Here is a 208,170-nt window from a genome sequence, read left to right as displayed (position 1 = left end):
CTGACAGGAAACCTGACTGTGCTCAAACACCTTTCCTGCATTACAAATTGTAAAACTATGCTGAGAATCTTTATATTGAACTCACACATTTTAAGGGACTGTGCCAGTTTAAAGGTAAACAGGCAGGAGAAATGAACTCAACACAAAAGAGATTATAAATCAGTGTTACAATTTAATAACAATATTACAAAAAATGCAATGGAACAAAGAGAAATTGGGTTTAACCCACAAACCCAGCAGTGTAACCCAGCCCCCTGGGGCACAAGCACAAAGGGGTTTGTTGGCCTCTGTGCTGAACCTCACGTGGCTCTCCCAAGTCCAAAGTAAAAGGAAATTTGGTCGAGAGTGGTGGTCGCAGGCTGGTTGAAAGTGGTGGTCTCCTCCTGTCAAGGTTCTGGTCCTCCTCTGGATCCAACAAGTGGTTCCCCGAGGTCTTCAAACCACCAGATTATGTACCCTCAGGTCCAGGTGAGAGCACCCAGTATCTCCCCCAGGGCAGGGAGTTCCACAATGGGTGATCTGACTGTGAGTATTTTGGAATCGTTGATGGCCCATGAGCACCTTCAGGCTGGGTGTGAAGGTGCTAACGACCTTTCTGGAGGGGAGTTATCACAGATCTTATCTCACAGGTGTCTTTCACACCCAGCTCACACCCTGAGGAGTCATGTGTGCCCTGGGCAGCTGCTGCAAATGGTCAATTGTTCTTGGGAAATGAATAGAGGGGGTAGAACACATAGCTTTGATCACCCCCACACAGTGATAAACTGGTCCCACCTGCTGAACTAGGACAGGGACCTAGCAGTTTTGTTTGTCTTTGGACAAAAAAATTGGCTGACCACCATCTTCAGAGAGGATATGACTTCATTTTAAAAAAGTAAGTAGCCTAAAGTAGTTTCAATTTTTATGAAAATTCAATGCAAGTCTTGTCATTCCAGCTTTTTCATTTTCTCATCACAAAATCTCCCCTCTCTGAATTCAGTGTTCATAAAAAGAATAAGTTCCTTGATTAATCAGGAAAAATGCACAGAAAAATGACAGATTCAGTAATTGACAGAGAGTATAGATAATGCAACATTAGATAAATGTCTCATCATCTTCCTGATAAGGTCAAATAAGAATGAATTCTCTCTTTTGAAGAAGAATCTTCACACAGTTGTCCCACCCAAGTTATAAAGCCAGATGAGCATTTTTTTCCATATGCAGTTAGCAGCATTCATAGCTCAAAAATCAAGGTATATATTTGTCACTGAGAAGAAAATCACCTATCCCAACAATGATTTCAGAGGGCATTTACATCTCTATAAACAAAAATAAATATATTGTAATAAAGTAAAATGTTTAAAATAAACATAAGGCTCTGTGTTTTGCTGGATTTGGAAGACTTCTCCTGCTCAGAGCCAAAACTAAATTCTGTCACTACAGTTTTAAATTACCAGGCATAACTTAAATATGATGCTCCAATGGGGATGCATCAGTATAAACATATCTACATATTCATAGATCCATATGATACTGTGTGTACCTATAAATAGCCAGATCAGATGTATCAGAAGAGACATATCAGGTATAAGAACCAAGATGTGAATTTGAATTTCACAGTCCCTGCATCTGGAATAAGTGTTCCTTGGGGCTAAGGCTTCATCTTGCTTTGTATACATTTAGTATGTAGAAAACCAAACCAAAACACAGTATAAAATGAGGGAATTCCTATGAATATTTGGTTAACAGCACTCTGAATCCAGAACTATCTCTAGTCTGTTCTGGCTCCTCTAAAGCTATTCTTCATTTGTACAAAATGGAAGCACTTGGTTCTGGCTGAGGGGACACTGTCTGGCAGGACTTGGCATTGTCACAGGGACTGTTCTTGCCCCAAGAACTACAGTCTGCACTAAGCACAGGAGAGGATAAGATGAAATGAAATATAGGGGTGAAATACTGGGCAAAAATCACCTTACAGATCAGCAGCCAAACTCTGAACTCTATTTGCCACATATAATTTCAGTGTTTTTCCACTGCCTCTCCAGAATCCAGATATTTTTTTGCTTATTGTCTAGATATAACACACTGAAATACTTTAGGCTAACAGAGTTGAAAATACAGCAACCTTTTCCACTGCCACTTAATCTAAAACTGTGTTATGGTCTATTGGCTCCCGAGGAGTTTGTGCAGGTGACCAGTGAAAACCTGTGTTTTGGGCTCAGGAGCAGAAAGGTCAGATTGCACCCAGCCACCAGGAGTGAGCAGAAATAGCTGTAACAGAAGGAGTATTAAATGAGGACACAGTATAATTCATCTTGTATGGAAATCTCATTCAGCAGCATCCTTTCTACCTCCTGGAAATTAGGAGAGGACACAGGACACAAATCCAGGACACAGCAAAGACTTTTCAGATACCCTGTTGCCAGACTTTTGCCTCATTTCAAGCTGCTAAAATGAATTAGTGTTTGGTAATGCCTGAACAGCCCTCTGATATACAACAGAAATATAATGTGTCTCTCTAATTCACTTTTGATTGATGCTGCTGAGCCTGTGGGAATGGGAACCATACAGCTGTGGATGCAGACAGCTTTACTGCTTTATTTATCCCTGTTCATTATGCTGAAGTGGCAGAGAGAAAACAGGAAAGAGCTGTTTGGGATTCCTTTAAGTGCTTCCTTTCCTAACCTCTACATCCCAGCCTGCAAAGGACTCCTGGGGCAGGTCTGTCCTGATCTCAGGTCCTTACAGAATTGAACATGGTTGAGAGCATGGTAATAAAATACAGGAGCATGTCAAAGCTCTAATGGGAGAAGGCCTCATTCTTCTCCTGGTGCTTCACCAAAATGCAGAATATTGTGGGGTCTGAGATTTAATCCCATCACTTCTTTGGGGCTTTTGGTTGTTTGCTTTAAGCACACCAGAACTCCACAAGAATGGCCCCCTTACATGTCTCTCATACTCTTCCCCCAAGCCCCTGTACCTGTCTTATTTGAAGCAAGTTCGTTCTACTCTGAGTCCTTGAAGGAACCATCTGCTGCTTCCAGGATCCTCCAAGTAAAATAATAATCACATCTACCAGCCTGAGATTTTGTCATGACTGACTTTGCTGGTGTCCACAACTCAAACGGTCTGTATTTCCCAGTTACCACAGAGTATCACCTGAGGTTTATGAGGTGTTTTTTAGTCAGGTCTATCTTCATTTTCAGGATTTTTGCTGTTGTTTTTGAGTGTCAGAACATGATGAAGGAAGTGAAGCAACAATGAGCTGACTCAGTAACTCATTGTAGGTTCTTCAAAGGCTCACTGATGAATAAAACAGCCCAGAAATGTCACTGGAAGGGACCTGCAACTGCTGATGGCAACGTGTAACTCAAGATTTTCACCTCACCTACCCACATTTTCCAACATTTGCCTTCAAGGCTATGATGAGCACACAAAAAAAGGCGTGGCAGAGAGCAGGGAGAAGAGACACAGAGATACTGGATTTTTAAACAGTGACACCATTCACAGACATGAGGGAAGTCATTTCATCCAAATCTAGGTGGCTCAGGTCATCAAATTAAATGTTACAAACTAATATAAAGCCTTCCTAAATAATCTAACAAACTAATATTTGTACATCTAAGATGCATAAATCCTACAATTCCAGAATTTTTTCACTCTGCTCTTTTGGTCAGATGGTCAAAATTGTGCAATTACAGGAACTTGGAACCTTTCAGAGCATTGGGCATCCATTTTCTGTTCATTAAACGTGGTGTTAGTCCTTCAATCACACTATTCTGTTACAGTCCATGCAGCATAAAAAAGGTGGTTTTCTTGTGCTCCACTGACAAGAGCAAAGGTCAGGCAAAGAGGAAGAAAGAAGGTGTTTTACACTTCCTTCCTGCAGAGAAGACAAGCACACAAACAGAACAGGATCTCATGTTTATTATCCATAGGTAAAGCAATGTATATGGAATGCAGATTGTCAGCAGCTGAGCTTTGTTGAAGCAGCAAAAACCCTCCTGTGTTTGGGTGGGGACCTGAAGGAGGGGTGTGGACACAAGAATCTCTATGCCCTTCACATTATTATATGTTAATTTATTATGATCACTGTTATGCCAGTGAAACAGAGTATTCCAAATGAAATAATGCTGCAGTGGGATAATTCAGAATGTTCTGTCAGCCCCAGTGCTGTTCATTTCAGATAGGAAGGGCCAATTCTTCTGCACTCCAGAAAGCTTTTTTTTAATTCAAGTTAAATTATATGCTCAGACCTTCTTGTTAAAATGTTTTCTCCCTTTTAAACTATTCTGCCCTCCAGGAAGTCAGTGCACATCTCAGGGAGCTGACTAGCTGGAGGCAGCAGCAAGAGCATCCTTTTGAAAATGGAAAAAGGCAAGCAATTTAAAGGAGCTGTTTCCTGAGCTCCCATTCTCTATGGGAAAGATCCAATAAGTAGCAGCCTGAGATTAGTTTCAAGTGATGTGTCCCACATCACTGTTGCCAACAGAATTGCTTGGGTACTTCTCTTAATTTCACAAAGAAAATTCAATTCCCCACAGACTTTCCTCACCAGTCAGACGAAAACAAAGAAAAATTATTTACCTAACACATAGCTCATTACACTTTTAGAGATAATTAACCAGTCCCTTTTTAAAATTCTACATAACATTGAAAACATCACATTAAAATACTACAGGAGAATTCTATTTAAAAGAACAGGTGTTTTAATATTAAGAATAGTCAAGTCCGATGTTGAGCTTTGTAATTTGTCCCTGAATCTCTGTCCTTTGCCAGGCCAGGCTGCATTAGGGGTCTGTGGATGTGACTGTGGAAGGCACAACTCTGCTCACAGGCACAGTCAGAGGACAATGTGCTTCAGTTTTAAGTCAGCCACCACAGAGTAATGAGACATCACAATGCGTTTTATGGCCTTCTGAAATAGGGAAATTGTACTCACAGAGTCATTAAGGTTGGAAAAGACCTCCAAGATCATCAAGTCCAGCTGTTAACTCAGCACCACCACACTGACCACTAAACCACCTCCACAGGGGCCACAGCCACACACTTGTTGGACATTTCCAGGGAGGTGATTCAACCACTTCCCCCTGTTCCATTTCACAAGCAAGGAGAGAGAGCTGCTGTGTGACATGTCCAAAGCAGCAGGCAGAAGCATGCTCCAAGATAAAAAATATTTGAATATTTGTATTTCTATGTTTTCCTTTAGAGCTTGAAAATACAGTATCACTGAAAAAGTATTCAAAACACTTTACTGAACATGTATGTGTTTGCTGCTGGGCTTAAAATCACAACAGGCAAAGCATCACAATAAAGGACTAAAGCATGTTCTTCCAGGACTGTTTCTGCAGACTGTCCCAGCCCAGCACAAGGAGACTCACACTCAGTGCAATGGGTCAATGGATGGTTCCCCTACAAAGCACCTGTAAGTGCAGCTGGACACCTGTGGAAATTCCTGATACCTGCAGTGGAAGCTGAAATCACTATCCCCCATTCCAAATCTGTATCCTTCAGTAGCTGGAATGATATGTAGGACCAGGATCCAGAATTTATAGAAAAAAACCCAAAGTGGTTTAGCTCTTTCTTCCATGCAGATCAGGAATTAGACTCAAGAAAGCAAACAGTCTCCCAGAATACATCATAAATACTTACTTGTTTTAATTTACATCAGGCTGTGATTTACATACTTCATACCCTACTTGAACAGCTTTCTTTGGTCTTTTGTGAACACAAACCCAAGAGGTGAAAATCCAAGCATATTCCACAATAGAGCCATTCATTGCCAACATTCCTGAAACACACTGGAGAAATGAGAAAAAACATAACAGGTCCAGACTTTGCCTTGAAGTGTGTGCACATGATTCCCATAAAGCCATTAACAGTTAGATGCAATCAAGCAGAAGCAACCAAAAGAAATAATAATTAAGAATTCATATTCCATTTTGTATCACTGAAAAAAATTCTTGAGGAATTGCCAGAATACCAGAGCTCCCAGCCAGGAAATGCTGATCCTCACTCTGCCACTGGTCAGTGTCCTTTCCCATCCAGAGTCACTACACAGCACAGAGCAAATAAAAAAATAAAACCCACAGTAACACCACTATTTCAACCAGCCTTTGCACATGTCCACAGGCATTCCAGAGAGTGAAATTAAAAATCTGGGACTGAGATATTTGTGTTTAGATATATTGTAGTATCAGGGAGGGCCTTCTGGGGCTCTAAAAATAGAGAGCCCAGAGTAGACTGTGCTCATTTCATCTCCACCACCTTCTCTGCTGTTCCTGTGCCAGACATTTGTATCTTCCCACTCTCTCCCTGTCTTGTCCTCCAGCAAAGGAGCCGGTCACAGACTACACCCCTTATGCAGTGACACAAAAATACAGGCACAGGAAAGCAAATGCTCTGTGTTCTGAGAACTGTCCAAGCTGCTCAAGTCAGAGGAAAAGGCTGCACAATTTAAAAAATGCAAAGAGCTGGGTCAGATAAAAAACAAGGACAGCAATTTGGTGGAGAAAGGATTCTGGGCATATATACAGCTTAAAATATGGCTCTTTCCCATTAGTCTTAACTTCTAAATACATTGAAGGGGGGGAAATGAGGGACAACACACAAACTACTGCTTGTGTGAATCTGAAAGTAAAGGACAAAACCGAATCCAAGTTTGTTTGCAAACCAAATGCCTGAGTGGATTTTGTGCTCCTCTGCAGAAAAATTGTGCTACATCTGCATGTGTGTGTTTCACCACATTACCTAGAGATAACTGCTTCCTCAGTTCTGTGTTCAAAAAGAATGACAGAAGTCCTCTGAAAATAAGATGTGTTCCCACATGAAGCAAAAGAAGGGGAAAAGTGAATTACAGTCATGAAATAGGATCCAACAGTGAGAGTCACAGGTCCAAAAAGGGTTTTTACCTTTGTTCTTGAAAAGGAGAGGCATGAAAGCAATGAAACCTTTAACAACTACTCCTACATACCCACTGCAAAGCCAGTACAAACCAAAAGTTGACAGGGGGGCACACATAACTTGAATTAAAATGCAGTTCTAGAAAACAGACCTTTTTAAAAAAAAAAACCAAAAACTTTTTAGAAATACTGGAGATAATAGGAACAGTAGGTGGATTTGAAATATTGTGTTCAATCATATTTCTGAAAAGCTTAAGATGAATTCTAAAAAGCTGACATAAACACCAAAGCCCTTTCAAAGCAAAAATGAAAGAAAAAGTTAATTTTCAGAAAAGTTCTCAAAGTAGCTCACTAACAATGGATGGAGTGTTAACAAATGAAGAGTTTGTTTGTGGTCTGGATTCTTCAATTTTTCACTAAAATTATTTAAAAATCATTGATAAAGAGGTTAATTTCTTTAATATCTTGCCCAACTCGTACATTCAAAACTGCCTCTCTCGCTGGAGACCGAATAGCAGTTAAATTGAGTATTCAGCAGTTTATTGTCCATGATGAGGACTGGAGATCACCATCAAGATCTTCATTAGCAATGGCAATATCCCCTAATTTACATTGGACACCCACCAGTCAGTGAGCAAACACTTCTGGAAAGTGCATGACCCAAGTTTTACTGATTGTATCCATAAAAACAGCCGTTCCCAGTTTCAGTCATGCCAAACTGACATTTCTAAGTTTCTTGTAGGAATTGAGATGTAAGGCCAGAATGGGAAAACACGTTACTTGTGGAAATGTTCTGCTTTAAAATGCAAGAGTGATCTGAAATTCAGAAAGACCAATACAGATTTCATTTTCCTAAAGCACTTAACAGCAGCAAAGGAATTGCTTAAATTTTCTGATGCTTTTATTGAAATATTTGACATCAAATATCAACTCAATGATTAAAAGACCTCAGCTCAAAATGTTCCATCACTTTTATTTTTGCCTCTGCTGCTCTTTGGGGTTTTATTTTTCCTTCCCTTCTTTGCATTGCCTGGTGTTTTTAAGCATCTGCTGTTTATTCTCTTGACTCTCTTCCTGTTCCTCATGTTTGGTTCTTTTATTTCCTTCCCCTGGTTTCAGTGTTTCTCCCCCTCTCACAATATTCACTCCTCCTGTGTGGTAGCCCAGGGTGTCAGCACTTCTGCCAACCACAAGAAATTGTATTTTGGCCCAAACACACAATGCACACATTTCTTGCAGCAGAGAAATAAAAAATGCTATGCATGTCTTAATATAGGCAGTCAAAATTAAAAAGAAATCCACATGATTCTTTTCCAGTAGAAAGGAGAACATTTCACACATTCTAAGCTATGTAATTTGAGGAAATTTAATCCCTCTTATACCTTAACAACTAAAATTCTGAAAGTTCAAAGCATATTAATGCATCTTTTGAAGAGGAGGATTTTACTGTAAAACATTTGGGTTTGACTAACAGGCATATTTAAAACTAGAATTTTGTGAATTAAGCTTTTATCTTTAAGATCTTTACTACCTCTTGAGATTTCTCACCTTAAAAGCTGCAGCCTTTGCCTACATGGCAGTGAAGGAGGAAAAATTGCCAATTCAGGAGCTCTTGCAGTAAGAACTGTTTTACATGTACAGGTATTCCATTTTTATATATTCTTAACTGGGAATTGTATTAGAAGCTTTGATATTTTCCTTTCCTTCATGGAGGGACTGAACATGTTCTTGTCCAGAGCAGGGGGACTGGAACAAGGTGATCTTTAAGGTCCTTTCCAACCCAGACCATGCCATGATTCCATTCCATGACTGAGTAAGCCAAACAAGAACACTTGATTTAATCTGACACAGCAGCACACACCTAACAGTTCTTCAAGTGCAATGTTAATATTCAGTGTGAGAGCAGAGATCCTGAGCAAGATGCCAACATAAATAAGATGTAAAGAAAGACAAGAGAACCAGGAAGACCCTCAGTGAAATTTCAACACCCGATGACATGGTACCACCTCCTGCAGTCCTTGGGCAGCTGCTCAGCCTTGGCAGTGCCACTGAGTAACAGATGAACACACAAAATGCTGAAGTCTCAAAAGCAGAGATTTCCCCAGAAGAGTAGCTGAGGGTCGAATAAAAACTGTGAGTGTGCATAAATTACTTTACAATAAAGCATATTAGTGTGAGAGAAAACTGCACATTTCCAAACAAAGAAAAAAAAGAGGAAAAGTAGCAAATGCAAATGCTTTATCAGCCACTAGCAATGTTTTCAATTTAGTCAACAATGGAAATTTATGGAACATAAACTGCACTTGATTTTACCTTATAGACTACATCATTTCATTCACTTTAGACTGCAGATAAATTTGGGGGATGAGATTTTTCAAAATGAGATGTGCTGTTTTAAGAAGAAACTACAAATAACATCTGTTTGAATTACAGGACAATATTCTGCCAGCTCTCCAGTCACTGTCATTGTAAATGCAGAGAACAAGTTACAATTAAAATACAACCCCAACAATAAACAAACAAAACCCCCTCCAACCCATGCATGTGCTTCTGTTCATGCTCAGAGAACAAGAGCTCCGTGAAAGTCGAGTTAATCTCACGTGAACCAGAATAAAATGGAAACCAAATCAGAACATTTTTTATTGCTGTTAAAAGCAGGTATTTCCTTTGCAGTAGCAAACTATTTCAGATACAATGCACATGAGTAGGAGAGCAAAACACAAAGGACTGTCCGTGGGTCCAACATGTACATACTGAGAACAAAACTGGTGACTATTTAAAGATTCATGAGAAAATGACTTGTTTGGGAGGCAGCAGCAGGACCCACCCTGAGGATACTCAGGCCCACAGCCCAGGGAGAGCAGACCAGAGCAAGAGAAGGGAATGCAGCACCTGCACCAGGAGCTGCACCAGCTGGGAATGGTGGTTGCAGTTTGCCCAAGGCCCAGGCCCAGCTCAGCAAGGCTTTGTATCAGACCCAGGACCAGCATTGTGTTGAGCACGGCTGCACAGCTCCAGTTTGCATCTGGATAGCTCAGCCACAGCACCAGCACCTGCCTCCAATACCACCTGTCTCCAATACCACACTCACACTCCTTGATTAACATCATTCCTCATGGTTAGAGCTGCAGTTAAACTACAACAGGCTGAGTACCCATGTCTAGCCTTAATTCTAGTCTGGCCTAGGACAAAATTCCCCCAGAGACTTAATAACAAGCAGTCTGTTAATATTGAATGTTCTGTATTTTAGTGATTGTCTTCTTGGCAAAACAGCTTTTGCAGAAGCAAACTGAATTAGATAAAAGATTTCAGTTCAAAAAAAGGTTACCTACAAAGTGTTTGCTCTCAATTAGCAACCCCCTCCCACACACACTCATTTCTTGGCAGTTTGCTTTAGGCTGGAATGGGACATGCTTGATTCATTATCATGGGACTGAAAAATTAGGTTTATATTCTATATTCCTTAAAAGAGCAAGAGGGGAAGAAACACAGTCTAACAGACCAACTAAACAGGGATATACTTCCTTTATTCTGACATAAGAAATCACATTTGCAATTTATCATGAAAAAATCCATTAAAAACACCCCACAGCTAGAAAAAAACCTCAAGCTGGTGTTAGCTTTTGATTACAGAGGAGTAGAGCAGCTGTTCAGAGAAGGGAAAAGAGCTGCTTTCCTATTCTGTTCTTTTTACTTTGCCAATAATACAGCTGCATTTTCACCTTCAGATAGGTATTTCAAAACCAATTAGCAGGTCAGTAATTACCTTTTTTTTTTATTTTAGCAGAGAAGCCTACTGATGTTCTGCCCAGCCACCTCAAACTGTCTTTTGGCCTTGTACCAATGCACTTGATTCATTCAAATGTCATGTTTTTATCTCAAAGCACACTGAGGACACTTGGAATTAGGTCTTAGAGCAAACCAACCAACCAAAGTGTCTAGACTTGCTTCTTCCTTCCCTTTCCTGCCTACAATCAAAGGAAATCTTTTAGGAGGAAAACCAGAAGCATGTATCTTAGCTTCCCAAACCTCCCCCAATTTAATTATTTTAATTTATTTTCTTCTCAATATTGTGAAGTCTGATTTTCCCAAATCCAAGAATACCAATGGCTGGGGGTTTGCAGGGAGGACTCATGAGAAAAGCACTTCCAGACGTTAATAAATAAAGACTATTGTTGAGGATTAGAGTCTCCACGGGTGTTCCAATTATAAATTCACACCTTTTCTGGAGAAAACAGCTCTCATAGTGAGCACTCACAGTTCTCTGTATCCACACACCCTCTCAGATCTGCTCTGAGCCTCATCTCCTGCTTCTCCTGGTGGTTTCACCCCTTTGTCTTCAGAAACCTCTACCCTTCCATCCACACATAGCCACCCAGAGTATCCTTGGGGATGGCTTATTCACTGTTGGTCAGTTCCTCTCAGTTTGCACACCCCTAAATATTTTCTGGCAGAAAATCCAGGTTCTTACAACTGAAATAAAGACTAAGAGGAGTATGTTTTGTCACAGTCTATTTTCAAACAGAGCACAAATCCCACTTCTTCTGTGGCCTCCAAGCATGTGCTGGAAGCTACTGGGCCAGTTCCTAAAGAGCATGAGGAGTGAAAGGATTTGTTTCTGGCTTTGTCAGCAGTTTGCTGGGTTACTTTGTTAACCTTTTTCTCCTTTGGTTTCTTCCCTACAGAATGCAGAACCGGTACCACACTGAGGGCAGCTCACATAGCTATGACAAAAATTAATTTAGGTTTAAAATGCTCCGTGCCTCTTGGATTAAAGGTGCTAATGAGATGAGAAGTGCAATCACCAGCTCAGGCCTGACCTGCTGCAATTCAGCTGTTCCTCTTGGCAGGTGCTGCACACCCAGGCACATGGAGCGGGTCGATGAGGTTCTCTGTGTCACTGTAGCACCAGTGACAGAGCAGTGCCAGTGAGAGAGCAGCACCAGTGACAGAGCAGCACCAGTGACAGAGCAGTGCCTGTGACAGAGCAGTACCTGTGACAGAGCAGTGCCTGTGACAGAGCAGTGCCAGTGACAGAGCAGGGCCAGTGACAGAGCAGTGCCTGTGACAGAGCATCACCAGTGACAGAGCAGCACCAGTGACAGAGCAGTGCCTGTGACAGAGCAGTACCTGTGACAGAGCAGTGCCTGTGACAGAGCAGTGCCTGTGACAGAGCAGTACCTGTGACAGAGCAGTGCCTGTGACAGAGCAGCACTGGTGACAGAGCAGCACCAGTGACAGAGCAGGGCCAGTGACAGAGCAATGCCTGTGACAGAGCAGGGCCAGTGACAGAGCAGTGCCTGTGACAGAGCATCACCAGTGACAGAGCAGCACCAGTGACAGAGCAGTGCCTGTGACAGAGCAGTACCTGTGACAGAGCAGTGCCTGTGACAGAGCAGTGCCTGTGACAGAGCAGTACCTGTGACAGAGCAGTGCCTGTGACAGAGCAGCACTGGTGACAGAGCAGCACCAGTGACAGAGCAGGGCCAGTGACAGAGCAATGCCTGTGACAGAGCAGGGCCAGTGACAGAGCAGTGCCTGTGACAGAGCAGTGCCTGTGACAGAGCAGCACCAGTGACAGAGCAGTGCCTGTGACAGAGCAGTGCCTGTGACAGAGCAGTACCTGTGACAGAGCAGTGCCTGTGACAGAGCAGCACTGGTGACAGAGCAGCACCAGTGACAGAGCAGGGCCAGTGACAGAGCAATGCCTGTGACAGCAGTACCTGTGACAGAGCAGTGCCTGTGACAGAGCAGTACCTGTGACAGAGCAGCACTGGTGACAGAACAGTGCCTGTGACAGAGCAGTGCCTGTGACAGAGCAGGGCCAGTGACAGAGCAGTGCCTGTGACAGAGCAGCACCAGTGACAGAGCAGCACCAGTGACAGAGCAATGCCTGTGACAGAGCAATGCCTGTGACAGAGCAGTGCCTGTGACAGAGCAGCACTGGTGACAGAACAGTGCCTGTGACAGAGCAATGCCTGTGACAGAGCAGTGCCTGTGACAGAGCAGCACCAGTGACAGAGCAGCACCGGTGACAGAGCAGCACTGGTGACAGAACAGTGCCTGTGACAGAGCAGCACCGGTGACAGAGCAGCACCAGTGACAGAGCAATGCCTGTGACAGAGCAATGCCTGTGACAGAACAGTGCCTGTGACAGAGCAGCACTGGTGACAGAGCAGTGCCTGTGACAGAGCAGTGCCTGTGACAGAGCAGCACCAGTGACAGAGCAGTGCCTGTGGCAGAGCAATGCCTGTGACAGAGCAATGCCTGTGACAGAGCAGTGCCTGTGGCAGAGCAGCACTGGTGACAGAGCAGGGCCAGTGACAGAGCAGTGCCAGTGACAGAGCAGTGCCTGTGAGGAGCAGCAAATGCACCACAAGGCTCTGTTTTCTAAAATGTATGTCAAGGTTTCACAGGCCAAAGGATTCCCATGGACCCCCTTGTGCAGCTGCCTAAATAACGAGTACAACTGAGACAGGCAGGAATGCAAGTGTAGCACTGCTGGGTATCAGCTGTTCCATGCAGAACACAGACCAGACTTCCCCCTTCGATGGCATTGCTGTCACACACAGCCTTAATCGCTCTCAGAGTAACAACAGGAGTGCACCCATCTGAAGCTGGCTGGAACATTTTCCCTAATCATCAAATGATCAACGAGAACAGGCTGCTACTGGTGACTTAACTGTTCTAAGGTATTGTTTCTGCTTGTTACAATCTTGCCACGACCACATTTTGGGGCACAGTCTCTGGCACACAGCCCCTACTTGTCTGTGTTCAACTCCAATCCACTCACAGACAGATCATTTGAGATATTGTCATAGAAAGGTCTGGGTTGAAAGGGACCTTAAAGATTATCCAGTTCCACCTGCCCTGCCAGGAGCAGAGAGACTCCAAGCAATTTATCCCAAAACTCCAATGCTGGTCACTTCTTGGGGCTGTAATATTTAATTTCTTCATCTCTTAATAATAATTGCTTGTCATGAAATTATTCAGTCTGTTCTGGCCCACAAAAAGACTGGGTTTTCTACATTTTCTTTCTCATATCATTCATTCCTCATTCTTTGTAATTCTGCAAATATTGCTATTCTACAAAATTTTCCTCACAATGGGTACATGGGAGAAAGACTTTGTGTTCCAAGGTCTGACCTGACTTTTTTGAAAACTTGTAGTCCTCTCATTTATTTTGTATATAATTCAAGTAATTCACATTAAAAAACCCCCAAACCTGTATTAAGCTTAAATCTTTCTAAATGTGAGAATCTGTTACTGCTCTTGCAACTTCTGTCTGTGAAGCTCTAAAACGGGCACCTACTAGATCAAAACATTTCTTAAAAGCAAATCTTATTTTGTTTACTGCTTTTTTCTAACATAAAATGTAAGGACAGTTGCTGATCCAGCATCAGTTTGACACCTTTTTTCTCTACAGATATAAATGACCAGCAGTTGAGACAGTACCCTAAAACAAGATATATAACTAGCACAAATATAACTGGCACATAACTGTGGTGATTGCATCACCTCCTGCGAATTGCCCTGAAAACCCTCTCTGTGATGCTGTTACAAACTGATCCTAAGCACATCAGGCAGCTGCATCAGTTATAGCCAAAATGTACTTCTTTATTCAGTGTGGCTCTGTAGTCAGTGAGAGAAATGAGCTCATGCTCTATGACAGATTAACAGCAGACTTTCAAATAAAATAAAAAGATCAGTGAAAAAATGTAAAATTAGAATAAGTAGTTACCAGGCAGTAATAACATGATCATGTGACTTTACAATAAACAGTGATGATCTTCCAATCTTCAGTCTTCATAATCTACTATCCACAGAACACCAACACACTCCCATGACTTTCTTGTACAAGAACTTCCATGCTTACAATCCCAGAATGTGGTTAACATGCTTTTCACAGTCAATACATAATTCTTCAAGGTTATCAATGCCACCTACTCCAACTAGAAATCAGCAGCTCAGGATTCACTTAAATAGATCAGCAGATGTTTATTGCAACGTTCAGAACACCTGCTTGGTGGGTTTTGGTTTTCAGTCTGCTTTTTGGAATATAAAGCACACAAAGCTTCTCCCTAACTATTGTTCCCTGCAAAGCCTGCATTTCCCACAGGCAGAGTGTGCTTTAGCATTTCATTAGATGGACAACATTGAACTTATTTAAAAATAGGCAAGCAGTGTCATAGCTCATTTGCTCTGATGCAGTTGTGGGAAGATGGAGCCTGTGAGCCCAACCACAGGGAACATTTGGCATAAAAACACACAGCAGGAACAAGGGTTGTGTATAACTGAGCGCAATGGTTTGTCATAAGGGGGTTTTCATGCTGTAGGCAAGTGGCAACCTATCCTTTTTTTGTTTCTTGTGTTGAAGCCTTTGCTGAAACTCAGGAGATGTGGCACTTAGTTTTAGAAGGTTTAGTATTGATGCAGTCAGTCACCCAATACATGCTTGGTTTTGACTGGCAGAAACATCCTACCTGAGAGGGTATTAAGTGAACCCCAGCAGTGTGGGGAATTGTGCTGAGTTACTTCAAGTGTCTCAGCAATTCCCTGGGGAAAGAATATCCACACAGGCCCACAAAACATGGCAAACATTTCAGTTTCAAAGTGTTTTGATCCACATCTGTAATGTCGTGTACAGTGTTTTTCTACCCATATTTCATGCCATTCTCTCTTGCTTTCATTATCATGTGGCACTGCAAAGAACAGACACCATGATGGAACAAACCCAAGTATCTGAAGGGTCCTGGCACCCTCCAAATAAGAGGAGACACAAATGAAACACCCCAATATGAAAAGTTTCAGCAAAGCAGCTTTGGTGAGAAACTTTGCTTCACTGACATCAGCAAGTTCACTTGAAGTACCTCAGCTTTCTTCTGTGGACTTTTACTATAACCACAACAGACTTCTGACAGCTCCAGCAGCTTCATCCTGGGACAGGACTGTTTGTGAAGAGGCACAATCCACCTCCTGTGGAAAGCCACAGGCAGAAGGCAGAACCCCCAGACAGAGCCTGGAAAATCTGGTGCAGCTGATTGGCAAAGACACTCAAGCCAATGGGACTATTTACACGTTATTGACAGTCCCTGAATGAAACCCCAATATCACATTCACTAATAACCTCCAAGATCACCAGAGAGACCGAGCTGGAGAGAACAATAAATAATGATGACAACAACAAACAATAACAATGTAATGAATCTCACAGTATGCTTTCCAGGGTTTCAAGTCTTCTCTTCTGGAGCATGAGCAGAAAACCTTTTGTTATCTAGAAACACACTAACTGACCTGTAAAAAAAGTATTTCATTTTTTTTTTTGCTGCATTACTATCTGAATGTTGGGGGTTTTTTTAATGTTTCATATTCACTGGGACAATCATGTCTCTAAACAGAACATGAAAATACACACATACAATGGAAGGTTATATATGTAATTAATATACAATAAGCATATTAAATAAGACACCAAGAAATCAGTAATATCTTTTACACTGTGTCATGGGGCAGAAATATTACACAGCAAACTACATCAAACTCCTTTGTGCCTTCAACATCCTGAAATACTTCTTGCACTGCCTCAGGCATTTGTTTTTTAAACGGATCGATGTATGGGTTTGTTCCTGGTTCTGCAGTGAGCATAAAGTGTTCCTTCAGAGGGGAAAAATAATCAGGGGCATGTTCAGAGAGGAACTATCACAAGAGCTTAGCAAACAGATATAAAAGTACAGCTTCAGGTAAGACTTTAGACAGCAACACTGGTAATAATCCTCTAAATGAAGCAAACCAAGATTTAGAGATACTGTGCATATGGATTTTAGAGCAAAGAAAACACAGAGCATAGTGGAAGGAAGCCTTGTGAAATGCAGAAGCACAGGGCCCGCAGAGGTGGGACATTCCAGCTCAGCTGTGTGGCAGGGGCACATTCCAGCCCTGCTGTGTGGCAGGGGCACCGCTGCCAGCCATGGGGTGGGGATGCCCCTGGCCAGGGGGATGCCCAATGGCAGGAGAAGGCAGCTCTAATCAATAGTTTGCAGATCCTGGAAATAGTTCACTGATCAAAGGTTGGTGAAAGGGAAACATTAACAAGCTTCTCAAAATGTATGTATGGCCCGACTTGGCGAACAAAGCTTTGGGAAGGGCTCTCCCCACATGGTTGTGCCCTTCCAGCCTGCACAGAGGATTTTTTAGGTGAGGCTCAGCGTGCGCAGAACTGGCCCCACCATTTAAGTCCTGAGGTCCATCTGCCATGGCCGAGCGAGCTCGGACAGTGACAGGGAAGTCCTTGGGACTGTCACACCCCCGGTACTGACCAGGGCTGACCCTGCTGAGCATCCGAGATCTGATGGGATGGGATGGCAGGGAGGCTTTAACCGCCAGGGGACAGTCCCAGTGAGACTGGAACTCAGGTCCTTGGGATTCAGAGTCCAGAGTGCTCTCCATTACACCACAGGACTGCCCTAGCTTCTCGAAATAAGCAGAAGACAATTCACACTTTCTGAAACGCAGGTTCTCTTTCCTCCCCCATAACGCCCAAGACTTCTTCCCATCTTCCAAGAATTTGTGGATGAAATCTTGATAGCTCATACATAGATAGCATTGGGCAAATTTGTATTGATTATCAGTCAGCAAGAACAGACGAGTATGTGCATTTGCTCCACTCTTTACACACACGTGGCAGGAGCCTGGTACATCCCTAGCTTGTGTCTGGCTTCAAACTATCTTTCAGTTTTTGCTCTGGAAGTCAGCAAATACATGGTGGAACATTAAAACCAGCAGACTGCTGTCTTTATAATTCTCTTCATAAAATATTGCCGATGGATTATCTGTCTTGTTAAGTGAAGAAGGAGAAAAATTTAACTTCTCTTGTTCTTTTAAAGCTTGTTTTGTACCTAATCTGCATTTAGATATCCCTCTACACACGACTTTTATAAATCACAGAAATCCAACACAGCACCAAGATCTCCTTTCACCTAAATGATGTTTTGCTTCAATTGTTCCATTATGGGCAGAGAGAAGTTACAAAATAAAACACAATTACTTCAGGAGGGAGGAAAAAAACCCAACATCTTCCTCAAGACATTCAAAATCAGTACAAATCCCTTTTCTTGGAATCTTTCAGGTCAGAGGGGATCTTGGTATGGAATCTAAGTCTGACATCCTTTTTGAAACAGGAGGAGCACTGAACTCTGACAAAGTTGCTCAGGTCTGTCTGTAAACAGGTCACAGACAGAGATTCCACAATTCTCTGGGCAACGTGTTCCCACCTCCCTCAGGCTCCAACATTCCCAATACCCACAGCTTGTCAGATCTACCCGAGAACAGCCTTGCAATGACATCTGTCAGTTCTCTCAGCTCACTCAAACACACCCTGTTTGGTTCTGTAGACACATCGAGGTCAAGATTTCTCAAGAAATCCCTGCTGTGTGCCTGAAATATAATTTTATATTTATTTAGAAAAAGTAGTACTGGGTGATAATCTAACCCCACAAAGCAGAGTCAGATTAAAAATTAGTCTTCTCTCACTGAAGTATAAAAACCATATTGGGCAGAGGGAGGAACTTTTTATGCCCTTTGTAGGGAACAAGAGAGTATCCCATCAACAGGCTGTCAAACAAAGGACATCAGCTATTTCAGCAAGGCAGAAATTTCTAAGTGTTCTATCTGTAAATTCAAAACTATATGCAGTAAGCATTTGGAAAGCATCTCTAAGCTGATATTTCTAACACAAAGTGTTGATTTTTCAGAACAGGTTTGTTATTAATAAATAATAAATACATTTGGAGATAGTGCTCAAAGTCTGCAATTGCAGATGAAACATTTTTTATAACTGTAGCTGAAACAACAGTACAGAAAGGATAGTCCCAAGAATTGTTCTGAGTTCAGTATTTAATAAAATGTGAGATAACAGAGAACAGGTACAGAGAAGCATATGATGATGATCAACATAAAACACGGCAAGAGCATGTCAATATACTTGCAGCCAAATGCAACTATCAATTGACAGTCAAGTGACTTCAGTACCTCTCCAAAACACTGCAAAATTAAAGTTTCCTCTAAAAACCACGCTAAAGGTAAAGCTGATACCAGACTCTAGGATGGTGGGGTGAAGAAAACTCCCCCAGGCTGCACCTTAAGCTGAATCACTTCACTTTTCTTACGTAACACCACCCAGAAAAGAAACTTGGGTAGGTGCTGTAAGCAGGAGATGTAATGCATTTTAGTGACAAGGTATCCCTCAGCCACTTCTAGAACAAAGTTTCAGTTCAGGAAGAACCCAACAGAGAGGTGATTGATCCTGGAACTGGCATGTATCAATAAAGGCCACTACAGAGGCAGAGGTGCCTCCATGGATCAAGCAGTTAGTTTTACTATCCATAAACTATATCTGTAGGCTTATGTAACTGTGGCAGTAGAAGCCTCTCTTTGTGGCAGTCATGGGCTATTTTGTTGTGTTGATTAGCAAATAATTAAAATTATTGATTATCTTTGTTGGATAATAAACTACATTCATATATTAAGTGTACAAATTCACTTTTCCAAAGTGTGAAGTAGAAATCAAAGAGCAAGAAATCCTGACTGAATTCCTACAGCAGCCAACACTTCATATCTGCTGCAATGGAAAAATAAGCCACCCAGAACCACAAGTTGTTATTTGTCTCACAGCTATAACTTAAAATAGTGCCTTTAAATTAAAGCTGATGCACAAGCAAAAAACCCGCAGAGAAACAAAGGCCCAAAACATCAACACTGGCAGGGATGGCACCAGCAGCAGCACAGGTAACCAGGAATGTAGATCTGCTGGCAAAGTGAGGAGAACTGCTGAAATCCTATCAAAGCAGACACCCCAGAGAGGTAATGTGTATGCAGGCACAACTTGCAAAATGCTATTTTATCTTTGACCTTTGCTCTCAACTGCTTCCTTAAAAAAACAGATAAAATAAAAATTAAAAGACGCAAATACCAAGCAGGCCAAATTTGAGATTTCATTTTTCATGTTATCGCTACATCTAAGAACAGTAATTGACACAAGACCCACATAACAAATGCCCTAAAAGCACACAGCAAGATGTAGCCTCTTTGTGAATTTGCTTAAAAGTCCACAAGGAGAAAAAAAAAAGACACAGAAGGGAAAATAAAAAAAAAGGCTAAAGGAGTAGGAAGGTCTCCAATTGCCGTGTTGGCTCTGCAATTTCCTGCTCACTCAGTTTAAGTTTTTTTCAATGGAGCCTGATGAGAGAATGGTGATACAGAAAGAAAACACAAGACAATGATTTGAAGGGCAAAAAGGTTTGACCATGTACAAAGAATTAAACCATCTGCATAAGGCAAAACTGAGGGCTACGAACACCATCACTGCCTGTTTGGCTTTGACAAGCTTCCTCTTTTAGTACCGCAAAATAACAGTTAAGGCAGATAACTTTTTATTTAACAACTATTCTCTTTTTTCCCCCTCTCCTCACATTTTCCCCTTTCACGAGTTCATCATGTCAGTGTGTGTAAGTATCCTCAGGAGATGATTTCGGTGGGAAAAGCCAAGCAATTACACAAGAAAGGGAAGAGATCTTGGTGTGCTACAAGCAAAGCAAAACAACACCCTCAAGTGATGAAGCTAAACCAAATAAATTCCTGGTTTTCACTTACATGAACCTTCACTCGTCTTTACAGTCACTTTGATTGTTTCAGGAAATTCCTAGAGCTTGACCTACAAGACACAGTATGGGAAAAATGAAGCTGTTTGAGCCTTTAAGAAATCAAACATCAGTAATTGATATAAAGAACCAATCTCTAGATAACAAGCACTACATTGAAATTACAATAAAACAATTCAGAATGAAAGAACTCTTACAGATGGCATGAAGATAATTTTGACGTGTAATCCAACATAGCATAAAACTAAATTAGGTCTGTGGGACTTTGAAATTATAGTTCCATATGGCTGCCATTACAGTGAACCATGAGAGATTACTACCAAGTTTGTCAAGCTACTTAAAATAAAAATTTATTTTCTAAACAAGTAGGTTATAATAATTCTTCAGGCAAGTGAAGAGCTTAATAAAGGAGTTGAAATTGAATCAGTTCAACATTTGCTGTGTCACAAAGAATACATGATTGATATTTTTATGAATCAACATAATTAAAAGACGATATAGAAACTGATAAAAACATTGGAATAATATAAAATGGGTGTTGTGCATCAGTATTGCATAGTGACAAAGGAGCAGAAGATGCTAAAATTAGCATGATAAGACATTCAAGTCTCTTGCCTACTGACAAACTGTGGTCACCTCTTTCCTCAGAAAAGCATTCTAGATTTAGCCATGTGATGATTTCTGCACAACAGGAATTACTGCCAGGTCTGTTTGGTAATGAGAACATTTAACGTTGAGTTTCCTTGATTAGTAAATAGGCTTTAAACATGACAATAGCCACAAAGGGGAGATGGTTTCAGAATGCCTGTGCTGCCAAGTCTTAGGAGACAGAAGCAGCCACTTCTGACAGCACCGACAAGTAGAAAAGATTGCAGCAACTGCTTTTCTCTAGAAGATGTAAGAAGGAGATGGCGGGGCTATAAAGTCTGTTGTGAGAACAGCAGATGGAAAACTGCTATATTTTTTGAAGTGCCTTCCAGAGTATGTGCTAAATGGAAGCAGCAGGTCACCAAGGAGATGTGCAAACCAAACCCAGCCAAGCGATTCAGTCTGACCCAGAAATCAAAAACTCACAGGGAATTTGTCACATGTGCGTGAGGTGCTGAATCAGCAGCAGGATTGCCTATTGCCAGTCCTTCCTTTCTTCCCCCCTCTAAACAGACCATATTCTAGCTGTTCTTACTATCTAAATAATGCATATTTTCACCAGCAGATCATATTTATTTGATCTATCCAGTTATCTCTGGCAATTTATCAATGGTAACTTTTGCTTTTCTTCTTTTCAATTTTTCCCTTTCACTAGATTGAAGCACATTCAAAAATGCTTTCTATACTCAGTCTCACCCAAGCATTTAAAAATGCAGATACACAGACCCTATAAAAGAGGTGACAGAACTTAATTGTCTTGACTTCCCATGTCACAAAACAAAAGTGCCACCACACAACACATTTCCTCTCAACACTTTCACTGTCACCTTGATCTTTTACCACAGGCTCAAGTAACATGCATGGCCTGTTGTGGTCTAAAATACACAGGAGATGAGAAGTACCACCTTGATGACTTACTGCAGCATTTTCAGATGTTGTCATTTGGGTGTATTTATACACAAAGGAACTAAAATTTCAGTTTTATCAAGACAATAGTTTGAAAAACACACACAGGACAGGAGTAAGAAGTTGTGAAATGCTGCTCCTCAGAAAATAAGGGACAGGAAATAAGTGTTTAGGTCACCCACAAGGGAAAGAAAAGAATAAAGGAAGAGAGAGTAACAGCAGAAAGAATAAAGAAAGAGAGGGAGAAATTATAGCTACCACTTAGAAGGTCACGTGTTGATGGCTTTGAGGAGAACAGGCCAGGGCAAAATTTGTGTTTGATGTCCTGGTCAGCTGTGAACAACATTGCATAAGAGTGCAATAATTGAGTTATGCTTTATTATTTACTTATAGCTACAGAAATGCAATCCCAACTATATTAACTGAAAAAATATACTATCTGTTGTTATAATTAATTAATCTACGTCTATAGCATGTCAGTCCTAATTTCATGGTCTCTGTTCAATGCTCCCCCAGCATGAAAAGATCACACTGTCATATTAATTGATCTTAAAAAAAAAACACCACAAAGCAAAATCTTGCTAAGACACTGCTAAATTTCTGGGAAACCTTTTATTATATATGAGAGAAAGAGTGGGGAAAAACAAGTGAGGAAGTTCAAGTAACCAGAATGTCCTGGGTTTTGACTACTCAGAGCAGCAAAACACAAAATTCATAGAATAAATAAATACTTCAGAAGTTTCTAATAGCAAAGATAACTCATTGAAACCTAAAATATAAATGTAAGATATATTTTAAATTCTCAAGTCCTTCTTTTAATCACACATGGCAAGACTGGAGGTGGCAGGGTAGAGATTGGTTCATTTATTTTTCCTGTGAGATGGTCTTTGCATCCCAAAGTCTTGCTGCAGGGCAGGAACCCAAGTGACACGGGCTGACTACCAATTGCCCATGTGACAGAGAGACACATTCCAAATTACAAAGATCATTATGTCTTGGATGCTGATTACTCTCCTGCTGAGCCTGATGTCACTTATCTGTTGCATTATGTACTCTGATCAGGAAAAGTGTTGGCAATTTGTTGAATTACTTTTATTGAGAAACTGTCAAGACTGCTCTTTAGAACTATAAATTCTGCTTGCTTCTGAACTATTATTTCTGTTCCCATCTCAAGAACAATGACAAACACACAAGGGTCATAAAATGTAATAAGCAAGAGTCAGATTTATTCCTTTTTTGTAATTATTTTTAAAAAGACAAACTCTGGATGCCAGAGACCATTTTCCCTGAATTCTCCCTGGCCTAATCTTACTTTTTTTTTTCTTTAATTTCAAATCAAATCTTCAGTTAATGTTTCTGACTAGACAAAGTGTCCCCTGTTCCTCTCCAGGCTCCTTGTTACAGAGGTGGCAGCTGATTTTCTTTGGTACAAACTCAGCTGGGAATATTCAGCTTGATATGCTGCAGCCTCCCTGCCTCCTCTGTTCGATCCTGGGGGTGCAGGACAGGGCAAGGGCACTGGGAAAATGGGGGTAGGAAAACACTAGGACATTTCCAATGTCCTCTCACTCACAGTCCTTTGGAGCAGTGCTAAGTGCCTTTCCTGAAAAGAACAACTTGTAATAAGTACAGATCAACAAATTGCCTTGAGACAGGCTCCAGAGTACTGAAATATTACATAAAATAACTCTTGCAATTAGATACAAAACCATCCTTAACATCTCATCCAGTGTCAGGGAGGCTAAATCAGTAAGAGAGAAACCAGGCATGAACACAGGAATACAAAAAAATGAAACCACAATTTAGCTTTCAGTAAGAAATATCCAGCCCACACTTAACCAGTTTCTTGGAAATCTCTAATATCATAATGAAAGATGGAAAAATACAGTCCATTTCATCTTCTCATGGCATGAAAATGAACTTAAAGGAAAGATGGTATTCATCTCTCCAATAAGTAGTTAATGACTTCAAATGCCCATTATGACTTGATAGACAAACAGTGTCAACAATATCACATAAAGATTCTGTTCTGGAACCTTAACTGTTATTTCTCTTTTTAAATTTAAAGAGGAGTTCTAGTGGAGTTAAATTCCCTGCTACAATTCACTTAGAAATCTACTGACAAGCAGCATCTGTTTGATTAAGACAATGAGACCCCTCCTTCAGTGACTGCTGTCCCAGCAGCAGGACCAGGGCAGGGACTGTGTCCCTGTGCCGGGCTCTGGGGAGGCCACACCTCAAACACTGCACTCAGTCTGGGGGCTCTCACTGCAAGGAAAACATTGAAGGGCTGGAACAAGTCCAGAGAAGGGTAAAGCAAACTGGGGAAGAGTCTGGACCAGAGTCTGGTGAGGAGTGACTGAGGGAGCTGAGGGGCTCAGCCTGAAAGAACAGGAGGCTCAGGGGGACCTTCTCTCTCCCTACAACTCCCTGACAGGAGGTTGGAGCCACGTGGGGTTGGTCTCTTCTTCCAGGTAGCAAGTGGCAGGACAAGGGAAATGGCTTCAAGTTGTGCCACGGGAGGTTTAGGCTGAATATTAGGGAAAATTTCATTGCTGAAAGGTTGTCAAGTATTGGAGCAGGCTGTCCAGGGCAGGGCACAGGCACCATCCCCAGAAGCACTTAAAAGACATACAGATGTGGCATGTGGGGACATGGCCCAGAGGTGGGTTTGGCACTGCTGGGTCAATGGTTGAACTCAGTCTTAAAGGACTTCTCCAGCCCAGAGGAATCTGTTCTTTACATCATCAGGAGGCCACAGTGATTGTACAGTGAACACTGAAACATCAGAAAGCAGTAATAATAGAAATGACAAAGTACTTACTCTGCCTAAAACAAAGCAATCGATTTTGAAGCTCATTCAAAAAATTTTAATAGATTTATAGTGGATGGATTTTATTATACACAAGCATTTCAAAAATTACCTAGTATGGAGAAAGCAAATTACTCTTCAGTGAGATAAGTGTTAAATGATAAACTGCTCCAGTGCTGACACAACACATAAATATGCAGTATCCATAAATCTGAGGAGAGCTAATGTAGAAGCTGAGAATAAGAACTTTAGGAATAGTCCTTTTACTTCTGCAATGATTAATATTGCCATGTATTACACCAACATAAACATGTCTGTCCCTGCAGAAACACAACACAATGCACGTTGTAAATCTACTTGTAGAATTCTGGCTGCTAAATTTTCCATGGAAAAATTCCCATGGAATACTTCCATGAAAGACTCAAATAAATGTCAGCATGAGTATTTTTTCTGTAACTCTGTTCAAATGGATCTTTGGGAAGGGGTGACCGACACAGATACCACCAACAATAGCAAGATTCTTCACCTTCTTTTCAGCTGCCAAATCAGTTAATTATCAAGAGTTCCACATGAATATTAATACTCAGTTATGGAATATTGTTATCAATGTACTAGTCATAGAAAGGAAAATATTTAACTTGTTCTGAAAATTCAAGGTTGGTATTAATTACTTTCCTCCCCTCCTCCTTTCCACTGCTCTCATTCCCCTAATTGCTTGAACAAGATCCTCCACTGTAACTAAAAACAAAATAGAGAAGGGGGTAGAAATAAGTGAAGTGATCCCAGTTTTGCCTTCTGATCCCAAGTTACACTGGAGGCGGTTCACTGGAGGGCCATCCTGGTGCTCAGGGAGACAGAGCTGGGAGGAGGATGCAAAGACAATAGAGAAGAACTCTTCTTGGATGTGCAGAACAAACAGCAGGACAGGAGGTGCAAAGCAACAAACATAGTTTGAACACTGGAAATTCCCTTTTTCTATTTTTTTTTAATAACAGTGGTCAAATGCTGGAACAGCCACACTGAGAGGTTATGAAACATCCTTTCTCAAAGGTGTTCAAAACTGAGCTGAAATTTTTTTCTGAGTGGCCTGATCTGATTAGATCTGCTTTGAACAAAAGCAGATGGGGAACTCTGGAAGTCCCTGCTATCTTAAAGTATGTTTCAAATCTAAACTGTATAAAGTTTCTTATCTTGTAATTGATTCTACACGCACTGGAACTCTTCTCAGAATCCCAGCCCTCAGGTATCACTCCTGGCTGCTTTCCTCAAGTACTTTGTGATATCAGACTACACATTTTATCCACCTCTGAGGGAGAGCAGTCAGTTGGAACACAGACATTAAACTCTCCCAAGGACTCCCAGGTCTCTAACTTCATCCTGGGGTAAATCCCAAATGAAACACAGACCCTTCAGCCTTCAATGAATCCTACAGACTATAAAATGTATTTTAATTTACCATACCTCTCTGTAGTCTCCTAAATGACTCAGTTTTCTTTTCCAGTTTCAAAACCCACTGAAATTAATGTGAAATGATAAAAGTCCAGTAATCCTTTGTATAAGGAAGACACAGTCTGATCCTAAGGAATGACCTAATATGAGTGAATATATAAACCACGATGAAGGAATTTTATAGTAACAAAGAGAGTGTGAATATAGCAGAAAGTAAGGGATTGTTGCCAGAGAAACGGAGATAAGCGAGGATGGTGTTGCTATAGCAACTGAGTGACATCAGAGTTTTCCTATTCAGTGCACTGGGTGATAATGAAGTGGTGAAACAGCAGCTTCTCTGTGAGCTGCTCCCGGGAGGTGGGCACAGCCCCAGCTCTGATTGTTTCACACTTAAGACATGTCTAATTAGGAGGTTTACAGGTTTCTTGACATCTCCGTGTTACATCCTTGAATGTCTCGTTCTCGCACGGGAGTCCAAGGAGAGGCACATCCGTTCTGAAACAAAAGAACAGCCATTTCTCCATCCCTCAGGAGCAAAAAGAGGATTCTAAAAGAGATGAAGAGAGTCAAGGAAAAGATGGAAATATGGTCCATGGCACAGCACTGTGCCTCTCAGGCACCATCAGGCCACAGCTGATCAGCCAGCTGCACAAGGAAATGCAGTATGGGATAAAATAAATTAGGGTATAACTCCTGCCAAAGCAACACTTATTTTTAAGCTTCTGCATTTTCCAAGGATAATGGTGTCTTCCTGGACCACCTTGCAACATAATGGAGAATGCTTTAAAGACAGTTACTTTCAACTTTTTTTTTAACCTTGAAAGACATCTATGGTGAAGGAATTAGATATTTTCAGTATTGTAGAGTAAATGAAAAAGTATTGGTGATAATATAAATACTGGTTAAAAAAAACCCTTCATATAACCCAATTCATAAAATGCATAGAAAACCAAACAATACTTGTATTTCAAATAGCAAACACATCCCCAAAGGGAAGCTTATATTAGTTTTGTCTGTATCAAGGGCTGAAGAAGCTGTGGCTTCATAGCTGTTGCAGCAAAATCCACAATATGACTTGACATTTATTCTGCAAGAGGGACTACTGAATCTGTAATAAAAGCCCAAACTTTCAATCCACCTTAGCCTGGGATATCACTCCTATTTATTAAGAACACAACAATAAGCAAGGTCTGGACTTAACACATTGGTAAGTCGAGAGCCTTGTTAAGTGAAATGGTGCAGTTCACTTTAAACTGGGCTGCTCAGACACCAGTAACAAACCAGCTACAGGATCAGACAACTCAGTGTGAGCTGCAAAATCTATCAAGAAGCTGAATAAATATTCAGATAACCCACAGTGAGTCTCCAGCTGCAAGTCCAGTGGGCCAGACAGATGGACAAGCAGATGGGATCCAGGCACCCACAAGGCTGGGCAGGGCCTCGTCACATGGGGCAACAGCAACATCTCCATCACAGACACAGGTAGGAGAGTCCAGGCATGAAAGATTCATGTTGTGACAGGAGGAACAACAGTGGAAGTGTCATACAAGTGAAACAAAGTTCTTGGTAAAGCAAGGAACAAGACAAAGGTTTTCTATGCTACCACGAGTCCCTGTTATTTAGATTGTGATCACACCTGCCTTTACCCAAACTTCTGAAATTTTGAAAGTATTTGATTTATGTAAAGTTGTATAAATGCAACTGAATTTGCATAATTTCTTGGTATTTGCAGCAGCCAAGAGGGGAGAGGGAATAATGCAGAAGGAGAAGAATCTGACAAGTTTTGACTCCTGATCTTTGCTCTCACAGTTCTGCCTGGTGAGACAGTAATTATCTGCAGCCAGCACTGAATTCATTCTCAGCCCAAAGGTGACAGCCCTGGTGGATGTGACATGAATCTCTAATGAGAAGTCCATCTGTTAAAATATTGCCTTTTGTCAGAAATATTATCTTGGTGCAAGACCTTCCTTGGATCTGACTACCTTGTGACAACAATATTTAGCCATTTCAGGAGGATAATCAGGAGAGATTTATCTCCCATATAAAGCCACAAACAAGGAAAAAGGGCTTTGCAATATAAAAAGTCCAAAGCATCACAACCAAGGCAGTTGCAGTTCAGACAAACTTGTCCTGAATTCACTTTTCAACCTTCTTGTGCATTTGAGCACAGAAAATAACAAGTGGCCTTTAAGGAACAAGAAAAGAGCAGTAGGATTTATGCAGGGTCAATATTTCAAACAGAATGTGAAAATCCAAAGAGCTCAGCGGAGATAAATATTACTCAGCACTGAGATTGGCCATAAACCAATTATAACTGCAAACTCTTTCCCAAGTGCTCATCTGAAACCATCAACAACTCCCAGTGTGCTAATACAGATGTACATAAAGACTGCAGGACATGTACTGAAATTCCTTCCTTCAGCTGCATTTTTAGCATTTAGGTCCTGGTGGGGCTGTTGTAGATGGCTCAGTTCCCAAGGGCAAAAGCAAGGAGACAGATCTTCAATATTCTATGTCTGTCTTTAAAAGATACTGCAGGCCCTTAATCATGTCATAGGTATTTAGCAGTCACTTAAAGACTTATTTTTTCTCATTTTCACGTGTTCTTTGCTGGTACCATGAAGTCATTTCAGTGCCAAAGAGCTGGATCCTACCAGCTCAAACCAAGGAACAAAGCAATCCCTGAAGCTTCAAGGCTACACTGAAGAATTAGACTTTATGCCGTTGAGTTCTGCAAAGTGTGGCCTTCCAGTAAGTGGCAGGTTTGGATTAAAAAAAATTAATTACAAAACAAATTATATAAATCAATATTAAAAAGCTTAATCAGGTTAGGGTTTGGAAAATGAAATTAACTTTTCAAGAGGCAACTTGTTCTGGTATATCTGAGGAGTGCCCTGAATAGAAGCTTGGAGGTACACAAGGGTTGGGTTTACATTTTCTAGATCACTGAAGTCCTTTCAGGCAGGAATATCAGAAATGCAGCCTTTCCCAGGACAGCAGCTCTTTCTTGCACCTTCCCTTGTTTATATATTCACAGCTGATAAGCAACACAGCTAAGCACATTTTCTTTACATAAAATACAGCTAAAATGGAAATTGTTTTGTCTTGGGATATGAAGTGGGGACTTAGATAAAATAGCTTTGTCTTTTTGGTCCTTCTGCCTCCAGACAGTGGAAATCTCACTGGAATTCTGTCCCCACTGTTACCCAAAATATCCCAATTAATAAAACAAAGTCACTGATTTAAGTGATGCATAAAATACACACCTATTTCCATGGGACACTATGCTGAAGATGATTTTTATGTAATCCTTCATGTGTTTTGGACCAAGTAATTACCAGCTCGTGAAAGATGAGGAGGATCAGCAGGAAAGGTTTTCCCCAGGACTGAGGGGCAGAGGAAAAATGCTACACTTAGAGGGAGATTTCATAACCATAACTTTTCTAGGACAATATTTCTGTTCAATATTATGTTTTCACACAGTTCTGAATATCTGTATTGCACAAGTTGCTCTGTAAAGTAGTTATTACTATCAAAGAACACAGTGGCACTTGTGGTTTACTCTAAATGCCCATAAAATAGTGGTGTCTCTCAGTCATATCAACAGGCTTTTGTTCAGGGCCCTGTGGCTTTATTTTGTGAAACAGGTGACACATCGAGCAATTTAGGAAAGATGAAGCCTGGCATTCCCCACCTGCAAACCATCTGTATCTAATTATCACAACACTAATTAGAATCATTATCAAGAGGGATTGAAGCAACAAAACCTGACTCTTGCAGTACACTCTGCCCTTTTGGAAAGGCAGGTGAGTAACAGAGCAGCTCAAATGAATTGGTTTCAGTTACCTCTGACATCAGCTGCACAAGGGCTATCTGTCTTGTGCCTGAAATCTTGGATTTTTCTTTGAAATAATACTAAACAGGCTGTGTGGGGAAAAGAAAAAGTTCCAAAAAGCAAGCAGCCAGTGAACAACATCATAATTTCTGATACCCGTGTGCACCAAAATGAAAATGCTCATTTTCTACAAGAACAAAAGATGTCTTTGGAAGTTGTTAAATGAGATGTATTCTATGCATGATAAGATTTATTCTGTGCACATTAAGACATTGCTCTTTCTGACTGATGAAAACAGTAAAATCAAAGAGGCTGTTTCACTGACTAAGTGCAAGTATTTGTTATATTTATACAACATTTCTTTTACACATTCTTTAAAGTAGCTCAGCTATATACAAACACATTCAAATGCATATAGAAGCACAACTTCTTTTTCAGCAGATTCACGCAGAAAAGATCAACAGTGTTCTGGGATACTTGATGGAGTTTCTGCCTGAATAAAAATTATTCCACTGGTTATCTCTGAGCAGATCGCTGTGTGACATTTCTCCTGCACTCAACACACACACAGGCAATGTTCCCTTTCTAGAGAAAGGAAGCCTTGTTTGCTGATGAGAAGCTAATTTCATTTATATTCGCTTCTCTGGAACCAGCAAGTGCTTAAGGGTTAATCCTTATTTACATTTTTCTAATACAATGTCTGGTACTTCTCACAGACAAAAAAGTTGATGCAATGGGAATGAATTAAGATATTTCTGATAATTTGATTTGTTTGAAAGTCCAAAGAGTACACAGCATTTTGCATTTTCTTACAACAGACCAGGACTGCACTTCTTAATATTAGAAAAAAAAATGCAGGAAGAAAATACTCATTAAATATAAATTATACTATTTTCACCTTTTACTTTCATCTTGAACAATCAGAGAACAAAACCCTGCACAGTTTTGGAAAATATTTTGCCAAGAAAATGCCCTACAAACAATCCAGAGAAAAGCCTTGATTAGTTAAATACCTAGAAATCCATCATAAGTAAAGTTTTAAGGAGTGGAATATTCAAATTGTGATTTATAATGTAATATCTGTTTTTCTCAGAGAGCCATTATCTGTGACCACAGGAATAAAAAATTTGGTTCACTTTGCTGGAATGGAATAAAAGAGAATAGGATGAAAATAAATCAGCCTCACAAATCTTCCCATCCTCAAAATCTACAAAAATCCAGAGGCTTTGTAGAGAGGAATGCTGACAGCATGACTTCTTAATAAACATCAGGTCTGTAGAGAATACATGGAAACATTAAGAAATTTTTCACTAGTAAAGCGGATCAGAAAAAATATTTGGGCCTTTTAAATCTTTAGTTTCAATTTTCCTTCTGTATATTTTAAAAACAGTAAGACATAATATACATTTGCATCACACTTTTTCTAAAGGAAACAATGGCTTTGGGATGTTAGATTATTTTTTTCTGTACATTTTTATTTCTGATAATATTTGCATAATGAATTTCTCCTTTGAAATAGCAAAGTTCCACTCTGTGGATAGAGCAGTGGACAGGGACTTTCTAGGACAGAGATAACCATTTCAAAGCTCTGTGTGAGCCTCACTGGTGGCTGCCCAGCGCTGCCTGTGCCCCAGCCCAGCCCCACGAGGCTCCAGGAGCTGTGTTTGAGCAGAGTTCCATCCTGCTGCCCATCCCAGGTGCTCCCAGGGCACTGTCCTCAGCAGCCAGCCTGGCCCCAGCTCCTTGAGGCCCACGGGACTGCCAGTGCTACACTGACATACACAGCTGTGTCCAAGAGGCTGCAAAGCAGATAAAACCAAAGACAATGAAGTCCCAGAGCCAAGTCCTCCTCACTCGGGCTCTGCTTTCCCTTGAGGTCCTGAGGAACCTCTGTACTCACACAGGCTCTTGCCTGGATCATCAAAATCCTACAGTAAGACTTCTCAGACCTGGGTAATGCCATACTGAGAGTGAGAAGCAGGACCATAACCAGTCTTGCTGTTTTATGAATATGTTTTTCCCTGTGACAGGACTTTATCTGACGCGGGCAGTGAGTGGCCACAACACACAGTAGCTACAATCACTATGAAAGCATTTGACAGCACCCCTGCCTTCTTCGTAGGTTACAGAGATAGTTCTTGCAAACAGTTGTACCAATATACAGCCTGAATTCTACAAATTGTAACTGAACAGAGTCAGGTAAAGTCAGCAGCTTTTCAGGTTATCAGTGCATCAGTCAGTTCAAGCTGAATATGAAATTAGTGAATAAGCAGTTATATGAATATTATAGTTCTGTTCATCCCCTTCTGTTGTTCCTCACCCTCTTCCTTTTCAACATGAGCAATGAAGACAACAAGGATCATTTCTGAGTATGTAAGGAGTGTCCAAACTGGTTCCCCAATTGTTAAGTGATCCTCATCCTCTGCCTAAAAACTGCTCAATCTGCAACTGAAAGCTTCTTGTCTAATATAAACCATTCCAATCTAATACCTACTTCTACAAGAAAGCACAACTATTTTCAGATGCTACACAAACCCCTCTTCTCTGCATGAATGTTCTTCTTTCCAGGCAGAGGGAGGGGAAAAAATAAATCATCCTTTGATTCCTCCCTTTCCCACAGGGGAAGCAAAGCACACTCGGTGAAGGTCATTTTTCACCTTCTCCTTTGATTTACCACACAATTAATCAAAATGTGAGATCTGATTTTTCTTCTGGATTCCTTATGGCCTTTTTATTAAAATAGAACTAAAACATTTAATAGACTTACTGTATGAAATTCTGATCATTCTTGAATTCCAGGAGACAAGGCCATGTACTGTGCTTAATAAAGCACCAGCCAAGCTTCTGACCTCATTACAAATTTACTCAAGTGAATAGAGGAACCAGAGAAAGACAATAAGCAAATTTTCATTTAATTCTGGGGGGAAAATTACATATTTCTGTTTTTCTATTATAGATATGTTCTGGATACTTCTCCATTTCTTTCCAAGTTTAAATACTTCAATCTTCAATGTCTTTAAACAGGAAGTTTTTGTCAAGTGATATTTCAAGGCTTTTTTCTTTCCAAAAGTCAGTGTTTTTTGAGTTAGATTCCAGCAAATCAGACTTGCAGTGGAAAGATGGTTGAATCTGTCACAGGAGCAGAGCTGGAGATGTTGCAGTGGGACTGTGGCAGCCAAAGCCCTCCTTGACAGGGAGCAGCACACAGCAGAGAGACCCTGAGGAGGAAGGAATCAGCTGTGTGCACTTGCAGAAGACGGGTGGGAACGTGAGAGTTTGAACACTAACTCTCTCAGGACTTTTGGAGGAATAACAGAACAAAGAGCAACTCTTCTGTAAGCCATGAAGGCAAACCTGAGCCACCTGGAGTCACCACACCCTTCAATAACTCCCTTCCTTCCACTTTCACCATAAACCCACCTCCCTCAACTATAGTTTGTCCAGTTTATAACTTAAAGCACAACTTCTGTTACTACTGAGCATCTTGCTGCTCTCAGGACCTTCTTCCTTCCTCAAGCAGTTTGTGACCTCTGGCTATGAAATCCTTCTGTGGCACACCTGAGCTGTGCTGGTAATGGTACCCAGCAGTGCCTCCCTGGGAGCACCTTGTTGGTTCAGTCAGGCTCTGTTTGCTGCCTGGCCCCTGCCCGGCCCCTGCCCAGCCCCTGCCCAGCCCCTGCCCAGCCACTGCCCGGTCCCTTGCCCAGCTCTGCCCAGCCACTGCCCGGCCCTTGTTTGTTGCCCAGCTCCTGCTCAGCCCCTGCCCAACACCTGCCCAGCCCCTGCCCAGCCCCTGCCCAGCCTGGGGGGCACAGGAGCCTCCTCAGGCTGCACTGGGTGACGTGAGCGGAGCCAGCCCAGGAGTCTGGTTAGCCAAGTCCTACTCAAACCACTGCCATGCCTTGTATATTAATAGGCCCCATTTTACAGACACATTTGGAGAAATATCATTGAAATGCTAAAGAATATAAAATACTAGTTTTGACAAAAATTAAGGTATTTTCTCCTAGCTGACATATGCTACTATACCCCAAATTCAGTAGCAAGATATCGTGTAACTTGAGCAATCTCACTCCAGTGTGATTAAATAATTACCAAAGTAACCTGGTAGCCAGAACACAATTCTAAACCTTGTGAAACTGTCCCTGAATAACACTGGAAAATTAATTATCTGCTTTGCTCTCTACAAAATAGAGATAATGCTATTTCCTTCCATACAGGGGCACTGTGCAGCTGAACAGAGAAGACTCTTATGCAACAAGTATAGGCCGTAAGAGTTCAGCATCTGGAACACAAATACTACACAAGTTCACTTGAAAAGTCACATTGTTAAAGGCTGTAAAGAATTGTTATTGCTAACAAGTTAAATATCTTGTATATTGGTCTAATGCATATGATTATAAGCAGTTTTCAATGTCTTCGAGTTGTCCATAAGAATAGAAATATTTACCTTAAAGATGAATTAACTCTCAAATTTCAATAAGACTTATTTTTCATTAACATAGCAACAAAGGGGAACACTGCATTGAATTCAATGTCTTTGTTCCTTTGTATACATTTTCTTGAGCCTCTTAAGTTGTAAGGCTGAATATTATTTAGGATTCTTTAATGAAAGTTAGATATAGTTGAGCACAAAACTCATTGAGAATCATTTTTAGATGGCACAGTCTAGTTCTTAATAGATATTTTGTATAGTGTGCTTTTTCATTACTGGGTTGCATTATTCTTGTTCACAATAATTAAAAATAAAAAGCAAACAAAATTGGACTTAGACTTATCAACTGTAGCAAGAAATTAAGACCAGTAACTATACAACCTGCCTGTGAAAAGCAGCAAGTTTTATTGACTAAATGCCATTTTTATTTTTTAAACCAGAAGCTGTGTAATTGTAAAACCTTTTCTTACAACACCCAATATAAGGTCTCTTAGATACAAAAAAAAGGTGTTTGTGCCCCTGTCCTTTATGGCCACTTTCTCCGAACTGCAGCTTGTTCAGAGATCTTTCCCAACACCTAAGAGTCCCCCACATGTATGAACACCCCCACCCCCCCCAGAGTAACTCTGAGCTCTCAGGTGATTAACTCTTCACAGATGGGACCATATCTGAAATAGAGTTGCTTTTTACTGCAGAGCATCAGCAGCAAACATCTGTTTCTAGACTTCATCTTAAATTGTTATAGTAAAGCAAAAAGAAGGGGGGGGGAGGAGACCACCCCAGTAGTTATGGAGCAGTCATATCCATAAAATGTTAAGACACATTCAGATCCATAGAACTGCCAGGAGTACTTCTTTTTAATAACTGGGACAAAACTGATGCAAAAAGAATAAATCTAAATCTGCTAGGACAGAACAAAGAGAATGCATATAGAGGTTTAGAGGGGCTGTGAAAGGTTTTGCATTAAATGAAATTATCTGCATGGCTAAACTCCAACCAAATTTTACAAAATTCCCCAATTCTTCCAGGCATACTTTTAACAATCCAAAATCCTGCAAGTGCATCTGTGTAGAGTTTTGGGGTGCAATTCCACACTGGCACATCGTTCCTTTAAGGACAAGGCTTTGACTGAGCCCTCTCATGGCAAGGATCATTTCCTTCAAGTTTCAATGATATTCCAATCAAATAATGTTTTGAAGGGAGAGTAAGGAAAACAGAAGAAATAAATTTATTTCTGTGGAAACAGATGGAGAAAATGCAGCACATTGTTATATTTCATGAAACTGCTGTCTGTGTAAGAAATGAAGCACAATTTATTATGTATTCATTTTGCCCATCTGCTAAGTTTGTCATTAAGACAATGAATTCAGTTCATTTCCTTCACTCCCAACTAAGCAGTGCAATTACAGTTTTAGAACACAGCTACTGATAGAAGGACCTTTTTTCTATTATAGCCTTTATTCCAAGTATTTTCTCACTAAATAGCTTGGGAGGCTTTCTTCCACTCTCTTATTTTCTCTTCTAGTCTTACCAACTTCTCTTCCATATTTTCAGACTTTATCACTCATATTCACCTAAGTCTTTCTCCTTTTTTTTTTGCCACATTAGTGGTTCTGGTCTTCCTGTATCTCCCTGTAGCTGCATAGAAGTTCTGGAGAATTTATATATATATATAAATATATATATGAAATTAAAGGAAACAGAGAACTACATTGGGAACTGCTTGTTTACATCTCATTTTTTAACCAAAAATAGTAAATGTTTTTCTGCGTATTAAATGCACAAGGAGTTGAGTTTATAACCATCATTGACCATTGGAATTGATAGTTCTATTAAGTACCATCTTAATAGTAATTTTTTCCCCCTGGAATCACACTTGAAAAAATGTTTCTCAAGTGCTCAACACAAATGTACTATTTGTTAATAACTATCTGTAATAGAAGCAAATTATTTTATAAAAACCCTTAAAAGGCTGTATGTTTTGACACCTTTATTTGAGCATGTGTTGTAAGTAGGGCTTGCTTTCTGCTCTTACCCTGCTCTGTGTGCAGGTTGTGTTTAAAGTGCAGACTCTGATTTCTAGGGTTCAGTACCATTTGGGACAATTTTTTTTCAACTGCATTTCTAACCACATTAGAATACAGAATAATAGAATCACAGAATCGATTGGGTTGGAAAAGACCTCCAAGATCATCAAGTCCAACCCTTGGTCCAACTCCAGTCCCTTTACCAGATCATGGCACTCAGTGCCACGGCCAAGCTCAGGTTAAAAACCTCCAGGGATGGTGAATCCACCCCCTCTCTGGGCAGCCCATTCCAATGCCTGATTACTCTCTCTGAAAAGAATTTTTTTCTGATCTCCAACTTCCATTTCCCCAGACAGAGCTTGAGCCCGTGCCCCCTTGTCCTATTGCTGCGTGCCTGGGAGAAGAGACCAACCCCCACCTGGCCAGAACTTCCCTTCAGGCAGTTCCAGACAGTGCTGAGGTCACCTCTGAGCCTCCTTTTCTCCAGGCTAAACAACCCCAGCTCCCTCAGCCTCTCCCCACAGGGCTTGTGCTCCAGTCCCTTCTCCAGCCTCGTTGCTCTTCTCTGGACTCGCTCCAGCACCTCAATATCCTTTCTGAACTGAGGGGCCCAGAACTGAACACAGTACTCAAGGTGTGGCCTCACCAACGCAGAGTACAGGGGAAGGATCACTTCCCTGGTCATATCTAATGGGATGGAAAACAAAAGGAGTATCACTCATAACACCACAAAAAGGTCTGTTTTGAGCTGTTGGTGTTTCTTCCTCCTTTGGAAGGAACAGTGTATTTTTTCTGTAAAATGCAACATTTTGGTGTGGTTAATGTCAGTTGTGAAATATGATGTAAAATGGAATGAGAACCATCACATCATCCTGATCTGGCTTTACCCAGATCACCATGAGTGTTACACAGACCTTGTGCCACTGCAAGTGATCCTCATCAACCCAAAACAGGGGCAATCTGGTCCCACCTATAATTTTCTTCTGCCCTTTTTATTGCAGTTCTATTACAACACAGAGAACAGTAGGAATACTCAGGTATGTGTGGTTTAGGCATAAAAAACCCAAGAATGTATTTCAAAGCTAACATAAGATTGCTACCAACATAGTTAATAGCCTGGTTTCTGTTATTCAAAGTCTTGAGCCTTGCTCACCTCTCATCTTGATCTGTGTGGTGATCATTTATCACAGATACAAGGGAGCTGTAATGAGCAGCAGGATCCAACCCTATTTTTGGTAGCACAAGCAGCTTCTGTCAGCACAGTCAGGCACAAATCTCACCTCAGATGTCAGAGTGGTGTTTGGAGCAGCTTGTTTGGGACATGAGGCCAGACCATGCAGCTTCTCCCCAGTCCTGTTTTGGCAGCCACCCTGACACTAAAGGCTTCATCTTTGACAGTTCTGACTTTGGCTTTACTGCCAGGCATTAAATATGCTGTTCCATGAACTCCCTGTGCAAATACTCCAACAACAAGGGCTGTACATGTAAAATATTTGCAACAGAGTGAACTGGTGGTCTGCTTCCACAAAAAAACCCAAACCCCACCCAAAACAAAAGAAACCCAATACAAACCATATATACTAGCATAATAAAAACACATTATTCTCTCAGGATAACATCCTCCATATGGCTAAAACATCAAGGAAATTGTTTAACGTAATTCAAGTACACAGTTATTGACAAAAATGATTCACATTAAATCATTTTCAGCAGAAGTTCCAGCTCATATAGGCTAGCCACAAAGTTTTCTAATTGCAATCAACATGCACACTACATCAGTTCAGCTCAGATGCATTCTTTGTTCAGCTTTCTAGCTCTTCTGACTGAATGCCTTCCAAAAAAGAGCTTGAATAAGACAATTACAAATCGTGCTAAATGTTCTTTTCCTCACTACTTACATCTCTAAGCTATAGAGTCATCATTACAGATGTAAGAGTAGCAGTGATCACATTAAGCTACAAAAATAACATTCACAAAAGCCAGGAAATTCATAATTAAGGTTGATACTTCCAATTCATTCTCACCACCCTAACTGTTCCCACTTTCAGAGCTTGCCAAACTACCCACTATCTGAGACTGGAGCTGCATCATGGGACTCAATAGAGACTGGGAACAACCTTCGTTTGGAGTCCTTACCCTTTGAACTGTCCTTGAAATTACATCAAGCAGTAGTTGCTCATATGACACTTCAGGTTTGCTTCTCAGTGAATTGTTTTTCCATTGGCAGGATCCAAAATAGCCTTCTGCATTAACAGTTTAAAATTCTGATTTCATGCAGACAGATGTTAGTTATGACTCCATTCCTACTGTGCATCTCATGCATTTATTCCTCCCTCTTATCTGGTACCCTACTTGCCACTGAGCACTGAGCACTGTCCTCAGAATTCCACAAGGTAAACACTATTATTTTGAGTTAAAATAATTTTAGGAAATCTGATTACAATAAATGTGTCTTTTTTCCATGAAGAACTGACATTTTTCATGCAGCTTGATTACACCCAGGTTTTTCCAAATATATTCAAAGCCACTGAAGACTGAAGCAAGCAATATGTTTTAGCTATGATGAAGTATTTCATTGTATTTATCCATCTGTGAAATATTAGTTAGGCACTTTTTCAGAGGACAAATGAAAAACTTGGGGCGGGAAAAAACCCAAAAGATTCTCAGGTCTATGTAATAGCCATTAAATATTTGGACATAAAAAGCATTTTGACATTTAAAAGAAAAGGATTAAATCTATCCTCATAGTTTCCTTCATTTGTTTCCTTTGTTCCACCATATTGATCAAAGGGAGTTAAATAAAAATTGGATCAGGCTTGAAGTTACTTGACAGGATTCCTTGCACCAAAGTGGGAAGAATAAGGCAGGCAAATCCCAGGGGAGGCTGGAAACATCAGGTTCAAGTCTTTGTTTTACACTTCGAAATGTCTGGTTTAGCTGTTGATGCTGAAGCTCAAAGAAAATCATGGGAAAGGATATGCCCATGTGAGTGGGAAAGTGATATAAACATGTCCTTCTTTTGTCAAAAGGCAGGGAAAATACACTACTGATGTAAACAAGAGGACCTCACTGTTCAAAGTGCTGCAGGACTTCATCAATTAGACCATGAATTTGGCATAAGTTATGATAAATTCATAAAGCAAGATTATTACTTCAAGCAGGTGAAGAGTCAGGGCATTCATCCACTATATAAAATTTCTGCAAAAAAATTCACAATCCAGAATATTTGAATTTTGCTGAAGTGCAACAAGGAGTGGGAAAGAAGTGGAATCCCACAGTCCCCATTGCCTAAAGATGGCTCAGCCATCAGACACAAAATTATTAATCAGTGAGGTAATTGTTAGAACTATCCCCAGATCCCATGGCAAAACAGGATGCCCAGATCTAATTTTATTATACAAAATAAAAATCTCCTTTGATAAAATTCCTGTAAAATAAGTTTTTCTGGTGCCAAAACTCTCACATCTTAACATAATTAGGGATTACAGAGTCTAAAACCTTCATGATTTTCTGATATTGCTGTTAAGCCATTAAAAAATGGCTTCTCCAACAGAATTCCAAATTCACAAGAATTTATATTTATTGCATTGGCATATGCCAAAATTCAAAACTATTTCTGATAAAGTAATAAAAGCTAATTGCTGTTTCCCTGTCACTTGGGCTCTGCACCATGTTGAGATCAGTGGGACACTCCTCACCCTGGTGGAACCAAGAACTATGTAACAGATGTAAACCAATCAAGATGAAGGTCACTCTAAGCAAAAAGTTCAGCACAAGTGTTAAAAACAGTTTTTGTCTCCCATAAAAATAATTTTCTCCAATATGGGAGATAATGATTGTTATAATATGCTGATTGTGTTGCAATATTTTCATACCGTGACTACAAGAGATAAAAGTTTGTATGAAACTTCATCAGGAGAAAAAAATCTTTATCAAGGAAAGAGTACCAAGATATTAATGCCAATTAAACAGAGAACTCATCCATGACTAAGGAACACTTTTCCTCGTTTCCTCAAAGATAACCCAGCTATTCAGAACTTAAAGGGACACTTCAAGTGTTCCAAGCTGACTCCCCACATGAACTCTGTGCACACCCTGACTCCCAGGGTGACTGTCAGCTTGCCCAGTGACAGGACAGCTGAGGCCACTGTGCAGGGTCTACACGAGCACACCCTTCCACTCCTTCTTGGAAAACAATGCTGATATTGCTGCAGTGAGAGTTCATTAACACAGGGTGCTTATTCAAGGATAAACACTAAGTACCAGCAGCCTGGAACAGAACTGAAGTGAAATCTCCTAAGCTCGGTTACAATTTTGTGAAAATATTCAGTGCATACACTTTTCTCAAACTGTTCCACTGCTTTATAAATTAGAGCAGACTTATGAAAGGTTCTGCTAGAATACTGATGAACACAAAATGAACATTACTTTCTGGCTCATTTCTTGACACTAAAATATTCTCCACAAAGCAAAATGTGTTTCTAAACGACCTTTGGAAGAATAAACTATTTTCCAGGTATCAGTAAACAGATGTGGTCATGCCATTTCAAGTTACTGCAGCAGGTCTCCAGGACATTTATCATTATGGTCCTACAAGCTGCAGTTTCTTTCTTATGTCCTCAAACACTTTTTTTTTAATTGGAAATCAATCAACTAATCTTTAAAATGACAAAGACTTTGCTTGCATTACTTCTGCACTAGTGGAAGGAACCCATTGAAATCAGATTTTAGGAGGTAGCAATACAGTTTTTGTTTGCAGCAAATAATCAAAGAGCTGAGAGTCACATTGCCCCCCCCCTGTTCTTTCCATGGGCAACAGCTTTCTCCCAGTACTTTTATTCACAAATATTTTCCTATGAGTTACTTTGTTTTGTTGGCAAGTACAGCCCCTCGCCTAACAACAAAATGTGCAATCTGCTTATGACTCAAGCCATTTTGCTTCTAACAATGACAAAATACTCACTATATGTCATGTTCAACTGCACATTTGAGCTGTACATCTGTATTCCTAAAGCCTCACATTAGCACCATATTTAATATAACCATAAAGCTATTAGCATAATTTCTCTGCTGTTGAATGATAACATGGTAATGTTATCAAGTTAATTTAAATGGTTGGAATTATAGACTTCTATAGATCATCAAAACTATTAAAGAGACTCAGCTAGCCCATTCTTGATCCAAAATTACAACATACCAGAGTCACCCTTACTAGAGTTTGAATACAGACCCAAATAATCTGATGTAATTGTTTCCAATTTCCTCAATTCTACTCCTTTATAATTTCATGATCTCCACATTACTGTATCTGTTGCAGCCATAAATGTTATGCACTTGGCAGCTGCCACTAAAGAACTGTATAAACATTTTTGGTTCAGTAAAACCTGTTGTAGGCATTCACAAAAACCTTTGGCAATTACAGTCTGATAATACAGTTTAAAGGTGTAATAACCGATTCTGAAAACAAGTTACACTGATGGAGAACATCACTGAAACTGATAGTTAAGTTAAATAGCTCAAGTACTCAGTCATATGTTTATATCATTGAAATATGCTAAGCACTTTTCTTTCTTGAAGTCTACAGTGAGAAACACAAACATTAACTTTCTAGGGAATTACAGCATTTTAGAGTATCTAATTTTAATGTATCCATGATCCTACATTTTGTTCTGCTTATTTTTCTCTACATAAACCATAGGTATGTATTTCATGTTTTGAAACTTGTACTTTCCCCACCAAACGTGTATCACAGGTCCCAGAGCCCTGAAAAAGGTTGTGTGGGGCCTCACAACGCTGGGATGTTTCTCCTTCTTCTCCTCCTCCTCCTCCTCCTCCCTCTCGGTGCCCACGGGCACTGCCGGGAGCTGCTCCATGCCCACCTGCTCGGCACCCGCCTCCAGCACTTGGCTTCCCCGTCCTCAGAGTGCTCCTCAGCTTCCTGGGGAGGAACAGCAATTCCTCCTCGCCCTCTCCTGGGCCAGGAGAAGGTTCAAGCGGGGCCACCCCAAACTGCAGCGCGTTCTGCCCCGTCGCCTGAGTCACTCGGGGAAGGATGTTCCCTCAAACTTTTCCCGAAGCACCGACTAAGGGCACGCAGCCCCGGAGTAAAGAGTGAATTCACGGCAGGGACACAAAGGGGCACCTACAGGAGAGCAGGAGCTTCCTCCGTGCCCCGAGGGGCGCGCACAGGGCGGGGACCACCCGTGTCCTCGGGTGGGCAGAGCACAGGCGGGCACCGCTCCTGTCCTCGGGTGGGCAGAGCACAGGGCGGGCACCACTCCTGCCCTTAGGTGGGCTCAGCACAGGGTGGGCATCACTCCTGCCCTTAGGTGGTCTCAGCACAGGGTGGGCATCACTCCCGCTCTTAGGTGAGCACAGCACAGGCGAGCATCACTCCTGTCTTGGGGGGAGGGGGGAGGGAGGGGAGTGCAAAGCACAGGCGGGCATCATTTCTGCCCTCGGGTGGGCAGAGCACAGGGCGGGTCCTTTCTGTCCCCGCAGGTGGGAGCATCCCCCAGCTGATCGCCCTCTGCGGTCGCAGCAAGATCCTTCCAGCCGGTCCCTCCCAGCTGGGTGGTTTCCGAGCGAGCTGCTGCGAGCCCTGGCGTAGCCCAGCGCCAGCCGGAGGGACCTGGCCCTGGCAGGTACTTCCTCGGGCTCCCCTCTCACCTTCCCCGCTCGGGCGGCCGCGGGGGCTGCGGAGGGAGACGCACAGCAGGTCCCTTTGGCCGGTCCTTTCTTCTAAGAGTCTTATTTTATCACCTCATTTCTGTAAAAACAAGCGCTGCCACAGGTCTGGAGGGACTTTGCCTGTCCCCGTTGTGGTCTGGCTGTTGGACAAGGTGAACGCGGGTTGGGGCAGGCGTGCAGCCCCAAAGGAATGTCTCGGGATCTGCCCCCGCTGCCAGGCAGGGCTGGCACAGACACGGCCACTTACGTGTATAGGGGGCGGTTGGCATTTTTAATTCAGTGAGGTGTGTGTGCAAACAGAGTATTTGGTTGCACATTGGGACAGGCTGGGGCGGAAATTCAAAAGCTGAGAATGCAGCAGAGAAATGGATTTGAGCATCGTGACTGAACCAGAGCCAGGGCTGCCCGTGAGCAGCAGCACCTGCTGCTGGGCGCGGGGCACAGGTGGAGTTGCGCTGCTCACCTGCCTGAGCCCCTTCCTTCCCTGGTGGGGCACCTGCTGGGCACACGCTGTGCCAGGGCTGACACAGCTGTGAGGTGGGGCCGCTGCTCTCCCTCCTTTCCCCTGCAGTTTTTGCTGCACAAGGACCTTGCAGTTCCTCAGACACCCAGGCCCTCCCAGCAGTTGCTGCAGCTGCTCCTGCTGCCCACCCAGGGGGGCAGTGCTGCATTTCCCCCAAGCCCAGGGAGAGCCCACCCTCTGCCCCAGTGCCTGGGATTCCCTGGGTGCAACTCCTGTGTTTTCCTTACCATTTACACATGTGGTATTTTCCTATCCAGATAAGCTGCTTTTTAGATGTACAAATATCAGCAGATAGGTTGCCTAAGGTGATGTATAGGGAGCTCTAGATGATGGTAGCCATATTTTAGATGCAAGAGAATTAAAATTATTTCAGCTAGAATAAAGATCTTTGGGATTTTTCCTAGGTTTGTTGTTGTTTTTTTTCATTGCAATACCTACTGGCCCATTATATTTTGGCAACAACATAATCTTCTGAATAGTTAAAAATCTTGGTATTTTCCCCTTTTTATATGTTGAGCAAAAATTTGTGCACTGACAACATAAAAAATGTAAAATCCAGCAATAGAAAGCTACTTTGCTTCAGCTACTCTCTTTAATTCAGTAGAAATATATGTGGACTATGGAAATGCTATAAGTAAGCAGGTATCTTGATTAATTGCTGAGAAGATGCAGACCTTGAAAAAGAACATTCTTCAAAGTAAATAGGTTTTCCTTCTTCAGTATTAGCAATTTATTTCTTTGTCCAGCATACTCAGGTTTTTTCTCTGAAAGTACCTCCTCTCTCTTCCATTGGCAGGTCCTCACTTTGTCCTTGCATTTTGATTTACTATTTCCAAGTTGCTGTTCTGGACTGCTTACCTTCTGTACCGTGTAGGGGGTTTTGGGGTTTGGGGTTTTTTGTGGAGTCTTGTCTTTGAAAAAGGCATAAAGTTTTCTGGTTTCTGACATATATTGGCTTGAGAGTTTTGCCCAGAGAGGACTTGAATGAGTTCAGAAGAGTGGGTTATGGTTTTGTTTTTGCTTGTGTGAGCAGATGTGGCAGTGGAGAACTCCACTGGCTCTCAAGGCTTGAACATGGAGATGTGCTTGTTCTGGATGTGCTAAACCTGAAGTATCTAATTCATGTAAGGAGCCCTCATCACATTTTCCATGGTAATTCAAGTCATTTGGATAAAAAGTATACCTGGTGTTCTTTTGATTACAGCAGGGAAACTCATCAATTTGAAAGAGGTTTTAAATTCTAGACCCACTACTCCCAGCCTGTGATGGGTGTCTCAAGTTGAGATAATGAAACCAACCTGTTCCAGACAAATCCCATTCAAATAATTGGCAATTTGAAATTGTGTAAGCTATTTCAGGCTATGAATTCATACAATTCTTACATCAAGAATTTGTGAATAGTTAAAGCAAAAATAATTGAGTATTATTTGACAATGCTCACCAAATAGCCCAGGAAGAACTTATTTGTATGAAATTCTGAGATGGTGTTTTGGAGAGACTGACCCAAATGTTTAGGCTTTTCTAAGTGTCCGAGGGATTTCAACTTTGGTAGTCAGGTGGTATCCAAATGGGTAATACAGCAGCTGGAAACTGAAATCTTTAAAGGGAAAGATGAACATTCCCTATAACAGCCAAGGAATGAGGGAAGTGTCCCAATGAACTGTGTGTGTGCAAAGTGACCGGTGGGAACCCACCTGGGAGCTCATTGAAGCATGAGGGGGTTTTACTTACTCATAAATACTTTAATCTTAAGCAATGTTAATAGAGTAACTGGCTTTATAAATTAACCATGGGGATTCAGTGTGACCTGAAAAGAAAGCAATAACATATTGTCCAGAATGTGGACTTTGTCCTAAATAAATGCTTGTTGCACTTGTTGACACTCTAAACAGCTTTACTCGATAGGGATATTGCATTCCCCTACCCTCCTTTGCCATCTTGTTAGTCAAGAAATTTATGTATATTAAGTAGAGTGGTTGTCAATATAGGTTGTATAAATAGCACAAATAATGAGTAGCACAGACAGAAAATAGGAAAATGGGGCTCTAAACAAGGCAGTAATGGCTGTAGAACCATTATGTAGAAGACAGCAAGTTAATACAATTTTTAAAATTACAGTAATTTTCTTTCAAATCTATTTGGAGCACTCATTCCATTTTGTTCTTTTCCCAAGAAATAATGCTTCTTTCATTTCTCTTAATTCAATTGTTCTTACCTGGATTTCTGTGATGAGCATTAGTTTTAACAACTGGCTTAGAGACAGAAAGAAGAGATGCAGGTGGAAAAGGAACTTTAGACAGCATTAAAGCACTAAAGTTTGAGTAGATATGAAGTTTGGTGTGCATATGTAGAGCTATACTTGGCATTAAGGACCATTTGCTGCTTGTATCACATCTAAGCTTCATAAATTTCCTTAAAGCAGTTGTTTCTCTGCCTAAATTCAATACATGATCAGTTAGTGTTGCAAAGCACACTGAGGTCATGCCAGCAGGAGTGGCTGGTGCACTAAAGCCAAAAGTATTCCTATTCAAAGGATAAAGTATTCCTATTCAAGGGATAAAGCATCTTATATTAAATCACAGCATTTATGTAGAGGGCAAAAGGATCAGACCTCCACCATCACAAGATTTTTTATGTTTGATGACTCAGATGGCTCTGAGAAAATCCTAGTTTTAAAAACCAAACCAAGCAAACAAAACTCCCAAACAGATGAAAAGAGAAAAGCCAGACTCCAAGAGCCACCCAACCCCAAATATCTACATCTTGGCAGAATGCTGGGCTGATGAAAGATTGCAGCAGTTTTGCATCTCCTTTGCTGCTTTGCAGGCTGGGGGGGATCTCACCAAACCAGGTTGTTCTTGTATTGAACTCATGCTGCTGAGAGACCACCCTTTGTATGTCTTAGGATGGCCATGGCTGTTGCTTCCTAAATAATAGCTCCAAACGTTCATGGAGTTGCTGCTTGGAGAGCAGTTTGAAGGTCTCCAGGTGTGTGTGGAAACAAAATAACCAGGGTATGAGGTTTCTTTGGCGGACGTTTCTTCCATCCTTTTGGCCAATAGAGGTGGACACAGTGTTCTAAAATACTGCACATATTATTAAGAAATGGATAGAAGGAATATTTGTTGAAAAAACTGAGAAAATAAGATGGGAAGGAGGACATAATAACTTGGGAAAATCTTGTAGCTCCTTAGATTTGGTGACTTCTGGAAGTGCTACATTTTCTCTGTGGAAATTCCACAAAAAAGTTGACAAACCTATCGTAATCCAGTTACCTTTTCCTGATGTTTGAGCATTATTTTCTTTGAGCTAGCTACATATTTCTCCTTCTGTCTCCTTGTAGGTGATGCATAACAATCTTTAATTTTATAATTTTACCTCAGTCTGTAAATAGCAGTTTGACACCTGCAGCTTTTCCAGGACTAATTATGGAGTTTTATTTCCTGATGCTTTAATCAATCTTGTGTGAGCTGTAAATGTCAGTACACAGTTTTACAGCATCTTTGCTGCTGGGAAGTCAAATAGTTGAAGGAATTTTTAACAGGATAACTTCCTCTTTCCTTTCAATTTACCATTTCTAAATATATGGCAAAATGCACCTGTCTGAAATTACTTCAGTGGTTTGAGTTGAGTCCTGCATTTCTGAGCCCTGTTTCTCTTGCAGGTTGTCACTCATTGCTCTGTTTGTGCTCCAGGTTGAGATCCAGGTGATTCCAGGAATCCATGGTTGGTCAGGCTCCATATCTCTCTCCTTTAGCTGCAGTGCCTTTGGGCTGCAGTTGCCCTTCTGATGTTGATATAACTTATATTTTTTCTACTCCAGAAATACAAATAATGCTTCTGTCCTGTCACATTTGGAGCAATTGCTGGCCAGAGTACTGCACAAGAAACCGTTTCTAACCTGTGTCTCCTCTGGCCATGTAATACCAGAATTGTGAGAACTTGATGGCTAATAATGAGCTGACTATTTTTAATGAAAACTGTGCAAGCCTCAGTGATGCCACTTCCCAGTCCTTTTGTCAAGGGCATTTGACCCCTCTATTTTAGATAAAGCTTCCAAAATCTACCTAGTGTGCTTTTGAACTCTACATGTGCACAATCCATGAAGCATTAAATTTTCAGGAAATCGGGAAAGTGGAAATGCTACAGTATGAACTGCTGGTGATCAATAAGCCGTTGAGCAGCTTGTTAAGCATTATACATGATGTTAAGTTGTATGTATTGCTCTTCCAAAACCAACCAACCCCAAAACCTGGAATTATGAACATATTTGCTTTGACTAATTTAAGCTTTTTGCAAAGGAATCAACCTACTTTAAATATACATGTAACTATTTGGCTGTCTAGAAATGTGTTAGAGGGGTGCCTTTCCCTTCAGATGGTTTGTGTTCTAGCTCTGGGAGCCTCTTGAGGGGGTTTAAAACAAAATCCATAACTCCTGTGGTGTGGGCAGAAAATGCCTGTTTTCCTCTGAATGCACATGTGCACAGGAAGGAAAATTAGTTGTCTTAAGGGTATTACTTGGCAATAAATGTCCCGATTTAAGAACTCTGCCAAGCAAAGAACCAGTGTGTTGCAGTAAAATAAAGATCAAATTAATCTTGGAGAATTATTTTCTTTCAGCCTAAAAGATGTTACTGAGACCAGTTTGGATTCCAGCCAGGGTATTTCCATTCATCTAGCAGGATAATCATCTGCTTGTTTTGCCTTCCTAAGCTGCAAAAGTAAGGGAGGAAATAAAGAAGCATTTTTAAAAGTTTTTAAATTGTGACATATTTATAGGCATCTCCTAAGAAATAGCATGTGTGACTCAAAGCCAATTCTGATCAGGAAAAACCCTCCCATTAACTCCAAAGTTAGACCCATTATATGTACAGCATTAGTCAGATTTGCTGCTAATGCCAGTGGAGTAGCTGAAGTGATATTCCATGGAATCAGTATCTTATCCTGATGTGTATAGTGCCAGTTTTACCTGTACAATAAAATCAAATACTCATAGTTCAGCCTTGTTTGTTTGCCACGCAGGGTAGGGATTTGATTTCTTCAGTTGGAAATAAAATTAGGAATACACAAATAACATTGTGAGACAAATGTCTGAGAGGGTGATCATGCTCTGAGAAGTGACCTGCTGGCACTGGAGCACTCCTGCACTCTAACCTGTATTGCATTTTTGACCTTTAGCTTTTCTGATCTGTGCCATGCACCTAATTTCTATCCAAAATAGCATCATGATGGTGTTCTGTACTTTAATTGTCAAATGAGGACTGTGTGTTAAGCTAAGATGATGAGAGGAGAGGGCAGACACTGTGTAGAGGAGTGGTAATTGTTTTGAGTGTTCCTCTTAAAAACAATATTCAGTGGTTATGTTGTGCTGTTTCTCAAAGTGACACCAAAACAATAAACTGCAGATTTAAAAGCTTATTTTCTTCAACCTTTCCCTGATGCCCAAGAAAAGTGACATTATTTTTTATTAAGAATATGTACAACATATAAATTGTGCAGCGAGGGCAGTTTAGGAGGTTACATAAAAATTCTGGTCAGTGATTGATACTATTGGAGCTCTTGTGTCTGCCAAGCTGGGTAGGGAGACAGACACTGAGGCTGTTGATAGCTCTCCTTTATTTTGGTCTGCAGATACAGCAGCCTGATAACAATGCAGAGGTGTGTGAAGAGGAATAACAAGGAGAAATCTGCGTTATGTTTGAAGACATGACTTATAGATCTAGAGCAGCATTGGATGTTGTGTCTTTCATGTCTGAATGCATTTTGAGATTGGGTTTGTTGGCTTGTTGGTTTTTTTCTCCTTTTTATTGCTGTTGCCACACAGATTGTTCTGTTTGGTTGCTTTAGTCTGTGCAATTTACTGAAGCTTTGTCCTGAAACCTGTAGTAGATTAGAGCAAGGTTAGCTCAGAAAGGTTTGGCTTTCAGGTCACAGGTAGCAAATGGCCTGTGGCACATGGAGGAGCATTTAAATCCCTAAAGGAGGATACTGGCTGCATTTTCCTGTTTATGGGAACAGTGATCTGTCAATAGATCTTCAGCTTTGAGAGCCTGATACCAAAACATCTTTACAAACCAAGTGTGGCAACATCCATGTTTAGCAGATCTGAGATTATTTAACAGTTTGTTCAAGTATCCCAGTAAAATATTCTATGAAACCAGCCAATCTGTTTCCTGCTTTTTAGGTTTTAAGGGGATTTTGGAAGGACATTTCCATATAAAAAATATGTTAACAACAAATATTTCAATAGCAATAGGGGCCGATGGGAATAAGATCAAAGATTATTTTTAGATGCCATGAGACTAGAACAGGGGTTTATGGTTCATGTCATGAATAGGAAAAACATGACAGAAACCAAACATGAAAGGCTGATGTCTGGGCCTGGTTGTGATTTTAAATGAGACACACTAAGACCTCTCTGTGAGCTGTATTGCAAAAGGAGAGAGGATGGCAGGGCCATGAAACTTTCATCCTGTGTGTGAAGTTAGTAGTAGTATTGTTTTTCATTTTGTTTCATTCTGTGAGTCCTACAAAATGCACTTATTTTGGCACATTCTGATTTAAAAATATTTTTGAATATAATGAATTTTTGTCAATGTATCTGAGAGTTGCAGACAAAGATGCTCCCTTGCAGTTCATTTAAAATAGTGTCTCTGGAAATAGCTTCAGTTTTCAAAGGTTACTTTCTGCTCCAGTTTCCCCTTTTCCTTATTCTGTTATATCTCATCATCAGAATTTACTTATTTTGTACCACATTTTTTCCTATTTAGTGATGTTTTCATCTCTCTGGTGCCTTTCTCTTAATTATTCTGTAAGAATATTATATCAAATGATTGATTTTCCTACCAGCCTACTTTTAAAGCAGTGTTGCCATCCAGAAGCACCTTTTTTTTTTCCCTTCCCCTTCCTGCTGTGCTCTCTCAGTTGTGCTGGCATAGAGGTGTGTGCAGCAAGGCCATGGATTGAAAGAGGGCACAGCCAGGGGGGCACTGCCACAGCCCCTTTGTTGTGGCCATGCATCTGCATGCAGAAATGCTGAGCACTGCAGTAGGTCAGAGCACAGTGTAGCCATCTGGGGGCTCACAGGCTGTTATGCTGCTTACTGAGTCTCCTGGAACCTCATGCTTTTGGGTGAGGTGCCCCAATTGTCTGAGCTGCCCCTGTGGTTTGGTACAGGAGGAGCAGTGGCACCCCCTCCAAGAACTGGCAGCTGCCATTAGGAGCTAATCTGGCTTGTTAAATTTCCCCTCAAAAACCTTAGAGAAATATAATAAAATGTCTTGCAAATATTTTTTTTTCGTTTTAATGGAACCATGTAATTCTGTGTCTTCAGTACCAATGCTGGTTCCTGTCAATTGACTGCCGTTATCAACTTCACCATCCCCAAGAGGAGTAGATGACAGATTAAGGGCATTCTGGCAATCTGTAAAGGCTGAAAAAATGTTGCATGAACACTTTGTATATTAAGATTTTATATTCATATGTATGAGTTTTATGGCCGTCACACAATTGGGAGTAAATATTGATTTGTTTTGCTTTAATAAGTTCTTAAATTCCTTTCAGTATGACATTGATATCTCAATACTTGGTCACAATAGAGTAAAAAGGGTGAAGATCTGTTTTTAGCTGAGCTCTACATATGTGATTGATGCTGCTCTTGATGTGTATTCATAGATGCCCAGCATTATGCATGAACCAACATACAGAACCCAAATGTCAGCTAAACTGGTGTGGAATTTATGTACCACTCTGCATGAGAAAGGCCAGGCTGGGAATGCAATGGCACTGTTTAGAGAATTCAGGTGTCAATGAAGTATTTTATGTGATGGGGTTTTTTGCCTCAAGTATTAAAAAACAAGCTGATGTTAAAAATAAAATATGCTTCATGTCACTGCAGCATTAGAGAAGTGCTTTTTCAGATTTCACAGATGACAGCTCAGGTTCTGTTAAGTCAGGATGGATTGTGTCAGTGCCACTCTGTTACAAAGCAGGATAGGAGTGATAAAAACTGACAGGATGCTGTGGATGGGAAAATAAAATCTAGTTTCCTCAGACCTGGAATAGAATGAATGCAAATTCTCATGAAGCATTTTGGTGCTCTTCTTGGAACACAGGGGACTCTTAAGCAGAAATAACTGATGTTGTCTTGGAACTGATTTTCTGCTCTGTACACCAAGTGCAGCTCAACGCAAATAATTCTGCTCCAGTGGTGCTAATGAGAGAGTTTTGCTTTGCCTCTTATTTCTGTGTTTATGACAGTCCTTTCAATAAACATATTTTAACTCTTCTTAGTTTAGAATTAAAAAGAAGAATTACTTTGCACTTGGATAATTCTCCCAACCTGATTTTATTTTCTTATGCTACAATGGAATATATTCTTTCCAAGGTAGTTTTGAACTAACAAATGCAGCCATAGAAACAATTTAATGGCTCATTTTGCTCTTTGTCCTTTAACATCTCATTTCTCCTTTGTTTCTGCCTATATTCAGAATCTAGAGTGTCAAATACCACATTTCCTAGTTTTTGTTCAATAAAGATTTTTGAAATGTTAATGTTTCAATTTAACACAAACCTCTTAAATCTTATTGTCTTATTCTGTCTTTATGTTCTAAATCCTAAATCTATTGAGACACTTGAATTTCTTTTTTTTTTCCCCCAGAGTCACTCCTGTAGATTCTAGAAAATATAGAAAAACACAATGTTAGGAATTAATGTGTGCTATGTCTTATTGCACTTATTTTTGATCTGGGATTCTCCTAATGATGGTACCCAAAGTACTAAAGCAATTCCTTGTCAGCCTGTGGGGATCTCCTTCGGTGCAGCTGGTTTTCTAATCAATGCTGGGGCATTTCATGTGGATTTCTTGACTTGGAATATTCTACAAGGAGCACTGTAGAGTTTGTTCTGTGTTTCTGGAAGACATTTTGGGGAGTTTGCCTTAGGAGGGAGGGGATGAGCTTGTAATTCCAGGGCACCTGCTTTTTCTTACCTCTGTGTCTTTGAACTTCTAAAGGAGAATCCAAGGGGTCAGTTGTGTGGAATTCTTTCCTGGAGGTACAACACCAGTGTCCTTTCAAGGATAATTCCAGGCTTAGTGGAAGAGACAGAGCAGTTTGGGGCCTGAAGCAGCTCAGTGATGTCCTAACTAGTCTGGGAAGGAAGGCAGAAGTGCAGCCAAGGGAAAGTATTCCCAGTCTATGCTTAAAGCTTTGGCAGTGCAGCAAACAGGGAACAAGGTGCACCTTGTGCAGGGCAGGCAGGGCAGCTCTGCTTCCCTTCTCCTCCCTTTCCTCGAGGGTCCAACGCTTTGGCACTTGGGATTCTGTTGTGTGTCACATCACAGGTGACAGCCCATGTACAGACCTGCCCTCAGTGTGACCCAGCACAGCCTGCAGTGCACAACAGTTTCTGGGTTTTCTTGGGGTTTTTTCTTAAAGTTAAAAGTAACTCCAAGAATGATAGCCCTTGTTTGTGGAGCTTTGTCTCTTGAGTTTCTTTGGTTCACCCTGGCAGGTTTTTTCTTTATGTATCTCCCACAATATCCTGGAGGGAAGTTCTGGCCAGGTGAGGGTTGGTCTCTTCTCCCAGACACTCAGCAATAGGACAAGGGGGCACGATGGGCTCAAGCTCTGTCAGGGGAAATTTAAGCTGGATATCAGAAAAAAATTCTTTGCAGAGAGAGTAATCAGGCATTGGAATGGGCTGCCCACAGAGGGGGTGGATTCCCCATCCCTGGAGGTTTTTAAATTGAGATTGGCCGTGGCACTGAGTGCCATGATCTGGTAAAGGGACTGGAGTTGGACCAAGGGTTGGACTTGATGATCTCGGATGTCTTTTCCAACCCAATCAATTCTATGATTCTATGATTCTGTGACTCCTTGTTATGCTCAGTTACCAGAGAAAAATGCTTCTATGCCTCTCTATTTTGTGATAATACCTATTTAATTCTCAATTGTTTCTGCTGGAATGATGCAAAACCTCATGTGTTTCCACTCTCTGTGTTGCAGATCTCTTTATTTTCATTAATTTACCAGCCCACACAGAAGAAAGAGTAAATCAATAAGCACCAGACAGCTCATTCAACTACTTAATATTTGCATTGTAACAGACATTGATAAAGCTAAATATTGGTAGAGACTCTTTTGGCTCTGCATGGAAAAAATTAATTTAATTAATTTATCCTCTTTAGGTCTTTGTCTCCAGAACCTTTTCATACACAAAAACTATTAAAAGTGTCTTTTTGTTTTGCTTTGTTTTTTTCCAAAATGGCTTTTGGTTGTAGTTAAAAATATGCTGGCCTTGTGGATTTTTCTAGACACCTTTTTTGGATACCTGACTGTGCTCCCACTGAAAGCTGCAAATAAAGGTAATAATATTTTTATAGTAACACCACAATGGAATTCTCTGAAAATATGCATGACATTAACTATTTTTTTTACATTAAAATAACTGTATAGTAGAAATGTTGCAAGACAAAATAACTGCATTGTAGAAATGTTGCAAACAAGTTTGAGAAGAACTGGGAAAATAAAGAGAAAGAAATGTAAATGTTAACTTGCAAAACTCCATAGAACACAAATGTGATGCTTCTCAAAGAACCTGCACTAATGGATTAAGGGCCTCAGCATCCCAATTCAAGAGGAATTATTGTAACATAATGGGAAAATTACAACTAAACTGGACATGATCCCAGATTAGATCACCTTCATTGGATGTTATATTCAGTTGTGTTAGTCTGAGAAATTAATTTTCCACCTTTAATGGGTTTTGTGTTCCAGGACACAGTGGATTTGAGGCTTTGCCACTGTTGTTAAAGGGTGGAAGACCATTAAGATTGTCATGTGATCCTTCCATCCATGTCATATTTTCTGTTCTGGAGCCCTGGGGGTCGCCAGCAGGTTTCCAAAGCCTGTGCTTTGGGAACAGGTACAATAAAGCTTTTAGAAATGTCTTTGAATTGGAGATCTAAGAGCAACATCTTGACATAAGGGGAAGATCTTACTAAAGGCAGATTTTGGTAATAAATGGACTCAAGTTGCTTTAAGTATCTTGGATCAGGAAAATCTCTTCAGGATGGTTGCGTGTCATCTTCTCTCAAACACTCGAGTATTTAAGGTGATTTTCATAAAACATTAGTCACCAAAGTCATAGAGCAGGTCTAAGAGTTTGCTTCACTTATTGGAAAGAAAGCAATTAAATGGGGGGAAAATAAAAAAAAAAGAGAGAACCTTAATCCCTTACTAATGACCCTAAAACTGTTCCCATTATCAGGGAATGACAAAATCCATGAGTTAATTTTTCTCTCTAAGAGCAAATGGAAACCTCCAAGGGTACCTGGGCTATTTTTGGATGCAGAATGTGTTCACTTTGAGGCTGAGGATGGATTTGCTGCTCTGCAGAGTGTATTTTACAGAAACAGGAAATGCTGTGATTGCCTCAGTTTAGGGAATAAAAGAGTTAAAAATTATGCCCTGGAGAGGCCAGTTGTGTTCAGGAAAGAGGCCTGACTTCTGCTGAATCACTGTGGGTGAAGAAGAAACTGCTGTGCCTTTCTGCTTTGTTTTTGATGGGATCTTCATTGATTACTTTGAAGTACTTTCTGAACATTGCACCTTATAATACACCAGGGAAACATGAACTGTTTTCTGAACTTTCCAGGGGCCTAAACAGAGTCACAGGGAGGCAAATGGATCGAGCAAAGCTTTACAGAATTACTCAGACAGCTGGGAACAGTACTCACACATCCCAAACCCATCTTGTGCAGTTTGCCTTTGGGCAAATTGGTTCTGCAGAGCAAAGCCCCAGAACAGACACTCCAGGAGAGGGTGTGATGTGAACATGGCAAAAGGCAGAGGCTGTTTAACCCTGTGTGACCATGAACATGTGTACAGGCATGCACAGATATATGTGCACATGTATGACCACAGCACAGGCTGGGGAACTGAAGCCTGAGGGGGAAGATGTGCTTTTGCATTTGTTCTTTAGGACACCAACCTCCCCAGCTGTCTGGGGGATGGTTTCTGGAGTCAGATAGTGACTTGGCTCTCATGTTTAAATAAAACATGGGATTGGAGGAGGACTATGAAATGTCCAGGGAGAGATGTACATTAGTTAAACTTGTTTGTTTAGTTTGAAAGGCTTTTCTCTTGCAGTGTCTAGCCAGGGTTTGTATGAGGGTGGGATGCCATTGATCAGCAATGAATCTGAAATACATGGCGGGTTTTCTCTTGACCAGCACCTATGATTTCATAATGGTGGTTAAGCTTGGCCTCTTTTCACATACAAAGTATCATTTTTAGTGTTAAAACAGTTTGTACTTTATATGTAAGCAATAAAACAGCCAATACTAGTGGTAAGATATGCAAACAATTCTTGCCTGTTCAGGCCCTGAAAACACAAGCAGATGCAAATCACACTATCAAGCCAGTTTTTTGGAAGTGGTGCAAACCCTTCTCACTCCAGGCTTGCACTCCCTTCCAGAGGCTTCGTGTCTGTGTTCACATTCAGTGCACTTTGTAAAGAAGTGCAGTTGCTGCCTTGCTTTCCTCTTATTCCTTTAACTTTTTATGTTATGCAATATGAAAAAGCTCTCTGGAAGAAGCAGTAAACAGGCAAGATTTTCATGACTTAAGCTTTGAATCTACCATTTATCTAACTGATGTAGCCTGGATATTTACTGATACAGCATGCCATGATAGACAAATTATCCTGATGTGCTTCTAGGTATCCCCAGCAATATGTAACAACAAGTTTTATAGTGACAGCAAGCTGGAAACATAGAGTGTGGCAGGATTATCCAGGGAAAGCTATCTGGGTTGCAGAAATAAACTCTGCTTCCCCAGAGCTATTTCAGTCTTTACATCATTTAATTTAAATAGTTCCTGCCTTGAATTGTTAACAGTCTCCACATTAATGTCTTGGTTTTTTTTAAACCTTGCCATGTAGAATTCTAATGAATATGTATATATATCCTCCTCCCCCTGGCTATGTAGGTAGGCACTAGAAAACTTGCAGTAGCCTGTAAAGAAAGCCTTGGAAATTAAGTAATTCTGCTAATTATTGTAGCACATAATCTAGGTTTGTCCTATTTCTATGGCTAACCCTCTCCTCCTTTATTAAAACAAAAGGAGAGGTGTATAATCTCCTGGTTGAGCTGCATGGGCAGCAAAAGCAAATATGGCTGTACTGGTGATGAATTTTTTCTTTCCAATGCCCCACAGCCCTCCATGCCTGTTTGCCTTTGGCTGCTCCTTGCTGACTCTCCTTAATGGTGACTTAGGGAAAGCTGGAGGGGAACCCAAACAGGGCTTATTCTCCAAAACAAAATTATGTCTGAACCAGTTTGTCATTACAGAATTAGGATGTCACATTTCCCTACTTCTCTCCTAATTGCTCTGTTGTGTGAGTTGCTCTATTTCTGTGGTTTCCTTTGAAGTGGGGGAGGATGGGGATTGGGTTTGTTCTATGGAAGTTGCTTGGATTTGGGATAGGCCATTCCTAGTAGCAAACTTTGGTGCAGTTGGACACACAAACTTGGGTGGAAGTCTTTATGAAACAGGTTGTGGTGCCCAAAAACGTGACCCAAAATATGCCAAGCACCAGCTTTGCAACAATAAATATCAGGAGTAACTAACGGTGCTTTGAGAAGAGGAGGCAAAGAAATCCTTTGAGCTGCAGCTGCTCCTGCAGGGACCTGCTCAGCCCCAAAGCCCAGAGGAAAAGGAAACCTGGGGCAGGATGTTTGCAGCTCCTCCCTGTGCTGTGCCCAGGGCAGCTGAGTGCCATGGGGATGAGCAGGGCTGGCACAGAGGGCACATGGCCTGGCTGCTGCTGGGCCCCTTGCTGTCCCAGACTCACTAGAAAGGCTTTGCTTTGCATCACTACTCTGTTACCTTCCTAGGATGTCTGAGTCTAATATGACTTATAAATCTAGTTTGTCTCTTAATTTAGTATGAGGCATCCAGTCTTTAAATTTGCATGCTGTGTTAATCACCTAAAGCTCAGCTCTGCCCCAGTCAGTCTGCTGTGCACTCTCTAGTGCAGTCCATGTTGCTTGTTTGCCCAGCAAAGAATCAAGACAGTGGTTTGCGGAATTCCTATAAAGTGTCTGAGGGCAGAAATGCAGGAAGGGTAGTCAGTTTAAGAGTTGCCAGCCATCCAACTGAGAAAACTCAGAGAAACATGAAATCACTAGGATAAAAAATGTATTTAATGTAGTAAGAATGAAATTTAATTATTATTCACAATATATTACACCTTAAAGAGTTCATTAGAACCTTGGTTTGGCTGGTTACTGAATACAGGCTTTGAATTTCTGAGTTACGCTTTTAAATCATGAAAGGGTGAGTAAAACCCTTCTCATAAAAGATCTTGGCATATCAGCTCTTCTCAGAGAAGTTAATAATTAATATCAAATCTGTAAGAGGAAGTTGTTTGTAGTTCAAAATAAATTACAGAAGGGTTTAACACAGAAATCTCCCTTGACAAACCTCGCATATTTATTTAATCTCTGTGGAAATGGTGCCTGATGAGGAGGGAATCCAAACTTTCCTTTCAGTCGTGTTTTCCTCTGTCTTTGAGAGGGTTGAACTGTTCAGCTCATTCCCTCCCACAAACACCAGATTTGCTTACACAGTGGCACAGAAAGCATCAGGGAGGGTTAAAATGAGACTTCTTAGACACACCAAACCAAATAAAGGCTAACAAAGTTTGTGCCTTGATTCCCCAAGAATATTCTTGGTTTGAGGTGTTCATTCAGCATTCTCTCCTTACAAAGGACCTGCTTGCAGTCATTCTTGCACACTCCTATTGCCTGCTTGGGTCTATGGAGTATTTCCAGTGAGTTTAATAAATTTGTATCTGAGAGTAACATATTTTGGGATCACCACATGCAAGTCAAATTGGATATATATGCAAAGCACCTTTTATAGTTGTCCCAGAAGCAAATGTACTTTCCCTGTTGGTCTTAGTTCAGTTTGATTTTTTTTTCTCCCTCACACAGAAGGCAAGCCAAGCTTCTGCCTAAATTTTGTTGGTATTGCAAAACAAGCTGTATAACTGGAAATCAGTTTCTCAGTAAATATTGCCAATCCTTCCTTCTCCTTGTAGTTTTCCTTATCTAAAATGAAAAGGTAAAATGTTGGATTTATTTTCTTCTCTCATATAACCTTTATTTTAACAACATTGCGTCTGTGGGTGGGCTTTCAACCAAAAATTCAATATTCCTGACATACCTATTGTCAGCAGGATTTTTGTGTGAGAGGGTGATTTAAAATACTGTTCTTTGAAAATTTCAACTGCTTTGTTTGTGCTGATGCAGTTGTTGTAACCATGGAAACTGGAGGGCAATGCCACACGCTGCCTGGTTCTCCTCCAAAGTGCTATTGAAGTTTGGCAGTAGAGACTTCACAGGCCAATTCCCAGTCTGCAGGCTCAGGTATTGGAGATTTTCTGAGAGATTATGTAAAAGACATGGTGAATCCTCTAAAGTAGTTTGTTGTTTCGTATCTCCCTGCAGACTGTTACTTAGCAAATTAAAAATTGGAGCCACCACCTCAAACACAAGATGCTGGACCCTTCCATGAGCTGAAGTGCAGGGAGGAGTGAGGAAAAGCCAGTGGCAGTCTCAGGGGGAAAAACAGGCAACCCTTTGGGAATTACTCATTCAGGCGCTGATGGAAACTCTACCCTTGGCACAACAGAGCAGCACCAGGCAGTTCAGCTGGACAGGTTTGAAAATGCTGGGCAAAAATGTATCCCTTGGTGGCAGCAGCAGCTGTGCCTGTGCAGCAGGAGCAGCTCTGAGCCCTGGGCTGAGGATCCTGGGGTCATTGTCACTTCAGGACAGTTTTTCAGCAAAATAAGGAAAATGCTACATTTTAGACTCCTGCCATGAGTAGTCTGTGCTGCACTCCTGCCTTACAGGGAGGTTCTCCCAGGAAGGTGTGGATGTAGGTGGTGCTCTGACACAGGCCTGGCTCTATTCTGGAGCAGTCTCTGCTGAGCCTGGATTATCTATCACCAGCCTTCCTGAAGGGCTGCTCCAAGGGAACATCTGGAATAAGGCTCTCCACTGCCTTGACAGAAACCTTTTCCCATCCAGCAGTGTCTGGTTTCTGAGGGCCAAACTCTGCAAGGCTTGCAGTGGTTTTTATTTGATGCTTCAATTGATCAAGACTGCTGTGGATTGCAATGGGATTTTCGAATGCTGAACTGTGTTTTGTGTTATTTTGTATTATATTGTGTTATTTGTATTTTATATTGAAAATGATTTGTCAGTGAGACAGTATGAAGAGTCGCCTTTATGTACAAGGCTTTTTTTAGCAATCTAAAATTGATTGAAATTTTTCTGGTAGAAAGCTCTGAGCAAATGAGTCTTCCTGCCCTAAGAGGTCCCTGCCTGACACACACATGAAATGTGCCACGTTTTGGCAGTGAACACAGGAATTGTTTGTCAAACAGTCCAGTAGAATTTGTAGTCTGATTCTGTAATTACGAAAGTCCTACAGGCACAGGATACAAATAATTCCCTATACTATAACTGTACCAGTTTGGAACAAAAGATGAAGGAAGTCTCAAGTCCTGCAATGACTTCTTTGCAGGGTTCTTTGCTTCCCTGCCTTACTCTGAGCTTATTTTCAGTGGAGGCCTTTGCGCTAATGGCAACATCCTCTGCAAAGCTCATCTCAGGATAAGGCTGGGAATGGATTTTTGGCTTTGTTGAAGCTACAAGAGGGTTTGCAGCATAGACTTGCTAAGTCTCACCTGTGGTTTATCTACAGCATAACTTGCTTATGAGTGCAGTGAAAAGGGAAAGGTTTCTGACATTATGCCAAAGTGGTACTTTTTTTCATGGAGATGACATTCCCTCTTCTGCAAGAGCATCATCAATTATTATAAAGTGTTAGTGTTGAAATTAGTAGCTCTAGTCTGCAAGGTCATGTAACACTTTGGACTCCTTTCCCCCCCTCTTTGTTTTGCCTTAACTTCATCCTTAGGAACAGTGTGGAACCTGGGACAGGAGCAGGGATGGACAGTGTGTGACCCGGGACAGGAGCAGGGATGGACAATGTGTGACCCGGGACAGGAGCAGGGATGGACAGTGTGTAACCCGGGACAGGAGCAGGGATGGACAGTGTGTGACCTGTGACAGGAGCAGGGATGGACAGTGTGTGACCTGTGACAGGAGCAGGGATGGACAATGTGTGACCCGGGACAGGAGCAGGGATGGACAGTGTGTGACCTGGGACGGGAGCAGGGATGGACAGTGTGTGACCTGGGACGGGAGCAGGGATGGACAGTGTGTGACCTGTGACAGAAGCGTATGGACATTGTGCAATCCTGCACATTTCCCTTGGGCTCTCAGCAGTGGTTTACAACACTGTTGTATTTGTGTTTATGGCAGAGCATGGACTTTCTTATTTAATTTTCTCTTCCCATGCTTCAAGGCTTAGTTCATTAGCTTAAAAGACTGTCACGCTTCTGGAGAAGAGACTATGTTTGGCAGGGGTTTTGTGGATAGTAATTATCAAAAAATTCAATCAAGTCATTTTCTTGATTGATTTCTGTGATGAGATATAGAGGCTTTAGTGGAATTAATTGCATCCCAGAATTTTTTTAATTTATGTTTTAAGCATCAGGCTGCCCCACCACTCCCACTTCCTTCGGTACATTTATTTTTATCTCTTACAAACTAGCATACAAAGTATCTTCTAGGTATGTGCTCTGACTATATTGATTGTTTTTTTCATTAAATACATCTTTCAGTGACATTAGTACTGTAATACCATGCAGCTGAAAAGCATTTTTACAGAATGACAGTTTTCAGTCTTAAAAATGCCATTGGTGAAGCAGGTAGAGTTGCTTGAAAACTGTAGGAGGTCCATAAATATCTAATGACACTGATCATGAATGATGTGCTTTTCCATGTCATGAACTCCATGTGCATGGTTTAGTAAAGTATTTTAAATAGAAGTGAAAACAAAAACTGTGAGACCTAAATTACAAGAGGTTGGCTCAGCTGGTTAGAGCACAGTGCTGGGAACACCAAGGTCATGGGTTTGGTCCCCTATGGGCCATTCACATCAGAGTTGGACTCCATGATCCTTGTGGGTCCCTTCCACAGTATTCTGTGATTTCTCTGTGGTATTCTCATACTAACCCTAAACTTGCTGTTAAGACGCTGCTGCTGCTGGTCCTTGGTGACAAAGCATTGTTGAGAAAAATGCCCCACGAGTGCTGAGACAGCACCACATTATGTGCTCCAGGACTGATCCAACAAAACCCTGTTCAAATCAGCATCTCTTACTATGTTTTCTGCTATGGTGCATTAGCAAGCAATGAAGAGGATTTCTCAGAGATTGATTCATTATTAACCTGGTTGCCTGTTCTTTTTCTATTTCTGTTCTGTGCCAGAACAAACTGATCTGTAAGGAACATAAGACTGAAAAGTCATAGGGAGGAAAACAACAAAGTAAACAGGAACAATGCTGAGAAAGCCTGGAACTGCCTGTGCCAACTTCCTATCTCCTGCACTCTCCTGAGGACCAAAGCAGTCTGACATGTCTGATGTGCTGGGAATGGGACACCCATGAACTGGCACAGCCATCCACAGTGAAAACAATGGTTTTGACAAAACTGAGGGTGATCCAGGCTGGGGTTGGAGAGGGGTGGGGGTTTGTGTATTTACATCAGGACTTGTCACTCCAAGTTGGTACTTCCCCTCCTTCTAATAACAGAGGAAAAAGGGATTTTTTCCTATTGTTTGATTAGCTGAAATAATCTGGTCTTCTTCTCAAGAGCATCTGATAGAGGAGTCTGAGGAAAAAAAGTGGTGCTTAAAAACAACCTGTTTTTACTCAATGGCTAAACTTTTTCAGCTATTATTTTTCCATTGTTTTAATGGATCCTACTTCCCCTTGAAAGCAGAATGGTGTTTCAAGTTCTGGAGCACTGTGAGGGTGTAAAATAAGAGAACTGAGTGATGTGAACCAACATTGACCCCTTTGGGACTTATTTCTTTAATGGCTGCAGCAACTCTATTGCCAGTAGCTCTTTTCAGTACACAGGGCACTGTATTGACTGTTGCACCTCCAATTATTGATTTGCAACCTCAAATGCATCTCTTTCCTTGTCCTTTTGAAGCAGAATCTTTTCAAAGAAATTAAGACCAAATTTATTAAATATTAACACATTAAACAGCTATGGCTGTTTAAAAACTATCTGGTCTACCCTTTATTTTCTTCTACCCTCTTCATTCTCACAAAAGTTTCTCTTTCCTCTGACACTTCAAACATTTTATAATGTCGAAAAACATTAAACAGAAATTTTAATTTCTATTTCAATCATCTTATCTTACAAACCTATCATTTAATAGGCAAGGTATGTGAGAGCCCTTTGTGTCAAGCTCCTTTCTTGTTCCTGCTTCACCACGAAAAATTAATGGTTTTGTCCTTCCTGACTCAAGAACATTTTTCAGAGAATGTGGACTCTGCTGGATTTTGGTATCTTCTTTTTCTAATCTCTCCTGATTTTGTAGAAGCTGAAGAATTGTCACAATCACAATTTCATAAGCCATGTGTTGAAGGCTACAAAGGAAAACAAGAGCAGCTTGCAGGGATTTTCACTCCAAGTTTGAATAAGGAGAAGTGGTGACTGGCATTTTCATTTATTTGCAGTTATAAAGGTCAGACCAAGATCAGCAAATCTGAGGCTTAGGAGTAACTGAGGTACTAATGGAGTGAGAGCAAAAGGGAGTGAGAGCAAGAAGTGGTAAGAATAAAACTGCATTAACATTTTAAATCATAAGCAATTGCAAAACCAAAACTAGTGCCACTGTCAGTGCTCATGGAGTGATCTGTAGGTTTTGTAGGTAAAGGACTGTTTGTTTCCTTTCAATAGGATTTACAGTTTCCAGACAAGAATTATGTTGTATATTTGTATGGCAAGAGATCCATCCATTTCCAATAGCATTTGAAAGCCACCAGAAACAGAGGTGCTGGGCACCCATGTGGCCACTGAGGCTTGGCCAGCCCTGGAGCTGTGAGCAATGTAAAAAAAGGGCAGGTGGAATTCATTGCAGCTGATAACTCCTAGGGCAGTCATGGAGTAAGAAATCTGAGGATATGTTGGATTGCTGTTTAAACCAGTGGCTCACTCAGTGCTTAGCCCTGACAGCTGCCCACTGAGTGTGCTGGGTCACTGTCACTCCTTGCTGGAGTGCAGCCCTGCAGCCAAGGTGCCCCTGCTGCCTGCACTGACCCTGCAGGGCTGCCCCAGCACCGAGCAATGGGCTGTGCCTCTGCTGGACTGGCCCCCTGTCCCCCCTGCCACCTCTGCATGTGCTTTGAATGATAAATATATCACACCAAGGAAGAGCAGTAGGACCACTACTCTATGAGCCCAAAATTAGCTTTTTCCACCTTACTCATTCTGCACAGCACTTGATAAAAGGTTTGTTTATGGTTTAGTGCCACTGTGGTTTGAGAAGGTTTGATGGTGTGAATGTTGAGGAGGTTCTACACCTCAGGGCAGTACCAACCCCTGCCTAAGTGTATTCCAATAACTCCTCCTCTCATGGCTCCAGTAGCTTTGCCCTCCATCTCTGAGGAAGTTAAACCACCTGCCTTTGATATCAGTAGGGAACAACTGATTCACAGATGAGCTGGTGCTGGTCACTGTTCATCAGGAGGTCAAAAGTTGCTGCTGAAGTCAACAGGAGCCTCTTTGCATGTCACTTAAAGTATTTTTACTGACAGGTTTTTTTACAAGCATTTGCTTTTTATTTTTTTTTCACCAAAATAAAGCATATTGCATACAGTGTTTCCACACATTTAGGAGATAAATAAGCATATCTTGAATTTTTTAATGCAATGATAGCATATGTAATGTAAACTACTTTCTTCATTGATGTTAACTTTAAATACAGCTCATTTGCCCTTTTTTTTTTAAACAAACTTTCATCTTGTTACCACACATTTCCCTTGTTAACTTACAGATGTTTAAACTACAATTGGGAAATTGCAGTGATATTATGTATTGCTACAGATAAAAAGTTGCTCTATTAGGATGAAACCTGTGCATCTAGTTAGCAAAATGGAAAATTAAAAAAAAAACACCTTCAAAGAATGCTGTCAATTGAACTGATACAGAAAACTTTAAATGAATAACAACTATTTAACCTTCACCTCCAATTTGTGTGTAAAACAGTAAGAAAATAATCCAACTTTTATATTTCCACAGATTGGTATGCATGTTAATTGTGGTATTTTCTGAATTGCATTTAGAACTTACAATAAACTTGTTTGCAATTATAAATAAATAGAGGTATAAAGACAAACTCTCACACTGCTTTTCTTTTGAAGTTAACCCGCTACATTAAGTGCATAATTTAAGATCATAAATACATTCCCATTCAGCTTAATCAAATATCATAGGACTAACTTCATGTGCTCAGTTTCATGCTGCATAGTTGAGAAAGGAAAACATCAGGTGGCACTTAGTATCTTTAATGGCACTTGTTTCAGCAAAGGATAAATATGCATTTGTATTACTAGCCAGGGTTACTCTTGAAAACAGTATTTTAAAATATGCTTGACAAATACACAGAACCTAACTAAAGCAACAACTCCTGTGCTGTGTTTTGAGCTTCAGCTAATGGTGCAAGGATCATCACTGCTTGGTTTCACCTCCCCTTCCAGCAGTAAGGTGATCACAGCCTTACTCAAGTAGCTGCACGTTCCCTTTTTCCCAAGGGGGTGGGTGTTGTAGAAGGCAGTCATGTCATTCTGCAGGAGAGAGATGTGCCATTAGTGCTGACTGGGGAAGGCAGCCAAACACAGGGAAACAAGAGGAACATCACAAACATGTCAGAAATGCAAATGTTTTTTTGGAGTCTAAAGCTATAGGATAATTCTGCTCAGTTTTCAGCAATCTCCCATCTATACTTCCTTCAGCATGTGGGAAACGGGTTACTAAGATGTACTGCAACTATTTCTTCACTGAGCTTTCCAGGACTGTAGAGATCCCACCTTCTTAACACTTTTTCAAATGTCACAGCTGTCAGAGAACAACTGCTCTCCTCCACATGCAGCTGGATGGTGCCTGTGGGACCCCACGGTGCAGGGCAGAGCCAGAGCCTTGGTGGCCACGGAGATGGACACTGACTGGGCATTCACTCAGAGGGAAAAAATCCAAGATTCAAACCACAGCTATCACATGAACTAACTCATTAATCAAGTCACCAAAATAGGTGTCCTTCACCAAACACCTGTTTTTCACAGTTAAAACATCTGCCTGTTCTCAAACTATAGATTAGCTGCTATATAAAGGTTCAACACAGGAAAATGGTTATTTTTATTAAATCAAGGACAGAGATTGTGAGGTGAAAATATCAGACTTCTGTAGTTTTAGGGTGTGTTTGCAATTACTGGAGTAAATACTTTGACCTTTATTACATGTTAACAGGGAATTAAAGTTCAAAATATTTGCAAGTCAGTTTAATGGAGGATCATAGCTCAGACAAATTAGGAGGTTTTAGCAGTGTTTTTTTAGGAAACTTTGAGACAGAATATCCTAAGAACAATCCTAAATAGGCCACAGTTAACTGCCAAGCAGGCATACACCTGGGAATGTGGGAGAGACAGGTTCCAGAAAATTTTCATGTAAGGAGCTGGAATTTCCAACAACAAACTTAAACTTACTCTTCACAACTATAAATTGGGACTTCTTTTTAAGAGACAAAAAGGCAACATTCTAAGTAGATCTGGCCTTGGGAAAAAAAATCCATCACTTCAATGAAGGCTAGGACAGCACCAGGAAAAATCAGGGTTTGCATGGAATTTTATTTTGTTTCTAGCCCTTGGGGTTTTGCAGCTTGTCACAGCAGTCAGCAGCACATTTGAGATCCCGTGTGGAGCTGGCACTTACAGCCCTCTGTGTGGATATGTGTGATTCTGGTATAGCCACAGAGTCATTACCCTCCAAAATGGGCCAAAAGAATTGTAATTCCAAGAAAATTGTACTCTTTTATAAACAAAGGTACTGTGCAAAGTGACATGTTGCTGAGGCTGCATCTGTGGCTTGCTTTCAAATCTTACTACAAAAAACTAGTGTCAAAAAAGTGAAAGTTTGAAAGAATTTGCAAGGAGCACATCCTTCCTCATCTCTTAAAGGAGCTAAATTCAGCAAGAGGAAGTGCTGTTGCATGTCAATGTTATGAATCAATAAATTCTTCAGAGCCAGCACAGATATCCTGGAGTATATTGAGCACAATAAAAGGCCAGATGGAGTGAGAAGATCCTCCTCAGTAGCACAGGGACTTGTCTCACTGCTTTATTTCTGTTTCTCCCTTCAACCAGTCCAATAAACTTGGCTTTATGACAGAATTTCAGAGCTTTGAGGCACCAAAACTGAGTGAGAATACTTAGAAATCTGTAAAGCATAAACCCTAAAATTCTACTGAAGTACATATTAAAAGCATGTATTGATTTATTTGAATGTTAACCCTCAGATATCAAAACCTTGCTAGGTCGTGAATGCAACTCCAGCACAAAAATCACTAAGAACAGTTCTGTATTTCAGGTTCTTACATTAGTATTTTTAATATGAGTTCTTTGGTTTCCAAATTTTTCTTAGTATCTGTGTACATAAGATCCAAAGTTCACTCTTCCATGATGAGCTTTATTTTTCCTTCTTTATTTGGTTATTTTAATGCTTCTCTGTTCTACTGTCCCTCCTAATGAATTCTGTCCCCTTTAATGAGTTACTCTCCCAGCTTTACCCAGACTGCCATTGCAGAGCTATGCAACACTGAGTGTTCTCCTTGCCCTAATATTCTGAATTTACAATTCAGCAATAAGGCACACCTCTTTCATCTCTGCTTACAGGCCCTTTGCAGACTTAGGCAGCACTCAGGCATATTAATTTCTTATTTGTGTTTCATTCTGAACTCCTATCAATTGCTTTTTACTCTGAACTGCACAGAATTAACATTCATAACTAACTTCAGTAAGAATGGTAAATTCTGTAAGACAGCAATATTTTACTCACTTGATTTTCAGCTCCCTTTGGACTGCTGTGATCTTTCTGAAAGTCATGAAATGCTTCTTGCACCACTTGGTCCAAGTCCACTTTGTCCTGGAACTCTAGTTCAGGATTTCTCTCCAAAATCACAGATATAACCATCAGCAACTAGAAGGTAGAAAAAGACTGTGAGACTTTAAATTTGATTTTTTAAAATTCAGGTTACATAATGGCCCTGCTGGTAATTGCATATGCCTCTTTCAAGCAGGAAGCCATTTAGCAGTGGCACAGGTAACGGTGCACAGATAATAGAATTCTGACTTTGATAAAAGAATCACTGGAAAAGCAGGCTTTTATGAAAGGTTACAATTGCTGGTGACTACTTGGTTAAGGGCACTGTGTAAATGACTGACATTAACATCTAACTTGGCTGAGAGCCAGGGGAGTTATTTTCCATTTTATTCAGCTGTGTGGCGGCACAAATGCTGGTGCTTGACCAACAGACAGGGTGAAAAGCAGCAAACCCTGAACCTCAGCATCTGGTATTGTCAGGCATAATTACAGCCAGTGTAATCATGCTTTGACCAAGTTTATAAAAACCAAAGTCAGTAGACACCAGGAAAGTCTCAGTTCTTCAGAATTTACGTTCTTTGTATCTGAAAGAGGTTTAAAATAGGAAGGTGAACATGGCAAGTGTGCTGTGGCAATACCTACAAGTGGGCAGTGGGGTCTGCACTGGCCACCTTGGGTTTGGCAATTTTGGGATCTTCTAGCAAACACTGGGGATGTTGCAGAGCCCAGCCTGAGCTCCAGTGGTGAGGCAGAACTACGTGGGGTGCGATCTCCCTGTGGAGCAATTCTCATGAGCAGCAGGGGCACATTTCTGGGGACAGCACAGGGCTCAGGCACCAACAGCATCTGATCTGTTCCAACAGCAAACACTGCAGTGCTGGGGAAGGGGTTGGAACAGCCTCTTGCTTTGCTGCTTGGTATAGGAGCATGAGCAAAGGGGAAGTGATTTGACTCAGCAGTACAAAGCAACTTACTAGACAGCCTCAGCAAAAAGGGCAAGAAGAATATTTTGGAGGGCAAAGTGATTATTTCAGAGCAGTTGTGGCCAGACCTAGAAAATTGCTAGGAAAAGGCTAGGAACTTGGAGGAAAGCTACTTTAGAATTACACTTCTTATTAGTTTTTATCTCCTGTGACCTCACTGTACTGGTGCTGTCATTAATATTTGCTAAAGGGAAAGAACATCAAGAACTTGGTGTATTCTCAATGTGTTAACAGGAACCTATTTAATCATGAACAATCTATGAGCAAACCACTGCAGCAAGTGCTCATATTTAAAATGCTAATTCTTCAGCTACTCGAGTCTGGGTTATTTTTTTTCCTTTAGGCTGTAACACACTCATGCACATTATAAAATTTCATTATTGTTGGCCACAGACCTCCACAATAATTTGCCTGTATTGTGGCTGGTCGATGTTTTGCAGCATATCTTCAACTAGGAGGGAAAAATTCATCTCATACATCGTCATATCCGACAAGGTTGGTTGCTGAAAGACAAATAACAGTTACACAAAGACCATACGCATGAAATCCAACCCACCCCCAGGAAGAGCCTATCTGCTTGTTGAGTCCTGCTCAGTAAGAAACACGACCACTGTAGGATCAAAAGGAGCAGATTGCAGAGTCCATGGTTCAGAAAGAATTTTCTAGACTTAAACTTTTATGAATGTGCTTTAATAATTGGTTTCCATTCTATTGTGATTGTTTTCCACTCCAAAAAAAAGAGAACTTGAAAACACTCTTGTTTTTTCAATTATAACAGGAAAGTGATACCTGAAGTAAAACATTAACACATAAACCAAACAGTGGTAAAGTAATTCCCCATTTTCAGGTGGAGCAGAAATGACTGAGCATCTCTGCTGGCTTTACCTGTGGTAGGAATCTCCCTGCCACTATGAGCCCATTTGGGGTTCTCTCCAGGATCTGCCACACGCGGTCGTAGAACCCGGCTGGGGTCCGGTTCAGGCAGCCGTCGATCTGCCTCCTGTTCAGCCAGCTCCTGTGGGCACAGACAGGGCACAGCACTCAGCACAGCCCTGCACAGCACAGCACAGCCATGTCTGGGCTGAGCCAGCTCCTGTGGGCACAGCCCTCAGCACAGCACAGCCATGTCTGGGCTGAGCCAGCTCCTGTGGGCACAGACAGAGCACAGACAGGGCACAGCTCACACACAGCACAGCAGAGCCATGTCTGGGCTGAGCCAGCTCCTGTGGGCACAGACAGGGCACAGCACTCAGCACAGCCCTGCACAGCACAGCACAGCACAGCCATGTCTGGGCTGAGCCAGCTCCTGTGGGCACAGCCCTCAGCACAGCACAGCCATGTCTGGGCTGAGCCAGCACAGTGGGCACAGCCCTCAGCAGAGCGCAGCCATGTCTGGGCCGAGCCAGCTCCTGTGGGCACAGACAGGGCACAGCCCTCAGCACAGCCCTGCACAGCACAGCACAGCACAGCCATGTCTGGGCTGAGCCAGCTCCTGTGGGCACAGCCCTCAGCACAGCAGAGCCATGTCCTGGGCTGAGCCAGCACAGTGGGCACAGACAGGTCACAGACAGGGCACAGCTCACACACAGCACAGCACAGCCATGCCCTGGGCTGAGCCAGCACAGTGGGCACAGACAGGGCACAGCTCACACACAGTACAGCACAGCACAGCCATGCCCTGGGCTGAGCCAGCATGGTGGGCAGTGCCCTCAAACACAGCTCAATGTGCATGTGCAGCATGTGCTGTGCTCTGGGGTAAGGCACATTCTGAACAAACACAATGAAGATGCTGAGCAATCAGAGATCAGGGTATTACTCTTGGGGGTGTTTGTGCTTTATAGAACTGGAGAAAAAGAGTTTACTGTGAAATCTCTCCAGGGCAGTCCAGTAAAGTAGCAGATCAAATTTATCAGGTCTAATCATATTAGAAAAATGTATTTCAGCAGAGTTGCTGAAGGGAGGCTTTTTCCCTGATAGTGTGTACAAAACAAGTGGCCTGTAAAGTTAGAAAATTCAACAGAATGGTTTTGTTAAACTAAAGCTTGGAAAAAACTGAGTTACCTTTGCCATAAATCACAAATTCTGTTTGTCTTCAAAAGCACACCGTCCCCACCTTCTTTTTTTTTCATTTACAACCACTGAGTCTGGAATTTCATTTTCCTACTTTTTCTTCTCAGTATTATTACAGCAGTGGGGCTTTAGCCACGATGTTTGAGACACCAGCAATGGAACTTGAACAAGTGGCATCCATGGGTATGATTTAATTGGTGGATTCACAATACAGATTTAAGTCTTGTGTAGCAGTACTGCCCATATTTGACAGAAGAGTTTTTCTCAAAGTTACTGCTCTTAGTTGTAGAAAAATCAAGACACTATTATTACACATTATTTTTTTAGAAAAAAAATACATTACTGCTTGGCAACATGCCTTTCTCTATTTCTAGGACCTGGTTCTGGTAGGCTGATTGAAAAGGAAAACAAAGAAAGGGGGAAATGTCCTGGTCACCTTTAACTGTGTTGTTCTGCAGAACTTTTGTAGCCTAGCTCAAGTTAATTCAGCATTAATATTTTTGGGGGTTTAGTTTTTGCTCCATTGGTAGTGCTACATTAACTTGATGTGTTTAGAATAAAATTACTTGTCTGTAAAATTACCTGTTTATGCAGTCACCAGTGTGCCTGATGAAATTATAAAGAGATCTTGCACTAAAAATCCTTACACTTAAATACTAGAGAAATGGGGAGAATTCCCTCTCAGATCTGACCAGAAAAGAGGGCTCTGATTCTGACACCTCCATGTGTGCTCTCCCATTTTTCTCAAGTTTCTCAGTATAGCTCATTCCCAACTACACCAGAAGACCAAGCAACCACTGTGTTGGTTTGGGGTTTTTTTTTCATTTTGGTTGGGGTTTTTTTGAGGAAAAAAAGGAAAAAAAAGTATCACTAAGGGATGGATTTTCTGAACAAGTCTGACCTCTAGGTAGATGGGATTTACTTCATGAAAACAAAGGAGATAATTAAAGTTAATCCTATAAAGCACTTGTGATACAATAGCTGTCACTGACTTACTATTGACTTTTATTTACTTTACCACTGCCAGGACTGAGACAACATAAAATGTAGGGGCTTTTTCCTGCATAACTGTATTGGATTAACATGAAAAGTTAAGGAAAAAATGTCTCATAAATCACTTCTCAATTAACACTGAACTGCCAAAAAACTCACACTACTATGACAGCTCCATCTCATTCTCTGTAGAGCTCTGTCCTTGGATTAGGATAACAAAACTTACATAAACACAAAAAGCTTTGGGTGGTAAAAATAAGAGGTTGTTTTCTTAATTATAAAAAGAAAGCATTTGGAGATGTCAAAAATACTGTGACCTATCTACATTACTATGGTGAAGAAGAGAGTCCTACACACCGAATAAGCAAGGCGAGTTTTAGAACTGTTTGGACCATTAAAAGAACAATGATCCATTTCAAAAAGGTTACTTTCAATCTTGTGAGCTACATAAAAAGATTAAAAAGCATATCTGTGGAGTCTGCTCTCTATTGGGGAGATATATAACACAGTCATCCACATGGGATCATATCCTGGAGCCCTGGGTAAGAGTTGGAAAAATTGCAAAACTCTGACCCTCTCTGAAAACTTGGAGAGAGGTTATGGAGAGACCATTAGTCCTTCCTGTATGACAAATTAACTGGCAGTGATATATTGGATCACACTAGCAGAGACTTTTTTCTAAAAATCCCCACAGTAGAAAAAACTGTCACAGAAAAAAAGCAAGAAGACTGTTCTGTAGTTCCTGGCAGGAAGAGAATTTTTAAAAACAAGTCACTAATGGGCAAGGAAAAAAAGTATTACTGTACTGGAAGAAATTAAAGACAAGAGTTTGGAAGGTTATGTTGGTGAACTTTTGTACTCAGATAAGCCCCCGAAAAGAATCCTCATGCTCAGGAAATCAGTCTGAGTGCTTTTTACTGACCTCTCCATCCTGTGTTACAGCAATCAAAAGCAGAAACTGCTGTGGCTACTCAGGTAAGCTCTCTAATGACAGATTGGGCTTGAAATACTTACTGTGGTTGACCAAATGGTTTCCTAAATAGCATAATAGTTAATGGAAAATGCTGCAAAGAGAAATAAGGGGTTGTTCTGCTCCAGTGTGAGAGGAGTAATGTCAGCATCAACATGAGCAGCCACAGCAATGCAACTGCAAGCATTAATAACCAACCAGGACACTGCAAAGCATGTGGGAGATCCAACACATGGCCAGTTGGACTGAGATGAGACACTGGATTAAGGAGCTTGTTTCTCAAGCATTACACTGGGGGGAAAACCAGGTGAGCTTGGAATGAAGAAGGAACACAAGTGGTAGGATGTGTTGTGTATTTCTTCTGTGCTGAGGGAAAAGGCCATCACCCATTCAGTCAAGGACTGTAGAAATTACCAGCAGTGCCATGTGCCACAGGTTATTCTAACTTAACTAGAAGTAAAACCTAAAGGAAGAGGTTTGATTCCACTGTTACCAATATGGGTCAGTGGAAATATTGCAATTTTAACTTTTGTCTTGCATACTTTGTATCACAATGAACGTGCTTTTGGCAGCTGATTACAGAAAATATGGCAAGTTTCAGGCAGTACCACTCTCTCCAGAATTCTAGAGAACATCTGTTCTTAATTCATATAATAACCCAGAAGAAAGATGGCAGTGAACAGCAGACAAACTGTTCTTACAAGCTACTTAACTAGAGGTTATTGGGTAATTTTTGGCTCTTTTCCCCACATCAAAGAAAGTAATGCTTCATGTTACAGTAGAGAGATCTCTTTTCAGTGGCAGTAAAGAGAATTCCACAAAGATAAAGCTGAAAAGGGAACATGCAATATAAAAGAAACAATTGTAGAACCTGTGAAAGAATGAAAAAGTGCGTTTTTGCCGCCTTTCCTTAAATAAATATATTACTGATCACAGATGCCTGGTGATTTCAGGTGTGTACAAAGCAGTTCAGAAATTAAATTCACTTGAACAGTGTTTATGAATGGAAACAGGTGCCCCAAACCCCACATCTCATTACCTGCCTGGCTGCTGTGGCTGAAGAATATCCAGCAGAAGCTGCTTCACTTCACTAGGGGACATCTGGTACAAGTCCTTGGCTGGCATATCCCCAGCACGGATTTTCAGCTCATACTTCATGGCATGAATAATCCATCTGAAGGAAAGGAAGGGTTATATTTATTAATTAAACACAAAGTTTCCAAATATGAAAAATTAGTCTAATAAAACAGGTCATAAGAATTCCACGTGATCCTGCTACTTGGCTGTGAGAACATGCATAAAATATCAGACTCTACTACTCTTGCTGTTTGATTGGAACATGAGATGAACTGAAAGGGATAATGCACATATTTTAAGAAATGTGTTGTGGACCATGCTTTCCATACAAAAAATTTATTTGACTACATCCCCTACATCCCATGTTCATTAAAGCAAACATTTACCTGCCTTTTGATGCTAAAATTCTTACTCAAAATTATGCTTTGACAATATATGCACTTTGCTGAAGAGTTTTAAAAAGCCATTAAAATGACAAGATTTTATATTTAAAAATACTTTAGGGCTTATTTAGTTTTAGTCTTTGAAACTCCCTTTTTGCAGTCTATCATATTTTTTTTGCTACCCTCTTCTGAAAAAAATTTGATTTCATAAAAATATGGCAAGAGTGAAGATTTTTAGCCTTAGGTATCAGAGAAGCAGAACTTGGCAAAGTATTGAAGGAAAATGCTGAGTTTTATTCTGCACATTATGTAAAAGCAGCGCTACAGCCTCTAATGCAATATCAAAGCTGAAATAACACAGATACACTGAAGCCAAATAACCGAGCACAAGGCTCAGCCTCTTACCATCCACAGGGGCTCAGTTCAAGTGGGCATTACTAACAAAAGCAAAACAAAACTTAACTAGTTTTTCCTCAAACAGTCCATCTTGTAACACTTGATCAAGGCTGGAGTACATCAAAGAGCCTTTCTGTGTTTATCTCCATATGCAGAGTATTCCTAAGAGAGTCACACTGCCATCAGTATTAGCCACATTCCACTAATTCCATTAGGTCATTTAATTATTGAGCCAAAAGGTGAAGAATGTTTGTGTTTATATAAGTCGAGTCACAGTCTTTTCTAAAGAATTATTAGAATTACTCTCCAGAGAATGTAGAGATGTCCAGCCACCTGATTCAACACTGCTTTAAAACTGATGTTTCCAGGACCATGACCTGGAGGTGCAAGATACCAGAGAAGATCAGGCAATGTGGACACATGACACTGTGCAGAAAACAGTACTTTCACTTATTTTAGCAGGGGAATAGTGACCTTCTCTTGTTAATAAGATTAACAACACAACTGGCTCAGGAGTCTGTCCTTTCTTCACTGATGACTCAAATGTGTCCCTGTGTAAGTCCTTCACTGTATTTTCTCTTTGCAGTGGCCTACAAACCACAGCAAAGTCAAGAGTGGACCTTCTGCTGAGCTCTTCCCTGGTAAGAGGTGGGGAGAAGGCAGTAGGTTGGGAGTTTTTACAGTAATAGGGCTGTCAGCAACTTGATCTATTTCAACACAAAACCCTGAAAACAAATCAATAACAAGACACTAAATCAAATCATTATCAAAGTGGAACGGCATTTCTGTGAGAAGGTTAATTTTGCTCACTGGAGTGGGTGATAACACTGAAATAAAGGAAATTGAATCTCTAGCATTAACCTTGGAAGAAAGGAAAAAAAACTGCAGGAAGGATTAGCTCCTGAGAATAAGGAAGGGAAGGAAAGAGGAGTAACATGGATCTGTAGAGGGGACAGCAAAGCATTTACGTGCCATAGGATAGATGTATTCCAGCTAAATCTAATACAGGCAATTTGTAACATTTTTGGTTTTATGATGAGTAGAATGTACTGCTAAAGTGGAAATATGAATCTTGTGTGCTAGAAAAAAGGCTGCTGGTATCTACCTCCAGTGCTGAAATGCTCTATTTTTCTCTACAGAAAAAAAAAATGGAAGATGGAACATTTAAGTTGTGATTTTAAAGCACGCTCACTAATTCTGTACACCTCAGTCAGTAGCACCTGGCCTGTTCAAAGAAGTGCTTATTCACATGCATGTCTCTTCCTAAATGTGAAAAATAATTAACTTCTGTAGGTAGCAAAGTAAATGCAGACACCATGGAATATGACAACACTCCAGCACAGTCTATTTGTAGGTCACCTTGTCAACTAAATAGAACAATCTAGTAGGTAAAAGATGTTTTGAACTTGATTCAGCTTTGTTGTTCCTGGCTCAGACAAAACTGTTTAGTATAGAATTGGACAACTAGGCAGCTGATGAATTGTCAAAAAGTGTTGTATATGTCTGTACGAGGAATACCATTCAGCTGGGGAGTGGGGGTGTTTGGTTTGAGGGTTTTTGAAGAACAAAATATTTAGCAACCTCAAGGGAAAAATCAGGTTTTTCTTTACCATGGCAGTTAAGCATTTTTGTGTAGAGAACTGTTCATGAACAATGTCCTTGTCATGCCAGATATTCAGGTTCACTGAGTATCAGAAGTGCACTCTGATGTGTCAAAATATTTTAGAAAAAGCTGTAATGGTAAGTACATTTGAAGAAGTCTTATTACCTCGTTCCCATTATGCACAATAGTTTAACAGAACAAGCTCTTTTTTAGGCATGTTGTTGTGCTGAAACTCTGAATGGAAATAGTTTAAGTAACTTGAAAACACTGTTCCAAGCATTTGTTGCTTATGGTTGCCAGATTTTAAGACCGATTTAGACTAGGCTGTATTATGAGCTGAGCACTTACTAAAAAGCAGAGAATGGAACTAGAAGCATATGTTGACCTGGAGGAGAATTGTATGGTTTCACAAGGGAATCAAACTCCAGCTGCATCCTTCTCAGATTATTGTCTTTGTGCAGCCTCTGCCTTTCCCACACTCGCCCCAAACCCACATGACCTGACTGCTCAAGTGAGAACAAGCTTTTGAAGGCCTTAATCCTAGACAGCAGTTTGCCTGCCTTCTCCCTTAAGTCCTGAAAACCTCTCACAGTAAAAGTTCTTACTGTGCACTCCATCTCTCGATTCTCCCTTCCCTGCCAGTACACACATCCCAAGCCCCTGGCCACGCCCCTCTGGCATGGCCTGGAGTGGGCCGGCAGAGCACACCCTGCAGGGCTCTGGAGTGGGCTGGGGTGACCCACAAAGCCTCTTCAGCTCCATGACCACATCCCCCCTGCAATAAAAACCAGAATCCCCTTTGCCCCTGCACTGCTAACAGAGCCCCATGCCCAGGCTGGGCTCCTGCTGCTCCTGCCTCCCTGCCCCGGGTGAGCCAGGCACAGCACCCTGCCTTGGTGCCAGCAGCACTGGGACCTGCGGGCAGCACCGGGACCTGCGGGCAGCACTGGGGACCTGCGGGCAGCACCGGGGACCTGCGGGCAGCACTGGGGACCTGCGGGCAGCACTGGGGACCTGCGGGCAGCACCGGGACCTGCGGGCAGCACTGGGGACCCGCGGGCAGCACCGGGACCAGCAGGGCAGCATTGGGGACCTGCGGGCAGCACCGGGACCAGCAGGGCAGCATTGGGGACCTGCGGGCAGCATTGGGGACCTGCAGGGCAACATTGGGGACCTGCGGGCAGCACGGGGACCCGCAGGCAGCACCGGGACCAGCAGGGCAGCATTGGGGACCTGCGGGGCAGCATTGGAGACCTGCGGGGCAGCATTGGGGACCTGCGGGCAGCATTGGGGACCCGCGGGGCAGCATTGGGACCTGCGGGGCAACATTGGGGACCTGCGGGGCAGCATCGGGGACCCGCGGGCAGCACGGGGACTCGCGGGCAGCACCGGGACCCGCGGGCAGCACCGGGACCCGCAGGCAGCACACTGCCCTGCCCATCTGCTGTGCAGGATGACCCCAGCCCCACCCAGTGCCATCATAGGGATCAAGCTTGGAACAATCCTCTAGTTAACTGTATTGGCAGGAGGGACGTTCCAAATGGACTATACACTGTTCAGTGGCAAATTTGGGAATAGTTGTGTACCCTTTTTGGCAAACTCATTTCAAGCAGGGTTCCTGGAACTGAACTGTCCAAGTTCTGCTGCATCATCTCACATAAACCATTTCTGCAATGTAGCAGCCACCCAAATACACCTGGATCATGCATGTTCCACTGCCACAACAGCAGTAATAAACAACAGCAAGAGACACTGTACTGACCCAATCCGTATCTTCAGCATGCCCCTGAACAGCTCAGGGGAATTTGAGATGATCCAGCCAATATGTATGACCAGTTCCTGCTGCACTACGGCTTCTCTTTCATCTTGTAAATGACATTTTTCATAGATTATGTTCTTAATCACTGCTGGGGATAAGGGGTTAGAAATAACTTCTTCCTCCTGGCCAAAAGCTCCAAGTGTCACCTATGGTTGTATTGGAAACAATTCAGAAGATACAGACAGGAATAAAAGCACTGCAGAAGCAATTCAGAAATCCAACTTGATCAACTCTGCTTTGCTTGTTAAAATTTCACAGTACAAAAATAATTGTATGTCATTGGCTGATGCTTGTTAATACTGTTAATTGGATGCTATTGAAGTAATAACCTTCACTAAAGGCAACAGTAAATATGGAATATACTTTTCTAAATTAAAAATGCTTTGGTTATAATCATGACTGTACATCAGGTTTAGACAGTATTTCATCTCATACATTTCAGCTGTGAAGCTCCCTTAAAATTCAGAATCAAATTTATAGTTTTGTTTTCTTATTTCTAATAGCATCCTAGAAGTTACAGCCTTCATTTCAAGAAACCATACTGCTGCTACTGGGTTGTTTAATCACAAAAAAAAAATTTTGTTAAAATTCTGATTCGGTTCTAACCTACTGTCAGTAAAACAGCAACACTAGTTTTTCTCCTATAATAAAGATCATTATTATAAAGTGATCAGTGAAGGAAAGTTAGGTTAAGAAGTTGAAAACAGCCTCAAATCAAGCTGCATGCAGGTGTAGTTTCCACTACAGCTGTGTAGCTCCAGAAGCACAAACCCAGACCTCAGTCTGGAGTAGGACAAAGACAAATCTGTCACAACAACATTACATACAAGCAAGTATACACAAACATATATTTAATACAAAAATACATAAATATTCAATCAGCATTATTTGGAAGCAGCTATTCATGAACTTAATTAAAATTATTGTGCTGGGGGAAAAATTACATCCTCCTTAGGAAAGGAAGAAACAGTCATGATTAAACTTTGTTGAAATAGAACACTAAAACTCTGGAAGACCTTTTGCTCAGCTGCCACCCATGTGTTGTCTTATGCTCAAACAGGGAAAGAGTGGCTAAGTTTTCATTTAAGTCTTTCAAAAGATGCCTTTCTACTTCACTCCATATACTTTTGTGAAGTAAGACGGCATATATATAAAATCATAGAAAGGTTTGGGAGGGAAGGGACCTTAAAGACCATCTGCTCCAAGCCCCATCCAACCTGGCCTTGGACCTTCTTAGAGATGGGGCAGCCACAGCTTCTCTGGGGCACCCTGCACCAGGGCCTGCTTATCCTCATAGGGAACAACTTCTTCCTAATACCTGATCTAAGACTATCTCACTTGAAAGCCATTCCCCTTGTTCTGTCTCTGGATACCCTTGTCAAAAGTCCCTTTCCAGCTCTACTGGAGACCCTTTAGGTACTGGAAGGGGTTCTGAGTTCCCTGCAGATCTCAAACCTCAGGAGTTTCATGTAAATTGTGCCTCTTCCCCTCTCACCTAAATGCTGAACTGTCTTTCCAGTCTTACCCTGTCATTAAGTATAAATTAAATCATTAGTCAATTCTATATGCAATTATTAAATATATCTTTACTTTTTCTGGATTTTTCTTCTGCAGTAAAGATATTTGAAGCCATTGGGTACTTTTAAAAGAAGCATCAGAGGCCTTCAAAATGACAAAGCCATTTGTTTAGTTTCTCTGTTATCATTCCTTAATACATTTCTGAGGAGCAGACACTTACCTGCTTGCCCTGAACTAAAACATTAGTAATAGATGGTGCAAGGCTGTCCACTAGTTTACCTAAAAGACTTGCTGCGAAGCGCACAACAGACCTGAGGGCAGAAAACAGAGCAGTCCCACTACATATCACAGGCCAGTTTAATGAATTCATGTATCAGCTTAAAGTCTGCCACAGCAGAGATCTCAAAGCTAACTCAGTGAAAACAGCATTATTTAGAAAGTGGAATTTGGATCAGATTTTATGTCATCTTCTATGGGTTTGCATTTTTTAGTCTAGATATAGGTTAATGGATCAAAAATATATTTAGTTAGAACTCATTAAACTACCAGTTCCACAAAAAGCTTCTTCTTTTCTCAGCAGCATCTTGAAAACGGACAGGTAAGAGATGCCAGCTTTTATTTTATAACATTTTCAATATTTTGCAAGATAAATAGACTAAAAAATTACCAAGGCTAAGGAAGAGCCAGATTTTGCAAGAGAAAGTACAACACATAACACCAAGGCTTTGTTGAGTGTTCCATGCTGAGGTAATATTTTGCACATGTAGCATGAAAACAAGAGACCTGAGTAACCTGCTAGGCTAAAAACAAGCTGCAACTGCTAAGAAAACCATTTTTCCATAGATGCAGTTGAAGGTTAAATATATGAATACTTTTAATAATAATTTCCTGACAAAATGCAAACCTAACAGGCCTGTAATTGAGCTTTTCTAGCACAGATTTGGAGGCTACTAAGAATCATTTATTCACAGAGTTAAGGAACAAGTTGTAATATCCTACAGTGTTAGTAAAAGCTCAAACAGTTGATGTTGATTCCTGGGAAAACTGCTACACACTTCTTAAGATCAAGAGCAAAGCATTTAAAAAATGCATTAGCTGACACCATCAAAATGCAAATAAGCAAAAAAAATATCTCACAGAGCTGCACTTCAGACTTCTGGGCACTTTACCTGTTTCCCATGTACCAGTAAAGTAGTAATATGTGGGGTTATAGAAGAAGAAAATTTCTGTGCAAATGCAGCACTGTAGCGCAACACCAACCTATACGTGTGTCACATGGCAATCAGGGAAGAGAAATGAAAGATAGTTTACATATTTTGTTTCTAAAAATACTTCTGATTTTTATCATTTACAAAAAAATACCACCAAGGTATTTTGGTTCTACCTCATTACTGGCAAAGGCCCATTTAACTGTATGAAGAGACAAAAATGAAAAGCAGCTTTTATAGTTACGGATTGATCTGTTAGGAATAGTTACAGAGAGAGAAGAGCTCAGGACGGGCTCAACTAATTTCCTTGATAAAAAGAAATTAAATGTCTACTGAGCTTCAGGGCAGAGAAATTAATAAACAACATGTAAACATCAACCTATTTGCCAAAACCTTTTAAAGTTATTGTGACAAAGTCAGACTCAAAGCAAATTACTTCAGGGCAATAAATCTATGTTAGTGTAGCAGCTTAACTGATTTACATCTGATCAGCAGCCTTGCTACAGAAAGCTATTGATAATGTTTTATCATGCCCTGTAAGAAATAAGAATATTAGTATTCTTTTCTCATTATTTCAATTTAATGAGAATTGTACATTGGCAATAGCACTCAGTGCAAAGCCAGCCTATTGCTTTTCTATTTTAAAACATAACAGGAAGAAGATATTTCTTAATTTTTTAAAGCATATTAAACCAGATCTTCAGCTGCCATGCACCAATATAATTTTGTCAGTAAAGTTGTCATTTCTACCCCTCTAAGTGTGTAAGAATCCAGCCTTACTCTCTATAAAACACATTAGAAAAGAAACCTGCTGTAAAACAGAAGGAACATGATATATGTATACAAACCAGAGCTTTCTGCTGCCAGCTCGTCTATAGATTCTTTCAATATGCTCAGCAACAGTACCTAAAGTCATTTAACAAAAAAAGAAAACAACAAAAACAAACAAAACAAAACACAAGCAAAAAAATGCACAGGTTTTCATTTAATAGTAGGAAGATAAATTTGATGAGATCAGTTAATTTTGAATCTGCTTTAGTAAAGCACTTTTCCATTATGCTTAACATCTCAAATTTAGATGCAATCAAGTCTCCTGTCTCCCAGTGTAGGTTGTTATGCAAGAAACCAAATCAGATTTCAGCTGAAATTGCTGCTCATGCTATAGAGACGCCCATGATATCACCTATTCTTGCAGCGTATTGGGGAAAATCAATCTCCATACAGGTTTGGCCTATAAAGGCACACCTCGTTATAAGGTACATCCTCAAACTGCAGAAGCCAAGGTCCTTCAGCTCCTGGTTTTAGATTTAGGTTTTATTGATTGTGTGATTATTTAATGTCAGCCTCAGTAGCCTCCAGCCGTGGGATGCAGAGAACTTTTAGTCAGTGACTCAGCCTGTTTAATACAAAGTGCATATTAAAAAGGTTATCATCACCCACTGCTTCGTGTGGGATGGCACACAAAGGTCTGTACAAGTTAGTCCAAGTTAGCTGTGAACAGTCTGAGGCACAACAGCACTTTGTTTTGACCTAAATGATTTCAGAGTTTTTAAGTTGGTCATTGTGATGACTTTAAGTTGTCACAAGGGGCAGTGCTGGTTGCTGAGAGGTTTGGGCATCTACCCTGAGTTTAGAAGAGCAAAGAAAACAACCTGCAGAAGACTGACAAAAAGCTCCCGAGGTTCTCAAAACCAAACAACAGTGCAGGGAACTGGTGGAAAAGCTCCATGAGCCTGATGTGCAGATTCCAGCCATGCCCAATGCACGGGGTGCCAGCCAATGAGCTGTATTCCGTTTGACATCGTTTCCCAGGACTGAGTGCAGTTTGGGGCACCAGAGTATAAGAAAGATAGAAAGATATAAAAAAGTGTTCAAAGGAGGGATATGAAGGTGGTTAAGATGACCAGGGACAGGACCCCAGGGAATGGCCTGAAGTTGTGTCAGGGAAGGTTTAGGTTGGATATTAGGAAAGGTTCTTCCCCCAGAAGGTGGTGGGCACTGAACAAGCTCCCCAGGGCAGTGGGCACAGCCCCAAGGCTGCCAGAGCTCCAGGAGTGTCTGGACAAAGCTCCCAGGCAGAGGGTGTGACTCTTGGGGTGTCCTGTGTAGAGCCAGAGGCTGGACTTTGATGATCTTTGTGGGTCCCTTCAGGATATTCTCTGATTAAAGGCATTTTTAATACAGCAATATGGATACAATATATGCTTTTTAAAAATGACAACTCTCCGTGACAAGAACCAGCTGTCTTGTATCAAAATTAAGAAGCAGGGCTCTATAACGTGAGGTGGTAAGTCACACTGCCAACTAAGAGAATATTATTTGATCTGAACATTCCTCGTTTTCTGAGGAGTATTCTTATCTATAAAGGCAAAAAATAAGCACTCTTTGAAAAAAAAACAACTAAACACCAAAACTCGTAGCAGAAAGGCCACAAACCTTGGTAGCCTTTTGAGAATTATTTTACAGGAATTTAAATTCTGTGCTATAAGAAAAAGTCATAATACAAAATTGGAGTAGTTTCACAGATACACTGAAGTCAGATTGCATCAAAGTAGAATAAAAATTCAGTATAAAGCTCCCTATATTTCACACTGTTACAGACATACAGACTTAAGTTTTAGTTTTCTGTACAAGGTCAAATCCTCTATTTTTTTTAATCTATGCATTGAAAATTACAACTAGATGTAGCACTGGCTTACAAATAATCTAAGGGAGTTCATATATTCAGCAGCTCATTCCCCACCACACAATGAATTTGCATGTCCCATTTAATGCAGAAATTGCTTTAAATGGCACAGAAAACAACTACACAACTGCTGGAATGCACAGCTATTATTCATGCTCATTGCAACTAAACATACAGCTGCTTCCTCAAATACTCTGAATAGGCAAATGAAAGCAGCTCTTACCTTCCTTGGTGATAAAATGCGGTCCTTCCCTTTTCAGCAATATACTCGAGAGCAACGCTTGACTTGCTAAGCAATTGCAGTCCTTAGGAAAAAAAACAGCAACAACAAAACCACAAATAGCCTTCAGATTTTCAGTGAAGCAAAACCAGAACAGCTATTAAAAATTTCAAGTGCAACCAAAAGGCCTCTTTTTTTTTTCCTTTAATTTAGGAAAAAGTCTACAAATGTTCATTTCAAGGGGATTTCACAACTCTTTCGTACTCCATGTATGCTGTATCCATGTCACTGCTGCTTGCAGGGGCTTCTCTGGGGTTCATATTAAGTTGTGATAATTTGACCTTGGAAATGTTGCCTGATTTTTCATTCTCAGGCCCTTTGATTTACAGCAGAAATGCTTGTAATGACATAAGGAACCAAGCAGAATACTTTGTGGTTTTGTATCAAACACGACATCTAGAACAGACACACTGGTAGTTTTCCTCTAGACACAGGAAAAATGCCAGACTGGAACTTTCTCTTGATGTCATTAAGATGTTCCCAGTCTATCTGAGTGAATACACACTGCTCAAGTCTTCTGAATTTCAATTTGTGAATCAAGTATCTGTTCCTAAGACATATGATAAATGGATCCCCTTCCAGATGGTCACTTAGCACCAGTGACTGGGGCAGCTGGGAGAGCTGACAGGCAATGTGACAGCACCAAGGGCCAGGGAGTTCTGTGCTGTTAAGGACTGTAAAGGGGAAGGTTCCCTGGGTATGAAGAGGAGGATCAGATGTGTTACTAGCTGTATTATAACACTGACCATGACACTAATGCTGATTCCAGCAGGCTGCTGTTGAAAAGAATATTGGCACAGATTTTCTTATTTCCCAAGAACAAAGTTACACTGTATCTTTATGAAGTTTCTTACATTAAGTTTCTGAAGGATCTCATATGTTGACTTGGTTTTCCAGTCATTAATATTTACATCTGGTTCCTGCTCAAGTTCAGAAGCATTTGGAGTACTAGACTGTCTCTTGACTTTTGAATGTTTTGGGAGATCCAATTCCTCCAAACTCTTAAATACAGGAGCCCTGAAAAATAAGTATTTCATTTCTTCATAGTTCAGAGAATATTTTAATTATGAAATACAACATTGTTACTATTTACACAAAGCCTTACTCTTCGGTTTCAGTGATTCTTAGGAAGTCAAGTTGTTCAACAACTGCTCCAGATATTAATGTCTGAAACGAAAAATTTAAAAAAGAATTTAAAAATATGTACACAACTATATAACTGTCTTTTGATCTCAGTACATTGCTGGTGGTTTCCACTGAGAAAAGTAGTTTCTTTATCTACAGTTCCAAATATTTTTATACTTTCAGAGTATTTTTCTTCTCTCATAAGGAAAATGACAGCTTAAGACAGCAGAAGCCTCCTGGGGCTGCTGTCTCTTCTTCGTTGCTGTTTTGTTGTTATTTTGCCTGCAATTTATGGCTTCACCAAGCAATGCCCACCCCCAAAAGGCAGATGTGATGGAAATACCTGAGAGCAAGGATTTGCATTCCAGAGCCCTGCACAATCCCCTTGCTCTGGATCATATTGCTCATTATTTCAGGGACTGCTGAAGGACGGGCAGTTTTCCTGTCAGTCTCAGTGATGTTTCCAGCAAACACTACACAACAACATTCCTACTCTGGAGTCATTCCCTAATCCAAGCATGCCTGCCCTAAGTGTACACATCAAATGCAGCTTACAAATACATCCATCTCAAAAGATTACACACCTGAAACCAAATGCTGCATTTATTTGATGTGGTCATTACAATTCACTCACTCTGAATTTATATGAATTCTCTACTTATCTGCTGCCAGAGGAAATGTATTGTACTACAGCATTTTTAAGACTGCTTTTGATGGTTCTCATTAGCTAAATAAAACTGAGTGTCTATTGTGAACTTTTATATTCCATCTTCATTGTGCATGAGTTGCAGTAAAATATTGATCTCTTATGCTGTGAGATGGCTGAATATAAAAAAACCTGCTTTACCTTTATTACCAGTGTCATTCACTCTTTGCCTTGCACATCTGCTTGAGTACATGATGACAATGAAGGCAAAAAGCAGAAAGGAGCTGCAAATCTTCTGAGCATACATATTTTTAAATGAAATCAGATTTGGTATAATATACAGGAAAAAAGAGCATTCATCCAGTTAGAGACACACATTCTCTCTAGGCACGTTTAACATGTGCATCTAAATGAGGCAGCTGAATTCAGCTCACAGAGATCAATATATATTTTGTTGGAATATATGAATTATTCAAGAAAACACCACGAATTAGACATGTCCCTTGTTCTATTTCCCAAATCCTTTCCTATAATGAAACAAGAGTGTTAACAAAATGTGACAACTGTGCAGTAAGACAGAGATTCTGGTTGAGATTCTGGAGAAAGTTCACTGTATCCCAGCAGGAAAGGCTCCCACCAGCACCTCCACTGGCCTTGAAGTCAAACAAACAGTTCTTTGCAGTTTTCTTATTTTTTCTGGCTAATTAACAAAGCAAAGACCCGTGACTGCCAACACCTTAAACCCTTTACATTAAACAGAAGGACCTTTCCAGAAGGTCAATGAGAACAGAAGGGAAAGTTTAGTTCCTGACAGCTGTTCAGTGCAGTGCTTAAAATAAGGACGTGTAGATAGAGAAATGTCTTGCCTGATAATACACCGGTTGAATCAATGCAATGTAAGAAAGCATTGCAGTTAAATTATAAAAAACATAAACAAACCAAACCACAACAACAAACCCTGTAGCCAAATGGAAGGTTCTGCTTGGACAGTAATGGCATTTGCTATAGAAAGAGTCAATGGCACCAGAAGAGACTACATGACCTACATGGGACCGGGAGAAATACATAAATATTGAAAGATCCCAAGGATATCTTGAACCATCATAGCTAGGCACATTTTCTTTAAAAATGATCCAGCTCTTCTACAAGTTAATGATTTTCTAGCAAACAAGGAGTCATAACTGTCTTTGCTCTTCTCTCTTTGATAAAAAAAGGCTTCTTCAACAGGTGTAAACTAAAATGAAGCACATACAAGTATGTAAAATCAGCACCTGACTCAGTAATTTTCACATTTTAATGAAGGAACATTCCTGCTTTAAGATGAATTCAAACAGCAAAGATGTTAAAGCTAGATCTTAGCTCTTGTAAGAATTTTAATATATGTGAAGCACCGTTTTCCCTCCTTGCTGATTACCTAATCACGAGAAATCCCTCAGTGCTTGACACCGTCCTTTATCCTTTGGTAGTAATTTCACAAGATTGCCTAACATAAAAAACCCTTCTCCTTTCTGAAAATCCTCTATGAAGATTTTGACTTTCAAAAGACTTATCAAAAGGAATTAAAATAAACCCATGTTTCTTTTGAGACAAACCAAACTGTACCAAATATCTTGAGCCTTGACTCCTTAATGTCATGATACTAAATAAAATCCTTGGAACCCCATAAAAACCCAAAGTAGTAAGAACACATATACACATATTAGGAGATAAGAACACACCATTCAGAAAAAACACCATACCTGTACTCTGTCAACGTGAACTTTCACTCCTCCAACAACTCCCTTTCTAAAGGCTGCCAGCATATCTAATATTGGACTGAATCTGCTTCCTCTGGAATTTGAAACAGAACTCCATTAATCCTGCACTTAAGCAAATAGCACCCTGCAAGTCATGGTTTTCTCTCTCTGTACCTTATGTTGTCCTCTCGGATGAGCACCACGAACAGGGGCCGGCCGTGCATCTTCCAGTACTGCTTGATGAACTGCAGGGCGTTCTAGGGAAGGGGTAACGTGGGTTACAGCAAACCCCAAAGCAGCAAGACAAGCACAATGCACCACAACACACAGTACAAGACATTAGGAGAGCTATCTTAAAATGACAGCACTGAAACACCCAACAGGTTAAAATCAATCAATCTAATCAATCACCAGCAGGTTTCTCCAACAGATACAAACTGCTTTTCAATCCCTGCTATTTCATAAGTGTTCTGAAAATACTCCTAAGCCTCTGTAAGAATCATGGAGTGAGCAGGGTACTGAACTACATGCAATGACCTAGGAAGTGGACATGAGGATCCCAGGTTTTGAATCCCAGCCACGGGCATGGAATAACCAGGGACATCTTCTGTGCACTGCAAGTAGCTACTCAAGCCCAGGACATGTGGCAGGTAAGCTCCCCACTGCTGCCCACCTTAAAGGCAGGCCACTTTGAGTATCTGTTCTAAATCAAGTAGTATTTCTTCCAGAAAAGGCTTTCTTATTTCCTGTAACACCAGTCTTAGAATCATAGAATCACAGAATCGATTGGGTTGGAAAAGACCTCCACGATCATCAAGTCCAACCCTTGGTCCAACTCCAGTCCCTTTACCAGATCATGGCACTCTGTGCCACGGCCAATCTCAATTTAAAAACCTCCAGGAATGGGGAATCCACCCCCTCTCTGGGCAGCCCATTCCAATGCCTGATTACTCTCTCTGGAAAGAATTTTTTTCTGATCTCCAACTTCAATTTCCCCTGGCAGAGCTTGAGCCCATCATGCCCCCTTGTCCTGTTGCTGAGTGCTTGTCCCTCTTTTCAGCCAAGAACATTTCTTTTCCCAAAGATGCAAACAATGATCTGCTTGCTGCCTGCAGCATTCCCTATCACCTCTGGGGCAGTTGTTCTGTCAGACAGAGATGCTCACTAGAACTCATACCGGGCTGTCAGGATATTCATCTTAATACACTTTCCAAATGCAAGTTTATTTTTGTGTTAAAGGAATACACACTACAGAGTGTTCCCCCTTCAGTCTGCTCCTTTATCAGATTTCACAGTTTAGTCTTCTCTAGGCTCTGTTTTTGTCAGTTTCTCAAAGAAGAAGCTACACATACCTTAATGTCATCAATCAACATCATAACATCCTGAGACATGTAGAAATCACTGAGGTCAAAAATGATTGAGTAGCAAACCACAGTCTTCCCCAGAATTCGATAGATCTGTTGAGAGAGCAAACTTCTGTTCACCTCTTCTCAAATATCTGAAGCACTGAAGTAGTTGAAAATTTATTTTGAAACTATCAAAATAATAATCATTGTAAAACAGCTGAATTAAAAAAAAAGGAACCTCCTACATACATGATTTTAGGCACTCTGGTTTTTATCAAGTGTCCAGGTCTACATTTGATTTCAGTTAAAGCAATTCCCTTCATCCCCATTCAGCCAAGTATTACTTGGCACATTCATAATAACCAAATACAAGGACTTAAAGGTAAGATATATGCATAAAACAAAATTACATTTCAATTCTGCCTAAAATAATTCAGAGACTTACTCAATGTTTATCTAACTTATACATAAATAACAGGAATATAAACATTTCTTGCAATGACCTTTGACGTTCCAAGGCATCCTATTGGTCTGTCTGGTCTTCCAGATAATCCCAATTTTTCATTGACTCCCAGATGGAAGTAAGCCTGTGAGAAAGAATCATGAAAACTGATAAAAACCTTCCTTATGCTCTTGGTACATCTCACAAAGAAAACTGTGTGCATTCTGCTTTGATTAGAAAATGATTCATAACATGTGGTTGTTATTACTATTCAGTTGTGGTTTTTTTTAACTTGTTGTTTCCTATATTAGGTCTTCTTTTTACCCTCTTGCTCCTATTACTTTTATAATCTATATAATTAAAATGCATTTTAATTTTTCAAATTGCTTACTGAAATAATTTTTTAAAGCATGATTTGCATTAATTATCTGGCCAATTTTGCCATCTGTAAGGCTTTCCCAGTGTGGATACAAAGGTAAAAGACTAATATAGGAATTCTTTAAAGATCTTTATTCTAATTTTAGTAAAAGCCTGAAAAATTAATGCATCAACAACACAAGCAAGAGGGAATTATCTCATTATTCACAGCTTGATTCTTATTTATGTATGCCTAGTATTCAACTGATATAATTTTGTAAGGCTTGCATATGAAAAAATAATCTTTATTTATTACAGTATATGAGAACAAAACCATAAGAAAACAACGAGGTTGTGAGCAAGACAATAGAAACATACCAGTTAAACCTGACTGAAAGGTGTAATTTTCCCTTACTTGGGCTCTTTGAGGTAAGGAACCCACCATTACTGCAGAATACTCAGAATTCTGAGCATTTTCCCAAGTTCAATCTTTCTTTATGTTATAGGAAGATAATTCAGAAGGCAATGAAAGTGAACACTTGAACAAACATGACACTCAATAGCTTTTTATTGCTGTCAGCTTGGGGCCTCCCTGAGCCTGCCTGTGTTTCTGCATTAATACCAAGAACTATTTAGAAGAGAAAATAGAATTACCTACATGACTTGTTCACCCAGACTAAGTAACCACATTCAAGAGGGAAAGAAATGGAGCCATCAGGACACCAACAGCTTCAAATAACCCATCTCTGCATAAAAACCCCAAAGCTGAACCTCTGGAGGAAGTAATGGAGGCAAAGGAATGGCAGCAACACAACAATGTAGACATGACAATCGAACACTTAAAGGACTTTCATTTTGCTAGAATGAAAAACAGAAATTGCTTTCTTAACATTTTCACATTGTCTCTTTCCTTGAAGACTCTTTCTCCAGCCTGAGGCCTCACACTGACACACAGGCTACTACAGCAGTTTTGTCTTCAGTAAGCACTGTCCACCTTGACATGCAATCAAAGTCTGTTCAGATTCAGCACAGAGCACTGAACAGGGCATGTTTCAGGCAAGTCCAGCTGCTTCCAGCAGGTGGTTTGTTTTTTTATTAAAATGACCTTCGATTCTGCATTATTAAAACTGCTAATAGCAAGAAATAGCTGTGAAAGCAGACTGGACTGTTGGGTTGATTTATGAGCATGAAACAAACCACAGTGGTCTTGCACAGCATCTGTTTCTGTGTTCTCTTTTCTCTCATCTATGCCTACAGAACATTCTCCTCCTCTCCTGGGCTATACTTCCACTACAGATGTATTCCATGTATCTTATCCCATTTTTTTGTTTTCCTCTTCCTTCTCTTTTCATATCACCACTGCCCAAAAAAAGGTAGATAACAAGCTTGGGGAGATACAAGTGATATAAACTCTTATTTTTCCAAAGGAAATGTACAGTTAGATAAATAATCTTAAATGCAAAATTCCTTACTTTGACAAGTTCTTTTTGAGCCCATATCTGGATTGGTTCCACCTGCTGGGGGGTCTGAGTTTGGATTCCATACGTGTTCAGAAAAACTTGCAGGCTGTAAATGAAATAAGGACAAATTTAATCACAGAATAGTCTTAGTTTTAACAATTATCTTGGCAGGAGATACACAAACAGCAGTATTTTATTCTATACCATTCAAGATATGTATTGTTCAACCCTTCCTTACTAGATACATTCTTAATAAAAGTCAATACTTACCGCTGACTTTCTGCTATGAGGGCCACATGTACTACCAAATCATTTTCTAAAGGACCCTAGAAAATAATGGAAAAAATATTATTAGCATTGCTAACTAGAGACTTTGTTCAATACAGCATGGACAGGCACAATGGCTGTTTAAACAATTCACAGCTATGACAGACATCACTGTCTGCATTGCTTTTCTCACAGCATGAATAAATTGAAAGAAAAACACTAAAACTTGTAAATTTCAAACTATGGGAAGACTGTCCTATCAATAATACTCTGCAAGATGCGTTTTGGGTAAATAATAAAATTCACTTAGAAATAATGACTGATAATGTCAGTCTTTACTCTGAAAAACTGTGATCAGACAGGCAGTCTTCACAGTTACAGCAAAGATATATTTTACAGGAGATAACTGCACTCCCTTGCATTGTTTACTACACAGATATTTCATGTTTGAAACAGATACTTGTATTTTACATCAGGAAACTATGCAAATAGGAGTGAATCCAGCACGCTGGGTGAAAACACTGACTCAGCTCCCTGGGTCTTGGAATGACAATTCACCTTTCTCATCACTGGCAGAGCACCGTGAACTAAAAAATGGCATGTCCAAGTTACTCCCTGTTCGTTTCTTCTCTGGTGTTCAACCACTAAAACCAACAGAACTAACAGCAGCTCACACTGTCAGTGCTAAAATGCTTTTTGTCTACTTGTGCCTAGAAACTACCAGAACACAAATAAGAGAAGTTAAACGCATCTTGTATCAATTGTATAAAAAGACAGCATTTTCTGTGCTGACAGAGGGATGGACACATTGATTTGGAGCAAGAAGCTCACAGTGAATGCTTGCTTGATATCAAGTTAGATCTTGGGGATTTGCAGAGGAATTCTTGATAACATTTTCCCAGAAGTCTTGTCAGCACTGCACTTTCACTACAAATGTTGGACTTTTTGCCACATGAAGCAAGTTTGTGATGGAAGTATGTGCACAAAGAGACCAGATGAAGAAGTCATCTGGTTCAAGAAGTTCAAGTGACATGAAAATATTTTCCTGCTCAAAGTAAGGTCATTGTGCCATCAGTTGCATTTGTAAAAACAGTGGGAAAACTCAAATCAATTCTTTACCTTAATCATTGTTTTTAAAACAAAAAGCAAAGGCCCCTCCCATCTGAAAAATGAGCAAGCCCCTCTAAGGCTGTACTGATTTACAGACAGCCTGGGATCTCACTTGGGGAGTGGTCCTCAAGTTAAGACTCAATTATTATCCTTCAGTGATGAACTCAGCAGGACTGTGTAACCACAGACCATCAGTTGTGCATAAATCTGTGTATTCCATGTCACCAGGGAGGCACAGCCCTCTCCAGTCCCAGCACTGACTCCTCTCACACTCACCCAAACCCAAGGACGTGATTCATTTAGAGCAGGCAGTAAATGGAGGTTCTAACACAGGCCAGAACAACACAAACACATCTGCAGCACAACTGGCACAACACAAAATCTGTGTGACAAACTGCTGGACCTTCCAAGGTATTGTGGAAAAAATTAACTGTGATTGCTGTACAGCTACAGGAGTGCTGTAACATCAAACAAAGTTACTTGCACTGTCATTTGACATGTCACAGGCTGGAGAATGACAAGCAGTGGCCTAGAGAAACACAGATCAAAATAATTGATACAACACTCAAACTGTGTTTCAGTAATGATTGTGCTGTACTGCATTTGCCATATATTTTGTTTAAAAAAGAGATATGGAAAGGCATTAAGTTCCTAAATATTTCAGTAAATAAATCCTGTTGTTGTTAAAAATTCTATTTTAATATGTTGGCTTTCACATTTGTCTAATAAGGCCAACTCAGGTATTGTTCACACACCACCAATCACCAGGACAGAACCTGCCCAGGACACCACAGGAGCCCTCCCTGCCAGGCTCACCCTTCTGCCTTCCATTTCCATTGGATAGCGGGCAGAAGGGGCTGTTTCAACCATACTCTGCATGCTGTGTGGCTGATAAATGTACCTCTGAAGGCCAAGGTAAAGTATTGATTTAGCTGTTCCCCCATACCAAAAAGGAGAATAAAAAAAATGAAAACCTCCATAGTTTTTAAGGAGGTTATAAACCATCAGATATAGGATAAAGGGAAAAATTCTTGACTCCATCCCTGGTGCAGGCAGAGAAAGCAGCTCAGTATTAGCCTTTTGCTGCACTCTCACTGGACAGATGTTATCCCTGTATGCCTCTCTGCTCACAATGCCAGGAAATCTCAGAACTCTGAAAAAAATCCATTCATTCTGAGCATGTGAGAAAGCGGGAACAATATCCAAGAACACCGATGGAAATGGCACCTACTGGGCTTTCCAAGCACATGGAGCAAGGGGAGGCAAACAGAAATAGCACACAACAGACACTGTGCTTGCCCCAAATGACCCACCTGGAACTGCAGCCCCGGTGCCACAGAGCACACCTGCTCCAGGAGCAGCTGGGCCCTCCCTGCTGCCCATGGGGTGCCCACTGTGTACCCACTGCTGCCCACGGAGTGCCCATAGCTGCCTACTGCATGCCCACTGCTGCCTACTGCATGCCCACTGCTGCCCAGTGCGTGCCCACTGCTGCCCACAGGGTGCCCATTGCTACTCACGGGGTGCCCACTGCGTGTCCATTGCTGCCCATGGGGTGCCCACTGCATGCCCATTGCTGCCCACGGGGTGCCCATAGCTGCCTACTGCATGCCCACTGCTGCCCAGTGCATGCCCACTGCTGTCCACGGGGTGCCCATTGCTGCCCACGGGGTGCCCACTGCATGTCCATTGCTGTCCATGGGGTGCCCACTGTGTGCCCATTGCTGCCCACTGTGTGCCCATTGCCACTGACACCCCAGAGCAGCTCACTGACACAGCCTGCAACACTCCTGTGCCTCTAATTCCAAACCAGCACTGGGCAAACTCAGCACTGTGTTAGCTGTGATAGACAATTGCATTACCAGCAATGAAAGTACGAACAGGTTTGTAATTAACATGACAAAACAAATCATTCAATATGGTACATATCTCTAAACCATGCAAATTAGACATGTTCCAACCCTAAACATAACTCAGGGAGCTGAAAAATCTTAAAATATCTCAGTCTACCTCTAATTAATAATTTTTGTTCCTTCTCTGCACATTATCTATTTCCCTGAAAATAATAAAAAAGCAGTCTATTATTTTGACTATTCTCAATTCTCTTCATCAATAGGCATTAACCTTAATTCGCAGTAACTGAAATGAAGTTCTCACAAATGACTGCCAAGTCTACATAGCAAAACACTGAAAGAATATTATTAATTAATTGTAACCCTAAGCACATATTTCAACATAACCCAGCAGATAAATTACTCTTACTGTGGCAGGTTAGTACGGTTAGGATTTTTTGTTAAATATGAAATTAAACACAACACAGCAATAAATCAGCTTTCACATGTGCCAGTAAAATACAAAACAAACCCAGAAAATCCCCACCCTCCCTCATTTCCCAAATGTTGCTGTTACCATCCAGGCCTACTTCTGCACTCCATTGCCCAAAATAGAATGCAACAACCAAAACTGTGGCATAATCTCTACAGAATACAGATACAGTAAAAAGGAATCACAAAATAGGCTGTTCTAAGTAATGCAGTTCTAAAGAGTCATCCTCATTGAACTAAAATTCTCTGCATGGGAATTCCCTCAATGGTGTATAGATGATTGCACTTTCCTTTGAGCTCCTGGGTGGGATCTGACCTGACGTGAGCTCTGCAAAGGAGAACCCGCTCTGGGGCCATGCTGCGTTTTGGAGCACAGAGTAGAACCAGCAGCAGAGCCCTGTTCCAGCACACACTGGCATTCCCCCAAGAGGGAGCATATGGACACAGCCTCCTGGGAGGGAAAATAAGGTTTCTGGGCATTAAATCAGGAGAGAAAACATTTCTTTCTAGCTATAAACAGATTAAATTAGTATTTTAGCATTAGCCGCCATTAAGTTTTTACTGTAGTGCTCATTTCATTCCAGTTTTCTCCAAACAATGAGAGTGCTCTCTGATCAGATTTTCTGGGCTGAGCAATGCATTCCCAGCTGTAATTATATATAGTTATATGTAGCTTTCATGGCACTTTTGTCTTTGTAGATCTACATTGCCTTGCTTTCCTTTAACTAATTCTAGAATATTCTTCAATGGGGCTTCAAAACCTTATAACTAAGGTTGGAATATTTTAAATACTTTTCACTGCTTGCTTAAATCTACATTTTTATGGGAGTATCAGATATTTTTGTAGTGGCAACAAAACCACAAATAAACTAAATTAATCACATTTTTCAATGGCAAGTGCTCATAAAGTTTATAGTCAATGCAATCAAAGTATGAAAATATGACTACATAGAAAATACATTTCTCTAAGAAATATTTCCTCAGCACAGGGCTCCAAATAAAAATTAAAAAATCCTTCTTTTTGGTACACCACCTTTCAAAACACTGTATCTCAACAGAATTTATACACACAAACATCTGAAATTTTTACATCTCCTTGTTTATTGCTTACACAAATGAAAATTAATAGAAGTAGAAATACTTTTCTGTTCAATTCAATTTAATTGAATAATTCTTTAGCTATACAAAAAAGAGAAGACATCACGAAAGAGAAGAAACTCCTTTGGATTTCTGAAGGCGTAATTAAGATGATCTGTGCTCTCATATTCTATGGTATTTTCAGTCATTTTCCTTGCACTTTAAGGCGAATACTAGATACTGATTTTGCATAAATTTGCTCAATTAGATAAAATGGCATAATCAAAAACAAACTGTTTAAGCAAATCTCAAATGTAGATTAAAAAAAAGTCCAACTCAAGGCTCTCAGCTGGAACTCAAAGTTTGTTGACTTTAACTGCAAGACCTTTGAACTTGTAAAGCACATCTCACTCACCATGGGCCTTCTATTCATCTGCCTTCCACTCTTTAACCTTCTCTTCATGACAACCCATTTAACTGACATCTGTATCAACAAACATCTTGCCCTGACACAAATGTAAGAGTAAAGCCACACAGAACACTGCAGCACCTGTTTCAGTACAGACAATCCCAAAGAAATTGCACAACCACATGGTTGGCGTCGCAGGGACACGAACCATTCTGGTCACCATTTCTACTCTGCTGCTCAGAGGCTACAATGGCAAAGGCCTGATGCCACAGTTTGATTTCCCTCTAATTCAGAAGGGCATTCCTTCCTTCTAACCCACACTGGGAAGCAGTAGCAGGATCTGGGATGTTCCATCATTTACAGTCAAAGAAACACACGCAGCGTCATCTGTGGCAAAGAAGTCCCATCACTGGGAAGGACAGAGGCGTAAGCAGGCTTAGGCAAGCCCAGAATTTCCTTCCTTCCTCATGCATTGCTTGCAGATGAAGCAAAATATCCAAATGGGGCTGTTTATTTTCAAGGCATTCAACACTGTTGACTTTTAAAGTCCCTATTATATTGCTGAATTTTACTGGGTAGCTGCATGTTACTAAGTTAGTTTTTTATTGACTCACAAAGCAGCCACCAAGGAGTAAGTCATAAGAAAATAAATTTTCATTGTATTATTTATTATCACTTTTGGGAAGCTCTTAGGGCAGAGGCTACTTCTCTCTGAAGATCTGGAAATTCCCTATCTGGGTATCCCAAAGAGTAGTAAAAATGCTTTTCTACTAAACCATTTCCTGAGTCATGCAGAGCCTTTAAAACAAACCCTCATCTCCTTCAAAGTGTTCAGCTGTGGCACATCAAAAGTTTTGAAGAATCAAAGAGAGAAGCTTTGGGATGGGCTGCAGCAACCCTGACTCACAGAGGCTTCTTCTGAGGGCACTCCTAAAAGCACACATGGTGCCAGCAGCTCACAAGCTCTGCCACGTTCAGAATCCCAGGAGGTGAGAACAGCCAAAGCAACCGGGAACAAATGGAGCCATGGAGCTTTCATCATGTCACAGGGACGTGGCAGAAGGGCTGCAGTGCCAGCAGGGACAGCCTCATTAGAATGAGCCAACAGCCAGGCACGGGGATTGCCTTGGAAACAGCAAAGAGTGGGAAACTGAGGCTTAAGCAGCTTTAGCATAGAACAAGAAAAACATTGTTCAGTTCTAAACTTGGAGTAGATCTTAAGATAAACACTTCATCTTTTAAGGGTCAGTAACAAATACACAATGCTGAACAAGGAACCTCATCAATCTATATTCTTCATATTAGGAAATAAAAAGGCTAAGACATCTTTCAGCTACATATTTCCATACACACAGTTCTCAGCTCTTTCATTAAAGAAATCCCCTGCATACAGACCATGTTTATGTCTTGCTACCCTACCCACTACAGATCTGCACTGCTGTGTTTCAAGCATTCTCCATCCCTGGTTACTCGTCCCTGCCGTGCATTCAATCCACATACAGGAGAACACGGAATCACAGAATCACTAAGGCTGGAAAGGACCTTTACAATCACTGAGTCCAACCATTAGCTCAGCACTCCCAAGCCCACCACTGAATCCTGCCCCTCAGTGCCACATCTGCACATCTTTTAAATGCCTCCAGGGACGGTGTCTCAACCACACAAAAAAAGAACCTCATCCTTGTAGTTCTTGGGACACTTAAATATAAAAAATATTAATATAGTGAAGCTGAAATTACTTTGAAGGAATAAAAAAAATCAGGCTCATTCTTGCCTTCCTGACATAACTTATAACTGAAAGAAACATACCTACCTATTAGCAGCTATTTAAACTTTTATTTTCTGTATCATTATGACTGCATCACTTAATTTGAAGGCAAACACGCATCACTTCCCCAAAACCACAGATGTTACAACCTGCTTTTAAAAGCAATCCTCCATCAACTTAGAAAATATGTATACAGTTAATATCTTCCTTGCACTTTAACTGGAATATTAGAAGACTGCATATAACACATAGATGACAATTTTTCAGTAAGAATATTTTAAAACTAAGCTTTTTCTTACCTGATTTGAAAATCTCATGCTCACATTCCGCTGGTCCTGGGGAGCCACGTACCGTCCAATGGGGTCAAGATCCTTAGGACTGACTAGTTTGTCAGCTGAAAGGAAATGGTAATAAAAATACAGAATGACTTGAGTTCCTCCTGCAGTTTTTGTGAAGGCAGCATGGAAACTTATTTGATGGAGTTGGTTCTGCTGCTGTAACCTTTGCTGTGGATCAACCACTTACAGATCAAAGGATATTCTGTAAAATTAAAATTCTATTAATTTTAAACCAAATCACTCCTGCATCGCTCACTACAGCTAATTACTATATTGTAGTTTATACAATCCTTTATTTGCTCACCAAGATGTGTTAATAGATTATATGCAGACAACAGACTCCAGAACACACAAGTCAGGTAAAAATCCCTCAATTCACAACCATGGAATTATTCTAGAGCTTTAATTTTAAAGCAATGACCATCAAAAACTGTTTAGCTTTGAAGAAAAGCAGACAGCCTCTGCAGCAAGGTAATCACACAACTTTCATCCACAAAGGGACAAAAGATATCAAAGATACCTCTCAATATGGTATCTGAAGAACAAATGGTAAAATAACCTAATTAAATATATTTGAAATCTTGCAATTTCTACACGGGAATGAAAAAAACCCTAAAAATCCATTTTTTTAATCTTTCCTGAAAAAAAAAGAAGAATTGCAATAAAAGTATGCTTTAAAAAGTTTCAACAAAATCCTTGACTAAAGGTTCATAATCTACTTTGAGCCACTATCTCCCTTCAAATAAGCATTCACCTACTGAAATTGCTTTTTGACATGAAACTCTCCAAGCTTTATTTAATTTCTGCTACAGGGTAGGTCACAATGCATTTTCATTTCTTCTATCTAGAAGTCAACAATTTTGTACCTATTCTTAAAAGCCTCCACACCAGGGAATAAGCAGCTATTAATCCAGAAAAGAAGTGACTCATGACTCCATTCAGCTACAAGACCAAACCAACCCTGCCTTGGTAAGAATGTTTCTGAACCCTGCACCATGCAGGAAGTGCAGACAGCAGTTTATAAATTCAGAATATGTCCCGACAGAAGCCTCACAGTGTTAGCACAGACCAGAGCAGGGGGTGCAGGGGCAGGAAGATGCTGAGGCAGCAGTTAAGGGCCCTGGCTGGGCAGTTCACCCAGGAGGCTGTGCCAGAGCTGCTGCTGCTGCCAGGACCTGTGCCAGGCACTGCACACTGTCCTGCCTGCTGGGACAAGGCAGGACTTCCATCCAGTTTCCTGGACTTCTGCCAGCAAAGGACCCTGTTCCTCTGCTCTGCAGTGGGGTCATGATCCATGGGCAAAACAAATGAAAAAAAGTGCTACATTATAAAAAACTGCTATGGAGAACTCATTAATATACTGACAAATGAGTTACCAAATCATATTTAAAGAAACCAGTCACCCAAGCTCCATTCCACACAGAATTCTTATGCTGGCTAAAGGATGGAAGTTACCTGAATTATGTGTAATGCTGCTGATGCAATAAAATTGATTAATCCAATGATTTCAAGATCAACAGGCTCTGCCTCATAGTTTTTAAAAGCAACAGTGGTTTCCAGGATACACATTCTATTCCCACTGTTTTTTACATTGATTTACATTGCTCAGTAACTACAATATATAATCAGAATAATTTCACATTTAAAAGAACTATACCAATAGACTAATATAAAATTTAAGCTAACTTTCAACATTCACCATTGTATTTAAAATGAATCTCAGTGAATATTCATCACCATTATCACAAAAACAAGTGTATCAGTATGCAAGAGCAGATATTTCTTCTTAGCTCACTATCTGCAGCAGCAGCTGCTGACAACATTTAATCCATTTCGTCTACACTCTAAAAAATATTGTTAAAATTCTTAGTTCTAGGCAGCACTGAATCCACAGAACAAGATATAAAAATTGTAAGGAAAAGCAAAGGAAAGATAAGAGAGCTACTAATTGAAAGATTGAATGAATTTTAGTTGCATGAAAGAGCTGAATACTTGGCATTCCTTTCCTTATTCCAAAATTGGGACCTTTATCACAAAGGTTCTACAAATCTCCTCACCCCAGGCAAGGGGGAAATTCTATGAAAAACACCATCGCTGTCTGCAAAGCACATCCTTTTTTCTTCATAAACAATTTTTTCAGTTGCATAAACACAGAGTGCCCTCCCACAGTGACACGCAGACATTCTCGCTGTCTGTTACTCAGTGTTTATAAACAGAAGCCAAATCGTGGCTTCCCTGCCCATGCCCCTGGGTGGGAGGCAGCGAGAGGAGGCAGTGCTGGCTCAGGGGCTGCACTCAGAGCTCGCAGTGGGGATGGCACAGGCAGAGCCCAGCCGGGAGCCACAGAGGAGCCTGAACAAACACAGTAATTGCTACCCTGGAGGTGACACGGAGTTCTGAATGGAGGAGGAAATGGGAACACAGCACCTTCCCAGATATCAAAGTATTTGGAGTCAGGCTTCCACTTAATTAGCACCCACCAACAAGCAAAGCAACACTTTCACCAAGGGTGAGGTTGTTATTCAGGGAGGTTTTCACCCAGAAAGGAGCCAAATTAAATGCACCAGTTATGAATCAGTAGGAATAAATGGAGTTCCTGATAAAACAACCCCTGGTGAACAGACTTTGCAATAATACCTCCAGGCTCTACTTGCAAGGACTGTGAGAGAAAAGGAAGAAAAAGAGTTCTGAAATTTTGAATATTTTGGAAAAAAAGAGGGTGAATGCAAACCAGTGAACACAGTGGAGAGAAAGTTTTAAAACAATAAAGGAAACAGTTATTAATGACAACCAGAAAAAGCAGTGTGTAAGAATGTTCAGCAAAGAACTGAAACACAAGAATGTTATGTTACACAGACAACATTTAGCAAACTATAAGTACACAAACACACAGAAATACACAAATATTAGTACACAATCAATACTAGCAGACTTACATCAGTATTCCTACACACACACACACTTGAGGATTACTTGGTTAATATTCTCAGATATTAAATTAGGGTTTTTTTAATTAACAGTGAGATTGCCTGCATTTTAAGTGTTGACTAAAAAAGGAATTATGCAAGGAATACGTGAAACCAAACAGGTGGAGCACCAGACAGACATACCTAAAGATACATCCACTTTCCTTGCCAAGTCCTGAATTTTTAAACTCCCCTGCAGTGTTTCTCATTTTTACCACCAACAGCCTGTGTCCGTTTACAGTGTGCACAGAAAAACGTTTCTAGAACTGTCTACTGATTACCAGGTAAATGCTGCTGATGTTAAAATAAACTGATAGATCTTGCTCCTAAAGAAAATACTAAATAAAAAAACCCAACTGTGAAGATTTTTCTGGCTTAACCACTCTTTTTGCATTAGCCTTTAATAAAATCATTTCAAGTGAGACCAACAGCTCATTTGTGAGTGAAATTCACCATAACAATCTTCAGTGGTCAAACTTTAAAAAAGAAGAAACCAGATGGCAATTAAAAGTGCATTTCAAAGGGTAAAAATAACACAGGTTGAATAAATCATTAACTTCCTCTGAGACTGCAACTACTCTAAGTTTAAACTTTTCTTGCTTTAAGCAGTAAATAACTTGAATTAAATGCTATAAAGCACTTACAAACATCACTGCACAGGTGCAGCTGATATAGTTAATCCAGAAAGCATCACATGAATAAATTTTGCCATGAAGAAAAGAAAGAAAGAAAGCCAGGAAAAGAAATAGGAAAAATAACCACACAGGCTCTCACCGAGGAGCTTGGCGATGACGTACATGGCCTGGCCCCACAGGAACAGCTTCCCGTCCCTGCCGCTGTTGCTGGGGAAGCGCCGCTGGCTCCCAGGGCTCTTCTTCTCCAGCTCAACAAAGTCAGCTGGCACGTAGTAGTACTTGGGCACCACAGGGCAGCCTGGGAGTGGGAGAGAACCACAGTGAGCCCCAGCCCCTCATTGTTTCATTGGGGTGTCCTGTTAAAGCGGATCCAAAATAGGAAAAATGGCACCCTGTAACAGTTTGTGAGAAGGAGCAAGGCCTGATTCCCAAACCCCCTCCCCAAGTTTTAGGCCCGTTTGCTCAATCTTTATCACTAAGCATGTTCTGTTCTCTTTACCAGGCCTTGGTTATCACTGAGTTCGTTGTACCATAAACCAGAGGCGCTAAATCAGACAGTAGTAGACATATGAATAGAGAAAATGGGAGCTGGCCAAGATTTTTTCTACTGGGTCACCTATGAAAAGAAGCAAGCTGGGTCAAAGTGAGGAAGACCTGCTGGGACCCTTGTTTTGGGGATGAAGAACAGAAGGACCCCGCCCCAAAATTGATGCCAGAAGAAAACACCACCCCAACTCCGCCCAGACTCCGCCTGTAATCAATATGTAATGAGATGTTGTAGTCATTTGCACAATGAATGAGAAATGTTGTAATCACTCATGTTCAAATGTATCAATTAGCCTGCTTTGACACCTGTCAGGCAAGCAAGTTTGTGTGGCGTTGGCTGCCTTGCTTCCCTGCGCAGAAACAAACACCTTGGCTGCTCATGGAATACAAAACTTGCTCTTAGCAGTTCTTTTCGGGGTGCTTTTCACTATCAGTTTAACTGAACAGACATGGATGTCATTCACTGTTGCCTCCAGCACTGTAGGAAACCCAAGGCAATACTGAACTTCATATTTCACCAAATTTTTCCTCAGAATCTCTTCCCAGAACACTTGGGATGTTCTGTCCCACAGTTAACACGTGCTCAGTATCAGACAACTTTTTAAAACTAAAATCCTCATCAAAAATAGCTGACTTGCTTTTGCATTCTTTTATTAATTGTTTAACAGCAGTAATAAAATTTTGAAACATCATAAATCAAAATGGCACAACTTCACTGTTCTGTCTGGAGGACAGAATATCTTCTGTCTAGGATTATGCCACAGGTATTGCTGGCACTGCAGATCAATAACCTGTATTTCAACACTTTTTCAGTGGACATGGAATTTAGAAAGACAATTATAAATTATTGACAATTACATGACACAGAAAACAAATTAATATGCTTCCTGCTAAATTAATTTGCACCTTAATATTGCTTTACTTTTGAATTTGTTTGGATAAAGAACAGGTGATAAATAGAATAAAGTTGCAGCATGTGACTATTTGCTTAGACACAAAACTTGGTGCAAAAAGTAGATTAAAAAATTGAAAATAAAGGGTTATTAAAGAAAGAATATTCAAATGAGTGAGGTATCAAAACACACAGAAAGTTTAATATGTGATATTTGTGATGACATTCAACAAAAGGAACCACATGATTCATTTAGAATCCATGAAACTCCACATACTCATTAATAATCTAATAAAACTAACAATAAGCAAGATCAGAAAATTTGCTACATTATCAAAATTTGGTAAGGAAATATTTGTTTCTCTTACTACTTAATTTCAAAAATTTTAAAGAAGTCAGACTAAAATATTCTGCATCTACCTGTAACTGTCCCACAGATGTAAGAACAGCTGACTGAAACACTGAATTATAAAATTGAATTGTCAGTATATTGAAGCTTGTTCTGTTCTTGGGCCATTTCTTTTCCTCCCACTCAAACTTGTGGTCTTTTTTTTTTTTAACTGAATTCTGCATGGATCTGCCTGTAGGCCACCAACAGCCATGTCTGGAGTGCCACAAAAATTCTGGAGTGCGCAATTTAGGTAAGAGAACATTTATACAAAAATGATTACACTGCCACTTTCCCTGCTCTAAGCTACAAATAATTTCATATGCATAGACCAAATTATTTTTTAAATCTTGTGAAATTAAGTGACAATGAAAGATGAGGGCCATTCTCAACTGTATCCAGGTGGAATATTGACCCAATCTGACTGTTGGCAGTTCATGTTTGCCTGGGAAGCCAAAGTGAACAAGGTAAATTGTAAACAATGAAGCACAGGCAAAGAAGGGGAGGAGTGAGGGGAACAGCATAAATCCTGTATCAGTTATCAGCAGCATTTTTCCAGACAATGTTCCTTTTGTCATCACACTTTATGATGCAATGTATCCAAATAAAAGAGATTATTTTAGTATCAGTATTATGCCATAGGGAAAGATATTGATATTATTACTTCTCCTTTGCTCAGACCACAATATACATTAACAGGGAAGTCAGCATTTTAATTATTTCAGATCAATAAAAAGCTGCAAGTGCTTCAGAAGGATGATTTCCAGACAATACCTTCCGATGTATGTTGAAGCAAAGGGTCCAGAAGATCCTGATATTCCTTGACTTGTGCAGGATTTCCTCTAAAAACACCTAAAAATAACCAAACAATAACTAATTTAATGGAAAAAAAATTTTTCCATAGGCTTAATGTTCATAAAGGAAAAAAAAATTCCACACTTATTTTTCAAATCTAAATATTTTTTCAAACTATTTAGTGCCTACACAAAAGCAAAAGACTAAACTGTAGATCCTCACTTCCTGCTACAGCTGAATCCCCCAGAGGTCATGAATCAGCTGCTCTGTTAGTGCCCTGAACTGCAATCAGAGTTGAGTTCATGGAACAGTGAAGCTGTGAACTTGCAGGGGCAGCACGGGACAACCAGCCCAGCTCACTGGAAATGACTTCCCTAATGGCATTAAGGAAACCTCTGGATATAGACATATTTCTACAAAATCTACTAACAGAACTGGTCTATTTGCTAAAGGTGTCATCCAGGAAAAATGGACAAGAGAGCATGTGTAAAGTAATTTTTACTCTTTTTTGCATACAAGAAGAGTAAAATGCTTTTGAAACTTTTCTGCTCACTTCAGTTAAGGACCACTATGTTTTGTTCCTCCTAAAACTGCAAGTGGGCAGCATTTAATGTCAGTGCCTTTCTCCTCAGTTTTGGGCCTCACTCTTTGAAAACGCCAAGCACTCCTTTAGAAATCTCAATTGTGAAACTGTATTATATCTTCAAATGCAGCATTTTCATCTGTGGGTGGCCACAGAGGAGTCGAGGCAGAGAGCAGATTTGTGCTCCTCACTGTCCTTATCTGAAAACTATTCAACATACTAAAGAGGAAAAATAAAAGGGAAAAGAAAAAAAAGATGGCCAGATCTTAATCCATTTAAAAATCTTTTTGACAAGTGTAACCCTACTCATTTTCTTATTCAGACTTCTGTTCTATGGAAGTTTTAGCTTCCATCCTGAAATCACCCCCTGAGCTTCTCTGGTGTGTCTCCCACGCTCAAGACAAGCTCTAGGCAGTGGTGGTTTTGCTCCTGTTGTGATTTTTTGTTTGGTTTTTTATTCAATCAGACTATGTGAAAAATCATGGCCAGGAGGAAACTAGGCCTTTTCTGGTTTGCTTTCTTCCCTTCCAAATTCTGTTCCAATTACCACAGAACATTCAACTTGGGCAGAGCTGCTGTAACATTCAGTGTGTCAGTTTGTTCTCCCCCACCTCCTTTTCCCTCATGTGCCTCTATGAACTTGTGAGATACTCTGGAAATTTTTTAGGCTTAAAAGCCAACACAGGGCAAAGTCACAGACTGAAGCTTTGAAAACACCCTTAGCAAGTTCCATTCTAAAAACAGGTCACATTAAAAATGCTCAAATTAAGAGGATTGGGGTGCTTGGGGATTTTTAATCTGGGAGGCAGAACTCTCAATGAGATATTTACTGTCACTGTATTATGGGTTATTTTGGCAGGACAGGAAAATTTGGTGTCTTTCCTCTAAAAGCTCATCTCTCCAATGCCTTTGAAGAGCAGGAAGGTAAAGCTATACTTACCATCGATTATCATGAAAATAAAAAACAGAGGGAATTCACACTCAATGCCATCAAAAAGCTGAAAAGAAGAAAAATTCAGATATTTCGTCACTTTCATTGAAGGAAATATATCTGAATAATTCTGTTGAATAATTTCCAAGCAAAAGACAAACATAAATGCAAAAACATTTTAGTAAGTCAGTTTTTCATACAGATCTACACTTCTTAATCCTATGGGCACTTTAACTGTGCCTTCACATCTGCTGTGGCTCATTCTCAAGCAGAATATTTAAAATAATCTACGTTTTATTTTTCACAGAGAAATTATGGGGGAAAAAAAAGAAATAAATTTTCATTTAGATAACCTTTACTGATAAATATTGTGATCAAAAGCAGAACTGTTTTCTATACACTCAGACTGTAGTCAGCTGTGAAATTAAATGAAATGATAAATAATTTCCTTATTTGTTATGTGAAATCAACTGTACCCTACATGTAAATGAAAGCACATTCATTACAAAACAAACCAATGACTCACTTGCTGACTTAGCAATCCCTAAAAACTGCACATGCAAATGACAAAATGCATCTCCTTGACTTGAAGCAATTAGGAATCAGAGTGCAGTTCACATTACAGGTACTGGAGGTGTGTCTGCATTTGCTTTGTTTTCCTTTGGGGTTTGGGGAGGATTTTCTTTGGTTTGTTTGGTTTGGTTTGGTTTGGGGGTTTAAGTATTGCCTAAACACTTCAGGGTTAGTTCCATGGTGAATGGAGAGCACTCTGGACTCTGAATCCCAAGGACCTGAGTTCCAGTCTCACTGGGGACAGTCCCCTGGCAGTTAAAGCCTCCCTGCCATCCCATCCCATCAGATCTCGGATGCTCAGCAGGGTCAGCCTGGTCAGTACCGGGGGCTGTGACAGTCCCGAGGACTTCACTGTCACTGCCCAAGTCATCTGCCACAGTGGCTGTGGCAGATGGACCTTGGGACTTAAACAGTGGGGCCAGTTCTGTGCACGCTGTGCCTCACCTAAGAAATCCACTGTGCAGGCTGGAAGGGCACGCCCATGTGGGGAGAGCCCTGCCTAAAGCTTCGTTTGCCAAGTCTGGCCATACAACCACTTCAGAAAGCCAATCTCTGTCCATAGGGCCGTAGATGGAGCCCCTTTCTGTCCCCAGTGACTGGGGGCCCTCACCTTGATCTCGGCGGGTCTGTAGTGGCGCCGGGTCCGGTCCTCCAGCGCCGTCCGGTACCCGTCCCGCAGGAACCGCTTGAACCCATACCTGCCCTTCAGCTTCCGAAGGATCTTATCCAGGGTCTGCCCGAACAGAACCTCATCATCCAGGGCAAAGGCAGGGTAGCTCAGACAGGGCAAAAGGGCTGCATCAGTATTCTGCAGGAGGAGAGGGAGAAACAGGCCATCACAAATTGAATTATATTAGTTATCTGATGTGCAAACAAAGATTGTTTAACTTACTAAGTGAAAGGCACATTTGGAACATTATCTTATCAAAATCATAGTACTAATATAGGAAAATGGGGTGCAAAATAAGACTTCTAAAGAGGCGCAAGGGCAAAGTAAAAGCCAAAAACCCAGATATAGGATTTAAAAAAGAACTTATTTGACTCAGAATCTGACCTGTTTTACCACTGATGATGTGCAGGCGCAAGTGAAAACATTATAAACTTAGTTTTCTGTTGTTTTTTTAATATATCCTCCAGGTTAATCCTGGAGGAAACAGAAGCATTGGCTACATATACTCAAAAAGAATCACTAATATTTTATAAAGGTGCAGTGCTAAGTATTTATGATTAAATTATAATTTCTGAACAGCTTTTTCATCAACAGTCTTCAGGTGCTGCAACAAACAAGCCTATCTTATTTACAATTATGAAGATGAGGGAATAATTCCAGGAAAAGTTATGAGCAACCTTCTCAAGAATCATGTGCATCTATTATGAATTAAAAAGACAGGAAAAATTACTACCCAATGCATCACCACTACAGGTAAGCTTACAGAAACACAAAAGACTATTCTTTCCCGCTGAAATATTCAAGATATTCAGCTGTTTAACATAACATGGTTTTGCCAGTATGACTGACATGAACCTGTAAAAGGAAGAAAAGGACACAAAGATTCCTCCTATGGAATAAGTAAGTTATGAAACCAGCTTCTGCTGGAATATTTCAAGTTCTCCAGCAAATAACAAACAGTAAGAGTGATAATAGGCAATTTGACTATAAAAAAATAGCTGACAGTGCCTTTTATTTTAATTATCCAGCATTACAACTCTGCTATAACTCTTATGCACAATAAGTAAACTATTAATGCTGAAGAGTAATAGTCTGTTTCATGAACAAAAATGCTGTTATATCCCAGAACAACCCAAAAAGCAGAACTCTATTAACACTCATTTCAAACTACTGATTTACAAAACCCAAATTTACCTTTGATGGCAGTACTGAAATAGATCCTTTTTTAACTAATCTATACTTATGTTGCTTGGATTTATTCACTGAGGAAATAAATTTGTCACGGTAGCTTATAACAACAAGAAATTGTCCATATTCAGCAATTTCTGATAAGCCAACCTTTAAGGCTTTTCTCTAGACAAAAGAAAGAATTAAATCTAAAACAAAGTGTTTCAAAAGCCCAGGCACAGAGCACACAATGGAAACCAGGCCAAAAGAAAAACAATCACCAAGACTGCAAACTCCACTTATTTCCCATTTTATGTCAAAATTGTTCAGAAAGCCACCAAGGTGCTCCCATTGCAACTTAAGTATTTACAAAACAAAGAACACCACTGTGATTCCACTTCAGAAAAACAACTACATGACTTTGACACTTAGCAAGAAGAAAAGTCACATCTTCCCAGCAATTTCCCATCTTTATCAAGCAGAACAAAAGGGCCATCATGCAACTAAGAATTCACATCCATTTATTTTCTCCACAGTCTGCCGAGGTGAATTATATTTAATTACTTACATGAGACCTTGACTCTCGGGGCAGCAATGAACACAGAGTCTGTCTGTTACGATTATGGGCATCAAAATCCACAAATATAACCGACCAAGAGCAGCCCTGTAAACACAACATTACATTTTTAAGGGAAGAAGTTTAGCGTATCCTGCTGAAACTAATTGTCTGTCTTTTATTTAGGTTATTTGGTTATAGTCTGGGAGCTGGTAATTTTAATCAGAAAATAGAACAGCATTGAGTTGAGAATAATTTGGATTTTTATACACATTTAAGTATAACCAAAATTAGAATCTAACACTGATTATTAATTATATGAGTCATTCAAGCTATTAACCCTTCCATTAATTCTTGAAAAATAACTGCATTTAAGGATAAACAAAAAGAGCAGTTGTCCATCCCTGTGAGTGCAGGAAATGCTCCAAATAGTGATGGTGAATATTTCATTTTAAGTCAGTTGGAACAGACTATCTAGATGCTCAGCAGAGGTTCTGCTTTGGAAAGGGCTTCCAGAGCCAATGAAAGTGTTCTGCTTTTCAGCCATTGTAAGGTCTGTGTTATCAGCATCTACACCTTTCCAAATCTATTTCCTAATAACATTCTCTCATTTTACACTCTGTCTGTCATCTTTTTGATACTACCCGAAACACTCAGAAAAATTCCCATATCTGAGATACTGTTTACAAAATCAAGAACATTTAGAATTATTATCAATAGGCAACTTCTTGCAAACTCAGTGCAGTTTGTTAATGAAGAGGTTTCTTCACATACATTGCAACTGATAATGAATCTCAGTATCTCCCCACTGGAACACACATTCCCTGCAAACTCATTCCATTATGCTCACAAACACCACATCACAAGTTTACATAAATCCACCAAATTTCTCCTAAAAAGCAGCCAGTTTCTTTGGTACACTGCTCGCCTAGGGAGACTCCTCCAGAATACACTCTTTTTAATTAGGAAACACTTCCATTTCCAACGAAGTTTCTCCATAGATAGTTGGGCACCCTTCTTTGGGTATCAGTGCTACCCCTGAGATGCCTTTTCAGAGGGTTTTCTCTTCCTTAGTCTTTAGCTGCACTGTAATTATACACAGTTATCATACAGATTCTCAGCTTTTGTTTTACTAAACTAGACAAAATATTTTTTCACTGTCCCCATGGGCAATCCTCTGTTTTCTTAACCATTCTAGCAAGGTGTATATATGAATAGTGCTGAGATAAGAATGTACACAATTAACCACATTTGCTTTGATGATTTGGTAGTTTACTTTCTTCTTAATCCAGATTCTGATTCTTCTCAAATCTCCAAATTCATCTCCAAACTTTGAGCCCACCCTGCCTACACCTGTGCATGTGCAGTTTCAGAATCTGTGCTACAGCAAAGTGTTCTTTGGGGATTAAACCAGGCTAAACCTACAAGCATCGTGTTGCAAATGAACAATTTTTCACTTCTCTAAAGACTATAAAGTTCTGGACTAAGGACACCTTACAAATGGTTTTTAGTATGGAATATGTGTCTCATAAACAAACAGCTGATCACACTTGACTAGGTCAGCCTTTAAACAATTTTATCTTGTCACGAGTGATCTGCCACCAATGACTTCTGCAGGCTGTGCTGGGCAGCTGCAGGTGCAGACAAGGCTCTCTGGAGGGGCTCAACAGGATTTCTCAAAGCTACTGGAACACAGCTGGAGTTAAGCACAAAGGCAAACTGCCACACACTGAAGGGCAAAATGGTTCCTGTTTATGCCAACTAAATATCTCAGAAATAAATTCTCAAAGCATTTAAACTAGTTTTGCTTCAGCAATTTATTCATCTGCTTCAGAATTTAGTAAAAAACAATTTGGAAAAAACCCAGCAGCCCCGTTTACTGGTGCTTGAAACTCTTGGGAAGGTAAAGATTACAGGTAAGTGCTATTTCTGAAATACTGACAATGCATGTATAATGTGTGATCATTACTGAAGATCCCTACTAGCTCTTAGTTCTTAACACTTGACATCAGCTTTTATCTTCCATTTGTACATTTTCTAAACCATCATTGTGGAAGAGCATTCTTTTATTTTAGCTCCAGACTACTGTAGGTATAACACCAAAGAGATGCCCATAGAAAGGGAATACAAGTCAGATATAAAAATCTCAGAAAAGGCTTGTTCTAATTCATCCAAACCATGCAAAGGATGGGAAAAGATTTTACAACTGTGCAACATATTGAAATGAAAACCCAGTAAAACAGTGGGACCATGTAAAAGTAGCTTGTTTAAAGTCTTGATCAAAGCAACATGACGGAAGCAGACAAAAGGTAATGCCTGTAGGTAGAGCTACACTCTTTTATCATCAACAGATCCAGTCAGTCCTGACAGAAAAAAAACCACTTCAGCAACAAAGTTCTGTTTCAGACTAAGCTGCAACCAGTTTAGAATCTTATTTTAAGGAAATGAAAAAGTAATTCTTGATACTAAGGGCAGACAAATTGTGTAGATGAAACAGGAGCAGTGAGTTTGCAAACCAACGTTTTGAGGCTGGAATCTAACAAAGTGCCCAATCCACTGTGTAAATCATTGCTGCTAAAAAAAGGGGGAGAAAACAAACACTTTTATTACCTGATTTCCAAAGAGATTGAAACCATTAATTGCTTCCAAAGCTGCTTTTGCCAGTCCCACGGAGCTGAGGAGAAAACAAAACAACAAAAACCCAAAGGTATCATACTTCAAGCCCAGGCTAAAATTTATCACATTTGACAGCTTACAGAACTATGAGCTTTTCTTGAGTTGAAATTTGTGCTTAACCTTTATGTTAATAAAATGATGATGCAGCAAATTTGGGGTTGTTTTGGTGGTGAGTTGTTTTTTCTCCCTGTCTTAAACACTATTCAGCATTTTTGTTTGTCTTCAAATGTCAGAGACCATCTGGAAAAAGCATTTCTGCTCTCACCTTGCAACCAGACATCTGGTATTATGCATTTCAAGGTCTTGCTGGTGGTGTATTGACAGAGGATTTACTTCAGCACAATTTTTCAACCCAGCTTTCAAGCATTAAATTTTAAAAGACTGATTTCTACCTTTCAATATAATAAAAGAACTTATCAATCTGGATTCAGAACAGAAGGGGTTTCTGATGTCAACCATATAGTGATACATCTTTTATTTCACTTACTCCATGACTGATACCCATCATAAACAAAACAAGACCCAGAAATACTATCAACAAGTTTTCAAGTTAGCAAGTTCATATTTAAACACATTATGCACTAAAATCACTAGATCATATAATTTAAAAAACAAAGTATATATTAAAATAATTTATTACCAATTCTGTAAATTATACAAATATACATCTTAATGAAGCCTTTTCCTTAAGAAAGTGTAGAGAATTTAAACAAAAAAAATAGTGAGGAAAAATTACTCTCTTTTTCTCGGTTTTCAAGAATACATAATTACAGATAGAACAACTCCATTTATGTCCATTCAACTGCAGGAAGGACATGAAGCATTAACATAACATAAAATGCTACATTTTTTGCACACTGATTCCAGAATTCCAGACATTAAGAACATGGGGCATCAGAAAGGAAAATATTAAGTGAGCCAGTTCCCAACAGTACTAGAGTTTAAAATATAGTATATAACACTCCCAGATTTCTGACAGCTCTACTGAACACAAACTTTCCAGGGAGGGGAGGACCTTTGCACTTCTAGCTTGGTGGTGACACACAAGTACAGGGACTAGAAATGCTGCAGAGGTTCAACTAATTAAACAAACAGCTTTCACATTCTCTAAGGCAATCTGGTAAAACAGGGACAAAGCATGCAGTAAAAGAAAGCATAGTGTAATTCTCCCTACATCACTCATGAAACTAAAATATTAAATCACACCTTTGCCTCCCCTTAACTGCATTTCCTCTGACCAATGTGCCTGGAGCTGTCCCTGCTTCAGTTCTACATCAACTACAACAGGGATTTTACTTCACTGACAACCCATGTCTGTCCCATTGCACAGTTTATAACACTAAGTTATAAAAAATATTCAGAATATAATCACTAGCAATTCCCAACTCCTTTGTAAGAGGAGTTTTGACAGTACTGACAAACAACTTGTTCATCCACTCCACAAAAAACTTAGAGCAATCAAATTGTCAGAAACTGCAAACAGGGACTGTGCTTTAATCTTTATTCTTCCACACTCCACAGAGCATTTTGGGATCAAAGCAAACTTTACCTTACTGTAAGTAAAATTATTTGTCTTATTAATGTAAAATATGAAATTTCAAATGTTTACTAACTAATCCATCTGTTAAATACAGGATCTAATTATGACTACACAGAAAACACTGAAAATAATGAAAAAAAATTCAATGCAGTTACAGAATTCGCTTTTTAAGTACTGCCTTACCCTTGTTGGTTTTAATATTAGAAATACTTTGGGTGCTGATTTCACACGATCATTTATAAACCTGCATCTCCCTTTCTGAGACACTGCCAGAAATAGCCCTGATGGGATCCTGACTGGTCCCACGAGAGAGAGCTGAGCAGCCCGACTGTGTCCTGCCCTTAGCAGCTGCCACCAGACCCAGAGAAACCTCAGCTCCTGCTGCCCATGGGAGGCTTCAGCTCTGGACAACATTATGAAGAAATAAACTGAACTCAGAAGGACTGGGAATATAATTATTTCTCTGGCTTTGTTTCAAATACCTAAACAAAAATGTAATGGTTCTAAAAATTGCTCTATTCTAACTATCGCCTCGTAATTAGTCAAACAAATTGGCCTGATGACTCAGAACAGCTTTCCAGAGGAATTAAGTCTTATTATCAAACTTCATATACAGAAAATCAGAGGAATCCTGCACACTGGAGCCTGTATCACATGTCAGAATCTCATTCTTCTTTTCCCTTTCAAGTAACAGTTCTAATACCAACAGTTATAAACTTTCAGAGCAAGAAAAAAGTTACTGACAAAAGGCAGAGAAGTAATAAATGTTACTACTTAGATTACTCAGATTATCAGAAGTTTCTTGGGTAAATGACAGGAGGAAGTTACTTTAAAAGAAAAAAAATCTGAGAAGAGCCTTCCATCAAGTATGTCTTCAAAAGAGTGAACAATCAAACAACACAGCACACTTCATGTTAATGATCACACTTCAGACACTCATTTCATTCCTACTGATTAATGCCTTCCTGTTGGGCAAGTTACAAAAGAGGATTTATAATAAACATTATGCTCATGTCTTTGAGAAAATACATTCTTCATACTCCACCATTTAGTAACAGAAGAAATAGACCTTTAACAATACGGATTAATGGCAAAATATATTTTAATAAATATGCTCCTTCTTCCACTCAGCAGCCCACCATAAATATCCTGCAGTAATGTGCAGGACTCTATGCCCACAGAAAAAGGAGCTTACTTGGAGATGGCCTCTGAACAGAACCTAAACCAAGCCCTCTAGAAATATTCCTGTGAAAATTTCACAGGACCATGAAGTCATTAGGTGGCAGGGACATATGGAACCCCTTCAGCTCCACATGAAACCTCACTTGAAGCCAGGTATGATGACCAAGACCTGTTCAAGTAAATCACATCCTCATGTAGAAAAGTCTCAAAAACCTCCAGCAATGGAGATTCTGTAATGTCTTTTGAGCATCCTGTTCTGGCACTTCACTGTGCTTCAAACAAAAGGTTTCCTTATGTCTACTCTGAACCTCATCAGGTGCAATCGACCTCACTGCAGCTGCCACTTATTGCCATGTGTCAAGGATTATGAAGAACAGACTTAAAATACTAATACATTTGACCTTGCGCCACATTTAGGGCAGGGAAAGGCAAGACTAACCTAGAGAAACTGTACTTACAGCTTGCTAAAATGATTCAGTAAATGCACTTAAAAATCATTCACAATTCCCAACAACTTTTAACTGTTACCCTCTCAGTAAAGTACCTGAGGGCCAACACTAAAATTCAGATATTCCTAGTAACTGCTCATCAAAATACACCTTAAAGCATACACACCCCTAATCCTCCTCCCAGTCAGCTTCTTGCCTCCATCCAAGTGCTGTGCCTCTGGACTGGAACATCAAACACCAAGAGGATGTTACACCAACAATTCTGTAACTGCATAAATGCAAATGGAGCAGGGCAGAGCAGCACTCCAGCAGGGTAACAGTGACTGCAGGGAAGAGCAGGATCCAGGCCCTGCATCCCAGGTCCAGAACATGAGGATGCTGCACTGTGGCAATGTCACTGGGCTCACAGTGCACATGGGGGATGCCACAGACATTGTGCAGAACAACTTCAGCAATGCTTCCAGGACAAATGAATGTTTCAGGAGTTCATCTGTACCAGAGGGGGCTCACACTGCAACAAAAGCTCTTACACATCCTGCCTTTGAACCAGTAAAAGCTGCCTGTTTGCATCCATCAGCAAAGACCTGCTCCAAGAGTGTTCTGCAATTTATCATTTATTACAAGTGTTTTCAGCTGTACCAAAATGGAATACCATGACTGTGAAGGTTTAAAATATCTGCATCTTTTAAGACAGTCCATAATTTGCAGCTACTGCTCACAGACTTTCTATTACATAACATCTTCTTTGAAAAGAAGGTCTCTTTCAATGAAAGACAAGAATTAATTCTCCTTCTGAAAGCAAACATGCACTGTATGTGTATTGACAGTGTAGGTTTTGAGGGTCAGGACACCATACTGAACACTGAAATGAAGACACTCCTTTGAGGTCCATAATTACTCAAGACACACATACACCATTTGTGAGTAGACCTGATGGTTCTAATTTAATTGCTTCATTGATTGAAAAAAAATGTTTTTAGAGCTCTCTATGGTAGATACACTACAAGAGGAGCATAACAAAGTATCTGGACTATTTTGGCACAGCCAGAGCTTTCCTCAGTTATATCTAAATACATCTTTTGATGAATGCTCCTCATCTATTTCTTCTGATTTATGAGAACAAAGGAAATTGTCTACCAGCTTTCAAGAGCAAGGCAGAGTATCACCATGCACGAAAAGGAAGATAAATAGGGGCAATACTTGTTTCTGATGACCAAAGTCTACTTCTTAAATTAGGACCAAGCTCTGTGCTTTTTTTTGTGCTAGTCCAATGATCTGGTAGATTGGCTCAGTGCATCCCACAGAACTTCACCTTAGGAAAACCAACCTATAAATGTCAGCCTGGATTAAGACAAAGCAACAAGCCCATTTCCATCTGTTTGAAAGATGTTCAGTTTTCCCTGGAGGAAATTCACATGCTGAATAACCAGAATGCTGCAAATAACAGAAGACACAGGTGTTTGTGTTCTTTTTGCACATTTGTACAAGGTGAGACATGGAAGGAAGTGTATAATTCTTTACATGAATGCTCATTTAGTCTGGGGTTTGACAATTTTACAGACACAGGAGGAGAAAAATCCAGCAAATAAAAAAAGCAGCTCATATAAAAAGAATTTTTATTTTTTCAGTTCACATATTGGTACACAGGTCCTATAAAAGCCCTGAAAAATCCCCACTAAATTAAGGGTTTTGTTGTAATGACATGTGAGTATAGCTATGGGTTAAAATATACATGCCTGTATGGGAATTAAGAAAAAAAATTTCATTCTCAAATGAGAACACAGATTCATCTGGCAATATCAAAGACTGGAAGAAACACGTGTATTCTTTGCCAGCCCTTGATAATTAGGATGATCAATGATATTTTAAAAATCCTGAGATATCCAAGCTATAGCCATTTTCATGTTTAATAAAACCTCAGCAGTCAAAAAGTGAAGACAACAACAGTAACATTAGGAAAATGAAATTGTCAGATTACAGATTTGATCCCTCAAGACAGACAGCACATAAGCAATTGCACTCAAGTGCCCAGGGCCACTGTAACATTAAAATGTTAGGAACATTGCCAGCTGTCCCCTGGAACAGGGATCTGAAGGTCCAGTTGCTTGTGGCATCTGAAGAACTTGAAGAGAGCTCAGCACCACACTGTTCTCCAGTGCCCAGCATCTCCTTCCCACCATGGTGGGGAAGAGAAAGTCTAAACTCATGGTTCAACACCTTTTCAAAACAGGATATTCCTAAACATTCTTAAGAATCCCATTTATGGGATGTGCCTAAAGGGTCTGAGCTGTTCTGAGCACAATTTTCAGAATGACAGGCATGCAGCTGCACGTAATTACTGGAATTTGAATATTCAAACAGCTAAGCATCCATGTGGTTAGTTCAGCATGCATATGATGATGAAATTATCTTCACATTTTCCCAAAATACATCTCTCAGTCTTTAGAGAACCTTAACTTTGTTCAAACAGTATTTTAATGCACTGGTATTTTAACTCACTCCATGAATCCTTTGGATTTATTTCCTTGCTTTGCCTGGAAGAGCCGCCTGTGCTCACCCACCTGGAGTGCAGCTCTGGGCTGCCATTGTTGTATTTACTGCCTCTCTCCCAGACTCCAAAATCTGGGACACGATAGGCCCTCTCCACACAAAACACAAGATTCTGGATAAAGGACACCTGCAGGAAAAAAAGAAAAGTTACTGAAGAAAAATGAAAGTGTAGTTTTTCCACTCATTTTCTCCAAGAGACAAGGCTGTTATTCCTCAGCCACCAGAATTCCGTCGTTTTCTGTCCAAATCCAGAGAATGATGTTCCCACGTTCAGGTACTCTCCTTAAGACCAGTTCTTCATCACAAAACATTAAGGTGACAATGTGAATTTATGCAAAAGTTCCTCCAAAGCCAGGGATAAAAATTATTTCATATTCAAGACACGTATTTGAAGAGCTACAAAAAGGTGATCTTTCAAAAAAGATTTATCCTAAAAACATCAGAAACCAAAAGAAATTATAACCTGCAAGATTAGGACACAGAAATCTTGGTGCTGTTCCTTAATTAATTTTAAGAGAATTGATATGCCAAAGTGTTATTAAACTATCTCCAGATAATACACCCTTATGTAGATTCAAAGACATTCCTTTATAAACACGAATAAAACTCTAAACCAATTTATTATAATTAGAATCTCCTTGGATCAACATGTTTCAGCTGAATACTAAGGTATTGAAGGGTATTTTAAGGTATTTAAGGTGTATTCAACTATAGCTGGGGACTTATTTAAGCAGATAATTATTCTCATTTACACTACTGAAAAAGACATTTGGAGTTACTCGACTGTGGAAAAATTAAATTGATCATAAGTTTTACAGTTCAGTCCAAAGAGTTCACAGATTAGAGCTCAGAGAAAATTTAACCACAAACACAAGATTTATCCTGGTTCATCCACCCCAATTATTCTATAGGACTCTTTGATAAAGGGAATATTGCAATGGCTAAATACACAACTGTACTGGGGAACTACAGAGAAGGATCCACTTCACTATGGTCAAGGGAGGTTTACTTTTTATGAGCTATGAAAAACCCCAAATCTTTCAATGAAAGGTATTTGAGCTCATTTTAATTTACATGTATACCTCTGTTTGGTCTTTTTTCTCTCCATGTTTCTTTAAATCTTAAAAACTTACTAAACTCAGATATACTCTTTATGCTAATACCAGCCTACTAGCAATACTGTAATTCTGGACACACTTGTCTCTCTGTATATGATATCTCTGCTAAAATTTCACTATGGGATGCACTGGCACACTAATTACCTGTGCACTAAATCTTTTCATAGTTCCAACTTTCAAGAAAACACTGTCCCACTCTTTAGATATGCCCAGTATATTCTTCTCTGTAATTCAGCATTTGGGCGTATTAAAATAAAATTTCTCTGAGTGAAGCCAAAATAGCCAGTGACTAAGAGTGTGGCTTCTCTGCCTGAAGGGAAGTTCTGGCCAGGTGGGGGTTGGTCTCTTCTCCCAGGCACTCAGCAATAGGACAAGGGGGCACAGGCTCAAGCTCTGCCAGGGGAAATTGAAGTTGGAGAGCAGAAAAAAATTCTTTCCAGGGAGAGTAATCAGGCATTGAAATGGGCTGCCCAGAGAGGGGGTGGTTTCACCATCCCTGGAGGTTTTTCAACTGAGCTTGGCCGTGGCACTGAGTGCCATGATCTGGTAAAGGGACTGGAGTTGAACCAAGGGTTGGACTTGATGATCTCGGAGGTCTTTTCCAACCCAATCCATTCTATGATTCTGTGATTCTCCTCTCTCTATCAATAAAACTGAAATTGAGATGTATCAGCTGAATGAAGAAGCAAAGGGCACCATACAGAAATATATAACCTTACTGATTACTTTCCACCAGTGGTGATGTTTGGAACACACCAAAAAAATGGTCAATTACAGATGTTTATAGGACTACCTAAGGGTTTCCAAACAGCAGATTTACAGAAAAAAACACAGCAGAAAGTTTATTGCAAACAAAACCTTCAGAAAACAAATCAGATCACAGGCATGTAAATGAAAACCAAGTCAATGCTGTCGCACTTACTGAAATTATGGATTGTGTTAAGCTTGCTTATCCAGATGCCAAGCATGTGGAGACCAAGGTGTAACAAAGAACTCACACACAGCATGAACAACTGCAAATGCTCCTGTAACTGTCCCTCGTGTGGGTACTGCCTTCCTTCATTGCCACAACCATCCACTGTTATCTTTGTTATGGATGCAAAGATGCAATTAAATTAATTTTTAAGTGCCAACAGCCAGAACTGGAGGCAGCTCAGTGACAGCTGCCATGCCTGACACCAAGCAGGCAGTGAGTGCCTCCAAAGCCAAGAGTTCCGTGCACAAACACCTTTCTCCAGACAGCCTGCCAAGTATCAGCCATCTGCCAGCCCCTTGCACTGGGCAAGCACTGGCTCTGCACGCGAGGGAAGAGCCCAAACCCACCCTGCAATGACAGCATGAGGAGAAACACCCAACCTGATGTCTGGGGAGCTGATTGCCACATGCACAACACCACATTCTCCAGACACACAGGAAAGCCTGGAAATATCATCCTTATGTGGCATTGTAAGAGCTGGGAATAAAGGCAATTGTTGAAGCTACACAGAGAATAACAGAACATATGGGTCTGTGGCAAAATAATCTTGTAAAAATCCCCCCAGTGCAGAGATTTATAGGGTACAGTTGCAAGGGAAACCACATCCTGCCAAGGAAGTGAGAACATCCACTGACTGGAGAGTACACACATGCACTTTTCCTGCAGAATCTGTAATTAAATGCAAACATCTGGAGGATAATATAAATTATATATCAAGCTAAGTAAATACTTAATTATATACATTTGCCTCCTCACAGACATAAAGGCAATTCAGACAAAATAATATAGACTTACCATATGATCTAACTAAGCAAGAAAGGAGACATGTTGCAACATTCAGTTCTCTCATTATATAAAAAAATTAATGAAGATGCATGTTGTAGAAATATAATGCAAATACACTGTTAACTGGAAAATTGTCCCTTTTACTTAAATGGTAGGACTGTAAGTGCATTTAAGCTTTTTAAGGCAATACAGCAGCAACTATTAAATAGAACAGAGTAAATTTAAACAAATCCAGATTAAGAAAATTGGAAGAAAAAAGATATTAAAAAATATATACATCTGTGCTTTCCATCCTGTATGAAAACATAACCTCATTTCAGAGCAGGAGAGCAGGTTGTCCTCTCATGACCTGCCCTCAAGTCACAGCGACCGTGGCTATTATTATCTTATTTACAGAAGAGTTAACAAATGTCTCTCACTATGACAGAAAATTGGAGGGTTTATTTCAACTGTGGAAACAGCAAAAATTCTTAACACTCATAGATTCATATGTATTTGAAGGAAGTCCTTCAGCTTTCCAGAAAATTAATCCCATTATTTAGTATATTGAAATTCCACTGGACAAGATGCACTGACTGACAGTTTGAAATAATGTGAAAATTGAGAACAACACAGGGAGGAGTCAACCATCCTAACAGACCTTTTGATTCTTGACCCTGTACCTTTCAAAAATAGCAGAAATAGTTTCCAGTGTCTTATTGCATTTACTGTTTGCATATTTTTCAGCTATTACTTTATTTCACTATCCATTCATTCCATTTATCTTTTCCAACTTCCACTAAAAGCACAGAATACCTGCAGTGTATTTTCAGGACCATTATTTTACAGTTGGTAATTAAATAAAAAAACCAACTCAAAGCACATGTTTTAAGGCTGGAAATGGATCTGTACCTCATCTGTGTTGTAGATAATCTGCAGCCCCGAAGAGATCATCTCAACCAAATAGAGGAGAAATAATGACACAGCACTGATCTGAAGAAATTAAACACAGAAAGGAAATTATAATTAACTTTATGTTTATTGGAGTCAGATAAACAATCTAAATGTGGTATTATTCACTAACTAAGATGGTCCCACTATAACACAATTTTGCTTCTTCAAAAGCACCATCCTACACCTAATGAGATGGAAACAATCAATGGAAAATGTGCCACAACCAAGCACTGTCCTCTAAAACTTCGGATGCAGCATCATTTCTGAAATTATTTCAAACTCTGCTATCAAAATGCTTTCCCTTAGGCACACTGCTCTGCCCATAGGCAACCATTGGAGTCACAAGCTGTTTCATGTTTACATATGTAACAATTTACAAGCAAGTAGATTTTACCAAAAAGGCAAGTGTTTTATATTGAATAGTACACAGCACACCCAGAAAGCAAATCACTTCATCCCTAGTGGGAATTCTGGTGTTATCAGCTGACAGGAGCAGAATTACAACATTTAAATAGGATCAGATTTGTGAAAAACGACTTTTGCAGCTGTACACAGCATTTATTGTTAACAGCAATTACCTTCAGCAGCTGTACAGATGAGCATCATGTGTCAGTCAATTCATTGATGAATCAAAAGAAACTTTTTATCACAGAATTCTACGATAATCGAGAGTTTGCATAACTCCAGTAGAGAAAGTAAGTTTCTCATAAAAACTTGCTTCAATGAGGTAAAAAAATCTCAATCTCAGTATATGAAATTTAGAGAAACCCTCTGGAACGAAAACCTGAACTCTTATCTGAAATGTAGCAGATGAAAAATTAGGTTCAAATTCTAAAAATCCCAAAAGATTTCAAGACCCTTGTCTCTACTTAAGACAAACTGAAAAGCATTGGGTACAGCAATAAGGGCTACATGACATGCTATTTTTCCCAGCTGAATCCCCTCAGTTCCTCTGTACCCTGTTGTCTCCACAGAGCTGAAAACTCTATTTTTGGAGGTGTGCTGATGATGACAGAAGGGAATGTGCATTCAGACTTTAAACTCTCATGTACTGCTCCCCAGCTCCCAAAATTGTCTCCTCCTGCAGATAAAAGATGTGCATTTTCAGGGATCTTCACAAAGAAGTCCAAAATGCCAACCTGGGAAAACTGCATAAAGCATTTGCCTCAAAACATACATTTTCCAAATGCAACACATTTACTGTACAAACTATTCAAGGAACACTGTCACTATGAAATTAAACAATCATCAACATACTGTCAGTTCTGAATAATTTCACTAGCAATTTCTGAACTAAAGAGGATGCAGACTAAAGGAATGCAAAATAAGGTCAAAGCAAAGAAGGGTACAAAAGTGAAGAAGGGAAGGGGGAAAAGAGAGGAGTAGATCAAACCTTTGAAAAATGAAAGACTAAAACATTCAATTAAGCAATGAATCTGAGTATGAACCACTACACAAAGCAGTGAACAACAATTCCTAACCAGACAAAACTGTTGTCAGTGTATATTCAAACTTTACTATGACTGAAAATTGCTCAAACCTACAGAAAATTAAGCTGGGAACATCAACATTCACTGTAAGATTACACTAAACCTTTCACTTTACTGACTACAACGTTTTTTCCCAGGATTATTTATTGACAGCCATCTGTTGTTCTCAAAAAGAAGCAACTTTGTAAACAAATAACCATCTACCTCTACAATGCCACAGTTATTTCAGTACCTTCTGACCAAAACAAACCACTGAGTTCTGTTTGAAAACAGTCTGTCTTTCACAAAAAGATCAGAAGGAACCTCAGTTTTACCACACACAGCACATTTAACACAAGTCTAACCAAACTGAGACAGCTGCATTATGGAAGAATGGAGACAACAGTAACATTCTTAAAAATCAGCCAAACTTTGATTTCTATATCTATGCACATGTTACCTGAAGGTGCCCATACTCCTCATGGGTGAAGACCTCATCTCCAGTCTGGGCACTGAACACAGAATGCAGACATGCAGATGGTTTGGGGTCTTGCTTAAATTTTTGAACCTAAAGGTGAATGCAGTGCAAAACAAAATCAAAGTCAATAATGTCAGTAGGATTGGCAACCACAAATTCACTACATAGCTCAGCTATTAACAAATTTCTCCTTATTGCCACTACGTAAAACTTAAAAACAAGAGCTCCTGAAATTTATCAGAATCTATTTCCTATATCCTTACAAACATACACACACCTAAAGAACACAACTATTCACCCTATTATCTGATCTCTTTGGGTTTGGTAGAAAGAGAGATCTGTAACAGAAAGCTACAGATGCTCAGTTGCTTCCACCCTCTGGACAGACACCACCTCACTCTGCTGGAGCTGAAATGTTCGCAGAAATCACGTCAGTGTAGGACACCTCACTCGAATCCACAGATCTGAGGTGGACACATGGAATCCTGATCCACATCCCTGAGCTGGCTCACCACTTCTCCCTAGAAGAGTACCGGGAATTCCAGCTACTCTCTCACCTTCCTGGCCTGTTTCCATCCACCTATCCATCTATCCATCCATCCATCCATCCATCCATCCACCCATCCATCCATCCACCCACCCACCCATCCACCCACCCCTAGCTGCCCCTTTCCTTCCCAGCCTGCCTGCATTAGTGCACAGGCATTTCTGAGGCACCAGAGACTGCTGATTTCCCAGAAAGGGTACCAGACTTTCTTCTCCACAATGCTGTCCCACCGGTACCTCCTTACTGCCACACGTACACTCAGGACAACTCCACTCAATGCCATGTGCCTTCTGCTCAATCAGCCCCAGGCCCTTTGTCTGCCCATTCCAGCCACCACTTCCCACTTCAGTCCTGAGCACTCTCCCTATCCCCAACATTCCCAGCTTAAAGCTCTTACTGCAGTGCAAGACCCCAACATTCATTATTGAAACAGTAGTTTCAATAATTTTTATGAATCATGATTTATAAAGTAATTATTGTTATACAATTTAACAAGCCAAAAGCTTTTGAAACAAAACCCCCACTGTTGTTATTAATAATAATTGTTAAGCCTTCTGGGCTATAGACCTACATAAATTGCTGTTTATGTGTAACAAATGAAATGCTGCAAGAGCTACAAATATCTAGGATAAAAGAGTACAGGGAAAAAAAGATTTGATCTGGTGAGAACCATTTGTGACATTAATGTACAATGAAGTGTTTACAGATTCTAGAAGGCAAAGCTGATAGCTTAAAAAGAAAATGCAGATCACGGATAGGAAGAATAAAGCCCCAAATTAAAATGAACTTTTATTCACAGACACTATCACTGGAGCTCAGAATATGCCTTTAAGATACAGAATCTTACAAATGGAGATGAAATGAATTACTAGTACAAGAGTTTAAAAACAAAGGAGTAAAATAAGTGCTATGCCCATTTTAAAGTAGTTTTGATTCCTTTTAAGTCATGGAATACAATGTTTGCCACCTTATCCCATTTGGGAAAACACTCTGGAATGTCAGACTGCTGCCAACAGGGCAGAGAACAGAGATCAAATTCACAAAGAAAGAATGAAGGTAAAAATCCAAGATCCTTTTCCATAACTTTTAAAGTCATGCTTCACTCTCCAACATACTTTTTTATTTTCTAACCATTATTGCCAGCACCTGATCCACACTTCACGTTTCCAACACTGATGTTCTCTTTATGGGATACTCTACCAACAAATCACACAGAACATACAGCATGTGCCTCAGGAACAAGGAGGTGAATACTACATTGTGGAGTTACCAGATCTACTCCACGAACACATTAAATACATATCAGGTCACAACTCATGTTCATTAGCAACAAAATACAACAGCTGCAATTTTTGTTACAAGCAGCAGCATCTGTTCAAGTCATTTCTTGGGCATATATAATTCATATTATTAAAAACCATCTTCCTTCTACCTGAGGCCAGCACATACACAGCCTGTCAGAACAAAGTCCAGCTTGATTTATGTCTGTTAGGTACCAGAAAGTGTTTATTACTACACTGTGGGAAGAGAAAAACATCTACAGTAAACAAGGCAAAACCTGACAGGCAGGATGTCAGCAGTGTGACACCTGTGCTAATTTAATGCTCATTACTCCTGTCTGCACTCAGCAGCCTCAAAACCAACAACTGAACTAAGAGAAAAAGAACAGCTCAAATGAACAAGATCAATTTAGGTCAAGATTATTTACAGATATGAGACTACAAAGAAACAGACTATAAAAAAAATAAAAAAATATGTCAGCATAAATACAAGTAGCAATACATCTGATTTGCTTATTATTATTGTTACTGGCATCACATGCCTATGAACTTTTCATTTCAGTTTGTGTGCTCAGCTGTGATGAAGAGTATGTGGTTACATGAAAATTATTTCTAATAATACAGCTCAAAGTCAGTTACATGGAACTTCAAATAATCATATGAAATATATATATATTTAACTAGTTCTAGAATTATGGCTAACCACTATGCAAAATTAATCCACCATATTTAAATTTTAAAAAGGAGAAGCCCTAAATATTCAAGAATATTCAGGGTATACTCACAAGAGGACTAGGGGGTGGAATAAATCAACTGTGTCACAACATAAGTAAATTACTGTTTCCTTACTCATTTGGGGCTGTTGCCCTTCCCAACCTACAAGTCAAATAACAGAAAGTGGCTGCTAAAGAAACACAGCAAATAATCAAAGCCATCACCCAGATAAGGAGAACAACTGCAAAGGCAGTAACAGTAAAGTTTCCAGCCTTAACTAAAAGAAGTTCTACATATTTCCATTTAATCAATAAAAGACTAAAACCACTCACAAAATTACTAATGGTGTAATATTTAAATGGAATAACTAACTGCAAAATGAACCCCAAGAAGTTTCAAGTACACCCTGCACTTTACTCTGCCAAACACTCGTGTCTTCTATACCCTCAAACGATGTTGTGACCTGGTAACAGCAGAGCAGCTGTTCTGAGCTGGGCCACACATCCCACTGCACTCCTTTGGGAATTCTGGCTATGTTTAGAAGTTAGTTTTCACAGATTAATTAGTGCCTGTAACGAGGCGAGCTCCCGTGTCCGCCCTGAGCGCCTCACCTTATCGGCCTGGCGCATGTAGCAGTAGAGAATGCCCCTCATGCACTTGATGGCAGAATGCTCCAGTTCATGAGTCCTTCCCTTGTCATCATCAATGCGCCTGGGAGGGAGCACAGATAACCCACCAAACAAATTGCAAGTGCAGCAGCAGGGAAGAAAGGGAGACGTTAATGCTTTGGAATATTAAGTATTTAACTAATGCTGTAGCATAGTGGTGCTCTCACTCATATCAACTTATTTATAGCACTATTCATCCTTCTTTAGTAATAAAAATAATAAAAGAGGAGGTTTGTAGTTTGTCTTGCAACTTAAACAAACATTCCTATTTCAAAATTTACAAAGAAAAAGAATCCTTACTGATGTAACAATGTCTCTTGCAAATAAACAGATTGTTAGTCCCTGCAACAAGCCTGCTAATGCTCTGAACTCTCCTACCACATTTGAAACCAGCAGTATTCCCTGAGTACAATCTGTCACAAAACCTCTATGTTTACTATGTTTAATGCATGCGTTAAAAATATTGGTACCAATTACATTATAGGAAAACATTTACTTACCAGAAGTAGAGTGACATTTTTAATTTAGTACTTATATAGATATTTTTACTGAGATTTGGAAACGTGTACCACCCCTATGGGTTTACAAATCTTTTTTTGATAAAGCTTCATCTTTTAAACCTTTCCTGGAGAACTGGGTAGCACAAAGAGCATAACCTGGCAGAGCTGTGGGTGCAGAGGTGACTCACCTGTAGGCAAGGGCCAGTGCCCAGGCACAGGCAGCACAGTAAAGGCTGTCGTGCACCTTTGCCTTCTGGTTATCCCCATAGGTCTTGGTGGGGAACAGCCCTGTGGTTGGGCTCTGATGCACCAGCAACGTGGATTTAACTGAAAAAGGGAAAAATAAACAGGGTAGTAACAACACTTGGGTTTTTTCTGTTTCTAAATAGACTTTCAGGAGTAAATCAAGGTGTGGGCAACCTGTTAGAGCACACACACATACACGTAATCACAACGTAAACCAAGAGCAAGAAAGGTAAGGAGAAACACACACAAAAAATTTGCCATGTTGTTTTTTCAGTCAAATTAGACTGTTTTACAAAAAACCCCAACAGTATTCAGAACTATTTATATGCCTCTGTTCCAGCACAACCCACTTTGTATAGAACCTTTACAAGACAACCCAGTAATTTCCCCTTTATGAAAACAGAAGAAAAAGTGACTACAGTATGTCAACTGCCTCCTCAATCATTTACTTTAACTCTCCAGTACACTACATTCATAAAAATTACCTTTTTAACTTAGGCCATATGACTATACCAATATTTATAAAAGAAAGGACAAAGTAAATAAGGAGAAAGGACAACTACAATTATTTAACTTAGTACCTTAACATAAAAATAGAACAAGACAGAAATTTTCAGGTTGCTAAAACTGAGTTAGAAAAATACTAAATACTACTTTAATTCTTTTTGTACTTTAATAATTATTTTTCATTTTGTGAATTGTTTGCCTAAAGTTATATAATAACCAGCATGCTATAAGATTGAAACTGGGCTTACTGCCCTCAAACATGACCTTTCTAACAATAATCTGTTAGAAAAAGGAAAGAAGGGGTTATCAAGCATTGATTTTAAAAAAGCCTCTTTTTGTATGTATTAGAAATTAAGTATTCTAAATGAAATGACAAGGTTTTGTGGCTTTTTGTATTATAGTCTCCAATGCCTTGATACTTTGCAACAAAAACTTTGATAAAGTACTACCTGAAAAGTCAACACAGGTTATTCTAAAATGAAGTATAAATTCCACAGTGAATTTTTACTGTGGCAGCAGCATAAGCTCCTGACAGACAAACAGAAAGCACCACCACAGATTTGCTGCTGCCAAGCACTAAAAAAGCAAATTGAACAGTCATGTCCTGTGTAAGAAAGGTAAAAGCAATGCCCCTACAAAACCAGGACATGGACAGAGTGGGCACAACCCACAGCAATCCCATCGAAGGGAGTCTCACCCCACATGTTTAGAATCACAGCAATATTGTTCACTATTCTGTACTCCATTACAACACAAACCTCCTAAACCCCCAAACAATCAAACCAAATCATTGCTTCTTTAAGGGTTTTGGCTTAAAATAACCTCAGAATGAAAAGCAAAACACTAAAGGTGACTTAAAGTAAGTGAGCTAACAAATAAAATTTCAGCCCAAGAATACATTATGGCACCATTAAGAACGAAAAAGAATTTCTCACTGATCACTGTCAAACCTTTTCCACTTGAATTTTTCCTCAGCTGTATTGGTTGATGCTGCAATACTAAGCTACCTCTTTATCCAGAAAAATTCTGAATTCAGTCTTCCAGCTGGACTGGATTTCCAACAAACATTTTGATTTTCAGGAAGAAATGTCAACACAGCCCTCCAGTCTTGGCACCTTTCAAACTCCCAGCAGAAATTTAGGAAACTACGTTTAAGTAGGAATAACATGGAGCTGATATTTACCATGAAAATACCAATTTTAACTCAAATCTGGGCTAGGACAAGCATCAAAAACTTGTCAGCAGATAACCTTTGCCCCTCCCCATGCAAGACCATCACATGCAACTCAGAATCTATTTGCCATTTGACAAATGCTGTAATTCTGAACACTCTTTGCTGCTCATGATTTTTCAAGAGTGTATGAAATATCCAAATACATGCATTGCCTTATCACAGGAATCTTGTGAGGAATTGCATCCCTTTGGATCCCAGAAAATAAAAATCCATATTAAGGGCTGCTGATACTATTTTAAGACAAAGCTAATGACTTTCATAAGCACAACTGTAACTATTTTAGCAAGTTAGGCTGAAAATTTTTCATGGTAGAACTACCATTAACTTACCAATTCTATAGTAATGATTTAATTTATCCCACAGACTTTCCCCCTCTGGCTTGGGAAGGTTAATACTTTTAAGTGGCTCATAAATTGAACCTAAAAAAAAGAAAAAACATAACATAATCAGGATGAGAATTAGTTTCACAATTCTAATATTGCTATGAATTACTGCAATATGGTGTTTTTCCTTTGTTATGCAAAACCACAATTTGTTGAGTTTCAATTGAAACAAAAAATGTTGCTATCTCTACAGTCTCAGAGAACAGATTTTTATTTACATTTTTTTTCTACAGAACTTGTCTACACAAACCAGACCTCCATCTGGATCTCCAATGCTGTGCAGATACTCAGCTACAGCAACTTCTACGTAAATGTATAACTACTGAAGACAACTATTAAAAGTTGAGCATTTTCTAGGAACATTTGCTTAGAACTTAAGTCTACAGACAAAATTCCCAAAGATACATAGAAAAACAGAAGGTAGAGGGACAAAAGTAGACTAAATGTCACTGTTACTTCCCTACCTGCCTTCTAACATGGTGACCACCACCACCACCAGTGTCTCACCTACCCCAGCCTTGAGTGCACCCACCACAATTACCCAGGCTGATCTTGTGTCTTGAATGACAAAAAGGGTCATTGGCTTGTTTCCACATACTAACAGAGCTTAAACAACCTATCCAACAGTTACAGTCCTCAAATTTCCTACATTACCTATATTCCAGAGAAATACAAAGCTTTCAAACCCACACCTTTCCTTCTCAGTGTCCCACACACTGAAGTCAGTGTTCCTGATAGCTGAGATGAGCTACCTATCAAAAACTACTGGGGTAATTCCAACTTCTGATTTAAGAGCAACCCCCTGCTCTCCCTCCATAACCCCCTGGGCTTTATTGAGTGCTGTGGATGGCAGGATGTTCTGCAGACCCCTGTATGCCCTCCTGAGCAGGCCTCAGGGGATGGAGGCATTGCCAGGACAGCCCAGCCAGGCTGGCAGTGCTGGCAGGACTCAGCTCAGTGCTCCTATTCATGCTGGCTCTTTGCAAATCCCAGCACATACCCAGGCACTGGAGAACAGATTGTCCATGTTCAGGACTCTTATCCAAATGAAAAGAAAAAAAGAAAGAAAAAGAAAGATGTTCAAGAAAGAACTGGACATGGCTTCAGTGCCATGGTCTGGTGACATGGCTTGGGCAAAGGCTGGACTTGATCTTGGAGGTCTTTTCCAGCCTGATTGATTCTATGAGTGTGTGTGGAGTTGAGACAGGAGCTTTATACATTAAGTCCTTTGGTGGGGACACAGGAAAGCGTCTCCTGCCCCTCAGAACTCAAACCTCATCCCTCCCTAATTAATTTTGCATTGTAATCATAGGAGTTAGAAACCCCACCCCTCCCTGAGCACAGCGCTGGGGCTGCTGTGCAGGATGCTCTGCTGGTGCTTCCCAACACACAGGAGCTTCCCCTTCAGCCTTTTCCCCTCAGTGTGAGAGTTGCAGAAACACCTGCATGTGGGGAAGGGCCCGAGAGGGAAGCACAGAGAGCACAGTTTATTAGAGCTGCCTAAAATGAAATTGTTCTGTAATGGAAAAGAAAAACTTGTAATACACCACATTTTTCATATCTTCTGCTAAAAAAGAATTAACCCCCCACTCAACATTCTGAAACTATTTAAATCCATTTTCAAAGCAATTCTATTTTTCTATTTCTTTTTGCCCACAAATCCCTGCCCATGAGAAGATTGGTAATTTCTAATGTTATACTATTAATTCAGTTGTTTGCAAGAGCACACAATGCAGTGACCTGCAGAACTGTAATTTTATAAGGTGATTCAGTGGAAGTAGGAGAGAATGTGCAAAGGGAAAAAACCTTTGGGAAGTCACTTACTGCATAAAAACTAGCAAATTCATGAGAAATAGTCACTTAACAGATTTTCAAAGGCAAAAAAATATTCTTTCTCTTAGATTAATTAACTGTGCAACACATGCATAGCACACCATCCTTCCATGTGCCCCTCTTGTTAATCCCGGTGTTGCACCAGGACTCACAGCTGAGTGTTCACAGGTACACACACAGATACACAAGGCAAAAGTTCCCAAAATAAAATTATTCTAATTTACATACTTACCAGACAATCTGTGACCCTCTGTGGCCAACAGAGAAACAAAATAATGTTATCAAGAACAAAAAGAATATTCTTCTATTTCAGAGCATTCAAAGATTTCAACATAAAGCAGAAAGATTGAACAGAATAAAAAGCATGAAAATATAAAAGCACCACCATCTACAAATTACATTATTTTAGATGTTTGAAACTTTACTAACAGAAATATATTTAAACAGCCAGAGTAGACTGTTCATGAAACAAAAAGGAGAAATAAATTCAAAGTTTAAGAAAACTGACAAAGAAAATAGTTTTATTCCTTGAAAGTATTCCCTAAAATAACTCCTACTATAAGTAGGAGAACTTGTTTAACTCAAAGTTTTCCACATATTCTTCATTAATTCCTCATGAGCACCTATATAGTTTATTTTGCTTGGTGTCTACAGCATTCTCCTGGAGAAATCATGCAGGAAATTATGTTCCATTTCTATCACAACCTAATCAAAAGCAAGGAACAGCCAGGACAAACTTGAAGCTGCTCCTTCCCTGTGGTTTGGAGTGAGCCCAGAACACAGTGGAAGCTATTTTTAGGATGGCTAAAAACAGCCCATGTGCACTCCCCCAAAATCCATTGAAAAGTTCATTTCAGCAAGACTAAAACATGTCATAGAATTACATATTTAAAATAGGTTTTCAAAGTGAAAAAAAAATAACAGCAAGACTGCAACACTCTAAACATAACAGAACGACATATGCAAACAGGACCCTGGAGGGCTTGGCTTGTTTCAGCATTCCGAGGAAACAGAATGAGCACATTAATGTTAAATACTGTTTTTCATAAATATATCACTTCATTGTAACCATCCAGTGTGGGGTTTATTGCAGGTAAATAAGCAGATCCACAGGAAGCAATAGAATCCTATTCAGTTATTTAGCATTTCCTCAGCTGTGTAGGAGTGCAACGAACCCATCCAACATTTAAACTGGGTCTCTGGAAGATCTTCCCCAAGGAATGAAGGGTGTCTATTATTTCCTTACACCACAAGTGGATTGATGCAAGGCAGGACCTACTTCAAAATCAGGGAAAAAACTGATAGGAAATCAAAATGTTGATTCCTGCACTAGTGCTCTTCATATCTGAGAGGAGAACACTCAAAATCTTTATTCCAACTCCAACTAAAGCCTTGTCTGTCTTCAGTTATTGCACTAAACACCCTGTATCCATGTTCGGAATGAAAATTAAACCCCTTGTATTTCCTACCACTTACAGGTCCAGAGTAACATGATTTCACCAATCTTCAAGTTGAAGAATTACTAAAAAGGATAGAAATTTCCTTTCAAAGTATTAGAGAACAGGAAGAAATCTCCAACAGCCCAGTACCTGATAACAAACACATCAACTACCAGTGCAGAACTAAAGTAATAAACAGACAAGATATTTCTGACTCAGCTAAGACAGCGAAAGTAGAGGAAAACCTAATCCAGTAGATGAAACTGAAATGTACAATTCCAGGGAAAAAAATGACAATTTAATCATCTCTTCTAATCAGAATATAAAACTGAAGGGAATTAGGGAAAGCTCTCCAAGGTCAGCTATTAGCAGTGTAAATATCTATGTATATACAACCTCTGGAGGCTGAGAATATTGTGTAATTCCAATGCTAAAGTACATTCCCATCCACCTTCTTTTTATTCCATTTATACTTGAGATTAGCATTAATTGCTCTTCAGGGAACAGCTACAAGCTGTTTAGATATTTAGATTTCAAAGCAATGGCCAACATGGCTTTTAAACAACTCTGCTCCCAAATTTGTATACACAGAAGCTTTGAACACCCACACCTTCGTGAAGATGGCAGCAATTAGGGATATTAAAGAAAAATTGACATTAGAATGCAGTTCTGGCCCTAGTCTGTGGATAAAGCTTTGCATATTTCAACAAGGAGGGCTTATTCAAATTTTTCAAAGTACAGAATTAAAACAAATATTGCCCTAAAGTTTAATCACAAACAAATGGAAACAACATGGCAAGAACTTTATTTCCAATATTTCTCATGCCAGAAGAACACGAGAAAATGTTGATTTGCATAATTAGATCAGGACAGGTCAAAAGAAAAAAGCTGAGAATAAAAGATTTCTGTCTAGATTCGAAGAGAATTAAAACTGACCACAGCCTTTAATGTGACACTGGTTCTGGATGTAATCCAACACCTGAGATGGGAACAGGTTCTGGATCTCAGATCACTGTAACTCACATTACCCTGCATTAGTACAGGCAGTAACACAGAACTCACTGGGACCAAAGAGGATTTTATTTCTTCTCACAGCAAAGTTTAAGAGATTCTATCACATGGGGATTTTTAATCACTACATACAGGAGGAAACTCTGGTCTCACAGCTGACCCTGCTCTGAGCAGGAGGCCAGAGTAGCTGACATTCTGACAACCCTTCCAAACAGAACTGTTCTACAGTTCAATGAAAACAGGGTAAGGAAACACGAGGAGAAAGGCTTGGAGAGGAAGATGCAAAAGGGATCAAGGTGTTCCTCTGCCTGAATACACAGTAGGAGTAAACACAAGGTACAAAGTGTTACCCAGGTTGTGATGACAAGAACACAGGTAAAAATGAATAAAATCCTGTAATAGCATTTAAATAGCACTGAAGTGACAAAGCTTTAAAATATTTATCAAAAACACCCATGTGTTAAGACTGTCCATGTAATTTAATTGGCATTTCACAGAATCAGAGAATACCCTGAGTTAAAGGGACCCACAGGGATCACTGAAGTGCAGCTCCTGGCGCTGCACAGGACAACCCCAGGGATCCCATCGTGTGCCCCAGAGTATGATCCGAATGCTTCCTGAGCTCTGGCAGGTTTGGGGCTGTGCCCACTGTCCTGGGGAGCCTGGTCAGTGCCCACCACTCTCTGGGGGAAGAGTCTTGTTCTGATACCCAACCTAAACCTCCCCTGACACATTCCTGCAGGTGTTATCACTGGTCAACAGAGAGGAAAAAGAAAAAAAATGCACTAATCTATTTTGTGCCTTCTCTATTTCCTATTCATCTGATGTTATTTCTCTCTACAGTGCACTGTACTTAGTGGACACTACTGATTTCAGGATTTACAGTAACTAACAACACACAGAAGTTACTGAACACCAGAAATACAAGACTGGCCATTGTGCCAGTACACAGGACCTTCCCATAACCAAAATGCCAGAGTCTACTTCACAAGCCTTGTAAATGCAACAAGCAAGGCAGGAAACCATTCAGGATATTCAAGGCAGGCATTGCCATTTCTGAGAACTCAAGAGAACAGGTCCTAAAACTACTAAAAGTATATATTTTGCATCATAACATCAATAATTAGGAGAAAGTAATTTTTCTTTTATTACAATGTCCACACTTCACAGATTCTCTGACATTAAGAAAGGCCAAAGGGCAGGGCAGGGCTGTCCCAGTGACTCAGCCATGGCAAGGGGCAGCTGCAATCCCCTCCCCTGGTTGCCCTCACCAGCACTTGTGCTGCCTCTGTGCTTCAGCAAGGGCTACACAAGAGTCCTACACAGTCTTCCCAGACCAGTTAGTTTCACATATGGATACACCTGCTCCCAGCCAAACTCCCTTAAAACACACAGTAATGGTCCTGACACCTGCATATATTCCAGTTTCTGTTGTGCCTGAGGAGAGGCTGTGCCAGGGGCTTTATTTTGCTTCCACTTAATTTCCAAAAGTCAAGATTTGTAAAGATGACGGACCTACTGGAAATCTTACTTCTTACCTCTAAAGAGTCACGTTGGGCTTTTTTAGGACTCAATTCTCAACACCATTTTTAGGGCACTTTTCACATGACCATCATCTTAAAGAGAAATTTCAGTTCAGAGACTGTTACACACAGATACTGACAGGAACACAGAACAGGAAGATTTGACAGTAGATTTCAATCTCAGTAGATTCCAATTTTCAGCAATTTTCATTGGAAGAGTTCAAATTTTTAAGTTCTACTGTACAGTGCTAAAAATGTGCTAGCACAAAACATTGCATGAAACACAAAACACACAATTATTTTTTTAATTAAACAGCCACAAACAAGAACAAAACACAAAACTGCACACTTACCAAATTTTAAAAAAGCATGCGCAGAGGAGGCTCTGTCATCATCCAGACTGGCCATTTCAAATTGGTGCAGCTAATCACAAACGTCTCAGGCTAAGCTACAGTAATTTTCAAAACTGTTTAGTAAATGTTAAAGGCAACCAGCATTAAATTAAGTGAAAGCAATGTTAGTGGAGTTATTAACATGACAGAGTGCACAGCACAGAGTTTAATTTCATCTTATGCTTCCTTCTTCTACACTGATCTCTTGGTTCTCTTTCTCAGTAAAATTTGGTTTTACTGGCAAAAACATAGTTCATAATTTAATAAACATAAAAATGAAGATACAGATTACCTCCTACAGGATTGGGTCTTAAATGATGCACTCCTGTTGGCTATAAAACATGAGTCTCTCCTGCATTTCAGCCACATGTGTCTATACTCCATGTCTACTAAATCTTACTCCTAGCATCATACTAGGAAAAGAACATAACCCCAACCAAAACAGCTCTGCCTGTGAGCTGGGACTCTCCAGCACAGGTCTCAGCCACACCAGAAACCTACAGGGGACTTTCAGTCACTGTGATTGTCCCAACCATGACTCCTTCTGACAGGGCCAGAAAGGAGACAGAAGAGCCCTGAAGTTACACAAACCCCAACTTACTTATAAAGGTGAGCAGTAAACTTGAAAAATCAAGAACCTGATTTTTATTTTTAGATATGAATGTTACCTGAAAGATTATACATGAAATTTAATTTTTAAATCAAACTCTATAATTAGAAAAACTTTTCAACAAAAATAACGTTTATCCTTTGACTAAATTTCTTCAGTTATTATATAAAACTCTATGAACAAATCTCTAGACAAAATCTCTATGAACAGGGAAGGAAGGAAGTGAACTCCAATAACCTGTCATTGCACAGAAGACACTTTCACACATTTAACAAAAAAGTCACAGGCAGCAGCAGCTTCAACTCAAGCCTTTAAAACCACCGAAATGGTTTGTGCAGCCACAGGGCCTGAGCCTGCAGGGGAATCCCAAAGCTCCTGTGCTGCCCTGGGACTCTCACCCCCGCAAAGGTGAAGGTTCCCGACCTGAATTCCTGGAGCTCTGTGGCCACATCAGTCCATCAATTCCCAGATCACAGCCCTGTCAGTAACAACAACCGGCCACAAAGTAACAACTCGTAGTGGGCTGTCTCAAGCACGGAACTTGCAAATCAATACTAGATATCCACTAAACTTTTAAAGCCAAAGGGATCAGACCATTCAACAACCCTTAGAGACCTCACAAAGCCTCACTTTCTTTCACACCGCCTGATCGGTTCATTAACACAACAAAACCAACCAAACATGCAACTAAGTAAATCTGAGCTCTGCAAGCATGTATGGGATACAAACAAACACCGCAGGGATCTTCTGGAAAACTGTTTCTATGAGAACAACTAAAGCTCCACTAAGGCAGTATTTTATGTTGAAAAAGTAATTAAAAACCCGAATTTCTTGAACTTTGGAAATTCAAGCCAGCTCGGTAAACATGACCCTTCCTTTTAGGCCAGGATGGAGCTGCCACGTAGCCCAGGGCGAGAACAAGACATTCTCCCGCTGTGAAAAGGGTACCTTTATCCACGGAAAACCTGGCAAAGACTAGCAGTACTTTTCCTCTAAACGCTTCACCTGTTCGGCAGCTTTCTACAACTGCAGAGATAATACAACAGGAGCGAGTGGCAGCGGGGCAGCGGCTGGGGCTGTGCCCGCCGAGGGCACACCTGGCGCTGCAGGTGCCTGCGGGGAGGGGCGGGAGTGCGGGAATGGGGCGGGATGCGGGAATAGGGCGGGAGTGCGGGACTGAGCGGGATTCGCAGCTGCCTCGGAGGAGCCGAGGGGTCAGACCTGAGCGTTTGGAGCGGGCGCGCACCTCCAGCACCTTCCAGCTGACATCGGCCATGTGCGCGGCCGTCGCCGCCATCGCGCCGCGGGCCGGGAGTGCCGGGCAGGGCAGGGCAGTCCCGGGTACAGCCGGGCAGGGCAATACCGGGCAGTGCCGGGCCGGGCCCGCCGTAAAGCTGCCGGCGCAGGCTCGGCCGCGCTGCCGCAAACCGGGCCCGCCCCGCCGCCGTCAGAGCCGGGCGGGGCGAGGCCGAGCGCGATGGGCGCCCGCGGGCCGAGCCCTTCGCTGCCGGGCCGTGCGCTGCCGCTGCTCGCCCTGCTGGCCCTGGCCGGGCCCGCCCGCGCCCTGCAGAATGTCACCGCGCAGCTCTTCGGGTCTGAGGCCCACGGCACCCTCGCGGCCTTCGGGGACTTCAACTCGGACAAGCAGACGGACCTGTTCGTGCTGCGCGGCGGTGAGTGCAGGGGCCGGGCCCCGAGCCCCGCGGAGAGCTCCGGACAGCCCCGTGCGGGCAGATGCGGGAGCGGCCTGCGGGGCCTGTGGGGCAGCCGCGAGGCCTGGCGGGGGCACAGAGCCTGTCCCGGCGGGGACACAGAGGAGGCACACAGGGACAGGGGCTGTCCCGGCGGGGACACAGAGGGGGCTGTCCCGGCGGGGACACAGAGGGGGCTGTCCCGGCGGGGACACAGAGGGGGCACACAGGGACAGGGGCTGTCCCCGGGGAGCTGCCCCGCAGCAGCAGGAGGGCCCGTGGGGTCTGTGGGGCACCTCCTGCTCCTCCGAGCACCAGGTGCTGCCCAGGATACACTGACACCTGCCTTGCTCCTGACTCGTTTCCCATGTGAAAAGAGTGTTTTCAATGTGCCCTGAAATACGGGGTCGTATATGGCAAGACATGGTTTTCTTTAAAGCTAAATTTATTGTGAAGTAGTTCGTGTGTTTTCTCCTCCAGCATGAATGGACACAAAGTGGTTTTTCGCTCCTGTTTTCACGATGTTTTGGGAAAGGCAGATGAACGTTTCAGGGATGTGAGGAAGACAAATGGCATGTTATCCTAGTTGGAACATCATGTTACAGTGGAAGGGTAGAGAAATTTAGCCACGAGTCACCTGCCATGAGTTTCTGTTGAGGCTTCACATTTGGGGAGACCCTGAATCAGAGGTTATTTTCAGTGGTCAGAGTTATTTTCAGACATTAGTGTTGGACTATCTTACTTGCTTGAAGCAACAAGTTAAGATACTAAATGTATTCTCTGAGTCACCTTTTTTATTCCTTCAATCTCAGAAATGTTTCTCTAAGTAGCTTTGGTAAAGCATGAGTGACTTTCCCATCTAGTTGAGTTATTGCAGTGCATGGCTCCTTGAAAATGCTCCACTGGCTCATCTACTGAAAAAATGGTTAGATTTAAAATGAATGTCCTTGGTAAGAGACTTAATTTTTACTTTCTTATCTTTCAGATGAATGCACATAAAAATTCAAATAGTTATAAGTTTTAGAAATGACATTCATGGCTTCTTTGTGTCTGCACAGCAGCTCTTGCTAAATCACTTTCCTGTGTGACGCCTACTGTAGAAATCAGTCTGAAATAACCTACCTGAAAACATTATTTTTCATAATTTAACTAACTTGAAAAATTTACAGAATACCTTCAAAACTAAAGGTAATAGGCAGTTCTAAATAGCATTCTAAGTAGTAGAATAAACAGCACCCAATTGTAAATAGCGTGAGGAAATGAGTGTTGGAGGTAATACCGGACTTTGAGGAACAAGGGTGTGAAAAAGCAGCCTAGTCCTAGTGATCCTGACCCTTACTAAGGAAATAGGGATGATGCCTTGAGCCTTTTTCTGGGTTTATATTACTGTTCTGATCTTGCATTACTTCCCTTGAAGGAGAGTAATGTTCCATATGCTCAGATACAGAAATGAAAATCAGGTTGTGCTCACAGCCTTGACAGAGAGGGTAAACTCACTGAACAGAAGAGGTCATCTAGATCCAGAACTATCTCACTGCAAGACTAATTCCAGATTCCTGGTGAACCCTGGGTTTAGTCACTTTTTGACACTAAAAATATACAAATAAATGGAATGGTGCCTACCTGGTTTAAGGCTATGCATGAAACAGCTAAGTGGGGAATCTCATGCTGTTTGCTTGTTCAACCCACCACCTTCTAGTTATGTTTGATGCCTCTTCTTCTAGTGCAGAGCAGTGAGTGATCATTCTCCTATTCACCTTCTGCATTTCATTAGGGAATTTTGAAAACCTCTGTGGTATTCTCAAAAGGGATTCAGCTCAGAGACCTCTAATCTCTATAACTGCTGTTTCTATTGAAGCTGTTCTTTTTCACACCCTCCAATGTGCTTTTCTCCTTTCTTCTTTTCCTCTCATCTCAAAAAGAACACAGAACTGCAAACGATGTCTGGGATGTGTGCACTATGGATTGATGTAGTGGCATAGTGGTTCTGCTTTCTGTTCACTAGTCATTTTCAGTGGTTAGTTTGTTTTGGCTGTTGATGAGCTCTGAGCTGAAATTTTCACAGATCTGTCTTTAGTGACCACGTAATTTAATTTCTCAGTGGTGTAACTGACTTGGAGGCTGGTATGTGTAGAAACAGATTTGCTGCTCCATCATCGTCGTTACTTTACCAAATGGACGATAAAAAGGCAGGTGAGATGTGTAGTGTGAGGTGGGAATTACAAGTTTCAGCAGTCAGGCCCCAGTTCATTACCCTGAGCTGAGGCAGCCAGGAGGCTCCTGCACCTCGCTGGGTGCCAACTCACCACTCAGCTGGGGTGGGAGTGCAGCTGGGGCACCATTAACCTGCCAGATGGGCCTGTGCTGGTCTCCCCTGTGCGCACTGAGAGGGTTTGTTTTCATTTACTCATTTGTTGGCGTACTCTCCTACTCCTAAATAGGTGTATGACAGTTTTTTTCCTTCCCAGTGAAGTAGCTTGTATTCTGCTATTGCACAGCTCTGAACTTTGCCACAGAGTGATGCTCTTGAAAAACACTGTGATAGCTCAAGTTTGGAGCTGTAGAATTATTTTTCTTGCAGTTTAGGATGTCACAGGTGGGTTTAGTGGAGAATTAAGAGAAGAAACAAAAATACAATTGTTTTACGGTGAACTTGTTTTACTTGCAGAAGTAAATGTGTGTGTATTATGGTTTACTGACTGAAAGTTTTATTTCATTGTTCAGTTTAAAATTCTTATTTTTCTTCCCTGAATTTCAGTTATTTCTGCAACATAAAATACAGGCTTTTATTTAGGTCTTCCAGAAATAATGAAATTATAGTTGCTTGTATCATTGACTCTAAATCAGGAAGTGCTGCAGGGAACCAGGTAACTGAGCTTCACTGGAAGTGCTTTTGGCAGCTGACTTGGGAAAGCAGTATCAGATCCTGCTACATCAGAGAAAGTGTTAAAAGAGTTTGCTTATAAGCTTTAATTATCTGTGTGGAACTGGTGCCATTACTTTTGCACACATGAAGTGTCTTAACTCATTATAGGAAGTTTTATTTTAAGCGATATGATAACAAGAACAAAGTTCTAACACAACGCCTAAAGAAGGGGTTTCATCACTACAGAAGATTCTTGGTACTAACATTCCTTTGAGATGCAATTAGCTTCATAGGCTGTGTTGAGGAACTCCTCCTTTTGCTTCCCTTTGAATGAGGAGGAATTATTGCTGTGGGAAGGCTTTCAAAGTTTTTGCTGCTGGGAGGAGTGGGTATTCCTGGCATAGCTGTGTCCATGTTGGGTTTGTATATAAACCGTTTACAATCTTCCTCCATTATTTACCCTCTCACTTGCTTTCCCAGGAAATGAGCTGGTTATCTTCCTGGCTGACCAAAAGGAGCCCTACTTTAAGCCCCGTGTTAAGTTACCAATGAAGTAAGTATTGATTGACACTCAGTGCTGAGACAGCATAAGTGGCTGTTCTTCTTGAAGGTGCATCTCTGCAGTTAATGGGAATGTCACTGGAATGGTCTGTGCAAATAATGTTTGGCTTGTTCAGCCTGCCCTGAGAGCTCCAGTTCTTTGACCAGTTTACTGAGTAATTTCCTGGTATGTTTTTGGTTTGATTTCTATGGATTTTGTTGGTCAGATGACAGAATTTGTGGAGATGAGTTTTGTTATTTGTGTTATTTACTAATAGGTGTTACTTCCCAGCCCTTTATGGAGTATTTATTCTTTGGGCGTTTTTTGTCCTCAAATTAGTATTTTAAATACCCATATCTTGAAATGTTTTTGTAGTTGATTTATATTTCCAGGATTTTATTCCCTAGCAAAGCAAACTATCATTTCATATCACAGGTTAAGCCTTTGTGGCAGAGAGTTTTGGTGTCAGTGCCAAGACCTGTTTTCAGGGAAATTCATCTAGTTGCTGTAGTTCCTCATGCCAAAATCATCTGCTTTAGAAGAGATGGAGACTGGTGTTCCTGTACTCCTGTGTAGAGATCTGTTTCCTTATAAAGTTTAAATGTGGTCTTTAAAAAAGCATCAGTTCTTAATAAACGTAAAACAATCTGTTTGTGTACATATATAGGCAGAGTTTTAATGTCCTACAATGCTATTATGATTATTGCTTATGAATAATGCTTACTAGTAGTATTATGTTTATTAAAAGTTAAATTGCTGTTAGAGCTCAGCTTCATCTTCTGTAGTTGTGCATATTTTTGTTTTTCCTTATTCTCTCCTGTCTTGGAAGGAGCTAATTTGTTCAGTGCTATAAAAACGATCTGCTTTTAATCCTTTACAAAGTTATCCACGGTTGTGTGTGTAAGGCAGAGTCTGAGTAAGTAACCAAATAAAAGATGGAAAAACAAACAAATGTAGGGAGGAGTGGTAAGACATGCCAGAAGACAGAAGGAAACAACAATGGCTTTTAAAAAATCTACCTCTGTGTCTGACTCTTCTGTTTCAACTGTTGCTGTTGCTTTATGGTCTTGCTCTTGGAATGCAACCAAAAGATCTTGCTCACTTAAACACAATTCTGAGCACTGACTCTACAACAAATGAAGGGATTTAACAGAATCTAGAGAGTATTACCAAATGGGATATGGCTGAAGAGAGCCTGATAGCTGAATTTGGAGTTAAAAATGTCATCTTTCTTAGACAAAGATAGCCTGCCAGATGCCTGATTTATAGATACTTTTGCAATAGACAACAACTTTGCAATAAGCCAGATTGTTGAAAGATACCCTGTATTGGACCAACTAATAATAATTGGGCAAGCCTTTGGACATACAAGGACTTTTAATTTCCATTTTAATTCCAGATCTCTCGGTGTTACCATAACCAGTGTAGTTCCTGGAGATTATGATGGAGATTCCCAGATGGATGTCCTCCTGACCACCCAGGCACAAAGCCATGGCAGAGATGAACTTTCAGTGTTTATTTTCTGGGGACACAACCAAACCTTAGGTGAGTTGCTGAAACTGCTTATTAATAGGATTGTCAAAGTATTGTCAGCAAGTTACAACTCATTGTACAGTGAAGTGATTGTTTTTACAACTAAAGTAGAGATGAGCAGCTATTCAGCTTCACACCCATATATCATCTTGCTGTTAAACTGTGTTCAATAATGGATGAATGAGAACAAAGCAAAAATGCCTGCACTGTATCATGCAACAGACATAACCAAATACTCAGGTTTGGTGGTAACCTGTTAACTGGAGAGCTGCTTCCCCATTATGCATGTCAGCTTCACAGTGATGATCTCAAGAGATTTATCTTCAACTTAAAATGCACAGAGAACCCAAGGTAAAGTTTAGTACATAAACTTTCAAAATGTCATACCTAAACCCACCAAGAGTACAATAACACTTGCTTTTGTTAAAACAAATTATCTAAAGACAGTGAAACACTAAAGCAAGTTTTGGAAGAGAGGTTTCTAGAATGGCTGTTGCTGGAAGTTTTCAAGAACTTCAGAATCAAGTTTTCAGGAGCCTCTTAGCAGTGTTTTAGATATGGCTGATTCTGTATTTGGGTAGAATCATTGACGATGTGAACTTCTGAGATCTCTTCTCTGTTGACTCTGCTAAGAAATGGTTTGGGGAAGAGTTTAGGGTTTGAAGAACAACAGAGAAGCAAAAGGAGATACTCTTTTAAGTCCACAAAAACTACTGAGGAAGAATCACTATTGCAAACAGCTGTTATGAAATAGTTACAGGTGAGGGAAGTGATGGCTATTGATACTTCTGACTGTAATCAGAGGTGAAACAGGGAATCTGGGAAAGGGCAGTGCATCAAATACTAAGAATAGCAGGTGTCCCTGGGATTTGGAAGACTGTGAAGGACTTGAATTAATTAATGTGGTCTTGCTTATGGAAAAACATACATTGGGAGAGGAACAAATGAGCATTTGGGGCCTGGAAAAGGAGTCAGAGGTTAAAAATTGGGGCAGTGGTTGGTATGTAGTGAGGCTACTAGCAAGGTATGTGGTGCCTCCATGGGTAGTAGAGGAGTGACAGACAAGTCAGGAAGAGGGTACTGTAGTAAAAAATGTGGAAATTGTAAAGAGAAACATTATGGAGAGAGGAGGGAAACGAGGATGGTCTGGCAAGGAGTTTGGATTACAAGTAAAAGTGAAGTCTAAGGTGATAACCTGATTAGAACTTAAAATCCTTCCTTCCCTTTTAGGCACTCTAATGCTGATTGCAAATGCTTGGTGTATATAACTAAGTTTTTACAGTGCCAAAACATTAAGCAGAAGTCTAACATCCAGTTTTTAGCCTGTCTTCATCCCAGCTCCTTGAGATTTCATGTATCTGGGTGATTGCATCACGCAGAGAAACAGGTTTCACTAAGATCTGTTTAGAGTGATTTAGATTGAAGAACCTTCAGTATTTTAACTGTAACTGACCTTTTCTGCCAAGTTTCAGGAAGCCACTTAGTTGTTTATATTCAATAGTGCCTGATTTTTTTAAATCATAAAATTTATGGTTGTATATTAATAGAATAATTATGATTTAGTTGTAAATGTCATAATGTATTGGTAATTGAACCAAGTTAATATTTTCTGTTTTCAGATCTTAACCATAAAACTGTGTTAAATAAGACTTTTCTTGATGAGCCCCTAGTAATGGAGTAAGTATGACCTACTTTTTTAGAAAACCACATTTACAGTGGTGACTAAGAGCCACTTACATATATTTTAATGCTAAAATTTGAAATGTAGGCTCTTTATCTTTTAAGAACAGGGGTGGTTTGTGTAACACCAAGTGATCTAACTAAAGATGAAGAGCCATAAGAGTCATCTTTACCAATCCTATATATTGTATCATTGTGGCAATAGTAACTACATGAGCTTTTGATTTTATTAATTTCAGGACTTGAATTTATGCAGAAAAAGAGACATTCATTTTTCAGTGAATTTTGTAAAGCACAAACCTTCCAGGCTTACCAGGCTAAGCCTCTGTGTGAAATGCTGAACCAAAGTGGGGGGAAATAGAGCTGGGAAGCCAAACCCATTGCAAGGTGTTTAGTGCTCCCAGCAGCTCAGGCAAGAGCCAAAATTCAGAAAGGTCTGTAGAGCTGAGAGTTCTTCATTGCTTGGTGGGGAAGTGCTAACCAAGTACAGGTTAACTTAGGAACAGTTAATTTGAACCCCTGTGATGACTGAGGTGATGCTGAAATTGTTTTCCATTGTCAGCTTTAACGGAGACTTGATTCCTGATGTGTTTGGGGTCACGAGTGATTCCAGCAAGCCACAGATCCTGATTGGAGGGTAAGCTCAGGGGCTGCTCCTGAACATGGATTGTGGGAACTTGTCCATTGTGCACCTGCTGCTGTTCCTCTTACAGACCTGTACAACCTGTGTGTAACTTGATCTGTGCAAACCTGGCGCTTCTTTCATTTCTGTGTGTCTTTCAACACTCAGTGATGCTCTGCATCTGATATTTAAAGTGTTCTTTTGTAGGGAAAGGGGTTATTACATAGACATTCCATGAAAGCTGAGAGAACAGAACCCCTGTTATGTGACATCAGAAACAGGAGAATTGTTTCTTGGAACTGTTACAGTCTCATTTGTGTAGTACACTTTGATATTTAATATTACAATCTCTGTTATGGAATTTGTGTTGTACAAATCTGCATTTACTGTAACAGATGCAATGACAGGGTGATGATGCAAGAACTACTGGAACGGATTTTGTAATGTAAGGGATGGCAAAAGGAAAATACACAAGTGTTTGGGCTAAACCTAGACAAATTAAGCTCTCATTTATCTGGGAAATGAATTGTAATGGGAAAGTTAGACAACATAAAACATGGGAAGGGCATCAAACTGTATATTAAGGAAATTATTGGGGAAGAGATTTATTAAGTGACATGAAGCAGAGGTGGCTTTAAGTAGCAGTACAAGTGTGTGTGCAGGTGATGTTCTCTGTATCACATCCTTGTGTTAAGCAGGGCCTTGGGCCCCTCGTGGGCAAATAGAAGTGGCCTGAAGTCTGATGAGATGACACTGCAGTGAAGGGGACTAAGGTCCACTATTAAAATTTCTGCTAACCCCAGAATTTCTAAATGGGACTAGCTAGTACATACTGGGATAAAACTGATCATGTCATGTTTAAATGGTTAGTAAGGACTATGCAAAGGAGGATTTTTGTTATGAAGGCTGAAATCAAAACATAACAAAAGATTGGATCTCTATGACTCAGAAGAACCACCTCTAAGCAAAAAGTTAAAAAGTAAATATGGGTCTGTGCATCTTTTCCTTGGACTTTCGTCACACAGTTTGACATACATTCTGTCTTTGACTTCTGTGAGGAAGAACTTCATTGACAGTGGTTTGGGCATTCTTTGAAAGAGAAAGAAGTCATTCAAAAATGGAGCTTTGAATAAGAACTCTTTCTCTGATAGAGAGATTTTTCTCTCAATTGTGAAAGAATGTACTCAAAATATAGCAGAAATTATTTTTAGGATGAAAGTTATAAATGTCAAAATAAAGACAGTCTTTTTACATTTTAAACTATTCTCTCTTGACTGATAATGAATGGAAAAATTAAGAACTGCACTTAGATTTTTTTTTTAGAGGATTGGACCTTTAAATCAGTTGTTTGAAGAATTTTGCATCTCCTAACTTGGTATTTTGCAGCTTTTAAGTGGAACTGATAGGATTGTCCTTAATGTTATTTGGTAACATTAGCAAAGAAACTTGCACCTCCCTGTGTTTGAGAAGAAATCCAGGTGCTGGTGTCACAGCTGTTGTGGCTTTGCATGCAACCAATCCTTAGGTTTATTTTAAAAGGGAGAGTGTGTTAGGAAGTCTTGCATTCATTCCTGTGTGGGTTTCTTCAAATGTTTCAAAAGTCATCTCTTACCACTGGGGAAATCAGTGACCTGTCTGTGACAACAACAGAGCAGCTCACTGTCCTGCTTCCCCCTGGCCCTGCAAATGCTTAAATGGGGCTTTCCTCACACCCTGGCAATGAGTTCAACCAATCCATACCTTTGTTCCTAACTGGCTGTTTTCCTTCCATTGGAGATGATCCAGAAGGGATGTAGGCAAATAACCTTTGAATTTGTAAATGGAAACTGTACCCTTCTTGACAACACGTTTTTGGTCATAAATCCCAACTTGAATTTTATCACCATACTTGTATGTGAATTAATGGCTTATGGAACAGAGATTTCAGAGTCACAAGGATGTTTCTGAACCCTTTGCAATGGTTATTTATTGAGAAATTGTATGAATTCTTTCAGATATGGAGAAGTGGCAAAGATTTATTTAATTTTGTTGAAGAAATCCTTTCAGCAGCATTAGCATACAAATAAACTCACTCATTGTAGCTCAAAATAAGACTGAGTGCTATAGGTAATAGCATAAGCCATGTCTTGTACATGGAAAACAGCTTCATGTCATCTGTCTAAAACAACAGTTTTCTGTTTTTAATGTAAAATGCTTTAAAATTTTTTCTAGAGCTGTTATAACTATCTTCCTTTGCTATTTTCAAAAATTAATATATAGGAAAACCTAGAGAAAATGTTTAATTACTTCTTGAAGATTAAGTGATGCATCTTAACATTTCTAACATTCAGATATGATCTCTGGGAAGTAACCAGAGGCTTATTTTTTTTGTAACATAAAATGAGTCACAGAAAATAAGGACTTCAGGAATGTGTATGTAACATCACTGGAATAAACAAACTAATTCCAGACAGCAGTAATTTCCCTGTCCTGCTGCTGTGTAGTGCATATGGAGATTTTTCTGAGTGTGTCAGCTAATGACTCTGAGAGTTACATCCTGATGATTCAGCAGCGATGACTTTTGAAGGATTTGTTGCATTTCAGATCACTGCTAATAGGGAGGTTTAATGGAAGTTCATTCATTTTTGGAACAGAAACCAGCAGGGTGTGTATGTTTAGAAATAAATAAGAAATAAATAAAAGTATTGCCTGCTTGGGAAATTGCATTGTTAGCCCATCATAATGTGAGAGTTTAATTTGTATATTGATTTTAAGTGACCTCAAATAAGGTGCATTTACCTGCAGCAGGAATGAGGGGCTATAACAGCATGTGATCACTTTTGCTCATGTTCATTCATCATAAGTAGATTCCAGAAGTACTTCCAGAAGCAAAACTGCTTGAGGAGACTGGGATGGACATGGATCAGTGTCTCAGGATTTGCAGCTGAAGCCTGGGCACTAATTACCATTTTGTGGGTGGTGATACTTTTCCTGTGCAAAAAAAGAGGTTGCTTTAGAAAGTTATAGAATGAAACTGAAGCCCCTGTGCTATGAATCATCCTTCACAGAACCTTTCAAGCAATTACTCTTAGTTACTTAGTATCTTGTAATGAAGTAGTGATTTTATCTTAAATTAGGCGAACATGCTTTCTGTCCATTTTATTTAAAGTTTCACAATTTTTTAAAGCCATATTATCATGATTTACAGTCCCTACACATTGCTGAAATGAACTGCTTTCTGTTCCTGTCTGTAGGAACTTGTCATGGCATTCTGCATTGGAAACTCAGAGCAAAATGTATATTCCACACTCTCATGCCTTTATAGATTTAAATAACGACTTCACTGCTGGTAAGTCATAGAAGTGTTAAATACCTTCCTGAAAATATTTATCTCAATGTAATGTGTGCAATTTCTTGCAGTAATTACGTGAATTTGCTGCTTCTGATTTTTTTAAAAAATTATTTTCGTATCTACAATTTGAAAACTCTGGTGTTTAAAAAATTGCTTTCAAAATGAATAGCCTAATGAAGTTTTCTACTTCTTGATGATGATCAGAGTTAATGCTTGTTCTGAATAATGTGTTCGCATTAAAGCCTTGTTTCCTGCTCTTCACAATGCTGTACTCAGTTGGCAGCAAACTCAGGGCTGTCTCTTCTTCATCTTGAGTCTGTAAATAGTTTGATGGTTTGATTCAGAAGAATGTTTTCAAGACTGAGCTCATAATTTTTCTTGAAGTTCCAATATGACTTCATTCTGTTTTGTTGTAGTTGGTTCTATCACTGATTGAGAAAATAGTATGTGAGACTTTATTCTTCTCTCACTGTAGGAACAATTCTGTAACGTGCTCATGGCTCAGTGTTCATGGATGAGCACTGGAGACAACTTTTCTTATGGTGGATAAACTGGAGTCTTCCTTTTTTTCTCTGAGGGTTTGGGTTGGGGTTTTTGCCTGAATGTTGTTCAGTTCCCATGATGAATCTGTTTCTCACTTCCATACCTGGTTTGTACCTCCAAGCACATTTTAATGTTGTGCTAAACTCAATTTCTCCACACACTAAATTAATTCTGAAGTGTTTTTGCTAGATGTGCAATGTACATCAATTCATATATGGTAATTTTGGGAAAGAGAGCTTATCTTTTTCCCGTTTAGTTCCATGGGAATGAGAGAGGAAAGCGTCCATAAATTTAATTAAGATGCTTATAAATGTTGGGGATTAAGTTAATTACTTTAGCATGCAGTCAAACCTTAATATTCAGTTCTGGCACGTTGCTACATGAAGCTGTCAAGTGAAAATTCCAGCTGGAAAATTAGATATATGGTTGCTTACCATAATCAATGTCATGTAATAACCAGTTCTAACTCAGCTCTAGAAGTCTTTTGGAATTTTGTTTTAGTGGCATTAGCAGCACAGATGAGCCTTGCAGGCAGCAGTTTCAGCTGAGTCCGTTGAAATCTAAACTCACAGGTAGGTAAAGGGAGGAAATCTAAGTTGCTTACACAGATCAATCACAGTTGGATCAGTTTTTCAAGGTTGTTAACAGCTGACAGACTAAAGAATGTTCAGAGTTCCAGTTAGTGCTAATGATAAGTGGAAGTTCCTCTATTAAGTAGAACTGAATGTCAGAGTCTTTGTGTGGGAGTGCTGGGAGCTTTTATAGAGTCACATCTATTTTCATATCTCAAGATGCAGAAGCCTTTATGAAGCTCTTCCCATAAGATCCTGACTTTTATGTGCTTGTAGCAGCAAGGGTGAGACACCTCAGGCTGACATACTGTGTTGGTGTTCTGTGCAGGGCTGTGGGAAGTGTTATGTTACAGTAACCTGAGGAAAATACTAAGGACAATAATTCATTCTGAGAAGAAAACTGGAGATAGTATTACCATGGAGTTAATTTCTTCAGAGTAATGTTTTGCTTCTAAGATGGGAATGATCATTTTTTTTTACTATCCCTATGAAAATTGGACCAACTGGGAAGAAGACATATGTTGCTGAAAAATAATATCAGTATATCTGATATTTCATGACTGATGTGTTTTTCCAAGACTGCTTGCTGCCAAAATGGAAAGTCACCAACTGTCTAGTCCTGCCTGTACATTTATGGCCATCACATCAGCTCTTGGAACTGGGGCTGGTGGGGAGCACAGTTCATTTTCACTGGAGTTATTAAGCTGATCCAACTCACCATGCAGCTTCAGGATTGTCAGAGCCAACATAAGCACTGAGAGAAGGTTGACTCCTCTTTTAGTAGCAGCACTCACAGTCTGCCTTTAACCAAGCATGAAATTGCACCTTGAGTCTCATTTTGCCTCTTCCAAAAAATACCTGTATAGTTTCTCACCACGTCTCCTGTAATTTGTTAGTCTGTACAGAGCTGGGCAAGTGACTCATAGAATTAGTCATAAAAGGAGTCAGGTGACTGAAGTTCAGGGAAAAACAACAGTGTTCTGTGCAGTGTGGATAGACCTTGCAGAAGACACCGAGATGCTTGTGCTTGTTTGGGTCTGTTGGCTGTGAGCACAGCTGGGCAGTGTGATCCGTGTGGTGCTGTGTCTCCATGGAGTCTGTTCCTTACTGCCTGGCACAGGTGGGGCTGCTGAGGCTCCTTGTGACTCACTGTTCACCCACACAGCCATTCCTGAGCTGGAACAAAGCCTCATTAAGAGCAGGGCCTGGGACACATTAGAATGGTGTTAATTAAAAGGGAGGCATTGACAAGATGCAGGGGAATAGTCTGCGAGCTGAAATCATGCTGTCCAAAAGGCTTAATCATGGTGTTTGATGCTTCTGTGGTGCTTTGGGACTGAAAAATTCTCCGTGTTTACTCACAGGCAGTGCTGCTATTCATGAGTATGAAGATAGAGTTGTACCTCAAATGGATGCAGTGGTTTTCATTTACAAATGAAAAACCACCAAAACTTGCCATCTTTACTTGTTTTTCAGGTTTTTTTAAAGATTTCTATATTTTGCAATGTTTTGGAGCTCTTTGTATTCTGTAACAGATGCAGCCAATTTCATGATTCTTAGCTGGACTATTTTTGGCAACTCCATCATTATAAACAGCTTAGGAGATTTAAAGTGTGCTTGACATAAAAAAAAGAAAGAAGGAAAAAAATCCTCTCTGGGCTGAGAAGCTTTTTGCTAGTTTATTGCCTAACCCGTTTTCAACCTGCTGATATGAAGCCCTCAAAACAGAGCTTTAATTGCCACACTTCTCCTGCTCTGGGTAAAATGAAGTTGAATTGTTATGATTTCATTATATGAGAACTTGCTCATAAAGATGTGTTTAATCCCTAACAGTGTTTCATGAAAGGCTAACAGTGTAAGGAATTTATAATCCAAAAATCCTCTAACCACAACAAAGATAATACTAATCTTTCTTGGTGAGAGATAAACTGGGCTGTTTCAGAGACTAATGCTGCTGCTGTTTTTAAAGAAGCATCCTCATGGAGAAGTCTCAGCTCCTCATAATTATTAATTCAGTAAGTAATTCTGAGTTAGACTGGGAATTTTATATAAGCCATGCAAATATTTGCAGTATAAAACTTTTACCAAAGGGTCTACATGTGCTTTATGGATAAAGATAAAATAAATAAACATTTTAATGTCTTTGCATGTGTATTAAGCATGTGTTGCTCCAGGGAGGAATGTCTGGTTCACAGAGTGGCTGAGTTGGAAAGGGATGTCTGGAAATGATCTGGTCAGCCAGGCCTACCATCACTGTCACTGTTGGAGCAGGCACTGAGAGACTGAGAGATGAGGAGAAAATGTGCTGCCCCTTGCTAGAGTAAGGCTGCTGGGTGTCTAGTAATACATACTCACTGTTGTCATTAGTTCTTTTTAACAGCTGGTTTAGGAAAGTAATCTTGAAGCTAATAATAACAGGCTTGTTTGAACAGATTACATCAGGTGTATTTTACAGAGCAGGTAGTGCAGGATCTCAAGTAAGAGGCCTGTCTTAAAGATGGCACATCCTCAAACTGAAAAATTTACACCATGTGACTTCAGAAGTATTTGTACAGTATTTAATCCTTTTGATTTATAGTGAAAGAGGCAAAATTACCTTCTCTTTGAGTTCATCCACTCAGTGCAAATGAGAAGGAGCTCAGTCTTTCTCAGAGGTGTGTCCTGGGTGTGTCAGTCAGGAGATGCAGGGAGTGCTGGTCAGCTGAGGAAACCCTGCTGGCAACAGGGCCTTTGCACTGAAGGTTTTACACTGAACTGGGGGGAAGAGGGGTCAGAGCTTGAAACTGGGGCCAAGATACATGAAAGGACTTGATACAGACTGCCCAGAAATGATGCAGAGATGGGCACCAGTGTGGAGCATCTATTTAAAGCTACACTGTACTCAAACACATTTGGCTTCTGCTGTTGTGGATTTGCATCACAGTCAGAATTTTCAGTTCTGTACTTTGGGCCAAGCTGAAGTTGAAATTAGGCATGGGGCACTGAGTGAGCACTGATTGGGCTGTCTTAAAATGAGCTCTCATGGATATATCGAGTGTTTTATCTGCAGTTGAAATTTTTAGGATAGCACTTACTTTGCTGTGTCATGTTTTTCTAATGACTCAACTTCATTATTCTTATTTTAAACATTCTAAAATGTCAGATGTTCTTTTAGGAATAGTGCTGTCTTTCTAAGCCAAAGCCATAGTTCCTAATTACTTGGAGAGAAAAAGGATTATTAAACAATAAATATGTTTGTACTCAAAGTTACAAGCCTTCTACCAAGAAATCAGGCTGTGGCCCTGCAAATAGTTTTAAAATGCTCAAATGTATGAGCCAAGCTGCCTTGGACTCTGAATCTAACTGTACCTCTGTCAATGCATCCTTGAATGCTGTGAAAAACAGCTGATGTATTAAATACTCTGTGTCTTACTTGGTTGTGGGATTCCAAAGTTAGGAAATGCTGCTTTTACAACCAGCCTTGTGTTGAATACTAGCACATGGTGTGTATAATTGTAGATATTTCTGGAACTGTTTGTATAATATGAAGGAAAAATCATAAATTTGGGGCTGGGAAAACTAAAGTGGAAAAGTCATTAGTCAGAAACAGCTTGCTGTAAGCTAATTGCAGTCTCTTCACTGATTTCTGGTGGTTAATTTTCTTATGTTGTTTTGCTTTGGGAGTCTAGAAGCCTAATGTACCAGAACGTTCACAATGTGTTTTCTTTTTTATTCCCTCTTCTTAGTTTAAATGTGTAAATGTAGATAACTTTCTTCCTGAAAAACAATCACTCAGATCAAAGGTAATATTTCTGTCGTAATCATTTAAACCTGGATTCTGAAGATAGAGTAACATTTGGTGTCAGACTCTGGTTATGTATTCAGTGAGTTCCTTTTCCTGGGAGCTGTAGCCTCTCTGCAGTTAAAACAACCAGCAAAGCCTATTTTATGCCATAGTTCTGCTTTTATTCTCTATGAAAATAACCAGGCAGGCAAATCATCTGGCCTTTTAAAACTCAGCCTGAGTGGCATTTTAAAACTTGGGGAGGGGTGTGTATGTCCCCTCTCTGGTTTTGCTCCCTCCCTGGGGTGTTTTCCCAGAACAGATACTCAGTGATGCCTCGTCACTCTGACATTCCTTGAGCAGGTACATCTTTTAATTTCTTAACTGTTTTAAGCTTACCTGTGAATTTACAACAAATAATGGAGGCAAAAATTGTGTCATGTAAGATGGACAGGATGTATTCAGAGCTGGAATGAACTGGATCTGCTCCTGCTACTGGGCTTTTGCCAGTGACTTCTATTACTCATCTCTTACCTCACAGAGAAAATCAAAGACTGAGGAGAGATCTTTAGAGAAAATAAATAGCTGTTTTAACTTATTTTCCCTAATCTTTCTAAAAGAGCCCATGATTTCTGCCATGTGCTTAGCAGTTTAATTTGAAAATTGCCCTTATGAAGTGTCTCAAAACCTATTCCTTTTGCAATTTTTAATTATAAACTGATATAATTATATACACCAGGGGATAATAATAAGACATTTTTATGGGAATCAGTAACTTACTACAGGTGAGAAGTAAATTGGTTGTGCCCCAAACAGCAATTTGTTGAGAAAGCATGAATGTGAAAAAGGGTTCTGAAAATATTCTTAAACTGAGCAGTCATTGTCTATTGCTTGAAACAGTTTGTTACCTTTGTTCTGAAAATAAAGAGTTTTGTCTGAAGGTCGTGCTTGAAGTGCTGAAAACCAAAGGAATTGTCCCACCTGCTCTGTGTATTCAGGAGCACAACTATAAAGCATAGATCTAATTTAAAAGTTTAACAGTTAAGCAGTTTCTAAACCAACATCCTATAGTAATTTTTACTAATGAAAGGAATCTAGTGCTTAGTTATGTTGCTTATATTTGTTTATCATATTTTATTCAATAGTTCCAATAAACACATACTAAATTTCAAAAGACCCATTTGAACAGAGTAAATTCAGAATCTCTTTTATTAGAAGCACATTTCTTAAAAATTGGCCAACACAAATTAGCTTGTTTGGAAGACATGAAGTCCTGTTGTCTGGCAAAGTTTTTCAGAGGAGGAAGCTACTGGAAGGAATGTTCCTTACCTTTCTGTTTTGTGGAACTGACATCAAAAATTGATGACAAGTGAATTGAAAGCTCATTAACGTTGGTACTTGTGCTCATACCTGTGTTGGAAAAGATAAATCCCTGTAGCCAGGCAGGTGTATCCCATGTGCATTCCAGTGTATTCCACTGTGGACAGAACTAACCAACATGACAGACAAACCTGAAAGCCAAATGTAGAGGTTTTCTGTACCTGAGTGAAAGACTTACAGACACAGACATGAAAATTGTCAGGTTTGGTTTTCCACTTCCATGTAGTAAAGAAATAAAGCTGACTCTAACTTTTTTTTATAAAATTAGGTGTGTGCATATTAGGAGCATTGTGCAACTGGAGTTGTAGAAGTACAACTAAAAAAATTGTAAATAATGTTTTTAATTTTGGTTTTACATAGTATTTTTCTACCATTCTGTCAATCTGCAACATAAATAGAGGAAAGTTTGTAATGTAAATACAGGAAAGTTATCTTTTACTTGTCTTTAGGGTTTTATGGCATTTAGTGGTTTGAATACAGTTGTTACATTGCCTATTCTGTCAACACCCTGCAAAGCAGAGATTTTTAATTCACTTTATTTACATACCCATACAAGTGTTCATACCCAAAAGGAGCTGCTGGTTATGGAATATGCACAGACACACCTGCTCTTCCATGTTAAGGAAAACATCTTTAGGTGTGTTTGGAGTGAACAAAAGTGTGTTCTGTTTGGATGATGCCTCATACATGTTGATAGTGCTTAAAAATAGGGGTACTTTTTTCCCCTCCTTTGTTAACTTAAACTTCTGAAGTGATGGTGAAATCAAGGAGTAACTTAATGTTGCTCATAACCTGGTGGCTTCTGAAGACAGTCATAGATCCTGAGAGTTTTTATTCTGAAATAAAGCCCTCTGACATTAAACAGAAAGGTCAAATCAGTCATTGGTGAAATGAAAGCTCCATCTATAAATAGTTTTTATAACACTCAAAAGTGACAGAAAATAACCAGGATAATCAGAAGTGGACTTGGAGCAGGTTCTGTGTAGTTTGGCTTTCTTGCAATTTCCAGTGATTCCTAATAAGAAAAATCAATGTATGGAATTAGGGTGAGTTTGTAATGTTACCTGGTTTTTATTTGATAAGTTTCCTGCAGTTTCCAGTTGGGCTGAAGTCTGCTGAGCTCTCCAGATACCTCCCAGCAGGTGTAACGTGATAGGCATTCCTTGTAGGGAAAAGGGGCTGAGTTTGCTTGATACAGCCAGAAGCAAAACAAGAATGTTGCAGTTTTCAACATGATTTGTGTATTACAATACAAAAAGTGTAGAAAGAACTGTCTTCATTGTCGTGGAACCCAAGTACTGAACAGAGAGATACTGATGCATTTTGGAGTTCTTATACACTAAGGAATTTAGTAATGGTTGACATGGAAAGCTGTAGCAGTGAGGTGAGAGATGACTGCCATGGACACTGTCCCTCTGGAAAGGAGAGAATTGCAAGGAGGCACAGAATTCACAGACTATTCTGAGCTGGAAGGGACCCACGAGGATCATCGAGTCCAACTCTTAAGTCAATGGCCCACACAGGGGATTGAACCCGTGACCTTGGCATTATTGCAACCAAATTTTAACCAGCTGAGCTTATCTCAGAGTCTTTGCTATGGCTCTTGGGAAAAGCTATTTATTAATTGCACCAATCCTTAATTGTTTCCTCTCTCATATACTTTTGGAGTAAAAAGCTGACACAGTAAGGTTAGAGATAATTGTAAAATATGTTAGGTTGAAAGTAAACTTGTAACCTTTGGGAATTACCAGGCCTCGAACACTGTGCCAGAAGGGACTTGGTTTTTCTGACACGTTTCTTTCACAAACTTGAGAGAAGATATTTGTCATTCTGCACTATACCAATTTGTGAACAGTTATTTAGTGTCTAAATTACATTGCCTTTTTACACTGCTGCTGCAAACAAATGCTTTGGTTTTGCTTGCTTTGAAAGCTCTGACATTCTTGATCAAAATGGGAAATTACTTGCAAATATTAAGCATTCGATTTGGTTTCAGTGCAAGGGAGTTTAATCCCAGAAACAGGCATGAGCCTTTTGGACACGTAGCTCCTAAGAAGGCTTAAGGATAAAAAGGAGGGCAGTTGGCAGTGAGGTACCAGTGGAATTGGTTCGGAGGGCTCTGGAACCAGAGGTGGTGTTGCTGTACCTGTGTTAAGTTGTCCTGTGGGAAATCACGGCTTGTTGCTCTGATGCAGGAGCAGCGTGGCAGCTCCTCTGCACTATTTTTAGGAGATTTTCTGCTATCTCTGCCTGCCTTTGCATTTTGCCAGTGCAGGATGATATTACAGCAGCCCTGGAACTGCTCGGGGCTGTTGGTTCCAGCCCTTCTATGTAATGTTTTGTGCCTCAAGGCAGGGGGTTTTATTGCCTGCAATAGTAACCATTGTGTTCTCTCTCAAAGAGTGAAAGGAGACCATGAAAAAGAAAACAAGTACTTAAATCTGAAAGAGAGGTTTTCTTAAATCTGCATTTCTTAACACTAGACTTAATAATTTTGTATTTATTTTTAATAAAAGCTTTTTCTTCCCATTTTCCTAATTTGGGTGCTTTCCTAAATGGCAATGAATAAGCTCCTCTCTAAGTAGGCAATGCCAGATAAATCTCTGAAGCCCCATTTTGATGTCTGAGGGAATTTTAGTGGAAAGGAAGCCAGAAATATTTCTCCATCAGTATATGTATATCTGTTGCTTAATTCAACATATCCAAAATAAAAGGATAGTTGGTAGATTTTTATTTCTAATTTTGACTTACTAAAAATATAACTGTGTGTACTTTTTTCTAGCTTTGAGGTATGCCTCTGTTTCTACGCTTTAGAAACGTTCTTCAGGGTGCATATATAACCTCCAGCACTTTCCAGCTCATGTGAGACTAACTTAATTTGTGTATAAAGTTGTGTACAGAATCTGTATTTATTTATACAGAAGAACATGAGGAATGAAAATAGTTTTGGAGGCGTGTGTTTTTAATCTAAGTTAATATCTATACATCTAAACATCACTGGAATACAATGTATTTATAACTTATTTAGGTAATGCTTTTTAAATAATTCAGATATCTTTACTAAGTGATTAAATGTATTTGTGTGTGTAGTGTGCTGTTAAATATTTTTATTTCTCTGACATTCTTCCTTGCAGATTTGTTCCTTACTACATCACCAAATTCCAAAAACATTCAGTTTGAGACGTGGGTAAATAAGGTAAGAGAGAAGCAGCAATAATAACCCTTATGTTGAAACACAGGCAAGTTATAAAACTCAAAAAGCCATCTGAGAACTGATGTTGAGGCAGTAACTGCACTGTTGCATGTAGACTGCAAAGTATTCCTGGACTGACTCAGCACAGGTCCCTCTGCCGGTGTTTGGACATGACTCCTCAGTCATTCAGGTGCCTCCATAGCAGGGCCCTGGGCTGTGTGAGGAGGTTACTGACACTGAGCAGGGGGATTTGTTAATAAAAGGCTGATCACTTTGTTTTGGTTCTTGCTGTCTCAATGCTTTTGTCTTTTTTAAGCAAGCTTTCTTAGATATCTGACTCCAGGTCTTGGACAGAGGTTCAAAATTGTCACTTGTGACAGTTAAAATCTGTGTTACAGCTGAGAAAGTTACCACAGGACTCTGGCCTGAGTATCATAAATGAAATTCAACGTTGAGGAGTAATAGCTCTAAGGGTTAATATTTATGTATTTATTGAGATTCTGCTTTTGCATTGCCTAACCTGGGCAAGGTATCCTTTGTACTGAGTTATCCAAAAGGACTATAGTTAAAAGTTTTTGTTGCAATAGAAGGTGCCTATTGTGTTTCTCATTAGCTCAGGACTGAGTTTTTGAGGGTTCACCTGAAATTGTATCCATCATATCCCAGTGAGTCACTGTAGAACAAAGGATGTAGACTTGTCTTTGACATCATGGCCCAATCTCTTCCTCGTAACACAGCAAAATAATATATGGAAATCCTGTCTGAATATTTCTGCTGCTGGATTTCCATAAGGTTCCTTGAAGGATTAGAAATGCAAAAGCTCAGTCCCAATTTTTGAAGAGTGCAGTGTTTTCTGTAGCTGAGATGTCTCCATTGCTAAAATGCTTCACTATTGATCTGTATTTGCTTTGGTTCAAGAGTCCAATTCTCTCACTTAGTCTGCAGTCCCATTTTCCAACATTTTGTCCTGTTTGACAGGATGGGAACTTCTCTAAAGTTGGAAAAAGTAAAGAAATGCCCAGCGGTGCAAAAATTGTTGGACAGTCTGTGTTTGCAGATTTTGGTGAGTTTTAATCTTCTACACTATCCTGAGTGTTCCTTTATTTTCCATATTGTGTTAGATAGTCTACATTGAAGAGCAAATAAAGATGTTTAAATGGCTTTTTATGTTTCTCTCCTTTTTACTTTAGTGTTATATCTATTTATAAATCATGAAATATCTGGGAATAACTGTTAATAAATTCAGCTTTGGCTGTCCCAGTACTTTCTGCATCACATGTATCTACTTTTTGTTGTTTTGAGGTGTGGTACAACAACAAACTTACTTTTATCAGTCGTATGGGGGTTTTGTCATGATTTGATATTTTTCCCTAATCTTGTTCAGACAATATTATCTGATTAAATGTTCATAAATTCTTGCACAATCTAATAAAGACAAAATACAAATTACTTAAAATTATTTGAATAAAGATTGCTGGAACTTGGTAAAATATTAATAGTTGTAATTGAAAATTCTGAAAGGCTTTTGGACAGGTGAAAAATTTAATTTATATGTAAATCTATCTTTCCAAGGGTTAGTGAAAGCCTGTATGTTTCTATTAAAAGGTGCTTTTCCAGACTTATCTATGTGTCTGTCATGTTACAGAGAATGGGGAATGTTGGTTATGTAGTCCAAAAAATACTGGTTTTCTGTGCAGTAAAATAACAATTTTCCAACCCAAGGGAAGGTGCTCTGGGTTTGGTTCTGCTACTGTGACTGAATGGAAATAATTTCCTAAAAAAAAAAAACTTACTGTATTTATACAACACTCTGTTGATTGTGAGGCTGAGTCTGTCTTCAAATGTTGTCAAACAGTAGCTGTATCATTTTCTTTTAAAATATCTTTAAAGAAAAGGACAATTTTTAAACTTCTGGGCCCCGGAGTGTGACTCTCTTGGTGCCACTTTGGGTGTCCTGAGGAGTTCATGGCCTGTGACAGAAGAACCTCTGCTGGATGGTCAATGATCATCAGGTCAGACCTACAGAGAATGAAGGCAGGTGGGACCTGAACCATGCTCCAGGTTCTTCTGGGAAATGTTTAACACATTTTTCAAAATCTTTGACAAAGCTTTTATAAAATCTTTTGCTGTTTGTCTACAAATTTGAACACTTAGATGTATGGCGTGCAAAGGAAAGAATAGAGTACTATGGCTTTTGCAGTTAAAAAAATTGAATCTGCTGTGATTTTTGTAACCACTTTCCAAGCTGCTGTTCTGAATAATGTGTCTTAATATGTACTAAATAGAAATTTTACTTCTTTGAACAATGGCAATGTGGAAAGCAGTCTTAATGTAGGATAATTTTATCTCTGTGTTAGGTAGCTAATGAGCCCAGATGATGCATCATAATTTTAGGAATTTATTGTAATTAATGAAGTTTTAATAAACCCTGGGATTCTTTGCAAAGAGAAGTGGAACCGTTCAAGTGATAAAGCTGAAATTTTGGAAGTGTGACTGAATGGAGTGTACCTTTGGTGCAGCCAAGGTTGTGAGAGGCAGTGACTGGTACAGATCAGTCACAGGAGCTGCAGATTTGGAGTTTCATCACCACTTGTTTAATGCCCTGCTTTGCTAATTACAGTCAAATCCACATACAGAGCACTACCGTGAGGCAACAATGGAGCAGTGTCTCTAGGAAGGATGAATATCATGGGAGAAAGTGTGTGCAGGGACTTAAGGGATGTAGAGGCACAGCAGGAGGGCAAGGGACCATCAGTGTCAGGTCTGGGGGGAGATGCTGCCTTTTCAAATCCATTATTCTGAAAGATCTCAGCCATCTCCAGCAGAGAACACCCAGATCCTTCCATATGAGGGTCTGGCCTCTCCCTGAACAACTACACACACACTGCCAGGTTCACTCCAGCTGAAGGGTGGAGGGAAATGGTTTAATGTTGTTTCTGCCCATTAATTTTCCTAAGGAAGTGAAGAGATTGTTATAAATGTATCTGGGTGCTTTGATAAAGGAAGATTTCAAATCAGGGTAGGAAATGGAGTGAAGCATCAATATTTTTTTCTTCCCATCTTTCTAGCATCAATTTGAGACTCAAGGCAACAAATAGTTACTTTCTCACTAGAAATGGTTTGTCAGACTTGAGCATCTCCCTTTTTTCAGATTTCTGTTTCAAAAGTGATGGGATGATGACTGTTGTGAGTCAAAGGAAGTTGAGGTGTGTCAATTTACTGTTTGAAATAGCTGTTTGACTCCCTGTAATGGGGCCTGAAGGAGGTTTCATTGCACAACAGATCCAAACACCACAAGGCAGTGGGAACTGAGCTGTGTGAGCAGGCTGTGCTGCCCTCCCCATGAGCAGGCTGTGCCAAGCTGTGTGTGCTGCAGGACGTGCCATCCGCTCTGCTCCCTGCAGGGATCCTTGTCTTGGCACCAGACTCCGCTCCTGGGACTACAAGCACATCCAAAACACAGGGACAAGCCTCTAATGCTCTTACTTCTGTGTTCCCTGCCTCTGATTTTCTTCCCCTTTCCTGACATTTTGGGTACCTCACAGCTGCTGTGCCAGCTTTGCCATTTGCTAAAGGTCTCAAAGGGTTCCCTATCTCTGTGCTTTTTCTCTCTGCCACTTCTCATTTACTGAACCTTTGCATGTTGGACCCTGGAATGATGTCAGGTCCAGGTGTGAGTTTGGGGGGGTATCACTGGGGCTGCTGCCTTTTCCTTTACCCCCACCTTTCCATTTGTACCCTCTTGCACTGCTGCAGTTCAGGGTTCTGATTCACTGATCACACCTTCATCTTGGCAATAAGCATTGTTCCAAAATGTGACTTTATCTAACGTATTTCCTGTTTTTCCTGTTGTATTGAAAAGTTGTATTTGAAATACCCTTTCCAGCCTCCTTTGTGAAAAGGGGGAAGCTTTGAATAAGATCCTGACTGAGAACCTCCAAAAGCAAGTAATTTGGGTTAAGATTTCCTTTCTTAAGCTAAGTAGGCTGAACAACAGCTATCAAGTGGAAATTATTTGGATAAGTAGAGTTGGAAAAAACAGCAATTAGGTGACTCATGAGAAGCTGTCACAGATGTTAGTATAATCTTAGTACTGAGTGTTCCTGAGGTATAAAAGATACATTTTTTCATTAAAAAGTGTACAAATATAAGTTTGTGTGCATCTGTATGTCTGTGACAGTCCACTGCATTTCTTTATGTACATCTGTGTGTATATTTTAATGGAAAAGTGTGCAAAAGTGTGTGTGTATATCAATACATTTATGGGCATGGGGTGGACCTCAGACTTCATGTCTAAGTGGGAACCTCTGTAATAAGTAGCACTTCCCCCTGTTACACGATAGCAATGCTTTGTGCATTAATCTGACCAAAGGACAGGGAACAATTGACAAATTTGGATTGCCCTTTTAAAAATAAATCAGAAATGCTTTTTGACATTTATTACAAATGGCATTTCAATTGATTAAGGTGAGCAGAGTTGGGCACTAGAGAATTCTGCACTTACTTGGCTGACACATTGCTCCAAACAAGTAAGAGCTCTTCATTATTACTTTTCCTATTCTTCTCATGTCACTATGGTAATTGCAGTGCAGTGGTTGCTATAGCAAAAATGATTAATCCTCCCTTGTTGTTATCTGGGTGCTCACAGAGGCTTGTTATAAGATCTGCTCACACTGTCTTCAGAGGAAATCATGGATACTGTCTAGAATCCTGATAAAGACTTGCAAATACAGAGAGTTTTGGTAATTGTCATTTAAAATACTGGGGAAATGTTGTAGTTTGTAGAGAACTGCAAGGATTTCTATGGGACAATCTGAAAATGACCATTTTTTTTTCCAGGGACGAGATGAATGTGAACCATGTTTTGGACACAAAACCTGCTATTTTCTTGTTAGTTTAAAGATTAATGACATGTGTCTTTTAAGTACTGACTCAGAAACAATTAACACAGGATATTGTGCAGTTTATACAGTCCATTAATTCATTTTTGTAGGAAATTAATGTCATAATTGCTATTAAACTGTGTTAGGTTTGGTTGGATAACGAATATTGTTGAATCATCCTTTGTGGTATCCGATCTAAGAATGTAAAAGTTTAATCAATCAGTCACTGATTCTGCTTAGTTAAGACAAAGAACTTTGCTGTGGCTGGTTTATATATGACAGACATTAAGTTGAAGCCATTGTGTAAAGTCCATGCAGGAAACTGCTGAATACAATGGTTCAAAATCATCTTGGGTCCCTTCAGGAGATTATTTTTCCATGCATCTCATCCTTGTGTTTGTTCCTATCACATACTTATTTAGTATATAACATCATTTCATACTTTCCTTTTGGTGTTTAAACACTGCATTTCCTGATCCTTAAGGCATCTGCCCTGCTGTGACATCCACAGAAATCCCACACTTCTGAACTCTTCCCTATCCCTTTGCCGCTCACGCGTAGCTGGGAACAATTGTCTCTGTGGTGGTGTGGAAAATCTGAGAGATACTTTTTGGTTTCCCTGAACTTGTAAAGGGTCAATAATATAATGAAGATATTGTTGGATTAAATTCTCTGATTTTGCAAGAGCAAAATATTTTAGAGCATTTTGTCTCAGCACCTGTGAGAGTGCTGAGTGATGGGCTGAGACTGGCTGGGGTTACAGCCTCACATGGCATGTGTTACTCAGGACTCTTGAGTAACTTTATATGTGCTCTCGACTCTCTCCAAAATATAAACTCTACTTCTGATATTTCTTTCTCTCCAAATCTTCATTAGGACTTGCATACAGTGAGATATTTTTGTCCACTTAGCTGTAAATGCACTTCCAAACCAGGGTCTGTTTCTGACGGGGGAATATCAATTTCCCCTGTTTTACCAAGGTCTTTCACATGCTGCTGACAAATGCTGGTATCTCCTGGGAAAAAGAATTGCTGTTACTTCTTACTAATTTTTGTCCAAGGAGCTTGTACATTAAGACTTCCTTTGCTTTCTTTTCAACAATAACTTTGGAGGAGTGGTGAAGGTGCCACCTGCTTAGTCGCTCTTTGTTTGACAACTTCATCTCCTCAGGACTGAATTTTGCATTGAGTGTTCCTGATAAATACACCAGGAACTCAACCCAGGTTGAGCTGATCCAAGAAAGGCACATAAGTGACTTCCTTTGGTACCTGTCATTCCCTTCATTTGTCTGCACATGGAGGTTTGTTGCCATGTGGGCTTTTAACAAGCGTAAATCAGACAACTCCAAAGGGCAGCCAGGTTGGGAGTCTGATGTGGAGCACTTGGAACAAGCAGCTTTCAGCATGGACTGCTGTAGGAATTTGTGATGCTTCTTGGTTGGGGGGAGGGGTCATATTGTGTTTAATCTGGTTTCTTTGTCCTGCTTGCATTCCAGTTAGTGCTGGAATTTCCATTTGAGACAGAGGACAGCCCTGTTGGCTCCAGTGCAGCCTGGAGGGCTCTGTGCAGTATGCTGGCACATTGCAGTCAGTGCTGCTCCTGCAATGGAGCTGGGAATGTGGATCCTTTGGAAGGATGCAGACAGATTTGGAGTCAGAATCGATTTAGTGTGAAGGAGAGGGTTACAAGGGTTTCTTTAACGTCCACAGAACTTTGAATCATCTGTAAAACCTCTTTACGTCTGTTTTTTTGAAGTTATGATTCACATTTTCTAAAAGCAGCTGACATGGATTGTTTTAATAACATGTAATTATCTTAGTAATTTATTGTAATTGTCTCTGTCATGACCATCTCGTTGAACACCTAAAGGCAGAGTGACAAAAGAATTCCAATGATTTTATTACTTGAGAAGATAAGATAATCAGCTTTCAAGCAAACCTTTATTTGGTTTGAATATCAAACTCGGTTGGACTTATTGTAGGCTTCTTGCCTGCCCCAGAAGGGGATTGTTTTTAGCACTACTCTAACAGGGCTATGTCCTCCTTATCCTCTTACTGTTCTTCAGAACTGTAAGTGAAAGGCTCCTAAGAAAGGAGAAGGAGAATTGGGCAAAGACAGGAGGAGAGATGTGAGCAGGCTCAATGTATGGTGAGCTAAAAAGCATGTAAAGCTTCATTAGGCTGTATTGTATTACACAAGAGATGCCTGATCCTTTTTGGACTTACAGAGAAAAACCTCTTGGCTTTTATTGTACTGTGATGAGGATTTTTTTTCTCACCATTTTCAGGAGAACTAGGGAAACTGGACTGGAAAAGGTCTGTGATGATACAAGGACCACAGCTGGTTCTGAATGCGTGTTCTCAGAGCAGCAGATTCTCAAGGCATGAAGGAGAACTCTGTGGTACATGAAGGGTCTTGCTTGTATGTAGCATCAGGTTCAAAATTACAAAAGCTGGACTGTTCTCAGTGTTTTAGTTTGTACTTGCCTTTGTTCTGTTTCACAGAATAGTTGGGGTTGGGAGAGACCTCTGCAGATCATCCAGTCCAATCCCCAACACAGAAAACAACTTCTTTTTTATTTAAGAGGACTGTAATAAGTTATAATAATCAATCTAAGATCTCAAAAAAACAGAAAAAGTTTATTCTAGTTTTGTTTTTAAAGGAGCAGAGGTAAGATTAGACTGCAGCAGAACTACATAGCATTTAAACTAAAACAGTTTTGATCACACACCCACCAAAAACTGTCTTGCTCTTCACAATCACAACTGCATTTTACTGCATTGCAAACCAGATTTCAGGTGAGTGATCATGGGACTTGTCATCTTCCCAGGTGTTGGAAAGTGCATTGTACAAGCATGTGCAGTGAATGTAATAACCCTTGAATCTGGTTGTAAAATACTACTTTTCTGGCACTATGTTTTTAAAGAAATTTGAACATTTGGATTGAGGATCTTTTGCCTGTGTTTACTCATGCAAGTGAATTATAAGGATGTTTGCTTTGAAAGCATCTCTCCAATATCTCTTGGTTTGGGAAGAAGTTACTGTGTGTGGAACTCTTTGTTGTTTCTGGATTCAGTTTAAAACATATGCTAATTACCTCAGTATTGCATTTGGAGCATGGAACAATTTTTAATAACATTATGTTGATTTTAATCTGATTTAAAAGTTGTTTTCTGCTTTTTCTCACTCCAGTTTACCTTTAGAATAGACTGGAAATCCTTGAGCTATGTTTCTTTTTGCAGTGTGAGCATTCACAAGGAATGTCAGAGTTCCAGCTGCAGGAATTTCTGTGGTTCAGGCTCCCTGTGCCAGGTGCCCCCGGTGACCTGCCCCAGCCATGGCTTTTGGGGTGCCCCCGGTGACCTGCCCCAGCCTTGGCTTTTGGGGTTCCCACAGTGACCTGCCCCAGCCATGGCTTTTGGGGTGCCCCCGGTGACCTGCCCCAGCCATGGCTTTTGGGATGCCCCCGGTGACCTGCCCCAGCCATGGCTTTTGGGGTGCCCCCGGTGACCTGCCCCAGCCATGGCTTTTGGAGTGCCCCCAGTGACCTGCCCCAGCCATGGCTTTTGGGGTGCCCCCAGTGACCTGCCCCAGCCATGGCTTTTGGAGTGCCCCCAGTGACCTGCCCCAGCCATGGCTTTTGGGATGCCCCCGGTGACCTGCCCCAGCCATGGCTTTTGGGGTGCCCCCGGTGACCTGCCCCAGCCATGGCTTTTGGGGTGCCCCCAGTGACCTGCCCCAGCCATGGCTTTTGGGATGCCCCCGGTGACCTGCCCCAGCCATGGCTTTTGGGGTGCCCCCGGTGACCTGCCCCAGCCATGGCTTTTGGGATGCCCATGGTGACCTGCCCCAGCCTTGGCTTTTGGGGTGCCCACAGTGACCTGCCCCAGCCATGGCTTTTGGGGTGCCCACAAGACCTGCCCCAGCCTTGGCTTTTGGAGTGCCCACGGTGACCTGCCTCAGCCTTGGCTTTTGGGGTGCCCACAGGACCTGCCCCAGCCATGGCTTTTAAGGTGCCTCCAGTGACCTGCCCCAGCCATGGCTTTTAAGGTGCCTCCAGTGACCTGCCCCAGCCATGGCTTTTGAGGTGCCCCCAGTGACCTGCCCCAGGCATGGTTTTTGGGGTGCCCCCAGTGACCTGCCCCAGCCATGGTTTTTGGGGTGTCCCTGGGCTGGGTGGGGTTGCAGCCCTCTGTGCCATGGCCAGGGGGCTGGGAGGAGCCCATGGCTGTCTCTGGCACTCGCTGAGCAGCAGTTGGAAGGAATGATTCTCACATGATTTCTGGGTGGCATAAGACTGCTAATTTTGTCTTTACATATTTAGACATAAGTACAGGTTTGCAGGTGATGAGTATGTGGGACTGTTCTTTTATAGCCTTTTCTGCTGCCTATAAAACTTGATCTTTATTAACCATGTCGTTATTTAGTATCACTCTCAAGCCAGAATGGTGTGTTGAGAACATGCTCATTAACAGTTGAGTTTTTTGGTTTTTGTTTATGGCAAAGATGCTCCAAGTTGAGCAGTGTTAGCCAAGGTTGGTTGGAGTCTGGAGTGTTTGGCCACATCTGCTACAAATTAAACTAAAATTACAAATAAGAATAAGCTCAAGATTTCCAGTAATTTGGACTGAGATTTTTTAAAATCCATATAGCAATAGACAGACAGATGAATGGACTCTTGGAACTGAGGGAAGACTGCAGAGGATCTCCAGAAACAAATTCCTGATCCAGGCTGAGGGAGATTAATAAAGACATGTCATGCAAGGTATTTTTCATAAATGTTTGAAACTGTAGGTCTGATGGGTTCATCCAGCCCTTGTCATCAGTGCATCAGTGGTCCCCTGGGAACACCCAACTGCTCTGAGCAAGGGGCTAATGATACTCCTTCTGAATTTGTCTTCCTTTTCCTTTGAGGAGCAATTCAAATTCAAGATCAGAGGTTAAAATTGAAGGATGTTTCTTGAAATTGAGATTGAAACCAAGCATGAAGTTGAGAAAAGTTGGCATTTCAGGTTGATTGTGAGTTTGGGCTCTTGAGTGAGGAGCTTCTGGAGGTGTTTTTGGTGTGGTCTTCAAGAGGAGTAGTTTGCATTTCAGCAGGTACTGCCAAGCAGGAATCATGTAAAGATTAATGAAATATTTTCTTTCAAAACTGGAAAAGCTGCTGTACCAATTTGCTGGTTTCACAGGGTGTCTGTGAAAAACCTCCAGAAATGCAGGAAACATTGGATTTCTAGTTATCACTGATGAGGAGAGTTTAAAGTGACAGTTGATAGTGAAATGGATTCTGCTTTAGCTTTGGTCTCAGGGCTGGGTTTGGGGGAGGATTTTTTCCTTCTTGGGCTCCTAAAACAAAAACTGATGCAAGATTTACATTTAAATAAATAATTTTACAGTAGCAGTTGGTTGTAAAATATGTTACTGTTTTTGGCAATCACTCTTCAGAAACAGCTTTTAATCAAATACCCTCAACAGTAAAAGATGGATCTGTACATCATAAGATGTGCATTAGAAATAAAAAGTAGAGCAGAAATAAGATATAATATTGTGATAGAGGTTAAGAATGTTGGGCTTTCTTTTGATTGCTACTTTCTGTAATACAGTATTCGACTAATTGTGGGTTTTCTTGAGCTACTTTGCTACAACACAGAAGACATTCTTGTTTCATTGAAGTTTTATTTCCAGCTACATTCTCATTGTTGGTGCTTTACTTGATGCTTTTTATATGTAAAATTTCTCTTGCCTGCTCTACAATACCTAACTAATGTCTTTATATCTCATTTCTTTGTGATTTTCAAATTCACTGACTTAAATTTACTGAGTGTAAGAGAGGAGAAAAAAAAACATCAAACCAAATCAGCCCAGAATCCGTAGGATGGATATCTCCATCTGACTTTTTGGGGGTGGACATGACAATAATTTGGGATCTGTGCTGTAAGTTTTCAATGTATTTTTCTCTGATTGTAGAATTTATTTTTTCAATTATTGGACTCCTAAGTATATGTTACACAGAATTGAAGAGAAATTGCAACTGAAAACGTGACCCTATGATAAAAGTTACTTAAATGGACCTGCAGGTTCTGGGCAAGGGAATTGTGGAAACTGTCCTTCCAGTATGGGATATATCTCATGTTACTTTCACTTGGAGAGGCAGGTGTCTGTTGTTTGATGCATGTTTACCTTCTATTCATTTGTTGATCATAGTAAATTTTTCAAATCACATCTTATAGTTGTAATTTCCTTAGCACATCTGTGAGGTGATGGCTCCGTGTCTAATGATGTGCAGGTTCCGTCCTTGCTGTCCTATGGATTGGTTGTTCTTCAAAGCTGCAAGGCTGTTTTTGTCAATACCCTGCACTGCTGCTGAACATTCATTACCAAGGCTGGCAAACTGAGTTATTGGCATAACAAGATGAATGTTTGCAGTATAAGTAGAATCAAACATTTTATATTCTCCTCTGCCCCACAGCATAATTTAGAATGAGAACATCCTTGTCCCTTTCTAAACAAGAGAAAGAAGGGAGTGTTTGAAGGTTCTTTGTCCTTGTGTGTTATTGAAAAATTTCCTAAAATTAGTTCAGACTGAAACTTTTGTAGAAATGTAATTAAAATATTAGGGCTTAAGTTAAATTTTATATACAGAAGACACATTTCTGCAACTTAATTCTATTTTAGTGAATCCATCAATATTCCCATAGATCATAATTTGCAAATTGAACACTTTCTTCCATATGCATTTAGAAAGAGCCTGCAGTCTGACAGTATTTGATCTAGTTCATGTAAGCAAACATTCAAGTGAGTAACATGTTTTAATTGTTCTTGAATGATGCAGAAGCAAAACAAACAGCTTCAAGAGCTGGAGCTGATTTCAGACTGCTCAGATTCAATAGTGCTCTGTTGATTTCTGGTTTCGGTGGTAATTCCCTTTCCCATCTCTTGGGATGTGAACTGACTGGATTGCTGTCACTTGGGTTACTCCACATCCTAAATTGTCTGTCCTGGACAACAGAGCTGCCATGAGGGCTTGGGAGGAGTTTGGTGGTGAGGTAAAATAATTCATGAGGCAGATGGGATGTAGGAAGCCACTAAAGGTTTGGCTTTATCACTTGGAGATATTTGGGGAAGCCTGATATTTTCATCACTCCTCCTCCCCTTATAACCCTACTTTCTTATCTCCCAACTGCCTGATAAAATAAGGGAGGGACCCAGAAAATATAACTATACATATATGTATGTGCATATATACACACCCCCTGCAAGGAGGCCGTTTCATAGACATACAAGTTGGCAGGCTGAGAAAGCATTTCTTGTCACACAGGTAAAGTGAGCAGTAAATCCATTATTACTTTTTTTCCCATTCTTTGCTCTGTCTGTCAGAGTTCCAGATGCAAATAGACATTGCTCAGTAAAACATTAAAAGGTCATTATTCTGCTAAAGGTTTTAGAAATACACGGATTAAAGGCACTTGAAGAACATTTCTGAAAACCTGTTATTTACTTAGATTTACCTAATTCTGTAAGCCTGGGATTTATTAGCCATTGTGTTAATCAACTTTCCAGTGTTGTTTTTTTATGCTAAGTACAGATTAAGATATTACATGTGAACTCATGGCTCTTCTTAAAGTCTTGCTGACAGCACAAGGATTTAAAACTAGTTTAGAAACTAAATAAACTTGTATGGTGGACTTGTGGCCAATTTGCATTAAAGGTAATTTTCTTCCCAACTGAACATGGATTGATTAAATTACTAAGTAGTTATTCTTCTAAATATGTCAGTAAAATTCAAAACTTGCCCTGTATTATAAGTCAGGATGAAAATACATCAGCAAAGGCAATCTTCAAACAAAAGATCCAAATTAGATTATTGGGTTTAAGGATTTTGAATGGTTCCAGTTTCTCTCACGTAATTTTTCACATTTAAAAAAGCAATAAATTATTCACAGCTGATTACTTCTTGTGAACAGGGGGTTTGATTTTGCACATACAGAACTGACAGTCTTTTTTTCACTTTGACAGATGGGGATGGACAAAGTGAACATTTATTACCAGTTTGTGAAGACGAAACGTGTCAAAGAAGTGCCATCTACCTGACTAAGCTGGGATTGGATCAGGTAATGTGAGTCTGGAATAGCAAAGACCAAGGAAAATACTGTGCCTTTATGAAATAATATGAAATAGAAAAACTGGTTTTTTGGGGAAGAAATTAAATTTCCTCACCTGTAATTATTGAATACAAGAGAGTTTATTTACTTGTGTATTTATTTATTTATGTGTTCTCTTATGTGAAACAAATAGGGGTTTGGTGGAAGAGATTGCATGCCTAGAATTGTTTATTATGAGTAATTCTACTCAGAAAAATGATGGGTGCTTTTGAGGAGTTCTTGATTGCAAAGCACTGCATTCTAAGCACTGTAATTGCTTCAACATGGGTTGAAAAACAAGGTTGGAAGCAAGAGTTGGAAACAGATCTAATTAACTCAAATAAGCTTCTTTGGTTTAACTTTGGGAATTTTTTTAGAGTAAAAATACACATGTACACACACATATATCGAGTTGAACCAGCCCACTCCTCTTGCCCCTTATTTCTACTTTGTCTTTGCTTCAAAAAAGTGGTCTATGAAGACGTTTTTAGACTGTGCATCTTCAGAATTGAGTTTCTTTCAAACTATTGCAGGTTCATTTGGTCACTGGCTTTGAGAGACACGATCATAATTTATGGAGTGATTACCATATGTTCATTTATATAAGTGTGTGGTAATGTGGTCTAAGTATTTACAGTGTCCTGATCTATAATAAAGTTGCAGCATACAGCAAATTAACCAAATGTTTGTTGGATGCCTTAATGAATGTTTTACTAAACTCACATGTGGACCAGAAGGCCAAGGTGAGGTGTGAAGTGCTTGTAGCTGACACCAAACCCACTGCAGTGTCCTTGCAGAAACTGTGTGTGCCACACATGCTGCTGACAGGGTTAGGAATTACTCATTATTCCCTTACTGACAAATTAAATGTAGAATTTTGTGCTGAAAGAAGTACCCTCTCTGATGTATAATTCAGAATCTATTGGTGAACTTGTTACAGCTGTAGCCCAAATTTCAAGTGCAGATCTTCTCATTTAAAGGATCAAAATGTATATAACACAGGCTGTGTAATATACTAGTGAGGATCACCCTGGTTACATCCTGCAGTGCTCTTTGTCACAGGACAGCTGCTCTTCAGCTCTGTTTAGTTCCTTACTCTTGATAAGAGAAGAATTAAAAGACATTTTTCTGTGCTTAAGGAAATTTGAGACAAATATTCTAAATTAAAGTAATTTCACTGTAGAAAATCAACCCCACACAAAGAGCTGGAACTGCTGGGAGAGACAAAGCTGCCACTTACCTGAGAGTGGTGGGTGAGTGAGGCCCAGCTCCAGGAGCTTGTGTTCCTTGTGTTCCTCGTGTTCCTCCAGGGAAGTGATGCAGAGTGGCAGGGGAGGTGTGGGGCAATTTGCATAATAGCAGAACTTTTCCAAAGTGGAGTCTGTTACTGTAACCTGCTCTGAAGTAGCATTGCATGTAGACAGTTTCTGTCTTCCTTCATTATTTCATTTTTTTCATATGATTAAACTATTGAATTACTAATACATTGTATTTTTAACCTATATCTAATATGTGTACTCAATTTAGTGTAGCTTCAGTTTTAAAATATTTCCAAGGTAATGGCTTTTGAGATAAAAATTAGCAGCCAAATATTGTCACTTCCTTTGAAAAAGTGAGGAATCCAAACGATTCTCACCTTGCTAGAAAACAGTATTAAAAAGTGCTGATACTTACCTAGAAACTTTAAAGCAATTTTCCCTTGATATTTTTAGAATGACTTTTTAATTAAAAATGACAGTATCAAATGGCATGCAATAATGACCTGTTCTGGCCTAACCTTTTGAAAGAGTTCTGTCTGGGGTTCTCTTTCCTTGCAGTCATCTGGAGCTGATGGAGCTGCTTCTTTTCAAACATTTTCTCTTTTCCATTCTGAAACAGTGGAAAGTATCAGTGTCTTCATTCCTATGTTTGCAGCTTTTCCCATGGGTTGCAGCTTCCTTCAGGTGGAAATCTATTCAAACATGTCCATTCCCATATTTATTTTGAAGTGAAATGTTCGATTTCACTGAATTTGGTAATTGTGAGGTGAGATGACACAGCACCCAAGCTTTGACTAGGTAGGTTAATCTTCATGAGAAATTTCAAATGTAAACTTTGTGGCAACAGGCTGCAATAAATTCTTTCTGTTTATTAAATCTTTGCAGTTTGGGGGAAATAATAAGGAGCCCTTGTATTGCAGAATGTGTTTCAGCAAAGGGGATGGTGTCCCTTGTGGAACACACAGGGAATCTATTATTGAGAAGTAGAAGATGCTGAACAGTCTCTGTTCAGTTTTTTGCAGAAGGGTTTTGTGGATTATTTTCTTAGCTAAGGGTGTAGCAACCAATTCTTTTTTCAGAGTTTTTATTTTTTATTGTATTTAAAGAAACTTACTGATCTCAGATCTGAAAGATCCCAAATCAGGTGACAGTCTTACAAAAATACTTTGCCTTTGGTTACTGGACCTGGGTCTGTCCTTCCTGTTTGTTGTGACATTTGATGAAACCCAGTGGAAACCAGTTAAGGCAGTTCCCGTGGCAGCATGTGATGATTTGGGGTGAAATGCACAGCAATCAGAATTACACATCTGTGCAATTAGTGGTTCTAAAAAGTACTCTGAGGAGAGGCCTGCAATGGCATGGCAGGCCCTGGAGTGGTTCTGGTAAGAACTACTTATTCGTGTGTATTTGTTGTGAAGGCTTTGGGCCAGCTGGATGGCTACTGGAGAGCCAGGCCAATTAGGAGAATTATTTCAGGGATAATCTTTCACCATAGGTTTTAATTTATGTAATGATTTATTCTTTATCAGTATTAGAAGTATCTCAGATAATTTTTCTTCTTTGGATGATGGAGCAGGAGTGGCCAACAAAATACACATAAGTGACTTTAGGAGATACAGGCCTGCTAATGTTTTAAAGGAATGTGAATGTTTCCATGGCAACAGCAGAATTGCTGCCAGATCCAAAGTAGGATCCTACACTGTTTCAGGTTGTGGCAGGTGTTAGGACACCTCAGACTTCTTTAAATTCACCTGCAGTCTAATCTGAGAAATGTTTTACAGTCCCTGGTACTATTTCATGTAGCAACTCAAGATGCTGTGATATTCTTAGGGATGACTAATCCCTCTTTTAATTCTGCCAAGTATTTGGGATGATTTTTCATTTGTTTCCTGAGGCAAACAGTATTATTTCAGTCCCTTCATTTGTGAGTTTCTTTGTGGGCTGGATGATTCTCACAACCTTTCTCTGTACAGTAGGAAGGTTATATCTTTATTCCCATTGGAAATCTGGCGGCTCTGAAGGAGGACACAGGGGTGCCTCCTGCAGCAAACCACAGGGTTGTGGTGTCCCTGCTGGGTCCTTAAAGAAGGGGTGGGTTCAGCTGCTGTAATTGTCATAAATCTCAGATTCTCATCATTTCTAGGTGGCTCATCTTTCTCAAGGCACCTGTGAGCACTGAAAACATGACCTTTTCTGCTTTGGTTACTTTTTTCTGTGGTTCTGAATCAATGTTGGGGATCATCATCTCCTGGACTCTGAGCACCATGTTAATGGTATAAAGTATAGTCATTTACTTGGTTTATTTTTGTGCAATAGTGGCTGCTCAGCTGTGTAAGGGATTCAGATGACCTTTGGAGGCACTGAAAGCCAAGTGAATCCTGAAGTCCTGGGGCTGTTGGTTACATGCAACTGAACTGCGGTGCCCTGAGAGGGGCAGTGTGGCAGCTCCTGCAGGCCACTGCTGATGCTCAGCTTTCTCTAGGGGGGAATAGTGTTTCTCACATAAAGTAGGAGAATCCCTGGCATTTCCAGGAATGGGCACCAGTGTCCAGCCTTCCCAGCTGGGAGCTGGCTCCCTGCTCTGTCATGGGGTGGGGGTTGTGCTGCACGGGTTTCTGGCCATAGTGCAGAAGTGGAGATGTGTTAATCCCACAGTTTGGCTGACAGACCTGCTGCCAGGCCTTGGAGCAAGAGAGGTGCCTTTCCTAATGTGTGGAAGGATGGGCACTTGGCAGGAAATGAGCCCTTTGTTAGTTAAGTGGGGTGAGTGCAATGAGCTTTCAATGTTTCTCAAAAACCCGAGACCTTTTTGACAATAAAAAAATGTCTTTCCATGGCAGCAAAGCATTCTCTTTTCTACTGGTTGAAAAGCAAATGTTTGAACAGCTTAAAAACAAATTTTCAAGCACTCAAATATTTTTTCCTTTTGTAGCCACAATACCATTAATTGAAGGATCAAAAATATCTATATAAATGTTCTAAGTAATTAAATTAGTGGCATGCAATGGAATTTAAACAGAAAGGGAAGAAGTAAATCTGATTTCTCTGGTTGGATTTTATGTGTTCATTTAAAATTTCTTTTAGATACACTCATTCTATTTTTCAGTCTTTTTTTATCTGAGCTGTGTAGTATAAATCATATGATCAGAAAACTGGAAAAAATAGCTTTGTGTGTCCTCATTATACCCACCTATTTCTATCTTAGAGCAAAAGAAAAAAAATCAGTTTTAGTATTTTCCTATTAAAATAGTAACAGCAAACACGAAGCTTGAAGTGTAATTGTCTGGATTATCAAATATAAAAGAAGTGGAAGACTCCATGGCATGAACGATGCTGGTGTTTGGTAGCAATAGGTGATGTTTGGCTGTTTTATATCTCACTGTAGACCTCAGGATTGTGACTTCTGTGAGTCACTCTGAACAGAGTACAAAGAGAATACCAATTTCTACTTGTGCCTAAAAATTCATTTTTAATTTTGCTGCTCTAAAGTGGTGTTACCATACATGGGAACATTTAAAAAGTATATGATGGATATAATTGGATTTCACTGCAGTGACTGTGTGAATGATACCATGGAAAGTAAAAGCTATATTATATTTCATGGTTCTGATTTCAATCAGTGTTTTTCAAAATTACAGTATTTGCAGTAATACTGTATCATCTGTCTTCTGCATGACAAATAAGTGCTGAGAAATCTTACCCTTTGAAAAATTTCCCTCAGGTTGAGTCTTTTTCTTCTTTTCTGTTTCTTAGATTTTTTTCCACACCTTCAGCAACTAAGAGTAACTAAATAGAAATGTGTATGTCACGGGGTGTGGGGGTCCAAATCTGCCTAATGTGAGTTTTCAGCAGGGGAGTTGTGGGTCACCCCTGCAGTTCAGGTGCCATCCCCTCTGTGGCAGAGTGTACTGAGTGTGTGCAGGGTCGGGCAGGACCGTGCCAGGCTGCAGAGCCATCTGTGATACCCAGACACAGCTGACCTGAGTGCTTTGTTTAATCATTGGGGGCTCCTCTGATGAGCCTGTGGTTGTGTGTCACCTCAGGGGACACACGTGATTCCGTGTGGCTGGAATGCTGTTGGTTACTGGATCACATTAGTGAGGGACTTTTCCCACAGCAGGAAATGATCTGTCATGGATCTCATTCTGGTTCCTGAAATAGCTAAATTAAGGCTTGGATGACAGACATGTGAGATCTGTTAAGTGCTTTTGATGGTGGTGACAGTGACCCTTTAAGATGGCAGCCTTCTGCCCTTTTGAGGGCATTCACACTTAGTTGACATATAAAATTACTTCTGACTTTAAAAATGGCACTGAATTTTTCTGTAGCATTGAAATGTTAACCCTGGTACTTCAACTTCATACTAACTTGTGAAATTACTTTGATTTTAATTAAGATAAATTGCTATTTAGCACCTCTGCAGCACTTTGGAAAGTAAGTGCAGATGCATTTCCATTTCTTGTCCTGGAGAAATTACACTTTGCATTTCTTTTGTACTTTCAGTTTGATACTTTAATCTTCATTTCTTATCATACATTTCAGTATCTGGTGCTGCTGGGGAGATAGGAGGGGAATTGAAGCTCTTGAACTTCTAAATATCCATGAAGAATAGAATCATTGGAGCTGAAATGAACCTTAGGAGATCCAGCCTCCTGCCTTAAGCAGGAGCCACACTGAACTCAGATCTGCCATCCTGTCCTGAAGCAGACTGATAGTATCCAGCAGTTTTATATCCAGCATCAGTCCTCCAGCTTTAATCATGCCTGTTGCTTGCAATTCCAGGGAAAAACATGAGACTCGGGATCTCAAGGCTCTGATGGTTTGGGCTTTCCTACACTTAAGGATTAGCAGTTTCCAGGCAAGCCTAAATTTCAGTTAAGGTGTTCATGAATCTCTGTGTATGCTTTACACAGGTCCTTGATTCTTACAATCTTAACTACTTTTTCCTGTTCTTGAATAATTTGTGCCTATAGTAAATACTCAGATTAATTTTTTTCGTTTGGTGACAGAATTAGGAAAGAATCCTTATTTCCTCTGTGGAAGTTTGTAAATGGCTGAGAATCCTGATGAAATGAAGAAATGTCAGCTGTTTTAAATAGAATTACCTTGTTACATAAATAAAATTGATTGCTTTATTTAGTTGTTCTGTTTTGTTCTATTTTACAGTGGATTCCTGTCTTGCAAGACTTCAGAAACAAAGACACAGTGTGGGGCTTTGTACCATATCAAAATGACAAATCTTCAACAGAAATTTCATTTCCAATTACACTTCATATTGGAGATTACAATATGGATGGCTACCCAGATGCTCTTGCCATACTCAAGAACACTTCTGGAAGGTAGAGTGTGTGCAAACCTAGAAATAAAGCTATCAGGTGCATGTTCAGTCAGCAGTCATGCAAATTGCTGACTTTAGTGCATCTCATTCATTTTATCAAGTGAACAAGACTTTTGATCTCTGTTAAGTGTTTCCCTTTGAAGAAAGGGATACACTTAGCAGAGAATATGCATTTGCATTCTATGCAGGAATGTGCATTTCCATGCTGTGGTCAGAATGCATAATTGTACAGACTCAAACTGTGGCTCCTGGTGGGGAGTTGCAGCAGGGACTGGAGCATGAGGCAGCATTTTAGGTGCTCCCCACAGAGGTAGGAGCTACTTCTCTCCCTTTCCTTTCCCAAATCATCTTGATGCCTCTGTAAAATCCTGATTTCAGCTTTCAGTGTTGACCAATAACACCAGGCTGGGGAGTTGGGGAACCTGTTCCATGCTGTCCCACAGAGTGAGCATCACTGGTGACTGCTGAAAAATACAGTAGTGATTTGTCCCTTTTGAAACCAGGAATTTTAGAGACACCTCATAGTTTGCCAGTGGTTTTTATATTGTCCAACTTGAACTGAAAATAAATAACACACCCCAAAAATAAATACCACACCCCCAAAAAGGAGCTTCTAACCCTTCCTATTAAATTTGTCAGTGTAATCTTTCTCCTCCTTTGTTAAAAGTTTTTTCTTCTTTACTTGCTTTCCCAGTACTTGGTACTGCTACCATCTGGTGCTGGGTGGGAGGGGGCATGTAGGGATGCTTGCAGGGAGGCTGTTGTACCTTGAGGAGTCAGTGACCCACACAGGAGCTGCCCTGAGGAGCTGCATCCCTGTGCTGTGCCACGGCCGATGGGCAGCTCACCTGGCACCTGCTGCTGGGCCTGCTGCTGTGTCCTTATCCTTACCTTGAAGGGAAGCAGCGCATTTGCATGTGAACATACTCTTGCTTGACAGTAGGAATGATGAATAGAATGTTTGTTCTACAAAAGACTTAAAAGAGCTGTGGCGACTGTGCTCTGGTGAGCTCAGTGCAGACAGGGCTGTGCTGCCTGCTGTGCCCTGACCAGAGTCTGTCTGATGCTGCACCTGAAGAGCTGTGAGGTTATTTATGCTGTTTCCTTTCTCTTCATGTCATCACTTGTAAAAGGTATTTTACCAATACCTTATGGAGTCTTAATGTCTTCCTTATTAGAATGCTTGACAAATACTTGCACTAGTGCATTACAAGGCAAAATAAGTCTTAAGAGGTGTATTTATTCTCTTCCTCTGTGTGGTGTTTTGGAAGGAAAGGAACTGAGGAGCCCACTTTGATGCTTCAGAGAGTGTATATATGAGAGAATTCAGTGCTGAAGTCCAGGAATTCAATTCAGATCTTCCAGGGGTTGCCTAAACATCAGTCACCCACTGACATTTTTGTGTTAGAGTTCTTCAGATACTGACACACACCTAAAAACGCCCCAGTTTGCAGAGCAATGTGCTTGTGTTCAGCTGACGAGCTGTGATTGCGAGACAGGGCTGGGAGCAGCTGAGCTCTGTCTCTGCAGCTCTGAGCCTGGAAATACCCAGCAGAGCAGGTGCTGCTGCTCAGACATGGCAGACGAGAGGGGGGTGATGCTGTGCCTGCCCAGCACTGGCACAGCAGTTACAGCTCTCGGGCCCTCAGTGCCAGCTTTGTCACTCCACACCTTCCTCAGCTGGGAGTTTGCATTTTCTGTTCAGCAGTCATTGAATTAAGACTGCAGAGAGTCAGAGAGCAAACTAGAACCAGTGTCCTTCCTTTGCCACAGAAATAGTGTGACATCAGAACTGTAAAATTGTTGTCTTTGGTTTTACTGAAGCCCCAGAAATCTTGTGTTCTGAGCTGTACCATGGGCTGTCCTCTGGTGTGTATCCTGAAAGCTGCTGCACTTCAGAAAGACTGCCTGCAGATTTATGCAGTTCAGGAACTTAAGTTATTTTGTCTCTTAAGAATCTTAGGAGCCTCTGTCCTCTGGCTGGTGTAAGATGAAGGCAATGTAATATCATGGTAAAAAGTTAGCAATGGTTTGTAAATAGGTACTCCTGTAGAAGCCCAGGAAGTCACCTGTGTCCCCTGCAGTGAAGTGCTGTGAAACACTTTTATCTCTAGTCTCTCTGCTTCTGAAATTGTTTGCTTTTAATTGAGTGCATTTAAAATTAATTTCCAACTTGACATCAAAATTGAGTGACACAGTGAGGCATAAGGACTGAAGGCCCTGGCAGATGATTTGACAAGTTACTAAAAGCGAGGTTCAGGAAGCTGAGGAAGTCTGGCAAAAGCAGAGTAAGTAACCTAAAAATTAAGAAATAGATTGCATGTTACCATTGTAGATATCCAGTATTTGTAGGAAAGGAACAAAAGCACTCTTTGTACTTGGGGATGGGAATGAAAGTCACTTTTTTTTTGCATTCAGTATGGAATGTCACACTGAATATTAATTCATTGTTTCTGAGAGACTTAAGCAAATACTTCCTTTTAAAATGTGTAACTGGGTCACTGATTGGAGAGAATTAAAACAGTGTGGGAATTAAATTAAAAGCTGTCCTTAAATTAGAGCAAATTAAAATGAAAACCTTATTTAATCAATTTTAAACACTTCTGGATCAAGCTGTTTATTTCTTTCTCTGAAGCCTTTCATGCTACATCTACAGATCTAATTTCAGTGATTGATTACTGTGATTAAATGATAAAGGCATTTTTGTAAACTCTTGACCTCAATCTGTGCTATCGTGTAGGAAGCCTGGTTTCTAGTTGCTGTCTGGAACATAAAGAAGTTAAAGGAGGCAGAAACAATTTTGTTCATCTGAAAATATACTGATAGGTGATAATGGAAAAAAGTATTAAAACCAATTATATGCTTCCATCACAATTCAGGAAAGTCCTTTCAGATAAATCCTTACAAATCCCTACAAAAGACTGAAATAAAGATACAATAGTTTGACATACCATTGGTTTTGTGTCCTGCCATGTGGGCAAGGCGGGAGATGATGAACAGCTCCAAGGCCCCTCAGAACTGCTGGAACACTCACTGGTTCATCTCCTGCCACATCCCTTTGGTTTCACATCCAGTGTGCAGGATTCTCAGGGCATGGAGACATTCTCCACCAGCTACAACAAAAAGTGGAATCTCACTTCTGGTTGCAAGTGTTGAGGGGTTGAAGCCAGAGAATCAATAAATTCCATCAGGTGGGGATGCTAAATTCACAGTAGATTCTTACATATTTATGGGTGCAGTGTGAATTCTTTTAACTTCTGACTTGAGTCCAAACCTGCACATTAGAATTCAAGTCCACAGATTTTTCTTCAGGCCACATACATACATGAATTCTGTATTAGAAATTGTGTGTGCATATAGAATAATAATAGGCAAAGGGATTTTATCAGTGGTTATTAATTGGTTCATCTGAACTCCCAGTCTTACCTAAATATATTCATTTTTTTCACATGCTCTTTTTTTAAATTGGTGACATTGAAAGTATAAGTACTGTATGTGAGTTTATAAACACCTTTCTCCTACCTAATTAGATGAAACAAATTTTAACACTTGTTTCCAATTAGATGCTAATAATTGGCATCTTGTATTGCAAATATGTAATTTAAGTCTTTTCCATTCCACTCAGAGTGTTTTTCACTGGTAAAGCTGGAAATACATTATCTGACAGTAGTGATAAATAACAGTAAAAACTGAAACTTGGAGATGAAGACAACTGGATATGGACAGCTGAATGAAAAACTTCTGAGTACGACAGACTTCTAGAAAGTTTTCTAGGTGTTCATGCTCAGTTTTAAATTAATGTATATGTATTAATCCTTTATATGGAAGGATAATTTGACCAAATTATTTGACCAAATTATCTCTTCCTAAATCATTGTTAGTTGTCACTTGTCAGAACTAAGGTTGGATAGAGGACTTCTTTTAAGTGTAGGATTGATGAGCACATTGTAATTGAGCAAACCTAAAAAACCAGAGGCAAATTCAATTACTCTGAACATCTGCAGTGAGTTATAAGTCATTTTGATGTCCCCAGTATAACTGTGAATGAAGTAGCCTAAAACTGACAGCATGAGAGATGTATGAAATTAGCAGTAAATATTTAATTCTAATTGCAAATAAATATGTTAAAATAAAACTGAGAAGTCTTCAGCCTTCCTTTGGTGTTAAGCCTCTCTTGTAGTTATTCAGCCTTATTAAATTTACCTTTGCTGCAGAGATGACTTAGGTCAGAATGTTCCAAATTGTAGGCAGCTCTATCCCAAAGTGTAAAGTTATGCAGGTAGCACACAGATGAGCTGCCACTTTACTGGTGTTTATACCTGGGTATTTAAAGTGCTGCAAATATTATGTTAAGGGCCGTATGTTGCTCTTAGTTCAGAGTTCTTTTGCTCTCCCTCTCCAAGGTGAATTGTTTGGTATTGACTGTTACACATTTGTATAGCACCTTAGCATTGATTTTCAGGGTTTTACCGTTACAGCAAGGTCTGTCTTCAGAGGCTTTCAGGGACACTGTTTTGTCATTTTCAGGGTGGAAATGATGTTCTGTGTTACAGGAAGATTTTTACTGATGGTGGATCTTCAAAATTCGGTTCAAAATAATAGCAGGGTCATAAACTTGCTCTTATTAATTGTAGTATGAAGCAGAAATAAAGCATGGAGGTAGATATTTTGATTCTAGGGATGCTTGTGTATTAAAGGCCTTAATAATACAGGGATTTAACTGGCAGCTCAAGGACTAAATCCAGATGTCAAGAGTTCTTCCAAGAAAGAATTGAAGGGGTGGGGAGGCAGCCAAGAGCTGATTGCCCTTCCCTCTGCAGCCAATAAGGCCCTGCAGCTCCCTGTTGCTGCAGCACAACCCACACACCAAGATTTCCTCCTTCCATGCTGAGGTGTAGCACATGGGGCAGGGAATGCTACATCTCTGAATTTATTTATTGCTCTGCAAAGGGGCTCTTCTCCAGTGCACCACCTGGATCCTCAGCATCTGTTTAGGGTTTGACTTCATTTTTTTCTTCCTATTGTTTGTCTTATGTTTCTCTTGCTGATACAGAAGGTTGAAGGAAAGTGGCCTTTCCATGCTCAGTGCTACTTTGATTAATTAATTTTCTTTTTTTCTCACAGTGCAGATGCAAGGAAAGGAAATAGAAAAGGTTCCTGTAGTAAATAAAGTTCTCATGTCTATCAATACACAAGGCTTACAATGTAGACTTGAACAATAGTCTGTGCAGAGTGTAAGGCAGGCTTGATAGTCTTTCAAAGAATTATCTAGATAATTTCTAGCAATTGAAAAAAACCTGAATTGGAAGAAAGAATCTGTGTAAAACTTCCTCCAAATTAAAAAAAATGATGGCAAGATGATGTAAAAGAGAAATTGAAACAATTTTCTTTGCTCAGGTTCTCACCTTAACTTGTAGTTGGCTGTTCTGATACAGATACTTGGGTGATATATAAAATAAATGTGAGTACTGAGGAATTCCAAGTTATGTGTGCTCAGATACAGGCAGCACAACATCCTGAGTGTTGTGGATGACCTCATTTCATTTTGGCCATACATTATTTCAGGTCATTTTGCTCAGGAGAAGTGCCTGTGTGTGTGTGTGGTGTGTGTGTGTGTGTGCGCGCGCACCCCGGAGGCTCTGGTGCCTCTCAGCCCCAGAGGACACCCCTGCTGCCCCATGGGTGTCCCAGGGCACCCTGGGGCTGTGGCTGGGTCCTTGCCCTGGGCTCTGCAGAGCACTGTCTGCCCTGGCTCCAGGCTCTGCCCCAGCAGCACAGGAGGAGCTTCAGCTATGCCATTGCCAGGGCAGTGATGCATCCCAGCAGGCTCCCAGGGCACAAACCTGCCCAAGCAGTTGGACTCCTGGTTGGTGAAGCCTGAAGGTTTTCCCAGTTCAGCAGCACTGGGGAAGCCTCAGGGCCGGTGGGTGATGGTGCTGGTCAGCAGCCTCTGTGCTACCCTCGTGTGTCCCACTGACCAACAGGCACCTGGGGGGGATACAGTGTTTAGGAGGGAGATTTTCCTACACTACACCTGCTGCTCTGATTTGTTTCTTTGCTTTTTGGCTCAGCATTGCAGCCTCTCTTTGTGTCTGGAGCCAATAGACCTCAGTAAATGCCCATTTGGTTTATCTGTCCTGTTCTACTGTGCTAGCAGGCTGGGGTTTGTTTTTTATTTTGCTTTGAAACCATCGAAAACATACCAATAGAGATTTGCTTCAATCTTAAATTTGCTTAAAACATCTTGCAGTGTGTAAGAAAATTTATTAGTGGAGCTGGAATGGGAAGAGATTGTCACAAAGTAAAGAAAAGGCATCGACGTGTTTAAGCTGAAGGACCGTCGAGAGATTAAAGAAAATGGTAGATAAGTGCACTTGTACTTGTTCCAGAATACAGTAAGGCTATGTTTAGTCCTTTGAGTAGATGGTTAATTAAACTATTCCTGCTAAGTTGGACCCATTTATTTAGTGTATTTATTGTTTTAAGTCAGGTACAACATAATGATTGTACTTCTGACTGTTAAGTCCACATAGGTGCTAATGGATTTTGGAGCATTCAGTGGCTGCTACCTTTGTTTTTATTATATTTAACTCCAGTACACTTAAACTATTTAATTATAACATTTTTGTAATATCTCTTATTTAGACTTTATCACAAACAAGTTGGTTTCTCTGTGTGTGTTTCACAGCAATCAACAAGCATTTTTGCTAGAAAATGTCCCCTGCAACAACGTGAGCTGCAGGAGCGTCCGTCGTATGTTCAGGGTGTTCTGGGAGCTCTCGGACCTCAACCAGATCAAGGACGCAGTGGTGGCCACTTTCTTTGACATCTATGAGGATGTGAGTTCAGTTCTTTCCTCAGGAAATAGGCTCTGAGTGGCTGTGCCTGTCCCTGTGCCCTGGGAGAGCTGCTCTGCACAAACATTGCAGCATGTGGTTACCTGGGAATGGACCACTCCATCCTAAATTAGGATTATACTAATAAGATTTTTGAAAGCTACTAAAATCAGTAGTGAAGTTGTAAACTTCGATGCATAGTAAATTTTTTCCTTTGTGTCTCTTAAGAGAATTTGTTTGCTAAATTTGGATGTGAGCTAGACTAAATAAGCATTCTAATGTAAACTTGGGGGTTTTTTTCTCTAGGGAATCTTGGATATTATTGTGCTAAGCAAAGGCTACTCCAACAAGGACTTTGCTATCCACACATTGAAAAATAACTTTGAAGCAGATGCCTATTTTGTTAAAGTTATTGGTAAGTTATCACTGTATAATCAAGTCACAATGGGATGCTGAGAAGAATGTGAATATTTAAACCTTTGTATGTGAGAAGGTTATGGTAATGCTCTGTGTGTGATAAATTTAGAAAAGAAAAAGCGCTGCGTGGAAAATACCAGGGACGGCAGAAACCCCGCTGCAGAATCTGAGCTTGGATCAGGTGGCTTTGTTCTGTTTCAAAGGGGGGGTTGTTTCTATTTTAGTTTACTTTTTAAAATCCAAAGTAATTCTGACCACTCTTTTCAATACTTGTGTTGGCCACAGTGGCCTTTAAGTTCTTTATTTCTTGACAGTGTATTTTTTACAAGAATATGTCTTATTTTTCACAAAGCTAAAGCTTTCCATTGATCCTGGACCTTTCCTTCTGCATCCTAGCAAAATTCTAAAGATAGATACTAGCTGTTTAAACACTCCTTTCTCAGCTGGCTTCTGAAGGAGAAAACAAGAATTACCAAGTGTTTAGAAATATGATCTGCAGGGAACAAGCACATGGGACCAAGTTATTCAGGCCAAAAGACATGTAAAGAAGATCCATGTCTGCAGCCCATCATGATGCATAACAAGGAGGGAAGTGTTCTGTATGTCTGTGCAGGATACAACATAAAGTAACTGAAGAGGAAATAGTAGGAATAATTTCCTGGATGACAGCTTGTGGAGTGCTAATGTTAATGCCTGGAGAAACTGCAGTTATCAGCAGTAGAAGTCCTGACAACCAGATGAAGAAGTTGTCTTATATATTTAATGGGATTTTAGGGAAAGGGTTGGAGTAGCTGGACATGGGAGGCCCAGCCTGTGAATCCTCCATTCAACACCTTCACTCACCTCCTCATAACACAGCACTGCAATTGTAAGGGTGGTGATAGATACACACATCTCTGTCATTCAGCCTAAATTGTAATTTTAATTGTGTGGTGCTGTTTAAAATTTGGATTTAGCTCGTAATTCGCTAATTGGAGAAATAAATGTGATGATGCCTGCACATATAAATATGTATGCCGTGGTGAGGCAGAGAGGAGCCAAGGGACATTACAGCATTGACTTGAAGGGCTGTGCTTTGCCTGTCCACAGTGGCTGCCTGTTCTCAGAAACAATGGCCAAGTGCACTTTGTGTCATCTGTGCCTTGAGTGTTCCAGGGTTTCCTTCCAGCAGGGACTGCTGTGGTTTTTGCTGTGCCTCTGCCATACCAAGCCTGCTTTGCTGGAGTTCTTGTCTGTCTCATGTGGAAATGATGCAGAATCTCATTCAAAATGGGCTGATTTCACTTCAGTGACTACTGGAGTATGTTTTGCTGATGCTTCATGGTCTGTTCTGAGGCTCAGTTTGTCCCATGTGTGAGTCAGGTGGTTGTTCTCAGCCCAAAAGCCGCCTGTGACACACAACACACCTGGCAGTGAACTGGGCAGGGGGGTGAGTTTATGGAAGCCTTGGTTCAAAAGGCTGGAGTTGGATTCTGATAATCGTAATTAAGAGCAAATAGGTTTTCAAATTGCATGCCCTGTTCTGTTCTTCAGCTGCAGAGGTGTGGAGCTTTGAGCTCCCTGCTTCTCTTTCTCCCTTGATTTCTTGAGAAGGAGTGAAAAATGAGGCTGTGGGAGCCTGTGAGGACAAAGCTCAACAGGAACAGCTAGAGGTTCACCTTCAGAAATTGTGTTTGCCTTCATGTTAAAGGCATCTAATCCTTCTCAAGCACACATTCTGCACACCAGGAGATGCACAGCACTGCAGCTGCCACTGGGGCTGATGCATTTATTACTTGCTCCTTTACCTGAGCTCTGTTCACATAGTAATAGCATATAATAATTTATCATGTTGATGGAATCCTTCTGCTAACTAATACCATGTATGGGTAGTGCAATTCCCAAAAGCATGCAGCAAATCCTCTGGAAAAATCTTACACTTCACAAAGCCATATCAGAGTTATAATTGTGTGATTTTTTTCATGGGAAATGAGTTATTTGCAACATGTTTTTTGGTTCACTCAGTGAAAATCTCTCTTAAAAACTGGAACAAGCCTTTTTTTAGCACCCTTGTAGGGTGTGAGTATTTTTGCATAGAAAGCCCAGGAAATGGGAATTAATGAGTGTCTAAAAATATTTTTACTGTGATACAGGGGAGAGTATTTCTAACAAAACCTGCTTTGTGGAGTTAGTGCATCAATAAATGCATGGTGTTCATGTATTTGGCACATGGACAGTGGGAACAGCTTTGCTCATTATAACTGATGTCAAATCTACTTGGTCAGGTAATTTGTTCCAGGAGTGAAACTGAACAGCAAATTTCAGTGTCTTTTTGCCTCAAAATGGGAAGAGTTGGTTCCATTTGCATACACACTTAGGTGTAGCAGATAAAATCAGCTTATAGCTTTAAAAGTCTATTTGTACATATGTGCAGTCTTCAGATCCTGCTTTGCCACACTTTCCTCTTACCTGTCCAGATTCTGGGGGGGGGTGGACTGTATAAAGTACTAGATTTTACTGTATTTGGAGATGTCAGCATTTTGAAATCACAAGCAAAGACTGATAACTTGCTAATCTTGACAATTGTTAATATTCACACACAAAATATTAGAAAAATTCCTTCACTAGAGCAGTGCCATTCCTGACTCCCAGAGTGTGTGCACCTCTCGGTATTTCACTGGCCTTAAACATTTTGTACCCTAAACTCCATGGAGCATTGGAGTAGACAGAAGAGTCTTTAAAAAGCTCCTGGTGGTCAGGATGTCTTGCCCTCAAATCTGGTGCAAACCTTCACTTTCTGTCTGCCCCCTCCATAACTCATGGAGAAGGGATGTTTTTCCTTGGCTTCAGTACCTGGTGTGTATCCTGGTCCCTGCCCGTGGCCATGACTGGCCTGCTGCTCAACCCAACTGTTGTCATCCCCAGTCCAAATTTTGCATCAGAATGACACCTTAGACTATTTTGTGTGTGGTGTTTGTTGTTTTGTTCTAATACTCAGTGACAGGATGTTCTGGGTTACAGAATTGTCCATTGTTTAGTTGATTAACAGACATTTCTGAATGGAACTGAATTTTGGAACTAGTAAGTTTTAAACAAATAATTGAGCAACTGTCACAGGCTTTAGATATTAGAGTAGCATTATACATGTCTGCTTATGATACTTCTGAATTATTAGAATAAATAGGTAATGGGATTTTTTTTGTTACAGCTTTTGTGAATTGCTTTAAATTAAGTTCCAAAAGCATAGAAGGAAAAGCCTTTGCCTTTTATCAGTTAAAACAGTAAAGCTGAGTCTCTGCCAGTATTTTAAATGGTTAGAAATGAAGAATAATGAATAAAATGCACAGTCCACTATTGTAAAAATGTTTCAATTTGGAATTTTTCTAGCTGGCCACTCTCACCTTTTGAAGCTGGTTAACCAGCAAGGTCTGATCAAACAGTGAGCAGCTGATATATGTCTGCCAAGAACTTGCTTTGTACACATTGGGGAATGTTACACCTTAACATGAGTCACAGAGAAGACATCTAGTTTGTGTTTTAGTGGATACCTGACACTATTTCTAGGCTTCACCAGGTTTCAGAGTTGGAGCTTCCAGGATGGTTTGTGAACAGAAACACTCCAAACTCACTTCTTGTTTTTGCAGTTCTCAGCGGCCTCTGCTCTAATGACTGTCCTCGGAAAATAACAGTAAGTGCAACTATGACTTTGCATTAGTATTTAGCTTTAAGTAAGCTGAAGTCTAATTGTACCAAAAACTCCCAGCCTATTAAAGGAGTTATTGACTGGCAGAATGTGTAATCCAGATCACAACTGGCCAAGCCCTGTGTGTTTGAGACCTGTAATGGGGCAGCTGCTCAGCTCAATTGGCTGATTGTGCAGAGCTGTGTTACCCAGCCCAGGGGCTGGGATGTACCAGCCACAGGGGAAACTTGGTAATCCAGCTGGATGCTCAGGCTGTGCATTGTGCCACGTCTTGGTCTGGGCATTTAGGAAGTCCAGCAGAACTGCTGATGGGGCAGATGCAGCTCTGGAGCCCCCTTGGGGCTGAGCTGCAGGTTGGGGGCAGTAAGGGAAGGGCATGCACTGGGCTCTGAGCAGTCTGCACAGACCTACATGTGCTGGCTTCTGCTTACATGATTTTCTGCATCTCCAGAGATCCTGCATCTCACCCCCCCAGATTGCCAATTAGCCAATTGTTAGCAATGTGCACAGAGAAAGCTGCCTGAAAGAGGCACTGAGAGGATCAGGATGAGCAGCAGCACTTCAGCTCTGCAAAAACCAACTTGAATTTCAACTTGAAATAGAAAAACTGCTTCCAGTGGGACCAACTTTTTATTTGAGCTTATTTCAAGACATAGAGTTTAATTTCTGTTATAAAATAATGAGTTCGGTAGCATTATTGGCTTAATTAAAAATAAAGAGGTTAGAAAACAAATCTTCATAACAGATGTTGGTGACCATTTCATTATCAAGATCCCTGAAACACTATTGCATCCACTGCAATGGAAGTTCTGTCAGACAACATAAAGTACATTGTGCCAAAGTACAGCTATTTGGCACCAAAAATAATTACATTTCACCTTACTTACTCATCTTCTGTAGATCTGCATTAACAGCACCTTTGTGGTCTCCTTACCCTTCATTCTAATCAATTATTGTTTTCAGACTTCGATCTCCTCTGCCATCATCATCCTTTATTATTACAGTTAGAACTGACTGTCTTTTGTGGCATGACACGAAACATCATCATCTCTTAGTGTGCTTTGTGTAAGTTATTTGGAAGGTCCTTCATGCCCAAATACCAGCACTAAAAAAAAAGATAAAAAGATTCTTTAAATCTGTTCTTAGAGTTGTTCCCTGTCCTTTCCCTTTCCATCATAGCAGGTAATTGTTTCGCACCTCTTTTTACTTAGGTGTATTTGTTCTGCTTCATCACTCAGTAATACACAACTTTCTTGGGTTTTTTTAAATTTATTTTTCCCCATGACTCTTTGATGTTTACATGCATTTTCTCCCTCAAGAGAATTTTGCTTAAAATAGATGCCAGTACTCAACAAGTAACTATTCAGTCACTTTCATTAATTAAATGAAATTCTGTTAAATGATGATAAAAAAATTGGATTTTGAGTAGTATTTTTCAATTCAGAAATACCATCAAGATTGTGTGTTCTCCCAGACAGCATCAAACGAGTTCTGCTTTTTCAGAACAGGCGTTTAACTCTTTGAATTTTTAGAGTTCTCTTATTTTTTTTTTGTAGCTTCCAAGGAAACATTAAGCCTTTTGCCAGAGGACTGAACAGTATTGCTTTCTTCATGTTCTAAGAAACTAAACGTTACTTAGCCAACTGATTACCTTTATTTTGAAAATTAATTTCCACATAATGCTATGACCAAAACAGTTGCAAGATGTTGAAATTACAGTAGAAAAAATAAATTATTAAGGTGGAAACATTTTTCTTCAGTTTGCTGTTTAATTACTAGAGCTTTGTCTGTTCCTAAAATGTTGCCTGCCTTTGTCTTTGTTCTTCCCCCTCCGTGTAGCCCTTTGGAGTCAATCAGCCTGGTCCCTACATCATGTACACCACTGTAGATGCAAATGGCTACCTGAAAAATGGGTCAGGTAAGATAATCTCATCATGACAACACACATGTGTGTGCCCTTCTCAGCACCCTGAAGAGCTGGAAAGTTTACAGTGAGGGTGGAATGGGTTTGAATAGTGTCTTCACTTTACAATGCCCAAACCCCCAACTTTCTCTTCTGTCTTTGCAGATTGCATTTTTAGTACAAATATTGCAACTGCTTTAATTTTTCTTCTGTCCCTTCTGTGCCAGTTGGCTTTGAACAGTTGACTGTATCTGAAAAATTGCTGGGTACAATATCATCAGTTTGTGAAATAGCATAAGCTTCTAATTATATACTTTTTCTGCCGTTCCTAAGCAATAATGTATTAAGAAACAACAGCAGCCTTGAAATACCTAAACAGAATCACAGCAGCCATATGAGAAAGGGTTAGGATAATATTCAGAAAACACAGGATGTGTTTGTCTGGAGTTGTTCACTACCTTTGTCAGGTCAACAGAATAAACTGACTTAGTGAAAGCACAACATCCTGGCTGCTTTGGCATCTATGAGTCACAGTCTCATTACTGGATAATCAGGAATACTGATGAGTAACTCTAAGTAACAAAAAAGACATTTTTTTTCCTCAGAAACACATCAGTAAAACCATCAAACTGCCCTTCTTCTTCTTGAGAGAAGTGCTATAAATTGTCTATAAAAATCAAAAAAATAACATAACCTTTGCTTAAGTTCTAATTATATTCATTTAGATTCATTGTTCATGTAGTCAAAGAAGTTATTAACTCTTACTACTTATTTGTAATTAACACAATCTCAGAAATCTGATGTTTTAAGTGAACTCACGCAATTCACTTGAAAATGATGCCAAGAGGTAGCAGAGTTTGTATTAATGGATTCTTAAAAATATTTGATATTTAAGATACCATAAATTGTAACTATAGAGGACTGAAATTTGGTATATCTGAAGGGTATGTTACTTGCTGCTTTTCAAAATAATTTTTGTATAACTTGGTATAATTTTATTCAGAAGGTGATAAAATAATGCGTTTGTGGGAATCTCAAGTGCAGAATTCCTATTGAAAGGTTAATTCACAACAGTATGAACTGATTCTAAACCCCACACTGAGGAAATATGAGTTTAGATGGGTTTGGCTCATCTATGTTTGACCCTTTGGCACTTGGTACTCACACAAGCTTATAGAATAGCCCAGTGGCAAAATAAAGGTATTTTTCTTCCTGTGTCATGGGACAGTGCACTGAGCTCAGCAATGCCTTATATCTTTGTGGAATAGAACTAGCTTAAAATTTGGACCCATTTCGTGTATCATTTTTCTATTTTGTTTGTGTTTCTTTCTTCCAAAAACAAAAACAAATACATTTTTCTTAAACATTTTCTTTAGAGTTTGCTGAGTTGGGTTTGTTATGACTTTGTTGTTTGTTTGTTTGGGTATTTTAGGGAGGGCAGAGCTTTTAGAAATGCAATGTTTTTACAATTTACTCTAAGAACAGCTATCAAATATGATTTAATGCTGCTATATTACCTTCACTGCTACCATATTTACGATAATAAAACCTTACCAGAGTCCAGACATGATGAATTTCCTTCTCTGTTGTGGCAGTATGAAATAACAGTAATGAATTCCAAGTGCCTGTGTGACCCTTGCAGGATTGCTACAGGGAATTCTCTAATGCTGCCTTTGATCAGTTCCTCAGCTCTAATAAGTTAATAGATTTTTTGAGGCTGTATAATTCCTGCAAGAACTTTTCAAAGTCAGGTTTTCTGAAGGTTTTACATTAAGTTTGTAGCTGGACTTTCTTCTTCTACAAGTCCTATTTGTAAAATTCAGTAAATGTTTTAACTACAATTCCTGGCCTACAGGTTGTTATCTTGAAAAACAGCCCTTTACATCATAATCTTCTTCTATTTGACTATCAAGAAATACATCAAGCAACACTTTTTATGTGTACTGATAGGCAGTACCAAACCCACGTGCCATTTTTGGGCCATCTATAAACCTACAAGACATATAGCATCAATATACTATTTTAAAACTAATTTTCATCAACTTATTTGCATTCCTTATATAATACTATTGCAGCAATCCATATCTGAAGCTTTTAATATGTGTAAGAAATAATGAGATGATAAAAATTTTAAAATAATTAATCCCTTTCCCAAGAAGCAATGTGAGTAAAAACATAGTTCTTTTTCTAATGCAACCAAAACTCAGCATTCCTTTTTGTTCCCCCTCCAAGTCAGCTGATGTTATTTATTGGCTGTAGGTCTGGTCTCCAGGGGGGAGCAGGTATTGGCAGGACCACTGGAACCAGTCACCTCAAGTTATTCCTCCATAAAGTACTCCTAGCAGTGTCCCCATGCTGCTTCTGATCTCCTAAATCCTGCAGGACTTTAGTTGTGAATTATGGTACCTTTCATGTAGGCAATACTCGTGCAAAGAGCAAAATAAAAAGGCCCATGTGGCTGTCCTTATCTAATTCATTTTAAGGTGCTTTGATCTGCCAAGCCTTAACGACAGCAAATTTGCATAATTATGAGGGCTTTTTTAAAAACGTTGTTAGAATTGTTCTCTCACCTATTAACATTCCAGTATGTTGTTAAAAGATATCAGAATAATAATTAGTGTATTCTCTGCTTTTACTTTCCCATTGCTCATTTCGCTTGTAGCCTTACAACAGGAACTGCTGTTAAATTAGCTACAGGGAACAGCAGTGCCAACAGGAGCAGCAGAACAGCAGAACTGAGGAGAACTGGCCTTACATCTGTGGATAGTGTCTCCACAGCCCTTCTCTCCCTGAGAGGAAAATCAGCTGCAACAGCTTCTTCAGAATTTCATGCTTGAGATCAGATCAGGTCCGGGTGGAAACCTGGGGGAAGTACACAAACCCAAGTGGAAGTGCTTTCTGATGCACTCCCCATTTCCTTGGAGCTGTTTTTCAGGAGATCCCGCAGTTAAGTGCCAGTGTCAGCCAGGATTTTCAGCCCTACATCTGCACTTCCAGGTTTTTGTTGGGAGAATATCTTCTGTGTTTGAGCCTTTCCTTTGGACATTTTAATTTTCTCTCTTGAAGTAAAAATACACTGATATAGTTTGAAATAAATAGGGTCATAATTGCAGCTTGTGTCTACCAAACATATTAATCCTGTGGGCCAGGAACCCCAGAACAGGAAAGGTTTACTCAGAGATCCATATCCACATGTGGGATGTAAGATGATCATGAGTAGCTTCACTGAATGGCTCATATGGATCAAGTCATAATTTGTTCAAGCATCTGTGTGACTGAGGCTGTGTGGGCTGATGGCCTTTGCAGCTCTCATTTCAGAGCCCTTGCATTTTGTTGGTTTTGCTTTGTTTTGTTTTAAACCTTCCATGGCAGAATGACCTTTCACATGCTGTGAAGTTGTGCCCTTCTGGCTTTTTGAAATCTGCTTACTCTTCCCTGTTGTTGCATTGAGTTCTCCTGCTGTTTAACTAAATTGAATTGTGAGGTGAACACAAATGTCTAGCAGCCACTATAGTCACGAATTTAAACATAAACGTTGCAATATGTGCCAGAAAAAAGCAACATAAGCCTATTCTCAATGGCCATTTGACACTGCAGGGCTCATTGTGTAGAATTCCACTATACAGAAAGAAGGGTGTATTCATGGAACAAACTGGAATAATTTAATAATTGAATAGCTGGATTCTATTAAGAGGTATTTTCTGGTTGCTATAGGTGGGAATACCCTGCTAGTGTGCTTTTCTGTATAACTCTTTTGTTTAGAAAACTCTATGAACTTCTAATGTTGCATGCAGTATTTCCAGACCTCAGATATTTAGGCATTACAAATGACACAACTTTCCCCTGTGCATGGGGTTGGAATATCAGCAATGTGATCATTTTATTGGCTGAGGAGTTGTAAGGAGTTACTAGTTTTGCTTCTTATCTTTCATGGAAATACATGTTCTCATGTGAGTCAGGGTTGGAGTTTGGGCTTGCAGGAGCATCCCAAGTGTTGGCAGCACTGCAGGTCATCGATGCCAAAGTCACAAGTGTGCACTTTGAATTCCCTTTCTCATATTATTTCTGAAACTCTGGAATAAGGTATTGCAGAAAAGGTTGAGAGGTGAAGTTATGTATGGCATTAATCTGGAATTCCCTATTGGATGGACTGAGGAAAAGAGGCAACCAGCAGAGGAGGACAGGGGGACATCTCAGCCCTTAGAAAGCTGAAGTTACCACTGCATAATAATAAGCAGAAAAAGAGCTCTTTCTCCACACTTTTTCCAACCAGTGACCTACAGCACCAAAGGCAGTAACAATGGAACTGAAGCAAAGCTTTCAACTAAAGCCAAGGAACCAAGTTCTCCAGCTTTGAAAAAGCTGTCAAAGTAGAAGTTGATGGGCTTTTGTTGGTTTTCAATTTTGGGTTGTTTTTTTTTTTTCTGAAAGCTGCTTTGTAAATTCTTAAGCATATTCCATGGGTCTGTAATTACTACCAGTTATATTTTCCCTTTCTCTTGCTGTAAGTTGTTCTGGCATATTTTCAAGTAAAATAAAGAGCTGCCAAAGGTGGGGAAAGACTGCACACCACAGCACAATGCTGAGAAGGGCTGTAAGGGGAACATCCCTGCAGTGTTTCAGCTGTGCAGCTGAGGTGACACACTCACTGTGAGATTGTAGCTACACCTTGAACTGGCTGTGTCCTGTGCAGCTGCTGTGTGTTGTTCACAGCTGTGCAGCAACGCAGGCAACTTCTGCAGGGCACTTTGTGGAATAACTTCTACTTTTTCTAGGAAGTTTATCTAATCTGTGTAAAAGCAGTGACTCGTGTTGGCCTCAGTGTTCAGGTGGGTGATGGTACAGAAGAATTAACATCCAAGCCTGACACTAAAGGCTACAACTCAGATACTGGTTTTTAACCAGAAAAGGTGCCTACATGGTCAACAGGTAAACATAATGTATATCTAAAACAAAGCACCTCCTTGGTACATTTTCTAACTCTGTTAGGTTTTGAGGGGTTTTTGACAAGTTGATTCACATTTCACAAATACCTTCAGTCACTGTTCTGGTGAATGCATTAAGGCTCCTGATAAATACATCGTTTTGCAAATTAGAGGAAAATGTAGTAACTGGAAGCAATAATGACACAAAATTTTTATTTATGAAAATACATTTAGCTATTCAGCCCTAATATATTCAGTTTGGGGGAACTTTTGAAAGCCTAAATATTATTACTCTATTAATTGGAATGGCTTTAATTGACTACTTAAATGCAAATATTTTGTCAAGAAAGTCATAATAAAAATAAGAAGAATGGTGCTTCAGGAAACCACAAGTTTGAAATCAGTTTCCATTAATCCTTCAGTTCTGTGTAGTGATTGTGTATGTTCTGCTCTATTTAATTTCACCAAATAAGCTTATTTAAACTGATTGAACACTGGTATCAGTATTGTGCATCAGTTTCTGTGTGTTCACCCAGGCTGTTCATAAACCCAGTCTCATGTGTTACCAGTGCTGTTTAAACAAGACAAGGCTTTGCTTCTCCATGTAAATGCAATCACCTCCCCTTCATAAAGGGAAATCCTCCATCTAAGCCCTTCTGCCTCTGGAATGAGCTGCTGAGAATGGCACAGTTCAGCTCAGGGTACAGCAGGTACCCCTGAGCTTTCAGCAAGTTGACATCAGGAGAATGGGAGCAGAGGGAAAATGACTTAATTCAGGTATCAGAGAACAAGGGCCATGTGTGTCACAGACAACACATCACTCTGTTTTTCAGACAAGGCTTTGAAAAGGTTAATGACATATATTGCTTCCAATTTTATATGCCAGACTTCAGAAAGGGGGAGATTGATTCAGAGATGTCCAGGATGGTTTCTGAATATCAAACTCTGCAAAATCTTCCGAGGTTTGGCTGCCAAACATCATTAGCTCTTTCTTACAAATTTGATCTCTGACAGGCTGAAACCACTGAAAACCATGTCCTAAAGTGCTGAGGATTTTATTCTACCCAAAGTTTTTTTAAGCAATATGATTTATGACTTAAAGCAAAAATACAAAGACCCCCACTTATACCCATACCCATGACCAAGATGTCTGGGTGCTTCAAAAGAACAGTTTTGAAACAAGAAGCATAAAGCAAAAGACAGTATTGAATAGTCCTTAGTGTCAAAAAGAAAAACATGTAGCATGGTCAGGAGGAGGTTCTTCAATTCTTGTTTAGAGTAACAGTTCTGATGAAGCAAAACAAACTGTGAAGCAACAGCCACTTCCTCCATCCTGCCTGCACAAAAAGCCTAAAGAACAATTCTAGTGTAAGAAATAAATCCCACCCTCTTCCTTGAAGATATAACAGTATTTTCTTGGAACAAGTAGAAAGCTGTTTGCAATAGTTTTATAACAGGGCAAATTGCTAGGATTGCTATTTAAATTAAATTTGAAATATTTTCATAAGTAAATTAATTACCAGTGACTGAGAAGTTCAGCTATGAAAATAAACTGTTGACAGTACTCTGTAATTTTTCTTTTTATTGTTCATCTTGATTCGGGGCTTTTATGTTTCTCAGATGAGCAGTTGTCATTCTTAATTACTTGGTTGCAATTCCAAGTGGAACATTTCAGTAAGCATCAAACAGAATTTGTGATAGATATAGGGGGAGTAAAGCAAGAAATAGTCTCAAAGATCTCCTGTGCTTAGTCAGCTTTAATGTAAACTGGAACCTTCTATATGGTATCATCCTGCTTGTCTCATACCTTCCACTTTTAAAGACAAATAAAAAAGTAGGTATGTGCATTTTCTGCCTGCTGTGTGGAAGAAAACATTCCTTTCTGACCTTTGCAAATGATCTATTTACATCCTCAAGCATAAGATTTCATTATCCTTGTCTTAGTAGGCATAAGAACCAGCGTTAGTAGCCATGAAATTATTCAGTGCTTTAAGAATTGCAGCTGCAGTATCTGACTCTCTAACCTATTTAAGGCTGACTGCACACAGTATATGACATTTTCTTTTATTTCCTTTAATTCAGTTGACATTCATTTCATTTGTATGATGAAAGAAAAAGCAAGATCTTAGTTGCAGTCTTCTCATGATCCTAAATATTTCACTCAAAGTAACTCTAAAAGCTTTTCAATGTTACATGTTACAGCAGTACCTTCTTTTGGGGGCAGTCCTTCAGCATCAGAGAAACCACTTTTACAATTCTTTATTGCATTTCAGCATGCTCAAGTAACATACACCTTGTTTGATTTTATAACCAAGTCAAATGTAGTAAACTCAGCTTTGCTCCTTGCTGCTTTTATGCTGGTGGCAACCAGAGCTTTCAGATAGTACATGTTTACCCTAATCTGAGAATTGCACACATTTTAGGTTTGGAAAATGCAGCTGGAGATGGAGCACTTTAGCCAAGGTCCTGTAAGGGAGGACAGTGACAAAGCAGGGACAGTGTCAGATCCTGTGCTGTTCCCTTGACTCAGTGGCCCAATCCCTGTTCTTGCAGAGCAGAGCTGCTCAGTCTGTGCTTGGTGCCCCAGCCTCCCTTATGGAGACATTGCCCACCAATGGGCACAGTAACAGAGGGCTGAAAGTACAAATCCAGTTTATGTATGTCCTCTTCTGCCTGCCCCTTGCATGCTTCTACATGGGGGAAAGTAAATCTAAATGATATGTAATCTTTGGAAAGACTCTTACTGTTTCTTTTGTTAATAGCATTTTAGCTTAATAAGGAGGTGATGCACCAAGCTGATTTTTCAGACCTTATCTGGAGCTCTGTATTTAGCTGGCATTGATCTTAGATTTTAAAATAAAATCATCATAGCTGCAAAATTACAATACTACAGAATACTGACCTCATGATTAAACAGCAGGCCTGTTTGAAAACAGCACCTGGCAAGTGGCTTCCTCAAGAGCTGGTGAAGGGCAGGAGGCACAGCAGAGAGAACATGAGTAGGGGTTCAGAATTACCATCCTGCAGTACTGAGGCAAAGTGCTCACCTCCAGAACTGAGCCTCGGGTGGGGAGTGTGGAGAGGTCAAAGGAGCTGGCTGTGAATTCATTACAGAATGGGAATTCCTGTTCTTTAACTCACATTCAGTTGTGGTTTCTCACTTAATTTATAATTTCCAGTTTCAGGCATAATCTGTCAGGGGTCACAGCAGAGAAAAAATCTGATGCTCTAAAACACTGCTCCATCCCATCTTTGTGGGGAACACTCCCTGTCGGTCACATGAACCTACTTGTGGCTGTCAGGGATCCTTGAACTCATTCCTGTTAATCCGCTGAAGGGCTGAATTCCGGCGGTTTAAGAGGTGCTGATGCTGCTCCTGCTGTGTAACCAGATCACTCGCTAAGAGGCTTTCCAGGGAACGAACAAAGAAACTACAGAGGATCTGAATCTGTTTGCCAGAAATTAAAAGATAACAAGATTTTATTTACGTGGAATAACTGGATACTTTGGAAATGGGATGTCAGGGAACTTGTTGGTAGTTGCAAGACTTGCCTGTTTCTCCACTGCCTTTTCAGGAAACCAAGAATCTTATTTTCCCCCTGCAATTTCTCCTTTAATTATTATTAACTTGCAGGCACTTTAATCCTGTTTTCATTAAATCAATTAATTATTTGAACATTTGTTCATCAGAATTTACTGAGCTAATTTTGTGACTTGGTAGTAATTGCTGATTAACAAGAACAAAAGTGACCCTTCATATGTCAAGTCTGATCATGTAAATCAATGGGGCAAAAGATTTGGCACTAATCATATAAAAATAAATGTGGGTAGTTGATTTCTCCTCAACTTGTAACAAATAATGGAGATTTGGTTTAACATATAAGTGGTACTCAAAGAATTGACTCTGCTAGAAATAAGCATTTAAGCAGGTCTCCAGCTGAGTGCCCACAAATAGTTTGGAAATGTGGGATTGAGCCTTTAAGAATTAAATAATCGTGATTGGGTAATTTTTTTAAACATTTTTATTACTGCCTGTGCAGTGTGTGTTTGTGTCACAATTTGGTGGCTTGGGGGTTGATTGTTTGGGATATTTTCCCCCAAATACCTACTCAGACTTCTCTAACTCTGTTCCAGCTGGACAGCTCAGCCAGTCAGCACATTTCTCCCTGCAGCTGCCCTACAACGTGCTGGGCTTGGGCCGCAGTGCCAACTTCCTCGACCACCTCTATGTTGGCATCCCTCGGCCCCTGGGAGAAAAGGTGAGCTCACACTTGAGACTGTCAGGATAATGGCCATGGTGTGACCTTTCCTAAAAGGGTTTGGATGGAAATTCTCTGAACTAAGACTATCAAAGAAGTTCGAAGCCAGAAAAGTTTGCCCCAAAGAACAGTGTGCCTGGGTGTGGGGTGTGTAAGCTCTGAAGCCAACACTGACCAAAAGGTGACTGAAGCTGTGTCTTAGGTGTTAGCACAGGTGTGTGATTGTTTGTAGGGCAAATGGGTATGAGATCTGAGTCCAGTTACTGTGGACTGTAACAGCTGTGAGGCTTTCCTGGGGTTGGTCTGGCCAGCCTGTAACTCATATAATCCTTTCTGCCGCGGTGATAGAACCATGATCAGTACGATGGGAGGTGGAGAGCACTGTGATTCTCTGATCTTCAGATGAAACATCAAAGTGAGGTCCTCACCGTTTTCAGTCGTTAAAGATGTGATGGTACTGCTGTAAGAAGCGAGGTACTCAAATTGGCCAGATTCTGATTTGGATAATCACTTTGCTTCCTCCTTTGGCGAGTCAGTTCTTTTCCTCTTTCCTTATTACTGCTTTGTACTTTTTAAGCAGGTGCTGTGTTTTATGTCAGCAATAGTTATTTTGCTTTTTACTTTGGGGGGGGGTTTGAAGCACTTTTGGAGCTTCCAGATTAAAAAGTTTATGCAAAGGTAAGGGATTAATCACTTAGATTTAAAATTCTTTTTATAAAGGGGGGTTTGTTTCTCCTTTTGTGTGTTTCAGCACAGAACTTCTTTCCTTTTAAGTGTGTTGTTTTGTTAGGAATTGATGGAGCCTTTGTTTTTCTTTCAGTCCATAAGAAAACAAGAATGGACAGCTATCATACCCAACTCCCAGCTCATAGTCATTCCCTATCCTCATAACGTTCCTCGAAGGTAACTCCATCCTTTGATTTGCACTTTACAAAACTCCATTAACACACAGTTTGACTTAGACATTATGTGTAGGTTTAAAAATAGTTACCTGTATAAAAGTAAACCAGAGAACAAGGGCAGGGGGTCAGTTCTGAGGTGCAGCTGCCTCTGTCCCTGAGCAGGATCCTTCATGGGTGTTACACAGACTCACATGGTGCCCAGAAACAATCGAAATCTATTACCAGCTCATACAAACAAGCAAAATGTTTTACCAGCTCAACTGCTGCAAATAACACATTTGCTACATTTACCCACGTTCTTATTGACACATTACAAAAAGGCATGTTAATGGCTGAATTAAGCATTTTTGTTGCACCAAACACGCAATTTCTGCCTAATTCCATAGAAGAGCTTTGGTTCAGCCCTTCTGAATGCAGGTGTGAATGTTTTTCTTTAAGCAAAGCTTGAACACAGAATTCACTCTGCAATGGAAATGTTTATCCCAGAAAAAGAGCGTGTTTCTCTCTGCTGTGAGAGAAAACATTAGCCAAATATTCCAGCTGCTTTTTGCCGCTTGATCTCCCAGTGAGGTCAGTTGCATTTATCATGCAGAAATGACTCTGACATCAGTTTCAGCAGTTAATTTTACTATAGGAAAAATAACAGTCAAGAAGTGATGTGCTGCTTGAGCTGCTAATTAACAACCACAGAAATAACATCTGCCAGATGAAAATGTAGTTACAATCTGGAGATATTTTAAGTTGTATGTTACACAAAAAAAAAATTCTGTCATCCTTAAACTATTCTTGCTTTGCTTTAAAGGGAGTTTAAGGCACAGAGCCTGCTGCTGAGAGCTGTCCCATGGCACGAAGCTGTGGGACAGATAGTGTGTTTACTGGGCCTCAGGACCCCACAGGGATTGAGGCATGTCTTCCAGAAGCCTTTAAAGTGTTTAATTTGTTGCTCTGCAGCATTCAGTGCCATAATGCCCTGGTTCTATTGCCTGGAACTGCAGCTGTCCCTGGGTAAACGTCACACTGAGAGAGAACTGGCCCCATGAGCCTGTCCAAGAGCAGCTCCTCGTGGGGAGGAACATATCCCAGGTTTAGTTCCCTCTGCCTCACCACAGCCCCAGGCACTTCTGTGCAAGGTTCTCTGACTCACTTCACTCTGTCCCAGGCAGGGCAGGAGATAAGTCTCCTAATGAGAAAAAACTCATTCCCTGAGGATATCCATAGCACTTGTGAAAAGTTAAACAGAAACTGCATTTAGACATGGCATTACTTGAAAATAATTCCATTAAGCCATCTATTTCCAAGTAAACATCATTAAGCTTCAGTCTCCAAGCAGAGCTGCTCATTTCTGTAGACCAAGTTGTCACCTGTCTTAGCCCAACAGGTTCTTTTCATCTTTGTAAGTTAAATCTGTTTTCTGCTTCTTAATGAAGGGTATTAATGTTTCCTTGGATTTCCTTCCTTTGTACAGCTGGAGTGCCAAGCTGTATTTGACCCCAAGTAACATTGTACTGCTCACAGCTATAGCCTTAATTGGTGTCTGTGTTTTCATCCTGGCAATAATTGGCATATTACACTGGCAAGAAAAGGTAAGTTTAATTAACTAGAATATTTTCTAAACTATTTAACACTTCCTAATATTTTACAGCCCTGTACATTGCGGGTTCTTTTGACTATTTTTCTACAGTATAATTTGACATAGACTGAATTAATTCCCAAAAGGTAGTTACTAATTTAGTATTTACTGCAAGTTTAAAAATTGGCATTGTTTCTATTTAAGCTCTGAGACACTTAAAAAAGGAAGTGTAAAGCAACATGGGCAAGCTTCTGCCATTAAACTGTTATTTCCAACTTAAATGAGATGTCTTTGTTTCATATCTAAGCTTTCCATTTTGCAGTGTTAGGGAGAACTCTTTTGGAAAATGGAACATAAACTCAGTTTACTTATCTTGAGTTCTGCTGTTAATCTAAGAATAAGGAAAACGTGGTTTTTTACATTTTTTTTCCTGTATCTATCTTTGCTGATTGCACTGACATTAGCATTCAGGAATGCATAGGGAGTCAATCATGTGCATATTGGGTTCTTTGCTCTGTGGGTCTGAATTATACATGCAGGGTATAGCAATCCATTGATTTGAAGAAGCATTTTGAAAGGGGCCTTTCATGTCACAAAAGAAATGCATTCCCATTTTTCTCAACTATGCTCAGTTCACAATCATACCCAACTGGCAGGACTGCCAATAAATGTTACTACATACCCAAACCATAATCTTAGCTGTCAAATAAAATTACTGCCCATTTTGACATGGTAGAACTGTTTGTTATTTTGTGCTTGTGGAAATAAAATGCCCTTGTTAAACACTGAGCTGGGCTTTGCGCATGCTTTGTGTTTAAATGGTACTTGGCTGTCAACCTTCACTCTTCAAAACTTTAAATGCAGTCTCCAAATAGTAATAAACCTGGGGATAAGACCCACAAAGCAAAGAAATGGGAGGTTTGTGATGCCTCTCGTTGACATGTCCCTCTGTACCAAGGAAGCACCTGCATGCTGGGCTGGGCACTGCCTGGGTTCATTCTGTCCCCAGCATGTCCTGAGCAACAGGAGCAGCAGAGAAGGTACTTTGGACTTTGAGTTTGGGAGGGATTGGCTGTGTAGAATTCCATCTGGAGAAATGGAGATTTAATGGCACCATTTAAAAGAGTTTTTCATACAGTAATTCAGGCATTGCAATGGAAAGGAGCACTCAGCCCTGAGTGGTTTTGGAGCCATTTTAAGCCTCATGAAGTGTATGTGAATGAAGTGGTGTATTGGCTACATTATAAACTCATTTCCAGCTCTGCAGTCTTGCTCAAAATAGGTACAAATATTTGGATAAATTGGGTGTATTTTCAGACCACTATATAAGTGTGTGTTAATTCCTATACTTTACCTATTGATTTTTACCTGCCCACTCTTCAAAAGAAGAGGCTGAGGTACTGAACACTTAGGAATGTTCACCAAGGCTATGCTGTGTGTCCCTGACATTGTTAAACTCCAAAGTTCCATGTTTCTAAGCTTGTTCTTAGCTTACTGTCTCTCAGTAATCCTCTCATAAAAATACCATCCTGGCTAAATGCCATTTTCCCATGCAGATCTCTGGGGTACCTGTAGCAAAGAAAGGAAGGGAAATGTACTGGCACTTAGAATCTCTTCTATCCCCCAGAGGATGTGTGTCTGTGAGCTGCAGGGTTTTATTCAGCAGCTAAAATAAACCCTGTACTTTGACCCCTGCAGGTAAGTAGTAATAGGAGCCCTTTGTCTGCAATAGTTCTCACACACTTGTCTGCCAGCCAGGTACTGTAGTATTGAAAGAACTGCAGGGTTTAGGGTAGGTGTTGCTCTGTCGTGCCTTAGACATTTTGGATCCATTTAAAAGCAAAAAAAGCTTTGAAATCTTCAGTTCCTAGTTTTCAGTTTTGATACATCAAATGAAAGAGTAATTGAGGAAGAATTGACACCATTATTCATGTCACAACAAATCCAGTCTGTTGCACTCGCTGAGGACCTCGATGTTGCTGTTCTCATTCCCTCTGCTGTGCTTTGGGTGCTGAGGCTGGTGCTGTGAGCCCTGCACAGCGATGGGGCCAGCGGGGCATCAGTTACTGTCACATCTGCAGCAGTCATTTTTTCAGGAAGCATACAAGAAATGCAGGGAAAATTGTTTTCTAAGTGGGACTATGAAATTTTGTGGAATGTGGCGAGCATTTCAATGTAGGAAAGTGTGCCACTCCCTCCTTCCCACCCCTTGTTTGACATTCAAAATACTACTGGCATTGATAAAGACCCTGCCAAAACAACCAGGCTGGTACATCTTAAACCTCACTGACAGCTCTGCTGCTGCTCCAGGATGCACCAAAATCCATGGTGAATCCAATGGAGTTGCTATCACACATAAACATTGTGTAACGAGGAAATCTTTGGCCTTGAGCCAGAGGAGACGGCAAACTTCCCTGGCAGGGATGGGCACTGATTTCTGCCATGACTGTGATGTATATTCATCAAGTGAGTACAAATCTGAGTGCCCACACAGCAGCACCCTGGGGAGCTTTGCTTTGTTTTACTCATTAAAAAAAAAGTTCAGTCTGAGCGGCTAAAAAGCATCTCAGTCTGTTTTGCTGAATTCTCTGGTGCTGGGATTTACACGTACTGTCTGTCATGACAGAAACACTGTTGCTAGAGAAGTTCACACTGTGTGTTCAAAAATCCTTGAAGAGTTGCTTCCATCCTGTTACTGCTTTAGCACAAGAGGAGACTCGTGGGAGAGGACATGTTTTCACACATTACATGGATTATAGGCACAATTTAAATATGCTGCTTTTTTCCAAGCACCATCCAAACTACTCTGTCAGCAGGTCAGTGTGTGTGGGAAATGCATCCTGCTTCACAGTTTCATAACACAAACAAAAAACATGGAACAGTTTTAGCCTACCTGATGAGGTTAATTGTTGCTGAACTGCTATCTTGGTCTAAATTTGTGTTTGATAGAATTTTTTTTAAATGAGGTTCTTCTGAAGTGTAACATAAATGACATTTGTAGTTAATCCAGAGTACTTTCCAATGCATATTAGGAAACAGTCTTCAGGTTTGAATTACTCCTTTTAAAAAAGCATTATTAGCAATAACAGAAAATAATGGGTCATAAATACTGCAACAGCAGAGCATTAACAGCAGAAGCCAATTTTGCATAGGTTATTGCTACTTCTGACATAATATAAAAGTTAATTATGGGGGTTCTACTAAGGTTTTTTGCCTTTTGTCAGTTGAGTGACTTGGAAAAAACCAGCCAATCTCTGACATTTGACAACTCATTTCTGTAACAGTTTTGCTCTGGATTCCACAAAGTGTTTCTTATTAATATTTTTCAGAAAGCAGATGACAGAGAGAAGCGACAGGAGGCTCATCGGTTCCATTTTGATGCTATGTGACATGCCTTAATATTTATGAAGGAGCTGCTCCTCATTTGCTTAATTGACATACTGAATTCTGATTTTTAATATTATTACTGTGCAAATACTGTTGGTGTGTTATTTGTAAATGTTGCATTATTTGGTATTTATTTGGAAAGTGTTAAAATTAGACCTGAATGTCTCACAAGGCCTCTCAGATAACAGACTGTATATAAATGCATTTGGCCTTTATTTAACAGAACTGTACATTTGTTTTTCTTAGTAAAGGGATAAAGCTGCATGAACCATTATTTATGTACCAATGTAATGTTTGATAGAAAGCAAGCTGTGTACATCAAGTGTGGCCATTCCAGCAAGCAGAATATCTTGTACCACTTGAATTGCTCTTGTCATTTATTCATTCCTGCAAAATAACCTGATTTTTAAAATTAAACTTGAGCAATTTCTCAAGATGACTTAACTGTTAATTATTTTGATCGTATTAAATGGTGCTTAATCTGAATTATTCTGTATTTTTCTTTGTTTAAATCTATATGTGCAATAGTTAAGGACCTTAGGAATTAAGAACCAAAAGCAACCTGCAGTGTAATGCCAGTTCAGTCATCATGGGATAGATGCAGTATTTATGTGTGCTACTTCTAGAGAGAAGGCAACACATTAAAAAATTAAGATCATAAAAATGTATCAGGCTTACATAAACTGCTTTTATAATTAAACTATAACCATATTTTAGAAAGGTCTAAAGTCATTATGAAAGTAACTTTTTATATATATACATATAAAAGGTATGGGATTTTTCTGTTTGGTTTTGTTTTTCAAGAAGTTAAACATTTTTGAGTGAAAAGAGAATGGGGATTGACACCCTAAAAGTTATTGCTAAGGGAAGAGATATCAAAGGTAAAATTAAGACTGGAATAGACACTCAGAATAAGCAATGCAGATTCTCCATATCCACTACCATGCCCAAATTTCATAATAATTACACAAGAGGAGTAGCTCAACTTTAAATACTTGAAATGGTGATGAAGTTCCAGTTGCTCCATGTACTTGGGATCTTGGAAGAGTCTCTAAGAATAATCATGCTTCTATTTTCCATGAGCTTACAGGCTCCTAAGCTCCCAAGTCTTACCAGATGTTTCCACCGTGCACAGGAGACTTCCATATCACACTGCAGTTATTACTCAGGACAGCAGATTGACTTAATGCACACCTTTAATATTTCTCAAAATGGCACAAAAAGGGAAGATTTTTTAGATAAATACTTAATGTTATTGGACTGTTTAAACCACATTCATAGAATTTGCTCCCACCAGCAGAAGAGCGAACAGATTTCATGATTAAGAGGACACACAATTCAATATATTTGCCAGGTTTTTTCAGACAGTTGCAGAATAATGCTGACTGCACAGTGCCACTGTGGCAGCAGAGTTGTCTGTAACCCTCTATCACAATGTAATACACATATATTAGATTCCTTATGGTTTTTGCAAAAGCAATTAGGAATAAAATAACCTCATGCTGACATTTAAGCTGTTGTCAAGTTTACAAAGCAATGAATTCAGTATCTTTTGCTCTGAGGTATTTTGCATGCTCAGTAGGGCACCATTGCATCACTGTATCCAATACATTATTGGTGCTGGAGTAGCTCTCTGCTAATAAAGTTTTCCACAGGTTCCAACCACCCCCAGCTTGGCTCACACAGGATACACACATGGCATTGAATTAAGGCATTAAATATTGTTAAACCTCCTGTCAAAGGTTTCCTGTCGTACTTTGGTTTTCTATTCTATAAACATTAAAAATAGGTTTGGGTAAGGTTGTTTCCCTTCTTCTAGTAAGTTTAAGAAAGCACCATCAGTTAGAAAGTTACAGTAACTGAGAACTGAGAAGTAGTTCTAACTACATCCATTTCCAACATGCAGCCACTGTAGCACAGCCCTGGTGAGAAATGCTACTGGAAGGCTTCCTCAGTGTGAAATTTCACCTATATAAAAACACTGTTGACAGGCCAACTGACAGATGGCTGTTGAAAAACCATCTTTCTTTGTTCTCATTTTCCATGAGAAGCTTTAAGACTGAATCTTCCTACCAGATTTATCATTAATACACTATAATCCCCCAACAAAGAACCAACTTTTCTGCTGTAGATTAATAGGCATATTCTATAGTCTGTTATGCCTCCTATGCTGAGGCCATCTTGCTAACAGGGAGCTGTATTAGGAACATTTGCTACAGTTAATTAAACAGTAATCACTATAAACACACCATGTCATTTCAGGACTCACAGAATCACAAGAATGGGTTGGGTTGGAAGGGACCTTAAAGATCATCCAGTTCCAACCCCCTGCCATGTGCAGGGACACCTTCCACTATCCCAGGCTGCTCAGAACTCCATCCAGCCTGTTCTTGGACACTTCCAGGGATGGGGCAGCCACAGCTTCTCTGGGCAACCTGTGCCAGGCCCTGCCCACCCTCACAGGAAAGAATTTCTTCGTAATATCCAATCTAAACCTCCTCTCTGTCAGTTTGAACCTGTTCCCCCTTGTCCTGTCACTCCATGACCTCATAAAACACCCTTTCTTGGTTCCTTCAGGCACTGCAAGGCCACAATTCTGTCACCCCAAAGCCTTCTCCAGGCTGAACAATCCCAGCTCTCCCATCCTTTCCTCCCAGCAGAGCTGCTCCATCCTCTGACCATCCTGGTGCCTCCTCTGGACTGGCTCCAGCAGCTCCATGTCCCTGCTGTGCTGCTGCCCACGCTGTGGAACCAGCCCAGGGCAGGGAGAGGGTTCTGGGCAGGGGCATGTCCAGCCTCCCACCCACCAACACCCCAAGTCCTTCTCCCCAGGGCTGCTCTCGGCCTGTTCATCCCCAGC

The 208,170-nt window shown here is 40.2% G+C and overlaps 2 protein-coding genes across 5 annotated transcripts; one reads left to right on the top strand and one right to left on the bottom strand.

Annotated features, from left to right (window-relative positions):
- Positions 1-65,023: 65,023 nt before the first annotated feature.
- On the bottom strand, positions 65,024-137,488 carry PHKB (phosphorylase kinase regulatory subunit beta). 4 transcript variants are annotated; one of them, XM_071567665.1, is made up of 33 exons: positions 137,315-137,403; positions 135,445-135,539; positions 131,351-131,368; positions 129,232-129,321; positions 127,104-127,242; positions 126,359-126,458; positions 123,189-123,296; positions 121,218-121,298; positions 117,458-117,573; positions 111,660-111,723; positions 109,062-109,157; positions 107,267-107,464; positions 106,093-106,150; positions 104,549-104,626; positions 102,088-102,246; positions 98,309-98,403; positions 91,325-91,380; positions 91,067-91,160; positions 89,299-89,382; positions 88,802-88,906; positions 87,624-87,706; positions 87,453-87,543; positions 85,048-85,109; positions 84,797-84,959; positions 83,886-83,967; positions 81,825-81,882; positions 79,989-80,079; positions 78,194-78,396; positions 74,012-74,146; positions 69,825-69,954; positions 69,335-69,442; positions 67,912-68,052; positions 65,024-65,648 (listed from the first exon to the last, which is right to left on the bottom strand). In XM_071567665.1, the coding sequence occupies exons 2-33, from the start codon at positions 135,497-135,499 to the stop codon at positions 65,511-65,513; spliced, it is 3,279 nt and encodes a 1,092-aa protein (XP_071423766.1). In that variant the 5' UTR covers positions 135,500-135,539; positions 137,315-137,403; the 3' UTR covers positions 65,024-65,510. The 4 variants fall into 4 exon arrangements, with proteins under 4 accessions (XP_071423766.1, XP_071423767.1, XP_071423764.1 ...); XM_071567666.1 differs by lacking the exon at positions 131,351-131,368; XM_071567663.1 differs by lacking the exons at positions 79,989-80,079; positions 131,351-131,368; positions 135,445-135,539 and adding an exon at positions 80,938-81,028 and having other exon boundaries at positions 137,315-137,488.
- Positions 137,489-137,524: 36 nt separating this feature from the next.
- Positions 137,525-205,796, top strand: ITFG1 (integrin alpha FG-GAP repeat containing 1). Its single transcript, XM_071567667.1, has 18 exons — positions 137,525-137,766; positions 141,131-141,203; positions 142,591-142,736; positions 144,344-144,401; positions 144,967-145,041; positions 148,260-148,354; positions 157,750-157,811; positions 158,787-158,871; positions 170,708-170,802; positions 177,258-177,430; positions 184,118-184,268; positions 184,572-184,680; positions 188,306-188,349; positions 190,204-190,282; positions 199,327-199,451; positions 200,272-200,354; positions 201,819-201,936; positions 205,253-205,796. Exons 1-18 carry the CDS (start codon positions 137,571-137,573, stop codon positions 205,310-205,312), a joined length of 1,827 nt encoding a protein of 608 aa, XP_071423768.1. The 5' UTR covers positions 137,525-137,570; the 3' UTR covers positions 205,313-205,796.
- The last annotated feature ends 2,374 nt before the right edge of the window (positions 205,797-208,170 follow it).

Source organism: Pithys albifrons, chromosome 12, assembly GCF_047495875.1.
Source record: "Pithys albifrons albifrons isolate INPA30051 chromosome 12, PitAlb_v1, whole genome shotgun sequence".
NCBI lineage: Eukaryota > Metazoa > Chordata > Aves > Passeriformes > Thamnophilidae > Pithys > Pithys albifrons.
The sequence above is the reverse complement of the archived record's forward strand: the minus strand, read 5'-3'. Positions and strand labels throughout refer to the sequence as shown.

What these genes read in the sequence shown, in the direction of transcription:
- ITFG1 (XM_071567667.1), top strand. Translation starts at nt 137,571, where the DNA reads ATGGGCGCCCGCGGGCCGAGCCCTTCGCTGCCGGGCCGTGCGCTGCCG. An exon ending in CCACAGATCCTGATTGGAGG is followed by an intron (nt 145,042 to 148,259) that starts GTAAGCTCAGGG and finishes TCCTGTCTGTAG; the next exon opens with GAACTTGTCATGGCATTCTG. An exon ending in GTCTGTGTTTGCAGATTTTG is followed by an intron (nt 158,872 to 170,707) that starts GTGAGTTTTAAT and finishes TCACTTTGACAG; the next exon opens with ATGGGGATGGACAAAGTGAA.
- PHKB (XM_071567663.1), bottom strand. Translation starts at nt 137,390, where the DNA reads ATGGCGGCGACGGCCGCGCACATGGCCGATGTCAGCTGGAAGGTGCTG. An exon ending in TTCACGTTGACAGAGTACAG is followed by an intron (nt 85,110 to 87,452) that starts GTATGGTGTTTT and finishes TTTTCGTTTCAG; the next exon opens with ACATTAATATCTGGAGCAGT. An exon ending in ACAGGCAAATTATTGTGGAG is followed by an intron (nt 68,053 to 69,334) that starts GTCTGTGGCCAA and finishes TCTACCTTCTAG; the next exon opens with TTGCTGATGGTTATATCTGT.